We start from the raw sequence: 247,180 nt of genomic DNA, 5'->3' as shown, positions 1-247,180 counted from the left end.
ACTCGGAGGGGTCACGTGACTGTCACCAGTAGAAGGCGAGGTGCAGCACTTCCAGGCCCAGCCTGTTGAAATCTCCCCACAAATCTTCCCCATTCTCATCATAGGCCTACAGAACCCCAGAGCAAGAATCAGCAAACGTTCTCCATGAAGACTAGAGGACAAGCATTTTAAGTTTTGTAGGCCAACCAGTCTCTATGGCAGCTATGTAACTAATGGGTGTGGTTGTGTCCCAATAAAACTTTATTCACAAAAGCAGGTCCTAGTCTGCCAGCCTGTCTTCCAGGATGGTAGAACCACCAGACAGAGGAACTGAACTCCCCTGTAACCAAATAGAACAGAGCTCACCTACCTCACCCCTATCAGCGTGGATGCAATTGTGCTCTAACTGAAAACCTGCTTCCCCTCTTGTCAACCACTCTCCAGCCCTGAGGTTTTGTGTACTCTTGTTCTGTTTCGTGTTCTCTGTTTCCATGTTCAACAAACAGCCAGTTCGATTTCCCAGGTGGTCTATGTCATTCACTTTTTATTTCTTTGTCCCCTTCACCCCATTCTTCCTCTTTCACCAGCTTTCTTCCAGGACTTTCTCTCTTCTTTGTTCTATCCATTTATTGTTGTTTCTAAGACTTCCATTTGTTCTTTTCCACATTTTAGTCCCTCTAACCCTGTTACCTCCCCCAGATCTCTTTTGCTAATTTGTCTTCTCTGCCCTGTTTTGGCCTCTTTCCTTTTCCTTGCCCATTTCTCATCCATCTTTCTCATTTCATCCACTCTCACTCTTTCAAATGTGTGAACCTCTGTCTCCCTCTCTTCCCCTCCCAGCTCCTCCCTGCGTTTTCTCCTTTTTTTTCTCCCTCAAACTGGGTTGTAAATGCCGTTCGCCTTGGAGCAGGACACGCTGTAAAGCTGAGGTTCCCAGAGGACCAGGTTGTGATCATTTTATTTTTACAACGTCCTTGGATGGATCGAGGTGTTTGTGCAGGGTGGGGTCGCGTGCTGGGTGGGAGGGGACCAAGACAGCGAATAGCACTTGCAATTAATATAGGTCAGTTGCTGAGCAGTGTCCCAGGGGTCCCAGGAAGAAGAGAACCTCGTCATCTAGGACCGGCTCTGCAGAGGTGGCCATGGTGCTGTCTCCGGGAAGCTGCGAGAAGGGAACCTGGACCCATGGCATGAGAGGGAGACAGGAGGGTTGCTCTTTGGGAATCAAAGGGGCTCCTCCTGCTTCCTCTTGGGTCCTGGGAGCACAGGAGGGCCTTCTAGGGCCCAGCTCTTCAGACAGGAGGACCAGCCCCTGATGACTGCCTGGTGGAGGAAGCAGCCAGATTTCACACGACACACAGAGCATCCATCTCCTGCCCAGCTCCGCTGCTGTGCTCTTGGACCAACTGCTTAACTTCTTTGGTCCTCAGCATCCTCATCTGTGCAATAGGAGAACTGTCACCCCCAGAGCCATCAAGGACTTTTGTAAAAGGGGAAGAAGCAGCATTTCATTTATATCCTCACTCTTCCAGGTCCTTCCAAACTTTGCCACATCTCACCTCCAGCCTAAGAGGCAGCCCAAGTTACCCTGCTTTTTCACAGATGATGAAATCAAGGTTTAAATGTCCTGAGGGCTGAACTAAGTGAGATTAGAGATCTGAAAGGAGCTCTAGAACTCCTCCTGGTTGATAACTGCTTCAGGGGCAGATTGCTTCTCCTGGGCTTTCCAGCTCAGGCCTGGAAAGGGCGGATTCGGGCAGCCTGGGGACACGGCAGGAAACATCTTCATTTGTTTAACTGGAACTGTTGCATCAAGTGCCCATTGTGTGCTGGGCACTGGGCAGGGAACCAGGGATATGATGGTGGGCAGAGCAGACAGGGTACCTGTCCTTACACAGCTGACATTCTCAGAGGGAGACAGACTCCCAGAAAAACCAAACCTCATACACACGTGAAATCACCACAGCAGATTGTGCAAGGTGGAGGAAACAGAGTGTTGCAAGACAGTAAAACCAAGGGACCTAATTTAGAGAGGAGGCAAAAAGGAGCATCCCGAGAAAGTGTGCGTTGCAGTCCCAAGGAGGGGTAGGTGTTGCCCTGCTCATTGCCCTGAGTGAAGAGCATGAGAAAAATATGTTCCAGGTTGAGGAGTGAGCATATGCAAAGAGGCAGGAAAGAGCACAGGATGGTGAAGGAACTGAAAAATGGCCAGGGGCCTGAAGAGAGAAAGCTAAAGCAGGGGCAGCAGCAAAAGGGGGGCCTAGGGGCACAGGCGAGGCCATGTCACACAGCAGACTGGGGACCTAGTTTTAAGTAAGGACTTGACATGAACTGACTTCCATTTCAAAAAAAATCCCTCTGGTTTCTGTGCGGAGAAGATACCACAGAGGAAGGAGTAAGAGCAAACAGAAGACCCCTAAGAAACATCTAAGCAAGAAATGATAGTAGCTTAAATAAAGAAAATACTCAGACCTTTACAGTGTGTAAATCTCTCTCACTTGTCCCTGGGAGATCAACATGATTGTGCCCATTTGACAGATGAAAAAATTGAGTCTTCAAGAGGTTAAAATGGTTCTATAACATGACTCATCTAGTGAGTGTTAGACTCTGGATTGTAGGCTCATGTATTCCCAGGCCCAACCCAAACCTCTTTCCTTTCTATCATATGGTCCTAGAAGAGTTAAAGATGTATGCCAAATGAGAGTTCAAAAAAATCAGTTGTGGGACCTCAGAAATGTGCCATCTGTGGGCATCCTCCTCATTATTTTCAGATGTTAAGCTTCCTAAGTCTTCCTAAATCTTGATTTAATCTGTGAGATGGGGACGATGACCTGCCCTTCCTTCCAGGGCTCTTATGACAATTCAGTGATAATGGAGATAAAGTATTTAGGAGAAACTCTGGCACACAGTAGGGACTCCATCACTGTCAGGTTGTCAGATCTCCTTCCCTTTGAAGAGGACAGAGGGTCCAGCCTACCCAGCTTCAAGAGCTGGTGGCATATGCCCACTGTCACGCCATTGACTGTGGGTGATGAATTTGACAATCAGGCACGCGGCATGCCCAGCACAGGCTCTGAGCACTGGCAAGAAGGCTGAGTCAGTCCTCTGGGTGAGTCCCCATGCTCTGGCCATGAATTTATAGAGGAAGAGCCAGTCACACAGCTGCCCTCTGGCCAGGATATCTCCGCACAGCTTCCAGAAGCAAGACACCCATGGCAGATTCCCGATTCCCATCTCCTTCTATCCACATGCCCAATGCAGCCAACCGGCAGATCCTTCCTGGGCCCAAGAAATGTGAGCATATGAGAGCAGGAAGCTGTCCCTACCCAATGTGACTTCCTCATTATCACATGATGAATCCAGGCTTCCATGGAGCCTCACTCCCCTGGAGAAGGGAATGGCAACCCACTCCAGTATTCTTGCTTGCAGAATTCCATGGACAGAGGATCCTGGCAGGCTACAGTCCATGGGGTCACAGTGAGACACGACTAAGCAACTAACACACACACACACACACACACATACACACGGAGCCTTACAACAGAGTCTAAGGCTACAGGCTAGGTCAAGGGCTCAAAGCCACTTGACTCGCCCTGCTTTCTACTTCATACTCCTCATCCATGACACCCTCCCTTTCTCTCCACCCCCACCCCTGTCCAGAAGAACATCCCCCTACCCCTAACACAGAGCCAGGGTCAGTGACAGCCAGGTGAAAGGAGCCTGTGTCCCTGGATGACCAGAGCGAGCAGAGGTCTCCTCCCCCAGTTACTGAATGGACCCTGTGCAAGTAAAAATGTTCTCTTCTGGGCCTCTGTAATAACCTAGAGGGGTGGGAAAGTGGGGGGATGTGGGAGGAAGATTCAAGAGGGAGGGAACATATGAACGTCTATGGCTAATTCACGTTGCTGTACAGCAGAAATCCAACCAGTGTTGTAAAGCAATTATCTTTCAATTAAAAATAGAGAAATTTTCATAAATGTTCTCTGTGCTAAGTCACTGAAGTTTGGGGGGCTGTTTCTAGAGTTACAACCCCCCTCACTAATCCTAGTAGCAACTGCAATCAGAGGCTGCAGAGTCAAAGTTGGTCAAGGAAAGTGGGTAGGTGAACAGAAAGGGGGTCAGGGAGGGGATCCCGGGGAGCATGGATGCTTATGGGATGTGCAGGAGATGAGCCGCCTGCAAGGGAGGTTGGGAGGGAGGAACCCAGAGGTAGAAGGAAACTTCTAAGGGAAGCAAAAGGTTTTAGGAAGGAAGAAGCATCAGAAGGTCATGCTGCCCTGAGGCCAGGGATTGAGGTTTGAAAGTGTTTGTTGGAATTAGTGACACAGAAGTAGCCACTGTCCTGGCTGAGAGCAGGTTAGTGGAGGGATGAGGAAGTGGATCTGAACTGAGACAATCATTGAAAGCCTGGCTTGAAAGCACTAGCTGCTGAGGGAGACAGACTGGCAGGGGATTTGGGGGTGGTCTTGTGCTTTAACTGGGGCACATTTACATGCCAGTGAGCAAGAGTCAGCTGGAGAAAATGGAGGTGTCGTTTAAGACGCAGGCTTCATTTTTGCTGTATCTGTGCCTTTCATCTCAGGCTGCCTCAAATCCTATTTGAAAGTAGAGTATAAATAAATGATCAAATAATAAGACATTGTTCATCCCTCGCCAGCTGGTGACCTTGAAAGGGTCTTCAGAACTGTTTTTATCCTTATCTGGCTTGTTTTGCTCCATCGTTTGCAGCAAACAAACACTGACCGGGCCACCACCACATGCCAGCCCCTGGGCCAGCTTGGGATACAGGGCCAAGAGCTCAGCCTCTGCCCTCAAGGAGCACACAGTTTGATCGTGCAATGGCCATAACCCCAGGTGACAATGAAACATGAGCCTTGAGAAATGCGCTGGAGGTACAGAAGTCATTCAGGAGAAGGAAGGAGTCTCTTAGGACTTAGGAGAGTAGGAGGATAATAGAGGACCTCAGGGAAGAGGCAACACCTAACGAGGACTTTGAATGACACCCAGGAGTCCATCAGGCTGAAAGAGGCACCATATGTGCAAAGGCCCTGAGGTATGACACAGCAGAAGCATTACAAGGGCTTTGATATTGGAGGAGCCTAAAAATGAGAACCAGAGTAGTTGAGATGAGCTTGGAAGTGGAGGCATGAGCCAGATCAGCAATTTCCCCTGCAGGATCACTTATTTCCTGGAGATTTTAACAATACCTCGTCCAGTAGAATGAACTGATGCTCTCAAGTCTCCAGTTTCAGGGAGAAAGTTAAGGATCAGAGGAAAGGTATAGGGATTCATTTTTCCCTTCTATCCTCAATCTTTCCCAGCATCAGGAACTTTTCCAATGAGTTGGCTGTTCAGATCAGGTTACAAAAATCCTGGAGCTTCAGCTTCAGGATCAGTCTTTCCAATGAAGGTTCAGAGTTGGTTTCCTTTAAGATTAACTGGCTTGATCTCCTTGCTGTCCAAGGGACTCTCAGGAGAAGAGTGTATCAGAGGATGAGATGGCTGGATGGCATCACTGCTGCAATGGACATGAACTTGGGCCAACTTCAGGAGATGGTGAGGGACAGGGAAGCCTGGCGTACTGGAGTCCATGGGGTCACAAAGAGTCAGACATGACTGGGCAACTGAACAACACGGATTCATTCATAGAGGGGCCAGTCTGTGCTAAGCTGTGTTTCAGAAGCAAACAGGCAAGAAGCTTCACCCTGGAGGAGTCAACTTGCTGGTCTCAGGAGTCAGACATTAAGTGGCAATCCTAATTCACCTGAAGTAAATTGTATAAGATGTCAGAGGGTAATACTTGCAATGAAACCAAGAAAAAGTAGGACAAGGTGAGGAGGATTGGGAGTTAGGGGTGCAGATGTGAGTGATGCGATGGAGTATGGCCAGGGAGAAAGGGGGCTGTCCAGCAGAGACACAAAGGAGATGCGGGGTGAGCTATGTGTGTATCCAGGGCAAGAAAAAGTGGCCAGTGCAAAGACCTTAAGGCAGGAGTAACCTACCCGTAGGGCTGAGTATGGAAGACAGCCGAGGACTGTGAGATGGGAGGGGAGGTCATTGGCCCTGGAGCCCACTTCAAATCTTTGATTTTACGTGGAGTGAAATGGGTAGTCACCACCCAAGCTCGAGCAGAGAGACGACACAGTCTAACTTATGTCTTTGAAGAAATCATTCCAGCTACTGTGTTGGGGATGATGGAGATAGAGGCACATTGGGAACAGGGAGATCAATCAGGAAGCTAATGGGATGATCCAAGCAGGAGAGGATGATGGTTCAACCAGGGTGAAAGCAGAGAGAAGCGATCGATTCTGAATATAGGATTTCCTAATGGATTCGATGTGGGGTCTAAGAGGCTGGACCAGCAGTGACTCCAGGGCTTATGGACAGAGCATGAGAGGATGGAGACATTAGGAATCAAGGTGAAGGAAGCTGCAGGAGAGGCAGAGTCGGGGATGGAGGACACCCAGGGTTACTGTATGGAGTTTGAGGTGTTGGCCAAGTAGCCCAGTGGGAAGATAAGCCTGTGGGAAGGAAGGGTCCAAAGTGCAGGAGACAGCTCCGACTGGAGGTGGCGTCAACCACAGATAGAGGGCATTGGTGAGGAGAACACTTTGTCCCCATAAGATTCAGATGTGATCCAGGGAGGAAATGAAGTCCCCGTTGGTATCACAGAGTCAGGATGATTTTTAACAAGAAAAGGAATCAAAACTGTATTAATAGGAAGGTGTATTTCTAATATAGCTTAAACTGCTGTCTATAGACAGATGAAATACTTCCTTTGCCTTAAAGGAAATCAGAAGAAACCACTGCTGAGGGAGAGACCCCAGGTGGGAATCAAGCACCATCACATCTCCCCAGCAACATCCCTCAGCGTCAACTTACTCATCTACAATATGGGCATACGCCTCCTCATAGGAGTTTCTAGGAAGAGTAACTATGACAATGTATGTTGCCATTAATTTTATGATTAGCACTGTCCTCTCATTAAGGGTCTGGCACATAGTAGGTGCTCAGAGCAGCAATAATCGCTGCTATTAATAACCACACTGAGGATAATGTTGGTGACAGGGAGAAGGGTGAGTCCCTGCCTTCTCAGCTGGGTCTGCCCCAGCAGAACTGGGGGACAAGACAGTCAGTCCACAGCCTGGGGCCCCTGGAACACAGCAGCAGAGCCAGCTTCCTACCAACATGCCCACCTGCCAACCACCTGAACCCACTGCTTCGCCGTAACCTGGTCCATTAATGCCAGCTGTGGTGAGCGGTCATCTGATGTGACACAAGCATCTGCCTGGTAGGAACCGAACCAAGATCTGTCAGCTGAGCCCGTGGGAGGCTCACCAACAGCCCCAAGGCCTGGGAGGGCCAGGCGTGGCCTCACACAGACCAGAACCCGAGAGAAGAACAGTAACAAAAATGCCAACGGGCATTTGCTGAATGACAGCCTGCACCAGGCCCCGTCCTGAGCACTTTATAAGTCAGACCTCATTGAGACACAGAAAATAGAGGGGTTCAATCAGGCAAAGAGGGCTTTCCAGGTGGCTCAGAGATAAAGAATCTGCCTGCCAACACAGGAGATGCAGGTATGATCCCTGGATCAGGAAGATCCCCTGGTAAAGGAAATGGCAACCCACTCCAGTATTCTTGTCTGGGAAATCCCGTGGACAGAGGAGTCTGGTGAGGCTACAGTCCATAGGGTCGCAAAAAGAGTTGGACATGACTTAGTGACTAAAAGGCTTCCATGGTAGATTAGCTGGTAAAGAATCTACCTGCAAGGCAGGAGACCTCAATTCAATTCCTGGGTCAGGAAGATCCACTGAAGAAGGGATCAGCTACCCACTCCAATATTCTTAGGCTTCCCTGGTGGCTCAGGTGGTAAAGAATCTGCCTACAATGCAGGAGACCTAGGTTCGGTCCCTGGATTGGGAAGATCCCCTGGAGGAGGACATGGCAATCCACTCCAGTACTGTTGCCTGGAGAATTCCCATGGACAGAGGAGCCTGGCAGGCTCTATAGTCCATGGGATTGCAAAGAGTCGGACACATATGTGACTTCCACTTTCACTTTCACTTTAATGACTAAAACCACAACGGCAATTAGGCAAAGAGTCAGACCCCTAACACCACAACACTTAGGGTATCAAACAGTATTATTTGATTGCAAGCAATGGAAACCAACTGCGGTTGAACGGAGCAAATAAAATGCGGAGTGGAGGGGATTTAGTGGAAGGCTAGATTGCTGAACTGTTAGGTTAACTAGGGTCCAGAAAGGGCTGGAACTGCAAAGGTTTCAGCACCCAGGAAGACTGAGCTACTCAACAGCTCATCAGACCAGTACTGGGATAAATAGACCCAGCTCTTCTATATCGTTTGTCTGCTTTTTTTTTTTTTTAAGGCTGGAAGCTGTTTGTCACTGCACCTCTGTTCTAGCCTCAAGATCTGGACAGAGGATCCTACAGAGTTGAGTTTGAGTCGTGTATCTAAAGGAGGGCAGCTGTTGTTGTTCAGTCACTCAGTCATGTCCGACTCTTTGTGACCCCATGGACTGCAGCATGCCAGGCTTCCCTGTCCTTCACTATCTCCCAGAGTTTACTCAAACTCACGTCCGTTGAGATGGTAATGCCATCCAAGCATCTCATCCTCTGCTGCCCCTTCTTTTCCATTCAGTCTTTCCCAGCATCAGGGTCTTTTCCAGTGAGTTGGCTCTTTGTATCAGGTGGCCAAAGTATTGGAGCTTCAGCATCAATCCTTCCAATGAATAAAGGCAGAGGGCACCTGAGTTGATAGGGCCCCCAAAGAGTGTACCCAGTGGGAAAGAGTATATTGCTCTCAAAGAAATAAGTGTGCTGTGACCAGAGAATGGGGAGTTGATTCTGAGTGACTCTAAGTAACCAGCACCTACCCCTTCTGGGCTTTGAAGATGGGCAGACCTGGATTCAAATCTCGCTTCTCCCATATGCTGCCAATGGCAGTTCAGGCAAACCCTTTTGGTTTTGAGCCTTGGTCACCTCACCTGTAAAATGGAGATAATGAACCCACTGGGAGGGGTGTGAGCAGCATCAGCAGATAATGCTTAATCAAATACCTGAGAGTACCTGCCTCAGTCTGGGTGCTCCATGAATAGGACTGTGTGTAACAGGATACCACGAGTCTGGGGACCCCCCAGCCCACCTCTCCTCCTACTGGTGGGCTCCAAATGAACATATGACTAAATTCTCCAGGGCTGTCTCAAAAACAGTCTGATTCTTGGAGTCCTCAAACTTCCCATAGTCCCAGCGGCAAGAGACACCAACCTGGTAGGGTAGCATTTCCTAGTGAGAGATGAGAGGGAGAAGTCTGGGCTTGGAGTCCTGAGTGCAGGTGCCTGAAACTGATTCACCTGCCCCTCCCTGGGTAAGCAAGTCTCCTCCTCTTACTGTTATGAGCCATCGAACCTGCCACACATCTCGTGCCTCCAGGTTAGACAGCCCCCAGGTGCATGAAGAAAGGGACAGAGGAGATGGCAGAGAGGAGAGTGCCCAACGCTGGGTGCAGCAAAGACTCTCAGGTATCTGTTGACTTGAATGGACATCAGAGTGGGTGGGCAAGTCAACGTGCTAACCCACTCCCATGATCCAGAGCCCTGAGATTCTGAGCTCTAAGACAGACCCCCGGTTGCCGGGAAGAACAGAGACAAGGAGGGAAAGTCTTAGCCCAGGTTGCATCTGACCAGCACCTCCTCGCTAGAGAGCCTGCCCTTGGGTACCAGCCTCACAAAGGGAGCTGAGCTACTGTGCATTGGACAGAAATACATTTGGATCAGTTCTAATGAGGTGGATGAAACTGGAGCCTATTATACAGAGTGAAGTAAGCCAGAAAGAAAAACACCAATACAGTATACTAACACACATATATGGAATTTAGAAAGATGGTAATGACAACTCTGTATGCAAGACAGCAAAAGAGACACAGATGTATAGAACAGTCTTTTGGACTCTGTGGGAGAGGGAGGGGGGATGATTTGGGAGAATGGCATTGAAACACGTACAATATCATATAAAAAAATAAGAATTTACCTTTAAAAAATCATTAAATATATACTTTAAATGGGGAAAAAAAAAAAGAAATATAGGCAAAATCATGGTGTGTGTGTGAGTCTGTGTGTGACAAACTCACCATCTCTGGCACAGGGTTGTCTGCAGAGGGAGCAGCAGGTCTGAGCCACCCAAGCAGACACAGCCCACTCTCCATTTGCAATCATGCAATCACAAGATGAGGTGATGTTCAGACAATGCACACACACACATGCATATGCACGGGCACACACACACATGCATGGGCATGCACACACACACACACATACGCATACACACACGACCCAAGGGGGAAGCACCAAATTTCATATGAGATTGACAGTTTAAAATGAACAAGATTGAGTCTTAATAACCAAAATTAAATTATTCTTTTTAATAATTCAAAGTGATTGGAAAGTTACGGAATGGGCCTGAAGTGTCTCCTGAAGGAAACCAGCAAGAAAGATGAAGCTCAATAGAGCACAGTGGGAGCAGTTATTAGAAAAAAAAAAAGAGTACAACCTTTTCTGCTTATGTGGCAAGCCGAAGCTCCTCACACAAACCAGCTTTATTCATTACTATCACTCCATTTCAGGCCGGGAAGCTTTCTTGCAATCCTCCCAGTACACGGATGAAGCCTCCCTGAACTTGGGAAGCTGAAGTGTAGACCACAAAATTGGTGATTACGCTTTCTCGCTACAGTCTAGCTGTTTTCATATCGCAAAGCAAGTTTACCGAGAAGTTCACTTGTCTAAAAGGTCTAAAGAAACTTCTATAACCAAAGTACAATAGTCCTCTCTTTCTTCCAATATGCAGTATAATATAATATTATTCCTCCACTATTCCCAGGCCTTTCCATTTCCTCCCAAATTAAGTGTAGCATGAGAAGGAACTGGGGACTTGGAGAAAGCAGATGCAGATTGGAGGCTTAGTTTTGCCACGTACAAGCTGTGTGACCTGGGAAAAATCACTGCCCCTCTCTGATCCCTGAGACCTCACCTGCCATGATCATAATGCCCAACTCAATGAGTCTTTATGAAAAGCAAATGAAAGACTGTTCGAGAAAGCCCCCAGTGCATGGTAACCTGTTAGACCTGTGAATTACCAACTTTAGAAACAGTTTCAGGACTCCAGTTTCTCACTCCCAACCAGAAATCAGATTTGATACTGTAGAAATCGACTCATTCATTCATTCAAGATCAGTGGAGGCAACTGACAGATTTTACCCCCATCTCCTAAAGAAACAAAATTCTCCCCATTCAACCCTAATAAAAGAATCTTTCAGTTTTTTTTATTTTGCAAGCCCCTCTTTTGTGCCTGGCTCCTACCAGCTGTTTAGACACCCTGTTCTGGGGACCCCTGTGATAACAAATACCCCACTTCCCAGTGAATATCAGCAGGGTTGCTCCAACAGCATCTCTGGGATCTGAGCTCAGATCTGTCTGCTCTGAGCCCAGGAGCGCTCCCTCACCTCCCTGGTCTGGTTCCAGACGTTAATAGGAGGGCGAAGTTCTCCACTAGCATGATCGTGCTCTCTCTGAAACGGACTCTGCTCAAAGGACGTACCACTCAGACATTTCCTCCGGTTACTGCAGAATGAGTCTTCCCCATTCACTGATTCTCCTGTCCATGAATCAAAGGTAGACTTTTTTTCCCCTGCTACCAGCCTGGAGTTTCCGATTTCACCACTAGCTCATTGAACGGTGGCAGCGTTCCCAAGTCTCATTCAGGAAGACTCCATCTTCTGCAGGACGCAGAGGGAGAGCAAGGAGGCAGAGCCCAGGGGACTAGAGCAGAGTCAGAATCAGACAATCCCCCCAGGGCCACCCCAGACGCAGAGCCCAAGTGTGACTTGCTCAGCTTCCACATCCTCATCTATGAGTCGAGGGTCAGCATCCCCAAACCCCAGCAGACATTTCACGATGCATAGGCTGTAAAGCACTAGAGGAGAGTGTGGGATAGCTATGTACCGAGTAGGATAAAGGACTTCATATGCTGTGAAGTACTATACCCATGTCAGACATTAGTGCTTTGGCAAACCCTGGGATACTACTGCATTCTGCCTTTCATGATGTCAAGAAAATGCTCCCAGTAAGGACTCAACCTGTGAGAGTGAGACAGCCGGGTGATGTAACTATTTCAATTTTGAGGTCAAAAATACCAGGGAGTGTCTCTGGAGGCCCTTGGATCCCCTACTGTAAGTGTTGTTATTAAATTAGGTAATAATAATGATTATGATTACCATTTGCCCTGCTAAACACTGTATATGCTTTGTCTCATTCTGTTCCTACAGCAACACTGCTCTAGAGGAAGTGGCATCATCCTCTCCATTTGACAGATGGGCAAACTGAGACCCGGTGAGTGAGACAACTTGGCCAAGGTCACAAAACTAGGGCATGGTGACAGACTCAGAGCAGCTGGCTGGCTCCAGGGAAGCCCCCTTAACCTCTGCCTGGTGTTGCAGAACAGCCTAGAGAATGAGGTTCTCTCTGCTTCCTGTATCTTGGCTTGGGGGACCAGTGTACAGCTCAAGTGAAGTACAAGAGTTTTGGAATCCTGACTCTGCTGTACCTGGGGCTGGGCTGCAGACAGGAACAGGGCTACAGTGACCACAACAGACGGTGGCAGTGGGCTGGAGAGGAAGATGCGTACTTGGGAGAGGTTAAGAAAGCCCTGGATGCTTCAACAGAAAGAGTCCAGTCACATGACACTAGACAGCCTAATTCCATGTCACTCTCTTTGGCATCCTCAAGGCACATGGGCACAGGTAAAGCATAAAGTCCCACAGCCCTTGGAGCCTGTTGAGTGCCCTTTAACACAGGTTCCCAAACTTCATCTGCCACTGAACCCTCGTGTTGTCACTTTCATTTGGCACCCTAGTTAACGTGCAGTTCCACAGAACTTACTATGAGGAAGTAAACTATGGGAATAGACTACTGAGCAGAGTGAACACATCGTTCCAGGCACATGCTAAGTGTTTGTATGAATGCTTGTTGGATGGACTGACGGGCACAGGTGAAGTCACTGATCACCTGCTGCTGGGTCCAGGGCCCTGTGAGAGGCTTTTTGCCACCTCCTCCCCTCTGGATCTTTTTCACGTGGCATTCATTCATGGTGTGCCATTAGATGTCTGACATTAAGGGTAGAAAAGTCATTTTTGCACCTGGGATCTATGTTCTGAGAGCTGGGGAAACAAACCCAGAAGGACCAGCGATTTGGCCAGAGACACAGGGCAGAGCCCACCAGGTTACTCTCTCCCTGAAATTCACTGTGATTTTTACTTCTAGGAATCTACCTAAGACAAAACCCAGAAACCATTTATGCATGAAGATGTTCATTGTTGTTGTTGTTCAGCGGCTAAGTCATGTCTAACTCTTTGCAACCCCATGGACTGCAGCATGCCAGGTTCCTCTGCCCTCCACTATCTCCCAGCAGTTTGCTCAAGTTCATGTCCATTGAATTGGTGATGCTATCTAACCATCTCATCCTCTGCCACCCCCTTCTCCGGTTGCCTTCAATCTTTCCCAGCATCAGGGTCTTTTCCCATGAGTCAGCTCTTCGCATCAGGTGGCCAAAGTATTACAGCTTCAGCTTCAGCACCCGTCCTTCCAGTGACTATTCAGGGTTTATTTCTTTTAGTATTGACTCCTCAGCATTAATTATAATCATTTAAAATGCAGACATCCTTCTTGTTTTGAGTCATTGAGAATTAATTTATTTTGGTCTCCTATCACTGTGATTTTAGAGATTTTCTAAGCTTATTTTAAGCTTTTAAAGATAAGACAATGGCTAATGAACTCCCTTGAACTCATGTTAAATGTTTGTAAACTTTACTGTGCACTCTCACTTATTATACACAACATTTTTCTAAGTTGATGTAGAAAATTATTAACAACACAAAAAAAGAAAAGAAAAAACTCAAACCTAAAAATTAAATAAATAAAATGGAGACATCCTTAATGCCAACAGTAGGGAAATTAATCACTTTTTTTTTTCATAACTACACATATCCTAGACTTCAGGTCCTTAACCTGCTCTCTTCATTTGGAAGACTCCTTGCCATTTTAAGGATCTATGTTTTTGCCTAACATTCCCTTCCCTTTTTCTCTGTCTGTAATCTCCTATCCACCTTTCAATGCACAGTTCGGGGACTTCCCTGGCAATCCAGTGGTTAAGACTTGGCACTTCCACTTGATCGCTCTTCAGGGAACTAAGATCCCACATCCCCCATAGCATGGCCAAAGCACACACATACACACAGCTCAAAATTACCTACAAAGATGAATAGAATTATCTACAAAGATGAATACCTGCACCTAGCTCAGACTTGGCAGATAGACAGAACTGCTCACTCAACCATATATTGAATGAAGAAAGGGGCCATCTCGTAAAGCAAAGCCTAATAAGTATGTCTCTTGACTCTATCTAGAACTGTTTTTTTCTGACTTTTTTGCCCAAGACCTAAAACCAAAAGAAAAATTCTAGTGTCTAAATTTATAGTTTGGCATAAACTTTCCACAAATTTTTGGCCAATTCACCATCTTTTCAGAGCAGCTTTCCCCAGTACCCACTCCTCTGAGCGCGGCAGCCTTGTTGAAACCATGACAGAGGTGGTCCAGGTCACAAAGAGGTGTTAGAGCCAAAGGATCAATCCAGCAACCAAAAACTCAAGATGACTCAATATGACTTAATTATGTTTCTTAAACACTATAAAAGGGACACATCATTTGCCATAATATTTCTTAAAATCCACTTTTCCATTCCCATCTGCCTCCCTCATGCCCCCTGAAGTTCATTCAACAAACTTTCCTCCAACATCAAGAAAAATTGCCTCAGAATCCCTAGTGGATGGCTCCTTGTCCATTTCCCTCCTCCCCTTTATTGCAGTGTGTGAAGTGCTGCATGCTGAGTCATTTAGTTATGTCTGACTCTTTGCGACCCCATAGACTGTAGCCCACCAAGCTCCTCTGTCCATGGAATTTTCCAGGCAAGAATACTGGAGTGAGTTGCAATTTCCTTCTCCAGGGAATCTTCCTGACCCAGGGATTGAACCCACATCTCCTGTATCTCCTCCACTGGCAGATGGGTTCTTCACCACCGCACCACCAGGGAAGTCCCACAGTGTGTGAAGGCTTCACTACAAATGTGTGTATCACCAGCATTTTTCAAGGGAAACATTGTGTTTGGGACATTTTATCTACAGAATCCTTTGAACTTGTTGTCAGATACCTGCAAATTCAAACTAGCAGAGATCATGCAAAATATTAAGTACACACAATATGAGTTTGATGCAAGCAGTTATCACCATCTGTACTCTGAGAATCTGCCTTATGGATGCTCTTCTGACATTTGAACTGTTGGGCCACAGGTAAATTCAACTTATCAGAGGTCATCAATGCCTGCTTCCCACCCTGGTCCCCAGAAAGCAAATAGTTTTCTGTCTACTCCAGCTATCAGAAGTCACTAACCACTTACTTCCTACGCTCCCTGTTGATCTGGCATTTTATGAGCAGCATGGATCCATTGGAAAAGTGAATTATCCCCAGTTAGCAACTAATAATAAGATAATAACGTTATAACCATCCAAAAAAGTGTGTAGGAGCTGGAGAAAATGTGGCAAGAGCAGAAAAAATTGAATCAAGTTATGCAAAAAAATATCAAAAGTGGGTGACTTTGGGAGAAGGCAAAGAGCAGTTAATTTGCCTTTGGAATTAAATTATCCTTCTGTTATAGATGAATTTAGCACTGCAAAATGTAGGAAAATGTATTTAAATGATCACTGCGCTAATAAATCCAATAAATCATTTTGATCTTACTGAGATATTTTAGCTCTTTTGTTTGAACCTATAAATAGTGCTTTACTACAGTCTGCAGTAAGATCTGGTCCTCCACTTGCTTTTCCAGTCCTTGTCCCCATGGGCTGGGCTCCAGCCCCACCAACTTTCCTATTTTGGTCTCAGATCTTTGCTTTTTCCAGTCCCTCTGCTTGAATGTAAGGCTTCCCTGGTGGCTCAGACAGTAAAGAATCTGCCTGCAATGCAGGAGAGCTGGGCTCGATCCCTGGGTTGGGAAGATCCCCTGGAGGAGGGCATGGCAACCCACTCCAGTATTCTTGCCTGGAGAATCCCTGTTGACAGGGGAGCCTGGCGGGCTACAGTCCTTGGGGTAGCAAATAGTCAGCCATGACTGAGTGACTAAGCACAGCACAATGGCTTGAATATCTGGCCCAGATCTCCACACAGCCTCCCCATCTTCATCCTCACTGAAGAAAGTCCCCACCCTCCGCATCCTCAGTCCCACCTTCTTCCACAAGCAGTCTTTCTCTCTCCCCAGTCTTATTTTATAACTTTCACAGCCCTTCCTGATACATGAAATAACTATATATATATATATATATATTCATTTAAAGGTTCATTGGAATGAACAGTAGATGTTGAAGATGTAAAAGTAGGACATAGAGTTTGAGAGCAGGGCCATGGGACCAGATGGCTCTACCACTTACTATGATCCTGGGGAAATTACTGAATCTTGTGGGGCTACATTTTTCTCATCTTGGATGATAATATCTACCTCATAAGGCTTAATATAGACTGAATTGTGGCTCCCCCCAAATTCATATGTTGAAGCCCTAACCCCCAATGTGATAGTATTTGGCGAAGTCTCATGATGGAATTACTATCCTAATAAGAAGAGATCAGGGCTCTTTCTCCCCATCTTGACCCCCCCACCCCCTGTATGGTGAGGACACAGCAAGAAGATGACCATCTGTGAGGAAGATGCTTCTCACCAGAAACCAAATCTGCTGGCACCTTGATCTCAAACTTCCCAGCCTCCTGAATTATGAGAAATAAGTATCTGTTATTTCAGCCACCCAGTTCACGATATTTTGTTATAGCAGCTCAAACTGATCTAAGACAGGGCTATTTTGAAGATTTGATGAATTAATAGATGAAAGGCAATTAGAACAATGCCTGAAACGTAATAAGCTCTGAATGCATTTTTAAAGCATTTTTATTATGGAATATTTCAAATATAGATAAAAGTAGAGAGAATAGCATAATAAATCCTTATTAAACCATCACCGAGCTTCTGTAATTATCAATTCACAGCCAATCTTGTTTCATCTATATTTTCATCCATTTCTCCCACTCTGAGCTTACTTAGAAACAAATTCTAGACATTATATCTGTAAATATTTCAGTATCATCTTTAAAAGACAAGGACTCTTTATTTTGACATAATGAGATAATGACAGTATCTATCACACTGAAAAATAATGAACACAATACCATTGTCACAATCTAAAAATCAAACTTGTGTCTTGTCTTTGGTCACCAGTATATCCCCAAACCTAGAATAAGATCTGGTATACAGTAGGTGTTCAAGAAATAGCAGGGAGCTCAGCTCAGTGCTCCGTGATGACCTAGAGGGTGAGGTGGGTGGGCGGGAGGGAGTCACAAGAGTAAGAGGGCATATGTATACTTATAGCTGATTCACTCTGTTGTATGGCAGAAACCTTTTCATACTGTTCATGGGGTTCTTAAGAGTCCCTTAGACTTAAAGCAGATCCAACCAGTCCATCCTATAGGAAATCAGTCCTGAATATTCACTGAAAGGACTGATGCTGAAGCTGAAGTTCCAGTACTATAGCCACCTGATGCAAAGAACTGACTCATTGGAAAAAACTGATGCTGGGAAAGATTGAAGGCAGGAAGAGAAAGGGATGACAGAGGATGAGATGGTTGGATGGCATCACTGACTCAATGGACAGGAATTTGAGCAAGCTCTGGGAGTTGGTGATGGACAGAGAAGCCTGACGTGCTGCAGTCTTTGGGGTTGCAAAGATTGAACATGACTAAGTGACTGAACTGAACTGATGGCAGAAACCAATACAACATTGTAAAGCAATTATCTCCAAATTAAAGACATATTTTAAAAAAAGAAAAAGAAATAGGTGTTGAATATAGGAATGACATCTCTTTGCTTCATGGATCTCAAATTTGACAACCTTCCAAGTGTCTCAGTATCTCTGAAACTTTCTCTATTTAGTTAGGTTTGTCTACTCTGTACACATTTTCATGTTAACTACTTTTGGACTAAATATTACTATCCAATACCTCTTCTAGTCCTGGTGGTGGATGAATAGGACACATTAGGGAAGGAAAAGATCAGCAACAACATTCAACAAATATCTCCTGTTCGCCAGTGGAATAGCTTGACTCCAAGTAAGTTGCTGAGATCCTGTGTTGACGACGACACCATTGAATAAAATTATTTCAAAGTTGGTGGAGAAGAATGAAGACACAGCAATAACCAGATCCTATGAAGGAGAAGAACATTGGGGAAGAATATGGCTTCTTAGAGATCATCATTAGAACATAGTAAGGCCTCTATAATCAAATCCAAAAGCTGTCAGCGAGGAAGCAACACACAGCCCAGTGGAATAGGACAGAGATCAGAACTGGATCAACGCAGCCACGAGGACCCATTATGTGGAAGAGAAGGCATTTCCGTGCAATTGGGAAAAGGGAGTGATGGTTTAATTAGTGAAACCTACACAACCAGCTAGCTTTAAAACAAAATAACCATTCATCTAGTTGTACCATTGCACATTTAGACCCCTGGTCTAGTATCACGTAGAGGATGTTGCTCCATCATCTCTTTGCATCAGACTTTTATTTATTTACATATGTGGCTGTGCCAGGTCTTGGTTGTGGCATGCGGCATCTTAAGTTACGGCATGCAAACTCTTAGTTGCGGCATGTGGGATCTAGTTCCCTGACTGGGAATCGAACCCAGGTCCCCTGCATTGGAAGCGCAAAATCTTAGCCACTAGACCAACCCAGTCTGGGAATAGGCATATGGGTAGGTACGGCTGTGTGTTTACCTGTGAATATTATCTGCATGCATTTTGTTTATGATTGTATGAACATGTAGAAATCCACAAGTTGTTAACCTGGGGATCAAGGAGCTGGGAGAGTGATCTACATAGGTAGGGAGGAGGGAGACAAGCGAAAAAGAAAGGTCTGAAAGAGAGCTGACATGTACTACTTTATCCCAGTTATGCCCTTTTGCTGATTATTTCCAGGTAAATCCATGTAGAAAGACAAAGGAGAATGTGGGAGAATGGATAACATGAAGATCATGGCTTGTCCAGAGAGAGAAGGGGAGTGTGGTTGGAATAGCGAGTATGCGGAGATGGGGAGAGAGGGACAGAGGAGTGGGGTGGGTGAAAACAATGGAAGAGATTGGAGGACCAGGCACCAGGACTCACAAACTGTGTGTAGACTCCATTACAGGTTTGAAGCAGGGAGATGCTACCATCTCACACCTTTCCTGAGCATTTATGTACCACACAGTCTTGGGCGTGCGATATGAATTAGCCCATACTCTATTGAAGGCATTGGTATTAGTTTCCCCATTTACCAGATGAAGGAATCGAGGCTCCTAGAGCAAAGCATTTTCCGAGGGTCTCTGGGAGTCTAACCCATTCTTCTCACTCCAGACTCCATATTCTTTCCATTACCCCTTCCATTTGGCTCACTCCTAAATAGAACCCTCTTAGCAGAAGGGGTGCACCTAGATGTGAGCCCAGAAGACACCAGAAAAAAGAGCTTAGTAAACACCTACTTGTCACTGAGGCTCAAGCAAAAGGGAGGAGGCAGCTGACCCGCAGAGCCCCTCCCCATCCTAGGATCCTGATTACTTACTAGCTGAGGCTGTGTAGATAGGCAGAGCTGTGTGCCAGTCGTGAATCAGCTATTTGCTGGCTGGCTTGGCATGTTTACCTCCCGAAACTTCGGTTTCCCCAAGGTTTCTGCAGTTTTAAGGGAGAAAGGGGACCTGGCCCACAATAGGCATTTAGGCACCCATGGTTTGTTGGAGAGGAGAATGTTCTGGGAGAACTTGACACTCTGCAGAACCAATCGGGGTCAGTAGACAGAGTCATCTTCCACCCCCATCGTGTATGCTAAGTCTATTCAGTTGTGTCTGATTCTGTGTGACCCCATGGACTGTAGCCCACCAGGCTCCTCTGTCCATAGGATTCTCCAGGCAAGAATACTGGCATGGGTTGCCATTTCCTCCTCCAGGGGATCTTCCCAACCCAGGGATTGAACCCAGGTCTCCTGTGGTTCCTGCATGGGCAGGAGGGTTCTTTACCATGGAGTCACCTGGGAGCCCTCATCAGGCCTGGCCAAAGCAGAGCACCGTGCTGGGCCCCATCCTGTAGGCATTCAGAACCTGGCTACCCAATCCATACCCCTACTCCCACCCCCACCCCCAAGGGGCCCACAGAGCCCCTTCAGCTGTTTTGATCACTTCAGTAAGGAACCAGTTCAGCCACACCTACAGAATTGGTGGTGCTCTTGCAGAACATAACGAATCACTCGTAATGAAAATGTACAAAAGGAGAGACTCCTTGCCCCCAACTCAGTCCTCACGACTTCAACAGCCACCATGACACCCATTTTATAGATGAGCAAATGGAGGCACAGAGTGGTAAGTAACCTGTCCCAAGCTCACATGGCTTGGGAAGAAGGGGTTAGGATTAGGGCCAGGATTCCTGGAGACCTTGGCCCCACGGCCAGCTTGTCAGTCCTCCTCACATTCAGGTCTTTTGGTCTTTGGGTCTACACCTCCACATGATGCCAACTTCTTCACTTGTATCACAGACCTAGAGAAGGAATGATGCCAGGCTCAGAATCCTTTGCTGTGGAGCCACCCTCAGGTGTGACTATGGGCTTCCCTGGTGGTTCAGACAAATTTGTCTGCAATGCAGGAGATCTGGGTTTGATCCCTGCGTCAGGAAGATCCCCTGGAGAAGGGAATGGCAACCCACTCCAGTATTCTTGCCTGGAGAATCCCCATGGACAGAGGAGCCTGGTGGGCTTTTGTCCATGGGGGTCACAAAGAGTCGGAGTCAGACATGACTGAACAACTAACACTTTCACTTTGATAGGTGAAAGTGACTAATGCCCCTTTAAGCCTACAAGGTTGGGAAGTTTTAAAGCCAGGATGGTGAGCTTTGGGACTGCTATTCAATTGAAGGGGCAAAGGTCACCTCCCCCAGGAAGACTTCCCAGCCTTCCTTTTCCATGCTGTGCTCCTGTCACCCCATGGACTTGCCTCTATCACTCCGCATTCAGTCCTTGGTTCCTGCCAATAACAGACTTGGTTTTGTTCATCTTTGTATCCATTACACAGAGCTTGGCACACAGTAGGTAATGTGCTTGGTGCAGAGTTCTCCCTGACCTGGCCCACCTCTCTTTCCAGCTTGATCTCTGCCAGCGCCTCTGGGCACTTGAGCAAAACAGAATTACCTGTAGCTCCCAGAAGTGCACTGTGATTGCAATTAAGCAATCAATTGTGTAATCAATAACTTGATGTCTGCCTCTCGGGCATGTGTGATCCTGATGGCAGAGACTGCACCAGGTTGTATTCACTGAGGTGCCTTAACACATAATAGGTGCTCAACAAATTTCTGTTGATGGAATGTTCACATCTGCTCTACTGTTCCCTCTGCCTAAAAAGCCCTTCCTGGCCATCCATGTCTTCTGCTTCTCCTTCAAGACCCAGTTCAGCTGTCACCACCTCCTGGAAGCCCTTGCTTAATTCCCCAACACCCGGGGAGGGGGCATTCCCTGCCCTCCTGGAGGTGCCCTGAGTGCCTCCCTCCACTTGCAGGCCTTTCTTCACTCCTCTGATTGCTTCTGAGCAGGGCCCACATCTTTTTCATTTTGCAGTTTATTCAAAGCACATAACACTCAGTAGGTGCTCAGCATGTCACTAATATTTATTTACTAAATAAATAAACATTTATTTATTGAATATATTATGGAGGAGGCACTCTAAGTATTTTTTATTTCATTTCATGATCAGAAGAGTACCTTGAGGCTAGCCTGCTGCCCCATTTTCCAGACAGTGCAGCTGAGACTTGGGAGTGTTTGGTCACTTGCCCAAAGTCACACTGCTATGGCATCAGAGCTGGGACCAGATCCGCTGTGGTTCAGCCCTGCCACCTCAGTAGTGCCTCCTTCTCCATCCCCTGGAATCCACATGGGCACCCTTTTCTTTTCTATTTGTTACCTCTCTAGGTTCCATGTTGTCCAGGAACCTCTGAAATGCCACCCTATTTTTCTGAGAAACCTCCAGCATCTTCTTCTGAAGATATTGTCAGCATCCTTGTGTGGAGTTCCAAGCCAGCTCTCCCCAGATGTCCCAGCCAAGTGGTCCCCATTTCCTTCTTCCTCTTGCCTGCATGAACTTCCGTGTCCCTGACCCAGGGGTTTTACTGTACAGTCCATGCTTATTTAACGAGCACCTACTATGTGCCAGACCCCATGTGAGAGGCAGGGAATATAATAGCAACGCAACCAAACCCCTACCTGTACACTATAAATAAGAAAATACATATGTGAGGGGAAGAGGGCTGTAAAGGGTTAAGGAGAGAAATTAAACAGGTAAGAAATGAGGATGATGGAGGAGGGGCAGGTGGGCTCTTTTGTATCCAGTGGTCAGTTGAGCAGACTCCTGCAGGAATAAAGGACTGAACCAGCTGCCAGGAGATGGGCATTCCAGGCAGAGGGATTATGATACAAAGGCCCTGGGGTAGGCGTGGGGCCGTGGAATCTGGCATAGGGGCCTGGTTGGAGGAGAGGGAAGTAGGGAAGAAGAGTGTGAGGTGAGGAGAGGCCGTAAGGTGGCTGAGCCTGGTCACATAAGACATTCAAGACCCGTTCTCTGGCGCCTCTCAAACTTACCCAAATGCACTGCCTTCGTCTCAACTTCTCCATCCACCACTGGATCCCTCCTCCCCTGAAAGCCACTGGAAATCCTTTTCTCCCTCCCCAAGCCTTTAACATTCTGTTTCCTGCTTCTCCTCTGCATCCTCATGTGTCCTCTTTATTTTATTCTGTGACATTATCAACTTTCTATCATGATTTTCCTTGCTGTAGCTCAGCTCCTGGTGAAACCCTACACCAGCCCCAGAGGTGGGGAGTAGGGGAAGAAGCATCAGACTGATTCAGAGCTCAAACTGGGGTTGGAGTCTCCATGAGAAAGCTACTTCTCTGTGGGAATTCTTGTCATGTGCACCTCTACACGTGGATTTTCAGCTTCTGGTTCTCACCAGGTTCAGAACTCACCATGCAGCTCTGCCCCACTCTCCCAGTCCCTCTGGCAGCAGACGCTGGAGGCTCCCTGAGGCTTCCTTGGCTGCTCTCTGCTCTGCAAGGAGTAAAACCTGCCACGTCTTCTAGCATCTCCTTTCGTCCCAGTCCCAGAGCCTGATGGCCCCATAGGAGCTTCTCTGCTGCTGATGCTCCAACCTGGAGCTAAATAGCTAGGTGGGCTGGAAGCTTCTGGTGGTCCATGGTGGGCTGGATGTGGGGTCAAGAGAGCAGACGAGGCCTGGGAGGCGCAACATGGGAAATGAGGCCAGTGCCTGCCTGCAGGTCTGACTCTGGTACTGCCCCACCCTCTGTCCACTCCCGGTCCTCCCACAGCATCTCAGGGGCCACCTTCACCTTTCCCAGCTGCCTCCTCACCCCACCCCACCTGCCAAGTGCCAGCGGCTTTCAGAGACCTGCCCCTACTATTTGCCAAATGCTTATATCTTATTTTATCCCCATGAAAGTGTTAGTCATTCGGTCGTGTCCAACTCTTTGCCACCCTATGGAATGCAGCCCACCAGGGTCCTCTGTCCATGGGACTTTCCAGGCAAGAGTACTGGAGCGGGTTGCCATTTCCTTCTCCAGGGGATCTTCCTGACCCAGGGATCAAATCCCAGTCTTTTGAACTGCAGGCAGATTCTTTACCATCTGAGCCACCAGGGAAACCCCATGACCCTAACCTTATTCATTCATTCAAAAACCATTCACTGAGCACCTACAATATTCCAGGCCCTTTAGGCATTGGGGATACTGCAATGAATGAGACATGTGTGCTCTGACATCCCAGGAGGGTGGGGGGGTGGGGGAAAGATTTCAGATAATAAACAAGAGAATGTCAAGTTGTAACAAGCATGGTGATGAAAACAAAGCAGGTCAATGTCATACAGAGTGACATTTTAAATTATGTGACCAGCAGTGCCTCTCTGGGGGTGATATTTCAGCTAAGACCTGAATGATGAGATAGGGGTCTAGCCTTCAGAGAGGACAGCATCCAACAGAGGGGGCAGCAAGTGCAAAGGACTCCAGGCGGGAACAAACGAGGCATCTATCACCCCATTTACAGATGAAGAAGCTCAGAGGAAGGGGTTAAATAACAACCCGAGGTCACGAGGTCACAAGATCACGCAGCAAAAGTTGAGATCCAAACCCAGGTCCATCTGACTCCATGGCCTATTCTCTTCCCACCGCATTGCCCCTGCCAGGTGAGGACAGCGATTCCCACAGATGGCTCAGCACCCCATGCATAGCATCTCTCTGGACTCACCCCAGCCTCCCTGTCCATCCCCATCAGTCATCCCAGCCTCCTTGGGATTCCTGATCCTGCTTCAGATCTTTGCACTTGCTCATCCTGTTCCCCTGCTTGTAACACCCTCCTCTATTCCTTGACCAACTGTGACCTTTTCTCCTGGCCTTCAACCATGAGCTTGTCACCAAAGCCTTCTGGGACACTAAAAAGTGAAAGTGAAGTCTCTCAGTCGTGTCTGACTCTTTGTGACCCCATGGACTGTAGCCTACCAGGCTCCTCTGTCCATGGATTTTCCAGGCAATAGTACTGGAGTGGATTGCTATTTCCTTCTCCAGGGGATCTTCCTGACCCAGGGATCGAACCCGGGTCTCCTGCATTGTAGACAGACGCTTTACCATTTGAGCCATCAGGGAAGTCCAACAAGACAGAAATAAATGGTTTCTCATCCTGGGCTTTCACAGCACATGCCTGCTAAGTTGCTTCAGTTGTGTCTACTCTGTGCAACCCTATGGACTGTAGCCTGCGAGGCTCCTCTCTCCACAGGATTCTCCAGGCAAGAATACTGGAGTGGGTGGCCATGCCCTCCTCCAGGGGTTCCTCCCGACCTAGGGATCAATCCTGGGTCTCTTGTCTCCTGCACTGGCAGGGGGGTTCTTTACCACTAGCACCACCTGGGAAGCCCATAGCACATGTCTCCTTTTTGTTCATTCATTAATCAAATACGTACTGTGAACTCACTATGTGCCAATCCTTAAACAGAAATTCCAAACCCAGAGAGAAGTGCCCAAGAGAAGAAGTGCGGGACCTGTCAGCACACATAGGAGAGAATACCAGACACCCTTGATCTTCCGGGGCCTCGGTCACACTGCCTTGGAAATTCGCTGTCTGCTCGACAGTCTCCCTGATTTGGGTGTTTTGGCAGATGATGAAGTCGCTCATCTCATCTGCCTCCCTAGCACTTCAGCACATTGCCTGGCCAGAGCAGGCACGTGAAAAGAAGTAATTTGTTTTTATAAGACGGCTGCTCTGTGCTAGGCACTGTTCTAAGTGTTGGAAATATCAATACAAGGAGACCCAGCAGACTGAAATTCCTGCCTTCCTGAGGCTTCGTTCTAGTGAGGGTAGAATGTAATTGAATGAATGATTTCCATTCCTGATTAATTCATTCACATGCTGAGAAGAGATAGAACGGGAGCAGGAGTGAAGAGGCGGTAGTATGAAGCGAAACTGTGCACGTGACCAAAGCAGAATTCTCAATCTCCCCTGCTCCCCGCAGCCCCCACAAGCTCCAACCTACTTTTTCCTCAAAGTAACGCATCTCAGTCGCGTACGCCAATATTCATCAGTTTTCTCCCCAACACCCCCAAAACCCTCATTTCTTTTTTCCCCATTGCCACTTCCTGGTCCAGGCCACCATCATCTCTTGCTTGGATCCCAGCAATAGTGGCCCTGCTGTCTGCCTGCCTCCAGGTTTGCTTCTCACACTTCCTACCGCACCAGCCTCCTCAGAGTGGCTTCTTATGCTTCAGCCAAACTTCCATGGCCTCCAGTGAAAGTGAAACTGAAGTTGCTCAGTCCATGGGACTCTTTGCAACCCCATGGACTGTAACCTACCAGGCTCCTCCCTCCATGGGATTTTCCAGGCAAGAGTACTGGAGTGGGTTGCCAGTTCCTTCGCCAGAGGATCTTCCCCACCCAGGGATCGAACCCAGATCTCCCGCATTGTAAGCAAGACGCTTTACCGTCTGAGCCACCAGGGAAGTCCTACAGGCTCTTAGCCTAAAACATTCCCCATCATGGTCTTTAAATCACTCGGCATCTTTTCCCTAAAACTAGCCAATCCTCTTTTCCCACTTGCACACACTTCTGCACCTTGGCGTATGCTGTTTCCTCCGTCTGGAATGCCCTTCCTCTTTTCAGCTCCCCCGCACCCTCCCACTCCCATCTCAGCCTAGCTGACTTTGAGTTAATCTCAATTTAAATATCCTGTCCTCCCAGGAGGATGTCCTGCACCCGCTAGGTTGGGTTAGTCTCCCTGCTCCATGGCCCCACAGCATCCCTCACCTAACTTCCTCTTCCCTTCAGTGTGGCTCTTCCTCCCCTGTCTGCTCCTTCTGCTTGTCTATAGGCACTTGGAGGGAGGGATAATGTCTATCGTACTCAACTTGTCCAGGAAATCTATTATACATACCTGACACATAGTAGGTACTTGATTTGTTGAATGAATAGATGAACAAATGAATAACTATGAGACTTGGATCTAGTAGAATTTGAAGCAGTGCAAAATGTTCAAATCTCTACTTTTCCACTTAATTTGATATGTGACTTTGGGACTTGATTTATGACCTCTCTGACTTTCTGTTTCCTCGCCTGTAAGGTAAGATAGTGAGCGATAGGCATTTGCAGAGTTGTTGGAATTGCAAGTGTGAGAAATTGTGTGAAAACACCTGGCACCTAGAAGTTACTCCCTTAAATCCTTGCCAAATCTGTAGTTGAGAAGCAAATAACCTTGGTGTGATATCCTTATTCAGAAAGCTTATATCTTGAGTCAAGACACAGAAGTTAAGATCTAGGCCCCCTGTCTGGTACTAGGTTAGACTTTCAGCTCTGCCACTCACTCACTGTCACTCACAACCTCAGGCTAGATGCTTAAACCGTTATGTGACTCAGGTTCCTCATCTGTAAAATGGTTCCTTTATCATAGGATTGTTGTGGACCTCAGCTTAGAGCAGTGCCTGGCATGTTAGCTATGGTCATGCTATTTACACACAACACTAACAACCACACTGTAAGGCCCCTGCCAGTGGTCCTCCTTGAGAGATGAAGAGAGATTTCCAGAGAGGTTAAATGTCTGCCCAAGGTCACACAATGAGGAAATAGCAGCCTTGTGCTTCAAGGCCAGGTCTGCTGTGCCCAAATCCCATGTTATTTCCACTCCATCAAAAAAGGAGCTCAAAATAGGCCTGTGGCATTTCAGCTAATTTCCTCTAAGCCCTCACCAAGTCACCAACTGCAGGCTTACAAAGCTGTTCCCCTAAGAGCATCCATTCAGCAGCTGCTAAGTGTGTGTGCCTGGTGGATCCAAAGCATCTACCGGGCTTTGCACCAAGCCAGTTCTTCCTGGGTAGCCTTGCCTTGTCTGCAGAAGGGACCTCCAAACTAGAACTAGGTTAAGGGGAGCGGGAGGGGAGTGGTACATGAGTTAGATGGAAAAAGAAGCTGGAGACCAATCTGGATGTAAATGGTGGGGAGGATAAATGAGAGTCAAGCCACATTTATTGAATGCCTACTAATGATCAGGTACACCATTTAAAACTCACTGGTATCACTTAGGCTTTATTTATCAAGTATCTATTAAGTATCAAGCCCTGCACTAGATGCCAAAGATATGATGGGGAACAAGACACAACTATTGACCTCAAAGTGTTCACAGGTCAGCACAGGCAGTAGGAGAGCTGACACAGGCACTAAATAAAGTGTTACAAATGGGATGGTAGAATCTGAGCAGGGTGGCAGCTGTAACTGGGAACAACTTAATGTGCTCATTTCACATATGTTAAAACTGAGGTTCTAGGAAGCTGACTTGTTTGGATCACGCAGTTATCAAGTAGCAGAGGCTAGCATTGCTCCCAGGGTGTTCTGTCTCCAGAAGTGTCTGTTCCCTCCACACCATCAACCTACAGCTGTTCTGTCCCCTCTTTCACCTCCTGACTCAATGATTATCTGGCTAGAAGATTAATCAAATGTTTCTAAAGCTGCAGCCACTGTCAGTGGCTAAGATGTTAGCTCCTTCTGTGGATAAACAGAAGCTTTTGAGCCTCTGTTACTAATTCTGTTTGAGCAAAAGATTCAAGGCTTGATCTGAAAAGAATGGGGGAGCGGTAAGAAGGAGGGGTCTATCTCCAGTTTGAAGGGACTTCTTAGGTCAAAAGCAACCAAGATGAGAGACGTAAGTGAGAGCAAGCCTCTCAGGTTCCTGTGGCTACACCCACACCTCCCTCCGCTCCCCTCAAAAGGCCTAGCCTGTTGAAGAGGATTTTCTACTTGCCCCTCACTTTTTCCTGAAGGAAGGGAGCCAAGGAAATCACTCACTTGAACACACTGGCTGAACTTGCTAGAATCCCAGCTGAGTGAGGTCAGCATACCAGTGCCTCTCCCATCCCAACTGCCATCCCCAACCAAAGGGCAAGAAAACAAATGGAGAATCCTCAGTTTGAAAAAGTAGTTCAGGCTATACCCTAAAGGTATCTTAGCAGAGGTAGCTGAAATCTTGGTCCTGTTCTCCGGACACCAGGACCCTCTTCAAGGTGACAGGAGCCCAGTGACTACCCATCATAGGAGTTCTTTCCTTCTGAGAAGGGAAGAGAGAGTGAGAGAAGGACATTTTATGGAGGATGGAGAAACAGGTAGTTTTTCTATACTGCCCCCCGCCTCTACAGTACTGGCCATATCTGCAGAACAATTCTGGGCAAAGGGAAAAACATTAGACAATACCCAAGAAAGTCTGTTTTGAGTTCAGTCATCTTTTGTATACTCTTTGATAATCACCAGATCACTGAGAAATTGTCAAGCAAATTGTCTCCAGACAAAAACGGAAGAACAGAAAACAAAGTACAGAACAGGTGAGCTATGAAATGGAAACATCTCTAATTCTACTGACCCATCAGAGGCAGGCACAACTCTCTCTAGACTCCTCCCCCAACAAATTAAAACTGCATCTACATCATGCCTCATGTGCTTTCCCTCCCCTAACAGGGAAACTGATCAGAGAGAAACATAATCACTACCAGCAGGAATCTGATGAGCTTCTTTTTCCAGGGGTCACATTAAGGAAAACTTGCACATATAGAAACAAGAGATGATGCTGTAATTAACCCAAGATAACAGTTCTGCTGAGGAAAAGGGGAGAGTTATAATGTGTTTCCGTATTCACAGCAGGGAGATTTTATCTCTTTCCACCCAGCTTACGAATGACATGGGAAACTTAGAAGGACTCACATTTCACCCATTTCCCCTGCAAACATATTTATCCTTGAGATGAAAATCTTTGCCCAAGCTCTAGCCGCCAGTCACCCTTTTGCACCCTTTTCCATGAATATTCTTTCCAAAATGTCTGCTTGTAGGAGCAAGATCCAGGATTTCTACAGAAAACTACAGAGAGACACACACAGTGCACTGCACATCCCCTGTTAGCCAGAAAGAGACAGAGAAGAAAGAGAAACGACCAAAAGGCGACACAGCGAATAAAACAAAACAGATCCCCCAAACGGCAAAGTGCAAGCGACGATTTAAAAAACACATAGAGACCGTGTTTGTAATTACCCATCCAGGTTATATTTTCAGGGCTTCCAGGCAAAGAACCGGCTGGTTGAAGTTTTGTGCCCCTCTGATTGTGATGGGAGGATTGTATTTGAAGCTCTGGGCACGTAGAGATGGAATGAGAAGGAGGCTGAGCTGGAAGAAACACCGAGGGGGGAGGGAAAGGGAGAGAGTGTGAGAGAGAGAGAGAGAGGGAGCAGAGCTATCTCTAGCTACGCCTTCTCTAAGCTCCGGGAGCCCAGGAGAGCGCTCGTTTCAGGATTTTGGGAGAGGGGTGAAAAGAGGAAAAGGCAGCCCCCGCTCTGCCCCGGCCTTGCTGCCCCCGAGGGCAGGGAGGATTCCGGCCCGCGCCCCCCTCCTGGCGGGCCGCCCTGGGAGCCTGGGAGCGCGCGAAGCCGGCGGCGCAAGGAGCTGTCCAGTTCAGCACCACCCGGTAATGCAGTAGGTGGGAGCGCCTCCTCCGGGGGCCGAGCCGGCCGGGAGTGGGGTGGGGGGGGCAGGCGGGCGGCCCATCCTGCAGCAAGACGCCGGCACCCCAGTTTCCAGGAGCTTTGCAGATAGGGGGAGGGAAACCCGCCTCGATTCTCCGGGAGGAACCCCCTCCCTCCCCCACTTCGCCAACACTACCACCGCCACCAACAACAATAACCGCCGCCGCTGCTCGTCCTGCCGCCGCCGCCGCCGCCGCCGCGCCTGCCCGCCCTGCTGCTGCCGCTGCCGCTGCCGGGGCAAAACCATGGAAGGCGAGACCCCCGCACCTGTTCAGCTGAGATCAAGGGCTTACAGAATACTGGGAAGTCTGGTCTGAAACGAAAGCTCCCGAGACCCCCCAAGGAAGAGAACTGGCGAAGCAAAGGATTTTCATGGCGCAGGCCGCAGAGCCGAGAGCGAAGACGGAAGGTTGCATCTCGGCTTTTACAATCTCTAACTGTCTAGGTCCCGACCATGAGAGATTGTGTTGAGAATGCGGCTGTTCCCTGGTTCACTGTGGAAGCCATCTCCAAATTAGCTATCACATATGGAAACTGGAGACCAGAATTTTAGGAAAAGAGATTAAGGCATCTCACTTGGGGGGGTGGGGGGTGTCTTTTTATTTTTTCCTTTTTTTTTTTTTTAATCACTGCAACTGGAACAGTTTCTGATCTCAAAAGGCAAGCCTCTCTTCCCGTGTGATCTTTATAATTTACACTCTTTTCCGTGAGCTTTTCTTACCTCCCTTTTTTTATATCTCTCCACATCCTCTGTTCACACATATATCCATTATATTAGTAGTGGAATTATTTTTATTTTTTGCTTTAGTACTCGCACCTTCACACACACTCTCCCGAGAACCCGAAGTCGGTTGGGTGTTTATATAATGAAGAATTATGGGGCTGTTTGATCGAGGTGTTCAAATGCTTTTAACCACGGTTGGTGCTTTCGCTGCCTTCAGTCTGATGACCATTGCTGTGGGAACCGACTATTGGCTCTACTCCAGAGGGGTTTGCAAGACCAAAAGTGTCAGTGAGAATGAAACCAGCAAAAAGAACGAGGAAGTTATGACCCATTCTGGATTATGGAGAACCTGCTGCCTAGAAGGTATTTGATTTCCCATCTCCTCCCCCTCCCCACCCCCTCCCCTTCTCACTCCCCCTTCCCCACCCGCCTCCAAATAAGTCCCCTTTACATTCCACCATTTTCTTACTTCACTCCTTCCACCACAGATCAAGGCTGGTTGGGTGAGTTTCAGAGGAAAGAAAATCAATAAGCAAAAACCATACTCAACTCTCCAGCCTCCACCACCCCCCTTTCCTCAACCTTCTTCATTGGAATAATCTATGATATGATGAAAACAACAACAAGAGATTGTTTTTAAAAAGTCAAATGTGCTCCACCTGCTTTGGAATCATTAGGATTTGCCTTTTGATGTAGTATGCCCATCTATGAGGGTATAAAAAAACAATTGCCTCTCTCAACATTGCTCCTCTTTTCGTAATGAAGAATTCCAAAATGTTCTTCCTTTCCCCTTCTCCTCCCCTTACTCCCCAAAAGTCTAAGACACATCATCATCTGCAAATCTCCTTTTTTTTTTTTTTTGAAAAAATCTGTTGTTTCTAAGAAGCCTTATTTGGTAAATCCTAATTATTCCAGGATCGCAAGCTGAGTTCAAGAGCATTTCGTAACGTCTATGAGCCACACATATCATTCGAGGCGACTGGCTGAGTGTGTATGTGTGTTTTAACGTTTACAAAGTCTAAAAATACATACGTCTCTCACAGGAAACAAACCCAAGTTCTAATAAACAGCAATTCACTTGCAGGTTAGGCTGAGAACCAATTCACTTCCACGCAGAGTGACATGTCTGTTATTCAGAAGCATGTAGAGTCAGCATTGCAGCCAGCTTGGGAATCAGACATTGTGCAGGGAGGCCGGGAGGGAGGCGAGAGCATGGGGAGGTTGTGAGGGGACAAGAGGGAGCTGTGGGGCAGGGGGAGGAGTGTCAGCTGTTTACCTTGATCTTGCAGGGTCATTGGGACATGTGTGCCCGTGTATGTGCTGTGGGCAAAGCGGTCCCACAGAGGATAAGCTGGGAGATCAGGGTATGGATGAAAGCATGTGCTTCTGAGACACATTAATAAACACGGGGAGTGGGGCAGGAAACTCCTGCAGGTCATACAACCTGCATTTAGCAACAGACTTTAATATAAGGGGCTGCATGTGAGTGGCTATCTGTGTCTGTGTGTATAAGCTACAGCCACCCATAGAAAGACATACACAGAGAGATACGTGTTTCTGGGTGGAAAGAAAAGCTGATGTGCTTTGCTTCTGATATGAACCAATACGGAGGCCGTTTGAGCAGCGCTGGGAAGCGGGGACTGCAGGACTGTTTGTTAAGCTCAACATGGGATGGTGGTGCAGGGAGTTGAAGCCAGGAGACAGGGGAGAAGAGAGGGAAATGGACTAAGAGGGAGAGAACTGATGTGGTCTCAGAGTCTAACCCAAACTGAGCTCTTTGGGAAATGATTATGCCTGGGGAAAGAGCACCAATTCCGTGCCCCCCTCCCAACAATCTTGGTGCAAATCGTTGAGTGATGGCTGAACATGTTTTGAATAGCTAAGTGACTTCATTGAGCGATGGTCTATTTGACGCATACTGCATTTGGTGCCCTTTCTCAATCCAAACCGCTGCCTTGAACATAGTCTGCAGAGGAGCTCTATGCTGAATACTATATGCTCTTCCCCAGCCAGAGAATCAATATCGGGAAATTAATAGGCGCTGTTTTAAACACACCCCTCCTTTAAAAAATGAATAGCCTTTCATGCAGCTAGTCATTAACAGTGGAAAGACTTCCATTTAATTAAACATTTATGGCAGACTTTAATTCCAAAAGAGAAGAAAAGCAAAGTGAATGAGGGTTGCTTTAGGGAACACGATCATAGAAGCAATTTGCCTTGCTTGGATTTCAGTTAGACGGAGGAAGATATACAGCCAAGAGATTAAAGACAGGACATGGTTTTAGAAGAAATATTCCCAGACATTAGTGACTTGGAATAGATATACTTTCTTATCAGGGTTTTGTTTGAAAATTCTTAATACTATGATCTTTTAAACATTTTTCTAATTCCTATAAGGGAAAAGGACTAGAGGTGGCTTGGGATAACTTGTGCGTTAAAAGGCTTAAATATTTTCATTAAAATTCCATCTGTTTGGTGTCCACATCCCCAAATGTGCTGCCCACTCCCTTCAACTTTCCCTCCAAGCTGTAACCCCACCTCGCTCCCAGAATCATCCCTTAAAGGGTTAGTATTACAACATGTCCCAAGGATTGTGTGATGCTCCCAGAAGCCCTGGGTTTGGCTCTTCTCCCCAGGATTGAGGCCTCCAGACAGTGGCAGGTCGGGGGCTGGGCCAAGTTGCCTTGGGGATTGCTGTTCCTTTTCCACTTGTAGCCCAGGCAGGAAGGGTTGGTACTCAGGGCTCCAGTTCAACCTGGCCTTTAATTTCCAAAACCTCTGTCCATATGGGGTTTTGTAGGCCTGAGATGCTGTACCCCCTCCCCTTAGGAAGCTGGGCCTTGGCCACTTAGGATGTGGTTTGAAGGTGTTAAAGATACATATTCTCAAAAACTGCACTGATTTCCGAAGATTATAAGTGCACTTATTTCTGCAGGTTGGCATAGATGGTTCTTGTGGGGCATTCCTGTGCTTGCTGTTTTGAACATTCCAAATAGGATCAGCCTTTATGGAAACCAAGTTGTCTGGTTTTCCCAACCTCTGTTTTTGGTGAGAAACTGTACTTTCAGAAAAGATTTCACATCACCCCTTTGTTATGTTTCCTACTTGTACCCAAAAAGTTGTGAACAGATTTCTAGTCTTCTCCCCAAGATGCTGCTAATGACTCCAGGTGAAAAACCGCCTCCTGTCTTCTTCTGGTCTCTTTGGCTATCTGGTTTACGTTAAGGCTTTTTGTCCCCAGAGATGATTTTTTTCTGTTCACTTCTTGGTGAAAATAAGAATCAGAAGACATTTCCTTGCATCCATGACTGTTTTTGAAATGAATTCGTCTGTTGAGGCATGAGAAGGGGACAGGATCACCTGTTAGGGGCTGACACAGCAGGAGGGGGAGAGGAATCGAGAAGAAATCACAGCCTTTCTTCTCTCCCTCTGCAGAGTGAGCAGCAGGAGTGTCTCTGTGTGTGAACTTGAGACCCTTGGCAGGCTAGTGTCCTTACTGGGATTTGAGGGTGTTGGGGGCAGGTCTGTCTGCTCATGGATCCCATGTAAATGGAGAGTGATAGGAGAAGTTCTTGAACTTTTCAGGAAAGCTACTTTAAGAGCCTCCAAATGGAGAGATGAATTGGCCCTTTCAGAGAAGAATTCAATAAAATCTACAACAGGACACTAAAACAGCTTGTTCCAAGCATGCTGTCTCTGGGCCACACGGTGGATATTAACCTCTGTTGTCACCAAAAGGAATCATCGTCTCCAGGGGCAGCAAGAAATTCACTCTTTGTGTTTGTTCTCTCCTGTACATTTCTCCCCTCTGTCTGGGCTCCATGTCTTCCCCAGAGGATTCCCAGCCCTGCAGAGGAGGAGCTAGCAACAGTACACTGTGGTCCTAACAGAAACACCCCCTTCCTTCCCACTCCCTCTCTCACCCTTTTCCTTGCTGAGGCAGAGCAGTAATCTTTCTCTCCATCCAGACTGTTTGGTTCCCTCTGCTGAATTTCTGAGCTTCTCTTCTTCTTCTCTTCTCCTCCTCAAGCTGCTTTCTCACAGGGGCTCCGCCGTCCATTCTACATCCCCATTCTCTCTGTTCTCTCTGCATAAGAAGTCGCTGGGTTTTCTTGAACTATTTTTTCCAAGTTCATAATTTCATAACGTTTGCTTGGCCTGCAAGGTGGCGAGTGCCCCACACTGGGTTCAGCCACGGCTCTCTTGTTCCACAGAAGGAAAGTATATCTCTTTTATTTTAGGAATGCCAGCTGCCTTTCTTGGACACTTTTGCCTTTAAGGGTGGAAGAGTTGAGTTTAGAAGTTACTAATGGGCCTACATACTGTGTACATATCACTCTATAATTCCCAAGATATTTTGACCTTCTAGGTACTTTGCACACAGTCGGTACAGTAAAAATAGGTATCAATGGATTGATGCAGAAATTCTTAAAATTATTGAAATTAATTCAAAAATCATAAGGACATGTGTGGCAAGTTACTGAGAGAGAGGAAGAGAGGGGAAGGGGTGAGGAAACCAGAACGATTTGTTTGCTCTTCCTAGAATTTCTTTTCTGTTTAATTTTTATGTCATATTGGAGTGTAGTTGATTTACAATGCTGTATTAGTTTCAGGTATACAGCAAAGTGATTCAGTTATACATACACAGATATCCAGTCTTCTTCAGATTTTTTCCCATATAGGTCATGGGATTTCTTTTTTTAAAAGAATAATAATGAGTCATGAATTCATTGTTGTAAAATAAGAACATTCAAAAGGAGTCAGTCACTGGGTTGCCCAGCTACTAATTAGCTAAAGAAAAATTGTCAGTACACTCAGTCTCTACAGGGAAGAAAAAAATAATCCATTGATTTTCTTCCCTTTTCTGTTTAAGGTATGCAAAAGCCTAGTTTGATCCTAATACTCACCAGAACAGACACTTCAAGCAGAGAGCAGACATCAGAGACCATCCCCATGTAGCTTCCCCAAAACCTTGCCCAAAATTCTTTATCAAACTTCTCCACCCAGTTCCCTAGACCTCAAGAACTTTGCCCAAGCTCTTAGCTTCTGACTGGCAGTTTTCCATAAAGGCAGGTCTCACGTTCCTATTCCTTCTCACCTTGTAAGACAAGTCTGACTCCTTTACTGAGGAACCAGCCCTGCAAATCCCAACCCATTCACGCTGCCCTCCTGCCTTCACTTTATAGGTGCTAGGTGTAACACCGCACCACGTAGGCAGAGCCAGAACTTGAATCCAGGCCTCTTGTTTTCATCCTGGAAACTCCAGAGAGCTCTATGCACGGACCCTGGCCTCTGTGGCCTTATGTTCACATTCATTGTCGGCAGCTGATTCTATTCTGTCTGCATCCCACTGAGTATCCTCATTGAGCGCCCGACCCAAGCATGTCAGGACACCGGAGTTCTGACCTGCTGACTCCCTGACATGCTACTCCTGCCGGCTGCCCACACCTTACAAGGTGACAGCTCTGTCCTAATCCCCTCACTCCCACGAGGCCAAGGAGACGCAACACTGAACTTCAGGCTGGACCCACCACATGCTTCTTTGGTTTCGCCCTTTTATTTTGGAAGTGTCTCAGTGTAAACTCTCCATGGGTCTTATGTTGGCCAGCATTTTTCAGAAACTAGCAGATTTATGTTCCCTGAAGTGACGGAAGTTTTCAGAGGCAGCTTTGTGGTGTGTGATGCAGTTGACACAATTTTGCAGCCACACAGACCTGGGTTCACTTCAAGTGCTGCAGCCTTCTGAGCTGTGCAACTTGAAGCAAGTCATTTTACCTCTCCAAGCCTCAGTTTCCCTTTCCACAAACAGGAAGCCTAACAGCCTTCTCACAGGGTAGCTGGTTGGAATGAAGCCTGCAAATGTCTGTCACCTTCTTTCCTGACCACCTGGTATAAAATTACAGTCAACAACCTCATACATTGTACTGCTGGCTCTGTTTTATTTTACTTTTTTTACAGACTATGTCCCACCTTCTAGCACACTATGAAATTTTACTCATACTACTTGTTATCTATCTGCACCACTAGACAGTCAGCCCCACGAGGGCAGGGATCTTTGTTCTGCCTCTTGCTGTAACCACAGCAAGTATGATAGCACGAGACATCAACCTATCTTAGCTGGCAAATGAAGACGCCACCACCGCCTGCCACAGGATGGGCATTGAGGAAGGGTGGTCACTTCCCATCATCAAAGGATGGTTCTTTAAATTGGACACTAGTGGCGATGGCGGCTGAAACATCTTTTTTTTTTTTTTTGACATTCTGAAAAATAAATAATAGAGTCAACACAGAAAGAAGAGGGAGAGAGGGAAGGAGAAGGAGTGGGAGAGAGTTTCAACACACAAGGGGCAATAACAAAGAAAGATAATAAAAAACAAAGTGCCTGAGAAGGAAGTGCTGGGGCGGGGTGGGGGTGGGGGAATCCTCTAAATAGACACTGGCCACGTTTTCCTCTCTGTTCATCATCCAGAGCGTTTGTCACACAGGTCCTCGGGGAGAGCTTCCCATGAGTGTTAGCTTTCAGGTCAGTGGGGGAGGAGGCTATATGTACTCAGACTGATCATGCAGGAGATTGTTAAATAGTTCAGAATTCAATGGTCACTTTTCGACTTGAATATTAAAAAAAATCTCCCATATTCAGATGAAATACGTGTTTTAAGTTTCCAGGTTAGTTTTCAGTGACAAATTAACCAATTCCTTCATTCATTTATTTTATTGGTTAAATCTTTGATGAGTCCCTGCAACTTGCCAGGTGCTGGGTCAAGGGTTGGGGTCATGGTGGGCAGCAGCTCCCTTCAGGGTCATTGCCCTCAGAGCCTTCTGGAAGAGACAGATGCTATTTCAAAGACTCTCCCAAATATATATATATATACATGTATTCATACATATATATGTATATACACACACACACATATATACATATGCACATGTATGCTAAGTCACTTCAGCTGTGTCTGCCTCTTTGCAACTCTATGAACAGTAGCCCACCAGGCTCCTCTGTCCATGAGATTCTCCAGGCAAGAATACTGGAGTGGATTGTCATGCCTTCCTTCAGGGGATCTCCCCAACCAAGGGATAGAACCTGTGTCTCTTATATGTATGTATTTTACAACTATGATAGTGCTCTCAAGGGGAGTCACATGAGACTGTGAGTTTATGATATGAAGATAGATCTAATCAGAGAAGGCTCCCCTGAGGAAGTGAGATGTAAATGGCTATCTGAAGGATGCATCACTGGGTGAAAAGAGGAGGAAGGAACATTTCAGGTTGGAGGGCAGCAAGTACAGAGAGCAGTGAGGGAGAGAAGGGGCAAGTCCTGGACGGAGGCCAGGGTGGCTGGAGGGTGCAGATGGACATGGGATGGGGGTGGTGATGGTGCTGGATGGAGTTGGGGGGTGCAGAAGGAGGACCCAACAGTGCGGAGCCTCACTAGTCTCGTTAAAGACTTTTGCCTTTTGACTTCTGGCTTCTTGTTTAAAAGCTGTGTGACCTAGAGCTAGTTAATTCTGTCAGTACCTCCTTCACCCCGTCCATCTAAGGGAGCTGATGATGCCTGCCCTAAAGTTGTGAGGATTCGAGCGCCATTCCCTTCTCTTTGTCATGCTCTTCCCAGTGTGGCTTCCCTTGTGGCTCAACTGGTAAAGAATCTGTCTGCAATGTGTGGGACCTGGGTTCAATTCCTGGGTTGGGAAGATCCCCAGGAGAAGGGAACGGCTACCCACTCCAGTATTCTGGCCTGGAGAATCCCATGGACTGTATAGTCCATGGGGTCGCAAAGAGTTGGACACAACTGAGCGACTTTCACTTTCTTCACTTTCCCAATCCCACCCAGATCTGAGTGTGGTGGGCTCTTTGGCCTGAAAACTTATGACAGCCCAGAGAAGGGAAGAAATAGACTGATTCAACTCCAATCAAAGAAATTCAAAATATGCTTAGTGGAGGTGTTGATGGTAGGTGCCAATCCTGCAGTGGACCCAGGGAGGCAGAAGTGAACAAGACCCACCTCCTCCCCTCAGGAGCCTACAGGCAAGTCCCATCAGGAAATCCCAAAGAACAAGCATCTTACAAAATGACTCCATTTCACACAAGACATGTGACATAGCCTGCTGCCACCTCAGCTTATCACCCTCCCACAAACTCAGAGAGATTCCCTGAGTTTCTCTGAGACGTCTCTAGCAATCAGTTAGGATCACTGAGGATTTGAGCTGGAATTGGAATGAGGCTCAGTTAAATCCTCCAGACTTTTTGAAAATAGGAATGAGACTAGAAAGATGCGAACTGTGCTCCCCAAGGCCAAGGAATGCATGTCAGCCCTTGTGGGATCGCCAGTGAGCTCTCTGCCCTCGCCAGGACCCTGGTCCTTTTTCCTGGGGGTATAAAGGGCTCTGATCTCCCAGTTCTGATGCCATCGGTTATAAAAAATGACCTAACTACTTAAACAGCTTTAAGGGCAGGGGAAAACAGATCTAATATAACACCAGTTGAAAACACACTTTAATTTCAGAAACCTTAAAATTTAAAATATGTGCCTTGGAATCAAAGGAAGATGGTATGGCTGCCTTGCTGGCAGAGAGAAATGCAGGCAAGGTGTTGGGAGAGCCCAAGGGACTTCTCCAGTGCCCTTAGTGCCTGTCCTGTGACTCAAGAAGCAGCTTGGAGAAGTGTGTGGTCTTACGAGCACATTTTTTGACAAGGAAAAGGGTGATTCTTGATCTCTGCTCTACAACTGCTCCCTGAGTCCTTGCCAGGTACTGTGTGAGCTGCTAGGACAGAGGCAATAGCACCATCTACCCTCAAGGAACTTCTAATCTAGAAGAGAAAACAGACCAGTGAACAGACAATGATGACGAAGCAGCATGAAGCCTAAGCTCAGAGCGTTCTGGGAGCACAGAGACTGGGAAGAAGGGGATCCAGGGATGACCGGGGTTCGGAAGGATACATGGGAATGTGCTAGCTGGGGAGAGGAAGCGTACCTCAGACAGAAGAAACGGCAAGTGCAGAAGCACAGACACCTGAGCAGCCAGTCCTGTGTGGCTGGAGCGTAGAAAGCCTGGACTGGGGAGTGTGGGGGGGGGGGAGGGTGGGCAGAGGAGATGGGACCCCACAGGGACAGAAATGGCTCTTGTGGAATAGTTCATGTTTCATCATGTAAGGAAAGGGGACCCAGAGAGATGGTAAGCGAGGGATGGTCACAGGTGGCTTTGCTCATTCGTGAGATCGCTGGCTGTTGTGACCCTAATGGATGGGATCCCAGTCCAGTGGAGCTGGTGAAATTTAACTGAGAAGGGCAAGCACAGCAGAAGGTCTTGGCAGAGCCCAGATGATGCACCCTAAGCTAGCTGTAGTGAACAGAGAGAAAGGGGGCACAGAGAGAAGATTGTAAATGATGTATTGAATACAATCAAGGTGCTTCAAGGCCCTGCCTTCCCAGCAGCAGCACAAGCTTTTACTGGGCTGGGCCCTGGGGCTACAGGGATGCAAAAAGTCTCTGATCAACATCACCTTCTCCCTCTAGGGGAGTCTTCCTGATCATCCCATCTAAGGTAGCCTACCATCCTGTTACCCGATTATATTCCCTTCTTCGACAATTTAAAATTGACTTTTTAGCATTTACTTGCTTAGGGCTCTGTGTCCCTCTAGAAGCCTGTGAGCAATGTGAGGGCAGGGGGTGTGTCAGCCTTGGCACAAAGAGTGTTTAGGAGCTAAATGTTGAGTAAATGATTAAGGCAATAGTGTCTACCCTCAGGGACCTCCCATCAGGGGAGGCTGTGTATATATGTGTGTGTGTGTGTGTATGGTCTGCATGCACACACAATCAGTCCTTCCAATTCTTTGTGACCCCATGGATTGCAGCCCACCAGGTTCCTCTGTCCATGGGATTTCCCAGGCAAGAATACTGGAGTGGGTTGCCATGTCCTACTCCAGGGGCTCTTCCCCAACCCAAGAAGCGAACCTGTGTCCCTGCATTGGCAGGCAGATTCTTTACCACTGTGCCACCAGGGAAGGCCACAGGGGAGGGAGATGGACTTTTAGAAACTCCTCTTGACTCCTCCTCTTGACAATCATCTCTCTGAGGTTTGGCTGAAAGGCCCTTGAGAACAGGCAGGGGATTCCCACACACCCCGCAACCTGGGATGCTCTTGGAGCACCTTCGGGGCCACAGCTATGCCACAAAGCTTCCGGAAGCTGACAAGCCACCACGAGCCTGTTCCCTCCTGGGCGAACAGGAGGGAACCTTTTCTCAATCCAAAATCACCTTTTCTCTCAATCCAAATCCTCATATGCTTATTGCCTGGCTCAGAGGTACCAACTTAGCAGCCCTGAGTTGGCCTCAGAAGAGCTGCCTCCCCCTTCTCCTTATGGACACGATATTCACTCTTTCCTGAACCTCCTTGACCTTGGGTAGTCTTCCAGCTGCTAACAAGAATGCTGCAGATTAGGTGCGAGATCGCAGGTGCACTCTTGCCGTGGCCTCAGTGAACGGCTCAGCACCTTGTCTGCCAACCATCCGCTGTGCAGTGTACACACCCCAGCACCAGTCTCTCTCTTGGCCTTTCCATTGGGCAAAACTCGCTGGTGACCAGCTGTTGTTGATCCCTGGACCTTTCTTTATCTCAGTTTTGCCCCATTCTCTCTTCTTTCACTTTCCGGGCATAAAGGATCATTCCTGCTTTTCTGCCACATTTTCCCCTCAAACTGTTATCTCTGTCTGCACAAGTCCTTTTCTTTATCCTTCTTGAATTTTCCCTAAAGCTGAGACCTTTCTTCCTCAATTTTGCAGAAGAAAGTAATCCTGAAAAACAACTCCCTGGCATCATTTTCTCACTAATAACAACAATAATACTAACTAATCATTCCTGCAATGCTTCCTGTGTGCTCAGCATTATTCACATGTTTCCCAGGGCTGCTCTTATTTAATCTTCACAATTCTGAAGATATATGTTATGATATCCACTATCTCCATCTTAAGAGAATCAGAGAAGTTAAGTGACTTGTCCAAGGTCACACAGCAAGTGGCAGAGCTCGGATTCCAACCCAAACCTGTCCAATCCAAAAACCTGTGCACAGCCTTCTATTACACTAATTATATTTACAATTTTCCCCTGGCCCCCAAATCTGTAAATAAATTACTTTGAGAAGTTGAAAACAAGGCTAAGCAGAAATTGCTATTTGTAATTCATGCATGATGAAGTGTTCAAAACTTTGAAGCTTAAATTAGCATATGCTTATTACCTGGGGCAGAGTGGGGAGAAGTGGAGGGCCTGCCAGGTTTTCCCACTGTTTAGAGTACAGAAGGATGCCTCAAAATGCATATACAACCCCGTTTCTAGTTCATGGAGGGGAAAGAGGTGAAGGCATACGTATATTCTTTCTCCCCACCCTTCTGCCTAGAGGGCCATTTCCAACCACATCCCACTTGTCTTCCTTCAGGGCTTAGCTCTGCCACCTCCCACCTTGCTCCCACCTGGTTCACACTCCCTCCCTCTTTCCTTCTTAGGCATCTCTGCATGTCTCCGATGCAGCATCTTCCATCTTTTCTGTTGCCTGTTTCCATTTCTGCCTCCACCTCCAGACCATGAGTCCCCATGTCCGTTTCTTCAACAAAATGTACTCAGTCACGGCTGTGTGTCAGTTACCCCCTATGCTCTGGGTTTACAAAAGTGATCAGATACCGCCCCTGCCTTCAAGGGGCTTATGCCCCAGTGGGGGATTGGAGGACCCAAGCAAGAATACCCAGGAGTGGAGAGATTGTTTCAGGAAGAGATGTGAGAGAGCATGGGGTGTTTGGGGGACCACACGAAGATTCTACTATTGCTGGAGGAACAAGTGTGGGAGGGGAGGTAGGGGAAGGTATTAATACTGAGGTTTGACTTTAGACAGAGACCACATCATAAAGGGATGGTTCACTTGCAAAGAGGTCTAAGAGGAGAATTTTCCCAAGGGAATGATATAATTAGATGTGCATTTTAGGAGGATGGCTCAGGAAGTTGTGTGATGTAAAAATGGGAAGAAGAGGAGGATGGAACAGGGAGTCCAAAAGGAGAAGGCTGCACAGCCCAGCAAGTGATGACACGGGTGACCTCGGATGGGGAGGGCAGGGGTGGGCAGGGGGGCTGGCGAGCAAGGGAACAGACATCAGAGGATCCATAGGACTCAGGACTGTCACTTGCGTTGAGTAAAGTGTGACAGTGAGTGACCTTCACTGAGATGGGGCGAACAGGAGACATTTGCCCCAGGAAGAAGGTGATACCTTTAATTTTGGGTAGACTGATTCCACACCTGTGCTTCCAGGGCCTGGCACATAGTAGGTGCTCGATTTTGTTATGTGTTGAATCTCAGATTCCCCCTAGCATCATCATAATGAACATGATCAGCATTATATTGTAACCAGGCCTGGAGTTTGTGCCAGTTCTGGCATCTGACAGCCTGGGTTCAAATCCCAACCTTGTCATTTACCAGTTCTGTGTGACCTTGAACAAGGAATGTCCCTTCTCAAGGTCAGTTTCTCATGTCTAAGTGGGGAAAATTGTATCTCACGCTTGGGCTGGTTGTGAAATTTTAGTAAGATGCTCCATGCAAAGTGCTTAACAGGCTGCTGGCACATAGTAAACACTCAATAAACCCCAGATGCTGTTATCACTAGGGTGTTTATTATTAATGATACCAACAGTTGCAAAGAGTGACCTGCAAGTGAGTTGTGTTTGGCCCTCAAAATGTTCTACAAATCAAGACTTTTCCTATAAAAACAAAAACAAAAACCTGTCTTTGGCCTCCCTTGAGGAAAACAAAGACAGAGTTTTGTAACCCTGGGCCCCCTTCCTGCTTGGCAACAAACAACAGGAGCAGAGCAGCTGATGTCTCTTCAGATGCGGCAGGTCCTCTGCGGTTCCCCAAATCCCTGCTGCTCCCAAGTATCTTCTGAGGCTACTGGGCTGTTTTGGCCTCCTCTGGCCTCTGTAGGCATCTGAGTTTGTAAAGGCTCCTCTCTGCCAATGGGAAATTACAGGCGGAGTCTTTGTCTTCCAAAAATGTATACAAAACACCACCAGCCTAGGCTGGGTATAGCAGCTAACAGAGTGAATAAAGCCATGCATCTGGAAATAAATGCATAAACACCCAACATTCCCGAGCAGGGCTTGCTGATAAAACTCAGATGGAAGGCGAGCCTCATCTACTTCCCTTTACTCAGCATCTCTAGAAGAAGTTGTTTCTTAAAAAGAGAGATGCTCACCCAGTTCACACCACCCTTGGAGTTTCTGTTTCAGAGGCTGACATTTTCTGACCTTGACCCCTGTTCGGGAAATGCACCCCGTGTACCAACCACGTGGTGTGCTTTATTCAATAACTAAATGGCAGGCGCTGCGGAGACAGTCCCGTGGTCCATGCTGACTGAGGAGAGAGGGGTGGTGGGGGCATTGCTGGAGGATGGGAGATTCTCTGCTTTAAATTTTTAGCTCAGAAGACTTTCTAGGGAAGGGAGGAATGTCACAAGTTTCTTGGTATGAAAAAGATGGTCTAGCAGTTGCTGGGAAGGGACATGAACTTAAAGACGTGCAGTTTGATCTGGGAGAATGCTCAGATCTGATCCTTTCTGACAGTTTTTGAGTGCTGGGCATGTCAGGCTCTGTGCTAATCTGTGGGGCACAGAAACAAGTCAGCTTCTATGGAGAGTGGTCTGCCCGGATTCCCCCTGGCTGACAGCATCCATCCACTTCCTAGTCTCCCTTTCTTCATGTTTTCTGAATTTGTCTACAGTGTATGTTACTTCTTTCCCAACTAGAATGTACGCTTTGTGAAGCCAGGATCTTTTTCTGTCCTATTTTCTGCCATAACCCCAGGAATAAGATCAGCACCCAGCACTTAGTAGGTGCTTAGTTAGGGTTGGTTGGACGATAGAAAACATACCCCTTCTCTGAAGATCAGAAGAGACAAGCCGGTATTGAGACCATTACCAGTGAGCTCAGGCACTAGAAAGGCCTATGTGAGGGCCAGACATAAGAACAACTCTATTTGCCGAGATCTGGAAGGGATCCTAAGGAAGTGCCCTCTGCAGTGGGTTTTGGAGGATGAATAGGAGTTGGCCAAGTAGAACAGAAGAGAAAGGCACAAGGCAGATGAAGGAAATGAAATCACCTGAGGCTGCCTCCCAAAGAGTAAGGTCAAGGAGAGAATAGAGCACTACTGCAGGGGTCCCCAAACTCTAGGATCTAATGCCTGATCATCTGAGGTGGAGCTGATGTAACAATAATAAAATAAAGTCCACAATAAATGTAATGCACACAAACCATCCTCCCCAACCCCGGTCCATGGAAAAATTGCTTTCCACAAAACTGGTCCTGGTGCCAAAATGTTTGGGGACTGCTATACTACTGGGTCTAGAGCAGCACTCCTCAAACTCTGAAGTGAACCTTGATCACCACAGATCTTAATGAAACACAGATCCTGATGCAGGGGTCCAGGTGGGAGCTAAGCCTGTGTTTCTAGGTCCTAGGGTAGTCTCTGATGCCACACTTAGCTTTGGAGCACGGCCAGTGGGGTCTGGTGAAAGTGAAAGTCACTCAGTCATGTCTGACTCTTTGCGACCCCGTGGACTACAGTCCATGGAATTCTCTAGGCCAGAATACTGGAGTGGGTAGCCTTTCCCTTCTCCAGGGGGCTCTGGTGAACATGGGCTAAATCCTACTTCTGCCACTGGCCAACTGGGCCTGTGTCCTCACCTCTGAAAGGTGGATGACAACCTTCCTATCAGGCACTGAGTCAATTCAGACTGCCTGGAGTTGGTGAAGCTCTTAGCTCAGCCCTGAGCACTTCATATCAGTATGTTTCAGGTAGGATTGTCATTAATGGCTAAAGAAGATTGTATGGCAGTGTCAGAGGAAGGGATGATTTTCCTTCTGAGACAATGTTGTTTGAGAGCCGCCTGTGTGGTGGGCCCTGTCCTAAGGATCACTCAGATGTCACCTTCCATAAGCTACGCAGCACTCTATAATATGGGTGCCATGTGATCTTCCTTTGCCAGTAAGAAACCAGAGTAAGTGCATTCATTTCCTATTGCTCCTATAACAAACGACCACAAACCTAGTGGCTTAACATGACACAAACTTGTGTTGTGATTCTGTAGGTCTAAAGTCTGAAATTGGTCTCCCTGGGCTAAAATCAAGGTGTCAGCAGGGCTGTGTTCCTTCTGTAAGGGAAAAATCTGTTTCCCTGCCTTTTCCAGCTTCTAGAAACTGTCCACATTCCTTGGCCAGTGGCCCCTTCCTGCATCTTCAAAGCCAGCAGCATCACATAGTCTTCCTCATGTTGCAACCCTCTGATGCTCTTTCTTCTGCCTCCCTCCTCCACTTCTAAGGATATTTGCAATTACATTGCCCAGGCCTGAATAATCCAGAATAATCTCTCTATTAAGGTCAGCTGATTAGCAACCTTAATTCCATCTGCAACTTTGACTGCCCTTTGTCATAATATATGAAACATATTCACAGGTTAGAGGAACTGGGATGTGGACATCTTTGGCAAGTCATTATTCTGCCTAGCACAGGGAGTGGGTGCTTAAAGAAGTCCCCTAGTATCACAAGCTCAGAATGGCTCCCCTGGAAAGAATTTTACTTGCTCTTTATTTTATCTATTTTTGGTTGTGTTGGATCTTCACTACTGCTCTGGGGAGCTACTCTTCATTGCAGTGCACGGGCTTCCATTTTGGCAGTTTCTCTCATTGCAGTGCACAGTCTCCAGGTGCCTAGGCTTCAGTATTTGCAGCATACCGGCTCAGTAGTAGCTGCTTGTGGGCTCTAGAGCACGGGCTCAGTAGTTGTCACACACGAGCATGTGGAATCTTCTCAGACCAGAGACTGAACCCATTTTCCCTGCATTGGCAGGCAGATTCCTATCCACTGCTCCACCAGCAAAGTCCCTGGAAGGAATTTTAGAGCTTGTATCAAGAAGGATTGGATTTGACTACAGCAACAGGAAAAGAAAATTAACAGTGCCTTAAATAAGACCAAAAGTTCATTCTCTCTCAAGGAAACCAGTCTGGAGATATGAAATACAAGGCTGGTCTGGAGGCTCCACAAACGGGTTAGCAATGCAGGCTCCTACCAGCTCCCTGCCCCACCATCCAAAGTATGGCCTTTGACCCCACAGTCCAGTGTGGCTGCCAGAGATCCAGCCACTGCCTCCACATTCCAGGCATCAAGGTGGAGGATGACATCAAGATATAATGACAGAAGTCTCCTGTTACATGACTCATCAAGAGGTTTCCTGGAACATATCACACAACATTTTGGCTTTGGTATTATTGGCCAGAAGTTTGTCATGTGACTACATGTTAACTATAAAAAAGCTTGGAAAATAAATGTTTATTTCAGGTGGCCACATGCCTGTTGAAAAATGAGAGGTTCTGTTACCACCAAAAAAAAAAAAGGAAAGAAGGAAGGCAATTAGCGGTATATCCAGGGAGCTCACCCAGTCCAGACCCTCACCTCATGACCCAAGCACCTGAAGCCCAGAGAGGGAAGGGACCTGGTGCAATGGAGCCAACTAGCAACAGTGCTGGGACTAAGACCCACACCGCCCAGTCCTGGTCCAGCATTTAGCCTCAAGCACCTGGTGGCACCAATGGTAAAGAGCCTGCCTGCCAATGCAGGAGACACCAGAGATGCAAGTTTGATCCCTGGGTCGGTAAGATTCTCTGGAGGAGGGCATGGCAACCCACTCCAGTGTTCTGGCCAGGAAAATCCCACGGACAAAGGAGCCTCATGGGCTATGGCCCATAGTGTCCCAAAGAATCGAACACAACTGAAGCGACTTAGCACACACACACCTAGCACAGAGCCAGGCACATGGTAGGAGCTGAGTTATGCTTATGGAACTGAAGGGACTTTGCTATCCTCTGCACCAAACATTCCCCTCTGGACCACACAGTCTGCTGCCGATGCTTTAGAGCAGATGAAACTCTGCCTTTACAAGGCCCATCCGACCGCATTCCTGGGTCTCTTTATCCTCCTTTCTCCCAGCTTACATCCCTGCTTGTATCCTTGGATAAGCTGTGGGCTTCTCTATCTATCCACAAAGTCACGTGAAAGGGCGGTAGGATTTGGCCAAAGAGAGGCCTCAGATAGCACTGAGACGTGGAGGGCTTTTTTCCTTTTCAGGATTTTCTCTATGACAGGGAGACATCTACTTAGAGATGGAGCTTTATATCTGTGGTGGATTGTGGCAGGAAACCGCTTCTATTGTCCTGGTATTTCAGAGTTTTCTTTTTGAACAGTGAAATGAGGGACGGGGGCTGGTCAAAGCCAGGAGACATGTGGCAACTCTTAACTTTTTCCACGGGCTGTAAACACCAGAAGAGCTCCACTGTCAGGCCCGTGCCACCCCAGCCAGTTCAGACAGACAAGATTTGGTTCTCTCTTGTACTTTGTTTTCAAATCTTGGTCCCTCGAAACAGGCAGTAAGGGTCTTGAGACCAGTGTCGGGCTGGCCTCTGTGCACCTTGCCTGGCGTGGTGCCTGGCATGTGGTGGGCACTTGGATAAGAAGTGATTGGGGTTGGGGATTTCCCTGGCTGTCCAGTGGTGGAGACTTTGCCTTCCAGTATGGGGTATGTGGGTTCAATCCTTGGTCGGGGACCTAGGATCCCAGATACCTTGCAGTCAAGGAACCAAAACATAAAACTGAAGCAATATTGTGGTAAATTCAAAAACGACTTTAGGTGCTTGTTTTGGTTCTGTTTCCTTTGAAGCCGTAGGCCGGAACGAGCGTAGCAATAAAGTTGTTGGACTTGGAGAGGCTACGACAAGCTCGCCGAGGTGCCTTAATCTTTAAAAAAAAAAAAAAAAAAACGACTTAAAAAAAAAAAATGGTCTACATCAAAAAGGAAAAAGAAATGAGGAGTTGGTCGATTAGTGGGAATGAAGCCGCTAAGGCAATGTCTGGCATTGGTGGGCTCTCAGCAAAATTTTTCAGGGAGAGAAGGAAGAAGAGGAAAGGAAGAAAGGACAAATGGAGGAAGGGAAAGAGGGAGAAAGAAATCGGTTTGAGTCTTGGCTGGCTGTGGAAGCAGCGGCTCAGAGAACAGGCGGCTCTCCCAGCCTCAGTCCTGGAATAGAGAATCCCTCCCGGCAGGATGGAGTTCACAGGAGAACCAGAGAACCTGGCCCGGAAGTTCTGTTTCAAAGGGCTTCCTCTCCAGTCCCAGAGCGCTGTGCCTTTCAGGCTTCCCAACGGGCCTCCGCTGCCACGGTACCTGGTGCCAGGGTTACAGAGATGTGGCCAGAGGCAGAATGGATGGGAGGGAGGGCTGGGGCGAGGGAAAGAGGGATGCAGAGCGAAAGAAATCCACCCCCACCCATGCCTGAGCCAATGGCTTTTCCAAGCCCCGGGAGAGCAGGAGACAGGCGTGGGAAGGATGACGGAGGCAGAAGCTCGGCATAACCAGGTTAGCAGGGGGGAGGGGTGAGAACTTGGAAGGGATGCGCTGAGGCTGCCTGGGCACTGGGGCTGCCGTCCCCTCTCGGAGCAGTTGGAAACAAAGGCCACAGAGACCATGGCAGTTGGGCAGAGGGAAAAGGAGCAGCAGCAGAAAGTGGGGAAGAGCCTACCCCTCCCAGGCAGAAACAGACACCCCTCGCAGCCCCAGAAACACTGTTGGAAGGATCACTCAATGCAGACCTGGAGACAGAAGGGAGCTGCCAGGCAGGGGAGTAAATTCTTGTGGACTGAGCGATGAAGCCATAGAGCCTGTGGCCAGGACTCGGGCTAAAATTACAGGCCAGACGACAGGACCATAGGTCGGAGCAGACGACAGGACCATAGGTTGGAGCAGCCTAGGACCATAGATTTTCCCGAGAACCCAACCACTCTCTGCCCTAGTTTCTTCCCCAGTTGACTGGGCAGCAGGATCCAGCAGAAAGGGCTCTGTTTGGACATAAGAAAGGTCTGGGTTTGAATTCCAACTAGCTCTGCATCCCCAGGCAGGATGCTTAATCTCACTAAATCACTGTTTCTTGTCTGCAACAGGAGTAACAATGCTCATCAAGAAATGTGTTGTAAAAACGCAAATAATCTGTATAAAGGATTTGCACACAGAACAGGGACTCCAAAGATGGTGGATGTTGTTTTAAACCGAGATTTCTCATCCTTCAGCACTGGGGGTACTATCTGTATTATTTTTGCCATACCCAGGGACTACCTACATTGTTATGAATCAAACACATATCTTTAAACTGATCCCATTTTAGCCTCATCATAAGCAATAATATCTAAGGAATCACTGGTTAAATACACTGGTTAAAATTTTGACACACATTGATAATACTCTGCTTAAATTCATTTAAACCTTCATCCTTACACCAATGAAATATAAATCCATCTCGATAGCACAAAAGCCCATCATTCACTTTGCAGAAGCACCATTGTGACTAATAAACCATCCACCGTGTTTGAAAGAGATGGAGAGACTGGTGTCCCTCCATCCCCATTACTCATCAGTTTACTTCTTTAGATGATAAACGGGCAGTGGGATGAAAAGTGAAGTGAAGGTCAGGGGCCAATCCACAGAAACTACTTGGACTACAAGAGCTGTTTCTGAGGCATCAGCAACCCTCAGTTCTTGGCTGCAATTTGACCGATTCTTCCATCTTGAAAGGACAATGGTGTGAACAATGGCCCAAGGAAAGAGAGATCTTGAGTGTGCCTCCCCAGTGGACATGCTGGTTTGAGCTGGAGGGTTTTCTCTTGATCTTCCTGCAGGGTTTTCAGGAGATGCCACTTCCCGAGACCACTCCAGTATTCTTGCCTGGAGAATCCCATGGACAGAGGAGCCTGGCAGGCTACAGTCCATGGGGTCACAAAGAATCAGACGTGACTGAGCAACTAACACTGTAACACTACAACAAAGACCACCAGAATGAACACAATTAGCTATTTCCTCTGCATCTACCAAAGGGGAAGGGATTTCTTTTTCTGTGCTAGATAGTTTTTCGAACATAGAAGGATTTGCCCCTGGTATGAAGTACTGTGAGATTTCTCAGTAATGATTATACCCCAGGGCAGAGGTGGCCGGGAGTGGGGAAGAAAAAAGAGCCTTTTAATAATAGTACAAACTATCTCCCATGACTGTAATGGCAGAAGGACTTGGGGAAATATAGGAAAGGTTTGAAATAAGGCAACACGCAAGCCCAAGAGTCTCAAAGGTTAGGAATCCAGGTGTTGGGTCAGAGCAGAGAGACATGACTATTTTCTTCCATATCTTTGGTCCTGACTTCATCACTGTGCTTTATGGGCTTCACATCCCTCATCTGCAAAGCATACTCTGAACTGGAAGCCACGAATTTCACCCCAAGCCTGTTTATTGTGAAGATCCAGCACTGTCTCGTTAGAGCCTCGACTGCTGAGAAGAGACATTTCTTAAACAGTCAAACGAATCAACACGTTATTAGAGATATAAACTAATTTCTGGGTATTAACGTGGGGAACTGGAAATGAATCACAGGGTCTGTGCAGCGAAGAATGGACAGCCCAGGAAAGGAAGGAAGGATGCCTCAAAGGAGGACTAGGGAGCAGCAGGCCTTCCCTTTGGAGGGGCCTGGGCCATCATGAACTCATTGGCTCTGAGAGCCCCCTTTGGGATGGCAGGCGTGGGGGAAGTAAGCGTTCTCGCAATGAAGCTGATGGGATTTTAATAGCCAGACAGATGGTCTGAGAAAAAAAAAGGAAGATTTTTTTTAAAAAAATAAGGGAAAACACTTCCATAGCCTCCCTTCAATTAAAATGAAGTGAGAGCCCTCCGTACTGGGAAGATGTATCACCATTATTAGTGTTGTCAGTTTGGAGGTCTTCTTTTTAATAATTGCATGATTGAGCATCAATAGTAAACTAGGGTAGTGTTTTCAAACAAATTAGAGAGTGAATCTGTCCACTGACTTTGAATACAATTAGTATTATTTTGGTTTCATTTGATCTCCCAGTTTAATAATTATCCCCAATAATTGTGCTGTGCTTGTTTAGGTGATCAAACATTTATCACTTACCGGATTTTTTCAGTGCCCATTCTCTTAATGACTGCAGGTTCTATATAAGCGACCCATGAGTAGCCAGCATTTCTCAAAATCTGTACCACAGAACCTCAGAATAAGAGGAAATAGATAAAAAAGGAAATCTTCAAAAAAAAGAGGGCAGAGAAGGAAGGAAAAGTAGGAAAACAGCATCTATTAAGCACCCTGTTGTGTGCCAAATGTTTTTATTTTATCCTCAGAACAACATGCAGAGTCTTTCTTAAGATCCCTATGAAGCCAGTGAGGAAACTTGGGAGCTGAGAGATTAATACCTTGTTCACAATCACAAAGCTACCAGGTGCAGAGGTGAGAGTCCGGTTCAGAACTTCTCTTTTGCCCTCTTCACTCCAGCATGGGTTTTCCTTCTCTGAGTACCACCAGGCTGTGGGAACCATCCCCATCCATGGAGACAGGCTGTCTCACAGGGCTCCTGCACTGAGTAAAAGGGCAGCAAATTCACTCGGGAATTTAGCCTCATGGTCTGCCTATGTCACTCGTCCTTCCTAAACCAACTATCAAATTCTCCTAATGGCTGAGCATTGTGGAGATAAACTGATTGTAGAGGGAGAGCTGATTCCCAAGAACATGTAACCCAGGCATCCTTTTGCTGTACCAGAAATGGACGCCATAGGGAGAAGAGGAAGTGATATTTCTCATGAAATGTACACGTACCAAGCACACACCTCCCACGCGTTGAACACACTGGGAGCTACTGTATAGACCATATTTCATTCCATTTCCACAACATTTCCTGTGTGGTGTGATTTACCATTGCACAGACGAGAAAACTAATACTAAAAGAAGTCACACCATTTTTTTCTGGCTAATTGTTGGTGGACTTGGGATTTAAACCCTAGTCCACCCAATGGATTCCAAATATTAATGGTCAATTTTACTTCAGCTAGATCATGAATTTTGATAAGACAAAAAGAGGTGGGAGAGATTAAGGATAGGGCCTGAAAGACTGAGAATAAAGGTGACCCAAGGGACCATGGATTTAATTCCTTTCCTGTCTGAAAGCTGACACTCAAATTCAATTCAACAAGCATTCTCACGATGTCACCAATGTGCTCATAACAGGGCTAAAGCAGCAGGAGCTGATCAAAGATTTGGATTTACTGTCTTCTTTCATTTTAGAAACCTTTTTTCTGAATAGAGTTGTACTCTTTCTCCCACATAAAGATAAAGTAATTTAGTTGCTCTTCACCATGGTGTTTTCAAATAGGAACAGTCTGGTATGTCTACTAGGGTGTTGTGAGGCATTTTCTATAGTCTCAGCCGCTGCAGCAATTACTTTAGGCTCTAGAGCTAAACCAACTGCAAATGGTGGTGGAGAAATGAAGAAAAGGAAAAGCAAAAAGTCTCAGAAATACAACCAAAAGTAGAACGAAAATAAGATAGATAGATGATAGACAGATAAATAGATAATTAGATAAATAGAGGAAGGTTTTGAGCTTCTAACTCATGAAGAAAGATAAAAATTCATAAAATAAAATAGTAAAGATAGGAATGATGCTTTTTATTTTTGACTCTTATTCTTTGTAAGGATAAATTCATAAGTAAGGAGGTTGCCAGGAGAAAAGAATTTAAGGGATAAAGATGAGGATTGGTTGTTCATATACGGTGGTGGTGATGGCTGTAGTAACAACGAAGGTGGTGGTGAAGATGGTGGTGGTGCTGGTGGTGGTGATGACAAACGTGATTGTAATTGTCAGGAAACTGGTGGTTACGGAGCTGGTGGTGATGATGGTGATGGTAATAGGGATTGACATCATAACAATGGCTAACATTTGGAACATTCTTCACAGTACCCAAAGCCTTTCAACTTGCACTGCTTCATTTTAGAAGAAAAAACTGTTCACAAGAAGATGCTAGATTTTTCAAAATAATAGCTGTTTCTAATCTTAGTTCCACTCTGAGTGTCATCCCATCTCTACCAAGTCCAGAGAAAAAGGAGTGCAGTGGGCTTCCTCCATCAAACGTAAGTGGACAGTTAGACAAGGATAATCAGACAGTTACGGAAACTAGGGCAATGCTGCAAAAGCCCTCTCCAGTCTTCCCTCAACCAATCGCTGCTACCCCAAGGTTATTCATCCAAATTAGTGCCCAAAATTGATAGTACAAAATGCCCTTGTCACCTGATAGCTGCTTAGTAGCTTTTATAAAATGCATAAATGATTGTGGTCTGGTTCCAGTGGATAAGTAAAAATCATTTGCGATAATTGACACATATTTACTTTTTAATTAGGTAGCAGCTGAGAACGAGGAGTCCACAGAGAGCCATCTCCCGTAACCTCTTAAGGAGTTCTACTGACATAGCGAAGGGAGTATTCGGTGGCTGATGCATTTATTTGCTCTTTTCCACATTTTCCTACAAAGGCCTTTAGCCCCTGACTGTCAGTCCACCCCACTTGACCGGAACTATTCACCCATCATAGTTTTGCAAAAAAGAAAATTGAAAATGCTGACAGATACGCTGTCAACAGAATGATTTCTTTAAAAATAACCTAATGACTGAATATCAGATTAAGGCACAGGCAGCTGTGTAATTTCCTCTGGCCATGCCAGGTGCCGCAGTAATTGCCGACTCTGGGTTGTGCTACAAACTTTCACTGGGGACATCGGCTGTGTCAGAGGGCTGGAAATCCCGGCAGTGCAATGACCACATGTCCTTGGGAAGAGGAGGTGCAAGGAAATAGGTGACCTGAGTAAGGTTTGAGAAGTGGGAGATCGGGTCACATCACATCCCTGCGAGGGTACCTGGGGAGAGAAAAGGTTGCTGTGCAGAACTGAGCTTGTGTCTTCAGTATTTTTAGAGAAGGGGCTGATGACCCATGTGCAGGAGGAGAAGGTAATGGGTCTGGCTTCAGTCCATTGGGGTGGCGGGTGGGGAACAGGTGTGAATGACTAGCATGGAGGTAGAAATTAGGTCAGATCTGTAGTGTGGGGAGGTGTGGGGGGAATGTTATCGCATGTGCATGGGGAAGGATGGAGGCAAATTGGGTCACGTCTTTGTGGAAATGATGAGCAAATTGGGTCAGAACTGTGGGGGAGAAGGCTCAAGAATTGGGTCGAGTCTTTGGATAGAAGGGGGAATTGGGTCAAGTGTGAATGTGTGTGGAGAGAGGGTAGTGGAAGGTGATATGGAGAACGGGCTGATTCTCCAGGACCCGAGGGGAAGGGGCATGAAGAAGCAGGTTGGACCTACATAGGGTTAAGTCTTGAACTTCTCTGAGTTACACTCATTGCCTCTCAGTTCCATTGACTTCCTTCAAGTAACACTAGACAAAGTAAGGCTTTCCTACTCCAACCCCAAACTGAGTGTCTTGAGTCTCCTCCAAGATAAGGTGTAACAACTCATTCTTCAGCACTTTGCAAGCCAACCCAGATTGGCATTTGGGAAGGCAGCAGTTCCATAACTTCTTGTGGCCTCATTTTACCCAGGACGTAAGCCTAGTGAGCAGCCATCTTCCCTTTGGGTTTTCACTCAACAGACTCAACAGCAATTCTCTTTTTCCCAACCACTGGCATCATTGTATGATCACCCCATGACTCGGAGCCTCAAAATACATTTAATAAATAAGAGCTGAGTAATAAGTTCATTCGAGTGGCCTTCAAACTGGCCATTGTTCAAATCTATGCAGTCATGGGGCAGTCAAATCACAGCAATACTCAAAATTGTACTGAAAAGGAATGTACTTTTATTAATTAACTGTGCTCCCATTGGCTACTTGGTTGAATAGAACTATTCTCAAAGCCAAAACAGAATGTGCAATTCACAGCTCTATCTGCTGTGACACTCTACAGAGAAAATTGATTAAATCCACAGAACTTTATTATGATTGAACAGAGCCACAGGGCTAGCATACACCAGTGTATATTTCTCTGATCATTTCAGCTTCATTTATACCCATGGGGGTTAAGCAGGGTTTCTACAGAAGCGCACAGTATACCCGTGACCTGCCATGTCCCCTGGGGACCTATGCAAGGAGTTATAATGAATCTGCTCAAGGCCACATTGGTTAAATCTGCATTTCAGCTTCTTCTGAGAATTCCCTTCTATTGATATGGATCACAGTGATTAATGGGATAAGCTTGTAATAGGCTTCTGTGGCATATGGACCACTCTGACCCATTGCAGAGGAAGATGCTCGTGTAGGCAGTACAGTGGTGGGGAGACCACATCATTCCCCATGGACCAGAGAAAGCCTCAAAGAGAGACTAAAACATCAATTCCTTCCTATCACCTTCCTATTCTTAAGGTGACATTGGTGGTATTTTGGAATTACCAGAATAGATACCTAACATACACACTTTTAGGTCAAATAATTTGACTCTGGTTTTTCTTGACTCTCAGAATCTTTGGATGTAGAAGGATCTAGTATATTCTGAAAGCCTTTGCCAGGAAATGAAGAAAAAGAAGAACTAAAAGGGAGTCATTCCCTCTGCAATTCAAATCAAACCTTCAGTTTCTTCAGCAGAGTTATTTTAAGTCATTCATTATTATTTTTGCTCTGAAGCGGAGGCTGTTTGATACTGTAAGATTGTTAGAACCAGGGAAAGTAAAGAGGACACTGAAGTATTATTCCTGCTGCAATTTCAGATGAATATGGTGCTGACAGAAGATTTTTTAAATACACACGTGTGTGCACGCACACACACACACACACACACATACACTTTATATTACAAGAAGCGGAAAGAGAGACAAGTCTCCCAACAGGCCGTGGAGGGAAATAAGGTCCCTGCCATCTTTCCAGGGCGCTCACCCAGGCTGGCCCAGCAGATGTTCCCAGCAGTGGGATAGAAGAGGTGGCACTGGAGGTGAGGGCAGAGAGTCTGGGCTAGAGGCGGCCTGTGTCTTCTACTTCTGAGGGTGATGATCTTGATCGAGGCTCTTCACCACTCCAAGTCTCCATTTCTTCCTCTGCAAAACAGAGGGAGTAGATCCACTTAACGTTTCAGATGTCAACACAAAGCTCTAAGACCTGGCCTCCACAAAGTGGATTTGAGAATCAAATGACTTAAAAGAGGGGCCAGCTGGTGACCTTAGGCCAGTGTTTTAGCCTTGCTGCCCCTCACATTTCTCATTTGCAAAATGAGTGCGGTTGCCGCTTCCTGAGATCCTGAACCAGGATGTATGTCTGTCACATAGTAGGGACTAATAAGTAGCAGTCATTTGTATTAGTTACAGGTGGCAGGTGCTCTTCTAAAGAGAGGGCCATGGTAGCCACCAGAGAAGAATCTGCTGCAGCCAAGACAGTTATCGTAAAAGGAGGTCAAGAGCAACTCTGTGAAAATGCATAAGGGGTGGCAAATATTCTGTCTGGCCTTCCCAAGAGCTAGCATGGGACAAAGGAGTGGAGATACATGGTGGCCTGGTGTCCCAGACGCCGAGTGTGACTGCTGAGCCCAGCCCTGTGGACACAAAGCTCTTTCACCCCTTTGACTCCTAAAATTAGGGGTGTGGCCACGCCGACCTCTTAGGGTCATTGTGAAGACTCAGCTTGATCTTGCCGATGGCGCACTTCCCCATAAGAGCAGGGGCTGCTCCTATCACCCTGCTATTATTGTTGATAGTCACTGTTGTTGATGGTAGTACCAGACTATTAAAACCAGCCTTTCTCAGCTTCTCTCTATCTCTTTCTCAAATATCTCCCTACAGGGAGAGAGGAACAGGATGCTATAACAACACAGGAACAGGTTGAAGGCGGGAGGGTGGCACAGCCATGAGGGAGCCATAAGCTGGGCACTTTAGAGCCCTGACACCACTGTGACAGCTGTGTCTGCCCCTGGCAGGGTGATACCAGAAATTTAAGGTAGCCTTGCAGGTCCTGTGGTTGTTTGATGGGATGTAATTCCTACTACCATTATCCATACAGTGAGATTCACCATCTTGGAAGTACTCCCAGCTCTTTGAAAAGAGTCAATATAAAAAAGTGGAGTGTGTGTGTCATGGGATGAAATTCCCTCCTGCCTGGCTTCAGAATCTGACCAGAGGTGACTTTTAGGGTCTGAGAAGGAGGAGAGGGGAAAGGGCTATTAAATTTGATCACCCATCTCATAAATCTATCCCATCCTCCCACCAAGCCTATGAATAATGAGTGAGAATTTATTGAGCACTAATTCCAGGCACAATTCTAAAGGACTTACTTATGGCACCTCATTTTAATCCTCAGAACAACTTTTTGAGATGCCTATTTAATTAAACTTGTTTTAGAGATGAGGAAACTAAGGCTCAGAGAGATGAAGTAACTTGCTCAAGGTCACACAGCCAATTAGCAGGGAGCTGGGATTCAGGTCTGGCTCCAGAGGGCCCACTTGGGGCCTCTGTGGTCCCCTCTCCCCTGTAGCACAACGCAGCAGGTCAGAGCATGGTGCAATCCAGCTCTTTCTGTGTCCTGCACTAAGGTTTCATCACAGGCATGGTTTAAGAATTAAATGGAACGAATGAGTGTATGACAGGTTTACACTGAGGAAGCAGGAGCTGCAAGAGGTGAAGCTGGTTTTCCACAGTTGCCCCTCCCCCCACTCATAAGTGATGGACCCGGGAACACAGCCGGGCCCAAGCCCACCACTTGACACCATGAGCCAAGACCAACATTTGCTATCCGCGACATTTGCTATTTGCTAACTGGGGAACCAATCAGGCCATCTTTTCCATCACCAGGGCTGACTCAGCCAAACATGGGCACCACCAGCCTCTCTTCTACTTGATCCTGACGGAGGGATGGCCAGCAGCTGCCCCAAGCCCCAGGACCCACCAGCAACCAGGTGCAGTCTGGGAACTCACGTGGGACCCTGCCTGTTACCAGGTCACCCTGTCCCTCCTACTCCTGAGCATGTCCACCTTCTGAATGTGTCTCTGAATACTGCCACCTGTCTCACTTGCCTGAGTGTTTTCATCTCCTGAAAATGAAAAGCAGAGAGGATATAGGCAAAAATTCTGTAAGCTGTAAGGTGTACCACTCATGTGCCGTCAGAGCCTGGAACCTCTGGATGAAGGCCATGCCCTTCTTCTGCTACCTACTCTCACCTTTCTCCAGTCTTTTCAGCAACAGTGTGGCAAAAAGACAGTCTCCCCCATCTGCCCTCTCCCCGGACTTGAGACCCAAACCTCTCTTCTCTCCCCTACTCCTGCCTTTCCATCTGCCTACTCTGCTCTGGGCTGTTCTTTCCAGGGGAATGACCCTTCCACGGAGACAGGTTTTTGCAACATTTAAGAATTTGTAAGAGAGATCAATATGTGTGTCCTGCAGGATGGCTTTCTCATAGACAGGCTACCGTCCACATAAAAGTTTTACCAATAGTTCTGATTTTATTAGAGTTCAGAGAATCTGGCTTCTGGCCTTCTCTCTCCTCTCCTAATCCTTGCAGCGTACTCAAATTGATTGATCCCCTTCTTCTCTTCCCTACATCCCCTTCACCACCCCCGTCATCCTTGCTTCTGCAGAGATTCATGAGCTCAGGCCTTCAATGCACATCTCTTAAGGTCCCTTTGCATATCCAGCCTTATGCTTCGGGACCAGAACAGTCAGCATGGTAGACGTCACTCTGCGCCCACACATCAAGCTTACAGTCCTCAAGTTTGCCTCTCAGACTTCGCTGTATCTGAGTTATTGCGGGGTTGGGTTCAAACACAGATTCAGGTTCAGTGGGTCTGGGGCGGGGCCCTGCTGTAGGGAATCCAGTAATGTACAATGATGGTGAGAACATGGGAAGCAGAGAGTCTGGGAAAGGAGGACTGATCCTGAAAGCTGAAATTGCTTCCAGGTTCAAGGTCAGCCCAACAAGCTGGGGAATCCAACATCTTAAGATCCATCTAATTCGAGTAGCCACAATCTGCACAAAGCCTGGCTGAAGCCAACCTGTGGAAGAACCCTCAGCCCCCTCCCGCCCTATGCAGAAGGTGGTCCCACGTGGTGCCCCTTCCTGGTTTCCCTTCCACGCTTCCTTTTCAACAGGTGTAGCTTCACGGCCTGTTGTCACCTTGTATTTCTTACCTTGTTGTTGTTGTTCAGTCGCCAAGTTGTGTCTGACTCTGCAACCCCATGGACTGCAGCACACCAGGCTTCCCTGTCCCTCACCATCTCCCAGAGTTTGCCCAAGTTCATGTCCATTGAATCAGTGATACCATCCAACCATCTCATCTTCTGTCACCCTCTTATCCTTCCACCTTAAATCTTTCCCAGCGTCAGGGTCTTTTCCAATGAGTCAGCTCTTCGCATCAGGTGGCCAAAGTACTGGAGCTTCAGCTTCAGCATCAGTCCTTCCAATGAGTATTCAGGGTTGATTTCCTTTAGATTGACTGGTTTGATCTCCTTGCTGTCCAAGGGGCTCTCAAGAGTCTACTTCAGCACCACAGCTGGAAAGCTTCAATTCTTCTGCACTCAGCCTCCTTTATGGTCCAACTCTTAGGTCTGAGGGAATTCTCCCTTTCTGAGAATTGGGTGTGTTTCTTTCTTCCGGGTTTTCCAGGAAGCCCAGTAGTAAAGAATCTGCCTTCCAAGCAGAAGACGCAAATTCAATCCCTGAGTCAGGAAGATCCCCTGGAGGAGAAAATGGCAGCCCACCCCAGTATTCTTGCCTGGAGAATCCCATGGACAAAGGAACCTGACGGGCTACAGCCCACAGGGCATAGAAGAGTTGGACACAACTGGAGTAACTGAATGGCAGCAGCAGAAGCTTTCTTCCCATCATTCCCCAGAGCCCTTCTTCATTCCTGTCTGCTGAGGTCACCACCATCTTACTCCCTCCTAGCCCCTCTTCCCATCCTTAACTTCTTATCTCCAGAAATATACCTCTTTTCTCTTATCTTCAAAACACCTGGCCACTTTGCCAACTAGTAGAATTTTCTATCCTCAGCAAGCGGCTGGGAGGAACTAGAGTCCCTCTCCTTAGTAGCAGGAGATCTGAGTCCCAGTGGGCCTGGAAAGGTGACAGGAGCCCTGTCCTTGAGGACAGGGAGGCAGGGGCTCCACGCAGACCCTTACAATCCACAGCTCCAGCCAGATCTGTAACTTAGAACACAGATGTCTTCAGGTGTCCCAGGAAACATGGTCCACCCTCTCCCTTGGTCACAGGAAGACTGAGAATACACATATATCCCAGAATATCCAAAATTTGTTTTACAGAAGGGTGAGATCTTAAGAGAGATTTGCCTTAAGATGCTGGGGAAGGTGACAGTTAGTGTCTGTCTCTGAAACACATCAGCCAGCAATCTCCCATCAGTCAGAACCCTCATCAAGCAAACGCCAACTCCAAGCGATAGGCCTCATGAAAGGCTGTGAGTTATTTAAATGAATCAGCTGCCAATGAGTGGAACAATTATGGGGGTTGACTCCGAGGGGAACAGAGGGGTATTTTTCAATCTGCTTAGAGATTGTCAGATTAATTTTCACTTATTTATTTCTGGCCTTACAGAAAATGTATGACTACAAGGTCAAAATATCTCTCTAGCCCTATAATTTTAGAACTTCAGAAGTTGAGAGATAGAAACCAATAAAGAATATAGATTTGGGGCCTAGCCTGCAATCTGGCTTCCCTGCCACTTGGGCAAATGGTGTAAACTCACGCGAGCCTCAATTCCCCTTTCAGAGTGATGGGTAGGGGAAGACCTGCCTTGGGAGAGTGTTCTGGACATTAAACACATTGTATGTAAAGCCTATTTTAAAAGTTCAGTTATATGGCTAGTATGATAATTATTCTTTGCCTCATAGCCCAGCAAGACTGTCCCGTTATAAAGATACAAGCTTAAGAATAGATCCCTCCTAACAAGCCAACTAATCAGAAAATGCTAAACTGTATAATCTATATTTCTATTTCATATTTAATTTTATTTGTGACTGACTGACTGTATCCTTTGGTGTGTTAGGTAAAATTTGGGATTGTGAAGGTTTGGGTTGCAACAAATGCATTGGCGCTAATATATTAGATTTTTCTTAATTCTCTTTTCACGTTTGCTCATTCATCAATAGTCAATTAGAGTCTAGCCCAGCCCAACAATGCTGGTTGTGGTGTCTGGTATATAGTAGGTGTTTAATAAATGTTTGCTGTTGATTTTTTTAGTATTTATTTATTTGGCTGTGTTGGATCTTAGTTGCAGCATGAGGGATCTTTCACTGAGGCACGCAGATTTCTCTAGCTGTGGCTTGAGGGCTCAGTAGTTGTGATTCAAGGGCTTAGCTGCCCTCTGGCAAGTGGGATCTTAGTTCCCTAAGCAAGGATCAAACCCATATACCCTGCACTAGAAATTGGAAGGTGGATTCTGAACCACTGGACCACCAGAGAAGTCCCTTGTTTTTTTATTTTTAATGAATGAGATCTATAAGGAGTAAGATTAATGTTCTGTTAGATCTATGTTCTGTTGAGGCTAAGAGGCAGAGAGAAATTTGACCCCTACATTCTTATACTTTATAAACTCATATGAAAAGAAAGTGATCCTACAAACAAGCACACGTGCACGCTTATGCATACACCCGTGGGCCACCGAACATTAAAGCAGGTGATTTGGACCCCAAGGGCAAGGGGAGTATAGAGAAAATTTTCAGGCAGAGTCTAGACAACGTCTTGGAGGCTGCATCGGGGGTACAGACCGGAAACAGGCAGGCATGGGGGCAGGGGTGGGGGGCGGGCAAGAGCATAGGGAGGCAGGAACCTGGATCACCATAACCCTGGAGCCGGGTCTTGTGCCTGGGAAGAAGCCACGTGCCCTGCCTGACCAGGACAAGGAGTCAGGGTGGGGCCTGGGAAACAAGGATGGGGAAGGAGGGGGTGGTCTGAGAGCCACGCAGAGGTGCCAATGGCCCCGAATCAGTGAGCCTAGGTGCCCTGCCTGTAAACTGGAGATAATGATATCACCTGCCTCCTAGATTGTGCAGAGATCAGAAGAGCCCCAGGGCTACTTAGAACAGACCCCCGGCACCAGGCAGGAGCTGGGGCACTGGCTGTTTGGTGGTACAACCCAGTTTCCTCCTTGAAGTTCTTGAGAAGTAACAGCGTGGATGAACTGTTTTAGGAAGCCGAGTCTGGCAAAGCAAAAAACCAAGATAATTACCAGATATTTAGGCCAGAGGAGAACTGATTAGCATAGCTCTGTAAGGCACACTTAACAACACCCAGTGACCTAATTTCTCGAAGGAGAAACACGAACCCTCGCTTTATTCCTCTGGGTTCCAGAGGCGATGTGCAGGCAAAGGCAGGCCTCCCTCCCTCCCCCAGCTCATTCGTCTCAAAGGGTTTCAACCAGGGAAATAATCTGAACAGCTTTTCAAGGTTCTGTGCGGACTCAACATTTCCCCGTCACTAAACATGTGCCTACTTTATAATAATAGCAGGTCACGGAGGCCCTTCTGGCCCTCACCCTCTCCTTTTGTAATGGCTAAATCCATTCAGCAGCCGCTGACTAAAGCATGGTGCTAAGCGCTAGGCAGAACAAGGAGTTCAGAATCAGCAGAGCCTGGGCCCTAACTGTTGAGTGGTGGGTGCAGTCATGTGAATGCAATCATGGGGGGACAGGCCAGAACCTTGGGAGGGCTTAGTACAGGCACAATAGAGACAGCGGTGAATTTCAGGGTGGGCGAAAGGTTCAGAAAGTTCTCTCCAAGGTGGAGTGTTAATATTAGTTGCTCAGTCATGTCTGACTCTTTGCCACCCCATGGACTATAGCACACCAGGCTCCTCTGTCCATGGAATTCTCCAGGCAAGAATACTGAAGTGGGTTGCCATGCCCTTCTCCAGAGGATGCTGCGTCTTAAAACTCATTCTGTATTGTATATGGCCAGGGTTAAGGGATCCTTGCAGAGGAAGAAGTACCAGTAAAGCCCAAAGAGTGAAAAAGCAAGGTGTTGGCAGGAGCTATTGGTCATTGAGTCCAGTAGGAAAGCAGGGATGGACAGCGAGGATGTGATACAGAGAACTACATGGGCCAGCAAAGGCCAGATTGCAAAATCCCTCAAATGCCAGGGTTTTCTCTGAGGACAACCAAGAAGTTCCACCCAAGGTCTCTGGAAAGGGTCTACTATACACAGATTTAAAGCAATGAGAGCTCCTCACATTAATTGAGCATCTCCTGCATGCCAGGCACTGTTCTAAGTGTTTCGTGGTTCACTCAGGCTTCATGACAACCATGAGTCTGGCACTATTTCAGCCCTCACTTAGAGATGGGGAAATGAGAGTCCAGAGTGGGCAAGTAGTCTGTCCAGGGTCACACATCATCGGAAGGGACACACTGGGCTTCCGAACTAGGCAACTTAGCTCCAGGAGCCACATGCTCATTACCCCTCTCTACTGTTGCTAGAAAAACCACTCTGCCTACCTGTGAAGGTGGACACTTGCAGAACAAGCTGGAGGCGGCTTAGACTGAGTCAAGGAGGTGTTTGAAATAAATCCAGCAGGTCACCCAGATCCCCATTATTGCTTGCCTCCACCCACTCTCCTGCCTTTTAACAATTTTCTCCCCATCAGCCCCTCTGTTCCATCCTGGTGTGCTTCCAGGGGGACTTCCCTCCGGGCACCAGCCTGGCTTTTCATGGGGTGCCAGCCTCTCAAGTCACCTGCATCCTCTCATCAGAGCTGAGAGGTATAATCAGGAATCGATTTCTTCTGGGTCTATTCTCTGTACATTTCAACCTCCAACACATGCTTTTCTCCCTGGAAATTCTGATCTTAATTTTGCTTTCTTGTTCTGTACACATGAGGAGTTGATGCTTATGAGAGAACTCTGTTTTATTACATTGCAGTCTTGCAAACATAATCGAATTAGGGGATGCCTTATTTGAGCACACTTCAGCCGCGTTCTGCCTCCCGGATGGCATCGTCCCTCTCAGCTCAGCTTTCTTAGTCGGCTTTGAGCAACGAGTAGAAAGAAAAGGTGTCTGGAATCTAGAATCAGATTCCAGGTCTACAAGCTTGAACAGGCTGACCTCCCTGAACTTAGAACCTTTGCTCAGAAAGTGGGGGTTCAGGTGGCCTCCACCTCTTTTGCATGGTAATGTGGCTTTCATGAGATTAACCCTGTGAAGTTCTGGCTCCTGGAGAGACTCTCCCTCTAGAACACTGGAATGAGTTTAAGTTCTAGGGCAAAAAGAACCTTGGCGATCCTGTCCATTGCTGGGTCCCCAGTGCCCAAAACAGTGTCGAGTGCTGAGTGGGTAATTAATAAGCATTTAAAATGAATGAATGTCAAAATATACCTCTCCATTTCTCAGTATGTGTGTAGGGGGATTAGGGGGAGAGAAGTGACCTTGCCACATTCCTGGCTCTTGAGTCCTTAAACCTTTTCAAGATCGCCTGGAGGAGGTCATGGCAACTCATTCCACTATTCTTGCCTGAAAAATCCCATGGGCAGAGGAGTTTTGTGGGCTACAGTCCACAGGGTCACAAAGAGTTGGACACAACTGAGCATGGAAGTGACTGAGCTTGCAAATGTATGCTCTCCTGAAACTACCTTGCAATTCCAGGCTCACTAAGTCAGTAGAATGAGGTCCATGTGATATCAAGTTATTTTTTTGGCCACCCTCATGCCATGCCCAGCCATAGGGAAGGAGGCGTGGGAAGGAGCTTTTAGTCAGGCAGTGAGGAGCAGAGCTGTGGGTGGAGACGAGGGTATGCTCCATACTGAACTCAGGTGTGACCCCTTCTGGGCATATTCTGTGCTTGCCCCTGCAAGTGACAGCCTGGTTCCTTCTGAGCCTCTTCGGGGCATTGGTTAGAAGCAGGCCCATGTGACCAAGACCCATGTCCTGAATTTCTCCTGTCTTCCAGCCCCCCACAGATGGGAGCTGGGTTAGAGCTGCCTTGTTCTTGCCCAGGACACAGCAGGTCCCCGTGACGTGGCCCTGCTAGACTCTGAACAGTATCAGACAGTCATCTAAAGCACCCAGGGATGCTGAGGACTGTGAGTGATGCAAACTCTTTGGATGTCTGCTTCCCACAGCTTGCGGGAGAGGCTCCCTTGTGACACATTAATAAAGATTAAAGGTCCCTCTAGTCCCTGTGATCTTCACCATGTCAAAGGGAAAGAGTCATTTTTCTAGCCTTCTCTCTGTCGTTTATTAATATTGCAGGGTTTTGCTCTAAAAAGGAAAAACTCAGGACGCCTGGAGAAGATGGGTATTCGGAGCACTGTAACTTTCGTATCACTTTGTCATTTCATTTCTTGCTTATGCGTGCAGCAGTCATTAGAACTCCAATTTCTCTGACTTTGGGGAAAGCAGGGTTCGCCCAACATACCCCTTGGCATAAAACAAAGAACTTTGGGCTCAGGACCTTCAGAATAGACTGGGTCCACAGAGAGCAGAATTGTCTAAGGTCTCACGCACGAGGGAGAAATCCACCTGTCAACTCCATGGGCTTCCCTGGTGGCTCAGACAGTAAAGAATCTGCCTGCAATGCTGGAGACCCGGGTTCGACCCCTGGGTCAGAAAGATCCCTTAGAAAAAGGGAATGGCTGGTCTATGTTTTCTGAGCACTTCCTCTGTGCCAGGCACTGGAATAAGCCCCTTACAGGGCTTACCCTTCTCATGAGAACTTGTCTTAAACCAGCGAGGAGGTTGGGAACCAGGGATACTTAATTGAGATCTGCTTTTTAGAAAAACTATGATTATTCTAGAAATGCATCACGAGTGTTCAGGATTCATTCCATAACTACTGTGGGATTCATTCCATAACTACTCCATCTCTATGTGATGTCTCACAAAGATACCTCCTGGAGAAATATTGTTATGCCCATTTTCCAGACAAAGAAACTGAAGCTTGGAAAAGTTAAGGGTCTTGCATGAGGCTCCACAGGGAGTGAGGGCAGAAACTCTTCAAATTGAGTCACTCCAAGGTCCAAGCCCATCAAACCACTTTGAGTCCAAGCACAGAAGTTTCATCCTCTGATAAGTTCTGGACTAGGTCCTCCAGACCCAGGGGCCTTCAGTTTTGGTGTCCCTTTCATCTGATGGCATGAAATGGAGTTAGTTCCAAAACAGCTCTGCCTTCCCCTGGGGATGCCATCACCCTTCACGTAGGAGAATTCTGGAATGTCAAGATGAGAGCATCACTGGTTAAGGTATCAGCATCACTGGTTAAGGTAGCTGTATCACTGACTAAAGCAGTAGCATTTCTAGTTAAGGCAATTGCATCGTTGGTTAAGGCAGCCATATCACTAGTTCAGGCAGCTACTCTTAGGAACAGAATTCAATTTTAAGTTCCCCTCAGCCACTTTCTAAGCCCCTGACACAAAAGACCACGCCAAATCCCTCTGACTCCCTTGATGTAGGTGCAGTTTTCAACCCAATTCACAGATGAGAATGTAGGCATTAGAGAAGTTGAGTCCCCTGTCCCAGGTCATTCAGCTCAGAGGTGCAGAGGGGTGATATCAACACTACCCTTTTCCTGCTTCATCTTGTAATTTCCAACTGAGTAGGCAATGTGTTTCCCTCTGAAATATGTTCTCAGAAGCCCAGCATTGAAATTATTCTTTCCCAATTTAATGGAAGGACAGGAGAGAGCCATGCCTAGGCCAGGAATGCGTCCGGTCCACATTCTAGCCCAGCCTCTTGTGTCATTCCTTAACTCTGGAGACTTCATCCAACTTTGTTCTCCAACTGTGCACCTGGGAAGGTCCAAGCACGAGGGTGATTGATTGCACAGTCACGGGGCTTAGGACTGAGGAAGATAGTTCCCTATGAAGGCCTGAGTTCAGAGAACACGTGCTGATGCGGATACAGGCATCTCAGCCAACAGTTCCTGAAAGCTCACTGCCCACCCAGCACAGTGAGTGATGTCACCAGATCTCTTTGTGAGGAGGAGAGTATGAGGACATTCCCTATAGTTTTATTTTAAAAATGAAAAAATGGAATAATAATCATTTAAAATCATGTACTTAACATTTAAGAATATGAAGAATAGGATCTACATAAATGGGGGTAAAAAGCAGCTTACAATATAGAACATACAGTATTGTTGTAAAGTATATAAACCATAAATATGCATACATTTTAAAGACTATAAGATAGAAAGCAAATATCAATAGTGATTCTCCCTGGGTTAAAAGTTGACAAATTTTATTTCTTTATGCTTTTCAGTATTTCCCATTTTTATCAATAAACATGCATTAATGTTATATCAAAAATAAATAAATGTTATACATTTTTTGAATCGACAGTTTATTTTATATTTACAGTGATGCGTGACCCCATTGCATTATAAATATCCATTACATTTCCATGCTTTCCTTTTGGTCAAGTAAAGTAATTTTTTGGCACCATCCTACCATCATGCTAGCCATATCTCATTCGGTCTTCATAACCATCTTGTGCTATGACATCTCCATTTTCCAGATGAGGAAATAGAGACACGAAGAGAGTAGGTTATTTGTTCCAAGCCACACGGTGAATGAGAAGCTAGAAAGAGGCCTCAGGGGGCACGAGTGGGAATCAGGATGTGGAATCAGGACACATTGTGATTGATGGGGATATTCCCACTGGGCAACTCACGTCCATGTTTATTTCACAGCCTGCACCTTCCAACCCTGAGTGTACCCACCATGGGGCACCATGTGGGTGAAAACTGGGCCAGCTGGGCACACAGGCCACCACCTCTCTTCGGGGCAAGGTGGCGGGGGTGGGGAGGGGGCCCAGGCTGGCAGAGGGAGGGAGGCCACAGAGCTGGAAGTGGCAATGTCTTTGTTTGTGCGGGAACTCGAGGCCATGTGCTCGAGTCTGTTTGAATCGTGTTGGCAAGAATTCCAGGAGCAGCGTGGAGTTTCCTTGTGATTTTCCAAGACAGAAAGTGAGAATGGGCTGGAATAAAACCAGCAATTGAAAGCATCAGAAGGAAAACAACGCTGAAATGTGGCGGATGCTGATGCGTGCTCTGCATGGAGTGCTGCATCCCCTGGGGTGAGCACAGCTCACAGACTGGGTGGTCGGGGAATGCTGTCTCCACTGGGATCGTCCCCACGCAAGGATGGGAGGGTTTCCTGTTCGATTCAGAAGGGAATTCAGCAAATACTTGCTGAGCAGCCCCTACGTTGAGCCAGGTCCTGTCATGGGCACTGGGGACAAACAACTCAGGTGCATTCCAACCCAGCAAGAGCTCACAGTCTAATGAGGGAGGGTGACACGTTAATATATGATCACATATGATCAAGTGGTACAGGTGTGTGCTGGGTGATGAGAGGAGACCTGGGAGGCTGAGGCTTCTGCAGGTACCAGGATCAGAGTCGTGATGCGATTGTCCCGGTCTGTCACCCAGAGGAGGCTGAGCGGTCAGACCAAGCTAGGAGGTACCGGGGCCACTGGGCCACTGTCCTGCAGCTCCAGTGGCAGGGAGCCACAGTAAATGAGTCAGCCTCTTCTGGGGGACTGCAAACTCAGGCCTCCGAAGGCTAGAGGATCTGTGGGAGCCTCCTCTTGGGGTGGCAGCCTAAGGGAGCAGCAGCAGGAGAGTTGGGCTATTCCAGCTGCTCCCTTTACCTGCTAGATTCCAGCAGCTGACACAGGGGTGATTTGAACACGGGTCCATCTGATCATGAAAGCAAAGCCCACCCCAGTACACCAGAGTTGTCCCCTCACCACTCCCTCCCTGAGAATAACCCCAGGTTCTGCTTCTTCAGTTCCATCCTTCCCCGACCCAGCTGATCTGCTTGCTGCCCCCCAGCCTGATTCACAGGAAAGAACACGGGTTTGGAGTTTGAAAAACATATGTACTCTTACTAGCTGAGCGATCTCAGGCAAGTTACTTTACCCTCTGAGCCTCAGTTTCCCCACCTGTAAGGCAGAGCCAGGAGAGCCCTCTAGGAAGGAAGGCTCCTGAATCAGGTAACATGATGTTCAGGGTGGAGAGGCTTCAGCCATGTTACCTCCCCCTCCCCCACTCCTCTTCCAGTCCATGAGAAATGCCTTCAGCATCTCCACTGTAGGTGGGCTCCCAGCCACACATGGCCCCCATTCCCTACCCACTCCCTCATGGCTTCACCCAGCTTGTCTCTGATCTGGGGTCAGAGCTTGTGCCGTGGAAAGACAGGGGATGGCCCAGGATCATCCACCAGAGGACCTTGGTGGGCTACAGTCCATGGGGCCACAGAGTCCAACACACGGCCCCCACCCCCTACTGAGTACTGAGTACAGGACTTTTAAGTGCTCTCATGTGTGAAATTGTTAGTATGTACTGTGTGCTTCTTTCTTCTCATCTTCCCTCTCCCACGTCCCTTAACAGTGTCCAGCAGTCTGTCCCGTGATGCCAAAGATCCCTCCCTTATCCTTTCTGGTCAGGCAGCACGTTCCCTTAATGTCAAGGGAAGCTTCTGCCCTGATGTTGCTTCTTGTCCTGGTTTGAAATTCATAGCCCAGGGCCTGCCTTTCTCCCAATCCAGCTGAGACTGTTTTCCCTTTACCCTGCCCACCTCAAGTTCCCCAGCCATTTTTTCTTCCCTCACGTGGCTTTATGAGGACTTTGTTCATATTCGTTGCCCCTGTATCCATTCGAACAACTTCGGGATTCCCACAAACCTTGCTGACAGCCCTGCTGCAAACCGGTACCTGCTGTAATACTCCGTGGTCATACACTTACCTATGACAATCCAGAAGAATGAGCTGGACAGCCCTCTAGAAATGACAAGTCTACAGATTCATCCTCTGAAACAAAAAGTCCCTGCCGGCCTGCTGTCTCACCAAACTTCTCTGGCCCTCTGCACGCAGAGCAGTTGGAAGTGGGCAAGGACTGGAGGATAGCTTTGTGCCCTCAGGCACCAAAACCATGCCATGATTGTGCCACCTGCCTGGTTCTCTAGGGTCCTGGAGCTCTCTGTGTCAGCTTTTATATGCTGGACTCAGAAGTTTCTACTCCCTGGGTTGTGGCAGAGGAAACACACAAACCTCAGGACCTCCTTCTTCATGACAGCCCTGCCTGTTCACAGGCCATTTTTACCACATCCAGTGGAAAAAAAAAAAAAGTTTTAAGATTTATAAAAATAAAAACTTTATACATGTAAAAAAATTATAGGCAGAGTATAAACCCAGTGTCCAGCCCCATCCAATTTAGGAAACAGAATCTCCATCCAGGGATCTACTACACTCCTCATCCAAGTAGAGGTGATTCCAGCCTCAGGGTCCCCCAACCTGATTTCTAGAGCAGACTTCATACCCCTTCTCCTCCCTGCAGGCAGAGGCTTCCTGAGCCTACGCCAAGCTTCTCTGTCCTTGACATGTGAGCTATGTGTGTCTTCCAGGGCCAGTGTCTCTTTTCTTGTATACCACTGAGTCTAACCACAAAACATCACCTTCACTGGTCTTCATCTCCTACTGAACTGCAGACATGGAAGCCTGGGTTTCCTTTTGCTCAGCTCTCCTTCCATGCTCAGAGCTGCTTGGCCTTTCCAGAAGAAAGCAAAAAGGCAAGAATGAAACCTTCATCCTCAATAATTAAGCCACAGGCATTCCACTCATATACACAATCATCTCTGCAGGATCATAGCAAACATCAGAAACCAAGGCACATGCCACATGGAAGCGACCACCCATCGCCTGGGAGAGCGCTTGGCATTTATTTCACAGACACAGTCAGGCACTGCTTTGTGTCAGGCACCATGCCAGGTGGACAGAGTGGATAGAGCAAGCACAAGTCCTCACCCTCATGAAGGGCCCTTGTTGTACTGAAGACAGATAGTCCATACACAAATCAAAAAGCCAAATGTAGGTCAGATGGAAGTAAGTGCTATGAGGAAGAATTCAACAAAGAAGGGGTCCAGGGAGGGTGGGCAGAGGGGCTGCAGTTTGACCTGGGGATGCCAAGGGAAGAAGTGAAGGGAAGAGCCACAGTGGTATCTAGACCATAGCCTTGCATGGAAGGAGGAAAAAGGAGGTGCTCAGTGCATCTGAAAAGTGGTTAGACCAGTGTTCCTGGAGTTGAAGTGGATAGGGAGGCTGCAGGGACAGATTGAAAAGACTTTCTTTGACTTTTGTTCTGAGCACATTGGAAGCCATTGGAGAATTTCGAATAGAGAAAGGTCATGATCTGGTTGTTGGGTGGGGAACAGACCCCAGGGGCCAGAGTACAAGTAGGAAAACCACTCAGGAGATCATTGCAACAGTTCAGGTGAGTGAGAATGTGGCTTGGGTTGGGGTGGTTGGGAAGGGGTGATGAGAAGTGGTTGGATTCTGGCTATGTATGGAAGGCAAGGCTCACAGGAATTGTTAGGGACTGTTGAGGTTTAGGAAGGAAGATAGGAGTCAAGGATGAATCTGTTTGGGGGCCAACTTAGTATCACTGGCAGACTGACCAATGCATAGTCTCTTCTTTCCCTGAATCATTTATAAGAAACATATTTACAAGGGCCCAACACTGGCCTGAGCAACTGGAGGGATGGAGCTGCTGTTTCCTGAGAGGTGGGAAGCTGAGGGAGGAACAGATGGGCAGTTGGAGTGGATCGGGAGCTCAGTTGAGGACATGTCAAGTTTGTGACCCCTGATGTGAGGATGTCCAGATGGAAAGGTCCCAAGATGGTGACCATAATAAAATGAGAAAGACAAGAACCAACACACGTAGGGCTTGGGAGGTCCTGGAGGGGAATTTGAATATTTTTCTAGGTGAAATCAGAAACCACATAAGAGTTTCAAGTACCATCTAATTTACTTTCAGAAGACACACTGACTGTGGAGGGAAGAATGGAGAGGTGGGGTGGAGGCGAGAAGACCCAAGGGGAAACCTCTGCAGAGATGATGGGGGTAACAGTGAAGACTATGGAATTGGAGAAAAGGGACAGATTTGGGACAAGATTAGCTAGTGGATGATATATGACTGCTTCTGGAGAGAGAAGAAAGAGGTAAAGATGATTCCCAGAGGTCCATCTTGAGAAAACGCAGGGGAGATGGAGCCAGTTACTGAGATAGCAAAGGGGAAACTGAAACTTCAGCTGGATATGGAAATGTTTTAAGGTGTTACTTGGATAGAAAATGATAAAAAGGATGTTCACCCAGGGGATCCTGGAGATTGAAGGGTAAAGAAGAGGAAGGAAAAGTGTAGATGATTTGAGGCAGAGGGAACAATGTGTTCCCAGTGTGGACTTGTTTGGGACCTCTGAACAGGCTATGCTAGAATATAAGATGTGAACAGTGGATGACAAGACAAGCTAGAGATGCCAGCAGGAGCCTGGTGAAAGAGAGTCATTTATTTCATGTTACCCAGAGCTATGGGCTTCCCAGTGGCTCAGTGGTAAAGAATCTGACTGTGAATGCAGAAGGAACAGGTTCTATCCCTGAGTCAGGAAGATCCCCTAGAGGAGGAAATGTCAATCCTCTCCAGTATTCTTGCCTGGGAAAACCCATTCATGGAAGAGCCTGGAGAGCTAGAGTCCATGGGGTCAAAAAGAATCAGACATGACTTAGCAACTAACAACAACACAGAGCTATGGGTGTCAAGGACACACTATACCAGTGGATTCTTTGTTATCTATTTCATTGATAAAAAAATCATCATTGTTTGATTGTATGGTATTATATTTTTCTGTTGCTTGATTTGGAAATCATACGGTCTTTTCAAATTTTTTGTTTGCATTTCATTATGGCATCCTGGACACTTGCCATAACTTAATGAAATTATATTATAAAGGGCTAAACTTACACTGGGAAAAGAATTGCATCATTTCTCAGGTTGATACCAAGGCCTCACCAATAGTAGAGATGCTGTTACCCGGGTAATGCACACCTGCCTGGCAACTGGAAAATAGGCTTTTGAGTACATAGATTTCTCCTCTGGCTCTTGCTTTGTTAGATAAAGATCTCAAATTTATCCCAGAGTTATTCGTTTATTCATTCAACAAAAATATTGTAAACCCCTACTTTGCTCCAGGGGAGCCTGAGCTCTGAGGATAGAGTGAGGACCAAAAGACTGAACCAGTTCCTACTGTCGTGAAGCTTAGACACACACACACACACACACACACACACACACACACCCCTACAAACTGTGCTAAGTGTTGTGAAGGAAATGTACTGGGAGTTAAGACAGTGTGTAACCAGAGGTTTTGTTGGCCTGGGGAAAGCTGAGCTTTAAGGGTTGATATGGTAATTAGGTGAAAGGTAAGGAAGAAAAGAATGTTTCAGGCAGAAGTAACAGCATCTGCAAAGGTCCTGGGGCAGGAGAGCAAGTTGAGACAATTAAAGACCAAACCCTGATGCTGGGAAAGATTGAAGGCAAAAGGAGAAGAGGGTGGCAAAGGATTAGATGGTTAGATAGCATCACTGACTCAGTAGACATGAACTTGGGCAAACTCTGGGAGATAGTGAAGGACAGAGGAACCTGATGTAGGGAAAACTGGTTAGAATCCCAAATGGAATTTAAAAATCCCAACACTAGAATATCTAGGAGGACAGTGGTTTGTCTGGGGCTCAAAGTGTGGAATAATAAGAAAATTATCATTATTCCAGATATGAGTTTTACATTTTATTCATTAAAAAGAGGTAATTATTTGCTCCACTTTCCAGACTAAAATTGGCCTCTGAAATTTTATGAGAGTTTTAAAAGCAAATATAACTGATTGCAAATCAATTTTTGTAAAGCTATGGATAAACTTGGCTGAGGAACTGCTAATATCAGCAATAATAGGATTCTTTTCTGATTCAGGTTTCATCGCCACTTGAACAGCTCCCAGACAAGATCTTATGTTCTTACCCTGTGTAGGGCTAAATTTTACTTCCAGTGAATTTTCTTTTTTCAGCATGCCAGAATTGATGTAATTATCTCAAACTTGAGTAAGGAAACAGATTCCTTAAAGTAAATGAATAAGTTTCATCTAACAGTGGCCAACTGTACCTATAAAATAGATATATCCCCATAAAACAGAGGGAAATAGATAATAAAGAAAAAAGCACATATAACCATGGAAAGCTTTACCTGAGATGTAAAACTTGCTATTAGTCATTTCACACTTTTTTTTTTTCCACAAAATCAAGCCCAAGTTAACATATTTTATTCTTTTCAGGATGAAAAATCCAACATATAATATTAATTGTTGGAGATTATATTTGTTTCTGCTTTATTTTTTTCAATCTAATGTTGCTCAAACTTAACCATAAATTAATGGGAGTAGTGTTCTATTGAAAAAAAACTGATTATACAGGAAATTTTATGTAGAAATATGTATTTGGGCCTCTTAGGTTTGGATACACATGGTTGCTTCTTATAATGTTTCCTTTCACATTTGTTTTACTGTGAAAATAGGAGTTGAATAAGGGTTGGGGGTGTGAAAGTGAAAGAAGAAATGCTTTGTGTATTTCTCCCATTATGAAATTCCTGTAGCTCGAGAGATGCAACATCTCCATAAAGCGATTTAACATTCATAAATGCCGATTGACAAAATCTTATCACTGCCATCAAGGAAGAAATATAATCTCCCTCTTTCCCTACCCAATAAGTAAACTTTGAAAACAATTACAAGTACATGGAATAATAACACGGCATCTTGCATTTCTATAGCAACTTTCACTAGAGTATTCCTCAGTATTTTGCAAACAGTAATTAATTAGACCCCCTAACATCCCTATGAGGGAGCCAAGAGATGTGGGTTCACATTGAACAACCCCCAACACTGACTCGCTGTCACCTCTGGGGTGGATGAACAGCTGTTGTTTAAAAATTCTGTAGCAAACAGAATTCAACATTTTAGAAAATTATTGGAGTCAGAATTCCAAGAGGCGACATAAAATTGGATTTGGTGCATGTTTTTTGTCTTGTCGTGTAAATGTGATAAGAGGGATGAGAGCAAGATACTGTTTTCTGTGTTATCTGCCAATGCTGCATCCCCGAAGGCTAGATTTACTTCTTGGCAGGAAGTAACTCGGCCAGGTTTATCATCCCAGAGATGACCCCATTACCAAGCAATTGTGCCTTAAGGAATGCAACAAACTTTCTTAACAAACACATATATAGGACTTTTTATTTGCCAGGCACTGTTCTAAGTGCTTAGTAACTTATAACTCATTTCATCCTCAGAGCAATTCTTTGGGGGATTGTTGTTGTTGTTACCATTTTACAGGTGAGAAAACTGAGGCATAGAGGTTTAAGGAATTTGCCGAGTCACTCAGCATGCGAATAATTGAGCCAACATAGTCTGGTTCTGTGGGGACTGCCTTTACTCCAGCAGTCTCCAACCTTTTTAGCACCAGGTCTGGTTTCATGGGAGCTTCCCAGGTGGTGCTAGTGGTAAAGAACCTGCCTGCCAGTGCATGAAACATACGAGACTTGAGTTCAATCCCTCAGCAGGGAAGATCCCCCTGGAAAAGGGCATGGCAACCCACTCCAGTATTCTTGCCTGGAGAATCCCATGGACAGAGGAGCCTGATGGGCTACAGTTCACAAACAGTCAGATCACAACGAGTCAGGTATGACTAAAGTGACTTAGCACAATCACATTGGTTTCATGGAAGACAATGTTTCCTCAGACCAGGGTTGGAGGGGTGGTGTGGGATGATTTCAGGTTGATTTTCATAAAGAGCGCACAACCTTGCATGCACAGTTCACAGTAGGACTCGAGCTCCTGTGAGAACCTAATGCCACCACTGATCTGAAAGAAGGCAGACCTCAGGCAGTAATGCGAGCAATGGGGAGCAGCTGTAAATACAGATGAAACTTGACTCACTCGCCCACCACTCTCTTCCCCAGTGTCCTGGTTCTTAACAGGCCATGGATTGGTACCAGTCTGTGGCCCAGGGATTGGGGACCTCTGCTTTACTCTATACTACCTCTCAAGTTTGGTATCACTGGAAGTAAACTTGAATTCTTGCAAACAGACACATTTTCTCAACTTGGTCATGCAAGTTGTATCTTTTTTCAAAAAAGTGTTTCTCTCCCCACTCCCCATCCCTACCCCAATCACTCATCTGGTTACCAGGCATAGTGATTCAGGCAAGAAGCCAACATGAGAAAAAAGAAAAATAAGCTCAGCTTGCTTCAGAACCTTGGAGAGAACCTTCCAACTATTTCCCCTCCCATACAACAGCTCATGAAATCTGACAAGGTTCCATGATAATAGGGTGAGCCTGAGTACAGGCAGGAGACAAGCTAATGGGTTTTTGTTTTGTTTTGTTTGTTTGCTTGTTTGAACTCTTTTCTCTTACTAAGATCATCATTTTAAGACCACAAGATTGCCAGGCCAGTTTAACCCAGGTCATTCTGACCCTGGGACCTGAGATTTCTGATTTTCCCATTCATGGACTATTGGGATGTTTTGAGCTTAAAAGCTGATGAATTTCATACTTAACATCCAATTCTCCCACTGCACATGGATTTACTTCTCTCCTCTTTATTTTTCATCCCCAATCCCTGGCAGGAGACTATCTCCCCGGACAGTTGGGCTTTTGCCCAAAGAACCTTTTATATACTCTTCTAGGTTACCCTGCAGGAAAGGCAGTGAAATATATGGTTAAGAGCACAGGCTCTGAATTTAGGCTGCCCAAAAATTCATTTCAGCCCTGCCACTCTCCAGTTGTGATTTCTGGCAAGATCCTTAACTTTTTTAAGCCCCAGTTTTCACAACTGTAGAATGGGGCCAATGGTGGTCACTGTCACACAAGATTGTTCTAAGGCTTAAATAAGGTAACCTGATTAGATAACGGAATTTATTTTGAGAAGAAATAGGGAAAGCAGCAATGTCCCTTTCTGCACAATGAGATTCATGTCACTGACATACTTTTCCTCTCCATCCTGGCTGTCAGAGAACGTTGAGCCAAAGTTCCCACTTAGCACGGACAACTTTTTAGGACTTTATGAGCCACCAATTGACATTTCTTTTCTTCTCCTCTGGTGCTGAAATTGCCTTCTGACTGACCTATCCTTTTATCCTGATTCTTTTTGCAATTTTATCGTCTGTGTCATTTCAGGTCACGGCATGAGATGGCTAGATAGATGTGAATCATTTGACTATTAGCCCAAGTGAGCAACGAGTTTTGCCTGTTTTGTGAGTTGCTATACTAGAACAGTACAAGGCAATCACATTTGTGCATAATTAATGCTGAGAACAATCCTTTTACTTGGATTTACTACAATCACTAACCCAATAGCTTTGCAGTGGTGCTGGGTTAGCTAGCTGGTACAACTTCACTAATCATCCATGATTTCACAAGCCCTTGCCAGACAGACAAGCTGCAGGAGATGTTTTAGTGATGATGCTATTCATGGTACAGTCTGTCTTTCCCCGGTTGTATAAGGACATTAAATGAGGAAGCAGAGTTGGAGGCTGGTTATGGAAATTCCTCTTTATCAAGATAACTAATATTGAGATTTCAGCTGGAACAGGCCCCTCCCCTCAAAAGCTAACAAGATTTAACCAATGCAATAGAAACAACAGTAGTAAAATTAGTCGCAGCAAAAACATGCCCTTCTGACTCAGAGACCCAGTGTGTGGGCGGAGATGTGCCGTGTCTGTGACGGGGAGATTCCCCTGGGAAGGGCTGGATCCTTCCTTGTGACATAGCCAATGGCTTCAATGCTGCTTCTATTTGGAACAGATTATTAGGCAACATGAATGTATGGCAGGGGTGGGAGCTGGGAGGGGAGAGACATGGCCAAATCCCCATCTACATCATAGCAGCTAACACAGCCTCCAAACCCTCACCAGCTAAATTCAACTCCAACTTGAGGGATGTTTCGTGAGTGCTTACTTTGAGCTGGGGTGGGGCTTCCCAGGTGGCTCAGTGACAAAGAATCCACCTGCCAAGCAGAAGATGCAGGTTCAATCCCTGGGCTGGGAACATCCCCTGGAGGAGGAAATGGCAACCCACTGCAGTATTCTTGCTCTGAGAATACCATGGACAGAGGAGCCTGGTGGACTACAGTCCATCAGCCCATGGGGTTGCAAAGAGTCAGATCCGACTGAGTGACTAAAAGCAGTGTGCTGGGGCTGGGAACTGCTGGATGTGGCACATGTCCAGGCATTTGATTTCAACAGTAAGGACTGGGGAAAATGCTCACACACTTCCCTCTCGCTTCCACTTCCTCCCCTTGGTCTGTCGGCCTTGGTCTTAAGATATTAACACCCTTCCAAGTTGAAATCAGCTTCCCTTCTGATTTCTGGAAGGAATCCAGTCTACCCTCTTCTCTCTCTCAGCAGGTATTGTACACACAGCAATTCCAACCAGGCAGGGGATGGCTCCTCTTTCTCCTCCTTCAGGAAATCTTCCAGTTCTTGTCTTGTTATAAGAATCTCACATTTGAAGTCTTGCTGGGAATAAACACACATTTCTGATAACTCCAAAGATTAAGCCAATGAAATAAAAATTCATTTTTGAGGCATCACTGTAAATGACCAGGATTATTCACGGAAATATTGGCAGTTTGGTAGAGGCACAGCGGCCCTCAAGTTGACAGTAATTTGCTGCAATGTGCCAGGCAGTCCTGAAGTCGTTCAATACACGAGACATCATCAAATATCACATCTGAATTCTGTTCATATTATTAGAATGAAAAGGGTAATGCAATTCAATTGCCTGGAGGATCATCGTACACACAGACATAAACAGAGCAGGCCGGAGGCAAAATTGCTTAGCGAGTGAAGTTGGTCTGCAGAGCCCCTGGCTTGCCTTCCTTTGCCCTCTTAACTCAGGCCTCCCTTTTGCAGGAATCCCCTGTGAATTTAAATCAGTGTGCTGCCCCTCCCATGGGTATTTGTTTTTTTAATGTTCTTTCTATTTTGATAAAGAAGGGAATTAAGAACTCTCATTTATCACAGCACCTACAATGGACCAGGCACCTTTCCACAAACAATGTTATTTTTGGTTGAATATTATGCAATCACTCATTCAAAAAATACTTATAGACTATCTACACCAAGCCAGGCACATGACTGATTACTGGAGATCCAGCAGAGATTGAAAAGTCACAGCCTTTCCCCATGAGCTCTACACCCTAATGGGAAGGAAGAAGCAATAAAATAATGAATGCACAAACATTTGTCAGAGGATGATAGGTGTTAGGCAGAAAAATAAAGAGTAGAGAATGTTGACACAAGTTCAGTTCAGTTGAGTTGCTCAGTCATGTTTGACTCTTTGTGACCCCATGGACTGCAGCAAGCCAGGCTTCCCTATCCATTATCAACTCCCAGAGCTTGCTCAAGTTCATCTCCATCGAATTGGTGATGCCATCCAATCACCTCCTCCCCTGTTGTCCCCTTCTACTCCTGCCTTCAATCTTTCCCAGCATCAAGATCTTTTCCAATGAGTCAGTCCTTCGCATCAGGTGACCAAAGTACTGGAGCTTCAGCTTCAGCATAAAAATTTAGGACTGATTTCTTTCGGGTTGGCTGGTTTGATCTCCTTGCTGTCCAAGGGACTCTCAACAGTCTTCTCCAACACCACAGTTCAAAAGCATTAATTCTTCAGTGCTCAACTTTCTTTATAGTCCAATTCTCACATTCATACATGGGTACTGGAAAAAACATGGCTTTGACTAGATGGACCTTTGTCAGTAAAGTAATGTCTCTGCTTTTTAATATGCTATCTAAGTGTGTCATAGCTTTTCTTCCAAGGAGCAAGTGTCTTTTAATTTCATGGCTGCAGTCACCATCTGCAGTGATTTTGGAGTCCAACAAAATAGGTCTGTCACTGCTTCCATTGTTTCCCCATCTATTTGCCATGAAGTGATGGGACCGGATGCCATGATCTTAGTTTTTTGAATGTTAAGCTTTAAGCCAACTTTTTCACTCTCCTCTTTCACTTTCATCCAGAGGTTCATTAGTTCCTCTTCACTTTCTGTCGTATGGTTGGTGTCATCTGGGTATCTGGGGTTATCGATATTTCTCCCTGCAGTCTTGATTCCATCTTGTGCTTCATCCAGCCTTGCATTTCACATGATGTACTCTGCATAGAAGTTAAATAAGCAGGGTGACAATATACAGCCTTGACATACTCCTTTCCCAATTTGGAAGCAGTCTGTTGTTCCATATCCAGTTCTAGCTGTTGCTTCTTGACCTGCATACAGATTTCTCAAGAGGCAGATCAGGTGGTCTGGTATTCCCATCTCTTTCAGAATTTTCCACAGTTTATTGTGATCCACACAGTCAAAGGCTTTAGCGTAGTCAATGAAGCAGAAGTAGATGTTTTTCTGGAACTCTTGCTTTTTCGATGATCCAACAGATGTTGGCAATTTAATCTCTGATTTCTCTGCCTTTTCTAAATCCATCTCGAACATCTGGGAGTTCTCAGTTCACATACTGTTGAAGCCTCACTTGGAGAATTTTGAGCATTATTTTGCTAGCATGTGAGATGAGTGCAATTGTGCAGTAGTTTGAACATTCTTTGGCACTGCTTTTCTTTGGGATTGGAATGAAAACTGACCTCTTCCAGTCCTGTGGTCACTGCTGCGGTTTTCAAATTTACTGACATATTGAGTGCAGCACTTTCACAGCATCATCTTTTAGAATTTGAAATAGCTCAACTGGAATTCCATCACCTCCACTAGCTTTGTTCATAGTGATGCTCCCTAAGGCCCACTTGACTTTGCATTCCAGGGTGTCTATCTCTGGGTGAGTGATCACACCATCATGGTTATCTGGGTCATGAAGATCTTTTTTATATAGTTCTTCTGTGTATTCTTGCCACCTCTTCTTAATATCTTCTGCTTCTGTTAGATCCATACTATTTCTGTCCTTTATTGAGCCCATCTTTGCATGAAATGTTCCCTTGGTATCTCTAATTTTCTTGACGAAATCTCTAGTCTTTCCCATTCTATTGTTTTCCTCTATTTCTTTGCACTGATCACTTAGGAGGGCTTTGTTATCTCTCCTTGCTAAAGGAAATGCTAAATGAGATAGGGTGGCCCTGGAAGGCCTCTTAGAGGAGCTGACAATTGAGCAGAGTCCTCAAAGGAGATGAGTGAATGAGCCATGTTGGTACCTGGGCCAAACAGCTTCTGGGTTGAGGAAATGGCAAGTCCAAAGACACTGAGATTCTCCACATGTCCAAATGGAGGCAAGTGGAGAGAGCAGATTGAATATGGGGGAAATGAAGGGAAGCATGATGGAAAAGTGGAAAGAAGTGGATGCCAGACATGGAGGTGCTTGTGGACTAGAATGAGGATTTCACCTGAAAGATGTTGAAAGCCCTTGGAGGGTCCAAGGAAAGGGACGACATTAATTCTCTTGGGTTTTCAGAAGGCTGCTCTGGCTGCTGGGTGGAACACAGCCTATATGGGAACAAGCATAGAAACAGAGACCACTTAGGATGGAGTTGCAGTAACCAGAGGCCCCATCAGGATGAAGTTGCAGTAACCAAGGAAAGAAATGAAGGCAGCCTGGACAGGAATGAACCAGGGAGGTGATGCTAATCAGTCAGAACTTGTCATCTGATGTGTGACTTTTGGTTCCCATTCCTGCAGGTAAGGAGACGGAAGTACAGAAATATAGGTAATTACTTGTGGCCAGTTGGCTAATAGGCAGCCAAACCAAGTCCTATGGGCTGCCCAGCTGCAAAGGTTTGACTCCCTTTAGTCTCTCACAAACTTCTCTGTTACCAGGTGATGAAAGGCAATGATTCTTGGTGAAGACATTTTACTCAATATAGAACAGGAAGAAGAAGGATTTGGGGGAGCTGGGGATTCTTCTGGGCCCTTATAATCTCACCCTAGCCCTTGCTTTAAAAGGGTTCCACCAAAACCCTGATGCCAGGAAAGATTGAAGGCAGGAGGAGAAGGGGGTAACAGAGAATGAGGTGGTTAGATGTCACCACCAACTCAATGGACAAGAGTCTGAGCACACTCTGAGAGATAGTGAAGGACAAGGAAGCCTGGCATGCTGCTGTTCATGGGTGTCGCAAAGAGTCAGACATGACTGAGTGACTGAACAAAAGCAACAAAAAAGAGACAGTAATAATAGTTAACACTTATCAGGCTATTACGATGTACTCAGCAGTGTTCTCTGTGCATCCCTTGTTACTGCAAGTATTCCTCACAGCAGCTTGCACAGAGGAACAATTATCATTCCCATTTTACAGATGAGGAAACAGAGACTAAGCTATGTTAACTGATTCAAGGTGATAGGGTATGGATGTGAACCTTGGCAGCCTGGTTCCCAGAACCCTTACTCTTGAACATCATACTATTTCTTCCTCAAAGAGATATTGACTTTCAAGTACTTTTGTACTGAAATTTGGACTTGGAGACTAAAATTCACACTGCTGCTGCTGCTGCTAAGTCACTTCAGTCGTGTCCGACTCTGCGCGACACCATGGATGGCAGCCTACCAGGCTCCCCCGTCCCTGGGATTCTCCAGGCAAGAACACTGGAGTGGGTTGCCATTTCCTTCTCCAAAATTCACACTAGTGATACACATTTGAGCTGACTTCCACTGACATGGGCTTGGGGGTCATTGGAAAGTGTCCAGGCAGGGGTTGAATGCCCTTCCTCAGAAATGCTGCCAGGAGTTTCCTGTCCAGGGTGAATGCTGGATGAGATGGCCTCAAGGTCTCCATCCATCTCCAAGTTGCTGATAAATCTCTCCTCATGTATCACTGGCTTGTTCGTCCTGCGGCACATATCTTCCAGATGTTGGGAGAGAAGAATTGAGTAGTCATTAATAAAACCACAGCTGCCAACTCTCAGTTTTATTTGATGGATGACAGAGATATTTCCAACTCATCTTTCTTCCCAGTTTTAAGAGAAGAGGGATAATGAGGTACAGGCTAATGTGGGGAGGACAAAGATGGGAACAGGGTGAGAGCCAGGGAGGAGGAATGGACGGGTGAGTGGGGGATACCCAAAAGACAAGCAGAACAAATTCTGGGAAAAAGAGAGAGTGGCATGTGCCCTTCAGGGAGAGGGAGAAATGGAGAAATGCTAATTCTCACAATACCACAATCCCAGATCCCCCAAGAAGTCCTTCTTTGCTCTCACTCCAAAAAACCTTTCCTTCTTTATCTACCTTTCCTCAAGGACATTAACTCATTTATAAGAGCTTCCTTAATCACCCCGCTTTAGGTAGAATTGACCTAACTCCTCTTTATGCCCTATCCAAGTAATAAAAAACAAACAATAATAACAACATTTTCTCTGTATTTAGCTTTGCTTCTACATATTTATCTCATTCAATTTAGTATCAAAACAGCCCTGCAAGATGCATATGATTATCTCCATTGTACAACAAGATGCTTAGGGTTCAAAGATATGCAGTCACTTGCCCAAGGTCACACAATCAAGGAGCTAAAGGATCAGTGATCCAAACCTGGAGACTTGACTCAGACTTCACTCCAAACTTGACTCAGCCCTTTGACTGCCCATGTTTCCACATCTACAGCAGTCCACCCCCAACTGAGTTACTGAAGTGCTGGCACTTTTTCTCATTTACTTTTGCATCCTCAGCACCCAGTTGGTACTAAGTAAATACTAATGGAGATGACGCACGTATGAATAAATGGATGAAAACAGAGTTACAATGAACTGGCACCTATAAATATGCTCATATGCATTTACATTGTCAGAGACAATGCCAACAGTTTTTGAGAACCATTGATTCATTTGACAAATTTGAAAAGTGCTTATTGGAAATCCACTGCACACTGGGCTGATGAGATTGTGGGGAACAGAACCATCCAGGTCCCTAACCTTGAGTTGCCCATAAAATAAAGGAGGAGAAAGACCAAAAACAAGCTAACAGCCAATGATATCACAAAGGAAAAAAAATATTTGCAAATTGATAAAGAGAGAGTATGGGGGTACAAATGGGAGGGCTGTAGTTAGAACATTCTCTGAGTAAGAAGTACTTAAGGCTGAGTAAGAGTCATCCAGGAAAAAGTGAGGGGAGGCGGAGAGTTAGAAAGAAAATGAGGATAAGAGGACCAGCATCCCAGGAATACTGTCATTAAATGAGACATGTAACCATGAAGAATGTAGTGACCCTCCCCCAACAAATAAGCATCCCATTTGCCACCTCCAGACTTTGGAAGTCTGACTTCCCAACTGCCTTCATTGATTATTGAGCTTTACTGCCCTGCTAAACATGTTTAAGGAAGGAATGAATCCCCATATACTCCATGCCAAAGAGAAAACGCAGGATGGCCTTGCATTGGCCTGCCAGCCTCGTGCCACTAATACTTGTCATGACCACAGCCTCTCATCGCCTTAACAGTAACTCAATTACCAGTCCCTGGGCTCCTTCAGGCACAAAGCCTTTCCCATGGGTCCTCATTGTTTTCCAGAGAAGCCCAGGACACAAGTCAATTTCTTGGCCCTAATGAGAGCTTTTCAACACCTGTCAGTAGCTATCGAACATGTGCTAAGTGCAGCCCTAAGGCCACCCAAGCTGCCTCCCTAGACAGAGGTCCTGGCCAGCCAGGGGGTGCAACGGGGGTTCTGGCATCAGAGCCTCAAACAGCAGATGTTGCCACCTTCAGTGGTGGCCCAATTATGATGTTAGCACCCTGGACATTAATCCCTGGGTCCTTGCCAGCCAGAACCTGCTCAGCTCTCTGCTTTAGTAACACAAGTCCTCTGGTGGGGGCAGGGGGAGGGGGAAGGCATCAAGGAAAGGTCTTGGGAAAGCCACACTTTCAACTGCTCAGATTCAAAGCCCCACTTGTCCTCAGCATCACGTTCAAGGCCTGAAGATGCCCAAGGATTTTAGCAGCATGAATGCCAGCCCCAGTCACCACAAGGCAGTCATCAAGCATTGTTATTGCAACAGAGACCCAGAAAATTAAATGTCTTTCTCAAGGAAATAAAACACATTCACAAGAGTTCCCTGAATACGAATTTGCTTTCCTGAAATCCAGGTTTTTGAAATGTGTTAAATAAGTGGTAAGTTACACAAGAGTAGGGGATATAGCATAGAGTAGTGTGGGGTCTGGCACATCATAAATATTTTTGGCTTAAGTGACTCGCCCTGATTCAAATTCAATATCAGAATTCTGCTCTATGGCTTGACACTGAGTTGTATAAAGGTAGGATATCCACTCTGTATTATCAGCAATAAGTGTTTTTTAGCATCTGGCTCCTCACCATCCAGAACTCCCCAAGCCACCTTTTCCTTTTCCCCGTCTGTATAAGCTATGTAGTGGTGATGGTGCTCAGTCATGTCAAACTCTTTGTGACCCCATGGACAGTAGCCTGCCAGGTTCCTCTGTCCATGGAATTTTTTAGGCAAGAAGACTGCAGTGGGTTGCCATTTCTTTCTCCAGAGGATTGTCCTTACCCAGGGATTGAACCCATGTTGCCTGCACCCCCTGCCTTGGCAGGCAGATTCTTTACCACTGCACCACCCGGGCAGCCCCATATAAGGTACATAGCAGGTCCCAAAGGAACCTGACCTAGATGCAGAACCATGTACAGCATTTTTGAAGTGACTGAGTCTATGAGATCTGGAAGATATGTAGACATGACCTGCAAGAGTGCATTTGGAGGCGGAGGAGTGGGTTTGAAAAGTGAATTCTGAACAGAAAGTACAGCTACGCTGTATCCTATAGCAGGATTGCAGAGAAGGAGGTGGAGAAGAGTAGAAAGAGATGAGGATGGAGAGACAGGCAAGGCTCAGACAGTGAGGTATTCCGTGGGCCATGTGAAGAACTTGACAGTCATTGTGGAGTTTTGGGGGGTGAGGAACAGCAGGAGTGAAATTAAGAGATGTGATCTTGAAGATTGGAAAGGAACCTGGGTTGCAGATGAAAAGCTAAGCCACAGTCTAGATGGAAGGAGATGGTGGTTTAGACCAAGGAGGCAACAGCAGAGATGAAGAGGCGAGCATGGATTTTAAAGATAGTTAGGACCTAATAGATTGGATTTGGAGATGAAAGAGAGAAAGATCCAGGATGATTCCCAGAGTCCTGACTCTCACAACAGGAGATAGTGAGGCAAGAGATGCTGGAAGAAGGCAGCTTGGAGGGATGGAGAAGGAGTGTGAATCATAAGCTCAGGTTTGGGAACACTGAGTATGAGATGTCTTTGAGACAACCAAATAAAGACATCCTGTAGGTAGTGAGAGATAGGGAGTGGAGTTTGGAGAAGTCAGGGCCAAAGTCACAATGTAGGAGTCATTCTGTGCAGGTGGTAATTTAAACTGTGAACTTTGATGGGATCCTGGAGACAGATAACTTCTGAAGAGTATACTGTGATTTACTTAAGCATTCTCCCCGTATTGAACATTTGTGTTATTTCTGATCATTTGGCATTATAAATGTCCTAGTAATGAGCATCCGTGTCCTAATTTATCACTTTTTCCACATTCTGGGTTAATTTTCTAAATAGCTTTCATTGCTAACATGGTTAGCAATGGATAACTGCTAAGAGAATAAAAATATCATGTGTCCAAAATGAAACAGAAATTCTTCTTTGATTGCCCACTATTTGTGGCAGCCTACATAACTGCTTTCTTCCAATATTGATGATTTATTGTCTTCCCTAACTAGCCCAACCAAAAGTACCTTCTTCCTCTGAATTCTAATGATCATACTAGAGACACTCTGTCCATTCTTGTCCTTCAGAGGCTTGACATTTTAGGATACAGGTACACCTGAAGGGTAATTGTCTTCCACATTATAATTTTCTGTAACTAGAGACCTGGAACTATATTTTACATTTCTTGATATCTCCTTGGGGTCTAGCAAAACCATCTCAGGGTCGACATGTAATGACTATTGTAGATTAACTAACAAGAGGATAGTAAGAACCAATATCTATTAAACCCTTGCTACATACCAATTTCATGCAGCCATGAAATTTTTCCATGGAAGGAAAACTATAACCAGTCTAAACAGCATATTAAAAAGCAGAGACATCACTTTGCCAACAAAGGTCCATATAGTCAAAGCTATGGTTTTTCTAGGAGTCATGTACAGATGTAAGAGTTGGACCATAAAGAAGGCTGAGCACTGAAGAATTGATGCTTTCAAATTGTGTTGTTGGAGAGGACTCAAGAGTCCCTAGGACAGCAAGGAGGTCAAACCAGCCAATCCTAATGGGAATCAACACTGAATATTTATCAGAAGGACTGATGCTGAAGCTCTAATACTTTGGCTGCCTGATGCCAATAGCCAACTCATTGGAAAAGACCCTGATGCTGGGAAAGATTGAAGGCAGAAGGAGAAGGGGGTGACAGAGGATGAGATGGTTGGATGGCATCATTTGACAGAGTAGTGGGGTCTGGCACATCAGACCAATCCCATCATGAGTTTGAGCAAACTCTGGGAGATAGTGAAGGACAGGGAAGCCTGGTGTGCTGCATTCCATGGTGTCTCAAAGAGTTGGACACAACTTAGCAATTAAACAACTACATACCAAGATATTCTGGGAGTTTTCAATTAAATATATATTAACCCTCCCCCAAAAAATCTTTATCTTCATATTTACAAAGGTATTAGGGTAATGATATCTGATATACCAACTAAATACTCAAATTCCAGTGGCTTAGTACATGGAAGTCTATTTCTCACTTGCATTTGTTTTTTTCACACTTAAAGTCCAAAAAAGGCAGCTTTCCTCCAAGCACTGATTGAGGGACACATGCCTTTCCACCTGTGGGTCCACCATCTTCAGCACACGGGACCAGGTTCCTCTGCCTCAAACCAGAAGGGGAAGGGGCATGGAAGATGGCCCAGGAGAGGTTCTAATGGTCTAGGAATGGAAGTGACACACATCACTTTCATCACATTTTACTGGCCAGAACACAGTCATGGGGCCATGCCTAACTGAAAGGAGGGCTGAGAAATGCTGTGAGATTGAGTACTAGACTACAGGGAAAGCAGGTTTGGGTGATCATTGCAGTCTCTGCCAAGCTGAAAGAAGTTAAAGTCCAGAGATGTTAAATAACTTATCTGATGATGCCCAGGAGAGCTAGGTCTCCAACTCCAGCCTGTATAACTCCTAAGTTTATGCTTTTTCCACCACATCCTACTGACTGACAACAATCATTGTGTTCTGTACTTCCAGGGTCTCTGAGATGCATGTATTTGACTCACCTTAGCAATTTTTGATTTCACATATAACCCAACTTCAAATTGCAATGAGTGTGACAGATTCACGTTAAATCCAAGTTTCAGGTGTATCTTGCAGATGCAACCTCTTTTACTTCCAAACATCTTACCAGTGTTCTCCTTCAATGAGTCAATCAACTCATTGACATGCCCTCACATTAGGTAGGCACGTATTCCTCTTCCAAAGTCTCTGCCTTATAAACTTGACATATTCAGATGCTATGGCTTTTATCATGAGTAAATTAAAGCTCTTAAAATGTCAGAATGTTTTTGTTTCATTTGACATTCACCATAGGTCAAAACAGACGTGTCTAAATGGCTGTCTAACCATATTGCTCAGGATGGCTTTTTAGGAAGTCTAGGACATCCAGGAGTATGGTGATCTGAGGCTCTTTAGTATCAGTAATTTAGCATAGTAATTCTGTTTGTATCTGTTCCCATGTAAGCAATTTACAGAATATCCACTGTGCTACAGATCCTGGGGTAGGGAAGCTTAAAGGAATCTTGGGAAGTTTCCCTCTTGCTTTACAGGTATAAACCATAGTATCTTAAAGCTGGGGAAAATAATGACATTAGTAGTAACAGTAGCCATAACCCTCAATGAATATATTCATTCAATAAATATCTACTGAGAGCTGACTTTGTGCCAAATACAGTTACAGAAGCTGGAGATAGATCTGTGGTAAAACAACATCTCTGTTCTCTTGGGGCTGACATTCTAATGGGGGAAACGCACAGATAAACACATAATGCATTGAGTGGTGCTAAGAGCTATGAAGATAGATTAAGGAGAGAGAATGCAAACTGATAAGGTGGGGAGTCGTTGGATTATACAGAGTGGCTAATGATGGTGTCTCAGAAATGATGACATTTTGAAGAAAGACCTGAAAGAAGTGAGATAGTGAGACTCTAGGAAGAGGGCATAGTAAGTGAAGAAGCTTGAAGGGAGAGTGTACTTGGCATTTTCCAGCAACAGTAAGGAGACCAGGTGACCTGGGAGAGTGGTAGGAGAGGTGGCAGAGAAGATTGGGGAAGGGGAGAGATTGGGTAAAGCTATATAGACCATGAAGAGGATGTTGAACTCTCTACTTGCGTTGGGGTAAGGAGACTTCAAGCATTCCACGGTTCATTTGGGGACGATAGGAAGAACCAACAAAGAGCCTGAGAAGGAGTAGCCAGTGAGTTAGGAAGACAGCCAAACAAGAGGGTGCCTGAAGGCAAGTGAAGAAGTTCAAGGAGAGAGTGCAGATCAAATGCCACTGATCGGTCAAGGAAGGTAGGACAGAGACCTAGCCATCAAATGTGACAAGCAGAGGTGCTGAAGAGGAAAACCTGAAGGTGGAGAGATGGAGAGAGAATGGAAGAAAGACGCTCTAGTGCTTCCTCTCTCTTTCCCGCCTTTCCTCCCTCCCTTTCTCACCCTTACCATTTTCTGGGCACAGTACAGGATTTTTCTAAGCTCCCCAGTTTCACTCATAGGACCACTTTCCCCTCTGTTTTACAAAAGAGACTTGGGGAGACACTACAACTCCAAAGTGTGGAAACTGGACTTGGCCTTCATGTATGCCAGATTCCAAAAGTGCCCATCCTTTGTCCTCTCAGCTAGCTACGTCTCTTAGAGGTCATCAGGGGCAACCAATACCAAATGAATTCCCACTTCTAAAAATCGCAGAAAATAGGTCATTCAGCTTCTCTCTGAACACTGTCTGAATCATTTCAATGATTAGCTTCTCTCCTTTAGATTTTTAATTAAAGAGCTTCCATAATCCATCCCTGTACACCACCACACCATGGAACGTGTTCTTCAAGTACATTCTTCCCTTCATTACTCCACCTCCTTGGTTTTTTTAAAAAATCTTATTTGAATAGAAAAGCAGTTCTATTAATAACAACTCTCAGAACAGTGGGAGCAGCGGGGTACTTTGTCCATCTCACATCACAGCCTGATCTCCAGGCCTAGACAGAAAGTCCATGTGCCTGCTGGAGATCTCCACCAGGGGGTCCCACTGGCCCTTCTATCAGTTTAGATGCTTTGAGCTGCAAGTAAGAGAAAATCCAATTGGCTTCACAATATGGAAATGGGCTTCTCACATAACTAGGTGGTTCCAGCCTGTTTGCCTGTTTCTCTCAATATCCTCAGGATGGTAGTGAGACAGCTACAGTGATTTAGGGCTACTGCTGCTGCTGCTGCTAAGTCGCTTTAGTCGTGTCAGACTCTGTGCGACCCCATAGACATCAGCCCACCAGGCTCCACCGTCCCTGGGATTCTCCAGACAAGAATACTGGAGTGGGTTGCCATTTTCTTCTCCAATGCATGAAAGGGAAAAGTGACAGTGAAGTCGCTCAGTAAGTGTCCGACTCTTTGTGACCCCATGGACTGCATTTAGGGCTACACATCCTCAAAGGACAACACCCAGAGAAATCAAGAGGGTTATTTTCAGGTGCTCTTGGGTAAAAACAAGGAAATTGCTTTCCCAGAAGCACCCAAAAAACCTCTCCTCCTATCTCAGTGGTCCAAGTTAGTCATATGACTGCTCTCATGTTAATCATTAGCCAGTGATGGGTTACCTGCCCAGACACATGAACCATCCCTGGAGCTGGGGGTGTGATCAGCTTCCCCTGAAGGACATGACTATATGGATGAAGGGGAGGAAGGCAACTGTGAACAAAATCAGTGTTCAGTGAAGTAGGAGGGAAGGGCTGATACCTGGGGAGCAGAACATGGTATCCATTACACTGGAGTCCATAACCACTCTCCTCCTTCTCAACCTTCCCCATGCTCTACACTGCACTGCAGGGAATGGAAACACCATCCACGAACTGAGAAACCTAGAAAATAAGCGCTCACCCTCTCCTTCATCTCACATGTAACAAATCTCTACATCCTGCATCTTCTACCCACCTAATAGCTCAAGAATCTGCCCACTTCTATTCAGTCCATCTTTCTTCAGGCTATCAACTCTGCCTGGGCTATTACAACAGCATCTTAAGTGGTCTCTCTGCTTCTGCCACATCCTTCCAAACAGACATCTGCTTTGGAAGCACATCTCTCAAAAGATGAAACCAGATAGTGTTGCCCTACTTTGTAAACCCTTCATCGACACACGAGGCTTCAGTGTTAATCTGACTCTCTCATGGGGCCAATAGGATCCTCCATGACCAAACCCTGCCCCTCCAGCTATCATTTGTCCCTTTCTATAAACTGGGGTTTATGTTACACTGAACCATCCATATAGATCCTCAAATGCTTGCCAACCAACCCCACCAAAACCCAAATAACACCAAGTTTCTCTCCCCCACCTCTATAAATGGCTACCATCTACTTGCTGCTTGGACAAAACTCTTAGGAGTTATCCTTGATTCCTCTCTTTCCTTCTTCCATCACAACTCGTGCTTCCATAGATAATGTTGATTCTACCTCCAGAATGTAATCTCAAACTATCATCTTCTGTCCATGTCCACAGCTACTGCCTTGGCCCAGGCCACCAGTAGCTGAGCAAGTGGTCTACTTACCCACTCTCATTCTTTACAAACAATTCTTAAGGTCTTCACCACAACCCACAGGCATTCTGTGATCTGCATCCTGCTTACCTTGACCACATCACCTGCCTCCGCTACCCCTCTCACTCACAGCCCTTTCTTCTGATCCTTGAAGACACCAAGCTTGTTCTCATCCCCAAACCCTAACACTTGCGGTATTCTCCACCTGGAGTGCTCTTCCTCAGGTCTTTGCACTGCTGACTCAGGGTGTGGCCCCCTACATGCCTACCACACTCTCAGGTCACATTATACTTTCATTCTTCACAGCACATCAATAGTTGAAAGCCTCTTCTTTGTAGATTTGTTTGCTTACTTATTCATTATCTATTCCCCTAGAAGGTCAACTCTCTGAAGGCAGAGACATCATCTGTCTTTTTCACTTAGTTCTTGGGACAGTGCCTGGAACGCAGTAAGAGCTCAATATATGTGCTGAATGAATGAATGAACACATGGATATTCTATCTGACTTACAGTCTTATCCTTGGGCCCCCTTTACCTGCCTAATTCCTTCACATCCTTGAAACTCAAATCTGCCAATCATCAGCTTGTACACATGCACACACATACACACACACACACAGAGTTGCCTTTCTTCTATCTCCCACAATAGTAACCAGCATTTGCCTCTAGCACTATATGTAACACCCTGAATTATAGCTATAGCTCCTCCCTCAGTGCTACAAGCTCCTTGGGGATGAATCTATTTCCCTCCATTCTGCATCTCCATCACCCAACTCACAGCCATTTCAGAGAAGGCACTCAGTGACGGTCTAGTAAATGAAGAAAAAAAGTATTCTTCACTAATGGTTAGGGCTTTGATTATTCCTTAAGAGATGAACTTAGACCCGTATAACTCATTTCTCTCAATCAGCCTCCAAGTTTGAGATTTGGAGGAGGAGGATAGCATTCTAAATCCCCTCCCAATGTCCCTTTAAGTCTTTACTCTTGCTGTAACAGGCCAACACTTCTCTGAGTTATTTGGGAACTGGAGTCTCCCTTGACGTTGTATTTCTGATCGGTTGCTATTTGTTTTGACAGCTGTGGGAATTTTTTATTTAGACCAAGCTCTCTCTGGGGTTTAGTTTACTGGATCTTCTCAATCTAACACCTAGAAAGAAGAGAAAATGACTTACCTGTAAATCTTTTTTTATTGAAGGTGTACCATAAAACAGACCTTCTTTCACCTCTCCACTCTCTCCTGAGATTCAAGGATTCTTGGTTTTTATTGTTGTCTTTACCACTCATTTGGAAAGGACAGAGCAGTGGGAGGCTGGAGAGGCATATCAGCTCTACCCAGGAGGGACTAGGGCTCCCAGTCTCTCTGCCAGTGGACCCAAACAGAGGGAGCTTTCAAGGGAGTTCTTGACAGTTTCACACCAGAAACACCAAGCTGAGGAAATTTACTAGATGACACACATCCACAGAGCCAAAATTACAAGCCATTTTTCTTACCTGTCCCTTTTGTTTTATCTCTGGCAGATGTTCATGGGCAAAGCCATCAGTTTTCAATGGGAAAGCAGAACCCTATGAATAAATGAAGACTTTCGGGGTTCCTACAGGGAGAAACTTTTGCTTGGTCATTTTAACTGATGTTACCACTCATAAGCAACAGTGCAGTTTTTAAGGCATTTGTAGGAAAGGAAACTCAAATGAACACCCCCTTTGCCCATTACTCCTGCCACCCACTCCCAACATCCATCCAGACTAGAATGTTGATTAAGGTCAGCAGGAAATTGCTTAATCCTAGCAGTGACTGCACAAGCTAGTCACCAAGTATCTCAAAAATATCTTAGTCCCAAACATCTATCTTTTTAAAAAATAGCAAGTATTATTCTTTGACTGTCTAAGCAGAACATGCTCATTATAAAACTTTAGCAAATACAGAAAAATATAAAGAAAGACAGCTAAAATAATTCACCCAGAATAAACATAGATAACATTTTAGGAAAAGCACTAAATTTCTATGTCTTTTTTTCTGTGAATGAAATATATAGCTTTTTTATTGAGGTATAGCTGATGTACAGTATTATGTAAGTTTCGGGTGTACAACATACTGCTTCATAGTTTTTGAAGGTTATATTCCATTATGGTTATGATGACATGTTGTCTATATTCTTTGTGTTATACAGTACATCACTATAGCTTTTTTTATATATGTAGTAGTTTGTACTTCTTGATTCCTTACTCCTATCTTACTGCTCCCACTCCCCTCTCCCCACTGGTAACCACTAGTTTGTTCTCTATTGTAAATATATATCTTAATCAAGACTCAGATCACATTGGATACATAATTCTATGTTCTTTTTTTTCTTAATATCGTAACAAAACTTTTCCCATCTCCTTCATCTTCGAAAACATGACGTTTAATGGGCTCATTTTCTTTTGCTAGCTTTATAATTCATCTTAGAGAAAATAAGCCCAAAGAAGTTATCAGGTGACAACAACCCAGCTACCTCAAAGTGACAAGTGAATCCAAAATTTGAAAATCAGAATTACTGTTGTTAACTGTTTTCTGGAGGTCTCCATGGCAACTTGCCAATAGGCAAGACCAAAGTGAGTTTGAGGTAGCTAAACCTTATTGTAGAATTCAAAGTCCAGCTGTGGGTCACAATTACCTCTAGATTAGGGGATAATAGGCTGTTTTCACATTCTTTTTTATTCCTTTCTGTACAGACTAAATCTGTTACCACAAGCATGCCTTGCTTTTAAAATCGGAAGTAAACCATAATGTTATTTTCATTTTGGAAATAAACACCACTTAATTGTATATTTACCCTGGTTTTCTCATCCTCATTCTCTCTCTCTCTCCACAAACACACAGCCAGGAGCCCCATTTCACCTCTCATTTTTCAGACACACAACCTCAAGCCCTCTCCCTCTCCCTCCTCCCTCTCTCCCACCCCTCTGGGATTCGGACAGGCAGGAGTGGGAGTAAGGGGCTTCACTTGATCCCTCCGTCTTATCCGAGGGATAAGACCATGGCTCCAATCCACTCATCTGGAGCCTGATGCCAGGAGCCAGTATTGCTCAGCAGAAAGAAGATGAACTTTGATGGAAATAGGCTTTTGATGTCAGAGGGCTGTATCACTTCCTGTCTGTATGGCCCTAATCAAGCCACTTAACCTCTCTGAACCTCAGTTCCCTCATCTGCAAAGTGAGGATAAGGATATCTAGTTTGGAAGATTATGCCACAATTTAATGATGCAATCTCTTTATCAAACTAAGTGCAGTAAGTCAGAGAAAGACATATATCATATGTTATCACTTCTGTGTGAAATCTAAAATATGACACAAATGAGTTTATCTACAAAACAGATTCAGAGACACAGAGAACAGACTTGGAGTTGCCAAGGAGAAGGGTGTGGAGGATGGATGAAGCTGGAGTTTGGGGTTAGCAGATACAAACTGATATGTACAGGATGGATAAACCAGGTCCTACTGTATAGCACAGGAACTATATTCAATATCCTGTGATAAACCATAATGGAAAAGAATATAAAAAAGAATGTATGAATATGTATAACTGAACCACTTTGCTGTGCAGCAGAAATTAACAACATATTAAATCCACTATGAAAGTGAAATTGTTAGTCACTCAGTCGTGTCCGACTATTTGTAACCCCATGGACGATAGCTCACCAGGCACCTCTGTCCATGAAATTCTCCAGGCAAGAATTCTGGAATGAGTAGCCATTCCCTTCTCCAGGAGATCATCCCAACCCGTGGATCAAACCCAGGTCTCTCACATTGCAGGCAGATTTTTAATCATCTGAGCCACCAGGGAAGCCCCAAGTCCACCATACTTAATTTTAAAAACCTCTGACAAAAGCTTGCAGCAAATAAATGCCCTCATTATAGGTTCACTGATCATCTCTTGGGCCTTAGTTTTACTCTAAACTTGTCCATCCTTCCTCTAGCCAAGGCTGAGCCCAAGATCACCTTAGCTAGAGCTCCTAATCAGTCAGGATTTTTCTGCTTGGAAAACCAGATACCTTTTTTTTAATTTAATATTTATTTTTATTATTTTACTTGGCTGTGCCAGGTCTTAGATGCAATATGCAGGATCTTTAGTTGGGGCATGTGGGATCTAGTTTCCTGACCAGGGATCGAACTTGGGCCCCTGTGTTGGGAGCTCAGAGTCTTAGCCACTGAATCATCAGGGAAATCCCAAAGGGATGTGTTTTAACATTGGAGCTGGAACTCTCACAAAGGGCTGGGAATCAGGTTTTAGAAGCAAAATATGACTTGACTCTTAAGAAAACTCTCTCTCGATTGGCTGAGGTTCTCAGCTTGCCTTTGCCATGAAATCCACAAAGCTCTTCCATAAATATTATCTTCATTCATAAAGAACAGAACAAATCAACAAAGCCCTGACATTTTATCCAGTTGAATAGTAAGAAAGAGGAAGAGAGGTAAAGGAGGAGAAAGAGGAAGGAAGGAGGAGGGGAAGAGAGGAAGAATGATACGGATTGGATGAGTCTTTAAAAAGACAAAAATGTAGAGAGAGAGAAGAGAAAGAAGCAGCCGCATGAGAAGGAAGTGGGTCGGTGCTGACATCCTTTGCCTAAAGAGCAAACTGGGGCGGCGCATTCACGCGACTGGTTCAGAGCTTAAAACAAGTCAAGATGAGAAATAGCATTAGAATTTGGAGCTTTTCGTTGGTCTGCAAGTGACACGGATTTTAAAGATGTCAATGAAAATATATAACCAGATTTTAAGACAGTGTGCTCACTCTGCTACATTTTTCCTCTCTGTGACTTTAAATTCCCAAGCAGCATTGCCTGTAACTGAGGAGCATTTGTTTTCATTGCTTGCTTTTCTCCAAGAAAAATGACTAGAGGTAGAAAACCCCAGATTGTCAAATTACTTTCAGAAGGTTTTACTAGAAATTATTTTTTTCAACTGTAGTTAAAGATAAACACAATGTCTCCGAAGCTGAGCTATTTTATCAAGTCAGACAAAACAGAATACAGTTCCTTTTTAAGAACCCAGATTAGCTGCTATCGTGGGTGATTATCTGGATGTAATATGCTACCATGTGCAGAGTGGAACAGCCTACTAGATACACTGAAGCACCACTCATTCGTTCTACAGTACTGACTGAACACAGAATTTGTGAGTAGCGCTGTCTGGCCCCTGGAAACACTGCCCAAGGCAGAGAAGGGGTACTGGTGTCCTCCTGGGGGGACCCTGTCCTCCAGCATGGGGGTGGGCAGGTATACAAGCAACTGGAAGGCAGGATGTGATCTCCAAATTATAGAGCCAAGAAGAATCATCTCATCCAAACTTCATTTAAAATGAGGCCCAGAGAGGGGGAGTGACTTGCCCAAGGTCGTACACAGTGAGTTGCTGGGGGAGTCAGAGTGAGTTTTCAGACTGAATAGCTAGTGTTTTTTCCTCTATATAAAGAACAAGTTTGAGTTTAATTTTTGAAATGTGCTACAGTTCCCACATCTGGGATTGTGCAAAGTCTAATGGAGTTGCAGGACCTCACTTCAAAGAATGTTAGATCCAGAAGGGACCCCAATGATCATCTGGCCCTGGGGTCCATGGTCAGGAGAGCAACTCAAACCAGAGCTACCAAATCAGTCTGGGGGTTGAGTGTCTTTGCTGCTTCTTAGTACCTTGAAGGTGCTTATCAGATCTTTCCTGGGACACTAAGAGCAAATTCAGAGAGGGACCGGCACAGTGAAGGGACAACTAGAAATCAGGAGAAACAGGAAGAAATAAACACGGAGAGACGGTTTAGGGTGGTAGTCACTAACATGGGCTTTGTACACAGACAAGCCTGAGTTCAAGTCCTGGCTCTGATCCTCATTCTGAGTGGCTTTGGATGAGCAGCTTGACTTCCCTGGGCCAGTTTTCTCATCTAAAGAAGGAAACCTTTCCATGCCCCTCCCTTATAGGCTCTCTACACAGGCTGAGAGAGCCTACAGGAATGCGTGTGTTACCCAGCAAGTGGGTAAGAAGGGTCATTGCTCCCACCACTGAGTGGGCTGAGAAGGTGCCAGAAACTTCTGCCTGTTTCACAGCTTCACCTTGGCCATCATGCCACCTCCCACACAGATGCCCAGCAGTCAAAAGTACTACATGGTTTGGGAATGATTCATGAGGTGTCTTGAATTCCAAATCAGGAATTCTAGGGAACTTTTGATGCCTGAAGCTTGAGGGAGAGGAGCTCCCAGCTCTGGGGATCACAAAGCTGTAAGAACTGATGTGTCTTAATGATACAGGCTGAGGAGTCACCCGGCAAGAGCAGCACAGCCCTTAGAGACCATTGAGGCCACCCCCCACCCCCCTGCCAGAGGCCAGAGAGGCCAGGCAACTCGCCCAAGATCACGCAGCATGTTGACGAGGCCAGGTAGAGCCTCGGTCTCTTCCTCCTGAAAATAGAGGTAATAACTGGGATTACCAGGAGGACTCAGTGAAATTTTGCTGTAAACCATTTTGCTTATGTCTGGCCTACAAATATCTCAATAAGAAATACAAATATACTGTATTATCCATGATTATCATCAGATTATTGTTGCCATGTTTAGTTGGTTAGTTTGTTTTGTTTTCTGGGGATTTTTGTTTATGCGCTGGGTTTTTGTTGCACACAGGCTTTCTCTAGTTGCAGAAAGCAGAAGCTACTCTTTGGTGCAATGTGCAGGCTTCTCACTGGGGTGGCTTCCCTTGCTGTGGAGCACAGGCTCTAGGCTGGCGAGCTCAGTAGTTGTGGCTCAGAGGTTCCAGACCTCAGGCTCGGTAGTTGTGGTGCATGGGCTTAGTTGCCCAGCGGCGTGTGTGATCTTCCCAGATCAGAGATCAAACCTGCATCCCCTGCATTCGCAGGCGGATTCTTAACCACTGGACCAGCAGGGAAGTTCTTCCCATGTGTTTTTAAGCAACTCCCCTAACTCTCAGTCCAATACCCTTTCTGTGGCTGGAGCCTCACTCTTTCAGTCTTTCTGTACTAACTAACAATTAGCAAAGTCAGTGACAAACTCTGGACCAGGCACTGCCATTCTAAGTCACTTGACTCTCACGGTGAACCCTGTAAGGTAGGTCCTCCTAGAACCCCATTTCTCAGACTGGAGACTGAGCACAAGGTGGTTATGTCATCTGCCCAAAATGACTCGACCAGGAAGGGCACAGCTGTGATTTTTACTGAGTTGGTCCAGCCCCAGCATACAAATGCCAAATGCTATATCACTTAACACTTCAAAACCTTCTCCAAATTCATGCCTCTGTGACTTCTCCACATTGTAAAGACTGAATAAGGAAGATGCCTTGCCTTTGAAGTAGCTTAGTGTCAGAGCAGGGCTGGCACATAAGAAGGGTCTACAAATTGTTCATTCTCCCCACTTGAGTTCCAGAGATGAATTTCTGTTCTCACTGGGCATTTTTTTGGCACCAGCCCAGTTCTATAGCTTGTATCTCTATACATTGCTAACAGTGCTTTTCCTCGTTAGGGACAGGCCACCAGCATCTGAGATTTTCTGCCTTCATCCCAAACTCACTCAATCAGAAACTCTGGGACTGGGGTACAGCACCCTGTATGTTGACAAGCCCTCCAGGACATTCTGGGACACACAAAGGAGAGCCACTGATGGTGTGATTAGTACCATGCCTAGAGTGTACCCAGTGCATAGCAGGGATTCAGGAAACATAGGCTGAGCCAGCCGGCAAGCTCTGAATCCCCGCCTCCATCCATTAGTTAAGCAACCGTGGGCAGGTCACTTCACTTCTCTATGTATCAGTTTCCCAGCTTCCAAACAGGGAATGGTAGTAGAGCCTGCTTTGTAATCATTGTTTGGAAGGTTAAATGAGATCACAGGCATAAAGTAAGAGTGAGCAGCAGATAGTGAGTCCTCAGTAAATGTCACCCGCTGTTTAATTGCTGTTGTCGTTGGCAAATACATGAACCAACATGCATATTTAACAGGATGGAAAACAGTGTAGCTTGCCTCGCAAACCTGCAAGTTTGTCTTAAATGGCTAGAGTACTAGTTGTCTCTTTAATTCAACTCCATTCAAGAAATAGTTACTGAGCATCTATTATTTGCCAGTATCTTTTTGTTTCTGTGATGCCTGGTTGAAGAAGACACTGTCCCAGGAGATAAATGCAGCTGCGCTGCGGGAAAAGCAGAGGGACAGGCATGTGTCCTAACACCCACAGTGCATGGAGCAAAAAGGGGAAGCTCCTGTGGGGCAGGAGGTGTGTGCATACGTGCACATGCCTGCACAAACTCTACTTAATCTTCGACATTTTCAGTAAAAAGGACATGGGGCACTAGTAATAGAATTAATTCTCTTCTTACTTCCCCTTTGTCTATTTCAAGAATGATTTCAGTACCTATGCCGTTCAGTATTCCTCATTAAGTTTAGTCCAAAAAAGTCATCTTTGCCCTCAAATTGCTCCTACCTCATAAGATGTGAGACTCTTAAAGATAGGGCTTCCCTGGTGCCTTAGTGGTAAGGAATCTGCCTGCCAGTGCAGGAGACGTGGGTTCAGTCCTTGGACCAGGAAGATCCTACATGCTGTGGAGCAACTAAGGCCAAGCGCCATAACTATTGCACCTGTGCTCTAGAGACTGGGAGCCACAACTACCGAAGCCAAGGCACCATAGAGCCTGTGCTCTGCAACCAGAGAACCATCGCAATGAGAACCCCGAGAAACTAAGGGAAGCCCCCACTCACCACAACTGGAGAAAAGCCTGTGCAGCAATGAAGACCCAGTGAAAAATAAAAACTTTTTTTTTTTTTAGAAAAGTCTTAAAGATAAAACTTATGACCAGAACAAACAAGCACAGACTTGGTGGCAAATCCAGCAGCCAGGAGTGGACTTGATGAAGACATCTCTCCCTCTCTCTCTCTCTCAGCTTCTGGAAGTAGGGAAAACTTCCTAGAGGAGGTGCAACCCAATTCAGCCTTCTTGAAGGATAAGGACTGGAATAGCAAATACCATATTCCTCCTTTCTGGAGCTCTTACTGGCCTCTGGCCAGGTGCAAGGTGGTGAATGATGCAATGTGATCCTGCACTGGCTCAAGGACTCAACGATACAAGACCAAACACTGAGTATTTAATATAATGCCTCATATGAGTTCCATAACAAACCCTGTAGGTGGCCACACAGTACCAACGGCACCATTTTACAGATGAGCAGAAAGAGGCACAGAGAGGTTAAGTAATTTGCCCAAGGTCATACAGCCAGGAAACGATGTTGCTGGCATTCAGATCCGAGATGCCTCCCTCCTAAGTCTATATTACTTTCAAACAGTCCACCACATCATAGAACAAAGGAACGGGCAGAAGAAAACAGAAGAGATTTTGTAGGTAGCAATTGAAGGAAAAGGGAAAAAAACTTCAGTATCTTTTTCCTCCGAGGGCATCCGTGGGAACACACTTCTTCCCATACTATAAGCCTCGCTTTGCAGCGAGAGTTGTGCCGTCACTTGGCTGAGAGTCATTCAATTGCCTCCCAGAGGACCACCTGCCTTAAGTTTTCCTGCCAGTAAGAGAATGCTTCTCTGAGCCACTTACTTTCTGCAAACAGATTTGGAAGATTTGTGCTGAGAGGTGACTGTCCCATCACTTGTCTTTGCTCATCTAATCTGAGGACAGTCACAGAGGGCAAGGGATGATTCCCCAGTGTAGTATTGCCTAGGCTCACGGTCCATGCTCTGTGTATGTGTGTGTGTATGTGTGTGTGTGTGGCCACATGCTTATGCATTTTCTAGTTGATGATAATCTTTTAAAATCCACTTATGCATAACTGGCTTATACGGATCTTTGAACACCATTCAGTGCTGGAGCTTGCCTTTGTGTTCACGCAGAGCAACCACCCCCAAGTGACAGCGTTTAACTTTTAACAGGTTGATAAACATGTCCAACTGCCACTGAGGTGGCAGGTATGTCCCACTTTCAAGTGACAACAATCGGCCCTTGGGTTGCAATCTTTTACACGACAAAGATTGAACTTCTCTCTTGCTGTGGTTGGTGGCAGTGGGAAGTCAGACTTGTAGAACACCACTTTCACCTCTTAAAATATTTGATAAATTTAATTTTACATCACAAAAGTAGTAGCATTCAGCAAGGAATTTACTGCCTTAATTGTCACAGGCTAAGGAGAAAACAAAGAAGCAAAAGTGGATGACAGGCTCCTGTAAACTGAGGTCAAATGACATGTTGGCAGGGTCTTTTTTTTAAGTATAGTTAACTTACAATGCTGTGTTAGTTTCAGGTTTACTGAAGCTAATTCTACTCAGTACTCCGCGGTTACCTAAATGGGAAGGAAACCTAAAAAAAGAGGGGATGTATGTAAACATATAGCTGATTCACTTTGCTGTACAGCAGAAACTAACACAGCATTACTTGGCTGTACACCCAAGTAATTCAGATAGTTATAATCAATGTATATATTCATATGTTTGCATACATATTCATATGTATCTTCCTTTTTAGTTAGTAGTGGTATTTATCTGTGAGGGTCTTGAGATAATTCAAAGTGAAAACATTGGTAGATAAACAGAGTAATCACTTGGCATGTATTGGCCAAAGCATAATGAACTCAAAAGAGGCTCCAGGAAAACAACATCACTCTTCACATTAAATCAATGTTGTTCATTTGAATTCGATTAATACTGCCCTTCTGTACTTCCTTGGTAATTTTGTTTATGGTTTATAATTGTATAAGAGCAATAAGCTCATATGCTGTGAGCATAAGACATTTGTTTTACATTTTAAACATCAGAATTTTTAAAAATCTGTCAACCTACAGAGCCATAAGAGTTATATTCATTTGACACAGACATAGAGAACAAATGTATAGACACCAAGGGGGAAAGGGAGGAGGATGAATTAGGAGATTGGGATTAACTTATATACACTGTTGATACTGTGTACAAAATAGACAACTAATGAGAACCTACTGTATAACACAGGGAACTCTACTCAGTACTCCGTGGTTACCTAAATGGGAAGGAAATCTACAAAAGAGGGGATGCATGTAAAAATAAAGCTGATTCACTTTGCTGTTCAGCAGAAACTAACACAACCTTGTAAAAGCAACTATACATCAATAAAAATCAATTTAAAATAAACAATAATTTTTTTAAAGAATTATATTCACTTAATACCCCCCTAAACACTACTCAAGTTTGAGAAATCATGATGCAGTGGGTTGAGCATAGAGCTGGGAGTTGGACAGGACTGGGTTTAAATCTTGGTTCTGGCCCATGGCTTCAGTGTAATCTTGGGCAATCCCTTATCAATCTTTCTGATTTCCGAATGTTTGGTTGCGAGACTTTTAAAAGATCTTTTATGGAAAGTGCCAGGCGTGTAGTAGGCACTCGCTAGAAGCGAATTTCCATCCCTTTTCTCTAAGTTCTCTCTGCATGCCATTTTGTTGTTTCTCTCCTTCTTTCAAAACTGGAGGCTAGTTCTGGGTGAGCAGCCACATCCACTCTCAGAGACACCCCTTGCTTTTTCACGCCCACTTCACTCTTTCTGGCTCGTCAGGAGCAGGGCCAGGCACGCATCAGAGGCCAGCAGAATGGCAGAGAGGTGGAGGGGAACCAAGCACATATAGCCGCCACCTGTCTGCCCAGGAAGGGGAAAGCCAGTCACTCATGTGAGGGCAGAGAGAGACCTGGCAGCAGATCGGGGCAGCCTCCAGCCTGGGATGTGGGCAGGAGAGCAGCTGCCTCGGAGGGGCCCCTGCAGGCACGCTTGGCTGCTTTCCCCCGGGTTCCACCCAGGTTCCAGGCCAGCTGAAGTCACGGCCATATGGCAGCAGGCTCCTCTTTGGGAAGAAAGGGGAGGTCAGTGCTTCCAAGACCCAAGGGAGCAAAGTCACAGAGGAGAGGCTGGCAGTGTCCCGGACCCAAGTCCTGGAGCCCATTCAAAAACCACCAGGTGTCACCAGCACACAGCTCAGACTTCAGCATCCACCCCTCCCTTCTGCCCTCCCTCTCTGCCTAGGATGGAGTGTGTGTGCGGGTGTGCTCGGTCATGTCCGACTCTCTGTGACCCCAGGGACTTTAGCCCGCCAGGCTCCTCTGTCCATGGAATTTTCCAGGATACTGGATGATACCAGAGTGGATTGTCATTTCCTACTCCAGGGGATCTTCCTGACCCAGAGATGGAATCCCTGTAGCCACATAAAATCAGAAGCAGTCGCTCAGCATGTGTAAATTTGTCAGCTACTATGATCAGGTGGACTCTGCAAGTCATGTTTGTACTCTTGGCAAATGGCTAAAATGTGTTGGGCTTCTGAGTTTTAGATTGATGACTAACTGAGTTACTAGACTCTAGAATGGGGCAGGTGTTAAACATAAATTATCTGGATGAATCTTCTCAGAAAGCCTCAAAAGCAGAAGCTATTAATCCATTTTACAGGTGAACAAACAGGCTCAGAGATGCGAGGAACACAGAGTTCAATCCTTATCTGATTCCCACGCCCAGCTCCTTCCCACCACACACATTGCTTTTTGAACTGAAGAGGGATGGGAGATGGATGTTCTGTGGAACACCTACTAGATAACAGAGATAGGGATTCTGCACAGATTTCTTCCTTTTACCTTCATAATGAGCCTATGAGGTAGATATGATTACACACCTTTTTTTGGATGAGGAAACTGGGCCTCAAATGAGTTGTGAGTGATAAAACCAAGATTCACACCAGATGTGTTCACTTCCAAAAGCCGTGAACTTCCATGCACTTATGGCTGTGAACACATTCATTCAATTCATTCATTCCACAGAACACCTGGTATAAGCCAAGGCCCTTGCTGTGCACTGGGAATATATGGTGAATAAAACCTCTGCAATACCTGCTCCAAGGGTGGGCATCATTTAATGAGGGAGACAGGAAGTAAACCAAATCACAGTGCCTGGCAACAAAGACCCTTGCTGCCAATCTGGCATTGATCCAGGAATAAGAGAAGGCACAAGAGAAGTTGGGAATGGAGAAATCAGTTCTGCCCCCAGGCACCAGAGCCCGCTCCCTCCCTTGCAGTAGACCCAGGCCATATGTCAGTGCTGCCAATTCCACATCACAACTGGTAATGGGCAAATGGATTGTTGCAAACCACAGAAAATCCCCAAACCTCATTTGAGTCAATAGTTGCAATCTCTTCTCCACAAGCCTTTCACTGGCTCCACTAACTCAGCAAAATTGATTGTGGCTTCACAGTCTCCACTACCTGTTATCCTCAATACCCTGCTGGCTCCCTGGGGAGAGCTGACATGGTGCATGGGCATATCTGGGGATTCAGGAAGGTGGGCAGGCAACCTTTCACCTAAGGACATGAGGGTAAGCACAGCAGCTTTTTAAGAGGCAAGGAAATAGGCCAAAGCAGCGTGTCAAGATGGTGTGGGAAATGCTACCAAATGGATGAGCATGGAAGGCTGTAGGAAAGGAAAGAGGGGTCAGCCCATTCTCTGGGGTGGTGTGTAAGGAGGAGCAGACTTCAAGGAAACCTTCCTAGAGGAATTGATGAGTAAATTGAGAGCTGAAGCACCGATAGGAGGCATGGAGATAGGGCAGAGAAGAGGGAATTGTAGGGAAGAGAAGGGATGCAGAAAGGATTTGGGGAAGTTCAAGATAGGAGCAGGACAAGGAGTGGCTCACAGGAGGCAGGGCAGCTCAGGGTGGCTGGGCTATGGCTTCTGGAGACAGGTGAGGCTAGAGATTTAAGAGGCAGTCAGACTGTGCTGAATCAGGGAGGCCTTGACAAAAAGACCCATCCTGTAGGAATAGGGAGCTGAAGGTCTTCAAGCAGAGAAGGGAAAGCCCAGATTTCACCTTTGCAAATCACAGTGGCTACAGAGTGGAGAGTAGATTGGAAGTGGTTGGATGTGAGCAAGGTGGAGGGTGCTGTGATAATGCACAAAAGTCAGGAGTGGTCTGGACTGAGATATGAATGATTCAAGATGTTTTAAAGAATTGGCAATTAGGTGAGAGTGAGGGTGGAGAGGTAGAAATCAAGGATGACTGATATTTGCAGCTTGGGAAAACAGCTGGATGAAGGGCATGGTTTATCCAGAGAGAGCCTCTGAGAAGAGGGTTCAAGTTGATGTGTAGATATCTGTGGGATGCTTGTCAGAGGGGAGAAGCCAGTGCACCATTAAGTCAGAGGTAAAAAGACAGTTTTGGGTTAGACATAGAGATTCATGGATCATCAGTATGCAGATGAAAATTGAAGCTGTGAAATGAGATTCTTATAAGAACTTACATAGAATGAAAAGAGAAGAGGGTCAAGGGGAGAGCCCCAAGGACACCAAATGAATGAGATAATCAGCGGAAAAGGAGCTTGCAAACGAGTCCGAAGATGAGCAGGAAGAAAACCAGGCAACTCTGGGGTCTGAGGCATGAAGGGAAGAGGATGTATCAGGGGACAGGAGCACTCAGCTGGCTCAAATGATGCCAACAGGGCACAGTGGAGGCAGGTGGGTAGTGTAGGGACATGTGTAAAAATTCCTCCCACGCTAGTGCTTAAGGAAAAAAAAAGGTGTTGGAAACCTTTGTACTCTACTTTTTTCATTACCCTCTGCTCTGCATAAAAGTACAGGTGTAAAATACAAGATTAATTTAGTGCAGTGTTTCCCAAAGGACAATGCAAAGAATCTGCACCCGAGATGAAACACACACAATTTTTGGAAAGGTTGTGCACTGTGTTCCCACAGGTGAGTCTGACAATGCAATTAGCATAGTAAAGGCTCAGAAAAGCCCTACAGTAAAGAAACCTATTTAACCTCATTTAGCCCAGAATTGCTCCAGCTTAATGGAACCATCATGGTGTATCCCTTACTAGCATCTCTTGGGCTGGCAACAGCAAAACACACTTTGGAAATCACAATATTCATGCATTTCTAGCTGATGAAATGTCTGCCATCAGTAAACCACAGGTTAAAAACTTTGGCTCTCATGAAATAATGCCATTTGCAGCAAACATGGATGGACCCAGAGATTGTCATCTTGGGTGAAGTAAGTCAGAGAAGAAGTATCATATGACATCTGTGATATGTGGAACCTAAACAGAAATGATACAAATGAACTTACAAAACAGAAAGAGACTCACAGACTTAGAGAACCAACGTATAGTTGCCAGGGGGAAGGATGAAGGGAAAGGATAGTTAGGGAGTTCGGAATGGACAGGTACACCCTGCTGTATATTAAATGGGTAACCAACAAGAACCTAGTGCATAGCACATGGGACTCTGCTCAGAGTTATGTGGCAGCCTGGATGGGAGGGGAATTTGGGGGCAAATGGATACATGTTTATGTAGGGTTGAGTCCTTTTGTTGCCCACCTGAAACTATCACAATATTGTTAATCAGCCATACCCCAGTGCAAAATAAAAAGCTTGAGAAAAAAAATCCTCTCCCAAGTTTAGGATGAAAAACTTCCTTGATCTGAATTCCTTCAGTATTCATTGATCTGAAATTTATTGGATACCCACTAAGTTGCAGCATAGCCTGAAGGATAATGGACATGGTACATTTGGGGAAATGAAGATTGGGGAGACATGGGGGAGGGCATTCTTTCAGCCTGCATGCTTGTGCTGATTATATCACAAGCCAAATAAACAGGCAGATGCAGACCAGTTGGAAAGAATGAGAAAAGAAGCATCACCATGAGGTGGCCTTCCCTTCTCTTAAAAGCTGTGAGGTTTGGAGGACCAAAACCAGGATAAACCATTGATAAACATGATGAAGTATACTAATAAAGACCATTTTCAAAAGTGGTTGTAAGCTGCTACCATTTATTCAGCACCCATTCTGTGCCGTGTATTTACATGATAATAATATAGTAACATTTACTGAGTTCCTACTCTGCACTAGATGTTCTCCTCAGTCTATTAGCTTATTTATACTTCTAACAACTCCACAGATATTCATAATATCATTTACCAGATAAGGAAATTCACTGAGAGGTAACATTTCTTGCCCAAGGTCATCATGGTTAGTAAGTGGCAGAGCTGAGATTTGAACCTAGACAATCTGCTCCAGATATTATACTCTACACTCTACATCCTTTAAAAACATCCCATTGATACTTGAACTTAGATTGCTGGAGTATGAATCTAAAGTGCTAATCATTACACCCACCCACATTGTTTACATTCTTTGATTTTTTACAACAATGTTTTGATGTAGGTGTTATTAACCCCCTTCACAGAAGAGGCTCAGAGTGCTAACACAGCTCATAGCTGGCAGTGCAGAAGCGACAGAATTCACTGAGGTCTGACTCTGAATCTCCTACTACTAGGTCTATAACCTCTTGCCACCAAGACTGCTGCCACTTTTAAGGCTAGAATTGGAGGGAGGGGCAGCATGTTGCATGACTACCGACTATGGTGCTGGAACAGCATCTTGGTGACACCCTGCGTCAGGCTCCCTCACTTTAGTAGCTGGTTGCAGGAGCAGTACAGGAGATCCTGAAGGACAGGCCAATGTGGCCATGGCAGTGGAGAAAGGGGGAGTTGGGGATGCTTAGACAGCATTTGGGGAAGGCAATGGCACCCCACTCCAGTACTCTTGCCTGGAAAATCACATGGATGGAGGAGCCTGGTGGGCTGCAGTCCATGGGGTCACTAAGAGTCAGACACGACTGAGCGACATCACTTCCACTTTCACTTTCATGCATTGGAGAAGGAAATGGCGACCCACTCCAGTGTTCTTGCCTGGAGAATCTCAGGAACTGGGGAGCCTGGTGGGCTGCCATCTATGGGGTCGCACAGAGTCGGACATGACTGAAGCGACTTAGCAGCAGCAGCAGACAGTGTTCACGTTGCTAACTCACATTCAGTTCAGTTCAGTTGCTCAGCCATGTCCGACTCTTTGCGACCCCATGAATCGCAGCACACCAGGCTTCCCTGTCCATCACCAACTCCCGGAGTCCACCCAAACCCATGTCCATTGAGTCAGTGATGCCATCCAACTATCTCATCCTCTGTCGTCCCCTTCTCCTCCTGCCCTCAGTCTTTCCCAGCATCAGGGTTTTTTCCAAATGAGTCAGCTCTTCGCATCAGGTAGCCAAAGTATTGGAGTTTCAGCTTCAACATCAGTCCCTCCAGTGAACACCCAGGACTGATCTCCTTTAGGATGGACTGGTTGGATCTCCTTGCAGTCCAAGGGACTCTCAAGAGTCTTCTCCAACACCACAGTTCAAAAGCATCAATTATTCTGTGCTCAGTTTTCTTTATAGTCCAACTCTCACATTCATATATGACTACTGGGAAAACCATGAAGTGAAGTGAAGTCCAGTCGTGTCTGACTCTTTGCGACCCCGTGGACTGTAGCCTGCCAGGCTCCTCTGTCCATGGGATTCTCCAGGCAAGAATACTGGAGTGGGCTACCATTTCCTTCTCCAGGGGATCTTCCCGACCCAGGGATCAAACCCAGGTCTCCCACATTGGAGGCAGATGCTTTAACCTCTGAGCCACCAGGGAAGCCATAGCCTTGACTAGATGGACCTTTGCTGGCAAAGTAATGTCTCTGCTTTTTAATATGCTGTCTAGGTTGATCATAACTTTCCTTTCAAGGAGTAAGCGTCTTTTACTTTCATGGCTGCAATCACCATCTAAAGTGATTTTGGAGCCCAGAAAAACAAAGTCAGCTACTGTTTCCACTGTTTTCCCATCTATTTGACATGAAGTGAGACCACAAGTATAGCTGTATCAGTGTGTGCATGCTAAGTCGCTCAGTCGTGTCTGACTCTTTGCAACCCTATGGACTATAGCCCAGCAGGCTCCTCTGTCCATGGGATTCTCCCAGCAAGAGTACAGGAATGGGTCACCATGCCCTCCTCCAGGGGATCTTCCTGACCTAGGGATCTAACCCACATCTCTTACATCTCCTGAATTGGCAGGTGGGTTCTATACCACTAGCACCACCTGGGAAGCCCAGCTGTATCAGTACGTATCTGCAAAATGTGAGCCCTGGCTAGGATCAAAAACATGATTGTCAACCAGTGTCCAGCAGCTGCGACCTTCTCTGCCCCTAGGGTCAGGGGCCAAGTGGACTTGAAGGCAGCTCCCCTGTTTAAGGACTCCTCACTTGACTTGGGGTTATAGCCTTGAGGTTCACACAGGTTAGGGATCCTTTGCATCATTCTATGGTTATGCATTCCAACCCCAACCCTAGAAGATGTAGATTTCCACCCACTGAGTGAGCTAAGACCCTACATTAGCTCTCCTAGAGCTGCAGAAAGCAGTGCCCTTGAACTAGAATCTGCAGACAGCAGGCCTCAGGCTCAGAGGAGCCATTGCAGCCCATGCAGCCCCTCCATAGTGCCGGAGATTTATCAGACCAGACCCTGAAATGGGTCCTAATTAAAGGCCCTGCAAAGCCCTCTGTGCACTGTGGCTCTAATTAAGTTTTGACATTATATCAAATTGAATCCTTTTATTAAACATTTATCTTCAGATTCCAGAGTGTCACAACACCACATTGTTTTAAGTGACAGAAAGGCAAACAGCGTTTGCCTTCCCAACAGCAATAAAAGTGCTCCTTTAGCAGCCAACTGTGGTCAGAGGCACTGGCAGGCAGGGCAGGTCTTTCCAGAGTCTGTTCGTGTTCAGCTGGGGGGAGGGGGACAGAGGTTTTGGTGGTCCCCCCAAAAACTTGCTTCATTTCTTCAGCTCACACCTGGCAACTGGTACAACCATCTCCACCTCCCTCCTGATCTCCCTCCTCGCTGAGCTGTGTGGATCAGCTGCAATTCCTCGCAGTAATTTTCCTTGTCCCTCAAGAACCCCTTCCCTCTCTGGGATTGTAGTGAAGAGGCAGAAGGCAGCCTGGCTGTCTCTCAACTCCTCTTTGAGCACAGCCTGGCTTTGTGGGGCTGGTCCACCAATCCCCCAGACTATGAAGGCTTCACAGCAAAGATTCTGATTTTTCCATCCTCATCTGCTAGCAGAGTGCCTAGCTCACAGAAACCTGACAACATGTTTTTAATCAATCAATTAATGAATGAATGAAGACCAAGACTAGCCCTCAGCTTTGTAGTTTTGAAAATGCTTTTTTGAAGTTTCCCCAAAGGTGAGCGAGTTCTGTGGCAGTGAATCTTGTCAGTTAGACTCATGAGAGATCCACATCTCTATGTCTACAAATGGCTCCTGGCAGGATTCTCTCCTGGGGAGAGGGACAATTCTGAGAAAATTCACCAGCACTGTCGGTAACTGGCCTGTCTTCCTATCTGGATGACTGGTCCAGATCTATGCATGCATCTGGAAATACTAAGACTCACATTCTACTCATTCTCTTTCCTGTTATTATGAATAACGATGACAATAATAATAACAGGTAATGTGTGTGGAAAGCTCAGGAAATGCACTATTCTAAGAGTTTTATGTGTATGTTCACTTATTCAACTCTCATAAGAACCTGTGAAATCAATGATGTTATCCCATTTTAAGGTGAGGAGACAGAGGCACAAAGCCCTTAGGCAATTTGCCCAAAGCTCCACACCCAAACAGTCTGATACCTTCAGTCTTGCATTTCCATTTTAAACAGTAGCTAATATCCGAATCTGAATATTAATTAATGAACTAATATTACTAATAACTCAGCAAGCCTCCAGTTTCTCATCTATAGAATAGGCTCATTAATAAGATCTACCCAAGGGGTTGATGTGATCATTGAATTAGGTGAGATATAAAGTATCGGCACAGAGGGGATTTTAAATAAACATTAGAGAGGCTCTCATATCCACTGAGAGAGAACGGAAAGTGTGCAGTTAATCTCGTCCTCAGTGCGTGTGGAACGCTATTCAGAAAATGACACATACACTCGTGAAATTTGAAATGAAAAGACAGCAATACAAGAGCTGTCACGAGGCAGCCTGTGGTTAATTGCCAGATGAGTGATCTTGGAGGTAAACGCAGAGTTGAAAAGAAGGATAGACAGCCCTAAGCTGTGGGATCAGGGAGGGCTCCATAAATCCTAACTTCCAAAAGATGGAAGACCTCAGAAGCGCCTACTCCACCTCCCAGCTAATACACAAGTGCCCCCTTCAACAACCCTAAGAGGCAGCTGACCACCTTCTGCTTGAACCCCTCCAATGACAAGGAGCTCACTACCTTGGGAAGCAGTTCTGAAAACATAACACCCACCCAGGTACCGATCTGACATCTCCCCTTTATTGGGCCAGGCTAAGGGCAAGCTGAAAAACTGAAGAAGATGCTCCCTGAACCTGCACCACCCTGAAGGTGAGCACATCCTGAAATTTGGACCCTAGGCACTTGATCTTAGTCCTGGTCCTACCTGTATACTGCTACCCTCTGGAGTAAATTGTTTCAGACAGGGAAGAGAGGAGAGTTTGATTCTGTGAGGAGGGAAATTGTAAGTAATGAGGAGGAAAGAAGAAGGGGCAGATGCTTTTCTTTTTTAATTTGTTTATTTATTTGGCTGTGCCGGATCTTACTGATAGTTACACCAAATGGGATCTAGTTCCTTGACCAGGGATGGAACCCAGGCCCCCTGCATTGGGAGCACAGAGTCTTAGCCACTGGACCACCAGGGCAGTCCCCATATGCTTTTCTGAGTCCAGCATAGCTGGGAGACAAGAGTCAAAGCAGATAAGGTGGGAAGCTCTGGTTCCAACTGGGCATGGGTGGGAATCTGGTCCTAAAGATATCCGCCCTTTGTGCTGTAGGCAATGGAAGACAAGATTTCCGAGTTTTGTGTTTGGCTTGGAAACAAGAATGAAGTTAGATAAGCATTTCCAGGTATACAGATCCTCATCCCATGAAACATGTCCATCCTTGTGGGTCAGTGGCTTGGGTGGCATTTAACCACTTTGGACTGGATCTCTGCCATGAAATTGAATGTACTTAAGCAGATGAAAATGAACCAAAGTGGACTCAGGGAAATTGGTGGTCAAAAATTTAAGGCAGATTCTGTAAAGCAGGAAAGGCCATTGACGTCTTCTCGTTCCTTGGAGGCATCTAGACAATATGTCGGTGACTTCCTGAGATGCTGGCAGGAATGAGGGTCCCTCAAGTGACAGTGCCTGTGGGACACCTCCTGGCAGCCAGGCCCCATGATCTGTGTACACAGAGTAGTGCAAGAAACGCTAGCCCTGTAAAGATTTTTATTTCCTAGCACTTCCTTGGTGGCACAATGTCAAGTACTCTGCATATTATTTTATTCATATTTGCAACAACATAAGGAGAAGATATGAGTTTGAGTGATCTCCAGGAGTTGGTGATGGACAGGGAGGCCTGGCGTGCTGCAATTCATGGGGTCCCAAAGAGTCGGGCACGACTGAGCGACTGAACTGACTGACTGACTGAAGAAGATAGAAGCTTAGAGAAGGGGAAGTGACTAACCCAAGGAGGCACAACTAATGAATTAAGTTAGAGCAGCAGTTTGTCCAGAGAGTAGGAAGCATATGTGGAGGGAGAGTTGCATCTGGCCCCGTCTCATCCCCAGTGGCTGCCTGGGCTAAACAGCCTGCACCCCTGCACAGGGCTCTGCAGCTTACCAAGTGAGTTTATTAGCTCTCAATTTTATCTCATTTCATCTATTCAATCACACCCTCAGGGAAACAGGACTGGCCCATTTCCCCATATTGCAGATAAATAAATCTCAGCTGACTTCATACACACGCAGGTCTCTCCATCATCACTGTCCCCACCCTGCCTGAGCCACCTCCATCTCTCACCTGGACTACTCCTGTTGCAATGGTCCCGGCAAGAGATGCTGGTGGCTTGGACTGGGCTCATGGCTTCCAGGCTTGTCTCTCCAGTCCACGCCCCATGCAGCCACCAGGACTATCATCCTAAATCACAAGTCTGGCCACATCAACCACCTGCTTAAAAAATCCTTGGTTGCTCTCCACTGCTCTAAGTTTATACTTCTAATGGCTTATTAGGTCCTGAATAATCTAACCACAACTACTATCTCTCAAGACTGGTTACACACACACATGCTTATATCCAGCCCGACCATCTGTCCTTCAGACAGACCAAAACTCTTGGTGGCAGGATCCCATCTTCTTTCTTTGGTTAACCTTTGCTCTTCCCCCCAGCACCTCCCTGCCCTTCCATTCAACTGACAATTTCTACTTATCCCTTGTGGCTCATCTGAGATGGAGCTTCTTCCAGGAAGCCTTCCTGACAACTCACCACCACTCAGATGAAATGATGCACCCTCCACCATCTTGTCCTCTGCAGTAACAGTATCACTTAGTGGTTCACCAGAATCCCACTGTTGTTCAGTCACTCAGTCGTGTCTGACTCTTTACAACCCCATGGACTGCAGCACACCAGGCTTCCCTGTCCTTCACCATCTCCTAAAGTTTGCTCAAACTCATGTCCATTGAGTCAGTGATGCCGTCCAATCATCTCATCTTCTGTCGCCCCCTTCTCCTCCTGCCCTCAATCTTTCTCAGCATCAGGGTCTTTTCCAATGAATCAGCTCTTTGCATAAGGTGGCCAAAGTATTGGAGTTTCAACTTCAGCATCAGTCCTTCCAGTGAATATTCAGGGTTGACTTCCTTTAGCATTGACTGGTTTGATCTCCTTGCAGTCCAAGGGACTCTCAAGAGTCTTCTCCAGCACCACAGTTTGAAAGTATCCGCTCTTTGGCCCCACTGCCTGGGGTCAAATCCCCGCTATTTGGCTCACACTGTGAATCCTTCAGTGCATGTCTTCATCTCTCGGTGCCTCTATTTCCACACCTCTAAAGTGGAGAAAATAATAGAGGGATTTTTTTTTAGGATTGATTTTACCTTCGTTTACCTTCATTTACCTCCCCATTGATGTACAGTGTTTAACCCAGCACCTCGCTCCTGACAGTTTCTCCAAGGGGCCCATGTGACCACCCTGCCCTTGCTGTTGTTTTCACCCAGGGCCAGGTACATTGACTCTGTGTCTCAGTGCCTCCTAGACACTGTTCCAGGGGTTTAGGGAGTCCTGCTGTACTGACCCCCTCTCTACCACGGTGCCCAGCTCAATCACTACAATTAATGGGCATTCAGTAGAAATGAGGACTGGCTGAAGCCCTGAATGAATCCTGAAGTCAGTGACTTGCCCAAGATCACGTGGTTAAGACACGGCAGAAAGACGGTGCAAGCACCCGCTGTCTCACCAAGCAGCCCGGCCATCTTTCCACTGCGCCGCCAGGCTCTCGAGATGAATGTAGAGCTGTTGGCACACAACAGTGCTTATTCATTGCCTGCCCACTCCTGGGGTTGACAGAGCCATTTGATCAATCCTGTTCCAGAGGGTCTATGCCTATCAGCTTCCCATCCTCCCTAGGCCTGCCTCCCCCTGGGAGCAATCCTGACACGGAAAGTAACCACTACTCTCCCCAACTAGTCCCGCAGCTTCTTGAGAGCAGGGACTGGGTGATCCATCTGCACCCCCAGCATGGGCCCCAGGCAGTAGCACCTGACACTTTTTGAGAACCTACTGTGTGCCAGGCACTGTGCTAAACCCTCTCAGTGTAGGGTTTTATGCAATTCTCACAGCCCCAGTGAGATAGGTCTACTGTCTCCCCACGTTACAGATGAAAAGACTGAGGTTCAGAGGGGCTTTGTGGTACAACTGGGCTACGAACCCAGGTTTCCCACCTCCAGACTCTGAGACTAACCACTGACCCTCCCTGCCTCTCTAGCAGCAGGAGCTGAACTAAGAATTGTTTTTGAGGATGGTTTCACGGCTTTTGACAACACTCAAACATAAAGGCCTGCTTTATGGAGTACATTTTAGGTTGACTCGTTACCTCTGTGGAGGGTCCTTAACCTCATTGCACAGGGCTTTCAATCACATGGTGGTACTTGAGGGCATGACGTTTTCCTGTCCCTGGGAGCCTGCTCCAGCGTCAACACTGTGGAGTGAGGGGGCCAGAGATACAAGGTTATGATGAAGGGGCATTGAAGTTCAGAACCTAGATCCTCCCAAGTTCTCATTCTTGGTCAGGTCCACATAATCCACCAGCAAGAGTACCCCTGCCTGCGACACACAGAGCTCCCAGTGTAGGGCCCTGACCACCACCTTGGGGGCCTGTCCACAGTCTCTAAGCATTGAGGATCCTGGTTCACTTATCTCCACCAGGATCCATTCACTCCTCCTGTGTGAGGTCAAACCCACTCTCTTCACCTCTTTCCTGGCTCCCTTGTCTAAGGCTGATTTGCACCCCAATTCTCAGCAATGCCCCTGCCCATGTCTTCCCTTAGTCATGGCCACAGCCGGCACTGAACTGGAGAAAAGTTTATCCTGAACAAAGAGGTTGTGAAGAAGACTGAGACAATTTCTAATTCATCCTTTTATTCAATTATTCTGTAGATACTTAGTGAGAACCTACTCGACGCAAGCACTAAGTGTTCTTTCAGTTCAGCTGCTCAGTCGTGTTCAACCCTTTGCGACCCCATGGACTGCAGCATGCCAGGCTTCCCTGTGCATCACCAATTCCCAGAGCCTGTTCAAACTCATGTCCATCGAGTTGGTGATACCATCCAACCGTCTCATCCTCTGTCATCCCCATCTCATCCTGTCATCCCCTTCTCCTTCTGCCTTCAATCTTTCCCAGCGTCAGGGTTCTTTAAGCTAAGCTAAGTCACTTCAGTCGTGTCCGACTCTGTGCGACCCCATATACGGCAGCCCACCAGGCTCCCCCGTCCCTGGGATTCTCCAGGCAAGAACACTGGAGTGGATTGCCATTTCCTTCTCCAATGCAGGAAAGTGAAAAGTGAAAGTGAAGTCGCTCAGTCGTATCTGACTTTCAGCGACCCCATGGACTGCAGCCCACCAGGCTCCTCCATCCGTGGGATTTTCCAGGCAAGAGTACCGGAGTGGGATGCCATTGTCTTCTCCGCAGGGTTCTTTAAAAAGTATCTAATACTAAATACATATAAAAGACTATTTTAACATGCATGATTACACTGATTGCAATTAGGTTTGGCAACAAGGGTTGTTTTTTAGCTAAAAAAGATAGCTTATTTCTCTCTCATCACCCAACTTTGGAGATATGACGTCTGGGAGATAAGACTCTCCATTGATGGCATGGCCCAGATGTCTTTGATTCTTCCATCATGCAGCTCTCCATCCTCAAGGTTGCATCACAGTCCAAGATGGCAACTGGAGCTCTCTATTCCATGTGCCCAGAGGAAGGGGCTGAGAAAGGCACATGCCATCCCTTGAAGGATGTCGCTCCCTCCACTTCCACTTCCATCCCATTGGTCAGAGCTTGGTCACACGGTCACCTCTAGCTTCAAGAGCAGCTGGTAACTAAAGTCTATATTCTGGGAAGCCACCTGTCCAAGCAAAACATGGGAAGATGGAAAAGATGGGACATTAGGAAACAGCCAGTAGTCTCTGCCATAGTGAGGCACAGAGAACAGCAATAGAATGAAGACCTGTGAACTGACCACCAGGTTAAGAAATGGAGCATCCCAGCACACTGAAGCTGACCTGTCCCCTCCCTTACCCCTTCTCCCTCGGGTCTGGTCGACACCCTCTTGAATTCTGTGTTTATCACTGCTTGCTTGACTTTACAGTTTCACCACAACCACGTGTTTCCTTTGTCTTTCCTTTTTCATTATTTATCTATGTATGGCCGTGCTGGGTCTTCGTTGCTGCACTCAGGCTTTCTCTACTTGCAGCGAGTGCAGGCTACTCTTCTTTGTGGTGCTCAGGCTTCTTACTCTGGTGGCTACTCTTGCTTGGAGCACATGCTCTAGGCACACAGGCTTCAGCAGTTGCAGTTCAGGGGCTCTAGCATGCTGGCTCAATACCTGTGATGCCTGGATTTAGTTGCCATGTGGCATGTGGGATTTTCCTGGAGCAGGGATTGAACCCATGTCCTTAAAAATCTATTGTCCAGTTGTACATGTTTAACTTTGTGTAAATGGAATCATACCATATGTATTTATCCATGGCTTGATTTCTGTGTTCAGTATTTTTAAAATTTTTGTTGAAATATAGTTGACTTACAATGTTGTGCCCATTTCAGATATACAACAAAGTAATTCAGTTATATATTTATATGTATGTGTGTGTGTGTGTGTGTGTATATATATATATATATATACACATACACACTCTTTTTTACATTCTCTTCCACTATAGGTTATTATAAGATATTGCATATAGTTCCTTATGCTACATAGTAGGTCCTTGTTGGTAATCCATTTTCTATACAGTAGTGTGTATATTTTAATCCCAAACTCCTGATTTATCCCTGCCCCCTTCCCCTTTGGTAACCTTAAGTTTGTGTTCTATGCCTGTGAGTCTGTTTTTGTGTGTGTGCTGCACAGTATCATGTGTGTGGAATTCACCGGTGTTGACAAGTGTAGCTGTAATCTACTCCCATTCATTGCTGAGTCATATCTCATTATATTAATATGCTCCAAGTTATTATCATTCTTCTGATGAGAAAAATGCAAGTTGTTCCCAGGGTTGTGTTGTTTCAAGCACTGCTGTTAGGAACATTCTCATATACACCTCCTTATGTATACAGGCAAGGGCTTCCCAAGGCAAATTTCTAAGGGAAATTGCTGGGGTTTAGGATATACACATACTTTGAGACTGTCAAATAGGCTTTTAAAATATTTATTTATTTATTTGGCTGTGCCAAGTCTTAGTTGTAGCACATGGGATCAATCTTCGATACTCATTGTTTCAGGTGGGATCTAATTACCCAACCAGGGATCAAACCCAGGCACTCTGCATTGGGAAGCATGGAGTCTTAGCCTCTGGACCACCAGGGAAGTCCCTCAAATAGGCTTTTAATAAGAGAGCCACAAAAGATCCTGGTGCTCCAGGGATTCTAATAGTTGGCACAATGTTCATCTGTTCAGGAGAATGGAAATGTATAGAATACTCTCCGCGCACATAGACACACGCACACAGATTCATTTGTTTATTTGTCCATTCGTTCAATAAACACTTGTTGTGTAGCTATTATCATTAATTGTAAGACACACCATCAATGTAATAATGATTCTTCGGGGAAAGAGAGACACACAGCAGTAAATGAACCCATCAATTGTAAGACACATCCCAATTTCACTGAAATGTGCATGGAAGTTCTTAGAATCAAGGAAATTCTGCCCTTGAGGAACTTACAGATTTGAAGCCATTTTTTCCCTGAACAATGATACCAGAGCACAAAATACGATTAAAGCAGATACAAAGTATTCAAAATCAACCCAAAATATAGTCCACCAGGGACCCTGAATCACAACACTGCCTTTGAGCTTGCAAGAAATACCAAGTTTCAGGGTCTTCTCCAGACCCACCGAGTCAGCAACTGGTTTAACATGATCCCCTAGTGACTCCTATGCCCATTAAAACCTAGTCGCACTTCAGAGGGGCATAGAGGAGAAAAAGAGTCTTTCCAACTAAGGGCAATCAAGAAAGGCTTCTTGAAAGAGGTGTCATTTGAAGAAGAGAGAGAAGGAAGGATTACATTGGTTGAGTGCTGCTCTGAGTTAGGGACTGTACAAGGGGCTTTCTCATTGAGTCCTCAGAATTACCCCCACAGGGCAAGAATTTCCTTTTTACAAAGAAGGAAATAGGCACAGAGAGGTCACATGACTTGGTCAGGGCGGCATAGCTGATAGCTAGCAGAGCTGGGCTTTGAGGCTGGGACTCTCTGAGTCTGGGGTCCAGTCTCTTCCCCATATCACACTGAAAGAACTAAAGAAGCAGCTGACAAGAATCAAGACAGGATAGTCTCTGATGGCTCAGATGGTAAAGAATCCGCCTACAATGCAAGAGACCCAGGTTCCATTCCTGGGTCAGGAAAAGCCCCTGGAGAAGGGAAAGGCAACCCACTTCAGTATTTTTGCCTGGAGAATCCCATGGACAGGGGAGCCTGGCAGGTTGCAGTCCCTGGGGTCGCAAAGAGTCGAACACGACTGAGCAACTAATACTTTCACTTTTTCTTCCTCCCAGAGATGTGTGCAAAAGTGCACAGTGCTATACCCAGGACTTCCGAAAGGTGGGCTCTCAGGGCACACCTGGAGACGGATTCAGGAAAGCAGGCAGGCAGGGCAGTCTTCTTACTCCACTCTAACCCCAGCCAACGCCTGCACAAGACCTAGCATGCAGCAGCCATTGAAAACAATTCAATGAATGAATGAATGAATGGGGAGAGAGTTTTTTTTCAAACCTTCCAGCAGCCGCCAGTGCCAGCACTGCTTGGGGGCTGAGGTTCCCAGAGAGGTGGGTGAGGCCGGCCTCGCCCACCCGCCCCAGGGTCTCGTTAATCCCTGCCATCAGGGAGGGCCCTCCCAGCACAGCAAAAAGCCAGGAGCAGAAAAGGTTTAAAACACAGCGCCGGCAGCTCCCACCAAACCCTTCATTTGCTTTACTTAAAAAATTACTTCACCGACTTCCTACCCGTGCGTCAGCCAGCTCCCTCAGCGTGGCCTCCAGGTTCTGAGCTACTCTTTCAGCCTCTCCTGAATATGTGGAAAAATAAAACAGCGCTTGTTCAACCCTTAATGACCAGGTTTATGAAGAGGTTATTGTATCTCAAAGAAACGAGACAGCAGTTGGTGTTGTGAGATATTAATGTGCTTTTTACAAAGCTGATGAAACCTCCTTTTAAACTACTTCATACCTGCAAGCTGAAATTCTCAGACTGAAGCGGGGAATTCCTGGAGGCAGAGCTGTGGCAGTCTAAGACTCAGCCCTTGGCCTTCCCTCCAAGGCTTGGCTTGAGGTCTCTGAGCTCTGGGGTTGGCGCGACATCGTTGGCCCTTCTGGAGTGGAGGTTCAGTAGAGATTTCACAGTTGTTGGTCCCCTTGGCAGAAAAATCCTTTACGGTTCATGGTGGGAGTGTGTGTGTGCTAAGTTGCTTCAGTCGTGTCCTACTCTTTGCGACCCCACGGACTGTAGCCCACCTGGTTTCTCTGTCCATGGGATTCTTCAGACAAGAATACTGGAGTGGGTTGCCCTACCTTCCTCCAGGGGATCCTCCCAAGCCAGGGATCAAACTCCAAGTCTCTTATGTCTCCTGCATTGGCAAGTGGATTCTTTACCACTAGGACCACCTGAGAAGCCCTCATGGTGGAAGAATCTCCCCCATCTCCTCATCCTCCAGAAGCTCAAAGCCAGTGCTTGTGGGGGGAGTGGGCGCTGAGATGCCCCCTCCTCACTTCAGCCTGGACCACAAGCCCAGCAGGATCAGATCCCTGCCTACTCCCCAGCCATCTCCTGCCCTCACCCTCACCCATCCAACCTTCTTGTTGGGATCAATCTTTCTGTAAATCTCCACTCCCATGAAGATGTCATGTCTTTGCACCAGCCAACCCCTCATATGAGACTGCCCTGCATCTGGGGGTTTGCTGGTAAATGTTTACCAGCTGGCTCTCTGTGCAGGGATACAGGACCTTGATTTGTAGTGTTTTCCAATGTCCGTGGTGCAAACACTTGCACTGTGGCTGATTTCAAGCTCCTCATGTGAGTTATGAAGAGACACTAACAATCAGCTCCCAAGATGTAAGCCAGCCCCAGCACAATGCTGCCTCCAGATTTCCCTCTTACCCCCAGCTCTGCCCTGGAGGACTGGCCTGGCGCCCTGAGACACTCTGCCCCTTCCTGTGTGCCCAGCACTCCCCTGACCTTGCTCTTCCCTGACTTGCCTCTTCCTAGAATCCCTTCTCACCCTCCACTGCTTCCTCACATGCCCCAACACACACACACACACACACACACACCCTTACCTACCTGCTTCACCTGGCTGACTCCTCCACCTTCTGAGTCAGGAAGCCTGTGTCAACACTCACGCACGCCCACATCTGAATCTGCAATCCTCTGTGTGTTCTCAGACACACCCTGCTTCGTCAGAACACACATCCTGCTACCCCACAGCACCTCCTCCCTGTCTCCCATAGATGGCAAGCTCTGTGGGGACAGAAAGTCGATTTTTTTCCTCTGTGTCCTCAGCAGATCACACAGAACATGGCATACAGTCTGTGCAACATACACGTTAGCTGAACAACTATGATCCCATAAGGCTTTGTGTTCTTACTGTTGTTGTTTAGTCACTAAGTCATGTCCAACTCCTTTGTGACTCCAGAGACTATGGCCCACCAGGCTTCTCTGTCAGTGGAATTTTCCAGGCAAGAATACTTGGGTTGCCATTTCCTCCTCCAGGGTAGATCCCCTGGTAGATCCCCACTCAGGGATCAAACTCACATCTTCTGCATTGGCAGACGGGTTCTTTACCACTGAGCCACCAGGGAAGCCCATAAGGCCTTGTTGCTATTGTTCAGTCATTCAGTCGTGTCTGACCCTTTGTGACCCCATGGACTCCAGCACACCAGATTTGCCTGTGCTTCACTGTCTCCTGGCGTTTGCTCAAACTCATGTCCATTGAACTAGTGTTGCCATCCAACCATCTCATCCTCTGTTGTCCCTGCCTTCTCCTCCTGCCTTCAATCTTTCCCAGCATCAGGGTCTTTTCCAATGAGTCTGCTCTTCCCATCAGGTGGCCAAAGTATTGGAGCTTCAGCATCAGTTCTTCCAATGAATATTCAGAGTTAATTTCCTTCCAGATTGACTGATTTGCTCTCCTTGCAGTCAAGGGACTCTCAAGAGTCTTCTCCCACACCACAGTTCAAAAGCATCAATTCTTCAGAGCTCAGCTTTCTTTATGGTCCAACTCTCACATCCATACATAACTACTGGAAAAGCCACAGCTTTGACTAGAGGGATCTTTGTCGGCAAAGTGATGTCTCTGCTTTTTAATATGCTATCTAGGTTTGTCATAGCTTTTCTTCCAAGGAGCAAGCGTTTTTTAATTTCATGGTTGCAGTCACCATCTGCAGTCATTTTGGAGCCCAAGAAAATAAAGTCTCTCACTGTTTCCATTGTTTCCCTATCTATTCATCATGAAGTAATGGGATCGGATGCCTTATATCTCTCTAATATAGGATGTGAGATATTACATTCTAGTAAATTCTGTGCTATCTATTTTCCCCCCAAAACTATGCATCCCTGAAAGGCAAGGATCAGGTCAGGTTTCCCTCCACCACCCCAGAGCCAGGCACTTAGTCATCCCTTAATGTCTACCCTGAGGAGAGAGGAAAGATGAACAGAGATGGTGAGAGACACCAGATATTTGAGCACTTGGATCTATCTGTGCCTGAAGCTGAATCAATCCCTGGACTTGATGGCCACCAACCAGAAAGAAATACACCAGAACTCAAGGCTGGCATCCAGAAAACAAGATGATACCCCTCTTCACTATTAGTAGTAATGTCTGCAGACATAGATGTTCTACCAAACTTAAATTCTACCAATAACAGTGTGGTACCACCAGGGTACTGCTTCATGAGCCTAAGCACCGCCTTAGTCAGTCAGACTGAGTCCTAGGCCACAGAGCCCCCAGTGCTCCTGGAGACCCCTATGCTCCAACCAATGCTCACAGCCTCATCATCACCATCAACCTCAGAGACCACTGGGATCAATCCCACTACAGCCTGGGTCCCAGTTTACCTCAGTCATTCCTCACCACTAATCTTCTGTCTCTCAGTTCAGTTCAGTTCAGTCACTCAGTCATGTCTGACTCTTTGTAACCCCATGGACTGTAGCACGCCAGGTCTCCCTGTCCATCACCAACTCCTGGAGCTTGCTCAAACTCATGTCCATTGAGTCGGTGATGACATCCAACCATCTCATCCTCTATAATCCCCTTCTCTTCCTGCCTTCAATCTTTCCCAGCATCAGGGTCTCTTCCAGTGAGTTAGTTCTTCGCATCAGATGACCAAAGTATTGGAGCTTCAGCTTCAGCATCAGTCCTTCCAATGAATATTCAGGACTGATTTCCTTTAGGATGGACTGGCTTGATCTCCTTGCTATCTAAGGGACTCTCAAGAGTCTTCTCCAACACCACAGTTCAAAAGCATCAATTCTTCAGAGCTCAGCTTTCTTTACAGTCTAACTCTCACATCCATACATGACTACTGGAAAAACCATAGCTTGGACTAGATGGAACTTTGTTGGCAAAGTAATGTCTCTGCTTTTTAATATGTTGTCTAGGTTGTTCATAGCTTTTCTTCCAAGGAGCAAGTGTCTTTTAATTTCATGGCTGCAGTCACCACCTGCAGTCATTTTGGAGCCCAAGAAAATAAAGTCTGTCACTGTTTCCATTGTTTCTCCATCTGTTTGCCATGAAATGATGGGACCAGATGCCATGATCTTAGTTTTCTGTCCCTCAGAGGTTAGTAGAAAACTCTCTACACTGAGACAGAATGACTCTTACTCTAACAGAGAAGGGCGAGAAGCATCTGGTGTGGTTCCCTGTGTCAAATCTCCATGCAGACAGGGCCATCATTTAGCTTGTAAAAGACTCATCATCAAAAGATCACACCAATAATTTCTAAAAACCAACCATTGATTTGGGGCCTATTAGAATAATTGGATGAATCATTTGCACGTCAATGTTTAACTTGGTAAGCAGTTTTATAATATGTATTTGATGTATATAGGAAATAAAAGTGAACATTTAGTTTTGTCTTTATATAGAAGTTATTTGGTTTTATCTTGTATATTATAGGCTAGTATTATCTTGTATATTATAGTTTGGTGAAAAAGTAATTGCAGTTTTAGACTGTGAATTTTAAATCATTTTAACTAGGCTCAAGCACATCTTTATTAATCAAAATAGGAACCATTAAAATCAGCACATTTTTGCCAATGAGAAATAAGTTTGTTTATTCCTGTAGCATAAAAATCCATGCTTCGGGATTCGACCGACTTCTGGAAAGCAGTTTCTGCCTCCTGCTGGTTGTGGGAGCATTTTCACTTCAAAAAGCTGAGATGCTTGAAGAAGTGGCAGTCAGTTTGTGAGAGGTCAGGTGAATATAGAGAAAGAAGCAAAACTTGTAGCCCAGATCATTCAACTTTTGACAGCTTGGTTGTGTGATGTGTGATCGGGCATTGTGTGAAGAACTGGGCTCTTTCTGTTGATCAATGCCAGCTGTAGATGCTGAAGTTTTCAGTGCATCTTATGGATTTGCTGAGCATACTTCTCAGATGTAATCATGTCATCAGGACTCAGAAAACTGTAGTAGATGACACAGGCAGCAAACCACCAAACAGTGACCATGACCTTTTTTTGGTACAAGTTTAACTTTAGGAAGTACTTGGAGCTTTTTCTCCATCCAACCACTGAGCTGGTTGTCACTGATCATTGTATGAAATCCACTTTTCATTGCACATCACAATCCAATATAGAAACGGTGCATTGTTGTTGCATAGAATAAGAGAAGATGATTTTTTTTATTTACAATCAGCTCATGAGGCACCCACCTTCCCAATTCATTTCAAATGCTGAACAACCATAGAATGGTCAGTGCTGAGCTCTCCAGCAACTTCTCTTATAGTTGTAAGAGGATCAGCTTTGACGATGCTCTCATTTGGTCATTGTCAACTTCCAATGGCTGGCCACTGCACTCATCTTCCAGGCTCTAATCTCCCCTGAAAAACTTCTTTATCACCACTGCACTGTACATTTGTTATCAGTTCCTGGGCCTAATGTGTTGTTGATCTTGCAAGTTGTCTCCACTGCTTTACAACCCAATTTGAACTCAAATAAGATAATCACTCAAATTTTCTTTTTGTCTAACATCACTTCCCTGGTCTAAAATAAATATAAAATAAACAGCAAGTAATAAGTCATTAGCAAAAAAAAAAAAGCAAGAAATGTGCATTAAAATGATGTAGGCATGTGTGCGTGCTAAGTCACACACAGTCATGCCCAACTGTTTGTGACACTATGGACTATAGTCCGCCAGGCTCCCCTATCCATGGGATTATCTAGGCAAGAATACTGGAGTGGGTTGGCATTTCCTTATCCAGGTAATCTTCCCATCCCAGGGATTGAACCCACATCTCTTAAGTCTTCTGCACCGGCAGGCAGGCTTTTTACCACTAGCACCACAAATGAAACAACAAAGTCCAACAAACTGCAGTTACTTTTGCACCAACCTAAATAATTTGTCTGAGCTTTGCTAAATATTTTCAATGGCTTCCCAACCTCCACCTGACCCGAGCCACCCAGTTCATGGTCTTATCCTTCACCCTGAAGTTACCAACAACCATGCCCTTCCACAATCTCAGCCTCTCTGACTCCCTCGCCCCACCCTTCCAGCTTACTCCCCAGAGCATCTCCCCACCCCCTCACCCCCACCAGCAATTCCTTGACCCTCACCTTATGCTTTCAACGCACTGATCCCACCTTCTTTTCACTGGAACCTTTACCAGCTTACAGTCTGATCCGTCTTCATAATCTGGAACAATTGGGGTCATCAGCCCTATTGTTCCCCCTGTGTTGATGTCGAGCCTCCTTCCTCATGACCTTTGCCATGGGCAGAGCTCCTCACACTGGCTCCTGGCAATAATCTACTCCCTTTCCGCCTCCCCTTCTTGCATTCATCTCACAGACCTTCATCCTGGTTAAAGGCAACCCTCCAGCTGGACTGCCCCATATCCTAAATGTGTTCAGAAAAAAGCACAGAACCTCAGGAGGAACTGTCAGGCCACCAACACATATACTTCATGTCTCAAGCCTAGCCCATTCCTTCTTCACTCTCATGGAGAAAATTTTCACTTCCTTCCTCCCTTTCCTCTCAGTTGACAATTCTGTTTCCCATTTCATTCAGAAAGTAGAAGCAACCAGAAGAGAAGTGTCACAAGCTTCCACCATGCCTACCCATCGCCTGCATCCGCCTCCACACTGCCCGCTCCCCACAGTGCCGTGGATGGACCAGCATCCATGTGAGGCTGGCCTTGCACTTGTGTCCCAGGCCTCCTCCCCCTCACAGTGCTTCTGTATTGTCCCACCCCTCCCCGGGTTATCAAGCATTCCCTCTCCGCTAGAACATTCCCACCGGCATCACTCATGCCTTGAGCCCTCCCCTGACCACAGAGCAGCCAGAGGAGTGGTAGATCCCACACTAGCACAGTTCGGGAGGACATAGAGACATCGAGGGAGGGACAACAAAGGAGACGGTGGGGGCACAGGAGGCTAGACCAGCATATGCAAAGGCCCCATAGAAGGAGGGAGCATGGCGGGAAGGGAGCTGGGACTGCAGGTGCACTGAGACAGAGGTTAGACCAGACGGCGGTTGGGCCCTGTTAAAGATGTTGAAATTTTCCCTAAGAACATCAAGAAGCTGTTGAGCACTTCAAACTGAAGATGGCTTGAACAGATCTGCATTGTCAAAGCTTCACTATGATCATTCTGTAAAGATGGATAAGAGTGAGTACAAAATGGCCAGTGGGGAGGCTACCACAGTCATCTAGGGAAGCAAGGAGGGTGGCCTGGCAGTGGGTATTGCTCTTGTTGGGGAAAAAAAATCGATGGGTTTGAAAGATTCTGAGAGCCAATACAGACAGGATGTCGTGATGGATGGAGCCTGCAGGGAAGAGGCAGAAATGTTGGCAATGATGGCTGGGCTCAGGCTTGCATGAGGCAGCAACAGAGAGGCCTTGGCTGACCTAATTGTTGCCTCCAGAAGACCAGGCTTGAGGGATAGATCATGAGTTCCGGTTTGGACCTGCTGAGTGTACAATGCTTTTAAAACATCCACCAAGAGACATCAAATAGGCAGTTGGATCCCCAGGTCTGGACCTCACAGGAGAGGTCTGGGCTGTTGATACTTTGACACAGCCTCTCTACAAACATCTCTGGAGCCCTTCTCTTGTGCAAGGCCCTGTGCTGGGATCCAGTGGTCCAAAGATGATGGAGGCAGGGGCTGGGGCCAGGGTGTGTGGGGAGCAGCTGCACTAGAGGTCCAAGCCTGAAGGGTGGGGCCCTTAAAAGAGAGACGTGGAGGCACCACCTGTGGTTGGGGGTTGAGTACAGTCCCCAATTTGTCAGGAGCCATGGGGCACTTCAGTACCATTCTCAGCGCCTCACCTCCTGCACAGATTCCTTATAAAGATGCCTGGCACCAAGTTGGTGCTGACGAAATACTTGTCAGACTGAATTGAGATAAAAGGAAAGTGCTTTGCAAAGTGGTTTTCAAACACACTGATTTGTAATTTTACCAATGGGGAGGTAAATGTTATCCTCTTAGAAGCAGAAATGAAGACTCTTCTCAGGAAAAAAGAGACTGTGGTTGGATGGGGGATAAGTCAGTAGAGGTAGGGGAAGCCTCTGGTTAATGCATCAAGATGCTGAGAGCAGGGTGGGCACATGTTCATGACCACAGAGGAGGGGGAGACAGCAAGGTATGGGGTGGGGAGGGTGCTAAGCAAGACAAGACATGGTCCAGCACACACAGAGAAGATACCTGCCCCACTGGGAGCATTCTGAGCCAAATTCTGTCTACCTGGAGTCCTCATATGCTCTGGGGAATCTCTCTTCTTGCAGAAGTTGGGAAAGGAAGTGAATTTGGCAGAGATACAGTTAAGGGGAGGTGAGGGTTGTAAAGTAAGGATCAACCATCTTCTCTGTTATATGTAGTACAGAACTACCTATGCATGCATGCTAAGTCGCGTCAGTCATGTCCAACTCTGCAATCCTATTGTAGCCCGCCACAATCCTCTGTCCATGGGATGCTCCAGGCAAGAATGTTGGAGTGGGTTGTCATGCCCTCCTCTAGGGGATCTTCCTGACCCAGGGATTGAACCCATGTCTCCTTTGTCTCCTGCCTTGGCAGGCGGGTTCTTTACCACTAGCACCACCTAGGATCCCCAGTGTTACCTATACATATTATAATAGCTAGAAACACAATTATGTAAGCATACCTGTACCGCCCACAATGCAGGAGACCTGGGTTTGATCTCTGGGTTGGGAAAACCCCCTGGAGGAGGCATGGCAACCCACTCCAGTGTTCTTGCCTGGAGAATCCCTGTGGACAGAGGAGCCTGATGGGCTGCAGTCCGTGGGGTTGCAAAGAGTCAGACATGACTGAGCAACTGAGCACATTCTGTATATCCAGCTGTATGATATATCCGGCTGTGTATATGTGTAATAATGACTTAATATTCCTAAATAATACCTATGGTGCATAATAAAACCTACTTTATGGGCTACAAGGCTCAGGATCTTACAAGAAAATAAATTGTTCACACATATTAAGGACTGTATTAATTAAGTGGCATTATCTTCTATCACAGGAAAATCCTGAATGTCAGGGGCTAAATGTAGCAAGGTTCATTTCTCTCTCACTCAATACCCTCAGCACATTTACTAATGTGCCGGGCACTGCTCTGAGCGCTTTAGACGTGTTAGCTCATGTCATCCCCACAACAATCGACAAAGGAAGAATCGCTATGATCTCTGCTTTCTGATGAGGAAGCTGAGGCATCTCTGTGAGGCTGAACGAAACCCAGGCAGGCCAGCTGCAGAACCTGCCTCTCACCCACTGTCGCTGTATCTCCCTGCACAGTTTCGAGTGTCCAGTCATTCAGAGAAAGTCAGGCAACATCCATCGTGCCTGTGCTGGTGCTCGGGACATAATGGTGAATGAAACAGACAAAAGTCTCTGTTGTCATGAAGCAGCCATGCTTGTAAATTCTATTCTCCACATAAGTGTTTATGAAGATCGCATTCAGTAGTTCACTCATTCATTTAGGGATCACTGCTGGGGATCTGCTAGACACTGGGCTAGGGGTTCTCATCTGAGCTGGCTCTCACCTTCTCAGCAATCACCAAGGAAAGTTTTAAAACCAAAAGGTCTTTGTTTGAGCCCAGATTCCATCATTTCCTGGCCATGAGGACTTATTCAGTTATTTGAATTGGCACAGAGACAGTTAAGGGAGGTTTGTAGGGTAAGGATCAACCATCTTCTCTGTAATATGTAGTACAGAATTACCTATATACTGTATTAGCTTGAAATACCTAAAATAGTTATATAAGCACACTTGTATCCAGTCTCCCTGAGCCTCAGTTTCTTCATTTATAAAATGAAGATGCTATTACTCCTCTCACAGGTTGAGTCATACTCCACAAGTCTGGCCAGTGACCCAGGCCTGGGTGGGGTGTTCAACCCTAGGAGTATTGCAGAACTTTCATAGGCTCCATATAGTGAATTCCATGCAATTGCAGATGGGAAAATGCTTTGCAAACTCATCTAAAGGGCTGTGGGAATGTTTGTCAGCCTCGGTCTGGGGTCTGCCCTCTTTGGAAAGCAATCAACTTTCTCGCATGTAAAACACGAGGTGACTCCCAGCCGAGCTGGGGCACAGAGGCAGGCACGCTGGTATTCACCAGTCTCCTCCGTGGCAGTCCCCAGCCCAGATTCAAACCTCCACCGCCCGCCAAGCCTCAGCTAATCCTCAGAAGCCTCGATGCAGAGATGGAAGGCTGGGTTTTGAAGTCTTAAGCCTTAGATCCTCTCTGCAGCACCGCGGGTGTGTGTGTTTTGATTCACTGGGCAGATGTCCAAACAGACAAAGCGATACCTTCCTTGAGGGGGGAGGGGGGAAGTGAGGAAGAGGACTGAGCCAGCTTCAGAAGAACAAGAAGTCAGGAAGAGGCCAGTGGGCACTGAGTCCCTGGAGATTTGGATGTCTCACAAGCACTTTCTTCCCTTGTTTTCCAGGGAACTTCAAAGGTCTCTGCAAGCAAATCGATCACTTCCCAGAGGATGCAGATTATGAAGCTGACACAGCAGAATATTTCCTCCGTGAGTGGATGCAATTTTTTTTATCTCTCTCCTGGTGATGGGTCTTGCCCTTCCATCCTTTAAGCGCCAAAGGCCAGAACTATCTAGAGGTCTCTGTCACTGCAGAGGGCAGGAAAAAGCTGAGCCTTCTGTCTTCCCCCCTTTCCATGGCCAAACCTTCAGGTGTGCTATTTCCCTCTACCCGCAACGCCCTTCCTCCCCTCTTTGTTGGCAAGATCCTACACATTTTCCAGGTTTCCGGTGAAACAACACCTCCTCCAAGAAGTCCTCTATGCCCCTGAAGGGGTTCCCAGAGCCTAGCATCTTTATCATGCTGTTGGGTCCATGTCTGTTTGAGCAACCAGCTCCCTGACAGTGTTGCCAATTCCACTAGAACTCTGATAGAACTCTACCTATCTCATTCATCATTATATTCCCAGCCCAGTGCCCGGCACATAGAAAGTACTCCGTAGATATTTCTTGAACAATCCAATGAGGAGACTCACCAGGCAGTGCCAGACTGGAACTTCTACTGAAACAATGAGATTTTTTTTTTTCTTTCCCCACAAATCAAGTCAAAGTTAAATCCTGATGTAATAGCTGTGATCTTAAATCCACCTGAGACATAGTATCAAGAGAAAGCATTTTGAGACCCAAAGAAAATCTCTCAAGAAGCAGCGAAAACTAACAAGGTAAAATGTTCCAGGAGAAAAGGATTTCCAGAAGAGAGGCTGAGGGTCCTTAATGCATGGGACCACAAAGCCACCCCAGCAGAAGTAGCTGAAAGCTCTGTACGAAGCTCTCAGACAGCACTTCTGAAAGCAGTTTGCTCTCCTCCCAGGAGCACCCCTCCCTGCCCCCGCCCCCACCCGCTCTGCTCCCAAGTGCCCTTCCCCAGCCAAAGCCTCCCTCCCATCCCCCACAGCAGTGGTTAGTATTGGATCATTTCTATGAAAAATGTAGGAAGCATTTTATTATATGGATCACCCCTGTCACTTTCAATAATTACTCCTCGCGTCAAACCCAACTCTCAGGTCAGCCTGAAATCTGGGTTTCATTTCAAAGCCCGTGGAACATGAAGCCAGCCAGGCAGCAAGAAAAAGGAAGGGGACATCAGATCACTCATAGGTCTCTTTTTAAAGGAGAAGGGGCAATATCTTACTAGGCTCGTCCTTTCCCTTTATGAATTCCTGCACGACACTGCTCTCAGATGGAATTCCTGAAGGATCGTTTGTTCTTCCTCCGCATTATGAGGTCTGAAAGTGAAAGTGTCAGTTGCTCAGTCTTGGCCGATTCTTTTCGACCCCATCAACCACTCCATCAACCATAGCCCACCAGGCTCCTGTGTCCACGGGATTCTCCAGGCAAGAATACTGGAGTGGGTTGCCATGCCCTCCTCCAGGGGTCTTCCCAACCCGGGGATTGAATCTGGGTCTCTCTCATTGCAGGCAGATTCTTTACCATCTGAGCCACCAGGGAAACCCCTATTACCTGGTCTAGGGCTCTCAAAGGAGCCTGGCGAGGGCATAGAAACAAATTGAGCACCTTCTGTATGTCAGAGTCTGCACTGAGTGCTGGAGAGTTCAAGAGGAATGAATGAGGCACCGTCCGTGGCTGCAGGCAGAGCACAGCCTAGTAGGTGGACCCTCAGAGAAACAGCAGGACTTGGGAGGCAGGGGCCTGCAGAGACGCCCCCAAGAGAGAAGATGGAAAGGGGAGCCACGTGGGGGTCTGCGCACAAAGCCACACTGGCTGAGCCCAGTGAGGGGGCGATACTTTATCAGTCAGATGCCCAGTGTTGGGGCAGGACCCTTGTCTCATTCATTATTCTACCAAGAACAGTTCCTGGAAGATAGAAGGTGCCCAATAAACACTATTTTGAAAGGAAAGACAGGATTCTTCAGCAGCAATTCCTACCTACTCTATACCTTCATTTCCCGAATTTTAAAGAAAGAATTGTTTAGTGTTTGGTTCATTTTGGTGTCTCTAGACAGAAGACTTGAATGCAAATTAGCAGCGCAGGTTTCTGGGAGTCTGACTTGAGTTGACTTAATCCAAAAATATTTTTTAAGCATCTATAACAAATTGGCAAACCTTTTCTGAAAAGAGACATTCCAAGCTTTGTGGGCCATAAAGTTTCTGTCTCAACTACTCAACCTTGACCTTGTAGCACAAAAGCAAACCCGGAAGCAACTGAGCATGGCTGTGTTTGCTCCCGTGCAACTTAACTTCACTTGCAAAAATAGGCAACAGGCCTCATTTGGCAGTTTGTTGACCTCTGATCTGTAATATGCTAGTCTGGGGTTAGACAACAAAAGTAATTATTTAAAGCTGGAAGATGTGAATTCCCATCATTCTCTGTCAACCTCTAACCTGACTGGCTAGAGAAACTAGAAGACAGAAGTCATTCTTCTAGAAAGATTGCCTGCCCTAGTGTGGTGGGCAGAGCTGGTGCCCAGGAAGGTGGGCGGAGCTTCTCCTGAAGATGGGCTTTTGGTCCAGGGAGATGGGCGGGGCTGCATTTGGGTGGGTGGGGCCTGAGTCAACTTACCCCGCCCCCCCCGCCCCCTTCTGGTCTGTTAAACCTTCAGCTCATCTACTACGTGGGTTGACAGGCCCAAGAACCTAACCTAGATGCCTCAAGCAGGGAAAGAAGGTGATCTGGGGTGCTGAGGAAGCCTGGTGCCTAACCCAGACTGGAGGCCATCATTCCAAAGTGTTCCCTAGAGAAGGTGGCACCAATGCAGAGCCTTGGACTCTAGAAGCATTCATCCATTCATTCATTCGCTCAGGAGATATTCACTATCACTATGTATAGGGCACTGTTGATGGTATGGGGACTCAGTGTGGACAAAATAAAGAAAGTTAGCGCCTTCATGAAAGTTACACCCTGATGGAGAAAACAAGCAAAAAACAAGGAGCCTGTTATGATCAATCATCTAGACAAGAGATGACAGCAGCTTGAACGCAGGTGGTGGCAGTGAAGGAGGTGGGAAGGGGTCAGAGCCTCAAAATATTCCCAAGGGTCTGCATATAGGATCTTCTGAAAGGTTGCATGTGGATTTCCAGGGACAGGAAAGGATAAAGGATGACTCCAAGGTTTGTGCCCATGGAGGGGGCAGGTTGGGATGGGGAAGGATGGATGCTCAGTATCGGCCACAATAAGTAAAAGAGGCCCACGGACTCCCTGGGGAGGTGACATGGAGTCTGAGACTCACAGGGTGGGACCTGGCCGGAGTCAGGACTCTGAGAGAGGTCAGAATGGGGACGATATTTAGCACCATGAGACTTGATGACAGCACCAAGAAAGTGGTGCAGAGAAAGAAGAGGTCAGGATCTGAGCCCCAGGGTTCGGAGGCCAGGCAGAGGAGGAGCCCCAGGGAAGGAGCTGAGGATGGGTGGCCGGTGAGGTGGCCTGGGTAACCCCTGCCATCCTTGATCCACCAGTTGGATGGAGGATCTGGAGCAGAGAGGGAGGCGGAGGATGCCAGGAGGGCATGACTGGCCAGGGGCACAGAGCTCATCTCCTGGACTGGCAGAAAAGGTGGGACTCACTTGTTTTCAAGCCAGCAGACCAAGCTTCAGGCAAGTTCAACACCACTTGAAGGACGGGGCAGAAGGAAAGCACCAAATTAATATCTGATGGGACAAATGAATGAGTGAATGAATGAATGCTTTTACTGCCCAGTCTCCGTGGGTATTCAACGGGATCCCCAGCTTCTCCACAGCCACAGAGTCCAAGGAGGGACAGACTTAACTGGTCCCAGTCATCATCCCGAGTCATTGGACTTCTGGGCCCCACAAAGGTGCGGCTAATATAGGCCTTGCCCACCTATCACTAACTTACCCACAAAGTCATGGTAACCAGTCTGTTTTTTCCAAGCAGCTCCATGGGGCTGTCAGCTGGGTCTGCTGTGTGGCACCTCCTTAGCCCTCTCTCTTCTTCTTTTTTAAATATATATATATATATTTTATTGAAGTCTAGTTCAGGTGCACAACAAAGTGATTCAGTTATACATATACACATATATTATTTTTGAAATTATTTTCCATTATAGGTTATTATAAGATATCAACTATAGTTCCCTGTACTATACAGTAAACCTTTTTTGTTTGTTACATATCTATTTTTTAATTAGAAATCTAGCATTCTATTCACACATAAGTCAAACAAGTAGAATCAAAATGTCATAAATTTTTTAGTTAGGCAAAAATTCATATATTTTCTAAAATATATATATATTTTTTTATATATGTATACAAAAGTTTTTCTACTATGCTTGATAAAGGCTTGAGAAAGAACATCAAAAAAAAAACAGAAGAGATGGAGAAATTGGAAAACACAAACTAAATGAAATGGGAGCACTGAATATGAAATAGAAAAAGTGAAACAAACTAGATAAAAGTAGATCATCATATAGTCCAGTTGTCCTTAAAATATTAGCCCTCTCTCTTCTTGCCAAAGCTGCCTACCTCAAGCTGGTGAAGAAGAGGTGGTGGTGACCAGGTGTGACTTCCTGTGACTCTTACTGTGTGTTGGTGTGTCCACGTGTCTGTCCTGTGCCCAGGGGCATGAGTGTGTGCTGTGTGCTGTGTCTTTTGATGCCTTCGTGTCTGTGCATCTGAGCATCTGTCAGTTTGAATATAAGTGCCTGTGTGTATGCGTGGGTCTGCTTGTGTGCACATGGGTCTCTTCATGGTGTGTGTGTGTGAGTGTGAGTGTGTGTGTGTTGTGTCCAGGAGATGGGAGGTGGCCACACAATGAGGCTGAGGGTGTGAGCTGTGGATGGGAAGCCAGACTAGGGCTTGGGGGCCTCAGCTTCACTCTGAGATGAGACCGTGAAAAGGTTCTGAGCAGAAAGGACTGAGGTCCAGGCTAATGGCACTGTTCCGCTTCTCCTGGAGAACTGACTCCGGGGTCTCAGCAGGAACAGGGAGACCAGTAAGAAATGACAGCCATGACCTAGGCCTGAAATACATGGGGCTTGGATCAGGGAGGAGGTGAGGGAGGTGGATGAGAAGGGGGACTAGTTCTGGAGCCAGCAGGAATTACTGGCATCCTGCATCGGGGTGGAGTGGGGAGGTGAGAGAGAGAAGACTCAGGTGACATCTAGGTGTCCCGTCTGGGAGATGGTGGACAGTGCAGCCCTCCTCTGAGGCTGGGGATGTGGAGGAGGCTGGGTCGCAGGAAGGTGACCACTCTGTTACAGTCTTCTTTCCCACTGGATGCTGAAACAGCTTGAGGACACTGAAGGGAGTAGCTGCAAATAGAGTTTGCTCCCACCCACCCCGCCCAGTGCAGGGCCTGCCCTCAGTCAGGCCCGGGAGAGATTTGCTGAATGAATATACAAGGAACCACTCTCCCTAGAGCCGCCTAGCACATTCCTCCTCTTCCCAGAATGAGGCTGGAGGGGCTCCAGCCGAGCCAAAGCCACCCATCCCAGCCTCAGAAAAGCCCATGCTCTCCCCTGTTCCCCCTTCTCCATCTCCCTCTGCCAGTCCCAGCAGGCCCTGAGGACCAGGGGGTGGGGGGTGGGGGGCACGTCGTTGTGGGGGATACCAGGTGTCAAGGCCTGAGCTTGGGACTTGGAATGAAAGGGCCTGAATTTAAGGTGAGCTCTGCTCTGTGACCTTGGACCAGATACTCACCTTCTCTGAACCTCAATGTATACCAGTCCAGGTGAGGGTGAGGGGCAATTCTGAGGATACCATGAGACAAGGGTTAGGGCGGTGCTTTGTTTGGGCTCCCCAGCTACCCCAGGGGAGTGCTGAGGGAAGTGCACTGCCCCTCCTTGCCCCCTAGAGCTTCGAAGTTCGGGGAGACAGCCTTCCATCTCCAGAAATGCTGAAAGTAGACATGCTGTGAGGGTCACCAACCCCACTCTCCCATTTTACAGAAGAGGAAGACACTGAGGCCCAGAGAGGGACAGTGACCAGCCCCAGCCCAGTACAATTCCTGGGACACGACCTGTGTGTTCAGTCACTCAGTCATGTCTGACTCTTTGTGACCCCATCGACTATAGCCTGCCAGTCTCCTTTGTCCATGGGATTCTCCACTTTCTTGTCTGTAAAATGGGACTGAAAATCAGAACACCGTCTACCATAAAGGGTGCCTGCTAAGTCACTTCAGCTGTGAAGTGACTCTTTTGCCTCCCCATGGACTGTAGCAGCCTGCCAGACTCCTCTGTCCATGGGATTCTCCAGGCAAGAATACTGGAGTGGGTTGCCATTTCCTCCTCCAGGGGATCTTCCTGACCCAGGGATCGAACCTGGGTCTCCTGCATTGCAGGCAGATTCTTTACCATCTGAACCACCTGGGAGCCCTGGGACACCACCTGCCTCCCTGGTTATCCAGGCCACATGTTCCTGTCCACTGCCCGGGAACTGCAGCCCTTTTCAGCAAAATTGTCATGAGGGACGTCCCTTTCAGAGGTCACTGCGGTGGGGTGACCACATCCTGCAGTCAGGAATATCTAAGTTAGAGCCCCTACTAACTCACATCCAGGCAGCCAGAGCGAATGCTTCATGATCAGCACCTCTGCCTCGCACCCTCCGCCCATGGGGATAGCTTCTGTTCTGTCCTGGTTCATTTATTAAAGTACCCAATGCCACCCTCACCACACTGACTTCACGACCTGTACTTTAATAAACATCAGTCTAGGTAACCCCAGGCCCGTGAGAAACAGCAATAATACTCTCTGCCATGTAAGAACTAACATTTCCTGGGGCTTGTGGGTACCAGACATGGTTCTCATTTCTTCAGACGCGTTGACTCATTGCCCCTTATTGTGGCCCTGGGAGCTGGGTGTGTCCTGCAGCAGAGGAGGCCACTGAGCCTCGTGGGGTGGGGGCAACATGGGATGCGCTCAGGCCATCTCTCCTGAGCCAATCACCGACCCCAGAGACCACAGAAAGTCAGAAAGCCTCCACCACCTGCACAGGTGGCCCTCCCAGAGGAAGCTCGCTGGGGTCTGAAATTCCTTTCCTATGTCAGTAGATAGAGCAAATTTTCATGGAACACTTGGCCTGACACACCATACGTTACCCTCATTCATCTCACAACAACCCTAAGAAGTAGGTACCGTTGGTGTCTCCATTACACAGATGAGAAAACTGAGACAGAGAGGCCACACCGCCAGTGGGAGACCAGGGGAGTGCAGGATGGGACCCCAAGCAGCCCACATCAGGAGCCCACGCTCCTAACCACCGCTCTGAGTGGCTTTCCCTCCATCCCTCCCTCCCCCTGCCTCTTCCCTCCTCTCCTCCTCTCTCCTGTCACTCTTTCTCACACACTCACTCTCTCACACTCACTCTCACCTGCATTTACAGCAGCTCATCCCCTTTCACAGTCACTGGCTCCTCATCCAGCACAGCATGCAGGAGGAGATGGCGAGAGATGCCCCAGAGCCCAGAAGCTCCACCCAACCCAGCACATCTGTGTCCTGTTAGAACACATCAAATTCCAAAGGGAATAACAGGCATAAAGAGTTTAACACCATGCCAAGAAAATAAGGAGCCCCGGCTTCCCCTATACCTGATCATGATGACTATTTTGATGAAAGGCATGACCAGCACCTGGCCAGCCTGGCTGAATGGTCTCTGATGGAGGTCTGCGGGGCACAGGACCACCAGGGATGGATGAAACCTTACAAGTCATCTGGTCCCACCTAATCAGAGCCAGACCTGAGACCCAGAGAAGGGAAAACCCACAATCAGGCCTCAGGACAAGCCAGGCAAAGAGTGGGCACTAGGCAGAGGTCTGCCCACCTCCCTCCACCCTACACACCACTCCCCTCCTCCTCTGCCAGACTGAGTGTGGAAGCAGGATCCCCGAGTGCAGCCATCTACTTGTCCTCCAGCTGTGCCCACCACAGGACACCATGGGTGCCAGGCTCACAGGGCACTAGATTGGAGATGATCTGTCTACAGAACGTGGCCAAAGAAAGGGTGAGTGAGGGATTTATGGCTGAGCCTACCTGCTCCCAAAGGCTAGATGATATTCCCTTCTGGGTGCTTATGACACTCTTCATTTTCATCACTAGCATAGAAAACAATAATACACTGTTCCTAGTTTACCTAAGGCTCTGTATTTTCAAAAGCTTCCACAGTCTTCTTCCGATTTAATTACTGTCACCCTGTAAGGTGGGGCTTCCCAGGTGGTGCTAGTGGTAAAGAACCCATCTGCCACTGCAGGAGATGTAAGAGAGGAGGGTTCGATCCCTGGGTTGGGAAGATCCCCTGAAAGAGGAAATGGCAACCCACCCAGTATTCTTGCCTGGAAAATTCCATAGACGGAGCCTGGTGGGCTACAGTCCATAGGGTCACACAGAGTCGGACATTACTGAAGTGACTTAGCAGGCACCCTATAAGGTAGACAGATTTCCAGTTTTCAGTCCCATTTTACAGACAAGGAAGTGGAGGCCTCAGCAACACCAAGAGATTGGCCCAAGGTCTTCCCAAGCCAGTCATTAAATACTGGGGCTCCCCAAGCCTCAAGGTGAACCCCCTACTCTTCCATGCTCAAGCTCTGCTGTGCTCACCTCGGAGTCTGACTCCCCATTTACAGCTTCAGCCTACACTGCGCCTCTGTGCCCCAGTCTTACACATCCATCTCCCCGCTCCATGCTCCCCATGCATGTCCCGAGAGCACCTCAGCCTTCATGTGTCCCAAACAAACCTTGATTTCCCTCCTTACCCCTTGATCCTCTCCAAGCCCCATAAGTGGTTTTATCTAACCAGCCAGCAAACTCGAGACCCAGAAGTTATCCTTAACGCCACCCTCTTCTCCACACATATCCATTCATCACCAAGCTTTACTTCACCTCCTAAACACCCCTCAAATGCACCCTCCCCTGCTAGACTCTTTGCATCTGCCCTGGTCCAAGCACCACTATCACTTATGCGGTGAGAAACAGTCCTCCTCCTGATGCCCTATAGCAACCCTGGACCCCTTCCTAATTCATTTGCTTCTGAAAATGCAAATCAGGACTTCCCTAGTGGTCCAATGATTAAGACTCTGTGCTCCCAATGCTGGGGGCACAGGTTCGATCTCTGGTTGGGGAAGTAGGATCCCACATGCCCTGGGTGTAGCCAAAAAAAATATTTTTAATTAAAATCCAAATCAGATTGTGATGGCCCTGCTAGCTTTAAGACCTTTAAAGGCTACCTGTGAGTCCCCGGGTGGCCTGGGCCCGGTTGCTTCAACTCCCTTAGAGCTCCCCAAGGCCCCGCTCTAGGTCTCTGTGACCAGCCCCTTCAAGTTCCCAGACGAGCCATGCGTCTTCCAGCCCTTGCTCATGTTGCATCCTCTCCCTAAAACGCCCTGCCTCTATTCTGCCCACTTAGCTTCCCCTTGTCCATCAATCTCAGGAAAGCCCTCTCCAATGCCCATGTGAGCCATGAGGATGCTCTGAGAGCCGGGGTGCAGTGGTTTGGTGCACAGCCTAGAGTCAGACTCCCTAGGTTCACAAACCCAGCTCCTCCATTTCCTCCCTGAGTGGGCTTGAACAAAAGGCTTAATCTCTCTGTGCCTCAGTTTTAGTCTGTGTGTGATGGGAGTAATTATGGAGTTGTAAATGAGAACTAAGGGTTCACACAGATCCTCAGTGTGTGTGTCCCCAGCACACACTGATCCTTCAGTCAGCATCAGCCATCTACAGATGACACTCAGTTCAGCTCAGTCGTGTCCGACTCTCTGCAACCCCATGGACTGCAGCATGCCAGGCTTCCCTGTCCATCACCAATGCCCAGAGCTTGCTCAAACTCTTGTCCATTGAGTCAGTGATGCCATCCAACCATCTCATCCTCTGTTGTCCCCTTCTCCTCCTGCCTTCAATCTTTCCCAGCATCAGGGTCTTTTCCAAGGAGTCAGTTCTTCATATCAGGTGGTCAAAGTATTGGAGTTTCGGCTTCAGCATCAGCCCTTCCAATGAAGGGCTGATTTCCTTGAGGACTGACTGGTTTGATCTCCTTGCAGTACGTTAGCCTACCACTTGCCTTCATGGTGCCATATGGGTAATTTTCTGGCATAGCACTTCATCCTAATTGTTAATTACATGTTCATCTGTGCCATATGTCCTTCATGAGAACTTAAACTCAATGAAGGCATGGACCAGGCCTGATTTTGCACCCATAAACCTTCTATGCTCAGCCTGGAACCAAGCATGGTGACGGCCACATAGTCAAAAGAAAAACATCCCTCCACTCTGGACCACACAGCTTTTCCCTAGTACAGGGCACTATGTGGGCCAAATTGTAATAGGCAGACCAAATCTGGCCCACCATTTTTCTAAATAAAGTTTTATTGGAACACATCCACACTCATTGCTGATGGCTATTCTCATGCTACAAGGGCAGAGTTGAGTAGTTGCAGCAGGGACCTTATGGCTGCAAAGCCAGAAACCTTGACTATGTGTCCCTTTACCGAAATATGTTGCCAATTCCTGGAGATTATTTGTAATATGCAACCAAGACTCATACTGTCATGGGGTTGGTAGAAGGTTTAAGTGGGTTCACCCATGGGAAGTACTTAGTGGGGCCTGGCATGTAGGAAGAAACCCAGAAATGGTGTTGTGCAGTTTCATACTCTTACTTGTAGATCAATAAATACCTGTGCATTGAATAAATAAGATATTCTCTTATCCTCATGATAAGTTTTAGTATTAATAGTAATGCTATTCTTTGGCATTGCCTTTCTTTGGGACTGGAATGAAAACTGACCTTTTCCAGTCCTGTGGCCACTGCTGAGTTTTCCAAATTTGCTGGCAAACTGAGTGCAGCACTTTCACAGCATCATCTTTTAGGATTTGAAATAGCTCAACTGGAATTCTATCACCTCCACTAGCTTTGTTCATAGTGATGCTTTCTAAGGCCCACTTGACTTCACATTCCAGGATGTCTGTCTCTAGGTGAGTGATCACACCATTGTGATTATCTGGGTCATGAAGACCTTTTTTGTACAGTTCTGTGTATTCTTCCACCTCTTCTTAATATCTTCTGCTTCTGTTAGGTCCCTACCATTTCTGTCCTTTATTGAGCCCATCTTTGCATAAATTGTTCCCTTGGTATCTCTAATTTTCTTGAAGAGATCTCTAGTCTTTCCCATTCTATTGTTTTCCTCTATTTCTTTGCATTGATCGCTGAGGAAGGCTCTATCTCTCCTGGCTATTCTTTGGAACTCTGCATTCAGATGCTTATATCTTTCTTTTTTTTTTTTAATCTCAGAGAACATTTATGTTTCATATTAGAAAAATTAAAGTAATAAAAATTTTATTCTTCTTTGGTTTCTTTTCTGGATTACATTTTTTAATATAAATTTATTTATTTTAATTGGAGGTTAATTACTTTACAATATTGCATTTAGATGCTTATCTTTCCTTTTCTCCTTTGCTTTTTGCTTCTCTTCTTTTCACAGCTATTTGTAAGGCCTCCTCAGACAGCCATTTTCCTTTTTTGCATTTGTTTTTCTTGGGGATGGTCTTGATTCCTGTCTCCTGTACAGTGTCACATACTTCCATCCATAGTACATCACGCACTCTGTCTATCAGATCTAGTCCCTTAAATCTATTTCTCACTTCCACTGTATAGTCATAAGGGATTTGATTTAGGTCATACCTGAATGGTCTAGTGGTTTTCTCCACTTTCTTCAATTTTGGTCTGAATTTTGCAATAAGGAGTTCATGATCTGAGCCACAGTCAGCTCCCGGTCTTGTTTTTGTTGACTGTATAGAGCTTCTCCATCTTTGGCTACAAAGAATATAATCAATGCGAATTTGATGTTGACCATCTGGTGATGTCCATGTGTAGAGTCTTCTCTTGTGTTGTTGGAAGAGGGTGTTTGCTATGACCAGTGTGTTCTCTTGGCAGAACTCTATTAGCCTTTGCCCTGCTTCATTCTGTATTCCAAAGCCAAATTTGCCTGTTACTCGAGGTGTTTCTTGACTTCCTACTTTTGCATTCCAGTCCCGTATAATGAAAAGGACATCTTTTTTGGGTGTTAGTTCTAGAAGGTCTTGTAGATATTCATAGAACTGTACAACTTCAGCTTCTTCAGCATTACTGGTCAGAGCATAGACTTGGATTACCATGATGTTGAATGGTTTGCCTTGGAAACGAACAGAGATCATTGTAGTTTTTGAGGTTGCATCCAAGTACTGCATTTCAGACTCTTGTTGACTATGATGACCACTCCATTTCTTCTAAGGGATTCCTGCCCACAGTACTAGATATAATGGTCATCTGAGTTAAATTCACCCATTCCAGTCCATCTTAGTTCACTGACTCCTAGAATGTCGATGTTCACTCTTGTCATCTCCTGTTTGACCACTTCCAGTTTGCCTTGATTCATGGACCTGACATTCCAGGTTCCTCTGCAATATTGCTCTTTACAGCATCAGACTCTGTTTCCATCACTAGTCCTATTCACAACTGGGTGTTGTTTTTGCTTTGGCTCCATCCCTTCATTCTTTCTGGAGTTATTTCTCCACTGATCTCCAGTAGCATATTGGGTACCTACCAACCTGAGGAGTTCATCTTTCAGTGTCCTATCTTTTTGCCTTTTCATACTGTTCATGGAGTTCTCAAGGCAAGAATACTGAAGTGGTTTGCCATTCCCTTCTCCAGTGGACCACATTCTGTCAGACCTCTCCACCACGACCCAGCCATCTTGGGTGGCCCCACATGGCATGGCTTAGTTTCATTGAGTTAGACAAGGCTGTGGTCTGTGTGATCAGATTGGCTAGTTGTCTGTGATTGTAGTTTCAGTCTGTCTGCCCTCTGATCCCCTCTCTCAGTGCCTACCATCTTACTTGGGTTTCTCTTACCTTGGACATGGGGTCTCTCTTCACGGCTGCTCCAGCAAACCACAGCCTCTGCTCCTTACCTTTGATGTGGTCAGCTCCTCTCGGCCACCACCCCTGACCTCGGGCCTGGGGTAGCGCCTCTCAGTCATGCTCGTGCACCTTCACAGCCCCCACGCTCGTGCGCCATTGCAGCCACAGTGCACAATTGCACTCATCTCACACGCTAGTAAAGTAATGCTTAAAATTCTCCAAGCCAGGCTTCAACAGTACGTGAACCATGAACTTCCAGATGTTCAAGCTGGTTTTAGAAAAGGCAGAAGAACCAGAGATCAAATTGCCAACATATACTGGATCATTGGAAAAGCAAGAGAGTTCCACAAAAACATCTGTTTCTGCTTTATTGACTATGCCAAAGCCTTTGACTGTGTGGACCACAATAAACCGTGGAAAATGCTGAAAGAGATGGGAATACCAGGCCACCTGACCTGCATCTTGAGAAACCTGTATTCAGGTCAGGAAGCAACAGTTAAAACTGGACATGGAACAACAGACTGGTTCCAAATAGGAAAAGGAGGACGTCAAGGCTGTATATTGTCACCCTGCTTATCTAACTTATATGCAGAGTACATCATGAGAAACGCTGGGCTGGAAGAAGCACAAGCTGGAATCAAGATTGCCGGGAGAAATATCAATAACCTCAGATATGCAGATGACACCACCCTTATGGCAGAAAGTGAAGAACTAAAGAGCCTCTTGATGAAAGTGAAAGAAGAGAGTGAAAAAGTTGGCTTAAAGCTCAACATTCAGAAAACTAAGATCATAGCATCCAGTCCCATCACTTCATGGGAAATAGATGGGGAAACAGTGGAAACAGTGGCTGACTTTATTTTTCTGGACTCCAAGATTGCTGCAGATGGTGATTGCAGCCATGAAATTAAAAGACGCTTAGTCCTTGGAAGTAAAGTTATGACCAACCTAGAGAGCATATTAAAAAGCAGAGACATTACTTTGCCAACAAAGGTCAGTCTAGTCAAGGCTATGGTTTTTCCAGTGGTCATGTATGGATGTAAGAGTTTGACTATAAAGAAAGCTGAGCGCCGAAGAATTGATGCTTTTGAACTGTGGTGTTAGAGAAGACTCGTGAGTCCCTTGGACTGCAAGGAAATCCAACCAGTCCATCCTAAAAGAGATCAGTCCTGGGTGTTCATTGGAAGGACTGACATTGAAGCTGAAACTCCAATATTTTGGCCACCTGGTGCAAAGAGCTGACTCATTTGAAAAGACCCTGATGCTGGGAAAGATTGAGGGCAGGAGGAGAAGGGGACGACAGAGGATGAGATGGTTGGATGGCATCACCGACTTGATGGACATGGGTTTGGGTGGACTCCGTGAGTTGGTGATGGACAGGGAGGCCTGGCATGCTGCAGTCCATGGGGTCGCAAAGAGTCAGACACGACCGAGTGACTGAACTGAACTGAGTAATGCTATTACTATTAATACCGTAACAGGTTAGTAGGAAGTCAGGATAATTCATAAGGAAACTGTGTCTGGCATGAAAGAAAAAGGACATTAAAAATAACAAAAATCACTATCCTTTACTGCCCTCCCAGTATCAGAAACAAAACAGTTATTATCCAATTTAGTTCTTGCAATAGCACGTCTCAAACATTCAGGCACATACTAGTCTTGTTACAAAGATATTGTTAAAATGTGGATTCTTTTCTTATGTATTTTTATTGAAGTATAGTTTATTTACAACACTGTTAATTTCTGTACAGCAAAGTGACTCAGTTATATATATATATGCTTTTTCATGTCCTTTTCTCTTTTTTGGCCATGCTGTACATCTTACGGGATCTTAGTCTGACAACCAGGGATCAAACCTGGGCACTGGCAGTGAGAGCACTTGAGTCTTAACCTCTCGAGAACTAGAGAATTCCCCATATTCTTTTCCATTATGGTTTGTCACAGGGTATCAGATATAGATCCCTGTGCTCTACAGTAAGACCCTGTTGTTTATCCAAAATGCAGACTCTAATTCAGTACAGTTTAACTAGATGGGGTGGGGCCTGAGAATCTGCATTTCTGCTAAGCTCCTCTCATGATGCCCTCACTGCTGGTACTCGACTGCCATTTGAGCAGCAAGGCCTTACAACACTCCTATGAACAGGAGATTATTATGACTCTTCCCATTTACAGGACAAGGAAACTGAGGCTCTAGAGAGGTAAAGACCCTTGCCCAAGATCACAGTTATTAAGTGGCAAAGCCAGGCTCTGAACTTAGGTGTGCTAACTTCAAAATCCCTCTGTGACATTGCCCAGCCAGAATGACCTCCTTCAGAAGACTGTTTCAGTGTGGGGGTCCCTGCCAGCTCGAAACCAGCTTTCTACCAGCCTGGATCTATGTCTTGAGGACTTCAGCCTTCCTAGGCTGGTACTGTTTCCCAGCTGCCCCATCACCTTTTTTCTGCGTAAAGAGGCCTCTTCCAAGGGAGGCTGGTGTCTGAGCTGGCTCTGCTGGAGTAAAGAGGCTTCTGTTTGTTGCCTGCTTGCTTTTTTGTTACCTTGTGAAGTGGTCCTGTTTTCTCCACATTGGCTGCAACATAGCAAACGTCTCCTTCCAGCCGGCCCACTCCCCTAACCCAGTTCACACACACATACACACACGCGCACACACACGTGCATGCAGACACACACAGCATCTCATCTCCCTTCACAGCTGGTGCTCTCTCTGCTGGCAGAAAAATGGAGTTGGGGCATCCAGGCTCCCACAGCAGACTGGCTGAACCGGAAACGTCAGGCCCAGGGCTGCCGTGAGGCATGAGCTCTGAGGATGCAGACCTAGCCTGCCAAATGCAGCACACTGCGGGCAGGAAGAGCCTGCTTCCTTGCAGAGAGAAGGCCAGAGATCTTCCTCGATCCTGCTCATCTGAGCAGCCGCTACTGCCCCTTGGAAGTCACCCCAACCTCTCTATCTTTCTTTATACTGTCGTCCCCATTTCCAGCTGGTCAGAAATCATATCCACACAGATAAGGAAAAGCATTAGAAATCATCTAATGGTCCACACCCATGTTAAACATGGAGAAACCAGAGGGGGCAAGGTACCTGCCTCAGCCACACAGCAAGGAGGGGCAGAGCTGGGACCAGAACCCAGATCTCTGAACCCTGCAGGGTGCTTCCTGGGCTCTTTAAAAACCCCAGAGGAAGAGTCCAGGGTATCCAAAAGTTGGACTGATCTGGGCTTGAATCCTGACTTACTAACTGGGTGGTTTTGAGCAAGCTACATCACTTCTCTGAAATTCAGTTTTCTCATCTATAAATTGGGGCAAAAAATACACCCTGCAGAGGTATTATGAGGATTAAATTGTACCATGTATGTTAGACGCAACGCGGTGTGGTTGTTTAATCCATCCTACCTCTTGTGAGCTGGGTCTTCGATATACTCTCGCCATCCTCATGTACTTATGGAGATGGGCCTCCAATTAGCTGTGAATGGGCGCATCTGGCCATGCATTCCTGTATGGTGGGGGTGGGATGTGTCAATCCAATTGGGGATAGAGATATCATCTCAGAAAAGACCTGCAGGAAGAAAGCGTCCACTCAGGTTTGGAGAGGAGGTAGCCCAGTCCTTGCCCGCCGGGGGAGAGGGCTACTGGATTGCAGAGTAACCCAGCTGCCCCTCACCCTCTTGCCCCTGCTTCAAAATGAGCAGCTCAGGTGCCTCCAGCTTGCAATACAGAACTCCACCCTTCTTCAAGTCCCCCCAAAATAATCCATTCATTCAATAGCATCATGAGCATGTAGACTGAAGATCCACCAGGGAAAGAAGGGTTTTATATCACATGTCACAGTAAATGGCCTAAAACTCTTCCTTAGAAAAATTCCTAAAGTTCTATATAGAAAAATTCTCTTCTTCACAGATCCTTTGTGGTCATGCTGCCACCAGAAGGAACAGGGATGGGCCAGTAGGGCAGGCACTTCCCCTCCAAAGCATACACCCCAACCACCCTCTGGACCGAGCTAAAGGGTTCTCAGTCTAAAAGGACTTAACTTCCTAGGTTGCCATTCAAGCCACCCCAATGTATCAGGAAGACATTGTTTTCCTTATAATAGCCACCAGATACCTCTGCCTCCTGCCTGGTCCACACTGGCCGGGACATGGAGTTGGAGATCCTGAGGTCACTCTCTGCCATTTGAATCTGGATAGAAAACAAATATTTTAGTTTCCAGACACACTGCCAAAGACTCCACACCTCTGGGGCATCTTTCAGACACAGTCCCCCTCATATACCTCCAACCACCTTCCCTCCCCTGCCCCAGCCATCTGTGCCTCTCTCTCATCCTCCTCCATGCTGGGGTAAAATATTCATAAAAATATTCTTTTCTTCTCCTGCCTGTTTGTTCATCCTTCCTTCTTGTCTTGAGAGGTTTTTTAAATTTGCTTTTGCTTTTATTCTCTTCTGTTTTCTTTGCAATGTGTCAGTTTCTTCCTCTTTCCGGACCACCTCTCCACATTGATTCACAAGGCGAGCTTGTATAGGGGGCTTTCTGTATCTCTGGCTTTGAATTAGGTATTGAGGACAGAATGAATGAAGAGAGAGAACTAAAAAAACAACTACAATCCTGTCTCTCATGGGATCCCATGACCTATGGTGGATGCATATATATAAACAACTATTTACTATAATAACTATCTGAGCAAGTGTTTACTATATGGTTTCAGAGACCTATCTTAAGTACATTATCAGAATTAACTCATTTAGTCCTCACAATAATGTTAAGAGGCAAGAACTATCACCACACCCATTTTACAGGTAAGGAAATTGAGGCATGAAGAGATGAGAGGACTTACCCAAACTTTTACAGCTAATAAATGCTAAAGCCAGAGTCCAACCACCCAGCTCTGACCACTATGACACACTGCCTTTCTCTGTGCCCCAAGTGCCCCAAAGTGCCGAGGAGAAAGCTAATAAGTTTGCCTAAAGAAATCAGGAAAGGCATCATGGAGGAGGGGACTTTGAGCTGGGCTTTGATGGATGAATAGAAGTTGGCTGAGTGAAAAAGAGCAAGAAAGACATTCTAGGAAGAAAGCTCAGTAAGGCAAAAGTCAGAAACGTGCAATAATATGTCATGGGAAGTTTGTTGTGGCTGGACAGAAGGGAAGGTGGGGCTGGGGAGAGACCAAGTCTCACAGGGCCATGTGAGTCTCATGAAGTGCTGGGGTTTGATCCTTGAAGAAGTGGGGAGCCCCTGTGAATTGAGCAGTGGCATGCTCCCTCTCTCTCCCTCCCTAGTATTGCTAAGCAACCTCCACTCTGGTCCTGTGTCCATAAAACTCACCCAGCCCCCACTCCTGTGAGCTCCTCCCTCTCCTCCCTCTGACACACCACCTCTCATCTCACAGCCATGGCATTCTCTCTCCCCACCCACTGTGTTCTCCAGGGGCTGTGAGGGCCTCGAGCATCTTCCCGATCCTGAGTGTGATTCTGCTCTTCATGGGTGGACTCTGCATCGCAGCCAGCGAGTTCTATAAGACTCGACACAACATCATCCTGAGTGCCGGCATCTTCTTCGTGTCTGCAGGTAAGAGCTGCTGCGCCAGGCGGCCCGAGGCCAGGCCCACCAGCAGGGAGGAGGCTGAGGTTGCGGGGCCTGGTGACTGGAGGGGCCTGGCAGAGAAAGGAGGGGAGAGAGGAGAGGGATTTCTGGACCTTCCAACAGGCCAAGTCGCACAGAAGGCAGGCTGTGCTGGGCTCCCACGCCATAGCCAGGCCTGAGCCCTCCACTGAGTCCACCGGGATTGCCCCCACACCTGACCTTTAGCCCAGTGACTCACCTTTCCCCCACCTCCTGAGAGAAGGCCCCACTCCCAATGCTGGGTCTATCCTCATCACCCTCTTCCCTCCCTGTCCTACCCAGGTGGGAGCAGGCAGGCATTCAAAACCCCATTTCTCAGCACAACTACGTGACAAGTCACACTGGGTTCAGATGCCAGAAGAAGAACATGGGTTGTAGCATAAGCCATTTAATAACGACAACTAACGTTTAAGCAGCACTTACCACATGCAGACTCTTAACAGCTTTCATGTGTATTAACTCACATGTAGTAGTAACTCATACGTATTCATGTGTATTAATCTTCCCCCAACCTAAAAGAAGCAAGCACTATTATTATATCCACTTCACAGATATGGAAACTCAGATGATGGTTACCTTGCCAAAGGCTTTGCATATAGGCAGTCTGGCTCCAGGAACCAGACTTAACCCCTTGCCTGTGGTTCTTATTTAGACTCTAAGTTGTGTCCGACTCTTTCATACCCTATGGACTGTAGCCCATCAGGTCCAGGCAAGAATACTGGAATGGGTTGCCATTTCCTTCTCCAGGGGATCTTCCTGACCCAGGGATTGAACTGCAGTGGCAGGCATTGGCAGGCAGATTCTTTAAAACTGAGCCACCAGGGAAGCCCTAACCCCCTGCTACAGCAGCTTCAAATCCCAATGCAGCCTTAAGCAACTTACTTAACCTCTCTGCAATCTGTTTTCTCATCTGCAAACCCTTTGCAAAGCACTCAGCTGTGAAAGCAGGTAGTAAATGCTCAATAACTAATATTATTATTACTCAGTATATTGTAGAATGCCCGGTTGTTCTCTCCCTTCTTCCCGTATCTGTGATTCTGTTAGCTCTTCCCTTTCTGGCTCTCTCCAAACAGAATGATAGGATAGTAAGGTGATGCTTGCAACTTCCCCCTATATCAGCCCATCCATTCTCCACAAAAACGGCTGGGCCAGGGAAAGCACATCCAGGTGTCCGCCCACCGCCATCCTGCCCAGGGCCTGGCATCCTCCTTGGATACTAACCATCATTATTTCTGCTTTCCCCTCCACCCTGCCTCCTCTCCACACCCATCCCGCCCGCAGGTCTGAGTAACATCATTGGCATTATAGTGTACATATCTGCCAATGCCGGAGACCCCTCCAAGAGCGACTCCAAAAAGAATAGTTACTCCTACGGCTGGTCCTTCTACTTCGGGGCCCTGTCCTTCATCATCGCCGAGATGGTCGGGGTGCTGGCCGTGCACATGTTTATCGACCGGCACAAACAGCTGCGGGCCACAGCCCGCGCCACGGACTACCTCCAGGCCTCCGCCATCACCCGCATCCCCAGTTACCGCTACCGCTACCAGCGCCGCAGCCGCTCCAGCTCGCGCTCCACCGAGCCCTCACACTCCAGGGACGCCTCCCCCGTGGGCATCAAGGGCTTCAACACCTTGCCGTCCACGGAGATCTCCATGTACACCCTCAGCAGGGACCCCCTGAAGGCCGCTACCACGCCCACCGCCACCTACAACTCCGACAGGGATAACAGCTTCCTCCAAGTTCACAACTGTATCCAGAAGGAGAACAAAGACTCTCTCCACTCCAACACAGCCAACCGCAGGACCACCCCTGTATGAAGCCCACGGGGGCCTCGCCGGCGCCGCCCAGAGCCGGGAGGAGGGGCGCGGCCCGCGGGATGGGCCGGGGGGTGAAGGGAGGGTGGGGGGCGGGGACACCAAACCATACCAGGGGGGACAAACCTTTCAAAAGGCAAGCAAAAAAACAAAAACAAAAAAACAACAAAAAAAGAGAAAAACATAACAAGTAAATTAAAAAAAAAAAAGAACAACATATAAGAGGAACAAAGGCAAAACAATAAATGTGCAAAAATATAAACGAGGGAAGGAAAAACAAACTTTAAAAAAAAGCGAGAGGATAAAAATTAAAAATAGAAAATAAATCTAAATGAAAATGCATGATTTCCCATGTACCATTATTTTAACATTTAATAAAAACTAATTTAAATGAAAACATACAAGGGAACCAAGATAATATTAAAGCAAAAAAAAAAAAATGAGAAGGAGCAGAAAGGAAGGGAAACGTTCTTTGCATTTATCAGGGGTTTATGTTACTTTTTTTTTTTTTTAACGCAGGGAGAGTTACTTTTCTGTTCCCTTTAACCCCAAGCGGGCTCCGCCTCCCTGGGAGAGTGGGGGAGGTGGAGACTCAGGGGCCCCGGGGCCAGGTTAGCCTCTTGGTCACTGCCAGGTCCCTGGAGCCTCAGGATGGGTGCCCCAGGAACGCTGGGCAAGCTCGGTGGCTTGCGAGCCGGCTCCACCCAGCATTGATGGGGCAATTGTAGGCCTCCAGGTGACCCAAGAGTCCTTGGTCCCTCCTGTCCGAAAGGTGCCTGGAGGGGGGTGCATCTGGGGCTTGCCCAGCCCTGGGGTTCCCAGTCCTTATGGTCCTTAACCCACTGTGATGACTTCCTAGGCCTTGAGGGAAGGGAAGGAGAGGGGATGGCTGCTAGTGGCTTGCTGAGATGCCCGGAAAACCCCGGAATCCTCAGGGTGAGCCTCTTGGGGTCACCACCCCAAGCTCCTGTCCTTGTGGGCAGGAGATGCCCACCCCCCGGGGGGATATAAAGCGTCTCTCCCTCCTCACCCCTCACCTCAGGGCCATGCGATGACCCTGGGGCGATGGCGGACCCCCAGACTCATCGGCCCCCAACCTCTTGGGAAGGGGGCTCACTGACCCTTTGGGGGTCCTTGGACTCGCTGAAGCCCCCTCAGGGCCCAGCGGGTCCAACAATGACACTGCAAAAAGGTTTCTTTTTACAAAAGAAAAAGGAAAAACAAGTGGTGATTTTTTTTTAATAAAAAAACCACAGACTATAAATAAATGTAAATATATAATAAGTGGATTTACTTGCAAGAAAATCAGATAGTATTTTTCTTTTAATTCTTTTCCAGCTTTAAACTGTGAAAACAAACAAAAAAAAATGGGGTGGGGTGGGGGACTTAAAATTTAGCAGGGAACTTGTAAAGAGAAAACAGAAAACAAACATACAAATCCATTTTAAAAAACCAACAAGCTGTTGTGAGAGATGAGAGCTGGGCTTCAAGCAGGAGGGGAAAGGGAGAGGCCCCAGGGAGCCACAGGGGCTGTGACAAAAGATGTCTTTCCTTCCTCCGAGAAAGTGCTGCTCATATGAAAGAGAGAGAACCATCATTGAGAATCTGCTCCACACAAGGGAGATAGCACACCCATTCCCACACTCACACACACACACTCTCACAGTCCTCGAAGCCCAGCAGTGGAATCACTCATGGGGACACACACTCAGTCCAAACCCTTCCATCCAGTTCCCCAGCCAGTAGCAGGATTCAGAGAAGACTGGCTCATGCCCTCCAAAGCCATTGATGACACAGCTCCATACTGGCCTTTTTGTTCATGCACACCCTTTCACCACACCACATGCACACACACACACAATACACACTCACACAGTTTGCATGCATGGAAAGGGCACTAGTCTGGAATCCCGCTCTGGATTCTGGAATCCCCGGCTTTGAGGCTTCCCTGGGCCTCAGTTTCTCCCTGTATAAACATGTGGATTGGCCCAGATGAGCTCTGAAGGCACATTCTCATGCTTGGTGTCCATGACTCTTAAGATCTGCCACCTGCCCAGAGGAGGATGCCAAGGGATGACCAGAATGGCTGCCATCCAGCCCCCAGACATTCCCAAATCATCAGTCAGCCACTCAGATGCTCAGCCACACACACACACACACACACACACACGCACCATATGCCTCCTCACTGTGCTCCCAACCCCCTGCCCCTACATCCAATGTCAAAGCAAAAATACACACGTGAGCAAATGTATTCTGCCGTTCAGACAGAGAGGGAAAGGTCCCAGAGGGCCCCAAAGCCACTCTTTGTTTTGTGTCCCCTTTCTTGACTTCCATAACCCGGTCACAGAGAGCAGAGGGGACTTCCTTGGAGGAAGATCAGCCACCAGGCTTCCCCCATAGTGTTTGGGGGTCAGGGGAAAGGAGTTTCCCCTGAGGTTTGCTGGGACAGGTGAAGGCTGAGAGATGGAGAGCAGAGCTTTACACAGTTGGTCCCAGCGTGAGGAACAACCCCAAAGCTAACCTTAGACTACAGACTAAAGTTTGAGGGTGTCCCATGTTGCTCCCCTTTCTCCCCAGAGCAGCAAGGCCCATTCAGAAGGAAAGAAAACCAATCGCTTTCCCAAGCTTGAATTTCAGCCCAGCCTGCCAGTTACTGTGCTGAAGGCAGGGGCCCCTCCTGCCCCCATCAGCATGGCTTGGTTCGTCTCTTTCTGGACATTGGCCTGGCCTTCTCTTAAGTTGAGCTCTGGGGGGTTGGGGGAATGGCTGGAAAAGCTTCAGGGGCTTGCCCACTCCCAGCTGCCCTTCCCATCCTTTGTCTGGGGAAGGAAAGCTCTTTTCTCAGATCAGTAGCAGCTGGAACCCTAAACCCAGCCTGAGCCACAAGACAGAATATCTGCCCGCCAACCTGGAAGTTCCCTGGAGGCCACGGGGGCTCCAGGACAGAGTCATGGCAGCCAAAGCCAGGGGTGGGGGCCACCCAGTATTTCTCAGTCTGAGCAGAAGTCATAATCGCTCCCTTCCCACCTCAGCCTTGCCCACTGCCCCCCCAGATTCCAAACCTGAAAGGATCAAGTAGGAGAGATAAGGGAGAAGCCCCAAGAAAACAACAAGTGGGCACTGTCCAAAGAGGAAACTTGACCCCAGTTCTCTGAGTCCTGGCAGAGTGTCTGGGATGGCAATCAGCACTTTTTCCTGGGCCATGAGGCCTGGGGCCTGGGTCCCCTTGAAGAAGGCCATGCAGGTATAGGGTGAAAGGGCTAGGGGGCCTGGAGGGAAGGAGCTGGGTTCAGGACCGTGAAGGCGCCACTTGCCAGGGTGGACAATTGCTCATGTCCAGCTCAAACCAGTTCAAGAAACCAACCTCCATTTTATTTTCTTGGTGGGTCCTTTTTTTTTTCAGACTGTTAACAGAAAAAAATTTTAAAAAGCTGAAAACTGAAAAAAGAAAAAAAAAATCCTGGTACATGAAATAAAGATTTTTTTTTATAGCTTGGTCCTCATGTCAGTGGATTTCTTTCATTGCTTTCCCAGCTCCTAGCATCCCATTTAAGATCATTCTAAAGCTGAAATCTGAGAACTCAGATTCTCAGACCTGAGTTGAGGAAGAGGAGGCTTAGAAGCCACACAGTAGAATAGCCCTACTCCCCAGGTCATGCGATTCCTCCTAAATATCCTTTACTGATATTTACACACCTCCAGCAACAGGAGGCCCACCTACTTCATAGGCAGCCCCAGCCCATGCTCACTGGTAAAAGTCTCCTCCCCACATGCATTTCAACCCACCTCTTCCATTGACCAGCAGCAATGAATGAATCCCTTCCCTTTGCAGCACAATAGTCCCTCAGATATTTGAAGGCCGTGAACATAACATCCTTGAGTTTTCAGCTTTAGAATAAATCAGCCTCCATCAACATCCCAACATCACTCCAGGGTTTCAATTTTCCCAGTGAAAGTGTGCAGCCTGGAATGGGCATGACCCTGCCAGTGTACTTAGAGGGTCCGCTGTACAGGGGTGCTCTTCAGAGGGGACTGTGGATTGGGAGACAAGTAGGGAAGGAAGGTCTAGCAGGGGGACCTGGGACTCTCCAAATGTGAAAGGCAAGACGAGATGTGTCTTAGTCTTCTCAGGCTGGTATAACAAAGTACCATAAACGGGATGGCTATTTCTCACTGTTCTGGAGTCCAGAATGTCTAAAATCAAAGTGTCAGATTCGATTCCTGATGAAAACAATCTTCCTGCTTGCGGACGGCCACACTCTCACTGTCCTCACACAGCACAGCCAGCCTCTGGTCTTCTTTTATGATAAGGACACTAATCACATCATGTGGGCCCCACCCTTATGACCTAATCTAAGCCTCATTATCTTTCCCAAGCCCTGCCCCTAATATGTCATGTCATGGGTTAGGGTTTAAATACATACATTTTGCGAGGGACACAAACATTCAGCCTGGGGCTTCCCAGGTGGCTTAGCAATAAAAATCTACCTGCCAGAGCAGGAGACGTGGCTTCGATCCCTCTGTCAGGAAGATCCCCTGGAGAAGGAAATGGCAACCTACTCTAGTATTCTTGCCTGGAATAGGCAAGAAGGGACAGAAGAGTCTGGCGGGCTACAGTCCATGGGGTCACAAAGAGTTGGTCACAACTCAATAACTAAACCACAACAGCAACAAAATGTTTGGCCTATCAAGGCTAACCTAACAGGAAAATTTGACCCTTGACATTAGAGAAAGGCCCCGTTTGAAGGCAGCTCAAAAACTAGTCCACCAACGTCTGGCTCTATTCTAGTTAAACTGCCAGGGTCAATTATTTGAAGGAAGGATGTAAGCACTTCTCCAAATGCATTAAATACATTTTATTTTAGTTCATTTGGACTTTAAAAAGACTGTCGTGTGGAATAGGATGGAAAGAAGTTATTTCAAAATCAAACCAAGATTTTAAACACAGACCAAAAAAGTCCTCTTCTGTTGGCAAATTGTAAAATGCTTCTTCCCCTCCCCCTCCTTACAGGGGTTTCCTGTGCCCACCTTTCTACCACCACCCTTACTGAATTATTATCCTTGACTCAAAAAAATAATAAATGCCATGAAAAACAGGAAAAAAAAAAAAAGCTGACCAAAGCTTGTTTAAAATGAAACATTATGATACATTGCTCCAAAAGGAGAAAAAAGCTTCATTCTGTCCTACTAACATCTACAGTGGCAGACCAGAAAAAAAAAAATGGTGGTCTCTTTCATTATAATGGCTGGGATTCACTAGCCTGGTCATCTTAATATTTTCATGTGGAGAGCCAGAAGGGTGATCTATGAGGGGTCACCAGGTCAACCTAGAGACAGCTGTAACAGGATCTTCCCTGGCAGTCCAGTGGCTAAGACTCTGCACTCCCGGTGCAGGAGACTTGGATTCAATCTCTGATTGGAGAACTAAGATCCTGCATGACATGCAGCGTGACCAAAAAATAAAAGAAAAAGAAACCATTATAACAACAAACAGTGATGAGGACCAGGGAGAGTTCCAGACATCAAATCCCCAGTTTGGACACAGACCAGGACTTCTTCATGAGCTTCAGGAGGTAGGGTCTCTGAGAGGCAAGACACTGTCTGAGATGCAAGGGAGGAAGCTTAGTCATTGTACAGCTCTTCTTAAGGCTCAAGAGAAAAGAGATGGCATGCAGAGGTTCTCTGAGTCACACAGACTTAAGAGAAAGGCAGCCCCATAACCTGGGGCCCCGGAAAACTCCCCTTAAGAATTGGTCAAGACTCATGACTCCACTTGGGCCTGGCTGCCAAGCTTCCCACCCATCTCAAGCATCTCCTCCTCCAAGCTCACCCCTGACATTCACTGGTCCCAGGGCAGGAGTACAAATGGCCTCCATACTGTCAGTCAAAATGTTTAACAGCTACAAATCTGACTAACTTTAAAATATGTTCTATCCTTCTATCCTGACAAGTCAATCTTCACAATGACCTAAAATACAAAGTTTGAATTTAGAATTCTAAACTTCCTCTGAATTCTGCTCCCCAAAGTGGTACAGGGCAAGCCCACCCTGGGTCTGAGCCCACTGCCTGCCCCACTCCCTTCCCTTCCAATCTCCAGCTCCACTTAGTATGCCCGGGGCCTCTAAGGGGGTGCCTACCCCAGCCTGCCCATCCAAGTTCCAGCTACAGTCGCCTGAAACATCGACTCCTTGGGCACTGCTCAGGCCAGTTTTACCTCAAGACAGATGTTGGCCAACCATGGAAGCTGACTCTGGAGACTTTGGATAGAAATTCTAAAAAGCAGGCACCAGAGAAAGAGGGCTACAAGAGAGGTGCAGGCTCAGGGTGAGCACATGGCCTTGGTCTGTGGACTCTTCCCCACCATGGGAGGGGTGGGGTGGGGGAGGGCCAGAGCAAGGTCCCCTAACGCCCCGCACCCCTCACGCCCAGGTCTCGGGGCAGCTCAGCCTCTCTCCGGCTTGTGAATAAGATCTCATGGTCCAATACAAGGGCTCTGAATCCGGGCAGGGCAGGGAGGTGGGGGGCAGGTAAGAGGCCATATAGATCAGAAGACCTATCCCCTGGTGGGGAGGAAAGGCGTTTTAGAGTCCAGAGAAAGCAAGCAATTTCCAAACCAGACCTGCAGAGTGAATTGGCTTCAAGCAGGCTGCCTGCCCTAGAACCTGACTTCTGACATCCCCAGCCAACAGTTCCTGTTTTATTTTTTTTAAAGGGTATTTATTTGTTTTTTAGGTCACATCCTGCAGCACGCAGGATCTCAGTTCCCCAAGCAGGGATTGAACTTGTGTCCCCCGCATTGGGAGCTCAGAGTCTTAACCACTGGACCCGTAGGGAAGTCATCCCAGCCACCCCTTCTGATGGATGCTTGAAGCTTTTTTTCTCCCTTCTCCACTCATACTCCAAGTTTAGAGAACCCTCCCTGGAGAAGTGCTGAGCTCACCAAACTCCAAAAGCCCTGAGAGTGTCTGCAGGGGTGAGAGAAAGCTGCTGTCTCCGCGAGTGTCTAGCCCTACATCACAAGGAGCAGCAGTTTGGACCGGCTTCCAAGCCGATGCTGAGAAAGCTGCCTAGTAGCCAAAGACTGCCCCACTCCCCGGCACACAGGCTCTGGAAAGATGTTGTCTGTGAGCCAGCTTGAAGGGACTCCTCCCAGTCCAGGCTGGAGGAACTGGGCCCTTCCTTTCCCTCCCCCTCACGCTGTCACAGATGGAAATTCCCAGTGTATGCCAGGGCTACTTCCTACAGGCTCAGGCAAACCCACCATGTGCATCTCCTCTCTGCTCTGCATTCACTGACACCACACTGGCACCCTGAGATTGGCTGTGCTGGAAGTATTTACAGCACAGAAATGGGCAGATGCTATCAATACAGACCAGGCAACTTTTTAAAATAGAGAGCTGATTGTCAAACATCACCGTACCACTGCATAAAGCTGTAGCCATGATGTGTGTTTATAAGTTCACTCAAGCACGCCTCTGAGGCACATTCATAGCCCTGACAGTGCACGTGCCTATGAGCATGTGTGCATGTACATATTCTTATGTGCAGGCCTGTATGAGCACACACGAGCGCACAAACAAACACTCACACTTATGGAATTAGATCCACTCACACAAACATATCCATTTAGTCTGCCGCCTTTTCTTAACCACACCTGCCCCGGCAGGTCTTGGCCTTGGTCTCAAGTGTGCAGACACGACCAAGACACAGACTCCCCTGTGGGAAGCACTCAGGAGAGACAGGATCATGGACAGGAAAAGAGAGGCTTGCACCAAGGCGTGGCAAGGGGGGTGAGCTAACATGGGGCGGGCACACAGAGTAGCTGGCGCTCCAGTGAGACGTGCTGCCCACTGCACACACTTCTCTACAGACCTAAGCTTCACACACTCGTAGCCCCACCTGTGCATCTACAGGCACAGGGAAGCATGGAGGTATATGACGTCACAGGAGCCCGCCCCTGTAGGGACTCATGGAGCATATGTGTATGGGAGTGTGTGCACAGGCTCAGAGCATCAGTTGGAACCAGGGAACACCCTACTAGGTGAGATGGCCCCTTTCTGTCACCAGGAGGACCCATCCCTGAAGCAATAAGCCCAGCTTTCCTCTTCTCTCTTTCTCTGTCAATCTCTCTCTCTTTTGACCTCCCTCTCACCTTCTCTCTTTCTCTGGCTCTCCTTCCCTATCTCTCCCTCGCTTTCTCTCCTTCCTTCATCTCCAGCCGAGTTACCAGTCTGGCTCACCTCACCCACACGGCTATGAAAAGGACCCCAAAGGAAATGAGAAGCAAATGGGAAGATCGCCCCAGGCACCTCTCTCCACCTCGACTGCTCAAACCAGAGAAGGAAAGAGGCCCTCAGATGGGCTCTCTGAGGCAGCCCTCTTCAATGAGCCCAACAAGAACAAGAATGTCTGGCATGAGGGGGAAAAGGAGAATGGCTCTTCCCATTCCATTCAAGTCAGAAGTCTGGGATGGCCTATCCTGATGCTTACACAGTTCAGGATCTCACAGGCTAAACGTGTTTCTTTATGTTCCTCTCTCACTTAAAACCTTCAATGCCTCTCCAGTGCCATCACAGAAAAGCCTTTGATGCCCTCTTTGGCCAGCCTCCTGATTGTCTGTCTTGCCACAGCAAACTGGAACTTGGGGGAGCCTACAAGGGGCCAGGTGGGTTTTCCTGATGGCTCAGTGGCAAAGAACCCGCCTGCGATACAGGAGATGTGGGTTCAATCCCTGTTTCAGGAGGATCCCCTGGAGAATGAAATGACAATCCACTCCAGTATTCTTGCCTGGGAAATTCCATGGACAGAGAAACCTGGTGGGCGACAAGTCCAAGGGGGTCACAAAAAAGTTAGACACAACTTAGCAACTAAACAACAAAAACACTGGGCCAGGCACTAGCAAATCACATTTTATTACAGCTTAACAATACTTTGGCCACCTGATGTGAGGAGCCGACACATTAGAAAAGACCCTGATGCTGGGAAAGATTGAAGGCAGGAGGAGAAGGCAATGACAGAGGATGAGATGGTTGGATGGCATCACTGACTCAATGGACATGAGTTTAAGCAAACTCCAGGAGATGGTGAAGGACAGGGAAGCGTGGTGTGCTACAGTCCATGGGGTCACAGAGAGTTGGACATGACTGAGTGACTGAACAACGACAAGAAGCAAGTGTTATCACCCCCTTTACAGACGTGGAAACTGAGGCTCAGAGAGGCAGAAAGTTCTGGCGTTTAAGAGGATGAGCTCTGGAGTCACACTGCCAGGGTCCCATCCGGGCTCAGGCCACTTATTGCCAGCACAGCTTTGGGCAAGGTCTCTATGCCTGTTTCCTAATCTGCAAAAGGGAAACAATAATAATGGAACCCAACGCATAAGGTTGTTACATGGAGTTAATGAAAAAAGAGTATTAGAGGGGCTGTGTGCCAGAGCCTCCGACCAGCCCACCCTGAGTTCTGGCTTAACTTCTAATGGCCACACTGTGGCTGCTTTACTCTTGGGCCTGAGGCCTCCTGCAGCCAAGTGCTCCATTCACAAAACCAAATCTGAGTGGTTTAGAGGCCAGAACTGTGCCCCCTGAGTTTTGGGGGGTGAGAGGTCAGGAACCCAGGATAACAGCAGAGGCCACCCCTTTGTGGGGTCAGGCCAGGACCCTGGGGTGAGCAGGAACCCCCCCTCCCCCCGTTGTGGGGCATGAGGTCAAAAGCCCTTTTCCCAGTCTTCCCCGAGATCCCATCTCCCTCCAAGCCCTCTTGAGGCAAGCAGGGGTCCCTGGTGTTCCAGCAGTGTCCCAGGAGGCAGGTGCCTGGCCACCAAGGGCTCGAGCAGGGGCGAGGCGCAACACTATGCAATTCCTGGAGTGCCAGTCAGGATGGAAGCCATGCCCCGGGCCGAGGTTGGGGCAGCAGGTCAGGTGGGCCCGGGCCCAGCCCTGCGTTTGGTGAAGTGATTTGTCCTCAGTACCACCTGACCTCTGCTGGGAGGAGCAGAGTCCAGGAGGAATCCTTGGGCCCCCTCTATGTTCCTCCTTTTACTCTGAGCTGTATTTTTAAACCTGTACACACAGCAGTTCTTCTGAAACAGAGCTGATTTCATCAATTGTCAGTACCAACCCTGTAGAGTGATTCTCCACTGGTGTCCAGACTCAGGCTCTGGTGGATCAAATAAAAACATTTTGTTTTGTTAAAAAAAAAATTAAAAAAGGAGGAAGGGAGGCATTAGAACAATGTCTGGTGCATGACAACAACTATGGAGCACTTCCTATTTAAGTGAACTCAAGAAACAAAGCCATGACTCCAAGGTGTACTTAGGATGTGGCAGAGCCGGGGTTCGAACATAGGGGTCTCTGAGTCCAGAGTCCTCATTGGCACCCACTGCTCTGCCGCACCTCCATCACCTACACACGCAAACGCACACAAACGCACGCAGAGTCACAGGAAACTTCCCAGAGGGCTGCACAGGGCACAGAAGAGCAAGAAGAAGGGAGGGGGCAATTCTCCCTGGCAAGGGCCTGGGGTCTGGGGTGCAAGGATGATGCCTAGAGAGGCTTCACAGTTCTGAGTAAGGACATCCCTTGGGCGCTGAGGCTGAGCCATAACCACCTTCTTCCTGGCTCTGGCCAGCCCAGTTCTCAGGAACACTGCAGGACTCTCTGATGTTTTTCATTTACTCATTCATTCAGCCCCTCTCACAGACTGTTCTATGCACTATGCTGGGGGTAGAAGTGATCAAAAAAGACAGTTTCAGCCTCCTGCAACTCATGTTCCAACGGGGAAGAGGAAAAATTAGCAAGTTAAGAATCAAATAATAATCACAAATCTCTCTGAGACACTGACTTGCAGCTGAAATTTCAAGGGTAAAGAGGGAGGGCCAGGAAAACAGAGGATGGGAGAGAGGGAGAAGTTCTGGGCAGAGGAAAAAAGCATGTGCAAAGCCTCATGTCTTGAGGCAGGAAAGAACTTCGCCTGTAAGCAGATCTAAAAGATGATCCAATTGTTATCCCAGGTGAGCAAGGGACAAGGAGGAGGTGGAAGAGGGGGGCAGGGGTCAGTCCTCATGGAGCAGAGTTTTAAATTTTATTCCAGGGGCAGTCTTTGAACTGAGCTTTCCATGCAAGATTCACTGAGCCAGAGCCATTGCTAGACACAGTGGGAGGGACAAATATAAGTAAAACAAGTCCCTTTCCTGAAGTTCACAGTTTCATTTGAATTATTTACTTGTGATTTGCAATTTGCCCTTTTCCATTCAATTAACATCTATTTATAAAGCTCTTCCCAAGAGCGGAAGACCTTACACCAAAAGATCCATTAAAAAAAAAAAAAGGATGTTAGGAACTTCCCTGGCTGCCCAGTGGTTAAGACTTCATACTTCCACTACAGGAAGCACGGGTTCGATCCCTTTGGGAACTAAGATCTCGGATACCATACAGTGCAGCCAAAAGAACGAAAAGAAAAAAGAATGTTAAAGGTAGAGATCCAACCCATACAAAGGAGAAGGAAGCCATACGACAAAAGTTCAAGCTTCCTGGCAAGCAAGGCGAAAAGGGAAACATCACAAATTCTGTCATTTTCATAGTCAAAGTCAACACTTCAGTTGCTATAGAGAAGAAAAATTGCTCTCATACTGTCTGGAAAAGAGAGAAAACACACATGAGACAATAAGCAACAGCTCTAGGCTAAAAGCACAGAAGGTCAAAAGATGCTCCACACAGAAACTGAGATGAAAGTCTTCCAATCCTTGCATCTCAGAGCATGCACCCCTTGGAAGGCAGCAGAAAGGGCAGGAAGGAGAGCATGGTGAGTAGAGTTCAGTTTAGTCACTCAGTCATGTTTGACTCTGTGACCCCATGGACTGCAGCACACCAGGCCTCCTGTCCATCAGCAACTCCCGGAGCTTGCTCAGACCCATGTCCATCAAGTTGGTGATGCCATCAAACCATCTCATCCTCTGTCTCCCCCTTTTCCTTCTGCCTTCAATCTTTCCCAGCACCAGGGTCTCTTCCAATGAGTCAGTTCTTCGCATCAGGTGACCATAGTATTGGAGCTTCAGCTTCAGCATCAGTCCTTCCAGTGAATATTCAGGACTGATTCCCTTTAGGATTGACTGATTTGATCTCCTTTAGAAATGCCTATACTTGAAGCCGAGCTCCATCCTTCACCAGCTGTGTGATGTGAACAAGAGACAGCCTCCCAGGACTTTCCTAGCAGTCCAGTGGTTAAGAAGCCACCTTGCACAGCCTGGATGGGAGGGCAGTTTGGGGGAGAATGGATACATGTATATGTATGGTTGAGTCCCTTCACTGTTCACCTGAAACCATCACAACATTATTAATCCGCTATGTTGCTGTTGTTCATTGGCTAAGTTGTGTCCAACTCTTTGCAACCCCATGACTGCAGCACACCAGGCTTCCCTGTCCTTCACCATCTCCCAAAGTTTGCTCAAACTCATGTCCATTGAATCAGTGATGTCATCCAACCATCTCAACCTCTGTCACTCCCTTTTCCTCCTGCCTTCAATCTTTCCCAGCATCAGGGTCTTTTCCAATGAGTTGGCTCTTTGCATCAGGTGGCCAAGGTATTGGAGCTTCAGCTTCAGCATCAGTTCTTCCAATGAATATTCAGGATTGATTTCCTTTAGGATTGACTGATTTGATCTTGCAGTCCAAGGGACTCTCAAGAGTCTTCTCCAGCACCACAATTCGAAAGCATCAGTTCTTCAGTGCTCAGCCCAATGCAAAGTAAAAAGTTTAAAAACAAACAAAAAGAATCCACCTTGCAGGGTAGGGAACTCGCGTTTGATCCCTGGTTGGGGAACTAAGATCTCACATTCACAGAGCCCACGTGTCACAACTGGAGAGGCCATGTGCTGCAAGAAAGAGCCCACATGCCACTACAACACAGGCAATTGTTTTTAATTAATAATAACAAGCCTTCATTTCCTCATCTGCAAAATGGGTTCAATAATCTCTACATAATAGTGACTAGAATGCTCTGAGAAGACACTGAATGTGAAAGCTCCTAGCACAGGGTTGAGACAGCTGGTACTCAGCGAAGAAGAAAAATCATCATAGCCAGAGTCTGTGGAGCTTTCCCTTGGTGCCAGGCATTCACTGAAGTATTTTCCGTGCTAATGATAAGAGCTTCATGATGAGATGGATCCTATTATTATCTCCATTTTACAAACGAGGACGATGAAGCTCAGAGAGACTAAGGTGTGTGCCCAAGGTCACACAGCGGGAATAGGTAGAGCCCAGACCATAAGCCCAGCAGTCTGTTGGCTCCAGAGCTCCCATGTTCACCATTTACTTTTCCAGCTGCGATCACCTTGCCCTCTTCTCCTTACCTCCATCCCCCAACACACACTCACTCACTCACTACTGGAGTGCTCAGGGCTGAATGGAAGCCCCTCCCTCCATGATAATCCCTGCCCCACTGGCTCACCTCTCTCTCACTTCCTGCCCACACTCTGCCTCTCCCCTTGCCTTAGTGCTGGCCTGTGGAGTTTGTGAAAACCAGACTAAACTTTCTACCACAGACCAGCCCTTTAGCGTCAACTGCTTCTGCTCAGGGGACTGGCAAAGGGTTAACGGAAGTGAGACTCAAAACTGGCCATGAAGGGTGAAGACTCTTGCCTGGGCTCCTTGACAACAGAGACATGACTCACATTTCACTTGCTTGGCACATGGCGAAACCTAGGAATCTTATAAATCGAATAAAGGCAGAATGAATTGAACTGAGTCGAGCTGAACTGGACTGAAGTGAATTGCAAAGGTGAGTGGATGGAGGGTGGGTGGTAGCTAGAAGGATGGATAGATAGATAGATTAATGGATAGGTGGACAGATGGATGATTGAATGGGTTGATAGATGGAGAGTTGTTTCAAGAAATGGAAAAATTGTCAGATTTTTAGATACTAAAATGATAGATAGATAGATGAATGGATGGGTGGGTGAAAGAAAATTCAGTGACCATAGCTGGTAGGGACAGCTGGTAACTGAGGTAGGAATGTCCCAGGAATGTCTTGGAAACACTGAATGAATCTTTGTGACTGGGGCAGAGGGATCATGCCAGGGAGAAACAGAAGAAGAACACACACCCACATTGCCCTCCTCCAGGACGAGAAGGAGGCACCTGGGAGGTGGCTGTGCGAGCTGTGTGCTCCGCGGCGGCAGGACAGTGAGGAGTTAACAGCAGGACGGCTCCCCGGCCAGCTGCGGCCAGGGTGACACTGACAGATTACAGCGTGTCCTCCGCACCAACACTGCAGCATCCTCCCCCCACCCCAACAGCCTAGCTCCAGTGGATCAATACCAAAAGGCACACGCTGGAAATCCACAGCCAGCTCCCTACAAGGCCTAGACACTCTAAAGGACTGAACCGCAGAGTCGAAGGGACCTTCGAGACTGGCTCATTCCCTGGACTGGGCCAGGGGTGCTGTCCCATTCACCTGGGGACTCCCCATCCCATCATAGGGCCAGACAAGCTCAGCCCTCTCCAAAAGTTTGCTGAGTGGATGAGCCAGCCTCCTGGCCAGTGCAGGAGCCCTCACAGGATCCTTTCTGTGACCCACGGCCTCTCAGCTTCTATTTGCTTACCTCCAGCAACAGGAGGTTCTCCATCTCCCCCAAGCAACGAGAGCCTTCTGTGTGGGTCAAATTTGACAATGAATCATCTTCCCCATCTTGAGTTAACCTTCCCTCCTCTTTATTTGTCCCTGAACTGCTATTTCCTACCTCTTCTTCCTCCCTAGTTTCCTCTCTTCCCCTCTCCCAAACCATCCACTTCCTGGGGTGCTGAAGCCACATGATTAAAGAGGGAGGAAAAAAGGAATCTACACGCACCGAGCACCTGCTGTAGGTGAGAGATGTCAGAACCTACACGTGTTGTCTCTCATAATCCCTGTGGATGCCGTGCCAGGTAAGTGCTCTTATCCCCATGTCACAGACAAGGACCCTGAGGTTCAAAGAGGTTAAGTAACACACCCAGAGTCACCCAGACACCTGGCAGCAGAGCTGCGGCCTGAATCCAGGTCCGTGGGCTTCCGCTGTGTACTGCAGCAGCCCAGAGGCACACAGTGTGAACGTTTCCCACATCTCGTTCTCGGCCTCAGTTGAGTCTGGAAAGGATTGAACTGGTCCTCTAAACTACTCTCCCTGCACGAGGGAAGGAGAGGGACTCGTCCAGAGTCATAAGAGCTAAGGGGCTCTGCCCAGATCAAGGACTCTCCCCAAGATCATCGCTTCCCTCTATCTGGCCACCACCCAGGACCAAAACCTCCAAACAGCCCTTCTCAAAGAGGGAACCAGGCTCCTTGGAGAAAAGGCTGATGCCAGGACTGGGGAAGGGACAGCACAAGATGAGTCTGGAACATCTTGTTCTAACAGAAAGCCAGGAAGTTACCAGAGATTCCAAGCGCTGGGTCTCAAGGCTCCATGCCCGACTAGATGGGGCTCCCAAACAGGAGAGGTGACGATCAAACAGGATTAGTGTCCACATGTGCTACATGTTATTAACATATTACATGCATATTCGTATAACATGTAACATTCTCTCTATATGCTGGCTTCCTACCCTACCCTATCCCCTGCTCTGGGCATGGGGGACACTCATTCAGGTGCAGCCTGGAAACCTCCAGAAAAGGGTCCTGAGCCTCCAGCACATCCCAGCCTGAAAGTAAAAGTGAAGGTTGCTCAGTCGTGTCCAACTCTTTGGGACCCCATGGACTTCCATGGAATTCTCCAGGCCAGAATACTGGAGTGGGTAGCCTTTCCCTTCTCCAGGGGATCTTCCCAACCCAGGGATCGAACCCAGGTCTCGCACACTGCAGGTGGATTCTTTACCAGCTGAGCCACAAGGGAAGCCCAAGAATACTGGAGAGGTAGCCTATCCCTTCTCCAGTGGATCTTCCTGACCCAGGAATCGAGCCAGGGTCTCCCACATTGCAGGCGGATTCTTTACCAACTGAGCTATGAGGGAAGCCCCATCCCAGGCTGAGCTTCTCCCAAAACTTTCCATTCCCCATCCCTGACCCTGCCTTTCCCTCCATGGTGGAGAACAGCAGGGGCAACAAACTTCTGTGAAGTGCTGACTGGCACTGACTCCTGGGGAGAGAAAGGATTTGCCCAGAGTCCCCTGTGGGCCACTCAGGCCAGGCCTCCCAGGCTCCAGAGCCCAGGGCCTCCCAGGCAGCCCATTGCCAGCGTCTCAACTCTGGTGTGTGACTTGATGGGCTGGAACTGTTCAGGAGTCCGCCCGAGGCCTCACATGGGGACCGTCCTGGCCCCAGGGCCACCTCTGTCCCTCTCAGTGCACATCCAGCCCTTGTGACCACCCCTCCACAGCCTCTCTTCCCCTCCTTGACCCCTATTCAGTCTCTCTTCAGCCCCAGCGGGTCCTCCCTCCCTCATCTCCGTGCCATCACCACATCCTCCCCTCAATTTCAGCCCTGCACCATCACACACACACACACTGCCATCCCTGCCCGCCCTCCTGCCCCCTGCTCAAACTATAATTATTGGGAATGCTCTTCAAGCTCAGACTAAAAAGGATTCAATCCCCTGCAGGCTATTCCCAAGCCCACGCTGGTGATTCACCTCACTTGTCTTTTCTTACCTTTCATGCTTGAGTCTGGATAGAACATCTCTAGAAGAAAACATCAGAAACTAGTAAGAGTGGTCATCTCTGGGGAGGGAGAGCCGGAAGCAAGGATGTAAGTGAGACCAACTTCACTGAGCATCTTTTGAGTTTTGAACCATATGCATAAACCATATAACACGAATGAATTAACTTTAGTAAAGGTAACCATTCAAAGGCCAAAAAGACAAACCATGACTCCACCATGACTAGCCCCCTGACCTTGGACAACTGTACTTAAGCACTCCAAGCCTCGGTTTACTCACCTATTAAATGGGAGAGATGATAATATCTGTCTTGCAAGGTAGGTGATAAACCAGTGCTCAGGAAGCACCTAGCACCATGCACAGCAAGCAGGCAGGACTCAGGAAACATGAGTGAAGGTCTTCTTTTTGTCCACCTTCTCCATGAAACTCTTTATTTTTTTTGACTGTGCCACAGGACCCTCAGGATCCTCGTTTACCAACCAGGAATCAAACCAAGGCCCCCAGCTGGATCGCCAGGGAATTCCCTGAAACTCTGAGCTCCTCAAAGTTGGGAACCACAATGCTGCATTTTGGATCCCAGAGTTCAGCACAGCTCTTGGCATGATGGTTAAAAGCCTTGAAATGTTCCCTGACAGCGACGAGACACAGTTCACTGTCCTCAGGATGGGTTTCATGGTCTCTCTCTGGGCGCACCTCTTACCCATCCTCAAATGCAGTGGTTGATGTAAAATAGATACCTAGAGGGAGCCTGCTGTACAGCACAGGGAGCTCAGCTCAGCTCTGTGATGACCTAGAGGCGTGAGATGAGGGGGGTGGAAGGGAGGTTCAAAAGGGAGGGGATCTATGTATACAAATAGCTGATTCACATTATACAGCAGAAGCCAGCACAACATTGTAAAGCAACTATACTCCAATTTCTAGAAATAGATCAAAAATAATTAAAATGATAAGTTAAAAAATGCTCACTGGTCTTTGACAGTTCTTGCTCCCATGCGCTATCACCCCTGATTCTTGCCTTCCCTCCACCTCCGCACTCCCTCTGCCTGATAATCTACAGACTCATCTCATCCTTCCAGATCCTGCAAAAGAATCCCCACTCTATGTAGCTTGTCCCCCTGCCCCTGGTGGACTCAGTCACCACCCCCCACCCATGGCACTTGGACCTCTGAGCAGCACCTATCAATCTGTATTGTTCATTTTCTACCCTCTGTCTAGGCTGCTGCCCTTAAAGTTCCAAGAGGACAGGGGCCGTGTTTTTCTTTTTAAATGTATGATAAATTTTCTGTATCCCTAATGTTTAGCAGGATCTTAGGAAATGTTTGTTGAATGGATAAATGAATAAATGAGTGAATGAGCCATTCCTGTCCCCTCGGCCACCTGGCAGCTTCAGGGACCCAATTATGGTGAGTCACTCACATCCTGCCCATGGCTCGTGGTGGATGCAGTGACCTCTCTTTGCAGTCTCTTCTACCAGCTCCAACCTAGAGGCTGCATCTCTCAGCCTGAGAGCATCCAGAGAGCCTTCCAGGCCTGGCCTGGGAGCTGTAGTTGGCCGGCTGTTCGGCACTGCAGCTTCAAGGAGGCTGAGTGGCCTGCAGGAGCCCCCTGCCTCTCCTCTCCCTGCCCCAGAGGTGTGCTGAAGCCCTTGACCAGGCAAAGTCCTAGGAGAGGGGAAAGAAAGGCAGATAAGATAGTCCCTGCCCTCCCAGACAAATGATGGCAAGGAAGAGAAGAATGCCTGGTCCACCCCATTCAACCTGCCCCCTATGATTCATCAAGTGCCTGCCATGTGCTACCCTGTGCCTTTATGCCAGCCCTGCCACCTCTCTGTGCCTCAGTTTCCTCCCCAAACTGAGGGGTGGAGAGGCCACCTCATCCAATACAACAGGATTATTCGGCAAATGCAACGTATGTCAACTGCTCGGTGAACTCTGAAAATCTGTACTCATGCTCAGTCGTTCATCTGTGTCTGATTCTTTGCAACTCCGTGGATTATGGCCTGCCAGGTTCCTCTGTTCCTGGCATTTCCCAGAGAAGAATACTGGAGTAGGTTGCCATTTCTTCCTTCAGAGGATCTTCCCAGCCCAGGGAGCGAACCCGCGTCTCCAGTACCAAACTGAAGCTCTCTCCTTAGCAGCCACAGTGACTTGCACACAGTAGGTGTTTAATTAATAGCTGATGCATTGAAATGCAATCCAAGAGCTGGGCAGGACTTTTCATGCCTTGGGGAGGAGCGCCATCCTGTGGCCAGAATTCAGAACACATGGACTTCCTGGTGGTCCGCGGGGATCAGGCTGAAACGGGACCCCTGGAGGTTGAGTTAGGACAAATACAAGGAAAAGTCAGTCTGACGCCAGAGAACAAAGAGAAATTTCTTCATCCCCGGAAGTGGTATAGGCTCAGAGTACAATAAACAGGGGCGACGAGAGTCTGAAGCAACACTGGACTATTTCTCTATGAAGAGGTCGTTGGGACAAGCCTAGTCACATTTGCAGGTGGGCTGGCCTGGCCCAGTGAACACTAACCATCTTCCATCTGAGAAGACTTGAACTTGGCTCTGCCACTCACAAGCTGTGTGACCTTCAGCAGATTGCTGCCGTCTCTGGGTTCCAGTTTTCTCATCTGTACAGTGAGATCATAATCCTTGCGCAGGCCAGCTCAAAGAGTTCTTGGGAAGGTCAGATGGGATAAGAAAGAAAAGCACAACTAGTTCATAAGTGGTAAAATCCTGTACAAGTATGATGGATGGTTATGACTATTTCTAATGATCTAACAACTGGCAGTTTATTGAACTTCTCACTGTGCTTAACCCTTTACCATACAATCTCATTTAACTTCCACATAACCCTATAAAATAGCTACTTCTAAGAATCCCATTTGGGGATGCAACTAGAGATGATCATACTAAGTGAAGTGACTCAGAAAGAGAAAGACAATACCATATGATATCACTTACATGTGGAATCCAAGACATTAAAATGACACAGATGAACCTATCTATGAAGCAGCAGCAGCAGCAGACTCCCCAACGTAGAGAACAGACGAGTGGTTGCCAAGGAGGAGGGGGCTGGAGGAGGGACGGAGTTGGAGGCCGGGATTAGCAGATGCCAGCTTTTATATATGGAATGGATAGACAATAAGGCCCTACTTGTCTTTCTTGTATAGAGAACTATATTCAATGTCTTATGATATTTTTAAAAGAATGTATATGTATATATTTGTGTGTCTATAACTGAATCACTTTGCTGTACAGCAGTAATTAACACACTATATCAACCATACTTCAATGAAAATAAATAAAAAGAATCCCATTTTTCAGGTGAGAACACTGAGGTTTGGGAAAGCTTGCAATTTTGCCAAAAGACACACTCAACTAGTATGGAGAAAAGCCAAGATTTGAACTCAGCACAAGGTGACCCCCAAATCGAGGTCGTTAGTGCTGTTCTCTCCTAATAGTTTCAGCCACTGACCAGCAATTTCAAGGTTCCCCCAGCTGGCAGTCTTAAAGAAAATTAAGGAATTATTGACATTTCTCCTCTTTTCCCCACGAAATTCTGCTTCATTCCCATCTCTAGCTCAGTACCTCCTTAGACTTTGGCAGCTCCTGGAAGAGGGGAGCCCTGGAGCTCCGCACCCAGAGTCCTGCTCACATTCAAGGTCCGAGAATTCCAAAAGACTCCCATCCTAGGTCTACAGCTGGAAGAAGGCCATGCATGCTGCCACAAGGAACTGGACAAGGCAGATAGGGGATGGGTCCCCTTCAAGGTCTCTGCCGAACAGATGGTGGCAGACCTGTAGGGGGGATGGTGGCTAATTTGCAATAATCGTGATGACCCTCACATGTCAAGAGTCCTCTTGACTTTACAACTGTCTCCCTATTCAGTTTCTCATTATTTGGCCCTCAGGATGCTCCTTTGAGGTCAGAATCCTTAGCCCTTTTTACAGATGAAGAAACCGAGGTTTAAGGAGATGAAACAACTTAGTCAAGGTCATATTGCAAGTAAGTGGCAGAGATAGGCCTCCAGTTCAAGACGCCAGAGTACAAATTCACCTGACTGTCAAGGCCCACAACTATTTTTGGTTGGCAGTCCTGATTCTAGCCCTAGTTGTGCCATCTGCTGGCTGAATGACCTCAAACAGGCCACTTAGCTTTGGTGGCTTTATGTCAGAGATCCCTGCCGGCTCTGCCTGTGTCTGCTATGCCTGTCCTTGAACCATAAAGATGAGGGTGTTCGGCAGCTTCCGCAGCTTTCAGAGAAAAGCAGCTGTGACTTTGCCTCCCCTGGGAAACTCTTCCTGACTGCCCAAGGCTGAGTTATTGCTCATCCTATTCCCACAACACTCACAGCCTTGCACTGTAATTTATCTGCAAATTCCCACGGGGGGCAGGCAACAAACACACATGAACAGGAAGTAGGTCAGATATGATGCAATGGAGAATAGTAAGGAGTGTGGCAAAGCAGAGAATCCCTGATCTGGGGGCAGCCCCTACTCAGCACCAGCTTCTTAGCTGAAATCTGCTTTATAAATGTTGGTTCAAAACCCATTTTGTTAAGCATTTCATAGGCAATGTAGCCCCTGAAGCAGTCCCACTTACTTCCTCACTAGACTTTGGGCCACTTGAGAAGAAGGCTAGGTCACTGAACTCTGAGTGACCAGCTCAGGACCTGGATCGCTACCAGTGACAAGCTATTGCTTTTGAAATGTTGAAAGTACTTGCCCAGTCAAACCCCTGCTGGTTTCTGGTGACTATGCCAGTCCAGCCAACATAGATTAAGTGTTTACTGCATGCTGGGCACTGTTTAAGCACTTTCCATGTTATCTGACTTAATTCTCATGACCTACTTACTATGATTCTGTCCTTTCTACAGATGAGGACGCTGAGGCTCAGATAATCCCATGACTTGCCCAAGGTCATGTGGCTAGCAATAACCTAGGATTCAAATTCAGGCAGTCTATCTCCACCAATGCCTGTGTTGCTGTGATACCATCTTGCCCCATGAGACCCCCCACCTTCATTAAATATATCTTGCAGTTACATAGCCCTGATAATGCTCTCTGGGAAGCTGCCAGGCATGGTTTCCAGTTTTAAGGACAGTGGGAACCACAACAAGTGGCACAGAAAACAACGCAAGCACTGCAGAAACCAAACCTTAGCTTCGCAGAGGGATGCTATCCAACACTACACAGGTAGATCAAGCCAGAACTGGTGTTTATCTCTTTTCCCAGAACACCAAATCCCAGTTCCCAACAAGGGAAAATGTATAGGGCAGAGAGGAGCCAGGAGAAGCCTGGTTCTTGATCATCTCATTGAAACAGTCAAGCACTCTCTCAAGTAGCTAAATGGTTCCAAAGGAAATGGGAGTCTATTTTGTCTCCCGTCACCAGGGCTGCAAATCCTGATATATCTCAGGCCACAGCAGAGAAGTGGATGGCTCAGCACTTGGAGATATGCCCGCACTGGCAGGAAGTGGGGTGGGCGAGTCAACAGGCACCTCTCTATTCTGAGAACTGATCCTGTGATGGGTGAGTGTACATCCAGCTGAGATTTTTAAAAAATAAATAAATTTGAATGCCAGCCAACAGAACCTATAGCGAACCTCCCTTTCTTCCAGTGGACCTGAAACATCCTTTGGGATGCTTTAATCCTTCCACGTTTTCTATTTTTAAAATTTTGCTGGGGCGACAAGGCTCTTAGGAGGCTGAGGTGGGCTGGTGATTCAAAGGCTTCCCTTCCCCCCAGCACACCCCTACAGGATGATAAAAATGCTGCAATTTCACAGAATCTGCCTTGGGTACCACTTCCCCCACCCTCAGTCTTTCTCATCTGTAAATTGGGGGTAGTGCCTTCTGTATCTCTGAGACCAAAAAGTGTGGTACAAGTTCATAGTTCCTGACCTGAAACACCTGGGGCTCAATTAACAGAATTGGGCTTGTTAACAGAATTCTGTGGACTTCAGAAAGGTTTATATGGTGAGACTACCATATGTTACACAATATGCCCAGCAAGTTCTGGGGCAGAATCCCATAAACCCTTCATAAACTCATTATTCCTATACAGCAAAATGTTTACATATTCACACTAAGTGGGATATGAACGCCTATAAATAACTTCACGTCCAGGGACTTCCCTGGTGGTCCAGTGGTTAAAACCTCACCTTCCAATGCAGGGGATGTGGGTTTTATCCTCGGTCCAAGAGCTGAGATCCCATACGCCTGGAGGCCAAAAAACCAAAACATAAAAAACAGAAACAATATTGCAGCAGACTCAATAAAAGACTTTTTAAATGGTCCACATCAAAAACAAAAACTCTTTAAAAAGTAAATAACAACATATCCAATTCGTATCAGGTTTGCCATCAGATGCTATCCTCAACTTCATGAGAAAGCTTGTGGTTTTCAGAGCTTATCTGGACCTGGGAACTGTATGAGATGCCAGCCTGGTTTCAGGCAATCCTGGGTGCATTCCAATTGCACCTTTACCAGCTGGCTGACCTTGGGCAAGACATTCCTCTTGACTATATTTCTGTTTTCCCATCTGTAAAATGGGATGGTAATTCCTGTGTTGGTTCCTGGAAGGCACACAAGGTTGCTGCACTGGAATGGGGCTGGCCACACTGGCAGGTCCCCAAAGGAGGCCTTGGTGAGCCCATCGCAGTTCAGGGTAAGTGTGCTAACAAAGCAGGGCTGATGCATAAACAGATGATCTGTCTATTTAATAGAAAGCACAAGAAATACAGCTGCCGGCAAGACCCGGTGCTTTTGTTGGCCTGACCAGCACTTACTTTCCTGCAGTAAAAGCTCTGTGAGGATTTACGATCATGATGGGAGAGAGTCAGAACAAGAGACAGCATTTTTCTGAAGAAGCATCTATCAGCAGAGGCAACTTGAGGGGGCATTCTGGCCCAGGAAATGGGGGTGACACTTTAGCCCCCTGGACACCACCAGCTCTGGCTCCTAGACCCTTCCCCTTCTACATCTCCATTCCCTGTGATCAGTTTCCCATGATAAACCATGGCCACATTCCAGGCCTCCCCTCAGCCAGACTTGTTCAGACACTGTCTGGAATTTGATGTGTCCCCAATTCATCAGCCACATGTTTGCAGACAACCAACTAGTGACTCTTAGAAAAGGTCAGCTGACATCTGCGGCAGATTTTCTGCTCCCATGATGATCACAATAGCATCTCCACATGCTCTTCTAGAATCTTGTGCCTTGACTCTGGACAGGCTTGGGACTCACTGGGAACCAAGGGAGGGATGGAACTGGTGCTACGTAACTTCTGAGGCTTCAGAAGTTACTTACGTAACTTAGGGGCTTCCCTAGTAGCTCAGAGGGTAAAGCATCTGCCTACAATGCAGGAGACCTGGGTTCAATCCCTGGGTCAGAAAGGATCATCTGGAGAAGGAAACGGTAACCCACTCCAATATTCTTGCCTGGAGAATTTCTCCTCCTGAGGATACGGAGGGCTACAGTCCATGAGGTTGCAGAATCGGACACAACTGAGCAAACATACACACACACACACACACACACACACACACAACTTCTGAGGCTGGATCATAGAAGGCTATGCAGCTCCCAGCTTATTAGTCAGAATGCGTGCTCTGGCAGTCTTAAGCCCCCTGTGACTAGTCTGACTGGCCTGAAGCCACCATGTCCTGAGGAAACCCAAACTCTCCATGTGAACTCACCACACAGAGAGACCCTGAGACTAAATGGAGAGAAAGAAAAAGGGAATTGTCTAGCCAGCTCCCCGCACCTCTAACCACCTGTCTGAGACACCCAAGACCAGAACCACCCAGCCAAGCCCTTCTTCAACTCCTGACCCACAGAAGCGAATAGAGAATATAAAAGGATTGTTGCCATAAACCACCAAATTTTGGATAGATGTGTTCCACAGCAGCAGGTAACCAGAACAGAGGCCAATTTTATTTCCCTTTCCCCTACGGTGATCCTACCTTCTAATTTGCAAGGAACAGTTCCAGTTTATGGCTTTTGCCTGGCATAAGTATTGATAACAACCCCTTTCTCTCCCCAAAGGGCCCTAAGTTAGATGGTAAATGATATGGTCACCCACATTTGGCCAAGTTCTCAGAGTATACTACAGAGGTTTCTTTCACCCAATAAACATACAACCCCAATGAAAGCAGGGTATCTACTCCACAAACACAGCTTTAAGACAAGCCCAGGGTTCCCCCTCCTTTCCACCATATTGCTGTCTCTATTACCTTCCCATGGAGAAATCCTGGAACTGCTGCTGGTATCCAGGACAGGAAGTGTCTGAATCAATCAGAGAGACCAGAGGCAAGAGACATGGGAGGAAGGAGAAAAAGAAAACCCAAACCTCAGGGAAGGCTTTCTGCACCATCCTGTAAAGGATGGAAGGGTTTTCTTTTAATCAATTTTTTAACTAAAGGAAATTGCTTTACAGAATTTTGATGGTTTCTGCCAAACATCAACATGAATCAGCCGGAGATGTACATATGTCCACTCCCTCTTGAACCTCCCTCCCGGGATGGGAGTTCATAAGGACACAAAATTGCTCTCAAATCTTGGGGCAGTCATTTGCTCACGGAGCCAAACACCCAATTGCCCAGAGCCTGTTTCTCCCCACCTGCATGAATGTCTCAAAGAACACTTAGAAAGCATAAGAGATGATTGTTTTAAACACTAGCACATTGCCTGGCATATAATAAGTACTCAATAAATGCTAGTTCCCTTTTTAAAACATTGGAGGTTCCTATTAGACAAGGCATTTGTCTTATCTGAAAGGGACAGGACAGAACAGCACAAAAGGCCAAGGAGAAAAGAGTAATAATGGTGCCTCCTGCTTCTAGACATGACATCAGGGTATGAATATGGAGAGGCCAGCAGGCCTACTATGGATCTCCACTTTTTAGTTTAGAAAATACTTTTGCAGTCACTCACTCATCTAGAAGAGACGTTCTTTGATGAATCTTACAATGGATTGTTATAAATACAGGGTCCTGCTGCAAAGTGGTGGCTCTTACAATGCAAGCTGAATAAATGATCTCATACTAATTTTGATCTTTTTATACACTGATTAGTCAACAAATGCTTACTGGTCACCTGCTGTATGTCAGACACTGTTCTAGCAACTGAGAACACAGGCCCTTCCCTCACCCCCTCAGGTGCTCCACACATGAGTCCATATTGACCCACAGCTGGCCTGGTCCCAGCATCCTTGTGTCTGCTCAAGAGTTATCTCCCCAGTGAGATCATCTCTGATCATCACTTCTAAAACGGCTGCATCTTCCTCCGTCCCTCCTCACCTCTTCCTCTGCTTCATTTCTTCATAATTGTCATCATGTGCTGAAATATTTTTGCTTCCTTGTCTAAGCTCTGTCTCTGCTTCTAGAGTGTCAGCTCTGGGAAGCAGAGGCTTTGCTGTCCTACCTAGAACAGTGACTGGTGATCCATATTTGGGGAATTGTTGAATGAGTGGATAGGGGTTTTGTGAAAATTAAATGAGAAAATGAATTCAGCACATTACCCCAGGCACATAAATAAGGATTCAATTGATGTCAGTGTACTGAATATCAATAGTAAGTTGTAATATGTGCTACACTATAAGGGGAGATCTAACTTTTGCTGGATTGCTTGGATCATGTCTTTTGTTTTCCTCTTCTTTTTTTTTTTTCCTGTGGGCCCACAGGTCATCTGCTGCAATCTCGCTTTTGTGTCAGAGTTTAATCATCTTTTCCATTTTGGCCGTGATGTCCCTGCCCACCCCAGATGGAGAAGAATTTGGAGAGTCTGTCTTATTCTCAATACTGGGTCCCTGGGCTTAGGTGGGAGATCCTATCTAAATTCCTCCCCCAATGGACACCTTTGCTGCCTCTTTCTGCCTACCCAACTCTTGAGTCTCCACAGGCAGTAGGGATGACCCTCCTTTATATTAAATCAGGTCATGACCTCCCTCCTTCCCTCCCCATTTTAAAATCCCTCAGTAGCTTACTTTTATCCTGAGGATAAAATCCCATACTCTGTTCCATGGCCTGCACATTTCTAAATGGAAACTTCCTTTTTCTGGGTCACACCCAGGCTTCTTCCTGCTTGAGACCTTGCTGCCTGCTGTTCTCTGGTGCCGGGAATACATCTCCCCTACATCTTCACTGCCTGTGTCCACAACCAACCACCCCTCTGGGTAGCCTTGCCCTGTCCTCATTCACTCTCTCGCTTGCCACGTGCCTGGTACTATTCCAAGCACTTAAATTAACTCATTTAATTCTTTCCACAGCCCTGTGGCATTAAAAAAAAAAAAAAAGCATGATTGGGGCTCCCTGGTGGTCCAGTGGTTAAGACTCAGCACTTTCACTGCTGGGGCCCAGGTTCGATCCCTGGTCAAGGAACTATCCTGCAAGTCATGCAGCATGATTGGAAAAAAAAAAAAAAAAAAAACAGCATGTGAGCAAGAGCAGCTACTGCTGCTGCTACTGCTAAGTCACATCAGTCGTGTCCGACTCTGTGCAACCACATAGACAGCAGCCCACCAGGCTCCCCCATCCCTGGGATTCTCCAAGCAAGAACACTGGAGTGGGTTGCTATTTCCTTCTCCAATGCATGCAAGTGAAAAGTGAAAGAGAAGTCGCTCAGTTGTGTCCGACTCTTAGCGACCCCATGGACTGTAGCCTACCAGGCTCCTCCATCCAAGGGATTTTCCAGGCAAGAGTACTGGAGTGGGTCACCAGTGCCTTCTCTGGAGCTAGAGAAGAGTGAATATAAAATGGCAGGATATAAAGATGATAGAAAGCTAGGACCAGATAGGTCATAGGAAGACTTTCATATTTTATTCCAAGTATATAATGGGAAGCTACTAGAAGGTTGTGAATAGATTGCTTTGATCACCACACAAAGAAAGAACCCTAGAGGAACACAAGTGGACGCTGGGGGCCCAAGCATGAGGCTGAAGATGGTGAGGGCAAGTGGTGGCATTTACCATGGTTCATTTTTTGTTTTGTTTCTGGCCATGCTGTGATGTTGCAGGATCTTAGTTCTCTGACCAGGGATCAAACCCACGCCCCCTGCAATGGAAGTGCAGAGTCCTAACCACAGGGCTACCTGCAGATTCCCTCAAAATGTATTCTAAAAGAATAAAGAGGACTTGCTGAAGGATTGAATGTGGTGGGAAAAGGAACTACCAATGATGACTACAAGGTTTTTCAATAAGCATCATCCACTGGGTACCGTGAACAAAAATTAGGGAAACTGGATGATGAGTGGATTAGAAGAGAATTTATAGAAACAGATGCTGCTGTTAACATTTTCATTTTATACATGAATAAGGTTTCAAAGAGATCAATTAACAAGCCCGAGTTTGTCCAACTGGTAAGTGGAATTCCTATTTTCACATACATATATTTTACCCTCACAGCACCTCCTTTTCTCATCTTCCATTTACAAATAAAGAAACTGAGGCCCAGAGATGTGAAGGCTACACTGCTAAAGTGGCAGAGCCAAGAATAAATATCAGCTCTAACAGCAAGTACATTTTCCAATAAAGGAGACAGGCCAGGAGACTGAAAAGGAAGCCTAGGAGACCAGGTAGTAAAGAATCTTGAGGTTTGAACACAAATCTCGTGCTCAGATTCTTTCAGATGTTTTGAAATTCCCCAATACGTGAACCGTGAACTTCCAGATGTTCAAGCTGGTTTTAGAAAAGGCAGAAGAACCAGAGATCAAATTGCCAACATTCGCTGGATCATAGAAAAAGCAAGAGTTCCAGAAAAATATCTATTTCTGCTTTATTGACTATGCCAAAGCCTTTGACTGTGTGGATCACAATAAACTGTGGAAAATTCTGAAAGAGATGGGAATACCAGACCACCTGATCTGCCTCTTGAGAAACCTATATGCAGGTCAGGAAGCAACAGTTAGAACTGGACATGGAACAACAGACTGGTTCCAAATAGGAAAAGGAGGACGTCAAGGCTGTATATTGTCACCCTGCTTATTTAACTTCTATGCAGAGTACATCATGAGAAACGCTGGGCTGGAAGAAGCACAAACTGGAATCAAGATTGCCGCGAGAAATATCAATAACCTCAGATATGCAGATGGCACCACCCTTATGGCAGACAGTGAAGAGGAACTAAAAAGCCTCTTGATGAAAGTGAAAGTGGAGAGTGAAAAAGTTGGCTTAAAGCTCAACATTCAGAAAATGAAGATCATGGTATCTGGTCCCATCACTTCATGGCAAATAGATGGGCAAACAGTGGAAACAGTGTCAGACTTTATTTGGGGGGGGGGGGGCTCCAAAATCACTACAGATGGTGATTGCAGCCATGAAATTAAAAGACGCTTACTCCTTGGAAGTAAAGTTATGACCAACCTAGACAGCATATTCAAAAGCAGAAACATTACTTTGCCAACAAAGGTCTGTCTAGTCAAGGCTATGGTTTTTCCTGTGGTCATGTATGGATGTGAGAGTTGGACTCTGAAGAAAGCTGAGTGCCGAAGAATTGATGCTTGTGAACTGTGGTGTTGGAGAAGACTCTTGAGAATCCCTTGGACTGCAAGGAGATCCAACCAGTCCATTCTGAAGGAGATCAGCCCTGGGATTTCTTTGGAAGGAATGATGCTAAAGCTGAAACTCCAGTACTTTGGCCACCTCATGTGAAGAGTTGACTCATTGGAAAAAACTCTGATCCTGGGAGGAATTGGGGGCAGGAGGAGAAGGGGACGACACAGGATGAGATTGCTGGATGGCATCACCGACTAGATGGACATGAGTTTGAGTGAACTCCGGGAGTTGGTGATGGACAGGGAGGCCTGGCGTGCTGCAGGACAAACTCCGTAGGCTGTTTCCAAAAAGACAGCACAGTTGCCATCGTAGGAAGGTGGTTCCTGAGTCGCCACTTCAGAATCACAACCAATTAAAATGCAGGTTTCTGGGCTCCAGCTAAGCCACGCTGGTATAACAGTCTATGGAAGAGGACCCGGAATCTTCATTTTTCAAATTAGCACTCCAGGAATCTTTGTCAAACAAGAAAGTCTGAGAACTGCGGAGCTATGGTTTGAACACTGGCAGCGACCCCCAAAACTAGTAGTCTGATCTACTCAGGTGACTTTGCACCTCCTGGTCTGTTTCCGAAACCGCTGAAGGCTCAGTGAGTAGCCACAAAAACCTGCCAGAAAGACTCGAACTCCCCCTAACGGTGAAACTCGAAACACACGCTCTTTTAAAGAAGGCAGGAACCGCGGGTCATTGCGGGATACAGAGTGGCCAGAGCGGCCCGCACGGCATTGTGGGACATCAGCCAGTCTCCGCTTCCAACTCCAACTCCAAGGCCGCCACGTTTCATGGAACTTGAAACTCTCGGAGTGTCGCCGGATGCCCCATGACGTAACTGTAAACATCCTCCGGTGTCTATCAGCCTCGAAGGCTAAATAAGAACACCGCGAAAAGAACAGTGACGAACTTCCGGATATGCCTTCGCTTTACGACTCCTGCGCTCCGCCGTCGAACCGGAAGGAAGCCAAGAAGCAGTTTACGACACCGTCGGTCGTGTTTACGGTACCGGCCGCTGCGCGCGCATCTTTCTTCCTTTCCCGGTTCCCCGGAGCTCAGGCAGTGGCGCGGTATCCGGCCTAGACTATCTCTCACCATCGGGGCCGGTTACGGCCGTTACAGGTAAGCAGCGTATTCCATACGCTTCCGCGGACCTCCAGAGCAGAGTTGGGCTGCGCCTGGCCTTCGGGGGCCTACCGGAAGAGACTTCCGTACGCCCACTCCTGCCTTTCTGTTCCTGCGTTGGGCGGGGCAGGAATCCGCCTTCGGCCCCCCCAGGTCCGACCCAGTGCGGGGCAGAACCTGTGGTTGAGGTCTCTTTCCCTGGAGTCCGCTTAGCGGCCACCAACGGTCTGTTCTGATGTGAACGTGCCATTAACCCCGCTGAGTCTCAGGGTCTTTTAAAGTGCCCCACGGTTCCCTGAGCTTCTAGAGAGGGCTATTGGGTGTGCCAACCTGAGCGATGTTCGGCCCTGCTCTGAGGAGTTCGGTCTAAATGTTTCCTTTCCTTGCTTATGAATTGGAAGGCTGGGATGTAGTTGGTTGATCTCTGATTTGATACTAACCCCCCAGGAATTGGCAAACGATCTGCAGTGGCTGCGACAACGTGCCCAGTACATGGCCTGCCAGCCACAAGGCTCTCCCTATGACTGTCCTGTTGGTGCCGCCTCATCCTGTATGTGTAGCCAGTACAGCTGTCACTCCGTTTCAACTGAAAGATTTAGTTTCCCCTATTGGTTACATTGTGCTCTGCCTACATTTTATTTTACGCGTTGAAACCCTTCCACCGCTTTTAAAGTGTGTTTGGAGATATCTTATTGTGTTATTGATATGATCTGAAACCCAGGATCTTTTCAGGCTGCTGTCCAGCTGTAAAATAATGGGAAGAGTGTTACACTTAAGACAGAGGACCCTAGAAACCAAGTCTATCTTGAAATGATGAGATCAGCTGCTTGATTTGGCTGAACTGTGTAGTTTTATATCTGAAATGGGGGCCTAGGGGTTTAGTGGTGTTGCATCTGACATGTTGTAGGACCCTGGTAATATATAAGGGTGTATTGTTTTGAGGCCACCACACTCTCCCTCAGTCTGCTTCCTGTACTGTAATTTAAGTTCAGGTGGGAGGATGGGGCTTCCAGGTTCATGCCCTTTTGGATCACGCAAGTGTCACCTCTAGGAACTCTCCCCATCATGGGAAAATGAAGAGAGTTTCATAAATTTAGTATCCTTTGCTCTTTGCTCCCCAGACTCTGGAAATATTTGTGTGGTGAATTTTACCCTGGGAACTCAGCTTCTGGGCATTTTCAGGGGATTAGAATGGATGATAAATGCATGAGTTTTGGGTAGGAATTGTTTGGCAGATACCTGTCTGGAGCCCCTGGTTTTTACTCTTCCTGAGAGGAGTACTGGTGTTACACAAAGTGTGTACACACTTTGTTACACAAAGTGTGGACTCTGAAGCCAGTTTCCCAGGGTTCAGATTTTCATCCATTAGTGTTGTGATTTTAGGCGATTTCTTGATATCTCTGTGCCTCAGTTTTCTTATCTGGAAAATGGGGCTAATACTGGCCCTAACTTGGGAGGAGATTGTTGAGAGGAGTTAATGAATTAATGTGTGGAAAGCACTAACAACATGCCTGGTACTCATAATGTTTATGAACATTGGCTGTGTTCAGCCACTTTCATGACATAAGGCTTCATTCAGGTGGCCTCCTCAACCTTCTGCTGGACTTTCTGCCCGACTCTTATGCCCTGCATAAGAATTTGCACTGACAACAGAAAATTGGAAGAACAACAAAGGAAGGTTGCATTTCAGGATATATTCATGGACCCTTGTTTTTTCTCGGCACTGTGTGTAAATGTATTTTTGTAAGACTGAGTAGTAAGTGTCTTGCATTTTACAATGGAACTATTTCCACGTATGTTAACTAATATATACGGTTTTCACAGTGATCCTCTGAGGGGAATAAAACAAGGATCTTATTATTTTTTCAGGTAAAGAGACTGAGGTTTAGGGGAATTAAATATCGTATGTCTGTTGAAGGTGTGAATGAGAACTGGAACTTGGTTATTAAACTCAAAAAAAAGTTAATTACATTTCATCAAATCTGTAAAACATCGCTGAATTCAAGAAGCACAATTTCTTCATGTAACACCAAGAAAGAAAAGTTGCCAGATACGACATGACACCTCATCAATTAGAAGGTGCAGGTTCATTTCAGAGATAGTACAGTAGAAAAAAAAAACAGTGAGATATGATACATAAATCTGGTTAGCAGTCGTCTGAGTTTTAAGTATTCACAGTATTATTTACAGGAAGATGTTAAGTGGAGAGCAGCTCAACAGTTGAGGCTTCTGTTTTGTGTTTTGCTTTTTTACCTTTATCATTCATGTATTAGCTTACCTCAAATGGAAGACTTGTGGTTTTTTTTTTTTTGTTTTTTGTTTTTTTGAGGCTTTTCTTCATGGAGTTACTTTGTTATTTGTATTTTTAAGGTTTTAAAAGATGGCAAAGTTCATGACGCCTGTGATCCAGGACAACCCCTCAGGCTGGGGTCCCTGTGCAGTTCCGGAGCAGTTTCGGGATATGCCCTACCAGCCGTTCAGCAAAGGAGATCGGCTCGGAAAGGTGCTTGCCTGTCAGCAGGGTCTGAATCTCTTAAAGCTGCAGCTGATGCTCCAAGTTCATTTTAATTTTATTCTCTCAAAAGGATAATGGTTACAAGCTCTGGCTACTTCCAGTAGTCATAGGAGAGCTGGGCTCTTACAAAGCTATCCTGAGCCAGTCTTTCTAACACTTTGTGACACCGTGTCCTCACTTGGGAGGAGGGGGTTTCTGGGTCAACAGAAACTTGCCTGGTTGACGTGTGCTCTCTGCCTTCCCTTGTTGTGCTCACTAGGTTGCAGACTGGACGGGGGCCACATACCAAGACAAGAGATACACGAGTAAGTGTTCTCCGCCTGCCTGCCTACCCAGGTCAGGCCCTCGGTGGATTGTTCGTGTTTCTAGTAACCTCCACCTGAAAGCATTCTAGGATGGGAACGAAATGGTGATAATTCATAATTTTTAGGGGCCTATTATGGACTGTGGAGACAATCCATTTTTTGTAAATAGCCTCAAAAGTTAGACTGTTCAGCATATTATAGTAGGTTTTTCCCCCTACTTTGGCGAGCCATGGCCCCTTTTACAAATCTGGTGAACATATTCCCATTTTGTATTTCATTACTTGGGATTTACTGAGCCTGTAAGGCCAGTCAGTGGATCCCAGTTTTAAAACTCCTGGTTTTAGGATCCTAATAGAAGTTAGTTTTTTCCTCTGTACTAGTCAAGAGAGCTAGGAATGGCTCTCTGGAATACTGAGTCAAAGACGATCTGAAGTCTGAGGTCAGCCAGAAAGCCAGTCCTAGCCCATTAGCCACGTCTGCCTTGGGCGCCAGCTGGTGACAGTGATGACGTGTGTAACCGCCTGCTTGCCTCTCCTGAGAGAGTAAACTGTAACTCCTGTTCTTACAGAAGAAGGCAGAGTGCAAAATGGGCTTGTCTTGAATTCCTCAGACTCTGTCTTGACTTAGAAAGTTCTTTGGATCAGAGCTTTTTAAACTTGAATGTGCGTATTAATCTGCTGGCTGCTGCTACTGCTAAATCGCTTCAGTCGTGTCCAACTCCGTGCGACCCCACAGACAGCAGCCCACCAGGCTCTGCCGTCCCTGGGATTCTCCAGGCAAGAACACTGGAGTGGTTTGCCATTTCCTTCTCCAGTGCATGAACGTGAAAAGTGAAAGTGAAGTCGCTCAGTTGTGTCCGACTCTTAGCGACCCCATGGACTGCAGCCTACCAGGCTCCTCCGTCCATGGGATTTTCCAGGCAGGAGTACTGGAGTGGGTTGCCATTGCCTTCTCCATAATCTGCTGGGGATCTTATTAAAAGGATGGTTCTTACTCAGTGGATCTAGGGTGGAGCTGTGAGTCTGTACATCTAAAATGCTGCCAGTCGATGGGGTGGCTCCTGAGACCACACTGTAAATATCAGGCTTTAGATTACTATGTACTTAAAAAGTTTGTGGGTAGTGTTACATACTGTCACCTTTGCCTGCAGATAAGTACTCCTCTCAGTTTGGAGGTGGAAGTCAGTATGCTTACTTCCACGAGGAGGATGAAACTAGTTTCCAGCTGGTGGACACAGCGCGCACACAGAAGACCGCCTACCAGCGGAATCGAATGCGATTCGCACAGGTAAGTCAAGAGCCAGCAGTCTGACCATCTTGGGGCTGTCACCTGGTGCTAAAAATGGTACCATGTGAGTACTGATGAGGGGAAAGCATGTTACTATGGGTATCCTAATGAATCCCATAATATATTAATGGGCTTCCCAGGTCTCCCAGTAGTAAAGAATTCACCTGCCAAGCAGGAGATGCAAGAAACACAGGTTCAATCCCTGGGTCAGGAAGATCCCCTGGAGTGGGAAATGGAACCCGCTCTAGTATCACGGGAGCCTGGCAGGCTGCAGTCCATAGGGTCACAAGGAGGTAAATACGACTCAGCACAGCTGAGTGAATCCAAGTAGCTCTTTAGTGACAAACTGTGCTAAAGTAAACGGGTACCATGTCCAGGAATGCCTTTAAACAGTTCAGCTGTCTGTTGACCAGTAGCTAGGACATCTGTGCTAAGGATGGCTGTTTGTGCTGGATAACCATGTGCGTCAGTGTCTGTTGCCTCGAATAATTGCTGTGTCCGGGATTTACTGAGTAGATGATCCAGTTGGGCTGCATCTTCTCACATAAAGAGGCAAACTCAGCAACTCTAATAAGAGCCAGTGAACCTGCCTCAGTAAAAGCATGGATATGAGTCTAAGCTAATTCAAGGTACAAACATTTTTATTGTGCTTCAGTACAAAAAACCAGATAACTGCTTTTTTTTTTTTTTAAACAAATTGAAGGTTTGTGATAGCCCTGCATCGAGCGAGTCTTTCAGTTCTATTTTTTCAACAGCATTTGTGCACTTCATGTCTCTGTCATAGCAATATTTCAGACTTTTTTATTATTATCATATTTGTTGTGATCAGTGGTGTTACTAATCGCTGAAGGTGGTTAACATTTTTAGCAATAAAGTTTCCTTCTAATGAAGGTATATACATTGTTTAAGACATAACAGTGTTGCACATTAGTAGACTACAGTATAGTGTATAGTATTTGTAGCATAAATTATAGGCACTGGGAAAGCAAAACATTGTGTGACCTGCCTCATTACAATACTGACTCTATTGTGGTGGTCTGGGACCAGACCCAAAGTATCTGGGAGGTAGGCCTGTGCTTACTCAACCTAAAAACTCCAGGTGTTGATCCTGTAAAAGCACAGAGTGAAATGTGCAACTGGGCTGCTGCATCCTAAACTCACTCTAACAGCATCCCATTAGGCACCACCAATTATCAGCTGAATGTCCCAAGATTTTAACATGATGTTTTTTCCTGATTCCTAGCGAAATCTCCGCAGAGACAAAGATCGACGGAACATGTTGCAGTTCAACCTGCAGACCCTGCCCAAGAGTGCCAAGCAGAAGGAGAGGTGAGTTGCCCATCCTGTTGGAACAAGTTATTTTTCCAGGACTGACCACACTGCTGTCAGGAAGCCAGAGCAGAATAGTCATCTTCTTCCCCAGTATTACGAAAAACCAAGAAGCCTCCCCAAAGCCAGTTAAGCCACTATTTCAGCCCTGGTGTCGTCTTCCAAGAGCTGGTCATGGCAGAGACCATGGACAGGAAACTGCTTGCACTGGTTGTGAGCACTGACTGACACGGAAACAAAGGCAGACAGGAAGTGACCCCAGAGCTTCACCTAGACGCAGGGCTTCTGTGGTGCAGCTCCCGGGGCCCATTCACACCGGGTCCTGTGAGTCCCTGGAGCTGTGTAGGACAGTAGCCTGCCCGAACTGAGGCTGCCAGAGGACAGCCTCTAGAGGTGGAGTGGTATATACTGGTCATATACTGGTATACACTGGCATATTGGGGGCAATATGCCTCTCCTAGCATGTCTAGTGTGTGCTGTTTTCGTCTTGGATTTTGTTTTTTCTTAAGCCTCTACTTTCCTTAAAAATCTGTACTGAAAGCAGTTTTCCTATCTTTCCAGAGAACGCATACGACTGCAGAAAAAATTCCAGAAACAATTTGGAGTGAGGCAGAAATGGGACCAAAAATCACAGGTAGTATATCTGTATCAGAATTCTGTCCAGGAATTTGATTTTTTTGGTTGGTTTTATAACAGCATTATTGAGGTTTTTACTTCTCATACTATACAATTCACCCATTTAAGATGAACTCAGTGGTTCATAGTTTATGCACGGAGTCCTGCAGCCATTACTGTGGTCTGTGTCAGAATGTTTTCATCACTACAAAAAGCCCTGTTCCGGTCAGCCGTTTTCCTCGGCCCTAGACCACCTCTTCTCTGTGTTCTGTCTCTGGATTAATCTCTCCTGGACATTTCATATAAATGGAACCAGAGCAGAATGATCTTTTGTGACTGACTCCTTTCACCAAGCATCATGTTTGCAAGGTTCCTCCATGTGGTGGCCCATGTCAGCACTTCATCCCTCTTTATTGCCATGTTCCATTACATGGATAGACCACGTTTTGTCTGTCTGTTCACCATTGATAGACATCAGGGTTTTTACTTGAGGGTATTGTGCATGGTGCCACCGTGGACATTCCTCTAAAAGTGTTTATGTGGACATTGTGCAAGTAGAAGACATGTGTAAGCCAGAGTAAAGGTGCAGTTGTGGGAGTTACATTTGCTGGACTCAGTGCTTGCTGTAGCAGCAAGAATAACCAGGTAATGACATGGGAGAAATGCAGAGGAGCTGTTAGAAAACAGCCAGCCTGTCGTATGACTGTTCTGGATATATTTATTGAATACAAGCCCTTCATACTGTTACCTGCCTTTTGCTTATGTTTCGCGCTGGCTGTCATTTTCCTCCTCCAACGGTTTTTCCTGACAGAAGCCCCGAGACTCTTCGGTGGAAGTCCGCAGTGACTGGGAGGTGAAGGAGGAGATGGACTTCCCTCAGCTGATGAAGATGCGGTACTTGGAAGTGTCAGAGCCCCAGGACATGTAGGTGGCATCTTTTCCTACTCTCCATCATGCTCTTAATGTGTGTGAATGTTGGTGATGACTGTTGGCCTGAGCCCTAGCATTTCCAAAAACATTGCCTAAGATTAGCGGACGAGCTTAAAAAAAAAAAAGTGCCTGTGGCAGGAAAAGCAGAAAGAAGTTTACTGAAGCTAAAACTTCAGTTCTCTTTCAACTTCCTGGCATTGTGAGCAAAAGAAAAATTAAATTATAGGATTCTTGTTGGGAGAAAGCAGAAAGAAATTTCCTATTATTAAAACTCTAGATTTCTTTCAGCTTCCTGAAATCCTAAGCAAAAGAGAAGGTTGGGTTCTTTAGCTTTTTGGGCAGAAAGAGAAAGATTGCAGTTCTTCAAGAGAAGTGACGCTTTTCCTGATGTTTCAAAGAACTCCTTATCTCAGAAGGCCAGTGGGTGGACGTAACTTAGCGGGAGCTGGAGCATCAGCCAGGAGGCAGCCTCCTGCTGAGGGCTCTGTCACTGCTCCTCTCCCTGTCTCTAAAGTGGGGCGGGGAGTGGTGTCCTGAGCCAAATCACTTGTGGTCACTGTTGGGTGGAGCCACTTCAGGACCTGAGGGGGCATGCCCTGCATGAGCTCTGAGAGTCCAGTCAGAGACTGTTTTCATCTCTCGTGTTAGACTTTTGGATAAGATTTTGGATTCCATGGTGTAACAGAGAAGAAGTAGGTAGTCTTGCTCCCCTTGACTTAGCGTGTGTTGTGTGCTCTCCCCTCAGCGAGTGCTGTGGGGCCCTGGAGTATTACGACAAGGCCTTTGACCGCATCACCACGCGGAGCGAGAAGCCGCTTCGGAGCATCAAGCGTATCTTCCACACCGTCACCACCACGGACGACCCCGTCATCCGGAAGGTGGGCACCCCTGCCCCGTGCCCACCTGAGGGGAGCGCTGCAATACCACTGCTGAGGCCTCAGAGAGAGCAGAGATGTGGCGAGGGGGTGGGGGGTGTATGAACCGACCAGGCCTCAGATGCCCCTGTAGATGAGACTCATGTGAATCAATTTAGGATTAGGTGAAAATGAAGGCACTCTGCTGACCGGACCGTAAGTGTTGGGGTGTAACAGGTGGTCAAGAAACTGCAGTTCCTTGGACCCAGGATACAAATTTGCTGGCTGGCTTGCTGCAGCCTGGCTCAGACAAGCAGAGGTGTAGGTATAGGTGTGAGGGCTCCTTGCAGACAAGTCCTTCACCTCCTGTGAATGGGCAGGTGAGCCCCAAAGTAGCCCCATCTCTCTGCTGTCCTCCTTGCAGCTGGCGAAGACTCAGGGCAATGTGTTTGCCACCGACGCCATTCTGGCCACACTGATGAGCTGCACCCGCTCTGTGTATTCCTGGGACATCGTTGTCCAGAGGGTCGGATCCAAGCTCTTCTTTGACAAGAGGGACAACTCTGACTTTGGTAAGAAGCCTGTCTAGGAACAACACAGAGGCTCTGAGTGTCCTTGTTGGTCCAAAGCCATTCCCAGGTACAGAGAATGGGTAGAAGGTGTTCTGTCTCCCCACGAACACCAACAGCCATGTCAGAATCCCCCTCAGCCTCCTCAGAGATAGAGGAAGGGGCTGTCACTGCAGTACCCCTGTCAGGCAGCAGCATCTGAGTCCTCGCGGCACCCCAGCACCGTGTTTCCACCCATTTGAGTAGCATCTTCCTGACCTCTGTCATCTGTCCATACCCCCTTTAGTATGTACTTGACCTTTTTCTTTGGACTGATGCCCTTTTTACTTCAGCATATTTATGAAGGAAAAAATGCACATGTACCATACACATGTGTATGTACACACACACGTTGAATGAAAACCAGGTCACTCAAAAATAGGTGTGGTTGTGACAGAATGTAATGTTAGTATCTCAGGTTATCCAGAAACCCGCCCCACCCAGCCGCCCTCAGAAGACCCAGGTTAGCAGATGGCGGTCCTCTAGAGGAAGGGCCTATGTCGTTTGAATCACCACATCTCCCTAAGGGGCCCTACGCCTCTTTGGTGACTGTTTCATGGGTGGGTGACCATGCTGCCGATTTTGCAGACCTTCTGACAGTGAGTGAGACAGCCAACGAACCCCCTCAAGATGAAGGTAACTCCTTCAACTCACCCCGCAACCTGGCCATGGAAGCAACCTACATCAACCACAACTTCTCCCAGCAGTGCTTGAGGATGGTAAGGTCCTGGGAGCACTCAGTTCATCAACCCCAGTTGCTGCCTACTGAGCATGTACTGGGTCGTCAGCTCTGGGTTGTGGGATTAGACAGGACAGACGGGGGTCCCTGCTTGTCACAGAGGAGATCTCAGCTTGAGGTTAGAGGTCAGAAGGCCTGACTTTGAGCCCTAGATTCACCACTTTTAGCTTTGTGGTGCCAGTCATGTTTCTTCTCTGAAACTGTTTAGTTGCTAAGTTATGTCTGACTCTTTAACACCACATGGACTATAGCCTACCAGGCTCATCTGTCCTTGGGATTTCCCAGGCAAGAATACTGGAGTGGGTTGCCATTTCCTTCTCCCAGGGATCTTCCCGACCCAGGGATGGAACCCACATCTCCTGCACTACAGACAGATTCTTTACCCCCTAGCCACCAAGGAATCTCCTCTGTAAAATTAGAATACTTGAATAATATTTGTCTCATATAGATACGTTGTGAAGATTCCTTGAAATATATGACCAAGACAACCTTGTGCACAGATACAGCTGCATTTCTTAGGAGCTGGAGATACAGCAACCAGCCAGCCTAAGTGCCTGCCCTTAGAAAACTTTATAATGGAGGGGGAAAGATCTTCCCTGTAGCTCAGATGGTAAAGAATCTGCCTGCAATGCAGGAGACCTGGGTTGGATCCCCAGGCCGGGAACATCCTCTGGAGAAGGGAACAACAATCCACTCCAATATTCTTGCCTGAAGAATCCCATGGATAGAAGAGCCTGACAGGCTGCAGTTCGTGAGGTCGCAAAGAGTCGGACACGACTGAGCGACTAACACACAATGGAGGAGGAAAGATGGTAAGCTCAGGATACGTACATGTTGTGACAAATGACTGTGTGTACCTTGGAGGAAGACATAACAGGAGGGGGCGCTGTTGCTAGTTAAATAAGAGACTAGAAGCTCGTGTTTCACAAACATGAGCATAGGGTGAACGCGAGCTGTTACCTCTGTTGTGACCCACGGGGTGCTCGCTTGGGCTCGGAAGTGTGCCCAGAGCCCCATCGAGCTCTAGGGACCCAGGCAGGGCTGTGACAAAGGAGAGGTGCCAGGTATGGCTGATTGCCTTGGCAACGGGTTGGCGCTGTCTCATGACACCTGTGTCATTTTTACAGGGGAAGGAAAGATACAACTTCCCCAACCCCAACCCATTTGTGGAGGACGACATGGATAAGAACGAGATTGCCTCTGTGGCGTACCGGTATGCCTCCTCCCTAGTGCCCCCGCCCTGTGTGGGTGGTGCATCTGGACCCAGGGCCTCAGGTGACCAGAGGCACTCCTTCTTCCTTGCAGTTACCGCCGGTGGAAGCTCGGGGACGACATCGACCTCATCGTCCGCTGTGAGCACGATGGCGTCATGACTGGAGCCAACGGGGAGGTGTCCTTCATCAACATCAAGACCCTCAATGAGTGGGACTCCAGGGTGAGGCACGCGGGACACCGTGTCCCGGGCTGGCGCCTGCAGCCTGTGTCTCTCTTCCCCTTGCCTTGCTTACAGAGGTTTTCTGTCTTCTGAATTTTCCCCCTACTTAGTTCCACTTTGAGGAAGAGATCGTGTGTGCGGGTGATTACCTTTCCTTTGTGTTTTCTGTCTCTGTCCGTTCCGGCCTCCCGTTGGCTTCTGCCCTCTGCAAGTGTGATTTCAGTCTCTCCTTATGAGCTGGGCTGGCAGCTCTCCTTTTGGACCTGTTGTTTCACTTACGGCCGCCCCTACCTGGTTTTCAACCTTTTGGCACCCTTTTTTCAACTTTGTCTCTTACTGAACTCAGATTATCCCAGGTTTGGCTTTTCAGGAGGGGCATCTTGAAAGAAATATGCATCCTTCGTTTTTCCTTCTCTTTCCGTTCTCCCAGGCTAGTGTGCCAGGATGGGGCTGTCATCCTTTCTGAAAGTACCTGGCCTACACACCTGAATGTAAAATGTGTGGCCATGCTCCTGGTCACTGGTGTGTAGAATAAAAGAGTCTTGGTAGGAGGACAGCAAGGCCAGGCCTGTGTTAATGAGGGTCCAGTGAGATGGAGGTCAGGGGCCATTGTGCTCTGCCTGCGTTAGAGCCTAAGGATTAGCATTCCGGGCACCAGGTTTCACTCCTCAGGTGTTCTTTAGCTTCTGTCACCTGCTGAGAGCACCCTAGAAGGTTTGCTGCAAACTCAGCTCTGAACCAGTGGCCTGCTCTTAGCCTCTGACCACAGCCCCCCAGGAACATTGTCCTGTGTGACGGCGCCCTCTGCTGCTGCCATAATCTGGTCCTGCACGCTTCTCAGCTGCCTTCACATTTCCTTTGCTGTTTCCCTCCTTTTTAACCCCCCAGTGGCACCTTCTCTTAGGGTCAGTCCCTTATGCAACTCTTTTGCCACATTCACTTCTTTATACTGTGTGTGGTCCACTCAGATGGTCTGCCTATCTTAAGGGACCTTGATTCCATCTGCAGAATCTCTTTAGACACAAGGTAGCATGGAGAAGGCAATGGCACCCCACTCCAGTACTCTGGCCTGGAAAATCCCATGGACGGAGGAGCCTGGTGGGCTGCAGTCCATGAGGTCGCTAAGAGTCAGACACGACTGAGCGACTTCACTTTTACTTTTCACTTTCCTGCATTGGAGAAGGCAATGGCAACCCACTCCAGTGTTCTTGCCTGGAGAATCCCAGGGACGGGGGAGCCTGGTGGGCTGCCCTCTATGGGGTCGCACAGTCAGACACGACTGAAGCGACTTAGCAGCAGCAGCAGCAGTAGCAGCATGATCCTGGGTAGTTATGCTCAGGGTTCCCCCAGACTCTGGGATAGCAGATGCAGCAAGAGCAGGGCCACCAGGGACCATCTTAGATTTAAGCCTAACCCCAGGCCTCTTCCTTGAACTCCAGAAATGATTCCTGAAATCTCTTCTGACTCCTGGTCTATCGTTGTTTTTGTTTTGGAATTTTTTGGTGGTTGTTTTTTCTAAAACACTTTGTCATTCCAGTGTCTTCATTTGTCATTCCCTCTGGCTTGACTGTCCATCAGTGTCATTTCTCCTGCTCTCTTAGGCTCAGAGCCTCAAACATCTCCTCCTCCTCCTCCTCTGCACCCTTGAATTCTGCTGTCAGGCTCAGGCTGTCTACTTGCCCAGCCCTGGGTTTCACTGACATCACCCTAGTTCAGGACCCTACTCATAACGCCTGTTATTTTGCATTTGTCTCTTAACTGACCTCCCTAACTCCCTCTCCATCAGGTCAGACCTACCTGACCTCCCCTCCCTCTGCGGGCTTCCACACTAAACCAGTCTGTCTCTTCCCTGTCCCTCTCAGATCCCCCTAACTCCAGCTTCTGCCAGTATTCTCCACGGGTGAGCTGTCACACTCCCTTGTGAAACTCTTTCTCTCCACACCACATGTGATAAACATTTGTATGGCACTTGTTTCTAACATGTGTGCGTATGTGTCCTGGTCTGGTTCAGACCTTGTAAAGAGAGGAGTTACAGTTTGTTAAGCACCAGCTGTGTGGCAGGCTGTGCAAGAGAGGGATGGATGATGTCTTCCTTCTGCTCCACCTGTGGGCTTTCCCCTCCCTGGTTAAGCCCACTAGGGACCTTCTTCTCTACCAGAGGGGCCAGTAGTCCACAGGCAGCATGGTGCCTTGGCACCTGTAACCGGGGCCCTCCTCCCACAGCACTGTAACGGCGTTGACTGGCGACAGAAGCTTGATTCTCAGCGAGGGGCTGTCATTGCCACCGAGCTGAAAAACAACAGCTACAAGTTGGCCCGCTGGACCTGCTGTGCTTTACTGGCCGGATCCGAGTACCTCAAGCTTGGGTGAGATTCCTGCCCAGGAGCCGGGAGCTCATCTTCGGAAAGGAGGGGTCTTCGGGTTAGGAGAACAAGGCTGCCCTTTTCTCCCTTTTCTTGGGACAAGCACGAGGCTGCCATTTAACTGATAACTCAACCCCAGGCACAGCTGTGCCTCTGTGCCAGCGGTCCCCACCCTAACACTGCCACCCGACACCCCCCAGTTGCGTGTCCCGTGCCACATGGTCTGTGCCGGCGTGCCCCACCCTAACACTCCTTCCCCTGGTAGTTACGTGTCCCGGTACCACGTGAAAGACTCCTCGCGCCACGTCATCCTGGGTACCCAGCAGTTCAAACCCAACGAGTTCGCCAGTCAGATCAACCTGAGCGTGGAGAATGCCTGGGGCATCCTGCGCTGCGTCATCGACATCTGCATGAAGCTGGAGGAGGGCAAGTACCTCATCCTCAAGGACCCCAACAAGCAGGTCATCCGTGTCTACAGCCTGCCCGACGGCACCTTCAGCTCCGATGAGGACGACGAGGAGGAGGAGGAGGAGGAAGAGGAAGAAGAAGGTGTGTAGCAAGCCTCCCTCAGAAGTCTGGCGTGAGCTGTGGGCTGGTTGGGGCTCAAGCGCTGCAGCCTCAGTCCTCTAACCTCAGTGGAAAACTCCAGGAATTCCCTGAGGCTTCACTTGGTATGGCATTCAGTCTAGTTCCAGGAGCCATTTCCAGAGCCTTTAGAGCACATGATGGGGTTGGCGAGGAGAGTTAGGGCAGGAAAGAAATGTCTAGAGGAAGGTCTAGAAGTCCCTGATACTAGCCAGCGGTCCCAGGGAGGAATGATGCTCCAGGTTCATGCTAGGCCTTAAATCGTTCTCTCACTTGCTTCACTGGTTGGTGACTGAAGGAAATACCTGGTAGTCCTCTGAGGATCTGAATGGTTTCACATCTGAGTGAAAGTGTTGAAAATCATAAGCAGTTCACCAGTTTGATGTAACCTTTGTATCTTTCAGAGGAAGAAGCCTAAACCAGACGGTGATGTGGAACTGGCATCTGTGATTGCTTCGAGCCTGGAGGACCCTGAATACCTAGTGGGATGTGTGTCTGATTCTTGCTCTCTGAAGCTAGGCCATTGAAATAAATTCTGTTTAGTCCCTTACCTTCATCTGTGCCTACGTTATGACTGACAGCCCTTCTTCCTTCTCCGAGTAGCCCTTCAGAGAGGGAGGGTGAGACGCAGCAGAGTCTCTCTAGAGTTCATAATCTGGGTTCCCTCCTTTGTTCTCAGCATTAGTGGTTTTACATTCCTGCTAGAAGGTGAATGCCCTTGGGTTTTTTGTTCTTGGAACCCCTTGAAATTATCCTTTCCCAGGGAGTGAGGTCCATTGTGAGGTCCCCATAGGAAGTCCGTTTCACAAGCACAAGCTGGCTACATGCCAGACCCAGCTGCCGCCCTGAGACACACATCACTGTAAAGATGAAGCGCGGGGCAGTCTTTGAAGCTTGAGGTGAGGTCGCTGCTGTGAAGGAGACCGCTTCAGAACATCCTGGTGGATGTTCCACAGGGTGTTGATTGTAATGGTTTGTATAAACTTCCCTGATAGCTCAGTTCGTAAAGAATCCACCTGCAATGCAGGAGACCCCAGTTCGATTCCTGGGTCGGGAAGATCCCCTAGAGAAGAGATTGGCTACCCACTCCAGTATTCTTGGGCTTCCCTTGTGCCTCAGCTGGTAAAGAATCCACCTGCGGTGCTGGAGACCTGGATTTGATCCCTGGGTTGGGAAGATCTTCTGGAGAAGGGAAAGGCTACCCACTCCAGTATTCTGGCCTAAAGAATTCCACAGACTGTATAGTCCGTGGGTTCGCAAAGAGTCAGACACAACTGAGCAACTTTCACTCTCACTTGGCGTGGGCTAGTGATGTGATCTCAAGCCGGCACCCTCAAAGCATGGTGTCATAAACAAATATCTCATCCTGACACAGAACTGTGATGCTGGTGGAAGTGATGCCATTATACAGATGAGAAAACTGGCTCCACTTTTGGGTAGCCGTCCTAAATTTAACAATTTTGATCAAAATGATTGAGCCTCAGAAAGCAAGCAAAAATGTATTGGACTTCATTGTCCAAGTTACTAGGAAAACCGTATTAACGTCTGCTTCTTGGGGAGTTCGGTGTAGGTGGAGTCTTAGAAAATTCACATTATAGTGTGACAAGTGTGGGGTTTCAAGGTCAGGCTGGTACTCCCCAAGCTGAACCCAGCAGAATTATCTGGAACAAGTGGCCCAAAAACATCTTAACAGCAACCTCCACCTGCTTCATGTCTTTCATCTGTCCTCTACTTCCACCAACTTGATGGCTGTAAATAGCCCTGCCTCAAAACGGAAGCATTCTACAGTGCAGGCTCAGCCTAGTCTGAAGGCCCTGCCATACCTTATCAGGCCTAATTTCCCAGTACAAGACAAGACCAGCAGTTTTAAGTACTTAATTATTTGTCCACACCCATTCTCATGATCATCGTAACTACTAAGAAGTTGACCTCCCTAGCTTCATTTTTGGTTAGGTACTTTTGTCTGCTTTCAGTGTTTATTCATCAAATTACTAAGGGCCTCCTCTATGTCAGATACTGATGGAAGCCCTGAGGTCACTATAATGATTAAGATTCATCTCTGCTCTAACAGGAGCTTTTCTCTGATGCTAATAACAGCCTAGAAAAAAATAGATAAGTGGCATTCCTAAGGGTGTACTTAGGTCTGAGAGCTCAAGAAAGACTTTGTAGAGAAGTTTCAGTGATGAAAAGCTGGAAAACCAGTGTTTTTCCAAACTCACCATGGCTGCCTTCCCACTGGAACCCTCAGCCCCATCTCACAGGACTGCTTAACAGCTCTTGAATTTCTTACTTTATTCATAGATGCACTGTGTTCTGTGCAGGTAAATCTCATTCAGGATTCACATTTCACCTCGGGAAAGCCAGCCCCGGTCATCCAGTTCACTTGAATGGGGTGCAGGGTCACCCAGTCATCCTCTATATTGCCTCCACTTCAGCCACAGTTGCTGAGCATGAGCAGTGGATTTGGGCTTAAGTGTCTACACTGCTCTGTCATAGGCCCCTTTGTTTACAATATTACCAATGATAAGATAAAAATTTCCATTTTAAGGCAAGACAAGGAAGGTTAAAACCTCCTCCCTCCCCTTTAGTGTGCATTGTGTTTCCATGTTATGCATTAACCACAAGTCCTCAATGGCAGAAATAACCTGTTCAACCCTAAAGTTCAATTTTTCTTCTGGTGCCAGTCATGGAACTCCTTAGGAGATAACATTCATTTCTCAGTCCTGTAAAGGGTCACAATGACCCACCACTTGCTTTGTTCATGCAGACATCTTTGTTGAACTTTATGTACAATGCCAATGTGCCATTTCCCTTAAAGACAGTAATGGGGGCAGAAAGGACTGGTCAGATGACCTGGGGAGTTACTGGGCTGCACCTAATGAAAGCTCTCAGCTTAAATACTTCCTTAGGAAAGAATGTTGCTAGCTATATTTCGGAGAAGGCGATGGCACCCCACTCCAGTACTCTTGGCTGGAAACTCCCATGGACGGAGGAGCCTGGTGGGCTGCTGTCTATGGGGTCGCACAGAGTCGGACACGACTGAGCGACTCCACTTTCACTTTTCACTTTCATGCATTGGAGAAGGCAATGGCAACCCATTCCAGTGTTCTTGCCTGGAGAATCCCAGGGACGGGGGAGCCTGGTGGGCTGCTGTCTATGGGGTCGCACAGAGTCGGACACGACTGAAGCGATTTAGCAGCAGCAGCAGCTATATTTCACATGTTCTGCCTATTTTACAAGACTTTTTTTTTTTTTTTTTTTTGAGTTGCTGGTGGTCTTAATTGTGGCACGCAAGCTGTTTGTTGCAGCCTGTGGGCTTCTCCCGAGTTGTGGTGCTTGGGCTCCTGAGCACACAGGCTCAGTAGTTGTGGCTCACAGGCTTGGTTTCCCCAAGGTATATGGGATCTTAGTTCCCCGACCAGAGATGGAACCCATGTCCCCTGCATTGGAAGGCAGATTCTTAACCAGTGGACTACCAAAGAAGTCTTTAAGACTATTGTTTCTTGCACAACCAGATGTGTGACAGAGCCTCCAATAAAAATAATGACTAGGTGACCACAACAAATACACAGTTCTACAAGGTCAATGATAGTAACAGTCTGACTCTAGATAATGGGAAGAAACTAGAGGGAATCATTACCTGAACCATAACAGGCCAGTAAGACAGGAGTTCCAGAGGCTTTTGGCTACTACTAACAGCCCAGTCCAGTAATAACACACTGAATGGCCTATCAATGATTCCTTGCCTGGTCTGGGAATGAGCATTCCTATCACCATGGGCTATATCAGTCACAGAATACCTATTAAACCTTGGTCAAAATTAAGACTGAAAGGGAAGGGACTGTAAAATAAGGAATATAGCCTCCCACCCAGTTCTACAAGAATCAAGTCATTAGCCACTTGATGACCTACATATACCATGAGAGGAATTCTGGATGAGAATTTGGACAAGGCACTTTTGTGCTCTAGGAAAACTGGTAGGACTGGCCTTCAGACAGATATTTACAAGAGAAAAATTCCTGAACCCAGTTTCTTGCATCTCCCCATACTTAAGAACTAAAACCATTAAGCTGTTGCTGCTAAGTCGCTTAATTCCTCCTAAAGAGCAACAACCTTCTACCAAGCCGTGGGCTTGATTGCATATGTCTCTTCATCAAAATCACAGATAAAACTGGCCTCCCTCCCCCACCCCTTCGTTACAGTCCCCAGAGCTGTCTGAAAGACTGTCTCCTAGATTACAGTCCTTTGTTGCTGTTCAGTCACCCAGTCTTGTCCGACTCTCTGCAATCCCATGGAGTGCAGCACACCAGGTTTCCCTGTCCTTCATGGTCTCCCTGAGTTTGCTCAAACTCATGTCCATTGAGTCGATGATGCCACCTAACCATCTGATCCTCTATCTCCCCCTTCTCCTCCTGCTCTCAATCCTTCCCAGCACCAGGGTCTTTTCCAATGAGTCAGCTCTTCCCATCAGGTGGCCAAAGTAGTGTAGCTTCAGCTTCAGTCCTTGCAATGAGTATTCAGGGTTGATTTCCCATAGGATGGACTGGTTCGATCTCCTTGCTGTTCAGGGGACTCTCAAGAGTCTTCTCCAGCACCACAATTCAAAAGGCACTCAGCCTTCTTTATGATCTAACTCTCATCCATACATGAAAAACCATAGTTTGACTGTATGGACCTTTGTCAGCAAAGTGATGTCTCTGTTTTTTAACATGCTGTCTACATTTGTCATAGCTTTTCTTCCAAGGAGCAAGCGTCTTTTAATTTCATGGCTGCAGTCACCGTCTGTGGTAACTTTGGAGCCCAAGAAAATAAAGTCTGTCACTGTTTCCATTGTTTCCCCATCTATTTACCATGAAGTGATGGGACCGGATGCCATGATCTTAGTTTTTTGAATGTTAAGTTTTAAGCCAGCTTTCAGTTCAGTTCAGTCACGTCCAACTCTTTGTGACCCCATGAATCACAGCCCGCCAGGCCTCCCTGTCCATCGTCAACTCCTGGAGTTCACTCAAACTCACGTTCATCGAGTCAGTGATGCCACCCAGCCATCTCATCCTCTGTCGTCCCCTTCTCCTCCTACCCCCAATCCCTCCCAGCATCAGAGTCTTTTCCAATGAGTCAACTCTTCGAATGAGGTAGCCAAAGTACTGGAGTTTCAGCTTTAGCATCATTCCTTCCAAAGAACACCCAGGGCTGATCTCCTTTAGAATGGACTAGTTGGATCTCCTTGCAGTCCAAGGGACTCTCAAGAGTCTTCTCCAACATCACAGTTCAAAAGCATCAATTCTTTGGCACTCAGCCTTCTTCACAGTCCAACTCTCACATCCATACATGACCACTGGAAAAACCATAGCCTTGACTAGACAGACCTTTGTTGGCAAAGTAATGTCTCTGCTTTTCAATATGCTATCTAGGTTGGTCATAACTTTTCTTCCAAGGAGTAAGCGTCTTTTAATTTCATGGCTGCAGTCACCATCTGCAGTGATTTGAAGCCCAAAAAGATAAAGTCTAACACTGTTTCCATTGTTTCCCCATCTATTTCCCATGAAGTGATGGGACCAGATGCCATGATCTTCGTTTTCTGGATGTTGAGCTTTAAGCCAACTTTTTCATTCTCCTCTTTCACTTTCATCAAGAGGCTTTTTAGTTCCTCTTCACTGTCTGCCATAAGGGTGGTGTCATCTGCATATCTGAGGTTATTGATATTTCTCCCAGCTTTAGGTTGGCTCAATTAAAGTTCTCCATTTCTTCCTTAGATGGGCAATTAATTGTTAATTGATATCAAGCACATAAAACGGGCTTCATAAATTAATAAAAAGTTTGGAAAGAGCTCATGATTTGGAGTATAAATGGTGGGGGGGGGGGGGGCGGTGTGTGTGTTAATTCCACACTCCAGTTCTCAACTCTATGATCTTAATTAAGCAAACCCCCTCTGAGTGCCATTTGGCTAGTCAGCTACATTATATAGGAAACAGCCCCTGCTGCTGCTGCTGCTGCTAAGTCGCTTCAGTCGTGTCCAACTCTGCGCGACCCCATAGAGGGCAGTCCACCAGGCTCCGCGGTCCCTGGGATTCTCCAGGCAAGAACAATGGAGTGGGTTGTCATTTCCTTCTCCAATGCATGAAAGTGAAAAGTGAAAGTGAAGACGCTTAGTCGTGTCCGACTCTTAGCGACCCCATGGACTGCAGCCTACCAGGCTCCTCTGTCCATGGGATTTTCCAGGCAAGAGTACTAGAGTGGAGCCCCCCTCTTCTGATGGAAGATCAAGTCAGTCCTGTTTGTTACTTAGTGAAGGATAGACTGAATCATTGTAGCGAAAACTCCTTAGTTGCCTTACTGGTCCTGGTTTCACCAACTTGGTTTCCAGTTTCAAAGTACTGGGTAGCCAACTACTCCTTTCCCACATTAATGAAGTGTCACGGGGGTTTATCTCCCAAAGTCATCTGCTCCCGTGCCTGCCTTACAAGCATAAATATACAGTTTTAAAGAGCTCCGCGCCCTTGCCAGATTCGATCTTCAACCCTGCCACCACCCTCCATGCGGGTGCGGGCCGGCGGCACAGCACGTGCGCTTCGCTCGCTGGCATCCTGGCGCCCAGCCCTGGCCAGCCCCGCCCGCCGTGTCGCGCCTCGCCACGTGACCCTGCCCCCTGCCATTGGCCGGGCGGGAGAGGCGGGGCCGCCGCGGAGGCGCGGGCCGGCCGATTGCGGCCTGACTCGGCTGCGGGCTGTCTCCGGAGCGGCTGGGAGGTTCGAGCTCTGTGCGCGCGGTGGGCCGGCGGGCGGGGAGGCGGGAGCTGCGGGCGTGGGCACAGCGCACGCGTGGGGAGCGGCTCCCGGATGCCGCGCGTCTGCAGGAGAGTGGCCTCGCGCGGCTCCGCGGCAGGTGTGCCGGGGCATCCCTGTCACGTGACCGAAGAGGCCAGGGCGCCGGGCGCGGGAGGGGGACAGGACCGTGCAGCCCAGTCCTCCTCCAGGCTGGAGCCGGGAGCGCGGGGGCGAGGCCAAAAGACGTGACTCTCAAGGGTCTGGCCTCGGGAGGCCCTAGGAGGGTGTTGGGCACCCCAGAAATTAGGGGAAATTGGGGAAGATACCCACCCTTTTATTACCATGGCAGTAAGGAGTCCGGCGCCCCTGGGAAGTAAGGTCGTGAGGAAGATGGAGGGGTTCGGGACTCCTGGAGGGAGCCCAGATCCGAGCTAGAAACGATGCAGTCTGGGCAGTTGAGATCAGAGGTCTTTGGGTTCTGGCTGCGCCCTAAATCGCAGTGAGCGCTCGGGGAAGCCCTTGCCTCTCTCTAGGCCCCCAGTTCCTGGCTCCCGTCCCCCAGCCTCGAGGGGCCTAGCTTGGTCCGAGGCCTCACCCCTTTGGTCTGCCGTAGGATGGGCCTCTCCACCGCCGCCCCACTGTGGGGCGCCCCGGGGCTGCTCCTGACCATCGCCCTGCACCTGGCTCTCTACCTGCGCCCTGCCCAGGCCTGGGCGCCCGTGCATCGGGACTACTGCGTCCTGGGCGCCGGGCCCGCGGGCTTGCAGATGGCCTACTTCCTGCAAAGGGCAGGCAGAGACTACATGGTATTCGAACGCGCCCCAGTGCCGGGCAGCTTCTTCACGCGCTACCCCCGGCACCGCAAGCTCATCAGCATCAACAAGCGGTACACCGGCAAGACCAATGCCGAGTTCAACCTGCGTCACGACTGGAACTCTCTGCTCAGCCACGACCCCCGGCTGCTCTTCAGACACTACTCGGACGCTTACTATCCCGACGCCAACGACATGGTGCGCTACCTGAGCGACTTTGCAGAGCGGCTGGGGCTTCACGTGCTGTATAACACAACCATTGCCCACGTCACTGTGAACAAGGATCGCGGGGCCTGGAATGGCCATTACTTCATCCTGACCGACCACCGGGGCCAGGCATACCAGTGTAGGTAAGGAACCTGGCTGCAGAGCTCACCTGCTGAAGCTGGGGCCTTTCTGGGAGGAAGAAAACCCATTGGTTGGCCCATAGGTGTGGGAGAAATGGGAGGAAAAGGGCATTTCAGCCCATCTTTGGTGGTGATTTAGTCGCTAAGTCATGTCCAACTCTTGGGAACCCATGGACTGTAGCCCACCAGGCTCCTCTGTCCATGGGATTCTCCAGGCAAGAATACTGGACTGGGTTGCCATTTCCTTCTCCAGGGGCTATTCCCAACCCAGGGATCAAACCTGGGTCTTCTGCATTGCAGGCACATTCTTTATGGACTGAGCCAACTGGAAAGCCCCCTCCCCATCTTTGTTCCCGCTGAAATCCAGTACACAGAGGTTCAGTTCATCCATCATTTCCCAGGTGTTTCCTAGAAATGTGTGTGCCCAAAGATATTTGAAAATTCTGACCATTTCTTTCCTCCAGGATTTTTCAGTCTTAAATATTTTCACATTCACTGAAGGGCTCCAACATTGGGTAAAATATTCAGCATTATCTGAGCTTATGCACCTACAAAACCCTTTTTGTAGTGCATCTCCTAGAACTTGCATTCCCCAAAATTCATTCTGAGAAATGCTGGCAAGTGTCCAGTAAGTGTTAGCTGGGCTCGGTAGGATTTCAGAACTGAATGAGAGCCAGGCACAACAGGCAGGGCTGCTAGCATTCAGCTTTAGCTTGCTTTGGCTTGGGAGAAAGCTTAATATTGTGTAGACAACTCCAACTCAGAGTTACACATTCTACTGTGTTTGTTTAATCCTCACAAGGACCCTATGAAGGAGGTTCACTGATCCCCATTTTATGAATGACAAACTGAGGCTCAGAGAAGCTAAGTAACTGGTATTCTGTCACATGGCTAATAAGTAGCAGCTGCCACTTGACTGCACTTGTCTTTCTGACTCTGAAGCCTGTGTTCTTAACGCCCCACCAGACTGACTCCCCCTTCCTGGTTGTCAGCCTAGCACCTGGCCCCAGGCAGGTGCTCCATCACAGTTCATCTTCTCAAGCCTTTTGCCTGAGGCCCAGCCTTATTCCTTGCTTGTTACAGCCTAGGGAGCGGGGTCAGTTTGGACCCTCGCATCTTAGGACTTAGAAGTGCTACAGTATAGGGGAGTCAGATGTAAGCCAGTGGACAGCTCAGAAAACAAGGGGGGATGGGGGCTGCCCAGGCCTTTTCTCCAGACCACCTGTTCCTGTCTTTGAAACTATCTTGTTATCCACTCTTTCCTCTGCAGGCCGCAGGGTCCAGCTCCTGGCTTCCCCACCACAAGATTATAATCCCCATCAGCAGAAAGAGCAGGACTCTGAAATTAGGCTGGGCTTTGGTCAGATTCTAGCTCTGCTATCTGAGGAGCTATGGAGTCCATGGGCTCACTTGGAGCCAGCAGTCTTCACCTGTAACACAGGCCAAATAACACCGACGCAGACCTGCTCTGAGCAGTGAGATGAGTCAGAAAGTACTTAGTACAGGGACTCGTACAGAATCTCTGCTCAGCAGATTCTGCATCTATCAGGGAAGTAAGAAAGGGGAAAGCAGAGTGTCTGGTTTCATTTTCATGGTGAAGGTGGTACTTGGTATGGCTATGGCTGCTGTGTTCAAAATTAAGTGAATTATTCAGTTTCTCATGGTGTCACCCTCTCTAGAGTCAGAAATTAAAACTGATTCTCACGTTTGGTATAATCCCAGAAAGGTGAAAACAAACTATACCCAAAGGATCATTCAGTGAGGGGGCTGAGGTAAAGTGTCAGATACACTGGGCCAGGTCAGGAAGTAGGTAAAGGAATGGATGACCTGCTTTCCTTTAGGACTTAGCAGTCTGGGTGGGGCCGGCGAGCCAGGCGGCAGGCCCAAAGAGGGATTTTTTTACTTAGTGGTCTCATAGCTGAGAGGATAAGCCATCCTCCCTCTGTCCCCCACCTGCAGCGTCCTTCTTGTGGCCACGGGCTTGTCGGTCCCCAACCAGGTGGACTTCCCTGGCTCCGAATATGTGGATGGTTATGAATCCGTGTCTGTGGATCCCAAGGACTTTGAGGGTCAGAATGTGCTGATCCTAGGCCGGGGGAACTCGGCCTTTGAGACAGCAGAGAACATCTTCAGTGTCACCAACTTTATCCATATGCTGAGCCGCTCCCGGGTCCGGCTCTCCTGGGCCACCCACTACGTCGGAGACCTCAGGTATGCTGGGAGGTGTGTGTGCTGCCCTGCCCCCCCCCCCCGACTAAGCACCCCTGCCCCTGAGTCTCCTTCACCTAGCACAGACACTTCTCTCTCTCTCCTGACATTCACTTGGGCCCCCAGGGCCATCAACAATGGCCTGCTGGACACCTATCAGCTTAAGTCCCTGGACGGGTTGCTCGAGTCCGACCTGACAGACTTGGCCATCGTGAAAGACCACAAGGGCAAGTTTCACATCACTCTGAAGCTCTTCATGGAGGAGTTCTTCAACCAGAGTTCCGACGCCATCCCCCTCCCCCAGGACAACAATGACAACTTTGCCATGCGCGTGGCCTATGACCGGGTCATCCGCTGCCTGGGCTGGAAGTTTGACTTCTCCATTTTCAGCAAGTGAGTCCAGATGGAGGGGAGGAACTAGATCTCTCAGCAAAGCCCTCTGGTTCAGGCCCCGGGTGGACAAGGAGACTCAAAGGGCCTGAACGGATCTTCCTGTCAGGTCACACGGGGACCCAGAGCCCAGGCTCCAGTCAGGCTTGAGTCCTGGCTGTGTCCCTGCCCCACCACATCTTGACCCTGAAGGTCAGTTATTCTGTCTGTTCAATGGACATGATCATACCTGCCTTCTAGGGTTGGGGTGTGGTTTAAATTAGCTCAGTGCCAGGCCTGTAAAAAGTGTTTCATACACAGCAGTGATTTTAATTCACAACCCTCTCCACTCACAGGTCACTCCGACTCTCTTCAGGGAGTGAACTCAGCGAGAAATACCCCCTGGTCAGAGCCAGCTATGAATCCAAAGGGAGCCGGGGCCTCTTCATCCTGGGGACTGCCAGCCACTCAGTGGATTACCGGAAATCTGCTGGGGGTTTCATCCATGGATTCCGATACACAGGTGAGCCTGGCAGAGAGGGCCGCTGTCCCCAGAAAGAACCATCCCTAGGGTCTGCAAACACATGCCTTATTCCCTTAGAGCACTCTTAAAGGGATTGCTCATCAGCAGTGATTGTCATAAATTCCCATCTGGGGCAGACAGCAGTGGGTTTTCATGGTCTGAGGATATGTCTAGAGCAGGGGTTCCCAACCCCTGAGCTATGGCCCAGTACCATTCTGTGGCCTATTAAGAACCAGGCCGCACAGCAGGAGGTGAGCGAGCAAAACTTCATGTATATTTATAGGAGCTCTCCATCACTCACAGTGCTGCCTGAGCTCCTCCTTCTGTGGGATCAGTGGCGGCATTAGATTCTCATAGGAGTGCAAACCCTACTGTGAACTGTGAGTGCGAGGGATCTAGGTTGTGTGCTCCTTATAAGAATCGTCCCCAAACCATCCCCTTCCCCCCTCCAGTCTGTAGAAAAGTTGTCTTCCATGAAACCAGTCCCTGGTGCCAAAAAGGTTGGGGCCCGCTGGTCTAGAGAAGTCCCAGATAAGGTGTAACCTGGGGGTGCATGCTCCATGCGTCAGCCCTGTGTGGGTGACGTACCTACACTGGCAGTAATGCTGAGCCTGGGGACAGCTCACCTCGGGGAACGGCTGGGTGGTCTCAGACTGTGAGGCTCCCTAAGCTCCCTAAGCCTGTCGGCCCTCCCCTGACATCAGAGAGGTAAATGAGGTGAACTCTCTTCCCCATGGGGCCATAGTAAGGACTAAATAAGGTAATTCCTGGAGGCAGCGCACCTGAAAAGCGTTATGTACACATAAATTCTTTGGGTACCAACAAATTTCATTAAAAATGGCACTTAGATTATCTCAGCTCTTTTTTTAAAACTCTCGGTACCAACGGTGCCAGTTTTCTGCACTCTGGGTAGCCCATTGGATGGGTGCTTTATTGCATGACTAGTGTTACACAGGCCAGTTAATTTGACCATAAAAACACCATAAGGGTCCTTCTTCCTGATGTTTCTGCATCTAATTTGATGCCTCACTTGCCTTGATGCTAGTTTCTGCATTTCACTCTCCTTCCAGTTTGGCATGGAAAGATAATCATGTTTTGCTGTTGATTTCCAGATGATATATTTTATACCCCATGTGTGCTGTCAGGGAAGAAAACCAAGGAGAGAGTGTTCGCTGTCTGTTTACCAAAATATTTGCAGACTGCACACACACAGACACACTCACACGGAATAGGAAGAGTCTCCCTCTCCAGCTGTGTCCCCAGCAGGAAACCCTCCTCACATTCCTATACACGCCACCCTCCCTGTACCCACTGTCCTGGCAGGTCCTGCCCGTTCTCTCTTGCCTCCCCCGTCCCTTGATCTTTCTCCAGATCACTTTCTTCTTTTTTTTTTTTTGACCGTGCTGGGTCTTCGTTGCCGCGTGGGCTTTTCTCTAGGTGCAGCAAGCACGGACTACTCCTCTAGTTGCCGTGTGTGTCTTCTCATTGTGGTGGCTTGTCTTGTTGCAGAGCACGGACTCTAGGGTGCCTGGGCTTTAGTAGTTGTGGTTCCTGGGCTCTAGAGCACAGGCTCAATAGTTATGGCACATGTGATTAGTTGTTCCGAGGCATGTGGGATCTTCCCAGACCAGGGATCAAACCCACGCCTCCTACATTGGCAGGTGGATGCTTTACCACTGACCCATCTGGGAAACCCCACCTATCTCACATTCTCAATCCTTCCAACAGCCCCATAAGACAGATCTTGTTATTTCAGTTCCCTTTTTCATAGAAGGAAATGGGGGCACAGAGAACGTAAGTCACTTATCCAAAGTCGCCCAGCCAACAGAAAGCAGCGGTGGCATCTGAATCCACACCTGTCTGACTCAAAGGCTCCCAGCTCACCACTGAGTTTCAGGCAAATGCGAAACAGTTCTGGGTGGACAGGCCACTGAGACCTGTGGTCACTATTCCTGGCTGAGGACCCGCCTAGGGGGAGGGGCAGTGCAGCTGTACACGGTATATCCTGCCCGACCTTGCTCATCATTCAGCTGAGAAACAGGTCCCAAGGGAGGCAAGTAGAAAACAGCAAGGCAGAGGAAAGCCACAGAAGACGAGAGATGGTAGCTGCGGAAGGTAGGGCCTGCTGGGAGCCCTGCCCCTCCCTTCCCCCGTCACTCCATCCCAGCCTCGCTTGCCTGACTCAGGGCCTCTTTGTCTCTCCTGACTGGTCTTCCTGCCACTGGTCTCTCTGGCTTCCCATCCAGCCACTCTGATACCCACCAAAACACTGTTGTTTGAACAACATGTCTGAACAAAAAACAGGGGCTCCCCAGCCAGTTCCTCAGTATGGTGTCCAGAGCTTCATACAGGAGAGCACCAGCTCGCCTGCCCAGCCTGCCCTTGCCTCCTTTTCAGAATGCGCCCATTTCTCTCAAGGTTTTATGTCTTTGCACCTGTGCTCCTTTTGTCTGGCCACCTGCCCCACTCCCCTAGCCATGTAATTCCTCAGCCTTTCACAAAACTCAGCCTAACCTTGTTTCCTCCAGAGAACCAGGTTTCTGTCTGTCTGTCTCATGAGCCTGAACATCCTTTCCTGGGACCATTGGCAGACCGAGTCTCTTGTCACATGAATTGTCTGTGTCTTTGCCATTATTAGACTTGGGTGTTGTGCTGATTCGAGGAGGCAGGCAGCTGTGTGGGGTGGCTCAGTGTCACAGCTGTGTAAGGGCAGCCCCAGGTCCACAGAAAATGTTCCCTGTTGTTGGAGATAACTGTTTCTTCTCTATCCTTCCAGAAATATACAAAGTATCTCAAAGTAGAACTGAGATTGGGTTTTGGCTGTGAAGGAGAGGGAGCCATCAGAGGTTCTTCATCTGGGAGTCTCTGACAGACATGGGGGCTATGGGGAGACGAGAGGTTGCAGAGAAAGGCTCTGGGTCTGGTGTGGACGTGTCTCATGTGCAGTGGCAGGACTTTTACATGCAGGTGGCCTAAAGCAGAAACAGGCAGTCTCAGGCCTGGGGACCAAATCTAGCCACACCCATTCATTTCACGGTCCTCTCTGGTTGCTGTCCCACCAGAGGAGAACTGAGTCACCCGACAGACACCGTTAAGCCAGAAACACTTCCCCTCCAGCCCTTCTCAGAAAACCTGTATGACCCTCCTCTAAAGCTCTGAACACACATCTTCTCAGAGCCATGCACACGAGTGTGTCCCAAATCAGAGCTGATGGGGACTCTGCGTCCTCCCAGAGGTGAAAGGTAACATTTTAAAGGCAGCTTGCCATTCTCCCTCCGGCCGTTTCAGTGCGTGCCGTCCACCGGCTGCTGGAGCAGCGCCACCACGGCGTGGCCTGGCCCTCCACCGAGCACCCCATCACACACCTGGCCAGTGCCATCATCCGGCGCATCAACGAGGCCTCTGGGCTCTACCAGATGTTCAGTGTTCTGGCCGACGTGGTCCTGCTGAAGGAGTGAGTCGTCCTCCCCGTCTCCTGCCCCCATCCCCACCAGCTTACCCCCCTACTCTGTCTTGCTCTTCTTTTCCTGTTGCATGTGTGGAACAGCCCAGTGGTTCCTTCCTAAGATGGAGAAGGCTGGGGACTGGGGTGGCAGAGAGGGAGGGGACTGGGCTCTTCTGGGGAAAATCAACATCATGAGCTCTGCTGACAGACGGATTGACAGACATGGGTATGACGACAGCTTTGCCACTTTCTACCAGTGTGATCTGGGACAGGTTATCCTCTCTGAGCCTTTCTTTCATCTGCAAAATAGAGCTAATAACATTGACCTTGCAGGGCTGTAGGAAGGAGTAAAGATAACTGGTGGAAAGCATCTGGCACTAAACACATAAGCAGTGGCCTGCAGCGATGACAGATGACCACCTGTGGGGATTTAAGAGCTCCCTGGGCCAGCCAGCTCCTTATCAAAGAAGTGATAAGCAACAGATCACAGAGGTCACTCCCTTAGAAGGAAACCTTCAGGAGCAGGGAAGGGAGCAGAGCTGGGGGTGGGGGCGGGGGAGTGTGTGGTCTGAAAGGACAGGTGGCAGGTGAGAAGCCACAGAAGGAACAGCCTGGTCCAGAGCCAGTGGGTGCAGCAGCACACCAGGTTGAGGGACATGCAGGAAACTCAGAGGTGCTTAGAGCAGAACCTCCCTCATCACGCTTGACTCCTGTCTCTCTCACACCCATTCACCACTCACACCATTCTTAGATCCTGTCCACTCTACCTTCAAACTGTGTTTAGAACCTGCCTGCCTCTCAGTAGCCCCACCACTGCCACCTTGGTCTGGACACCAAAAGCATCCCCCTCCTGCACTGATACAGCAGCCTCTCGCCTTGGCCCCCATGGTCTGCTCTCAACACGGTGGCCGGAATGATTCTTTTAAAACTTGAGTCACTTGGAATTCACCCTTTTCAGTACCCTCTGAAGGCCCTCAACCCCACTTCCTGGGCCAGGAGACTTTCCCATCATGGCACACATGGCCCTCCTTGACCTGCCCCTGCTGACCTCTCCTGCCCCTCACTGTCGGCTCCACTGGGGCCCCACCAGCCTCCTTCCTGTCTCTGGAGCACTCGGAGGCCTTCACTCCCTCGTAGGGCTTCTCTGTCACTGGTCTCAGCCTGTCTCACCCTTTCCCTGGACACCCATTCAGGTTCCTCCCGGCTTTCTGACACCTGTAAGTCTAGGCTCTAGTAGTATTCAGGTGAGATGCTCGGATCTCATCAGTCTGTATGCTGTTTGATGGCCGCTTCTAGGAAGGAGAGGTGGTGCGTGCACAGCACACACGCTCCTGTCACCTCTGCTGAAGCACCCAGGGTCTCACCCCAGTTGTGTGCCCCTGTCCCCAGGAATGCCACCACCTTTGAGTATCTGGAGGAGTTCCCCATGCAGATGCTGGCACAGCTGGAGACGATCACAGGAAAGAGGGCGAGGCACGGCCTCTTCGTCATCAACATGGAGTATGGCCGGAACTACTCTGGGCCCGACAAGGACGTCTTCTTTTCTGACCGCTCTGTGGGGCACATGGAAGACGCCTGGCTGTCCAACTTCCTCCATCCTGTCATCTACTACTACAGGCACCTCCCCACCGGTGAGCCGGGGCCCCCCTCAGACCCCAACACCATTGCGCCTTCATGCGGTACCCTCAGCTGATGAAAGGGGGAACACCAGGGGCCCTGCCCAGAGTCTCAGTGGAGCAAGTGGCATGAATGATCAATGCCGTCCCCAGATTCTGACCCACAGCAGGCCACACATGGAGTGCCGTGATTGCCTCCAGTAGTAAGAGGGACAGTGTTGTCACTGTGTCCAGAGAAGGCTGACCTTGGAGTGAGACGGGGGATGGAAGGTGGTCTGGAGACTGACTCTAGGGGGAACAGCAAAGGGACAGGAGCAGATTAGCACAGGAAGGGAGCAGGAGAGCTGGGCAGTGTTCCCAGGGTCGTCCTTCCCTCGCTGTGTGACCTTGCACCATTACTTGACCCCTCTGAGCCTCAGCTTGCTCGTGTGTGAAATGGGGTGGCAGTGATACCCTCCATGTAAGAGGAGAATGGATGAGATAACACAGAATGCCAGCATGGTGCCCTGTACAGAGTAGTTATGGACAGATGGCCTACCTGGGGAACACAAATCCTGCCTCCGAACTTGAAGGGATATCACCTGGAAGAGGATGATCTAAAATTAGGGGTTGTACCAGAGGGCAGAGGAAGTGTCAGCGGGTAAAAGTGACAGGAACCCAGGTTCACACTCATAAGCAGCAGCTCATCCTGAAAGCTGCCGAGGCTGGGACAGGCCCCTCACAGTTTCCTGGTACAGGAATGGTCATGGCTTGGTGCCCTGTGATGGGGACACACAGAGGGGCACCCCACCAGATAGGAAACTGGACTAGAGGGGCCCTAAGACCCCTTGGAGACAGGACCCAGAGCCTACTCACAGAAAGACCAGTTTCAAAGCAGCCGCAACAGATCTCAGTCCGTGGAAGTCTTAGAAGCAAACCAAGTTCAAGTGACTGGTCTTAGTTCCTCCCCCTGACACCACAGGAGTGAGTCTGGCCTAGTCCCTCTCCTTCACATCAGCCTTTCAGACATTTGGAAGGACAGCTGAACCAGCTGACCAGAGGGGTGTCAGGAAGGTCAAGCAGAAGAGGATTGGGGGGCAGCACCGGGCTGTAGCTCTGGGAAGCCATGCACTCGCTCTGAAGTGGTGCCCTCTCCTCCCCACAGAGCAGGAGGTGAGGTTCCGCCCGGCAGGCTGGCCGCTTCCGAGGCCCTCAGCCCTCCACCACGTTGTGGAAGATTTCCTGACGGACTGGACGGCCCCGGTGGGACACATCCTGCCCCTGAGGCGCTTCCTGGAGAACTGTTTGGATACCGACCTGCGAAGCTTCTATGCAGGTAAGTTAAGTTCCCAGGAGGACAGAGAGACTGAGCTGGAAGGTGAAGAAGACCAGGTAGACCAGCGCCCTGTGGAACTTTAGGACGCACGTCTGGAAACCCGCACCTGAGACGTCTGTCTCCTATGACCCCTCCCAGTACAGCACACCTGCAGACACTAGCGCTTCCCAGGTAGCACTAGTGGTAAAGAGCCCACCTGCCTACGCAGGAGACATAAGAGACGCAGGTTCGGTCCCTGGGTCTGGAAGAGCTCCTGGAGGAGGAAATGGCAACCCACTCCCATATTCTTGCCTGGAAAACTCCATGGACAGAAGAGCCTGGTGGGTTGTAATCCATGGGGTCGCAAAGAATTGGACAGGGCTGAAGCAACTTAGCATGCATGCACGCAGACACTGAGTAAAACGTCTTCTTTAAAGAACTTACAGGAAAATAAGGGAACCCCCCAGAAGCCAGACACTAAGAAAAGCATGCACACACACCGGAGGTGGTGATGTCTGCTGGTCATCAGGGGTCTAGAGCCTGCGTAACTGACCAGCACTTGGGGATGGCAAGGCGAGGCTGGAGCAGGGTAGGAGGTCCGTATGTGTGTACTTAGTTGCTCACTTGTGTCTGATTCTTCTACGACCCATGAACTATAGCCCGCCAGGCTCCTCTGTCCATGGGATTTTCCAGGCAGGAATACTGGAGTGAGCTGCCATTTCCTTCTCCAGGGGATCTTCCCAACCCAGGTATCAAACCCACGTCTCCTGTGTCTCCTGCATTGGCAGGCAGGTTCTTTACCACTAATACCACCTGGGAAGCCCTAAGAGGTCGGTACAGAAAACCTCAAATAAAGCCAGGGTCTCAGTGGGTAAGCTAGGAGCCAGAAAGCACTCCCAGGAGAGACAGAGGAGATGCAGGATTTTTCGCTCTGTGTAGAGTGCAGGGGGAAAAACCTCCTTTGAGAATTTCCATCCACTAGGCCTCATTCATATGAGTTTGGGGCCAAAGTTCACACTGTCATCTTGATGCAGAAATCACAGGCATCATTGCAAGTCTTCTGTGAGGAAATAGACTATAAAGCCAGACCTCAAAGAATTCCCACAGATAAAGTTCTCTGGAAGATGAACTCCCAAGCAGAAATCACTAAAACATAAGAACTCAAATGACCGTGCGGGAGTGTCAACAGAAACAACACTGTTGGATCAAACCTACAGGGACTGTATGAATTGGAGTGGTCAGACAGAAGATGTAAAGTATGTATAGATTCTGTGAATAAATAAAAAAGGGGTTACTAAAAACAGAATGGAAGGATATTGAATGGGCAATTTTGAGAAAGGTCCAAGTAGAACCTCTGGAAATAAAAGTATCAACTTGTAATTAGAACTCAGTGTCAGGGTTAGTAGCACATTAGACATAGATGAAGGGAAAATTGGTGAATTGGAAGACAGCTCTGATAGCCGAACCCAAAGAGGGACTTGGGAAGAGAAGTCTCATGATTCAGAGGCAGAACTGACTGAAACAAGCCAGAATTTTTTAACTTTAAAAAGTTAATTTTTTACTTTTTAACTCTCCGAATTACTAGGATAGCCATTTCTTTTTTCTGTTCAGCAAATATCTGTTGAAACAGTGGTTGCATATCAGGCACTATTCGTATCAGACCAGGTTAGAGATGGTCAGTCCTTGGCCTACAGGTCAGAGAGCAAGAATCCTTCAGCTCACCTTGAAATAAAAAATGTATGTACCAAGGGAGATGGCTGAAAACAGTACTTGAAGTCAACAGTCTAAATGTATGTAGACGCTCCAGCAGGGGTACTTCAGAGAGCAGAGCTAAAGCAGCTTTGAAGTACCAGTATCCTGCAGACATCAGCTCTGACTGTATGCTTCCATAGGAAATTGTGCATTGAAGGTCTAGAGACCTCAGCTGCAAAATGCCTACCTATTTCCTGAGGTTTCAGGAGCACAGAGATGCTGGAACCTTTTAGGGGGTGTATTCCAGCCCTGAGTCATGGCTCCCACCAGTCCATCACCACAGGCCCTTTGAGCCTCCTGGCTCCTACCTCCTAGATATACTCAACAGTACAAGCCACCAAGTATCACTGCCTTGAACATGCAAGACTCCTCCCCCAAAGGGCTAGCTGGCAGAGGTGGGCTTCCCCTCCCTCCCTTTAGCAGATGTGCAGCTGCTAGTTCTGGCCCCAGATCTGCTGGGCTTCTCTGCCCCTTGGCCCTGCAGAAGGGGTGACGTATGTCATAGTAGGGGGTGCTTGCCAAAAGGCTGCCTCACTGCAACCCCTCCATCGTCTCCCACATCTGCTGTCTTCCCTACTCAGAGAGGGTGGTTGTGGCCCATTCTGCCAAGGGCCCTCTGTACTGGAAGTCAGAGATAAGGTGGGAAATATTTTCCTGTAGCACTCCCAGCCTGATCACTCATGTGAGCCTTATAGCACCCTTTATCATGTGCCTGTTTACTGAGACAGGAGGTCAGGATGGTTCTCTGACACGCCATCTTCCCATCCTGTCTCTAAAGCCCTCAGAAGCCTGAGCCCACATCTGCTTAATCCTTTGCTTTTTTTTTAATTTAAAAAAATTTTTTTATTTTATTTTTGGCTGCACTGGGTCTTCTTTGCTGTGCGTGGGCTTCTCATTGTGGGAGCTTCACCTGTCACAGAGCACACGCTCTAGGCACTCGGGTTTCAGTAGATCCCAGCCCCCCAGGGTGGCTCCCGGAAGAGAAGGCCGAGGAGCTGCTCCTGAGTGGGTGAGATCCCCCCGCCCCTGCCAGTGACGCCACCCACAGCAGCATGCAGGCCCCCATCTCTGGGAGCTGGGCCATCTCTTTGGTTTGCTTTCCTTTGGAACTTTTTTTTCCCTATAATGTCAAGGCGGCTCCTAGTCTTACAACTTCAGGGAGGGATGGGGTCCACGGCTACCCAGGTCAGACATGAGATACCCAGAACAGTCGGCCCCTGGGCTCAGAGGCTGGAGGGAAGCAGTGAGGCCACGAGGGCATCAGCAGCCCCTCCCCTTGCACCTGTCCCCACAGCTCTCAGCCCATCTCCTTTTACTTCTGTGCAGAGTCCTGTTTCCTGTTCGCCCTAACACACCAGAAGCTCCCGCCCTTTTGCCAGCAGGGCTACCTGAGAACGCAGGGGCTCGTGGGAACTGAGAGCCTCCGTCAGCACGGCGTGGACAGCGGGCTCCTGTGGGACTCTGCCACCATGGGCCAGCACCAGGGGGCCAGCGACCAGCGGCCTGGCGACCACGGGCCAGGAGGGCACCCTCTGGCTCCAGGGCCTCCGGTCTCACCTTTCAACAGCAACAAGGAGGAGCTCTGACGGGCGGCTGCTCCCACTAGGCTCACAGTCAGCCTTCCTCTTCCCCGCAGTTTCGTGCTCCCACGTGATTGCCAAAGACCCCCCTCAGATCATCGCGGTGACCGCACCAAAGCCACACAGAGGACACAGATGGGCTGAGGGCGGCCACACGGTGGTCTCCCCTCCTGTTTGGTTCAGGGATTTCTGGGAAGAGGGGTCCAGGGACAGCATCATCTGCCAGATGGAAGGGAGCCACCTTCCACGCCAGACTTGTCTGCAAGCCAGATATCACGAACACCAGGCTGGCCTCAGCTCCATCCCCGTCAAGTGCCCAGTGTTCCTCTTCTGAGGCCCCTGGATTCCGCCCACCCGTGGAGCGTTTCACAAGTGCAATCCACCCTCATCTTCATACGGGTTGTAGCAGGCACTTTAAGACAAAGGCTCTAAGGTCCTCCACCAAGTAGGGCAGGTGGGGCCATTACCCCCTGATGAAAACACCAGCTGAGAAAGGTCAGGTGATCTCCGGGGTCCCAGCCAGGAGTCTGAGAAGCCCTAAGGCCGGCCCTCCTTCACCATACTGCCTCTCCGCCCCCAGCTCTGCTTTCAAAATCCCAATGGGGGCAGAGAGAGGACAGCTCCCTGCAGGCTGTATTATTTAGGCGGGTCTCTGCCAAGCTGCTCTCTCCCCAGGACCACCCTCCCTGACTTGCCTTCCCCCTCTGTTCTCTCTCTCATCCCACTCCCCTGCCCTTTGGCATTCCAAACAGCGCCTCCTCGCCTCTGCCCTGCCAGATCAGGTTTTGTGAAATGGTCGCCATGCTGGCTATCAGTGGGGATTCTCTTGGAGGTGATTCACCCCACTGTTCCATACAGAACCCAGCTTAGCATGGGCAAGAAATCATTTATAAATGAGTTTGTAAGATAACTATGATGAATGTAGTTTCTGGTTCCCTGAGCTGTTCTGGCTTTTTTATTGTCCCTCCTCACCAGGAACCTGTCCCTTCTTACCCTCTCATCAGGTATTTGAGTCCCATTGATGAGTAAGCCATGGGAAAGCATTTGTACAGAAAATAATCATGGTGGTTTCCTCAAAAGCCCGGGATCACAGGTGATAGCTTTCTCACTGGTTCTTACCAGTAAGTCCTTCATGTGTCCACTTAGAATGGTAGGGACACAAGCTTTCCGGATCCGCTGCCCTTTACTTGGAACAGCTTCTTCATGACAGCCAGGTCCAAAATCCCTTACCCCCGGCACTGCTGTCTGTGCTCCAGGTATTTGCAGTCACAACAGTGAGACTCCAAAAGCCTGAGCCTGTCAGGGAGGATGTGTTTACCCCATGGCAAGACTTGGCATAGTTTGCAGAGAGCTGAAACTTCTCAGTGAAGGGTCTCTCCCTAATCCCAGGCTGTGGAATTTGCTGTATTTCACACTGTTTACAGGTAACCAAAATTGGGTCCCATTAGTCCACCCTTCCTTTTCCTAAACTTTTTTTTAAAAATAAATCTTTTGGGATTTCCCTAGTGGTCCAGTGGTTAAGACTAGTATGAAAATAAATTATTTAATTAGGCCTGTACCCATATTTGGAGAAGGCAATGGCACCCCACTCCAGTACTCTTGCCTGGCAAATCCCATGGACGGAGGAGCCTGGTAGGCTGCAGTCCATGGGGTCGCTAAGAGTTGGACACGACTGAGTGACTTTACTTTTACTTTTCACTTTCCTGCATTGGAGAAGGAAATGGCAGCCCACTCCAGTGTTCTTGCCTGGAAAATCCCAGGGACAGGGGAGCCTGGTGGGCTGCCGTCTATGGGGTCGCACAAGAGTCGGACATGACTGAAGCGACTTAGCAGCAGTACCCATATTATCAAATCCTGTTACACACATCTCACCTACCCAGTTACTAAAGGCTGGCTGAGCCCCTGGTTCGAGGTGCTGTAACGAATAGTTGACTGACACCTAAGTACGTGACATCTGTTGCTCTTCCCGTCATGTGCCAAGTTCTTAATTCCATCAAAATATCACCAGCCTTATTTGTGTTTAATAAGACGTGGTTCAGCTCTTACTCAGCCAATGAGACACACATTCCCTGGTATTTTTCCTGTAAATTAATAGTTGGCTTCAGAGAACTACTTTTTCCTGTGAAGATCACTGCTGCATTGGCTGGAGTCCTGTCTACATCTTGCTTGCTTCTAGCAACCTACCCTCCCCGGCCCCCGGGACCTGTTTTGTAAATCCTGGCCCCTGAGCGCCCATTGCCTTAGGCATGGCATCTTTGCTGTCTGCTATCTTCCTATTGTGTTGTATGGACTCATGTGTCCTTCATTGCCTCAGTTTCTTTCCTTGTCAAGTTTAGACAGCCCTCTAGCAGATCTTGTTGTTTCCAGCCAGATCAAGCCCCTCTCCTAGCTAAGGCCTGACTTCATCCATTCATTCTTTTTGAAAATATTATAAAGTTACACATGCAAAACAGACAAATCAATGAAACAATAGGCCAGAAGCAGAGCCTGTTCTAAGATGGAGATGTTTTTTAAAGGGAATCACAAATCAGTGGAAAAGATTGTACAGGATTGTGCAATAAATGATGTTGGACTGGAACTTTCCTGGTGGTCTGGTGGTTAAGACTAAGTTCCCAATGCAGGGGGTACAGGTTAAATCCCTGCTCAGGGAACTAAGATCCCGCATGCCCTGGGCATGGCCAAAATTAAATAAGTAAATAAAAATGATGTTGGACCAATGGGTTACTAACTTGGGGAAGAAAATCAATCTCATTTAGACCCCTATTTCATATTATACTTCAACATTAATTTCAGATTAATTTTTCAAAGCCATATAGAAACTAGAGGTGAAGAGGAGGTACTATAATAAAAGAAAGGACTTTCCAAGTTTAGAAGCAACAGAGTAATTCCCCAGGGGAAAAGGTTTACCATTTCTAGGTACAACCATCCTGCTAATATACCTATTTTAAAGAAAATGATAAATATTAAAAGGCAAAAAGCATGGGCAAAAATAATTATGGCAGAAAACAACATACATAAAATAAATAATAAGCAAATTATCTTTTACATTAAGAACAGAATGAAATGAGAAATATGGAGAATAGTTACATAAACTATGGTACATTCAGCCCATGAATATTGAACAGCCCTCAAAAACTCTAAAAAGTGGTAAAAGACTACATAATATTGATACAAGTACATGTGTGACAAAGTTAAGTGAAAAGAATCAGGATACGAAAGTGTAGTTCCAACTGCTTGTAACTATATAAAAATAGAAAACCATATACAAGGGAAACTGAGGAGGTTTTAGGTTTGCAGAGATTTTTTTTTCCTTTTTCCTCTTTTGCCCAAATTTGGGTTTATACTCCATGGTGAAATAAACTCATTTATTTTAAAAAACCATCTCTGTTTTTGGACTGTAGAGTTGCTGGGGGCAGGAGGGGCTGGGAGCCCTCGGCAGGGCATGGGCTCTGCCCCCCGGTCCAGGTGGTGCCACTGGTGCCATCTGCTGGCCCCAGTTGAGAAGACACTGCATCAGGTGTCGGGGGAGAAAATGTGCTCGGTCTAGAGAAGGGGACTTTAAGTGACGTGTGCTCCTCTCCTAGACTCTTTGGGCTGATAGACCAGCTGGACACCACCAGTCTCTGGAAGAATCTTCCCTCCCAAATGACAAGAAAATGAATGTAATCTCAAGGTTAATATGAGCCCCAAATTCCTTTTGCATGATAAAAGTGGGGTGTCCCTAAAGCCTTCCTGGAAATCAACTCACCAAGAAATGAATTTGTCTGCTAAGCTCAGCATAACACCTAATCATTCACTGAGTATTTACTATATGCCCAGAACTGGTGTGGCGATTTTAAAGGTATGTCCACAAATTATTAGATACTTATCCCCCAGAGAGGTGGAGCCTCACCCCCTCCTGTTGGGTGTGGGTGGACTTAGTGATTCATTTCTAGCAAATAAAATACAGCAGAAGTGACAAGATGTCATTTTCAAGATTAGGGTATAAAAAAGACTATGGCCTTCATCTACCAAAAACTGTGCTTTCTGTCTCTCTCTAGGAGTCCCTCGCTCTGAGAGAGGCCACCTGTCATACTGAATGTGAAGGGACATCCAATGTGGAGCAGCCCATGTGGCAAGGAACCAAGCTCTGCCCACAGCCATATGAGTGAGCCTGGAAGCACACTGTATCCCAGTCCTACCTTCGGATGACTGCAGCTCTCGCCAGCAACTCACACACAGCCTCATGAGAGACCCTGAGCCAGAACCACCCAGCCAGAATCAGGCAGCTGCTTCCTGTTTGCTGATCCACAGAAACTTCAAGATAATGTTTGTTTTGAGATGCTGAATTTGGGGGGTTATTTGTTATACAGCAATAGGCAAGTAACACATGCATGAAATAGCTTGCTATATTAATTATCACCACAACCCTAAGAGGTACTAGATATCACTCTTCCCATTTTACAGATGAGGAACCTGAGGCAGAAACCCATTACATAGCAAGTCAGTGATGTGGTGTTTCAAAAATCCACCTCCTCTGAGCCATCCTCTAAATATTAAACCATTAAAGCAACCATCTCCTTATTACTGTCCCTATGAGTTTCCTTCATATGGACACTGGGTTATAAGAAGTCAAGAGACCAAACAGTTACCAAACCTAGCAAAGTGTGCCCATAGGAAGAAGAGAAGTGTCGAAATGCTGATTCTACAAAAGTATCCTCAAGAAGAGTATGAATCCACTCCACCAAACCAGACATCTTGCGATGCAAGTAGGGTGGGATGACTCAAGAGAAGAGGACGGCTCTGGAGTTCAGAGCATCAGCCCTGATGAGGCTTCAGCCTCAGGATCCTCGGTTCTCTCATCAGTTACATCAGCCCCAAAAGCCATGTTGGATTCTTCCCTAGAAAAGCAACCAAAGTCTGCATCATTTCCCTACAGATGCTTATATTTTTTAAATATGGTAAAAATGCTGACTGGGGAAAGCTTTTTGTCAGGCTGTGGGCTTTAAAAAAAGCATTGACTTCAGTCTGGCATCCCAGACGGAACGTAAATCTGCTACAAAGTAAGTCGATGGGCAGATATATGAGATGCTTTAGCCCAAGTATTTAATCCAAGGACATCACACGACTGATCCATCAACCCCAAAATAAAAAATGGCATGCAACAGATGTATTTAAGCAGGGAAGAAAGGACCAACAGACTGTCTCACTCCTACATCTACATGAATAAAACTGATTTGCCTGCTCTTCTGGAGAAAGTCCCAAGTTTAGTGCCAACTGCAAAATCCTTCAAAAGTCTGTCACCGGTTTTTTCAATCTCTTCGAAATATTCCATCTCAGACCAGTCTCTCAAATCATTCCAAATCATATAAATTAATTAAATGCAGAAGAGTGCCACCAACAGAAAAAAATGGCAATGTAGTATCAAAACGTTCAGTGTGTTATAAGCCATCATTGTAGGTTAGAACGGAGAAGGCAATGGCACCCTACTCCAGTACTCTTGCCTGGAAAATCCCACGGACAGAGGAGCCTGGTAGGCTGCAGTCCATGGGGTCACTAAGAGTTAGACACAACTGAGCAACTTCCCTTTCACTTTTCACTTTCATGCATTGGAGAGGGAAATGGCAACCCACTCCAGTGTTCTTGCCTGGAGAATCCCAGGGACGGGGGAGCCTGGTGGGCTGCCGTCTATGGGGTCGCACAGAGTCGGACATGACTGTAGTGACAGCAGTAGGTTAGAAATAGAGCAACTACAAAAATGTATGAGATGAGCCCCTTAACCCTAGCCATGTTTAAGTGTAAAATAACTCAGTCTACCAGGAGAAGAGGCACCCTGAAGCCTCTGCTGTGAGACGCTGCGGTAGAATAAAGATGGCCAAAAATTCTACAACAGGACTTCCCTAGCAGTCCAGTGGTTAAGGTTCCAAGTTTCCACTGCAGGGGTGGGGGTTCAATTCCTAGTTGGGAACTAAGTTCCCACATGCCATGTGGTACAGCAAAAAATAAAATTAACAATAATAATAAAACTTATACAACTCCTATCAAGATGTGAGGTCTGCGGGTCTTCCCTGGCAATCCAGTGGTTAGGACTCAGTGCTTTTATTGCCAGGGGCCCCGGTTTGATCCCTGGTGGGGGAACTAATTTCCCACAAGCTACACAGTGCAACAACAACAAAAAAAAAGACTATTTACAATAAAGGCTACCTCTTCAAAGAGTATTTACACACTATGTTTTATTTAAAGATAATATGAAATACATAGTAGAACTAGAGGGCTACGCACACACCTCCTGGGGCCAGTCTGCCTGGGTGAGTCCCAGCCCTACCCTTTGCTTGATTCATGATCTAGGGTAAGTTATTTATCCTTTCAGGACCTCAGTTTCTCTCCTATAAAATACAAAATGCAACTGTAACAGTATTTTGCTGTAAAAGGAGACTAATAACAGTATTCTGCTTACTGTGAGGATAAAATGAGTTGAAATATGAAAAGTGCTAGAACATTTGGAAGTCATCTGTTAAGGACCACAGATGTGCTGGCCATTATTTCCTTATTATGAAAGTTCTTAACCTTTCGTGGAGTAAGCATTGTTAGAACTTCATACAGATAAGGAACGATGCCAGAAGGGTTGACCAAAGTGCTCAAGGTCAGGCAGTGGGTCATGGGCAGAGCTGGTGAAGAAGGATGTGGTTCAAATTGGGGCCTAGGGCTTATTTTTCTACCCTATGGCTGCTCCTGTTTGAAGACCGGGAAGAGGAATGCGCCACAGGGTGAAGGAAGCATTTGGCCAAGAAAGGTCCTCATTTGCGACCCTTCCACAGCATCTCACAGCTGCAGGTTTTGCCCTGCCGGACAGAATCTGAGCCACCAGACCTGACCAGACAGGAACACGTGAGGAGCCTCACCTCAACAGTGAGTGGAATCTAGAATGAGCCCTGGTGCCCAGCCTGTATGTGTCTCCTGAGGACACGGGGTGGGCAAGGGAGGTAATAACATATACCACCCCCCACCACCACATCACAGCCATGACACTCCAGACCTACCGTCCCAGGAGGGCGCTCCTGCCAGTCTAGGAGTTAAGGGTACTGTCACTGTTTCAGGCTCGTCTTCATATTCAGAAAGGGGTGAGGGGACATTGTGTAATTGTTGGAAACGTGACAGAACATGAATCACATGAAACCAGCTTCCTGAATTGCAAAACATAAGTCACAATTCTAATTGTTCTGCAACAGTGCTTTAAAAAACACACAAAAGACAAAAAGCAAAGATACAGGAGCAACACCTCCTGAAGAGAAACTCACTATCAATTTAGACTGTGACCCACCATCTCTGTCTTTGTGTTTTATTTTAAGGTACCTCCCTCCAGCCATGAAATCCCCAAACACATGGTCTCCGAGAGGCACCTGTACCACGGCCTTGTCCCCTGAAGACTTGAGGTAGCTGTGATCCCGCGATGGTGGCCAGCCCTAGGGGAGGCTGCGAGACCATACTGCCACCGTGTGGGCGCCTCTCCTTAGAGCCACGGCTGAAAACTGCTGCTGCCCACCTGCCTCACCACCAGCTGCAAGGGTTTGAGCCTGACACTGCCCTCTGGTGCCCTAGATTGGCTGGCTGGTCCTAGGGGTGGGTGGGGAAGAGGTTAAATTAAATGTCTCAGGTTAAATTAAATCCTTGCTAGGGGAAGTACATTACCTTTAAGCTTCCACCTCCTACTATATGGATGACTCTGGACAAGATACCTAACCTCTATGTGACTCATTTTCTCTATCTCTAAGACAAGGGCTGTAACAGTAACAACCTTACAGGGTTGTAGGGTAAATGAATTAATACATAAAGGGTGTTCAGAACAGTGTCAGATGTTTGGTAACTCTTCAATAGCTCGGTAGCTTTCAAACCCCTTGACCATGATCCACAGTAAGAAATACATTCTTTATCACAACCTAGGACACAAAGATATGTCGACATAACACCAAGAAATATTTCACAAAATAATACTTAAAATATGCAATGTACTCTGAAAAAGTCTGATTTTCTTTTATTATTTTTTGGCTGTGCCACATAGCATATGAGATCTTAGTTCCCAGACCAGGAGCTGAACCTGCACCCCCTGCAGTGGAAGTGAGGAGTCTTAACCACTGGACCTCCAGCGAAGTCCCATGATTGTTTTTTTAAAAGCTGATCACAACCCACTTCCCTGGTGGCTCAGATGGTAAAGAATCCATCTGCAATATGGGAGACTGGGTTCTATCCCTGGGCTGGGAAGATCCCCTGGAGAAGGGAACAGCTACCCACTCCAGTATTCTGGCCTGGAGAATTCCGTGGACTGTATAGTCCATGGGGTCGCAAAGAGTCGGACACGATTGAGCGACTTTCACAACCCACTAAATTGAATTCTCAAACCCACAGGTGGCTCACATACCACAGGCTGAAAAACCCTGCAGTACGTAAGTAAGAGGGCAGAAGCTGTACTCTAGCTCAGACTGCCAGTCCTAGCTTCCTTCTCCTCCCCTCACATCTGAGCCCTGAGCCTGCCTCGTAACTGAACCAGAGCCAGGACAGGTCAGCTCTGGCTGAGCAGGTGGACCCCCCACAGGGCTGGGAAGCCCCTCTCCAGCCCCTCTGCAGCCCACTGTGAGTGCCACCCTCTCCCAGGTTCTCACCCTGCAGGTGGAAGAAGACACCTTCATCATCAGGCACTAACAACGTGCCAGACCCTGCGCTCCATCCTTCTTGCAACCTCACAGCCCTCTAGGAGGAAGGCCTCCTTCTTCCCATTTCTCAGCAGAGAAGCCTGAGGTCAATGGAGGTGCAGTGACTATGGAGTGAGGATAAACAGGATTGGTCCTCCTTTGGAATTCAGGATGTGGATTCATCAGGGAAATTGACCTTCTAGAAAATGCTGTGGAAATGCTAAACAGGGTTAATTAGAAGGAGAGGGAAGCCTGGTGAGCTGCAATCCACGGCGTCACAAAGAGTTGGACGTGACTTAGCGACTGAACAAAGAGGTCCTGGAAGATAAAGCACTGAAGATACAGAAAAACAGAAATGAAAACAGTCAGGATGGGAGCGCCCCTGCCAGACGGCATCTGGCATTAACAGCAACAGCTGCACCAACGGACGCTGACCTCAGGCGAGGCAGGGGGTCTGGGGTCCCGCTACAGATCATCACTGTTGGCTCCAGTCCTAGGTGGAGGCAGAGGCAAAAACAAGAGCTCAGACAAGGTGGAGGAGACCATGCCTGCCCATGCCCGTCCCTGGTCTTCTGCCCACAACAGATAAGAGACTCTATTTAGTGGAAGGCTGACCAGGGAATGTAGACCTGTTTCAAGGAGGTCATCACCCTATCCCAGAGGAAGGTCCCTGAACAGCTGTGGCTGTGGCCCTGCCTGCCTGGGGAGTGAGCCAGTGAACCTGCCAGTTGGACAGAGAACAAATAACAGCATGATGTGGCCAAAATGAACTGGAGGAAAACATGGCAATGACTTTGGAAAGGCACAACTAGCCCATGCAATGTGGTAGGGAAAATAGGATCTGGAGTCAAAGGTATGATTTGGGTCCCTGTTCTTTGTTCTTGGAACACATACTCACTGAGCACCCACTATGATGATCCAAGCCCCAAAATCAGCATGTTGATGGTATAGCGGTGAGCACAGTTGCCTTCCAGGGATTCCCAAGTGGCTCAGTGGTAAAGAATCCACCTGCCAAGGCAGGAAAGGCAGGTTCAATCCCTGGGTCAGGAAGATTCCCCTAGAGGATATAATGGCAACCCACTCCAGTATTCTTGCTGGGAAAATTCCATAGATGGAGATGACTGGCGGGTTCTAGTCCACGGGGTCGCAAAAGTCGGACACGACTGAGCACACGTGCACAACACACAGCTGTATTCCAAAGTAAGCAACGGAGAGACAGAGACCACCAGGTGTTGACAGAATAATGAGTGAGGAGTAAACAGTAGCAAACTCGAGCACTGAGTGCGTGACTGATTGATAGATGCACAGGGGCTGTGGAAGCCCAGTGGAGGCAATTTAACCCCACTCGAAGAGCATCAGGTATGTGTCCCCAGAGATGATGCCTAATCTGGTAGCTGGCAGCATTTCCTCAGATGGACAGTAGAGAGAAAAGCCTTCCAGTCATTGGGAGTAGCAACTACAGAGCACAAGCATACAAGAGAGATTTAAGCAAACTATGAAATAATGATTCCCACTGGCTGGAGTGTAGATTGAAATGGAGGTGTGAGAGATGGGGCTCTGCCAATTTACCTGCTTCACGACCTTGGGCAAGTCATATAAGCACTCAGACTGTGAACCATTCTCTGGGATATCAAAAGATATGCACTTTAATAAGCATCTATGGCACATTCTCTGTGAGTCAGGCACTATATCAGGTTGGTGCTGGGCCTATGGAAATGTGTAAAAGCTACAAATCCCTACTCTCAGGAAGCACACGATCTCGTGGAAGACAGACACTGTGCAACGTGTCAAAGTTCTGGACAAAGCACCAGGGAGACGGAGGCAAGAAATGTTGCTCAAATAAGAGGTGATGAGTAGGTATTCTACCAAATGGACAGAGGGAAAAAAAATTCAAATTAAGCAAAGGCAAGGAGGAAGGAAAAGGCACTGATGTATTCACAGAACAGGTTATAAGGTAAGGTACAGGGTGCAGGAGAGACATGGGGTGACTGTGACACCAGCCTGGGACACACGTGCCTAAACCCCTGTTGTCCATGACAGTGACAACAGATGTGCAAGCAAGACCCAGGCCCAAGCAGGTTCACAGGTCATCACACTTTACGTGGGGCCTCAAAGGCAAGCCCTCCAAGTAACATCGCCATCTGGTATCTAGTCTGGGCCCAGTTCCCCAGCACTCCAAAGAGACGAGCTTGAGGGTCCTGGGGGGAGAATAAGTATAGCCTTTCATGTCACATATTGGGAAACTGAAGCCCCCAGGTGCAGGGTGACTTGCCCCAAACCCTGAGGTTATACAATCGCTTGTGACAGACAAGGGCCACAAACCGCCCTCTTTGGCTCCAAAGAAGCACCGAGGCAATGAGACAAAGGAGTGGTCGATGTTGTACGGCCGATAGGGCAAGAGTTTGCAAACTCCGGAACCACACCTCCCGCCCTTCTCTACAGCCAGTACCTTGCGGACGCCCGCTCCTCCTTCTCTTCCTCTTCCGGCTCCTCCTCTTCGGCCTGCCTGCCTCTTCCGGTTCCTCCTCTGAAGACACGCCCCTTCCGGTCTCTCCCCTAAATAACGGCCCCACTTCCGGTTTCTTCCTCCAGGAGTCCTTTTCTTCCGGTTTTCAACTGAGGCTCCGCCCTCGTCTTCCCTCGCGTTGCGGAAAGACGTGTTCTAGGTTGCCTGTCCCCGGAAGTGACGGTAAAGGCTCGCCCCCTCAGGAAGTGACAACAGAAGTGCCCTTGACCGGTGCGGAGGGACCCGCTGTGCATCCCTCTGCTCTCGCTGCAGGGAGGTAGGAGGCCCTTGGGGTGGCTCGAGGTGGTGTTGCGGCTGAGGCACACTGCGGGCGTTTTCCTGTGCGGGCCGGCGGGCGGAGACCCTGGAGGGGGGAACCTGCTTTCCGAGGAGCCGGGGTCCCTGCTGGCGTCCAGTTCCCAGTTCCTTCTACACACATGTCCCTCCTTTTTAGTTCCCCCACACTCCTGCCCCCATGCCTCTTCGTTGCTCCCTGAATTGTTGTGGTTCCTCTTTCCTGATCCTTTGACAACCCTCTCTTTGTCTTTAATTTTCCATTAAACACTTTTAAGAAGAGTAATCGATAGAGTAAGAATTTCTCAGACCGCCTTGGGTTCTGTTGTTGACTCTTATTTAATAATGTATTTTGGGCATGTCACAATTTACCTGAGCCTCGGAATCCTTTTGAGTGATAGCGTTATTGAAACCTTTGCAAGGTTGATAATGTATATGTACTAATGTATGTAAGATACCTGACTGTTAGCGGATGCTCTGTAAATATTGGTTCCTCCTCTTCTATTGTAATTCCATAATATCTTGATTCGTTGGTTGTCGACCCAGTTTTCTTGTACTGTTTTTTTTTTTTTTTTTTTAACCTATGATGGTTATTGATTCCTTCCCTTTGATTCTCATTCTTTACTCACCTCTACTCCAGAAATCTTATGTATTATTTTCCGGCGTTTTACTTCTGGTCCTGCATCTCGAACCCCACCACCACCACCACCACCACCACGGTACTCCCACATACCTTTTTATTATTATTATTTCTTGATGTGTTGACTGCCCCCACTGTCCCTGCCTCTTCCCCTCACAGATGGCTCAGCGACTTCTTCTGAGGAGGTTCCTGACCTCCATAATCTCCGGGAAGCCCTCTCAGAGTCGGTGGGCACCCGTCGCCTCCAGGGCCCTGCAGACCCCACAGTACAGTCCTGGTTACCTGACAGTAACACCCAGCCAAGCCCGGTCTATATACACCACCAGAGTCTGTTCAACAACCTTTAACATCCAGGATGGACCTGATTTTCAAGACCGAGTTGTCAATAGTGAGACACCAGTGGTTGTGGATTTCCATGCACAGTGAGTCCTGGGGGTTCACGGAAGACTGGGGTATCACTTATTCAGGTATTTGTTTATTGAGAGGCTTCTGTGTCTCAGTACTCCATTTGATACTTCTCATACATTGACTCGAGGTCACAAAAAGTCAGATACAACTAAGTGAATGAACAACAACAACATACGTAGACACATTGCAAAGGTTGAGGAGACCCAGTCCCTTCTCTCAAAGATTACGTGCAGTTTGATAGGAGACAGACTAGTAAACAGTCTTGTAAACTCTGTATGTCTATGGCTGATTCATATTGATGTATGACACAAATCAATGCAATATTGTTAAACAGTTATCTTTCAATTAAAAATAACTTAAAAAAAAAACAACTCACTATGATTAGTGCTTGGAAGCACTTACATTCTGTATCTCACTACCCAAGAGGCTCAGGTCATTTTCAGCTTGAACCAAATCAGGAAAAACATGCCTCTAGCATCATCTGACCTTTGGTGTATACCAAACATATACAGATCCCTGCAGAGGGTTAGTTTTATTTTAACTAACTCTTGCCATCCAGACTGGAAAGGGCTGGCAAAAAGTTTTCAGTGCCATTGCAGTGGTGCCCACACTTGCAGGCCATGGGCAGAGAGTTTCTTTCCAATGCTGTATGAGTTTGTTTTAGGGATATTTAAGTGCCTATGGTCTTCTGGTGGTTGGCCTGGCCTTCTTCATTTCTAGACCTTTGAGACCTGGCTCGATGCCTGACTCCAAAACTACTGGACAAACCCCTCAGAGTAGGGCAGCCTGAAAGGAACCAGTGTAGCCTGAGTTAAAAGTTGGAAGGCCTTCTGGGCAAACCACTGACAGATTCTTTTGCTTTCGTTCCTATTCTTTCTCTGACTCACCATGTTACCTTGGGCAGACCATGTGGTGGCCTTGTTGCTTCTTGTCTTCATTTGTGGTAGGAGATAAAGTCTTGCAGACTGGGTTTTTAGGTGTTGTGAGTTCATTTGTTGGAATCTCTGAATGCGAAGGGTTTTAAAGGCTAAGAATAAAATGGGAGTCACCAACCAAGGATTCATGGAAGGCAGAGCTATCCTGCCATCCTGGTCTGGTGAGCACACCAGAGAGGGCTTCCAAGATGCATAAAGAGTTGGCTGATGCCTCATCTTCTTCCCCACCAAGAAAGCAAGGGGTGAGTTTGTTCACTGAGTGCCAGCCACTGTCCTTAGTGCCACATACTTAGGGATAACAGCCTAGGCTTACCACTTGGAGGGCAACATCTGTGTCCAGTGCAGTCATGGCAGTTGACCCAGGGCCTCAGGGATCACAGAGTAACCCAGGCCTCAAAGAGGACCCTTGGAACACAGTCTTGGATGCAGTCCCAGACCTTGCACAGTTCTGGGAACTTGTATGGGCCTCAGTTTCTTAGGAAGATTTTTTTTTTTCTTTGCTGGGTTGAGGGTTTTGAGTAGTAAAAACTGAGGAGGTCCTGGTGCCGTGACTGGCATGTCATGAAACTCCATAGCCACTGGTTTCTGCTCCCTTAGTTCTGAGGCTGTGAGGTGTTTGAAGTAACTCCACAGCTTACAAAACACATTTATCCACGTCATCTTAGTTAATTTATCATCAGAGCTTTGACAGCCACAGTCTCTTTCACATGAGGAGACTGAGGCTTCAGCATAATCAGCTGATTGGTGAGGAAGCGTGTCTTTGAACCTAAACGTTTTAACTTCAAATCCCATTTCTAAGAAATACCCTTTCTAAGAGTCTTAGGATGAGGCCCGTGTTATTAGAAATCCAGGACCTGTGAAAATTCCCTAGTTGCAGAGTCTCCTGTAATTAACCAGCCTGTCAGCATCGCAGGTTAATATTCACACACTGTAGGGAGAGGTGACAAGGGGAGAGGGTCCAGCAGAAAGACACAGGACGAGGGAAGGTCCTAGAGGACTATAGATCGTTGGGCAAGCACTTCTGTGATGGGATGCTTCTTTCTCCCCTTCCAAGATGGTGTGGTCCCTGCAAGATCCTGGGGCCCCGGTTAGAGAAGGTGGTGGCCAAGCAGCATGGAAAGGTGGTGATGGCCAAAGTGGATATCGATGACCACACAGACCTCGCCCTAGAGTATGAGGTATGGATCTGCAGGGGATTGCCACAGGGCAACTGGTGAGGGTGCTTGGGGTCACGGGGTAGCTGGAAATGTCTTAGGGACCAGCAGGGAGTCAGTAAGGGGCTGTCCTGATTCTTTCTAGAGCTCTCAGGGGTTTAGAGCACTTTGCAGCTGTGACTCCATTAACCCTCTGAGCCTCCTGTCTCTCTTCAATACCTTTAGGAACTGGGATATATGACCCCAAACACTGGGTTTTTCTCTGAGTCTCAGGAAGTTGATGGCCCACCCTCATTCATGGATTCATCCATCTGTCCCTGCAGTGTGCCAGGCGTACATGATTCTGGCACAAACAAGATGAGCTCCTTGTTCCAAGGGGAACAGGGAGGGAGGTAGAGGGGACAAGGAATGTGTCACATTAGAGGGACCCTCTGAGCGGAGCCGTGAAGAATGCACAGAGAAGAAGGCAGGGCCAAGAGCACACAGACACGAAGACATGAGCTGCTCTCCCGTGTTTGATTGACTTGTCCATTTCTTCAGCAGACATGTATCCAGAGTGCCTTCAATGCCAGGGCTGTGACTCGGGGCTGAGGATGCAGCAGTGAACAGAACTGACAGAGTCCCTGCCTTCGTGGAGCCTGAGTGCTAGTGTTTTAGATTGGGCATCCACAAACTTGTTCTCTAAAGGACAAGATGGTACCTGTTTGAGGCTTTGTAGGACACTGGTCTCTGTTGCAAATGCTCACCTGTCTGGTAGCTCAAGGGTAACCATAGAATCTAAATGAATGGGCACGGCCATGTGCCAGAAAACTTCATTTACAAAATTCCAGGTGGCGGGTTAGACTTGTGGGCCACAGGTCACTGTTCCCTGTTTCAGATAATAAGTGTCCTGGGAAAAAAGAAATCAAGAAGAGCAGGTGGGAGTGCTGGGCCTAGGGCAGGGAGGGTTTCCTTTTTTTAAAGGGTTGGGTAGGGAAGGCCTCACTGAAAAGCATCATCTGAGCAGAGACCTGGAAGGAGTAAAGAATGAGCTATGCAGCTCTTTGGAAGTGGATTCTGGCAGAGCAGATATCTTTTACAAAGACCATGAGATCAGGGTCTCACACATTTGCTCAGAGAACATCAGGGCCTGCATGCCTGGTGCAGAGTGGGCCAGAGGAAGAGGAGCAGGAAATATGTGGATGTAAGGCATCCTCTGGGCCATGGAGACCTGTCTTTGGAGAACAGGGAGTGGTCCATTGTGGCTGGTTGGCCAGGGTGAAGGGCTGAGCAAGGAGTGAGCAAACAGGAGGCTGGGAAGGCTGACTGCGGCCACATTGGGAGGAGCCTGAATAGCCATGCTGAAGACAGTCATTACAGAGCCAAGGTCACATACCTGGTGGCCTGTGGGTCACATCTGGCTCAGCAACTTGATTGGCCTGGCTGGTCTGGCCCTCAAAGTGGTTTGTTTGGTTTTTTTTTAGTAATGGGCTGGATGCTAGTATTTAAAACAAAGTAGATTTCATGTGAAAATCCATATTTCTGGTTCTCTTGAAATATCTGGATCTGGCCATAGTGAACCTTCACTCTTTCTTGGTAGTAGTGATGAAAGAGGTGGCCTCTCCCTTTCTCAGACTTTAGAAGTCCATGTTTGATTCCCTTGAGACCAGATCAAGTAGAGGTGCCTGTCCTCCACAGTCCCTGTGGCAGGAATGGGTGGGGGCAGGGTGAGAATAGGCTGGCTGCCCCAGACCTGGACCTGGGGCTGGGAGTGGTCCCTCAAGGAAAGCCGGGCTGCCCTGACCAGAGGCAAGGGCAAGAGATGCTGGGCAGGCAAAGCCACGGATGATGACTGCAGGTGGTTGGGGGGATGATACCCCAGTAAGACTGCCCACAGCACTGGGTGACCAGAGCGGCTTACAGGGCTCAGCTTTCCCACTGATCTTTCAGTCAGGGAGGCACTGGTCTGGCCATTTAGGGGCCCCCAGCTTTCATTGCTTGTCCATCCTTCCCCAGAGACCCACAGGAGCTATGGGAGTGGGTGTGGCCTTCCAGTGTGAGTTCAGGGCTGGAGCTTCTGGCCACCCCAGGAGGACAGACAGACTTCACATGTCTTAGGCTCCCTCCCTCCTGATACCACAGCTTTGGTCTCAGCCAATAGAACTTAGGCTGACACATCCCAAGCACCGACATCCAGTGCCCCAGGAGCTGTGGTAACTCTAAGGTTACAAGGGATAACCCAGTTCCTCCAGCTGTGGTCACACAGGTGATGAGAATTCCCAGGACCACCTTGCCAGCATTGCTGGGAGTCTGCGTTCCTGGTAATCCTGTGGTTAAGCCTGGCCCTGAAATCCTGTGGTTAAGCCTGGAAAGTGTGTGGCAGGGGAGGGGTCCTCTTGTAGGGTCTTCTCTGTCCACCGTCCAGAGAGTACATGGGTCATACAGAGGGACCTCAAGGCTGCTGGGCCCTGTCACCTGGACACAGCATTTTGGTCTTGCCAGGTCCTGAGCTGACCAGTTGCCAGGTCATTGTTGGCTTAGGAAGCTCCCTCAGTGATTCTTCCTGACCCTTCCCCTACCCCCGTCCTTCCTTCCTTCACACCTGGGTGTTTTGGAAGAGAGTCTGAGGACGTCTCAGCTAAGGGATCCATAGTTCCTCCTGGGACAGCTTCCTCCAAGGCCTGAAGGCCTTTTCCAAATGGTGAATGAACTTGGAGAAGCTGCTTTAAGTCATATTCAGGGAATTAGGGGCTTCTCCCCAAACTCTTCTGCCACTCTTGAGCCCAGCACACACTCCCAGGGTGTGTCTCCTTCCTTGCACAAATTCCTCTCCCCTGCCACCATACTCTATGTTTCCATTAACTATCCACCCTAAAATTTCACCATCTCCCAAAGGAGAGAGGAGGGAAAGTCGCCCAGGGCCTTGGGGTGTGCCTCCCCCCGCCACACACACACACTGCCCTGAGTTGGCCAAGTGAAGGGCCCTCTTCTTCCCCAGCTCCTCAGGTTCTCTGGCTGGGCATTCCCCGATTGTTCAGACTCTGCAGAGAAAGAGTGGATCGGGGTGTGGACCTTGACCCTTAATGCTGTTCTCTGGGGCTTCTGATATTCACCTCACACATGGAGTTTCATTATTTATCTCATCTTACAGAGAATGCCCTTTAAACAGCATTTTCAGAACCACCAAATAGCAGTAATCTTACTATCCAAACAAATCACTGCCAACATTTGGGGTACATTGTTTGGGTTTTTTGTTTGAAATTTTTTTAATGGTCATATAACCTCACAGTGGAGAAGGAAATGGCAACCCACTCCAGTATTCTTGCCTGGAGAATCCCATGGGCAGAGGAGCCTGGCAGGCTACAGTCCACGGGGTCACAAGAGTCGGACACAACTTAGCAACTAAACCACCACTGCCACCATAACCTCACAGACAGTTCATTGAATCATAGTATTTCAGCATTACTGAAGTAATACATAGTACTTCTGAAGTAATACATAGTAACTTAGCGACTTAACAATAGCAAGTGCTGCGGCTGTCTGCAGGAGGTCCTTGCTGCTGCTGCTGCTGCTGCTAAGTCGCTTCAGTTGTGTCCGACTCTGTGCGACCCCATGGACTGCAGCCTATCAGGCTCCTCCGCCCATGGGATTTTCCAGGCAAGAGTACTGGAGTAGGGTGCCATTGCCTTCTCCGCCAGGAGGTCCTTAGCAGTTCACAAATAGAGGAAACTGGGCTGCGACAGGAGAGGGCAAGGCAGGGCGCCAAGCACAGTGGCGGTGTGGGCGGGGTGGAGACACACACAGGCGTTACCTCTCCTGGGTTCCTGGGGTCTTTAGCCAAGCCTGGGCCACCTCCACGTGGCTTCCTGGGCAGGAGGAAGGCAGCACATTTTAGTGCATCCTTTCATTCCTTCTCTGGCCCCTCGCCTGCCTCAGTGGCGCCAGAATGGAGAGGGAAGTTGAATTCTTGCTCTACCACAATCCCCTGAAACTCACATCACCATTCCAGAAGAATGTGCCAAGGCCCTGTGCACTTCCATTTAAGGCAGTCTTTACAAGCACCAGCCCCTCCAGATTTGTGAGCCGAACTCAGGGTCAGCAAAGCCACCTCCTCCTCCTCGGGGATGAGGAGAGTCCAGTCATAGCTCAGGTATCCCTGCAGTGTCCTGGGAGATCCTGCTCTGGCAGGAGCTTGGCTCTGTGTGTGTCTGTCTGTGTGTCTAGGCTCAGACCTCAAAGAACTCCCTTGATAAGTAATGACTAGACCTTGGTTGTCATGAAAATGCAGCCGCAGCATGTCTGCTGTACACCCAGCTACAGCACTGTCTGCATGTGTAACCATGTACATGAGTTTACACTAATGTAATTATTATACAGGGGATCATCTAGAATTCAGGAGGAAAACAGTCTACTCCAAGCCACCTCAGTGAGCATAGGGTCCTGCTTAGAGGGAAGACCTGTAAAAACAATCAGACCTCTCCTCAGACATTGAGATACAGTTTCATCTTAGTTAAAGAAGCACAGGATAGGTGAGGTCCAGCAAGTAAAGTGGAGCAGTTAGTGCCTGAGCCTCTGGGTTCAGTGGAGAGTTGCCAGGTGTGAGGCCACTGCCTCCACAGACCACTAGAGGGCGTAAGAGACCATGTGCAGGCTCTGGGGCACCTCCAGGGACTGCATCCTGAGGGCGCCTTCTGGACCCAGAAGCCAGCAGCCACGTGGTGGATCCTTGTGCTTCCTGCTGTCACCCATGCCAGGGGCAGGAGTGACAAGGACAGGAGCCGGTGGTGGGACCATGACAGGGCACACGTGGCCAGCCCAGCACCACCAGTGGGTCTGTCTGCACACTGCCTCTGGGAAGTGTGTCAGTTGCTGCCCACAGCAGCCCCAGGACAGTCCTTGAAGGGGCCTGAAGGCTAGGTCATGCAAAGCCTCTTAGGAGAGGGATGCACAGCCTGCCACAGTCAGTGCGTGGGGCACCCGAGATGTGACTGGTTGGGCCTGCACTTCTGTTGTGTAACTGCCGTGTGCGCAGTTAGAATATTCTGAATCTTAAGTCTGGCCTCCCAAGTGACTCACCAGCAGGACCACACTTGGAATATGTGAAAACCTGGTATGTTTTAGAAATCACTGTTGTTACTTTGTAGTTAACTTGTATGTAAGAAAAGTCTGTGTTTATCTTGTTCTGTTTATATGGTTTTTTTCATCAAATGCCCACAGATACCAGGCGGGGCGCCCAGGCAGCAGAAAATGCGCCATGCCAGAGCAGGTCTTCAGCCTCATTTATGTACCATGTAATCTATACAGGTCCCCTGGGGGAGCTTCAGAAAACTCTTCACAGGCCAGGAATGTCCAGCCCTCTAATAAATAAACATCAGCTCTCAAGGCTGAGCCCCACCTCCCACACTCCCAGTGTGAGTCAGTGAATTTCTGGACCCCGTTAACCATCATTACAGGGAGCCAGAGGAGCTTGCTCTCGGCCCTAGGTTCGACTTTTGTGACGTGCCCACTGTAGCCTTCATTTGTGGGGTGCTCACTGTGTGCTCAGGGCAGGGCACTGTGCTGAGATTTTGCCTAGATTACCCCATTCAGCCCTCGTACCCGCTAATCGAAGTCCCGGTAGTATCTCCATTTCCTGGTGAAAGCACGAGACTCAGAGTGATGGAGTGGCTCGCCCCAAATGGGTCAAGATTCGATCAACCAGCCCCAGAGCCTGAGCTCCTGATCACTCAGCCTTATATACAAACCTCTAATTTCTGTCCTAAAGCTTCACCAACAAGACTCATCCTCATTTCACAGGAGAGGGCACCAAGGTTCCAAAGGTGGTGTGACCTGGCCAAGGCCCCCAGCTAAAGAGTGCCAGGCTGCCCCTCAGCTCCTCCCCACCCCCAGCCTGGGCCTGCAGCTGCATGGGTTATTTTAATCTCTCCTGTCATTCCAGCCAAACCACTGGGACAGTGAGTCAGTCATGTGGTTGGTGGAGGAAGGGTACAGCTGGGAGCCTACAGTGGAAAAGCTGCTCCAGCGGGTGGACCTCCAGGCCCTGGAGTCCCCCTGCGCAAAGGGAGGGGGCCCCGCCTGTGGCTCTGGGCAGTCACTTCAAGGCCTGAGCCAGCAGCCCGCTCCCCAGAGCTTGGAGCTAATGTGGAGAAGAGCTCACTTCTGAGTGACTTGACCTCCTTTGTCCTCTCCACCCAGGTGTCAGCTGTGCCCACCGTACTGGCTATGAAGAATGGGGATGTGGTGGACAAGTTTGTGGGGATCAAGGATGAAGACCAGCTAGAGGCTTTCCTGAAGAAACTGATTGGCTGACAAGCAGGGAAGCATCCTGACTGCCCCTGCCTGCCGGGGCCCCGAGGTCCCGGGGGGACCCCAGTAGAACTCACCACCCTTCTGTGCTGGCCCCTCCCGCCTCCTTCCTCTGTCTGGCCCCTGTGGGCCTGTGCTTTGGAGACCAGGCCTCCAAACATAGGAGCCCCAAGTGCTCCTGACCTGCTGCCCTCCAGGGTGGCCACCGAGGAACAGGGCTACTGAAAAACGGGCTTGAGGCTCTGCTCCCGGGATGCTGGGACAGAGCCCAGGGCCAACCTGCAGTAGCAGCTTCGTCCTGCCTCCCTGCTCCCTTCTGATCTGAATCCCGGGGCCTGGCTCACCTGCCTCCTGCATTTTTCTTTCTTGCTGCTGTTTTGTGAAAAGACAAGGAAAAAAGAAACCCAGACAAGTGAGAGTAATACATGTAATTCTCTCATTTTTTGTAGGTCTGTAATAAAGAACTTTATGTGATCCCTTCCACCTCCCGTGGTGAAGAACAGGCCCTGGGCCCACACCCATCCCCCCAGAGACATCCCTCCCTCTTTGCTCCCAGGCGCCAGGGCAGCGGACATGTGTTGGGCTATGGGCATCCTGTAGACCCTTGATTCTGGAAAGCTCAAGACACTACTCCCTCACCATTAGCTGGCCCTTTGGTTCTCTGAGGCTTCACTGTGAAAAAACCGGACCAATAAAGCTAGGGTTTGCACTGTCGCCAGCTTCCACTCTGTCTGGGCTCTGGGAGCACTTGTGACCCCTTCCCAGGCTGCTGCTGTTTTCCCCCTCCGACCCCCACCACCCTCTTGCCCTGGACCAGCCATTCCTGTGACTGCTGTTGTCAGTGGTGGCCACTCTTTCGGGGACGGCTTTACACACACGTCAGGCAGAAGGGAGTTTGTGGTCCCCATTATGCAGGTGAGGACATGGAGGCTCTCGGTGCAGAGCCCACGCTTCTGCCCAGAGCTGGTTCCTCTGAAGCCTGGGCTCTTGTCACTGATCCCCAGGGGCCACCTCTGCTAACCGGGTGCTCACTCCTGTGTACACACTCTGGGAAACCTGGCCGGCCCCATGCCCATCCCAACCCATCAGGAGGCGGGCTGTCCTTCCTGTATGTGGGCAGGAACTCAAGAGGCTTTGAGACCAGGCTCTCCGCCCATTCTTGTTCCCAGGCTTCCCTTGGCCCATGGAGGAGGGTGCCAGGCAAACCAGGTTTCCAGCCAGCAAAGCCCATCGCTTTTTCTCCTGTGGCCAAGCCACCCTTCGGCTCACTTGCCAGCTGAGAGACCCACCCTATGGATACCAGGCAGCAGGGTGTCCTTCCCCTTGGCCCTAGGGTGCTGCGTGCACTCGGTGTTCTTAGTGTCCCTGTTGGAACTGCCTGACTTACTGCAGCGTCTTTGAGCGGTCAGCCCCAGGGCTGCCTTGAGAAGTCTGTGATGGGCACCAGAGGGCAGGGCTAGCTCAGCAGCAAGGCTGTGGCCTTGGGAAGGCCGCCGGCCTGGAGTCTGTCACAGGCATGTAAAAAGGAAGTAAACCAGCAACTGGCATTTGTGGAGAAAGGCCAAGAGCTGTGTGCAAGATGAATGGGAGCAGGCGGTGTTGAGGGGTGCTGCTTGGGTGCCAGGCACTGTTCTCGGTACCTCCCCCACAGCAGCCCCACAAGTCAGGCATTCTCATCACTGCTCCCATTCACATACCAGACCCATGGAGGGAGCTTGGGAACTTGTCCAGGACACAGCCCCCAGACACCTGGGCTGGCTCTGCTCCTGCAGTGCCCCCCTCACCTTATAAAATGGAGTACGTGATCCTAACCCCACAAGAGGCTGACAAAGCTGGTAGCGTCAGCAATCTTTATACAAGAGGCACTGATGCAGAGCTGAGTAACTCAAAAATGCCCAGCAAGTAAGGGCTGGGGCTCGAGTTCAGAGCTGAGCACCCTGATGCCTGAGCCTGAGCCCTTCCCTTGCCATTGGCCTCCACTGCCACTCCTTAAAAGGTGCCCTTCGCCAAGCACTTTCTCTGTGCATGACCTCATTTAATTCCTCTCTTGTGAGGCAAGTATTTCCATATTACAAGTGAAGGAACCGGTTTGGGGAAATTGACTTGCCCAAGGTCATATCTAAAAAGTGACAACGGCAGATTTGAACCCAGGTAGGGGGCTGGCCCCTCTGCCCAACCCGAGTAGGTGTGGAGCTGGGCTGGCAAAGGCCTCAGGGCGGAGGCAGGGCCCCTGCGCTGCCCGGAGCTCCCTGTCCTTAAAAGGTGTGCTGCGGGGTGAGGTGAGCTGGAGCAGCTGCCTCCCAGGTTGGCATCTCTGCCTGTGAGGCTGTTGGTGGTGTGAGTCACTGGCTGTGCACACAAGATCTCAGGGTGATCCCGTCTGACTAATTTCACGGTGCTGATCTCACCGGGACGCTGCTGGCTCTGCATCCCCTGCCCCACTGTTGTTGCCTTCTGGGTGCCTTGTGTTCCTGGGCCCGTGAAAGAGGGGTTATGAGAATGCAGCTGCGGGGCCTGGCAGCCACAGGGACACCCCTGACCCCTCTGCAACACAGACACCTGCAAAACCCTCTCAGCCCTGAGACGTCCTGGGATGTGGCTTCTGCACCTCTACTCCTAATACCAAGTTTACCCAGTTGATCTGGAGGCGGAGATGGAAGTTTGAGTTTGTAGAGCTTATGTTCTCTGCTGTGACCCCACCATTCCCCTGCCAGCCACTTCTTCCCATTACACAGATGAGGAGACGGAGTGCCAAGTGACATCAGTGGAAAGGCCAAGACCCTGTTTCCAACAGGATTGCTAAGCACCAAAGAGCCTTAGCAGGTCTTAGAAGCACCTGGATGAATGAAGGGTGGTCACTATGGTGGGTGCCTTCTAAACATGGGAGGGAAAGTGACCACAGCCTCAAGAAGCTTACACTTTAAGTTTGTTGTTTTTGTTTGTTTGTTTGTTCTTTAATATTTATTTTCTTGACTTTAGTTGTGGCACATGGGATCTTTACTTGTGGCATGTGGCATCTAGTTCCCTGACCAGGGATCAAACCCGAGGCCCCCTTCACTGGGCACACAGAGTTTTAGCCACTGGACTACCAGGGAAGTCCCAGTTTGTTGTTAAGTCACTAAATCGTATCCAACTCTTTGCAACCCGTGGACTGTAACCCACCAGGCTCCTCTGTCCATGGGATTCTCTACGTGAGAATACTGGAGTGGGTTGCCATTTCCTCCTCCAAGGCATCTTCCTGACCCAAGAATCAAACCCACTTCTCCTGCATTGGCAAGCAGATTGTTTATTTTTGTCTTAAGCAAAATCTTTATTTTTACCCAAAGCAGTACAAAATGAAGCAGTTCCTCAAAGGGTGACTTGGAGCTAGAAAATCCACCCTAAGTGTAAAAGTGTTACAATGTCAGAGTGTGAGGAGTCCTGGAGTATCATCCAGACCCTCAGAAGGGCACAGCGAGGGGGAAGGCTTGCCCAGGTTACAGAGTGTTTGTGATGGTTGGGGTCCGAAGCCAAGTGCCTTGACTTTGGCCAACCCTAAAATAGAAATGAATCACGGCCTTTTCTTCACTGGGCTCCAGGAGCAGGGAGCAAGCAGGTCGGCAGTGTCTCTGAGAAAGGCAGTCTGCAGGGTCAGAACCTGCTGGTCAAGGTGATGTTGTTGGGGCTTTCCCTGTGCCTGCCTGAGCACGCTCCGCCTGGGGGAAGGGCCAAGGGCAGCTGAGCCCCTGCCCCAGCCGCCTGGGGAGGGCTTCTCCGGTAAGTGAAGGTAATTTGGCCAGGCTACCGGAAACCCTAATGTGCAAGCCATGGGTTGGAAGGGTCCAGAGAACAATATCAGCAGAGGGCAGGATGCCGTGAATGAGCAGGGCTTCCAGGCACGCTGTCGCAGTTCCTCTCTGCTGCCTGGAACACCGGGTGCAGGCGTGACCCCAAACCCCGGTCCCCAGCCTGGCTTACATGGCTCAGCCGGAAATCTGGGAGCCTTCCCTCCCCAGCTTTTTGGAAGCCGCCACCAGCCACTGCACGATGGTGTAAGTCGGGAAGAAAGAATCAGATCTGGGTTCAGGTCCTAAATTCGCCTTCCACTAATGGGGCACACATGGCCTCACCAGCCTCAGGCTCAGTTGTCACAGCAGCAAAACAGGGACAATGGTGGCTAGCCCTCCCTGAAGGCTAGATGTCACATGCGTCATCTCACTGAGCCCTCACAGTGAGGTACTGACTATCATTATTGCCATTTCACGGATGAGGAAACAGGCTCAGGGAGCTTTAGTAACTCTGCATGAACAGGTGTTGGAGCTCAGGTCTGAACTCAGATATGCTTGATTCCAAAGTCTCTGGGTTCTCACCCATTAGTTATACCGCTTTCACTTTGGGGGAAGTTTTCCACCATTCTGAGCCTTGATTGCACCATCTTCAAACTGGGCTTAAAAATAATCACCACGAAATGTGGATTAAACATGCTGGACCCGCTTGCGGGTGCTCAAGAAGTGTCCTTTGCTTTGCTTCTTCCCCTCCCCCAGCTTCCCCCAACTCTAAGCTACATGTTAAACAGGAAACACCAGGCTTCCCGAGATAGAAATAAGGACCCCAGCACCTCACCATGGGAGGGGCCTGTTACTGTGCCAGGCAGTGGGCCTTACCTTTGGCTCTGTGTCCTGGCTCTAACCCCAGCCACCACCCCCTTCCTGGTGGTGACCTCACCCTTGGAGAATGCCCACTGGAATTCACCCTGAGTCTGGTCCCCTGGTCTCCATGCCTCCGAGCCACTTCTGACCCAGCCTCTCGCTCAGCCTCTAAGCCAGCCATCCACACAGCCACCAATGGGTGTGAGCCAGGACGCCGTTGCTACACAGCTGCTAGTTGGGTCCCCACCTTTGGCCGGCTTCCTGGCTGACCACAGGCGTGTAGCTGTCTGTCTCTGGCCGGCTGCCTGCCTCAACCACCCGCCGGCAGGCAGTTTGGCATGGATCCCTTTGTGTCCCACGTTGCCAGGTGCACCACCCACATCTAACCCTCCCAACACCCACCTGAGGTAGCAACCATTGTTCCCGTATCACATACGAGGAAACTGAGGCCCAAAGAGATGTGTGGTGTGCCCAGGAACGAGGGAATGAAATGAGAGTGTGGGGGGCCGGACCCCAACCCCTCAGCCTCCCCCTTGGCCACTCTCCGATCCCCAGGGGAGTCACAGCATCCCTGTTCTCATGTCAAGAGTGGGGATTTGGGGCCTCTCTCCTTCATCTGCCTTTACAACCCTGGCCCCAGGCAGGAGGCAGAGGAGTCCTTTGCTTAGGAACTACTCCTGAAGCTGCAGTATTCTCTCTAGTCCCAACACAGTGGCTTCACCCCCTAACCTCAGCCAGCTGGTGTATCTGGATGCCTCTCTGGGCTGCCTGATGCTAGGAATTAGGAGTCAAAGCAGAGAAAGATAGAACCTTGGCCCTCAAGAATCCTACAGCAAGCACATGGATACAATGTAAAGTATAAATGCCAGAGTAGCAACAAGTAACAAATACCATCATAATGATAAAGCACAGAAAGAGTGGAAGCCCTGATAAGGAGCAAGTCTGCAGGGCTGGGTAATACATAGAGGGGTTTTGTTTGGGAGAATTGGATAAGAGTCAGAGGCAGGTACTGGGAAGAGTATTTCAGGCAGAAGGAGCAGCATGTGCAAAATATGGAAAAATAACATGACTTCTCTGTCCCAGGAGGAAGGCGGGAATGCCAGAGGCTGAGTGGGGCACCACCAAGGGGGATGGAGCTAGGCTTTGAATAGGCCCTCGGAGTCAGAAAGACCTGGTTCCAGTGAAAGCCATCCCCCTCACTAGTCAATCCTCATTTTTCCTCATCTCTGAAATGGGAAGATAGTATATAACTTCCTTATGGTTGAGAGATTGACATGAGATAATATGTGTAATGTTGGAGCACAGCGCCATTACGTGGTAAGCACCGTGTTAAAAGTGTGTAGGGTGCCCACTTCAGCAGCACGTATACTAAAACTGGAATGATACAGGGATTAGCATAGCCCCTGTGCAAGCAAGACATGCAAATTTGTAAAGTGTTCCACATTTTGGAAAGAAAAAAGTTTCTAGGACTTCCCTGGTGGTCCAGTAATTAAGAATATTCCTGCCTGAGGAGAGGGGAGGAGAGGGTGAGATGTATGAAAAGAATAACATGGAAACGTACATAACCATATGTAAAATAATTTGCTGTATGGCTCAGGAAACCCAAACGGGGGCTCTGTGTCAACCTGGAGGGGTGGAATGGGGAGGGAGATGGAGGGAAGTTCAAAAGGGAGGTGATATATGTATACCTATGGCTGATTCATGTTGCAGCCTGACAAAAAACCACAAAATTCTGTAAAGCAATTATCCTTCGATTAAAAAATGAATGAGTTAAAAAAAAAAAAAAAGAATATTCCTGCCAATGCAGGGGACACGGGTTTGATCCCTGGTCCAAGAAGAACCCACACGCCTGGGAGTAGCCATGCCCACATGCACCGCAACTACTGAAGCCGCGTGCCTGTTTCTTGCTCCACGAGAGAAGCCAGCGCAACGAGAGGCCACAAGGAAGAGAAGCCCCCACGCGCCACAGCTAGAGCAAGGCCATGCCTAGCAACAAAGACCTAGTGCAGCCAAATTAAAAAGTATTTGTGCTGTTGAAGTAAGCTCAGTCCCTCAAACCAGGGATTGAAACCACGGCCCTTGCATTGCACTGGACCACCAGGGAAGCCTCCCAAATTTTATATTCATACGAGGTTACCAGTCATATTGGGTCATTTAAATGATCATTCTTAAATGATTAAATTGGAACATTTAAATGATCATCAAAAATGATCGAATAAAGTTCATTTTAACTTAATTACCTCTGTTATCTCTTTTTCGGAGAAGGCAATGGCAACCCACTCCAGTACTCTTGCCTGGAAAATCCCATGGATGGAGGAGCTTGGTAGGCTGCAGTCCATGGGGTTGCAAAGAGTCAGACACGACTGAGCAACTTCAGTTTCACACATCGGAGAAGGAAATGGCAACCCATTCCAGTGTTCTCGCCTGGAGAATCCCAGGGATGGCACAGCCTGGTGGGCTGCCGTCTACGGGGTCGCAGAGTTGGACACGACTGAAGCGACGCAGCAGCAGCAGCATCTCTTTTTGTCTTTTGGCCACCTGGAGTGAAGAGCAGACTCATTGGAAAAGACCCTGATACTAGGAAAGATTGAGGGCAGGAGGAGAAGGGGATGACAGAGAATGAGATGGTTGTGTTAGGTAGTTAAAATAGGAAACAGGAGTCCAGAATGATGGTGGCTAAAAGATAAGGAAGGGAAAAGCCACCGAAAATAGAACAAAGATAGGTCCGAGGACCGGAGTGAGGACCTCAGGTAGAACAAACAACACTCCTGGATAGCCCAATTTACATAGGGCAGGCCCGGGGGAAGGAAAAGACGTATAAAAAGAGGAGCCAAAGGGCTGGGGTCTCTCTCTCTCTCTCACACCCCCATGCATGAGCTCTTTCTCTCTCCTCGCCCTGAAACCCGCGTGCTGGGGCGCTCCCCCACTCCCTTGTCTTCACGTCTTTGGGTCAGCACGCCCTCACGCCTCGAGGATGGATTTTCCTGCTATTTTCTAAATAAAATAGAGCTGTAACACAGAGCTGTAACACTGATTTGTCTAAGAGCTATAACACCGTCTGTTCGAGAGCTGAGAGCTATAACATGGTCTGTCCAAGACCTGAGAGCTGTGATGCGCTGAGGGCTTTAATGTCCATCACTCCAAATATTTGTTGTGATGAGACAGAACCGAGGAGCATACACTCGCCTGACAGTTGGATGGCATCACTGACTCGATGGACATGAGTTTGAGCAAGCTCCGGGAGTTGGTGATGAACAGGGAAGCCTGGCGTGCTGCAGACCATGCAGTCACAAAGAATTAAACACAACTGAGCAAATGAACAACAACCTCTGTAAAGGCCACATCTCCAAATACAGTGACATTCTTTTTTTTTTCTATGCTACATTTTTACCACATTCTGGGGTGCTGGGGGATTAGGGCTTCAACAGATGAATTTGAGGAGACACAGATTAGGCCATAACAGCCTGTTACGGAGTGTAACAATAGTGGCTAACACAGGGGTTCCAGGCACTGCTTGTTTAGATACTCTGTGTATTAACTCCTTCAATACACATATAATCCTAGCAGGTAGGTCCTATTGTGACATCTAGTTTATGGATGAGAAAACCAAAGCTCAGAGCACTTTAGTGAAAGCCTCAAGTCACACAGCTGGGAAGGGGCAGAGACAGGATATGAACCAGATAGTCTGACCCCCCAGGGTCCCGGTCTCCCTGCTTCTAGTCTTCCCACCACCCCACAGCAGTGGCTCTCTGCATCCCCATGACCACCCTTCAGGATGTCCTGGACTGGGGGTCGGCTCAGCTAGGATCATACCCTTAACTTTTCCCTCACTGTCCAACATTTAGGTACTTTTTACTTAACTTTTTTTATCCATTATTACAAGGCCGGAATGAACAAGTTCAGACACAGAGCTTATTTCTTCTTCAGGATTTTATAGACGTGTGACTCCCAGGTCAAAGGGAGTATTTTATGATGATTGAGCGCCTCAGAGAAGTGTTCCTGGGCCTGAAACTTGAGCTGAAGCCAAGCACCTGCACCACCCACCTACTTTGGGGGAGGGGAGACTGAGATGCAGGAATGCCATCAGACCTGCCCCACCTCAGCCACCATGTAGTCCCTGCCACTTTTGTCTTAGAAAGCTCCAGGCCCCCCAAATTCTGGCATTTCTGACACTTCCCAAGTCCAAAGTAACAAAGTTGTTTGTTCTTTTCTTTTGGCTGAGCTGTGCTGCATATAAGATCTTAGGGATCGAACACTTGCCCCCTGCTTTGGGATCACAGAGTCTTAACCATTTTTTATTTATTTATTTTTAACCATTTTTATAAAGATCTGCTGATGGTCATGGGTCTGGGATGGGACCTGGGATGTGCGTTTTTAAAGCTCTCGTAATTCAGATGCAGAAGATCCTGGTCTAGGCTTTGAGAAAACAGTTCTGAAGATCAAAGCCCTCTTTAAGCCACTCCTAGCTCCTAGCTAGGCTCCTAGCTGCTCCTAGCTCAGCTCTTCCTGAACTGACTTCCATGGGGCCAAGAACAGACGAGGACTCTGCCAAGATGAATGAGCAAAGGAATGACTGGAGCATGTAACCTACCAGGGGTTTGTTCCACGCCTCACCTCATGCCTGGTCTTGTCCTCATCCTTATCCCACCTCCCAGACCTCATTACACCTTATGGCTCAGCTGGTAAAGAATCTGCCTGTAATGAGGGAGGCCTGGGTTCGATCCTTGGATTGGGAAGATCCCTTGGAGAAGGGAAAGGCAATTCCATGGACTGTATAGTCCATTGGGTCGCAAAAAGTCAGACATGACTGAGCAACTTTCACTTTCAGGGGTAAAGAACCCACCTGCCAATGCAAGATACATGAGATATGCCGGTTCAATCCCTGGGTCAGGAAAATCTCCTGGAGAAGGGCATGGCAACCCATTCCAGTATTCTTGCTTGGAGAATTCCATGGACAGAAGAGCCTGGTGGGCTATAGTCCATAGGGTTGCATGAGTCAGACATGACTGAAGCGACTTAGCATGCATGCATGCTCTCTCCTCACATAGGGGGCTTGGCTGAACCTCAACACCTCTGCCACTTCCCCTATGACTTTGGGCACCTCTCTCTGTTCCTGGGCCTTTCGAGTACTCCCCCTTTTGAGATGGATGTATTAAGTACTCTCATGTTATTTCCTGCATTAATCATTTCCATCTCACAGGGAACCTAAAACCTATTGGTGTCATTTTGGGGGTAGGGGGACAAAGAGCTCCTTTATGTCAGCATGGAGGAGAATTCAGCGAGAACAAAGTGGTAGAAAAGCATGCTAAGTCACTTCAGTCGTGTCTGACTCGGCATCCCTGTGGACTGTAGCCCGCTAGGCTTCTCTGTCCATGGAATTCTCTAGGCAAGAATACTGGAGTAGGTTCCCATTTCCTCCTCCAGGGAATCTTCTCTACTCAGGGATCAAACCCACGTCTCTTATGTCTCCCACATTGGCAGGCAGGTTCTTTAAAAGTGGTAAATAAGAAGTGATGTTATTAGAATAGGATGCTTGTGAGATTTACAAATGGGCAGGTGAGAAATGCCACACCCAGAGAACTTAGTGGGCTACAGTTATATAATCAAAGAAAAAGTGGGGCGGAGGAGAAAATCTAGACATCATGTTTCCATCATCAGTTCCTCCTCCAGATTGAGCAGGGGAGTTTTTGGTCCCTGTGTGATCAAGCTAGATCCATAAATTGTTGTTTTTTATGCATGTAGAGAGCATGTCCTAGGAATCATTAACTTCCTGAGCTCACTGG

General features: G+C 47.6%; 4 protein-coding genes, 4 long non-coding RNA genes and 2 other non-coding genes across 15 annotated transcripts; 7 read left to right on the top strand and 3 right to left on the bottom strand.

Annotated features, from left to right (window-relative positions):
* Positions 1-17,594: 17,594 nt before the first annotated feature.
* Positions 17,595-30,659, bottom strand: LOC147372452 (uncharacterized). Its single transcript, XR_015164100.1, has 3 exons — positions 30,523-30,659; positions 29,768-29,899; positions 17,595-18,347 (listed from the first exon to the last, which is right to left on the bottom strand). It is a non-coding gene; the product is annotated as an uncharacterized LOC147372452 (long non-coding RNA).
* CACNG2 (calcium voltage-gated channel auxiliary subunit gamma 2) lies at positions 29,929-154,819 on the top strand. 2 transcript variants are annotated; one of them, XM_086401351.1, is made up of 5 exons: positions 29,929-30,197; positions 31,197-31,342; positions 131,011-131,094; positions 149,317-149,457; positions 150,793-154,819. In XM_086401351.1, the coding sequence occupies exons 2-5, from the start codon at positions 31,201-31,203 to the stop codon at positions 151,326-151,328; spliced, it is 903 nt and encodes a 300-aa protein (XP_086257477.1). In that variant the 5' UTR covers positions 29,929-30,197; positions 31,197-31,200; the 3' UTR covers positions 151,329-154,819. The 2 variants fall into 2 exon arrangements, with proteins under 2 accessions (XP_086257477.1, XP_086257476.1); XM_086401350.1 differs by lacking the exon at positions 29,929-30,197 and having other exon boundaries at positions 30,674-31,342.
* Positions 112,874-117,745, bottom strand: LOC147372451 (uncharacterized). Its single transcript, XR_015164101.1, has 2 exons — positions 116,225-117,745; positions 112,874-115,180 (listed from the first exon to the last, which is right to left on the bottom strand). It is a non-coding gene; the product is annotated as an uncharacterized LOC147372451 (long non-coding RNA).
* A 9,976-nt stretch (positions 154,820-164,795) lies between the features above and the next one.
* On the top strand, positions 164,796-168,907 carry LOC147372449 (uncharacterized). Its single transcript, XR_015164746.1, has 3 exons — positions 164,796-165,098; positions 166,077-166,243; positions 168,401-168,907. It is a non-coding gene; the product is annotated as an uncharacterized LOC147372449 (long non-coding RNA).
* Positions 168,908-170,290: 1,383 nt separating this feature from the next.
* Positions 170,291-227,076, bottom strand: LOC147372445 (uncharacterized). Of its 2 annotated transcripts, none has more exons than XR_015164098.1 (3): positions 226,997-227,076; positions 174,105-174,162; positions 170,291-170,614 (listed from the first exon to the last, which is right to left on the bottom strand). It is a non-coding gene; the product is annotated as an uncharacterized LOC147372445 (long non-coding RNA). The 2 variants fall into 2 exon arrangements; XR_015164099.1 differs by lacking the exons at positions 170,291-170,614; positions 174,105-174,162 and adding exons at positions 223,868-225,040; positions 225,446-225,555 and having other exon boundaries at positions 226,997-227,063.
* Positions 178,251-178,322, top strand: TRNAE-UUC (transfer RNA glutamic acid (anticodon UUC)). The gene has a single exon. It is a non-coding gene; the product is annotated as a tRNA-Glu (tRNA).
* Positions 181,513-195,721, top strand: EIF3D (eukaryotic translation initiation factor 3 subunit D). 2 transcript variants are annotated; one of them, XM_086401348.1, is made up of 15 exons: positions 181,513-181,603; positions 183,977-184,109; positions 184,381-184,426; positions 185,577-185,713; positions 186,957-187,042; positions 187,604-187,676; positions 188,472-188,581; positions 189,333-189,465; positions 189,866-190,013; positions 190,638-190,768; positions 191,916-192,001; positions 192,094-192,223; positions 194,447-194,589; positions 194,852-195,135; positions 195,576-195,721. In XM_086401348.1, the coding sequence occupies exons 2-15, from the start codon at positions 183,987-183,989 to the stop codon at positions 195,587-195,589; spliced, it is 1,644 nt and encodes a 547-aa protein (XP_086257474.1). In that variant the 5' UTR covers positions 181,513-181,603; positions 183,977-183,986; the 3' UTR covers positions 195,590-195,721. The 2 variants fall into 2 exon arrangements, with proteins under 2 accessions (XP_086257474.1, XP_086257473.1); XM_086401347.1 differs by having other exon boundaries at positions 188,469-188,581.
* FOXRED2 (FAD dependent oxidoreductase domain containing 2) lies at positions 201,840-220,444 on the top strand. 3 transcript variants are annotated; one of them, XM_086401346.1, is made up of 9 exons: positions 201,840-201,917; positions 202,549-203,097; positions 205,054-205,305; positions 205,429-205,695; positions 206,028-206,194; positions 209,483-209,648; positions 211,029-211,270; positions 212,400-212,570; positions 219,922-220,444. In XM_086401346.1, exons 2-9 carry the CDS (start codon positions 202,550-202,552, stop codon positions 219,957-219,959), a joined length of 1,851 nt encoding a protein of 616 aa, XP_086257472.1. In that variant the 5' UTR covers positions 201,840-201,917; position 202,549; the 3' UTR covers positions 219,960-220,444. The 3 variants fall into 3 exon arrangements, with proteins under 3 accessions (XP_086257472.1, XP_086257469.1, XP_086257470.1); XM_086401343.1 differs by lacking the exon at positions 219,922-220,444 and adding an exon at positions 215,628-218,459; XM_086401344.1 differs by lacking the exon at positions 219,922-220,444 and adding an exon at positions 215,628-218,459 and having other exon boundaries at positions 201,888-202,053.
* Positions 227,077-227,261: 185 nt separating the features above from the next.
* On the top strand, positions 227,262-237,483 carry TXN2 (thioredoxin 2). The gene is made up of 4 exons (XM_086401349.1): positions 227,262-227,330; positions 228,147-228,409; positions 230,385-230,508; positions 236,659-237,483. Exons 2-4 carry the CDS (start codon positions 228,147-228,149, stop codon positions 236,770-236,772), a joined length of 501 nt encoding a protein of 166 aa, XP_086257475.1. The 5' UTR covers positions 227,262-227,330; the 3' UTR covers positions 236,773-237,483.
* Positions 237,484-242,741: 5,258 nt separating this feature from the next.
* Positions 242,742-242,845, top strand: LOC147372443 (U6 spliceosomal RNA). Its single transcript, XR_015165016.1, has one exon. It is a non-coding gene; the product is annotated as a U6 spliceosomal RNA (small nuclear RNA).
* Positions 242,846-247,180: the final 4,335 nt, after the last annotated feature.

The sequence above is a fragment of the Bos grunniens genome, chromosome 5 (genome assembly GCF_055505025.1).
Source record: "Bos grunniens cultivar Pamir isolate PY7600 chromosome 5, Bosgru_T2T1.0, whole genome shotgun sequence".
Taxonomy (NCBI): Eukaryota; Metazoa; Chordata; class Mammalia; order Artiodactyla; family Bovidae; genus Bos; species Bos grunniens.
Note: the sequence above shows the minus strand (reverse complement) of the source record. Positions and strands in the feature narration are given on the sequence as shown.

Coding starts and splice junctions, on each gene's coding strand:
- CACNG2 (XM_086401350.1), top strand. CDS start 31,132: ATGGGGCTGTTTGATCGAGGTGTTCAAATGCTTTTAACCACGGTTGGT. Junction 31,343..131,010: donor GAGAACCTGCTGCCTAGAAG/GTATTTGATTTC, acceptor CTTGTTTTCCAG/GGAACTTCAAAGGTCTCTGC. Junction 149,458..150,792: donor CATCTTCTTCGTGTCTGCAG/GTAAGAGCTGCT, acceptor TCCCGCCCGCAG/GTCTGAGTAACATCATTGGC.
- EIF3D (XM_086401347.1), top strand. CDS start 183,987: ATGGCAAAGTTCATGACGCCTGTGATCCAGGACAACCCCTCAGGCTGG. Junction 188,582..189,332: donor GTGTCAGAGCCCCAGGACAT/GTAGGTGGCATC, acceptor CTCTCCCCTCAG/CGAGTGCTGTGGGGCCCTGG. Junction 190,769..191,915: donor CCCAGCAGTGCTTGAGGATG/GTAAGGTCCTGG, acceptor TCATTTTTACAG/GGGAAGGAAAGATACAACTT.
- FOXRED2 (XM_086401343.1), top strand. CDS start 202,550: ATGGGCCTCTCCACCGCCGCCCCACTGTGGGGCGCCCCGGGGCTGCTC. Junction 203,098..205,053: donor GGCCAGGCATACCAGTGTAG/GTAAGGAACCTG, acceptor CCCCACCTGCAG/CGTCCTTCTTGTGGCCACGG. Junction 209,649..211,028: donor GACGTGGTCCTGCTGAAGGA/GTGAGTCGTCCT, acceptor CCCTGTCCCCAG/GAATGCCACCACCTTTGAGT.
- TXN2 (XM_086401349.1), top strand. CDS start 228,147: ATGGCTCAGCGACTTCTTCTGAGGAGGTTCCTGACCTCCATAATCTCC. Junction 228,410..230,384: donor GTTGTGGATTTCCATGCACA/GTGAGTCCTGGG, acceptor TCCCCTTCCAAG/ATGGTGTGGTCCCTGCAAGA. Junction 230,509..236,658: donor ACCTCGCCCTAGAGTATGAG/GTATGGATCTGC, acceptor CTCTCCACCCAG/GTGTCAGCTGTGCCCACCGT.